Here is a 288,358-nt window from a genome sequence, read left to right on the forward strand (position 1 = left end):
GTCATCCTGGCTGCTGTGAGAATAGATTAGAACTCCAGTTAAGAGACTACTGGAGTGATCCAGGCAAAAGAAATAGTGGAGAAAGATATGTGACAGACAAACACCAGCCTGTCAACAGGAGCCTCCCCGCCCCTTTCCTCTGCTTCTTGGAGAGGGACCATCTAGTGAAAGGGAAAGGGAGGAGCCAAGCGGGGCTGCCTGGCTTGACTGAAATAAGACATTTTTCATAGCAGACATTTGCAAAAATACATTGCACTTTATATCCTTTATTTAAGAACTTGACGAATTTAAAGCCCTTAGAAAGCCTAAGTAAAAAATGCCTGCCTTCTGAACTTCCCCGGCACTGTTGTAGCTTCATTTAAGATCAAGGAAAAAAGCAGTTTTGGGCAAGCCCTGCCCAATGTATCCATTCAAGTGTCTAAAGTGCTTTTCACCTACTTTATTTCTCTTGGACAAAATGTGGGCATGCCCATGACACCTAAGTGAGCCACAGTTGTATGGAAACAGCTGGGGTGATGAGGACCCACCCTGAAGAAGCTCTTACCAATAACCACAGGCTGATGAGGAAATCAGTCCTCCGTAATCCGCTGAACTTTCTGTTGCGTGTTCTTAGAGTAACAAGGTCAATTACCAGAGACCTTTAACTAGCCCCTCCTCCGGATAATCACAGCTACCCCCGAGCATCCTAAATGTTTGCTGGAGAAAGACCATGACCTCTTCGTGTGGCGCCTCATGGTGTCTTCCCTGTCCGGCAGTCTCAAGGCCCCTCGTCGAGGCTCTGTCGCAGACCACTTGGCAATCTTGGAGGGGTCTTCATGGTAGAGCCCTGACTGGTGAGCTCTCTCATCCCTGCTCCCTCCCTGCCATCTCATTATTAGAAAGGGCAGTTTCTTGCTTTAAAACCATGTGGTTTCAAACACATGGCAAACCTGGCAGACTGTCCCAGATGAATGGCTGCCTAGTGACTCCCAGTGACAGACATAGCCCTAGAAATGGTCACAATGCTGAGGAGTTTACCTTTAGTCCATTCTCCCACCAGGACTGGGGCCCTGATCCTGATATTGATCTTTTCACTTTATCCTTTGGAGACTTTTTTCCTTTTCAAAACAATCCTTGGTGTTCTTTTTAACATAATTTTATCTGACTAAATTCAGGGAAGGGAGAGAGGTAAGTACAGATCACATGGAGTGACTTGCCTTAGGGAGGGCCAGATACATGACAATAGATTAACTAAAACAAATCAGCAACCAATCCAGCCCGCTTTCCTCAGACAGAGAAACACATTACAAAACTGTAAGGACCAGATATAGCCTTTAATTCCTAATGTTCAAAAACAATCCTGCCTTCTAAATCACAACTTTTAAAATTAATCATAAGGCTAAATAGTTCGAGTTGTAAGATCTGTCCACTTCAAATAAGGATACCTTTTATAAAGTACTTTATTGTGGTTTCACAGATTTCAAGGTGCTTCTACATGGCTTCAGGGACTCTCACAACAAACCCTCAGTGGGTCAGCGTCTTCTAAGATTAAAATATTAACACCAATGCATGCAAAGTAAAGTGAGGTACAGTGAGGTTAAGGCAAAGTGGCAATGTTAAAGAGGCCCACAACACACAAGGGATCAGAGCCCAGGCCAAATTCTTGCTCCCCACCTCCACCCCACCCCAAGAAGAAATTTATTTTTTATTTGTTTTTATTTTTAGAAAGAGTCTCACTCGGTCACCCAAGCTGGAGGCCATGTCATGATCACAGCTCCTGTAACCTCAAACTGCTAGACTCAAGCAATCTTCCTGCCTCAGCCTCCCAAGTAGCTAGGACTACAAGCATGTGCCACCACACTTGGCTCATTTAAAAATTTCTTTGTAGAGATGGGGGTCTCACTGTGTTGCCCAGGCTGCTCCCAAACTCCTGGCCTCAAGAAGGCACTAGATTGAATGACAACAGCTACAGCATTTCTTATTGAACTCAACCCTGTGTGACCCTTGAAATTATAAAACCCACTGATCAAAATAGATGCTATAATCTTTACCACAAGTGAATAATTAACCCTGTGCTCAAACTGCTGCAAAAATATGAGATTCAAATGTTGGAGCCAGTGAAGTTTGTATGAAGGAGAGTTTCTGCCGGTGGGATGTGGCAGTGCCACTCTCCTTACATCTTGGCTGTCAGCTTTTTGGCTTGGTCCTGCAGCTCCATTGTTGCAATTGCTGAAAGGTGAACTTCGTCAGGTCCATCTGCTAAACGCAAACTTCGGGTTACAGCATACCTGAAAAAGCAAAAGAACCAGGGATCACAGGGAGTTATGGAAGAGGAACATGATACTTTGACGTCAGTCACTCTGATTGTAAAACAAGACTATATTAGTTCTTAAATCCCACCAAGGTCACGGTAAGAAAAAGAGTACCAGGAAAATAAGCTAAAGGGCTTCTGCAATGCCATCTTAAAGTTCCCAACTTCGGAGAGTTAAATGGCAAAGTACAGTGGAGTTAATCTCATTCCTGGTTTCCTATAGTTTACTAGATGTTGCTAGAACTTAGAACAGGCAGTGAATGGTATGATACTATATATTTAGTTCTTTCTTAAGGGTAAAAATAGATGAAGGATGAGACTCTATGTCCAGTATGACAGAGAAGGAGACGCTGTAATTATGTGTGGAGATAGACAGATGGGGAATGGAGAATGCTCCTACCTCCCAGTAATCAGGATCTAGATATTAGATAGTCACTGACATGTACCACTATAAATTCAGCGAAACCCCATGCTGTGTCTATGGCCCAGGAATTCTCGGTGGGTCACCTCAGTGTAAAAATTAACATAATTGAATGAAACGATTATTGTAATAATAAGAGCAACTATTTCTTGGTGTTCAGCTCTATATTAAAGTATGTATATCACTTCATTTAGCCTTCAATTACACTGAAACTAAATGTAAGCAATTCTTGTCAAGGCATCTATAGATTTTTTACCTCCGTGCCCATCAAATGTAGATGATTCTTAAATGACATCTACTCACATGTTGGCCAGAGGGTAATCCTGGGAAACACCAGCACCTCCGCACACCTGGATGGCCCAGTCAACGATTTTGCAGACAGCCCGTGGGGCAGCCACTTTGATCATTGCAATCTACATAAGCAAGATATGAAAAGAATGCTTTTTTCTTAGACTATACACAATGTGGCAAAACTGGGAAATGAAACAAGGGAACTTTCCCACACCCAAGTCACCACTCAAACAGGATCTTTAACAAAAGCCAACAAAGAGATCCTGCTGCAATGCAGTTAATGGCCGTATTTCAGTCAATACAGACCCTCTGGAAAGAGACACCTCTTCCAAATCACATTTTATCCATTTATTTCTAACTTGCCTTGTTTCCAAAAGGATTTCAGGCAGCTGATAAATCACACTCATTACCTTAGGGATCATAAAAATAGTCCAAGGGCCTTTGTGCCTCTAATCAGTTTTCTTTTAGCAGTTTCATGGGCTTTTAGAATTAAATGATTATGTCTTTATTTCATATAAGCCAGAAATATAAGAAAGCAGAGGATGAGAAGTCTCTTCCATGAAACATTTACCATGTAGCAGTATCATGCTGTGCATTTTTTTGTTTTGTTATTTGAGACAGGCTCTCACTCTGTCACCCAGAATAGAGTGGAGTGGCTATTCACAGGCATGATCATAGCTCACTACTCATGCCTCAGAATCCTGGGCTCAAGCTATCCTCCTGCCTCAGCTTCCCTGGGACTACAGGCACAAGTTACCATGTCGGCTAATTTTTTATCTTTTTTTTTTAAGAGACAGGGTCTCACTATATTGCCCAGGCTGGTCTCAAATCCCTGGCCTCAAACAATTTTCCCACCTCCACCTCCCAAGTAGCTGGGATTACAGGCGAGAGCCACTGTGGGTGGCTGCTGCACATTCTATGTATATTATCTTGGTTACTCTTCACAAGAACCCTAGGCTTAGGCAGAAAGGTTAAGTACTTTGCCTGTGATCACAAGGCTAGCAGAAAGTGGCAGAGTGGGTGCAGTTCCAGGGCTGTGTAAAACTTATGATTTCCGCCACTCTTTGTTGCTGTATCTTAAGAATGCTGAAGATATTCTCCCTCCCAAACATCATTCCCTAAAGCACTTGCTAGGAGACTAGCAAGTGACAGGCATTTATAATTTATAACCCACAATCACATGGGGGCTTCCAATATTCTGAGTGCCATCGAGATGCCATGAAAACTGAAATGTCCAACAGGTGGAGAGAACTGGAGAAGGCTCAGCAGCTGGTGGTCCGAGGGGAGAAGGTAGCCTCACCTCCTTCTTAGCGCCAGCACTGCCCAGAGTGTCCATGCTGTGAGCGGCTTTCAGAGTCAACAAGCGGATCTTCTCAATGGCAATGCGGCTTTCAGCAATCCGGTGAGCCACAACCTCCTATAGGGGAACAAAAGGCAGCAAAATGAAGGAGGAGCTAAGCTGTAACAGTCTTATAGTTTGGCGAAAACACTCTCTAGGCCAGAGATTGTTCACAAGCTTTACTCTAAGTATTTTTAAATGGAAGAGTTAATTCATTTGATACACACCAGCCTAACCACATACTTGTGGAATGCTACAGTTAAAATTGAAATATTTCAGAAAGACATTTTATTTTCCCAGAAAAATCATTTATTTTGGATGTCTTAATGTCTAAGGTAAAGATGGCTGACCTAAACCACTGCCTTACTGCGAAACCACTCAAAGGCCCGCGAATTGCCTGCTGTCATGGAAACCTGGCTAAATGCATGGTAGTGAAGCTGCTTATAGGTAAACTAGAAAATTCTCAGGACAATTTCAGTGTGGGGACAGTTCAGCAGCAATCTGCTGTGCTGTTACTGTAATTTATTTATTTAAAATGACCTTTCATTTGGTGGACAGTTGAATGATAATACATGTATAGATTGGAATAACCACAGTCAAAAACACAGAATAATTCCATCTCCCACAGAACTCCCCGGTGCTGCCCCTTTTTAGTCACAGCCTCCTCCCACTCCTAACCTCTGGCAACCATGAATAGGTTCTCCATCACTATAGTTTTGCCTTTTCCAGAATGTCATGTAAATAGAATCAGGTAGCATGTGTTGTTTTGAGACTAACTTCTTTCATTCAGTTTAATGCCTTTGAGCTTCATCTAAATTGTTCTGTGTATTGACTGTTCATTCCTTTTTATCGCTGAGTAGTATCTGAGTAGTATTCCATTGTAAGTATGTACCAGTTTGTTTATCTATTTGCCTGTTGAAGGACATTTCAGTTGCTGCCAATTTTTAAATTTTATTTATTTATTCTTTGAGACAGACTCTGGCTCTGTCACCCAGGTTGGAGTGTAGTGGCGCGATCTCGGATCACTGCAATCTCTGCCTCCTGGGTTCAGGCGATTCTCCTGCCTCAGCCTCTGAGTAGCTGGGACTACAGGCACCCGTCACCATGCCTGGCTAATTTTTGTATTTGTAGTAGAGGCAGGGTTTCGCCATATTGGCCAGGCTGGTCTCGAACTCCTGACCTTGTGATCTGCCCGCCTCAACCTCCTCAAGTGCTGGGATCACAGGCGTGAGCCATTGCGAGATTATTCATAGAGCTTCTGTGCATTTGTATATGGGTTTTTGTGTGGACATGTTTTCATTTTTTTTTTTTTTTTTTTTTTTTTTTTTTTTTTTTTTTTTGAGACGGAGTCTCGCTCTGTCGCCCAGGCTGGAGTGCAGTGGCCGGATCTCAGCTCACTGCAAGCTCCGCCTCCCGGGTTCACGCCATTCTCCTGCCTCAGCCTCCCGAGTAGCTGGGACTACAGGTGCCCGCCACCTCGCCCGGCTAGTTTTTTTGTATTTTTAGTAGAGACGGGGTTTCACCATGTTAGCCAGGATGGTCTCGATCTCCTGACCTTGTGATCCACCCGTCTCGGCCTCCCAAAGTGCTGGGATTACAGGCTTGAGCCACCGCGCCCGGCTTTGTTTTCATTTTTTAAAGCAGATAGCAGGAGTAGAGTTGTTGGGTCAGTGGTAAATATTTATTAAGAAACTGACAATTTTCTAGAGTGGTTGTACATTTTGCATTCCTACTAGCAGTGTATGAGAGTTCCAGTTGCTCCGCAAACTATCAGCACTTAGTATCATATTTTATTTTAGTCATTTTAACAGTGTGCAGAGATATCGCGGTTTTAATTTGCATTTCTGTAATGGCTATTGCTGTTGATCCCCTTCAATGTACTGATTTGCCATCTCTATACCTCTTTGGTGACATGTCTGTTAAAGTCTTTTGTCCATTTTTTAATTGGGTTGTTTTCTTACTATTTGATTTAGAGAGTCCTTTATATATCCAGGACACTAGTCATTTGCCATATGAGCAATTTGACAATTCTTTTATGGGTCTTGCTTTTGGTGCATGTTTAGGAACATTTTACCTAATCCCAGAAAATGATTTTTCCACTATGTTTTCTTCTAAAAGTTTACAGTTTTACCTTTTACATTTGGATCTATGATCCATTTCGAGTTAAAACTTTGTGTGAGGTGTGTGGTTTAGATCAAGGGTCACTCTTTTACCTATGTATGTCCAATTGCTGCAACACTATTTACTGTAAAGATGTAACTTTCTCCATTGAACTGCCTTTACACCTATGTAAAAAATCAATTGGCCTGTATTTCTATGAATCTATTTCTGGACTCTCTCTTATGCTCCAAAGATCTACATGTCTTTTGCTTACTGATTACTGTAGCTTAGAGTAAGTCTTAAGATTGGGTAGTGTGATTCATCGAGCTTTCTTCTTTTTCAAATTCTTTTGGCTACTTTAGTTTTTTTTGTATTTCCATATAAATTTTGGGATCAGCCTGTCTTTATCTATAAAAACATCCTTTTGGGATTGTGATTGGAACTGCCTTAAGTCTGCAGATCAGTTTGAGGATGGTTAACATCTTTCATCTGTTAAGTCTTCTAATCTACATATTCACTTAGGTCTCCTTTGATTTATTTTATCGCTTTGAGTGCATGTGGATATTGTAGTGTTTTGATAGAGTAGTACTTAAAAAAAAAACTATTGTAAATGGTATTTTAAAACTTCCAGTTCCCCGTTGTTCATTGCTTGTATATAAAACTAAAATTGTTATGTATTGACCTTGTATCCTGTAACTTTGCTAAACTCACGTATTAGTTCTGGGAGGGCTGTTTCATTTTGTTTGATGTGTTCCTTAGGATTTTGCATACACTCACATTGTCGTCTACAAGCAGGCCCAGTTTTACTTCTTTTTCCCCCAACTACATGCTCTTTTTTTCTCTTGTTTTACTGCACTGGCTAGGAATTCTTCTACGATCATAAATTGGAATAGTGAGGGTGAACATTCTTGCCTCATTCCCAGTTTTGGGGGAAAAGCATTTAGTCTTTTATCATTAAGTATGATGTTAGATTTTTAAAAATACTCTCTATAAAGTTGAGTAAATTCCTTTGTATTCCCAGTTTGCTGGGAGTTCCTATCATAAACAGATGCTGAATTTTGTCAAATGCCGAAGCATCAATTGATATGATGATGTGATTTTTTAATGTTCATGCAGTTTTCATTGTTAGTTTGGGAGATTATAATAATTTATTTTAAATTATCAAGTTACAGATATGAATCAGGCTTGCATTTGTGGGATAAACCCTACTTGACTATGCTGTATGATTATTTTTACACACTGCTAGACTTTATTTGGTAATACTTTGCTGGTGGTTTTTGCATCTATATTGGTCTATGATTTGTTCTTGTCTGGTTTTGGATTAGGATAATTCTGGCCTCATAAAATGAGTTGACGAGGGTTTCCTCCTTCTCTATTTCTGGAAGAGATATGTAAAACTGGTGTTATTTCTTCTCTGTTTAGTAGAATTTACCAGTAATACCATCTGGGCCTGAAGATTTCTTTTTTTCAGGAGCTTTTTAACTTTGAATTCAACTTATAACAATAGTTGTAGAACTATTCAGGTTGTCTATTTCATCTTCAGTGAGTTTTGATAGTTTGTGGGGTTTGAGGAATTGTTCTACTTCATCTAAATTGTTAACTTTATGTGTTTTGTACACATACTAGAGCATGTGGGTCCCAAGTCCTAGATCTGGAATGGAGGAGACTCTGCTTCCGCCTTGGCTCCAGACCCCATTCTCCAATCCATGTTTTCCCAGAGAGCTCTGCATTGTGGCTTACACACAGCCTACACAGACTAAGAAAATCAGTATGTCTGATATCCTCTGCTTCTAACAAGGATGGAATTGATGTATTTTTCCCTATTTCTTCTGTTAAGTACAACTAATAACCCTGGGCATTATCTATAAAACAAACGTAAGAAGACTCTGAAAGGTAGAGAAAAAGTAGTCTTCAGGTCCAAAATAATAACCTAGTGGTGTGTTTCCTAGGTTTTCTTTTTGCCTCATCTATCTCAGCTGCTGAGATTCTTCCCAGCAGCTGAAGAATCTAGTAACCTGGAAATGTCAGCGAGCACAGACCGAAACAAAACAGAAACATAAAGCACCCCAACAAAAGCATCATCTCTCTAACCAAAGGATCAGCAAAGGGGCAGCCTAGCAAGCCAAAAATCTTTTAGAGAATAACCACTTTACTGCAGCCAGATACCACAGAAAAAACACTGGCCCCCACCCCTCCTCACACCAGCAAAGACAGGATGGGGAGCATAGGCTTCCTCCCTGGTAAGCACTGTAATGAGGTGCCCCAACACCCCTGCCAGGAAGGTATCAGACAGTGCCAAGTAAAAACCTGAGGCTTTCCTCCCCACTGGCCAGTAATAAGTCCCCCCGACCCATCTTATGAAGTGTTAGTGCAGTCCAAATGGGATGTCTGGACTTTCATCCCGCCTGGCAGTATGAGGGCATCATCCTCTTCAGGTACTGATGGAAGCTGGGAGGGGAACCTGGACTTCTCTCTCTGCCTAGCAGTAATGAGGTGATGCCACTCCTTTCTCTGACAGAACGGTGTCAAAGAAAGCCAATTAAAATAGAAGCTTTAAAAAGGTCCAGAGTCTCACAATATAAAACTGTTCAGGTTTCAATTTTAAAAATCATCCATAATACCAAAAACCTGGAACAATTCAAAATGAATTTTTAAAAAATCAAGAGACACAGTGATATAGTTTGGATGCTTGTCTCCTCCAAGTCGCATATTGAAACATGAAGGTGGAACTTAGTGGGAGGGTCATGGGGGGAATATCCCTCATAAATGGTTTGATGCCTTCTCTGCAGTAATGAGTTCACATAAGATCTGATTGTTTAAGAGAGTCTGGGATGTCCTCCCTTATCTCTCTTGTTCCCTCTCTTGTCACGTGATGTGCTGGCTCCCTCTTTACCTTCCACCATGATTGTAAGCTTCCTGAGGCCTGCCCAGAAATAGATATTGGCACTAGGCTTGCACAGCCTGCAGAACCATGGGCCAAACGAAGCTTTTCTTTATAAATCACCCAGTCTCAGGTATTCCTTTATAGCACTATAAAATGGACTAACACACCCAGATAACAGAGATGTTAGAATTTCTGACAAAATTTTAAAGCAGCCATGATAAAAATGCTTCAGTGAGCAGTTACAAACACAACTGAAGCAATTAAAAAAATTGAAAGCCTCAGCAAAGAAATAGAAGATGTAAAGAAGAACCAAATGGGTATTTTATAAGTAAAAAACATAACAGTTCAAATAAAAAGCTCGGTGGATGGGTTCCACAGCAGAATAGAGGGGACAGAGGAAAAAAATCAGTGAACTGGAAGATAGGACAACAGAAACAGCCCAATCTAAACCACAGAAAGAAAACAAACTGGAAAAGAAAAAAAAGAAGAAGAAGAACAGCATCATAGGAACATGTGGAATTATAACAAAAGATCTACCATTCACATCACCAGATTCCAGGAAGAGAAAGAGTAAGGCTGAAAAAGTACTTGAAGAAACAATGGCTGAAAACATCCCAAATTTGGCAAGAGACCTAAACCTGAAGATTCAAGAAACTGGGTGAATCCCAAGCAGCATAAATCCCAGAAATCCATACCAACACACATCATAATTAAATTTCTGGAAAAATAGAGATAAAAACATCTTGAAAGCACCAGAGAAAAATGACATCTTATCTATAGCAGGGAGGTATATATGTCAGAAGGAAGTAGCACAATATTTTTCTAGTGCTGAAAGAAAAGAAACTTATATCCAGTGGGGATATCTTTCAGGAAAAAAGAAGAAATAAGACATAGATGAAGCAAAACAGAAATTGTCACTTTTAGACTCTAAAAGAAAGGTTAAAGGAAGTTCTCTAAATGGAAAGGAAAAGATAAAAGAAGAAACCTTGGAAAATCGGGAAAGAAGAAAGAACACAATAAGCAAAAATATGGCTAATAAAATTCGTTTGCTTTCTTCTCTAAAATTTTCTAAAGTATATTTGATGGTGGAGGCAAAAATTATAACCCTGATGTTATTCTAAATGTATTTAGAGAAAATAATTAAGACAATTATATTGTTTATTTATTTAGAGACAGAGTCTCTATCTACCAGGCTGGAGTGCAGTGGGGTGATCTCAGCTCACTGCAACTTCTGCCTCCTGGGTTCAAGCAATTCTTGTGCTTCAGCCTCCTGAATAGCTGGGGTTACAGGCACACGCCACCACGCCCGGCTAAGTTTTGTTTTTAGTAGAGACAGGGTTTCGCCATGTTGGCCAGGCTGGTCTCAAACTCCTGACCTCATGTGATCCACCCGCCGTAGCCTTCCAAAGTGTGGGATTACAGGCGTGAACTACTGCGCCAGACCCAAGACAATTGTATTATAAATGAGAGAGTAAAAGGAACTTAAAGGAAGGTAAAATGTCTATACTTGACTCAAATTGGTAAAATGATGACACCAATAGACTTTAATAAGATCTAGAGAGAAAGGTAACTAGATAGATAAATAAACAAGTATATGTGATACCTAGAACAACCACCAAAAGAGTTATACAAAAAGATACACTCGAGAAATATTATAAATAAATCAAAATGAAGTTCTAAAAATGTTAAATTAACCCACAGGAATGCAGGAAAAGGAAAACAGAAAAGCAATAACCAGAGAGAACAAACAGAAAACAAAAATAAAATATCCGATTTAAGCCCTAACATATCAGTTATTATAAAGACAAAGATAAAGTGGATTAAAAATATGACCCAACTATATGTCATTTAGAAGAAATATACATCAAATATAATGATATAGGGCCAGGCGTGGTGGCATCCACAACAGGACATCTATAAAAATGCTATAGCTAACATTATACCTAATATTCCCCAAAGACAGAGAACAAGGTAAGAATGTCAGTTCTCACCTCTCTTATTCAACATAGTATTAGAAGTTCTAGCCAGTGCAGTAAGACAAAGGAAGGAGACAAAAAGCATGTATATCAGAAAAGAATAAAGAAAACTGTTCCTTATTTACAGACGACATGATTATCTATGTAAAATCCCAAGCAATCTACAAAAAACTCCTAGAACTAATAAGTGAGTTCAGCGAGGCCACAGGGTATGAGATAAACATACAACATGGTGAAACCCTGTCTCTACTAAAAATACAAAAAAATTAGCCAGGTGTGGTGGCAGGCACCTGAATCCTAGCTACTTGGGAGGCAGAGGCCAGAGAATCGCTTGAACCTGGGAGGCGGAGGCTGCAGTGAGCCGAGATCATCCCATTGCACTCCAGCCTGGGCAACAACAGTGAAACTTCAGCTCAAAAACAAAACAAAACAAAAAACTAAACTTCTATATACTAGTAATAGACCCTGAAGTTAAAAACACAATACTTATTATAATTGCTCAAAACTGAAATACGTATGTATAGGACTTGTAGGCTGAAAACTACACACAGATGAGACGATGTGTGTAGATGATGAAAGAAATCAAGGAAAAGCGAAATAAACGGAGAGATATACCAGGTTCACAGAATAGAAAACTCTACATAGTAAATATATCAATTTTTCTCAATGTTTGCAGATATGGACAAGATTATTTTTAAATTATATGCAAAGGCAAAGGAACCAGAAGAGCTGAAACATTTGGAAAGAGAAGTCTAACCTGAGAGGAATCAGTCTAGCTTATTTGAAGATTAATTATGTAACCACAGTAATCAAGACTGTGTGGTGCTGGCAGAGAGACTGACGCATAGCTAATTAGGACAGAAGAGACAACCCACATATAAACCCACACAAATAATGTCTGACTGATTTTTGAGAAAAGCACGAAAACAGTTCAATGGAGGAAAGATAGCCTTTAAAAAAAATGTTGCTGAAGCAATTAGACATTCACAGGCAAAAAAAAAAAAAAAAAAAAAAAAGAACCTTGACCTAAGTTTCATACAAAAATTAACTCAAAATGTAAGCAGACACAAATGTAAAATGTGAAACTCTCAGAGACACATTATGGGAGAAAATCTTCAGAATATAGGATTAGGCAGAGTTATTAGACTTGACACCAAAAGCATGACCCATAAAAGCAAACATTGACAAATTAGAGTTCATTAAAATTAAACACTTTTGTTCTGTGAACGACCTGGTTAAGAAGATGAAAAGACAAGATACAGAGTAGGAGAAAATATTTACAAACCACATATCTGACAGGATAGTATCTAGAATCTATAAAGAACTCTCAAAATTCAATAGTAAAAAAGGTGATCTAGGACATGGACACAGGACATGAACCAAAGAGGACATAAGATGGCAAATAAGTACATGAAAAGATGCTCAACATGATTCACCAACAGGGCAACTGAGATTAAAGCCACAATGGGTGGTTTTAAAACCACAAACCCATCAGAATGGCTAAAATTAAAAAGTAGTAACACCACCATATGCTGGAGGGGATGTGGAGAAACTGAATCACTCATACTCAGTTGGTGAGAACAAAAAATAGAAAGGTTTAGCAGTTTCCAAAAAAACTAAACATGCAACTACCACATGACACAGTAATTGCACTCGTGGGCATTTATCTCTGAGAAACGAAAACTTATATTTACACAAAAGCCTACACAAATGTTTACAGCAACTTTATTTGCAATAGCCCAGACCTGGAAACAACCCAGATGTCCCTCAACAGATAAACAGTTAAACAAACTGTAGTATATCCAGACTAAGGAATACTACTGAACAATAAAAATGAACCAACTACTGATAAACACAACGTAGATAAATCTCCGAGAAATTATGTTGAGTGAAAACAGCCAGTGTCAAATGTTTTCATACTGTATGATTCCATTCTTGGAATGACAAAATTGTAAAATGAAGAACAGATTAGTGGTTGCCAGGAGTTAATGAGAAGGCTGGGGTGGAAGCAAACTAAATGTGGCTATAAAAGGGCAACATGAAGGATCCTTGTAGTGAATGGAATGCTCTGTATTCTGACTATATTCATGACAACATCTTGGTCCTGATACTGTATTCTAGTTTTGCAAGATGTTACCATTGGGGAAACTGGGCAAAGGATTCAAGAGATCTGTATGTTCTTATACCTGTATGTGAAACTGTAATTATCTCAAAATGAAAAGTTGAATTTAAAAATGGTACTTGCTTCTTGTTTAGCTTAGAAAACATTCTCTGAGTTTTCCCAATTTGTCAGAACTTGTAAGAGAAGCAGGGAGGTAAGTGGAAAAACATTAAAATCAAGCCTCACCATAAGTCCCACAGGCAACCAAACATTCAGAATTCCTCAATGAAACCCAGGGAGCATACAAAATGCATCCAGCGAGCTCTAATGAGTTTTTTGGTTTCCAGTTCTAAACACAGAACTGAGTTGGTCTGAGTGTCGCGGGTTATTGTTAAGCTAAACACAGAATTGGTTTCCAAGTCTAAATATGGAATTGATGTTTACACTGAAGAAAAACGTTCATTAAGATGAGTTAAACCAGCAGACAATTACGGTGCTTTGATTCAAGCCATATTAACCTTCCATACCTGTGTTTTCCAGGTTATATTTACATTTTATTTTTTTTATGGTAATCATATATTTTTTATTTTTTATTTATTTCTAACTTTTCTTTTAAATTCAGGGATACACATGCAAGTTTGTTATATAGATAAACTCATGTCACGGGGGTTTATTGTACAGATTATTTCATCACTCAGGTATTAATCCTAGTACCCATTAGTTATTTTTCCCGACCCTTTCCCTCCTCCCACCTTCCACCCTCTGGTAGGCCACCATGTCTGTTATTTCCCTTTATGTGTCCATGTGTTCTCATCATTTAGCTCCCACTTATAAGTGACAAACGTGGTATTTAGTTTTCTGTTCCTGCGTTAGTTTGCTAAGGATAATGACCTCCAGCTCTATCCATGTTCCCACAAAAGAAATCAACTTATTCTTTTTATGGCTGCATAATGTTCCATGGTATTTATATACCACATTTTCTTTATCCAGTCTATCATTGATGGGTATTTAGATTTATTCCACATCTTCACTATTATGAATAATGCTGTACTAAACATATGCATGCATGTGTCTTTATAGTAGAACGCAGAACGACTTATATACCTTCATGTATATATCCAGTAATGTGATTGCTGGGTCAAATGGTATTTCTGTTTTAAGTTCTTTGAGGAATCCTCACACTGTTTTCCACATTGGTTGAACTCCTACCAAGAGTGTATAAGCCTTCCTTTTTCTCCACAACCTCACTAGCATCTGTTATTTTTTGACTTTTTAATAACAGCCATTCTGACTAGTGTTAGATAGTATCTCATTGTGGTTTTGATTTGCATTTCTCTAATGATCAGTGATTTTTAGCTTTTTATCATATGCTTGTTGGCCACATGTCTGTCTTCTTTTGAAAAGTGTCTGTTCATGTCTTTGGCCTACTTTTTAAAAAATTTGTTTAAGTTCCTTATACATGTTGGATGTTAGACTTTTGTCAGATGCAAATAGTTTGCTAAATTTTCTCCAATTCTGTAGGTTGTCTCTTTACTCTGTTGATAGTTTCTTTTGCTGTGCAAAAGCTCGTTAGTTTAATTAGACTGCATTTGTCAATTTTTGCTTTTTTTGTAATGGCTTTTGGCGTCTTCATTATGAAATCTTTGCCAATTCCTATGTCCAGAATGGCATTGCCTAGGTTGTCTTCCAAGGTTTTTATAGTTTTGGGTTTTACATTTAAGTCTTTGATCCTCAACAAAATACTGGAAAACAGAATCCAGCAACACATCAAAAGGCTTATCCACCATGAACAAGTAGGCTTTATCCTTGGGATGCAAGGTTGGTTCAACATATGCAAATCAATAAATCTGATTCATCACATAGAACTAAAGACAAAAACCACCTGATCATCTCAATAGATGCAGAAAAGACTTTCGATAAAATTCAACACCCCTGCTAAACTTTTCTATTAAAAACTCTCAATAAACTAGGTATTTGAGGAACATACCTCAAAATAATAAGAGTCATCTATGACAAAACCACAGCAAACATCATACTGAATGGGCAAACACTGGAAGTATTCCCCTTAAAAACTGGTACAAGACAAGGATGCCCTCCCTCACCACTCCTATTCAATACAGTATTGGAAGTCCTGGCCAGACCAATCAGGCAAGAGAAATAAATAAAGTGCATCAAAATAGGAAGACAGAAAGTCAAACTATCCCTGTTTGCAGAACACATGATTCTATATCTAGAAAACCCCACAGTCTCAGCCCAAAAGCTTCTTAAGCTGATAAACAACTTCAGCAAAGTCTCAGGATACAAAATCAACAAACAAAAATCACTAGCACTCCCCAAGAGCCAAATTGGGAATGCAATCCCACTCACAATTGCCACAAAAAGAATAAAATACCTAGGAATAGAACTAACCAGGGAGGTAAAAAATCTCTACAAGGAGAACTATGAAACAGTGCTCAAAGAAATCAGAGATGACATAAACAAATGGCAAAACATTCCATGCTCATAGATACGAAGAATCAATAGCATTAAAATGACCATACTGCCTGGGGCAATTTATAGATTCACTGCTATTCCTATCAAGTTACCAATGACATTCTTCACAGAAGCAGGAAAAACTATTTTAAAATTTATATGGAACCAAGAAAGAGCCCAAATAGCCAAGGCAATCCTAAACAAAAAGAACAAAGTGGGAGCCATCATGCTACTTGACTTCAAACTATACTACAAGGCTACAGTAACCAAAACAGCATGGTACTGTTATAAAAACAGGTACATAGACCAATGTAACAACAGAGAGCCCAGAAATGGGGCCCCATACCTACAACCATCTGATCATTGACAAAGGTGACAAGAACAAGCAACAGAGAAAGGACGCCCTTATTCAAAAAACGGTGCTAGGATAATTGGCTAGCCATATGCTGGAGATTGAAACTGCGCCCCTTCCTTACACCTTAGCCATTTTTTTCACATTTAATTATCCTTTTATTGTCATTTCTTTTCTTCTTTTTTATTCTTTTAAGTTCTGGGATACAAGTGCAAAACATGTAGGTTACATAGGTATGCAAGTGCCATGGTGGTTTGCTACATTTATCAACACGCCATCTAGGTTGTAAGCCCTGCATGCATTAGCTATTTGTCCTAATGCTCTCCCTCTCTTCGCCCCGACCCTCCAACTGGCCCCCGTGTGTGTTGTTCCCCTCCCCATGTCCATGTGTTCTTATTGTTCAACTCTCCACTGATGAGTGAGAACATGCATACCTTAGCCATTTTTATGCTGGTCATGTTTGCCCTTCAACAGGGGATATTTGATTAGAGTTTCCCTAAAGCAGTGATGTTCAACATAATAGCCACTACCCATATGTGGCTAATGAGCATTTGAAATATACCTAGTCTGAACTGAGATGTACTATAAGTATAAAATATGCACCCCATATGGAAGAACAAATGTTAAAATATAAAGTATCTCATTAATAATTTTTATATTGATTTCATGTTGAAATAGTATTTTTGACATTTTGGGTTAAATAAAATATATTACTAAAATTAATTCCATCTTTTTCTTTTTACTTTTTAAAAATGTTGCTATTAGAACATTTAAAATTACATTTAAGGTTCACAGTATATTTCTTTTGGATGGCACTACCCTAGAGGTTGAAACATGGCTCTGAATTAATTTCAAACAAGTTGCTGGTGGTGAATAAATATTTTTTGATGGCTGTAAAACAGGGTAGTTATAACTTTTATAACTTCATGAGCAGACTTAAAAGACAGACATTTACTTCTCAGCTTTAGAATAAAGGAGGTATTCTCAGCAGGGTTTCTATAGACCCTAGATTTGCTGAAAAGTATTAAATGGGTATAAACTAGGTGCTCCAGGGAAATGCCAATATATTTCCTGAGACAGAACTGGGATGGAGAATTTTTTGTTACAGCCTGGAGTAAATTAGAAGGCAGCTGGAAGGAGCCTTCAAATTCAAAGAAATGAAATGTTCCTTTCACAAATTAAAATAAAAAAGCTGGCCCAGATGTTTGCTTATGACATGCTCACACATCTTTTTGCTTCTGCCAGATCATGTTATTTGTGCCAGATGTGAGAAGTTTCCAGAGAAGACAGGCATATTTGTTAAAAAGCCAGGCTTGCTCTGTGTGAAGCATTAACTTTAAAAGGTGGAAGGGAAATTTTTTACTAGTGCAGTTTTAAAACACCACTCATGAAAGCAGCACTTGCGCAGAGTGCTTTTGTGCATTCGAGATGCTTGTCTGTCGACTTTACTGTGACCTCCCTTCACCCTGCTCCAGGGTTTGCACACAAGCTTGACAAAAGGGTAACAAGTAATGGTTGGTGCCCTGAGCACCTCTTCATCCTTTTTCAACAGCATAGGGGCTATATCCATGGCCCCAGAAGGTCACACTTTCTCACCTCCTCCCACAGTGCCCACCCAAAAGCTGAACCCTTGCCTTTGCTGTATATTAAAAGGGCTCCCAACAAATTATTCCCAGGTGTAGGGTCATAAAGCAGGCTGTAGTTTTTCAGTCAAAAACCTATACAAATAAATCATATACATGCTGAATAATACTTTACAAAAAGCAAACATAGATTATAAACATTTAAGGTAAAAAAATATACTGCAAATTTTATAGGATGGCCAAAAATGTACAAGGAGACCGACGTACTAAAATATACATGTGCAGCAAACACAAATACAATTCCATCACCACAGATTTGACCTAACACTAACATGTTAGCAAAAATAAAGAGTGAACATTTAATAATAGTTCTTCTTGCCTTCTTAAAACTTAGAAGGGAGATGATTTGGATATCCTACTTCTCTGTAAAAGACTTTTCAAGGAAGTCTGAAATAATACCTTCTAATTCCTCTCAATACATACTTCCTAATTTTTTTTTCTTTTTCTGGAGACAGAGTCTCACTGTGTCGCCAGGCTGCAGTGCAGTGGCATGATCTTGGCTCACTGCAACCTCCATCTCCCGGGTTCAAGCAATACTCTTGCCTCAGCCTCCCGAGTAGCTGGGACTACAGGCGCATGCCACCATGCCCGGGTAGTTTTTTTTTTTTTTTTTGTATTTTAGTAGAGACGGGGTTTCACCACGTTGCCCAGGCTGGTCTCAAACTCCTGAGCTCAGACAATCCACCCACCTTGGCCTCCCAAAGTGCTGGGATTACAGGTGTGAGCCACTGCACCTGGCCATATTTCCTAATTTTTATTATATGGCCCACATGTAACTATGTTTACAGTGATTTGTAACAACAGACTCAGTAGTATATAATTTATAGATGAAAATTCAAAAAATCATGAATATCTCACAAAATGTTGGTCCCATTTCTACTTGTGTTTCTCCAGTGGCAGAACTCAAGTCCTCCTGAAGAAGCTGATTCCACTTTTATGTTTGTTAGCATGTTTCTCCTTTCCCTGAGTTTTGGGCTGTTTTCCTATATCTTTACACTTACGTGTCCTAATTCCTTCTAGGAAACCAAAGGACAATGCAAATCCTTCTTCCTTATGACGGCTCCTTCATGTCCACAGGGAGCTCTAATGTTCAGGTTCTCTAGAGAACAAGAATCTGAGAAAGTTGAAGGAACTGTCTTCACTCTTGTGTGCAGAGGTGTTGAAGCATTTTAAGAACTACTTAATTTTTCACAAAGATAAATATCTCTCATCAGACTATATTTAAATACAGACATAAATACGCCTTATTGAAAAGGATCACGCGGTTCATGTAGAGAAAGTCTCTCCGTCACAAGTAATGTTTTTGTTCAATGTTAGTGTAGTGCACCAGGCTACAATAAATTCAAATAAGTAATCATCCTTACATGTGCATACAACTTCTTCTTGAAGGCTACCCTTTGTGTTGCTCGCTCACACATGATCTGCAAAGCACGTTCCGCCAAACCTACTGTTCTCATACAGTGGTGGATTCTGCCAGGTCCAAGGCGGCCTTGGGAAATTTCAAATCCCCTACCTTCACCTGGGAAGAAAGGGGAAATAAAGCGGGAATGTGAAAATGGCCCAGCCCATTCCTTTTGTTATTTATACAAATCCTGGGAAAGTGATGAGCTGCCCTTAATAAAAATGGCTTTCTGGTGAAAAAAAGTCAGTTCTATAATAAGGTTCACTATGAATTCATGGGAATTTTGATTTCTATGTTTTTGAAACCACCACCATTAAACATTTCAAATTTAAGAACTGTCTCTTAAGTATATACTATGCATAAGCTATTTTATTAGTGCTGCAATAGATACAAATTTGGAATAACACATAGTCCCTATACTAGGAGTTTAGAATCCAGAAGAGTGGGCAAGGGTAAGGGATATAGAGAGAAACAAAGAAAGGCAAAGGAGGAAGAGATTTTCTGTTCATCATTATAACCTTAGGGCCTGGCAGGTATCAGGGGCTTGGTGAATGGATGGGATGAACACAAAAACATTCCTGGAAGAGGTAGTATTCTAGATGTTCTTTGAAAGGGATATAGGATACTAATAAGCAAGAGGATGGCATATAGTGTTTGAAGTTATTTATGCTTCTAACTTATATCTAAGACTTGAATTCATAAAGTACTGAGCTTTCCTTAAAACAAATAGAGGCCTACAGATCATGTTCTAGGAGAAAGTGTGTTGCTCTGAATTGCATAATTTTCATACTAAGTTATCCTTTCAATTGACGTGATATACAAAACCACATCCAGCACTTAAATAAAACCTCACCATTCCATGTAAGAAAATCCACCAAATAGAAAACTTTCCCTTGACAAATGGAGTAAACAAGAAGGGAAAGTATTAGGTTGGTGCAAAAGTAATTGTGGCTTTTGCCAAAAACCGCAATTACCTTGGTGCAAAAGTTATTGTGGTTTTTGAACTGCAATTACTTTTGCACCAACCTAATATCTAAATCAAGGTAGACTCCAGGTCTAAATCTGGAAAGACTTATCTTTTCCAGATTTAGAGCTGAAAATATTAATATACAATACTGAAGAATCATTTCCAAATTCAACTCACCTAGTATTAGATTTGTGGCAGGAACTCGCACTTGATTAAAATGGATCTCAAAATGTCCTCCATGAAAATTATCTATAAAATAGAAAATAAAATTTTAAAGAGCAAAAGGAGTTACTAGAGAAGAGTCACATATACTTAATCTGCTGAAATATAATTACTTGAAGAAAATAGGATTTCAAAGATCCATATGGCATGAACATTCCAAAGTAAGCCTCAGCCCTGAACCCCCAGGACCCAGCAGCCCACAAAACTCATCAACTGTTCAAGAAGAGAAACTCTTTGATCCAAACGTTTTCTAATTCATTCTCTGAAGTACAATTTCAGAGAGCTAGGAAAAAGGAAGACTAGGCTCCATAGCTACAGCCAGAGTATTTTGTTTGTTTTATTATTGCTGCTTCTTTGAAATATTTTACATATGGGGTTCCAAAATATTTGCATGGAAAAAAGTTTCAATGTTTCAAAAATTAAAAATGAGCAACGTAATCCAAGTTTCTAATTTTATCATTGTGGAAACCAACGCCTAAAGATGAGAAGGATCTGCTTGAGGGGAAAGAGCAGGCTTGGCATTAGTGATGATACAGAAAATGGACAGGTTTACTCCCAGTCTACACTTGTTCCACTGTGTGTTCGTCTCTTGAAAACACTGGCATTTGAATCACTGAGGCCAGGAACACGTTCACATTTTATCTTTGCATTACCCCTTCTCCCCGCCAAGTTCTAGAGATAATCTCATGTTAACGCTACTCCCTTTTCCTGTCAGAAGAGACAATAATCAGCCTTCTCCTCACTGTTTCTTTTGGCCTTGGACACAGGGAGTTGGAGAGGTGCTAGTAAAATTTTCATACTGAATATTCAAATGTAGCCTCTGCAATGGAAACTATCTGCAGTTCAACGATATTATAAATGCATTTTTGGTATCTTTGAGGCTGTTTCTCTGCAACCCAATAATTTCCTACATGCAATTTTCTCCAGCAAGCTTGCTCATCCCATCTTGCCACCTATGCTTACCCTGTGGTACACCCTACAGCTGCATCTTACTGATAAGTGATTCTATAAAACTGCAAGTCTTATATCTGCTGCTTGAACATATTCATTAGTCATATTCAATGATAAAAAGAAAGCCAGGGGCCGGGCCCAGTGGCTCATGCCTATAATCCCAGCACTTTGGGAGGCTGAGGAGGGTGGATTACCTGAGGTCAGGAATTCGAGACCAGCCCGGCCAACATGGTGAAACCCCATCTCTACTAAAAATACAAAAATTAGCTGGACGTGGTGGCTAAGCAAATACTTGCTAAGAGAGTGATCTTAGCAAATATTTATTGGACACAATGAACACGTGCCACGGTAGATGGCAGGAAACAAATGGATCTTTGCTTCTTAGAAATCCCACCCAAGGGCAGAGGAAGGAAGAGTTTTGCACTCAAGTCAAAAACTAATTGCTTTTTAACAGTTCTTGTAAGTTGATTAAGAGGGCTAAAATTGGAGACAAAAACAATTTTATTGTGGATTATCTGTGCATTAATCCATTTTTATGAATGACAGAGAGAAGACTGGTAGAGTTGCTCTTCCTTAAATAGAATCTGCCCTTTCCCAAAAAGTAAACAAAATGAGGTAGAATGCTATACTATTTCTTTTTATTGGCTCTACTCTGAACTCCACCAGCAATTTTATTAAGACAGTTGTCAGAGACAAAGGAATATCTAAGAATCTATCTCATGCATTAAAATACTATTGCCTTCAATGTTACTGCATATTCTAGCTTTTCTGCTTGCTAATGCATGGTCATATTTATCGAATACCTACCTATGTAGCCAAAAACTGACAAAGGCCTTATTATTTCTACTCCAGGTGTGTTCATGGGAACAAGAATCATGCTGTGCTGTTTGTGTCTAGTCAAAAGAAAAATCATGTTAGAAAAAGTTTGCAAAGGAGAAAAACAAAACCGATAATAAGCAGAGTCACAACTGTCTTTTTGATGTTTTCATGTAATCATGCAAGCAGTGATGACTGGAATGGGAACTGTGTAAAAGACGTACACCAACATAGTCTGATGCAGGCTGTGATCTGGAACCAAAACAATGATTTGAAAATAAATGAGTTGTTTGATTGAGGCTTCTCACTGCTCAACAATGGTAACTGGAAACTTATATAATTAAACATTTCAAGACTATTGCCTTTGATCTAAACATTTAATCACTTCATTACACAGGTCTGAAAACATTTAGGTCTGATAATTTAATCCAAACAGCTTTGATAATTTAGCAACACTTTCTAATACTGAAAATTCCACAGTCAAGAATGTTCAGCAATACTCCCTAAAATGTTTTCCAAATACACCTGTTAGAAAATACTTGTGAAATACAAATATATGACATTTACTCTCATATTTTATATTATGATTTGTGAGTCCAAACAGTGAATTTTAAGTAAATTACATAGATAGGAGGAAATATTGACTCATTCCTACACAAGTTTCTCAATCAGAATTGTATAATTACCTGGAGACAGAAGTATTTTGAGTTCTTCCCAAAACAATTGCGATTTTGCACTTGGGATTCCCAGCTCCTAAAACCAAGGGGAACACAAGCAGATTATAAAAGGAAATTTCTAGTTTGACATTTCACCTTGAAGGTTCTAATCCTTCCCACTTTACCTATGGCAGAAAACAAATAGGGAGAACATTCTTGATTCATTAAGATAATAATTCTTTTGTAACGCTACATATCATCCAAGAAAAATGATTAGGCAAGGACAAGAATGGACTCCATCCATGAAAGCTGCTACACAAAAATAACCAGAAGTGAAAGCAGCATGAAAAAGTTGACACCTCTCCCATTGACACCATTTCAGACATCAGCATGCTAAAAAGGCTGAGAAATTTTGTATGTCTAATATAATATTTTATATGTCAACATATATGAGGCTGTGATCCTACTTCCAATAAGCCTGGTTCTCATTTATTAATTTCTTAAGGGTCAAATTTTAAAAATATTTTTTCATTTTAATGCAAAATTTTATTTTATCACAGTCCAGGGGTCTGTGGCAATTGCCTACAAGGGTCTTTTTGCAAAAAGTACTTTTCATGTTTACTAGTAAGTCTAAGCATCTAGTCCCTTGGGGAAACTACCAATTAACTAGATTTTCAGTTACAAGGCCACACAGAACTGGATCAGATTAAGTTAAACACATCTGTACAAAGTCTCAAACAAATGATCGGATTCTTTTTTCTCATTTATTATAAAAAGAGTTTTGAGGAGACTTGAAATCATATAAAGATTTAAGGAGAAATGTTAGGAATTACGTCAAATAGTTGAATATTATTATAAAATTCCAGGATTTAAAAGGATAAACTCCGTGGAACATATTAAAGGACACTGCAGGGATATAATCAGTGAAATTCAGACTGTGGGAAATTTATAAGACAACTAATCCAATTTCTTCAACAATTAAATTGCAATAAAAAGAAAAAAGAGAGAGCAGTAGCTTGTAAGAACAAAAGAGAGAGACTTAAAAGGCCTATCAACCAACAGCAATTTTTAGACCTTACTTAGATCCTAATTCAATCAAACAAAATAAAAAGTATTAATGGTAATTATTAAGCAATTAGAAATGTGAATAGTTATTGGATAGGTAATGATATTAAGTAATTTTAGGTGTGCTAATGGTATTGTGGTTATATTTTTTAAAAAGCCCTTACAGAGATATATACTAAAATATTTGTGAAGGAAATTATGTGATGTCTGAGATTTATTTCAAAATATTATGGGGAGAAGATGGGGAGAAGTTAATAAGAGATAAAACCTCACCAAGCTACCCTTTCTTTTCTCTTAAGTGTGAATAGAAAACAAAGAATCTGTAATATATAAAAAGAACCTGCAATATTAAAGAGAATGGCCAAAAATGTAAGAGACTCTTAAAGCCAAAACATGAAGTCTAACATCAGAGTAAAAGGAGTCAAATAAAGGGAAAACAGAGAAGAACAAAGGGAATAATTTATTGAAGAAATGTGTAGAAGAAAATTTTCTAGAAGGGAAGAAAAACATCTTCAGATTGAAAAAGCCATTGACTATCAAGAAGAATCTATTAAATGCTTGTAACATTTCAAAACGACGAAGGGGAAATCTTAAAAGGTTTCAGAGAGAATAAAACAAGCCAACTAAAAGGAATGAGGATTAGTCTGGCATCAGACTTCTCAACAAGGGATGCCAGATGAAAATGAATCGTTCAACTTAGAATTCTATACTTGTCCAAACTATCAATTTATGTAATAGCAGAACAAATATATATTCAGATATGTAAGGTCTCAGAGAATTTAACTATTTTTCTCAAAAAAATTAAGAATATACTCGAGCAAAATAAGGGAGTAAATCAAGAAAAAGGAAGTCCTAGAATCCAAAAGATACTGGATCCCAGGAAAGTATTATCTGAAAATCCTAGGATAATTGCATCAAAGTATGCCTAAAGGGTAATCAGTCCAGATTGGAAAATAAATACTGAAGTCTTTTAAGAGAGAGGTCTCCAGAAAAGAAAGTCAATAGAAGTAAAGGTGCAATCTAGAGATGTGTGTGTATGTAAGGGGAAGGAGATATTATAAAAGCAAATAATGCAAATAAAGAGACAAGGCAATTAGAAACTCCAGGAAAACAATGTTGAAATGCACAACTGTGGGTCCAAATATAAAATAATGTGACATCAATTTAATATATAGTATATAAGAAAAGGATTCTAATTGACCTTAATTCTAGAAACATTCCTTAGAATGGCCCAGGTGATTTTATATTGCATCAGTTACAGAAGGACACAAAATCTAACACACTACTTAGGCCAGTATCAAACAATATTTACATGGTCCTCTAAGCTAAGTGCTACATATTGGTTTTCAAAGTTTATAGTCATCCTGTAGTCAACTACAATTGTGGCTGCAAGACAGAACATAAATATTACTAATCCTGACAATGTGAAAGTATAAGCTATAGCTGATACAAGTTACAACAAGAAAGGGAGGGATAAACAGTGTAGAAAGGGTTAAGAGTATACATATTCTTATATTAAAGCAGAGTTTGAATAGAATCTGTGAAATGAGGATGCAGAGAACTTTAACAATTATTTGAGGTTTAAAAAATAATAAAAATGTAATAAGATAAATACATTTAGAAAGAGCAGAGAGAGTTATGAGACAAATGAGCGAAACTGTCATTATTCAAATTGGGGAGTCAATGGATACTGTCTAAAATGAATAAATTAAGAAAAAGAAAAAATATTTTATCCACAATTATAATGGACACCAGAGAACTAAAAACAGAAACTGTTAAAAAAAAAAAAAAAAGTTTTCTCTAGGGCATGATGTTGGGATGTGGAGACAGGAAACAATGCTCTTAGATATTTTTTCCTTTGTTACTACTTCTAACTGGATAATAATAATGACTTTAAAAACATTAAAGAAAAAATCCATCTTGTAAACAAATCTGGATCCCCAAGTAGGACACTGAGAGGCTTGCTGAGTGAACTACAATGTTTTATTTTTCTTTCCGAATTTCCTTTTAATCTGAATATCTAATCTGAGGGCTGTGAAGGAGTCATTTCCCCACTTTTGTGTAATACATAACTCCAGAAATCCTACATGCACACTCTGCCTGATAAAATGCTAAAACTGATTTTTTAAAAACCACCTAAAATAGATATTATCTGAGAAAGGGAGGGAAGGAGAGGAAGGCAGTGTGCCTAAAATGGGTGACTCTGTTCATCTCCAGGCTGGTGGCAGAATGAGGAGACACCTTAAACCGACTTAGAACTTGAATCATAAGCCTGCTTTCTCCACAGTCACAGTCTCAGAACTCTAAGAACATACAATCATATATACATATAAATGATTTTATCTATGACTAAAAAGGAAGAGAGAGGACTCTTAACTGGAACAGGAATTTTTTTAAAAACATGCATTAAATTGACCAAGAGATGTCCCACTGCAATCAGATAACAAATATGTTGGGCAAAATTATCTCTCCCATTTTTCCCCCAAATATATGACTTATTGTCTATATTACATCTGAGATAGAAAAATCATTTTCTCTACCCTTCTGGGCATTTGCTCCACAATCTTATTAAATAAAATAAGAAATTATTATACTGAAAATAAATTAATTTTTCACTAAAAGAAAAATACAAGCATTTTCATAAATACAAGTTAAACAATATAATGTTTTTCAAGTAGAACACTTTATCATGCATCAAAAAGTCTATAATAGGCTGGGCGCGGTGGATCACGCTTGTAATCCCAACGCTTTGGGAAGACGAGGTGGGAGGATCACCTGAGGCCAGGAGTTCGAGACCAGCCTGGCCAACATGGCAAAACCCCATCTTTACTAAAAATACAAAAAATTAGCCAGGCGTGGTGGCAGGCGCCTGTAATCCCAGCTACTTGGCAGGCTGAGGCAGGAGAATTGCCTGAACCTGGGAGGCAGAGGCTGCAGTGAGCTGAGATCGCGCCACTGTACTCCAGCCTGGGCAACAAGAGCGAAACTCCATCTCAAAAAAAAAAAAAAAAAAAAAAAAAATCTCTAGTATGTGCACTGACATTAGATGATAAAGACCCTTAATTCAGGTTAAACACATTTATTTTACACCAATCAAAAATAATTAGCAGTTTTAGAATTTTTAGAGTTTATTCTTCTTTCAAATGCAAATCTCTCCCTCTTGCCTCTTCTGGAACTCTACACATATTTTAGAACTAAATGGTCCCTAGGATTGTTCATTTCTTTATATCTTTTCTTCATATTGGATAATTTCTATTGTCTATCTTCAAGTTCATTAATTATTTCCTCTGTTATCTCCATTATGTTATTAAGCCCAGTCAGTGAATTTCTTTTCACATATTTTACCTTTAAGTTCTGATATTTCTACTTGGTTATTTTCTATGTTTTCTATTTCTCTTCTGATATTTCTTATCGTTTTATTTTTCTTGACCTCAATAAGCACATTTATAATAGCTGCCTTAAGTCCTTGTCTGATGATTCCAACATCTGAATCATCAGAATCATCAGAATCATCATCTGAATCATTTGGGTGTTGGCCTTTCCCCTTGAAAATGGGTCATGTTTTCATTATTCTTCATTGGTTGAGCAATTTTAGATTGTATTCTGGACATTGTGTTTTTTTTTTTTTGTTTTGAAACTCTGGATTCTGTCATATTCCTCCACAGAATGTTGATGGTTTTGTTTTGACAGGCAATTAACTCAGGTAGAGTAAAACTGCAGAGTGTATCACAATTCAGGTGGAAATCAAATTTCAGCGTAGTTCTTACTATTTAGCGCAAGGTGCTTTGAGGTTGCCCTGTGCATCACTTTCATTCAGGAGTTAGCCAGATACCCAAGCAAAGTTTCCACATGAAAGCTGGAGCTCCCCTTTTCTGGCGTTTTCCTTTCTAGGAATACCCACCTCATTTCCCAGCAGTGATGGCTGCCCTAGACACTCTCCTCTGGTTTCTCAGGACACAGAGATCTGAGTTTTCCAAAGAAGATTTAGCTTTCCTGTTCCACACTTTTTCCTCAGGCTAAAGTCTAAAAATGAAAAACTCACCCTATGCCCATCTCACTTTCCAAAATTTGACTCCCCTACAAAATTGGCTTTTGTTCACTCCCCTGAGAATTTCAGGCAGGCAGGTATGTATGTATGCATGCATGCATGCATGCATGCATGTATTTTGTAGCTTTTTAGTTGTTATCTGTGGGAAGGTTAATCTTAAGTACTTACTCCACCAGACTGGCAATAGAACTCCTCCAGAGTTCTTACCTTTAAACTTTGCCAAAAACCAGGTCTTCACTTACCCAGTGTTACAATTTCTTATACATTCATTAACATTTGAATACAAATCTACATTTTTATTCATGACAAATACATTAGTTTTATTTATCAGCTGAAATTTGAGAAATGCAATGCTCACTTCAAAATGATCACATAAGCAGAATTAGAAATCTTAGAAGCTCTAAAATTTCAAAACTAATAAAACCAAGAGCTTAAAATTCTAATCTCCTTCATTATTCCATACTATAACATATGTAAAGTATAGTTAAGACTGAAATGCAATGCCTTTAAAACTGTTGCTTATAATTTAGATTCCTTCAAATTTAATGGAACCTATGTTTTAATCAGTTCAGAAAGGACCATCCTCATTTGTACTAATGAGAAAAGATCCCCCATTCACATATTTCAAAGTTAAGTTTTAAAAATCTCAAATGTCATATTCTTCACAGTAACTCTATTTGGCTTTCCTAATTTATCCAAACATCTAAATTTTCAAATTGTTTACCATTGTTTATATTTACAAGAACATGTCCTTTTGATTTTTATAGATGTTAACAGGTAAAGAAACTGTTATGGTCTGAATGTATGTGTCCCTCCCTAGAAGTCATGTGTTGGAATTCTAACTCCCAAGCTGCCAGTGATGAGGTCCCAAAGGAGGTGATTAAGTGATTAAAATGGAATTAGTGTCTTTATCAAAGAGGCCTGAGTGAGCTTAGTCACCTTTTCCACTATATGAGGACAGAACAAGAAGGTGCCATCTATGAACCGGAATGCAGGCCCTCACCAGGCACCAACTCTACTGGTGCCTTGTTCTCGGACTTTTCAGCCTCTAGAACCATGAGAAATACATCTCTGTGGTTTAGAAGTTACCTAATTATTGGTGTTGTATAATAGTGGCCTGAATGGACTATGACAAAATTCCACTAATCTGAGGACCAACCCAAAGAATATTAACAAACCTTCTTTAATCATTAAAGATTTAATGATTTAATGGCAGATGATTTAATGGCAGATGACAATACTTACCTTCCATTGTGGATATTACCTGAATGACTTATCTGGAAATGCTCAGTTGGGGGAATCTTTTATCCCTGGCTATGCAATAATAAGGAATCATGCTTTGATTCTTAGTTAGAAATTAAAGAGGAAGAATCATTTACAGAGTGTTCGCTTCTAATTTTTCAACTGAATATTTTTCTACTTGGGGCTGTCTTTGAGGTTTTAGTTGTAGGAAGCCTTGGCCAGTGCCTCTCTAGACGCCTACAGGCTGAAGGATCAAAGCTACTTGCCTCACATAAGCATTGTGTGGGCATACTCCTTGGTAGACATACTTCTGAAAATCAGATTAGGACATAACATGATTTGAGGTTCATTTTCATTAGAAATATTTTCTTAAAAAAAAACCCAAACTTGTATTTTAGGTCCAGGGGTAAATGTGAAGGTTTGTTACATAGGTGAACTTGTGTCACTAGGGTTAGTTGCACGGATTATTTCACCACCCAGGTATTAAACCCAGTACTCAATAGTTATCTTTTCTGCTCCTTTCCCTCCTCCCACCCTCCATGCTCAAGTAGACCTCTGTGTCTGTTGTTTCCTTCTTTGTGTTCATAAGCTCTTGTCATTTAGCTCCCACTTATAAGTGAGAATATGTGGTAATTGGCTTTCTGTTCTTGTGTTAGTTTGCTAAGGATAATAGCCTCCAGCTCCATCCATGTTCCTGCAAAATACATGATCTCATTCTTTTTAATGACTGCATAGTATTCCATGGTGTATATGTACCACATTTTCTTTATCCAATCTGTCATTGATGGGCATTTAGGTTGATTCCATGTCTTTGCTATTGTGAATAGTGCTGCAATGAACATTCGCATGCATGTGTCTTTATGGTAGAATAATTTCTATTCCTTTGGGTATATACCCAGCAATGGGATTGCTGGGTTGAATGGTAGTTCTGGTTTTTTCTTTTTGTTTTCGGATTTTTTTGAGACAGTCTCACTGCGTTGCCAAAGCTGGAGTACAGTGGCGCGATCTCAGCTCACTGCAATCTCCCTGCTCCCAGGTTCAAGTGATTCTCGTGCCTTGGCCTCCTGAGTAGCTGGGATTACAGGCATGTGCCACCATGCTTGGCTAATTTTTGCATTTTGGGGTTTTGCCATGTTGGCCAGGCTGGTCTCGAACTCCTGGCCTCAACTGATTCTCCCACCTCAGCCTCCGAAAGTGTTGGGATTACAAGCAGGAGCCACCGTGCCCAGCCAGTAGTTCTATATTTAGCTCTCTGGGCAATCTCCATACTGCTTTCCACAATGGTTGAACTAATTTACACTCCCACCAACAGTGTATTAAGTGTTCCTTTTTTTCTACAATCTCATCAGCATCTGTTATTTTTTGACTTTTTATTAATAGCCATCCTGATTGGTGTGAGATGGTATCTCATTGTGATTTAGATTTGCATTTCTCGAATGATCAGTGATATTGAGCTTTCCTTCATATTTTGTTGGCTGCATACATATCTTCCTTTGAAAAATTTCTGTTCATGTCGTTTGCCCACTTTTTAATGGGATTGTTTTTCTCTTGTAAATTTGTTCAAGTTCCTTATAGATGCTGGATATTAGACCTTTGTCAGATACATAGTTTGTGTTTGGGTGAGGGAGAAAGGACAAGATGGAGGAAGGTGAACAAGAAGGCACAATCCATGTTGCTTCCGGGTTCTTCCTCACCAACTTTCCTGCGCGCAGGAAAATGCAGCCCACGCCCGGGAAGATGCAGATCAACCGAGCATGCGCCAGGTGACGTCAATCTGAAGAGATCGAAACTTTCCCGGCCATGCCTACGGAGATGCCCCTATCACGCCCTTATCCCGCCCACTGCCCTCCCCCTTCCAGTACCAATGCATAAAAGTCTGCCGCCAGCAGGAGCCGGTGTGACTTCTTCGGCCCCCGCATTTGTGGACCGGAGAACATCACCCGAGAGCGCCGGCGCGACTTCCCTGGCCCCCCACACCTGAGGACCAGAGAACTTCGCCCGAGAGTGTGTGCATATTTGCAATAAAAGACTGCCACTTTCTTATGTACTTTGGCCTCATGTTTAATTACTTAGCTCTCCTAAATTGTTACATTAAATTAAATTAAAACGGTGCCGAAACCCGACCCAGGAGGAGACCCTTCCTCAACATCCCCTAGGGGTCTAACGAACCTCCTCCACAGCGAACCGGCTCCCAACCCAACCAGCCACGAACACCGAACAAGTGTTCCAGCTTTCCACTGGTGCCGCTCTGAGAATTTCTTCTTCGGTGAGTACTCCCCTTTGTTAACCATCTCCGTCCGTTTCCATGTCCTTGGCCTAGAGTCGTACGTACGCCCAAGGATGTAGCCACCCTGTGGCGCAGTGAGGTCTTCAACTCGGAGACGTCCATCTTGAAGTTCCTCAATTCTCCATTAGTAGCTCCGGGAGCCCCCGGTCTCCAGCAGCGGCAAAGGACGCTTTGCCACTGCATGAGGTCGGTTTCCATTTCTGGTGGTTAAACAATGGGAACCTCACAATCGAAAATCCCTATGAACACCCCTTTAGGGTGTCTCCTCCAAAACTTGGAAGCCTTACATTTAGCTCAAGATTTAAAACGAAAGCGGCTAATTTTCCTCTCCACTGTGGCATGCCAAAAACCCGGGAGGAGACCCCTCCTCAGGGCCCCCTAAGGTCCGAGGAGCCTCCTCCTTCCACGCTGCGGACGGACCAGGACCTAGACATCGCTTTCCACACCTCCAAGTCTCCTAGGGGTGAGTATCTCTTGCCTCCCTCTCATACTCCTCGGCCAGAAGTCCTGCGCAGGCCCAAGGTTTTTTGGTCACCAGGTGACCCACAGGAGAGTTCCCAAAGGTAGAGACGTCTGCCCAAAGGAACTCCATTCCAGTCCATGTGAGACCCATCCAGGACGGAGACGTCCACCTGGAGGTAATCTCCATTCCGGCTCCAGGAGCCTCCCGGTCTCTAGTGGCTCCAAAGGACGCTTTGTAGCCAGGTAGAGTTCGGTTTCCGCCTATAGGTGAGAGAAAGGCAATGGGAAATCCCCAATCCAAAATACCTAGAGATACCCCTTTAGGGTGTCTTCTAACTAATCTCAAAACTTTACAATTAGAGCAAGATCTTAAACGAAAGCGACTGATTTTACTCTCCACTGTGGCGTGGCCACAATATAAATTAGACGACCAGTCTCAACGGCCGCCTGAAGGCACCTTAGACTGTAACATTTTAATTAGATCTCTCTAATTTCTGCCAGAGGCTCGGAAAGTGGTCAGAAATAATCTATGTTCAAGGCTTTTAGGACTTGCGCTCTCGCCCAGACCTGTGCGCCCAGTGTTAAATGGCCCAGGTCTTGTTAGCCTAAACCCCTAAACCCGGCCCTTGGCCCCCACCTCAGCAACTGAGGAGGACTCCACCTCCATTTCAGATGGGGCCGATGGCAACCTCCCTCCCGACTTTCCAACCGCCCTCCCTATGGACTTCCTACCGCCCCTCCCGACACTCCTCCCTCAGCCACTCCTCTTACCTCTCCCATTTCCGTCCACACTCGCTCCAAGACCGCAGTAGCGGCCCCCATTAGTCAGCCCTCTACCAGTCAGCCTGCCCCAACCCCCTCTACCAGTCAGCCTGTCTGGTCAGTCTGTTCCAACCTCCCCTGCTAGTTTGTTGGCCCCCCCACCAGAAGTTGCCGGAGCCGAAGGCGTGGTTGGAGTCCACGTCCCCTTTTCCCTGGCTGACCTTTCCAAAATTGAAGAACGACTTGGCGACTTCTCAGCCAACCCCACTTAATATTCCAAAGAGTTTCGAAACTTAGGCCAGAGCATATAACCTTACCTGGCATGACTTACATGTCATTCTTACTTCCACTCTTAACCCAGAGGAAAGAGAGTGCATTCTCACAGCCACCAGGCAACATGCAGATCAATGGCATTTATCCGACACCACCGTCCTGTTAGGAGAGATGGCTGTCCCGTCCATAGAACCAGATTGAGATTACCAACCACAGCAGCCTGGCCGCCGTAGGAAGGACATTATGATTCAATGTCTCTTAGCCGGTATGCAGGCAGCCTCTAACAAAGTGGTCAATTTTGGTACATTAAAGGAAATTATCCAACACCTAGATGAGAACCCGGCTTCCTTCCTAAATCGCCTTACAGAGGCACTGGCCCAATTTACCCAGCTAGCCCACTTCCCCAGCCGGGGCAGCTGTCCTAGCCTCCTATTTTATTTCCCAGTCAGCCTCAGATATTCGAAAAAAGCAAAAAAAGGTTGAAGATGGGCCTCAGACTCCCATACAGGAAAATTGGCCTTCAAAGTTTTTAACTCCAGAGAGGAAGCAGCTGAGGCCGCAGAGCTAGACAAGGAGAAAAGAAGGGCTGTGCTTCAGGCGCAAGCTCTAGTGGCTGCCCTCCAACCAGCGTTGCCCACTCTGCCAGCAGGGAAGACACAGGGCAAGTCTCCCAAGGGCTCCTGCTATAAATGCGGAGACCCAGGACACTAGGCAAACCAGTGTCCCCAGGCCAAGCCAGCCACTCCGTCTCGTCCATGCCTTAAGTGTGGCACAACTGGGCATTAGGCAAAACAGTGTCCAAATCCTCGCCTGCCTACCACGCCGTGCCCAACCTGCCAACAGGAAGGACACTGGAAGTCTGATTGCCCCACCAGCAGGGCAGGCATTGCGCCTCAACGTGGTGCCTCTCCTCAAGGGTCGGAAGGCTCCTTCCAGCTCCTACACCTGGACAACGACTGACGGTGCCCACACTTGGAGACCCCTGTCACCCTCGCCGAGCCTAGGGTAACTCTACAGGTAGCGGGTAAGCCAATTTCTTTTCTCGTCAATACGGAGGCTACCTATTCTGTTTTACAATTATATTCTGTTTTGTCAACCTATGGAGGTCCTAGCCAGCCATCCACTATCTCAGTAGTTAGGGTAGACGGTAAACCATCTAACCCTCACCAGACCCCAATGTTAAGTTACTGCCCAGACTATACATGCTTTGCCCACTCTTTCCTCATCATGCCCTCTTGTCCCACCCCCCTCTTGGGACGAGACATCTTAACCTAACTCAAAACATCTATTCCCCTTCCTTTTCTCCAGGTGACCAGGTTCTACTCAAGGATCAACAACCTCCTCAAATTTTCCCGCTTCCTCACCATTCTTCATCTTAACTGACTTTTCCCTCATAAACCCCATAGACACCCTCCTTCCCGACCCATCCCCCAACCAGTGGGTTTCCCAACTTTTTACTCTCATAGAAGACCTAGCTTGGCAGGGTGCCCTTTATGATTTCCTAATTCCCATACTAATCCTCTGCCTTGCCTTATATTTTGCTCCCATTTTAATAAAATTTCTCCGAGCCAGGGTCCAAGAGATCACCCCAGTCACCTTCAACCAAATGCTCCTGCATCCCTACACCCAACTGCCAACCTCAGACCCTAACTACGCCCCCTAACAGCAGGAAGCAGCCAGACAGACAACAGCACCCCAAATTCTTATAATCAATAAGAGGTTGGACTGTTTGGGTGAGGGAGAAAGGACAAGATGGAGGAAGGTGAACAAGAAGGCACAATCCATGTTGCTTCCGGGTTCTTCCTCACCAACTTTCCCACGCGCGGGAAAATGCAGCCCACGCCTGGGAAGATGCAGATCAACCGAGCATGCGCCAGGTGACGTCAATCTGAAGAGATTGAAACTTTCCCGGCCACGCCTACAGAGACGCCCCTATCACACCCTTATCCCGCCCACTGCCCTCCCCCTTCCAGTACCAATGCATAAAAGTCTGCCGCCAGCAGGAGCCGGTGTGACTTCTTCGGCCCCCACATTTGTGGACCGGAGAACATCACCTGAGAGCGCCAGCGTGACTTCCCTGGCCCCCCACACCTGAGGACCAGAGAACCTCGCCCGAGAGTGTGTGCATATTTGCAATAAAAGACTGCCACTTTCTTACGTACTTTGGCCTCATGTTTAATTACTTAGCTCTCCTAAATTAAGTTACATTAAATTAAATTAAAACAGTTTGCAAATATTTTCTTCCATTCTGTAGGTTGTCTGCTCACTCTGCTGATAGTTTCTTTTGCTGTGCAGAAGCTCTTAAATTTAATTAGATCTTACTTGTCAATTTTTGCTTTTGCTGTGATTGCCTTTGGTGTCTTTGTCATGAACTCTTTGCCCATCCCTATGTCTAGGACAGTATTGCCTAAGTCATCTTTGTAGAGGACTACGTGCTTGCAAATGAGATGTTCCAGATGAGTCCTGCTCTTGCAAATGAAGCAGGGTGTTCCCGATAAGTCCTGCTCTTGCAAATGAAGCAGGGTGTTCCTTCCCTGTAAACAGGGAGGACAAAGGAGCCAGCTGCAAACAGCAGACCCTGGGGGCTTGTTTATGTGTAAACATCTTGAAAATCCAGAAAGTCAGGGAAAGGTCAGAAAAACAACAATGTGTCTTGTGACTTGGCAACATTCCACAAACAACTGTATAAAATAAAGCAGAGCACGCCATTCGAGGCGGCTGCCATGTTTGTCTTGTCTTGTGTTGTCTTGTGTGTTCATTCCTTTGTTTAGGAAACACGCAGACCCCAACACATCTTCCAGGGTTTTTAATAGTTTTGGGTTTTACATTTAAGTCTCTAATTCATTTTGAATTAACTTTTGTCTATGTTGTAAGGTAGGAGTCCAGCTTCAATCTTCTGCATATGGGATAACTAACTGCTAGCTAGTTATCCCAGCACCATCTATAGAATAGGGAGTCTTTTCCCCATTGCTTGTTTTTGTCAGCCCTGTCGAAGATCAGATGGTCATAGGTGAGCAGCCTTACTTCTGGGCTCTCTGTTCTGTTCCATTGGTCTATGTGCCCATTCTCAGAGATATTTTTCTTTCTCTACTTTCCATTCTAGCAATCAAGAACACTTGGGTAAATCTTTCAAGGTTTCACTGATGCTAGATATCCAGCATCAGTGAGTTGAAGTAAAATCTTCTATTTCCTTTGAACCCTGGTCTAAAGCCCTCTTTTTCTAATATTCTGAATATGTAATTTTTTATCTAATACTTCCCAATATTACTTCTTACCTCATTCTTTCTATCATTTAAAAATGCTGGCCGGGCATGATGACTCATATCTGTAATCCCAAAAGGGAAGCTGAAGCAGGAGGATCCCTTGAGCCCAAGCGTTTGAAACCAGCCCAGGCAACCTAGCGAGACCTCGTCTATATAAAAAAATTTAAAAATTAGCCAAGCATGGTGCAGCATGCCTGTAGTCCCAGCTACTTGGGATGTTGAGGTGGGAGGATTGCTTGATCCCTGGGAAGTCAAGGTTGCAGTGAGCCGTGATCATGCCCCTGCATTCTAGCCTGGGCAACAGAGTGAGACCTTGTCTCAAAACAAAGCAAACAAACAAAAATGTTGCCACAGCCTTACATAAATGCCCAATAGATTTCAGATACCAGGTAAATATTGAAGAAACTCAAGAAGCAAGGCAAATAATTATTTGATTCTGTCTTCCTCAATCTTATATGGAGAACAATTAATATTCTTAAAAATACAATTTTTAAGTTGGATGTCTTTTGTGATCATTAAGTAGAGGAAGTAAGGGTGAATGCATAGTTTGTAGAATTTGAAATATTTGTATTTAACAATGATGTTTCAGAAAAAGGAGAAAAACCCTTCTCAAAGATATCATCTCCCCTTAGCTATAAGCAGAATTTGGCAAGTGCAGCAGTTGAAACAACCTTCTTTTATAGAGAGTTTTGCTTGTTTGTGTCATTTTAGTTAATGAACAGGATACCCAATGTCATAAATAAAATATATTAAAGGAAATCTGAATAGACTAGAGAACATTTAAACACATATGCTGTGTCACAGGCCTTCATGAATGAAAATGGATGGCCTAGATAAAGTAATTTTGTTTTTAATCCAGACACTATGGTATTTCAAGGCTCTTCAAGTGCCAGGATTAAGTCAGGCTGAAAATTACATCTCCCTGATGTTAGTTGGTGATTTTTAATTTCTTAGGCTTTTATCCACAAAATCATTTTCAAACAAAAGGAGATATGATAGGTGGATAAAAAAACATGACCTTTGAGTAAAGTGTGGTTTGTAACAATTAAGAAAGTGATGTAAACAATTACATACCATGAAGCACAGATAGCTATCCACAAATTCTCAAGGCTGTTTCTTCTACCAACATTGAATTTCTGAGGTGGAACAATTGAACTTCATTTGGTTTTAGCTTTAATACTGACAATTCAAATTGGAGTAAGTATTATTTTGCAATAAAATTTCCCTTATAAGAAAAAAGATGTTTATTGTACAATCCCACAGTTAAAGAAAAAAAATCCCATGTGTTCTCTTAGAGTGTGTATCTTTAACAGGGAAATCTTCAAAATTCACTGAATCTATCTCTAGGTTTACATCTAAATAATAAGAATTAAGTAATAATGTTACAGGCTGCTGCTATTATGTTGTTACTATAGAATATGGTTAGATCAAAATAAATCCCAAATAGATCAGAGTTTAAAATTTTAAAAAATCAAGACATAAAAAACTAGAAGAAAAATAATATAATATTTATCAAATCTCTGGGTGAGAAAGGATTTTAAAACTTAAAAATGATAAATGAATCAAAATCAAAAGATAAAGATCAACTGGTTTGTCCATATAAAACTGTTGTACATTAGAAAATAAAATTAAAAAGCAAAAAAATTGGGGGGAAAATATTTCAACATTTATGACAAAATGTATGCAATATTTAGCTCCCTAAATTATAAAGAAATCATATTGTATACTGAAAATCAGTATACAGATGGGCAAAGAACACAATTGCAAAAAGAGGAAATAAGAATAATAAAAGAGATTTTTAAAATTGCTTAACTTTACCACTAATCAAATAAATGTGGAGTAGAGCAATAATGAAACATTCAAAAGCAGTTTGTTATCCAGTATTCCACACATGCCTGGCAAGGGTAGGTAAGGGGTGCTGAAGTTGTTACAAGTCATTTAGAAAGCAGAGTGGTAGTGAAACAACACATTCTACTGGCAATATTTTAGAAAAACAGACACTTCTATACATTATTGGTAGAGAACAAAGTAATACCATCCCTGTGGAGTACAATTTGGCAATACTCATCAAAATTACAGATTCATCCCAGCACTTTTGGAGGCCAGGATGGGCGGATTGTTTGAGTCTAGGAGTTGGAGACCAGCCTGGGTAACATAGCAAAATGACAGTACAAGGAAAGGGATGAGAAATGAGTGGGGGGAGAGAGATTCTTCAAGAACAAGGGACACTGCTATGTTAGGGAGGTTAAGAATAGGAGCCAATTTATAGTAAGCAGCAAAATGGAATCATCATCAGTTCTTAGGAATACGAGAAGTAGAAGAGAGTTACACAAGCATCAAGTAAGTACTTTGAAAAGTTGCCTAAGGTGAGTGATGCTTCTGCCTACCCTCCAAGCTACATGATTTATTTTGCATATTTTGTCAACTCTCCCTATTACCACTGTCTCTCCTAGTTCTATCAGGAGAAAAGGGAAAATACAGGAAAAGGCCAGCCAGTCAGCTAGTTTCACCATGATTCATACACCATGATTTATACACAGCATTCATACACACGCTACCAGAAGAAGCTGGTCAATCCTGAGATTCCCCTATGCCTCAAGGGCTTTGTACGTGTCTCAGTTGGTAAAAACAATGTGTAAATTCAAAAGATGTAAAGATTATAGCATTACAACCGATTTGCAATAAAGGAATCCCATTTACAAGAAAGCTTATGATTGTTGGGGGTGGGGTAAATAAAGGAAAGGGATAGATACTTTTGAATCTATAAAAGAGTATCAAGATTCTATAATAGATGGCATCGTAAAATAACAAAGAGATATAAGAGATAAGATGATAAAATAGACTGAAGATCTGAATTCAGAATTCCAATTCCATTGCTAAACTTATATGGCTGTGGAGGATGAGTTACTTAAACATCAGTTGATTGATTCATGAATTTAATTATTATTCATTAAGCTGGTACCATGAGTAAGGTACCAAGCCAAATGTTGAGGATACAGCAGGGTATAAGACAGCTATGGAAGAAAATTTAAATAAGTACCAACAATACAGTGAAAAGACTATAGAAGAGTAGGTATATCTGATCTAATCTGAAAGAGTTATGGAAGGCTTCCTGGATTAATGTTAAGGTCAGAACTAAATCTGAATTGTAAATAGGAGTTAGGGATCTAAAATAGGGCGGGAAGAGTGTGCTAGGCAGGAGTAAGAGTACTTGCAAATGCCTACAAGTCAGTATTGTGTATTACATAGAAAGACCAAAGAGATTATCAACTGATAATTATGGAGGCTGCAGTTACAGACCAGTTGTTAGATAACAATCAAAGTGGACAGTAGAATTTTTTTATTAATTCAAAATATTTTTGAGTAGTCATTATGTGCCAGATACTATTCTTGGTACTTGGGATATATCAATGAACAAAGCAAACAAAAGTCTCTGTCCTGATGAAGCTTATATTCTAATACAGGGTGAAAGACAATTTACGGCAATCATAGTACAAATGATATGGTGCATTAGAACATGATAAGTGCTATGGGTCCGGTGGACTGGGAGTCCAGGTGGGTGAGGGGTATTTTAAGTAGAGTAGTCAAGAATTGCCTCAGTGAGTTGGTGGTGATTGGGAAAAGATTTGAAAGAGAAGAGGAAGTGAGCTTTGCAATTACTAAGACAGAGCACATTCCAGGCAGACGGAAGAGCCCTAATAGGACTGTGACTGGTATGCTCTCAAACAGCAAGAAGCTGGGCGTGGCAGAACAAGTAGGCAAAGGGGTGAGTAGTGTGAAATGAGGTCAGAGAGACAATGAGGGATGGAGGCAGACCCTGTAGGATCTTGTAGGCTACTATGAGAATTCATGACGAAGCAATTGCAGTAGAAGCAAAAATTGGCAAATGGAACCTAATTAAACTGAAGAGCTTCTGCACTGCAAAAGAAACTATCAACAGAGTAAACAGACAACCTACAGAATGGGAGAAAATCTTTGCAAACTATGCATCTGACAAAGGTCTAATATCCAGCATCTATAAGAAATTTAAATTTACATTTAAAAAACAACCCTATTAAAAAGTGGGCAAAGGATTGTGAACAGACACTTCTCAAAAGAAGACATACATACCACTAACAATCATATGAAAAAAAGCTAAACATCACTGATCATGAGAGAAATGCAAATCAAAATCACAATTAGATACCATCTCACACCAGTCAGAATGGCTATTACTAAAAACTCAAAAAATTACAGATGCTGGTGAGGTTGTGAAGAAAAAGGAGCACTTATAAACTGTTGGTGGGGGCGTAAATTAGTTCAATCATTGTAGAAAACAGTGTGGCAATTCCTCAAACAAAAGACAGAAATATCATTCGAGCCAATAATTCCATTACTGGGTATATACCCAAAGGAATGTAAATTATTCTCTTATAAAGACACATGCATGCCTATGTTCATTGCTGCACTATGCACAATAGCAAAGACATGGAATCAACCTAAATACCCATCAATGATAGACTGGACAAAGAAAACGTGGTACATATACAGCATGGAATACTATGCAGCCATAAAAAATGAGATTATGTTCTTTTTTTTTTTTTTTTTTTTTTTGAGACGGAGTCTCTGCAGCCCGGGCTGGAGTGCAGTGGCCGGATCTCAGCTCACTGCAAGCTCCGCCTCCCGGGTTCACGCCATTCTCCTGCCTCAGCCTCCCGAGTAGCTGGGACTACAGGCGCCCGCCACCTCGCCCGGCTAGTTTTTTGTATTTTTAGTAGAGACGGGGTTTCACCGTGTTAGCCAGAATGGTCTCGATCTCCTGACCTCGTGATCCGCCCGTCTCGGCCTCCCAAAGTGCTGGGATTACAGGCTTGAGCCACCGCGCCCGGCCTGAGATTATGTCCTTTGCAGGCACGTGGATGGAGCTGGAGGCCATTATCCTTAGCAAAATAACACAGGAACAGAAAGCCAAATACTGCATATTCTCACTTATAAGTGGGAGCTAAATGATGAGAACACATGGACACATGGAGAGGAACACACCGGGGCCTATCAAAGAGTAGAGGGTGGTAGGAGAAAGAGGATCAAGAAAAATAACTAAGGGGTACTAGCCTTAACACCTGGGTGATAAAATAATCTGCACAACAAACTCCCATGATACATGCTTACCTGTGTAACAAACCTGCATGTGTACCCCTGAACTTAAAAGTTTTTTTTTTTTTTTTTTTTAAAGAAAAGAAAAAATGGCATGGGTCTAAAATAATTTCTGCAGGTGGAGACTGAGCCTGGCCTTGCATGAAAAAATAGATAACTGCCATGCAAATTTGAGGACAGCCAAGCTCAAATAGACGATGAGGGCCAAATCGGCACAAATGTCTCTTCTTTCTCTAACTTATGTGTGTGGAAATGTGGAAAAAATAAACAGTCTCCCAGACTGAAGGATTTTGAAGGTTCGTATTCTAGCTTTGGGAAAAAAAGGTAACAAGAAAGCAAGAGAGTTTAAAGCCATGGGAAAATAGTCTGGGACAAGGATAGAGGAAGTACAGTGAAGCCAGGAGGAGTCTAATAGTTAAATATTAAATGAAGTGGCATAAAAATGTTAAATTCTATTGCAAATACCTAATGATTACTTATAATTTAATCTTTGATAGTTTAGTCTTCAAAAAGATATTTTCCTTGGTTAAAATCATATTTGCTTTCTTTCTTAGGCAAAATAACTTTAGAGAGTATTTCTCTAGATGCTACCTACAAGTGCTGCCTAGATGCCCTCAGGTGGATTCTCCCTCTGCTTCAGCAGTCAGTAGCTCAGCTGCAGGCACTTTCTTGTCCCCTTTAACTAAGTGGAAATTGGAAAGGTCTGTAGTTTTTGAAAAAAGATGGATGTTTTTCAAATTTGTAACCTAAACCACTTAAGAAGTTGAATGTAACTTCACAGATGGTTTTACAGGAAATAAAAGATCAAGTGCTCACAAGGTTAAATTTCAGGAAAGCCTTCTTGGATACGAGATAAAGGCGGGGTGTAAAGTGAAAACAAAAGTAGCTGGAGTTAGGTCATTTGATTTTACACTCTGTACTCAAGACTGCTCCTCTCTGTCGACTGCAACAGGTTGGTACTTTATTTCTTTTCTCATTCTGACTTGAATATGTTTTTTAAGCCCAAAGACCTTGTATATTTACTTATATAGAGGGCGTCTTGATGCATAAAAGTTTAAATGCTTACTTGTAAAACAAAAAAAAAGTTACTTGAAAACAGCTGTACACTTTAAACTTAAATGAAAATCTTAATATAGCAAGAAGAAAATATGATTTTAAATACCATTACTTGTTGGTAAAATTTTGTTAAGGAGAAAATAGGTTTTGTTATACCACTTTTTTCCACTTTCTTTTACAAGTACTGATTTTTTTTTGTTCTAATAGTAATTACAAAGACACTTAAAAGTGTGTCTATATATCTGCCAGAAGGATCACTTCTGCAAATAATTCCATTTCTACTCTTTTTTACTCACATTTTTAGTAAGATTAATTCTTACTTAAAAATTCCCTTCCTTAATATATTATAATACTTGGCCATATTATTCCTTATCATCAGGTTCAAGATTTTCTTATGAAAGAGAAAGGAAGAACAAGGTTCATATTGTGTTAATAATTAATGCATAAGAACATGAAGACCAGAGTAGTCTTCCAGATTGGAACTTTTTAACTAACCTTAATGATCAAAAGAGTCATTTAAAAAAGTGGGCACCTGGTTTTTACATAATGAAAGCAATTCTGCTATGTGGTATCTTTCTTCACAGCCTTCTTTTCTTTGCTATATTCATTCAAAAAAAAGTTAGCAAACGTAAGAATGTTCTTTTGAAAATGTACTATAAGTTGGCCCACTGTTTTAGAAATAATATTTTCATTATTGGTTCTATAAGAATATTTGAGATACTTAAAAGGACAAAAACAACCCAAGGAAGATAGAAAGTCTAAAGAAAAAGGAAAACAAAATTCAGCACTATAGTAAAAACACTGAAAGTCATTATTTTATACATTCCATACATTCCAAAACTTATGAATTCTGTGCAAGCTTATCTTAATACTACGGGGTGCTAGTAGCCAACACAGTGCAATAACAATGTTGACATAGAAGATTGCTGGCATACTATCTATCCATTCTAGAGTAACAGCTTTATATCTGTTGGCAAAACCTTTAATTTGACAAATATTTACTGAGAAGCTACTTTGTGCCAGGCACATTAACAAGATTCTATTTACAAACACAAATCAAACAGGTCATGCTTTGAGGAACTTAAAACCTAGAGGAACAAGGTAGTATGGGAAATGCATCCTTTCCATAGAATGGATCAGTTCTCTGAGAGGTATGTAGAGATTGCTAATACATCAGGAAAGTCTTCTGGGGAGGTGGCATCTGCGTTAATTGAGTAGGAATTGGCCCTTCCAGGGAAGGGCAGGAAATCGTATGGTAGATAAAGGAACAGAATGAGCAATGATGTAGACAGATGCTGCTGCATGGTGGGTGCCAGCCCACTGCTGCGTAGGACACAGAGTAGGGAGAGGTGGCAGGAGCCAGGGATGGCACTGCATTATGAAGGGAGCCTTGGGTGTTATGTTTAGGAGCTTGGATTGTGGCTTTCAGGTGAAGAGATGTGTCTTCCAGATGAGGAACAAAACAGAGGAGAGGCAGACTGGCAATTCAGAGATCAAATACTCCGGTGGAAACAGGAAAAACGTTTTTGACAAGGAGGTATTGAGGAGGAGTAACAACAGGGTATCAGTTAGAAAGATACTGCTTGGTCAGGTGCGGTGGCTCATGTCTGTTACCCCAACACTTTGCGAGACCAAGGCAGGTAGATTGCTGAGCCCAGGAGTTTGAGACCAGCCTTTGCAACCTGGTAAAACCCCGTCTCCATCAAAAATACAAAAGTTAAACAGTCTTATAACAATCAATCAATCAATCAATGGATTAAAATTTAAAAATAGGCCAGGCTCGGTGGCTCACACCTGTAATTCCAGCACTTTGGGAGGCCGAGGCAGGTGGATCACGAGGTCAGGAGTTCAAGACCAGTCTGGCCAACATAGTGAAACCCCATCTCTACTAAAAATAGAAAAAATTAGCCAGGCATGGTGGTGTGTGCCTATAATCCCAGCTACTCGAGAGCAGGAGAATCACATGAACCCGGGAGGCGGAGGTTGCAGTAGCTGAGACTGCGCCACTGCACTCTAGCCTGGGCAACAGAATGAGACTCCATCTCAAAAGGAAAAAAAAAAATTAAAACTTAAATATTAAAAAAGAAAGATATTGCAGTAGGCTAGGTGAGAAACATAATAGCTAAATTGTGCAAATGTGTGGAAGAATGCAGATTAAGAGAAGACAGATTCAAGACCTATTTGGAAGGCAGAATCAGAACTTAGGAACTGATAGGGAATCAGGGATGAAGGTAAGAGAGAAGACAAGAATGAAGCAGGCTCACAGTTTAGATGACTAGAGGATAGTGGTGCTACTTAAAAACAGTATAAAATAAGCAAGTAGTGACCAGTTTTGGAGGGAAGATGGCTAAAGGAGATCTTGTTTTATAAAAGGCAACTAGTACAAATGCTGAGAGAATTTATTTAACTTATTTTTTTTTTTTTTTTTTTTGAGACGGAGTCTCGCTCTGTCGCCCAGGCTGGAGTGCAGTGGCGCGATCTCGGCTCACTGCAAGCTCCGCCTCCCGGGTTCACGCCATTCTCCTGCCTCAGCCTCCCGAGTAGCTGGGACTACAGGCGCCCACAACCGCGCCCGGCTAATTTTTTGTATTTTTAGTAGAGACGGGGTTTCACCGTGGTCTCGATCTCCTGACCTTGTGATCCGCCCGCCTCGGCCTCCCAAAGTGCTGGGATTACAGGCGTGAGCCACCGCGCCCGGCTATTTAACTTATTTAAATTAAATTTATAAATAACATCAAAATCAAAAATTTAATTAAATAAACCAAGTAATTTACTATTTTCATTTTTATTCAATTTGTTGTAGATATACTTTTAAGATTCACAAAATTATGTATGTAAAGATTATAACACTATTTATTCTTTTTAGTTAAAATCTAATTAAATTTTCATATTTTAAAAATCATTTTTACATAAAAGTCTTCACTTTTATTTAGGATTTAATGATTAAGAAAATTCTCCAGGGCATTATGTTTATTGCCCTGTGCAAATCCCAGTTCTTTCACACAGAATTGTACAAGCAAAGTTTGAGTAACTAATCTTGGGGTCATATTCCAATGTGGCTCCCATTAAAGCATTTCAAAGAGTGCTAGATTCAGGCTCACATATGTTACAGCAACAGGCTATACTCTAGGGAAAGAACAAAACAGCTTGATAAAAAACTGTTTCCTTTTAAGCATATTTAGACAAATATCTATCCTGTATTCTGTTTGCCATCTAGATTGGAGCCATGGCTTTGGAACAGAACCAGTCAACAGATTATTATTATGAGGAAAATGAAACGAATGGCACTTATGACTACAGTCAATATGAATTGATCTGTATCAAAGAAGACGTCAGAGAATTTGCAAAAGTTTTCCTCCCTGTATTCCTCACAATAGCTTTTGTCATTGGACTTGCAGGCAATTCCACGGTAGTGGCAATTTATGCCTATTACAAGAAACAGAGAACCAAAACAGATGTGTACATCCTGAATTTGGCTGTGGCAGATTTACTCCTTCTATTCACTCTGCCTTTTTGGGCTGTTAATGCAGTTCATGGGTGGGTTTTAGGGAAAATAATGTGCAAAATAACTTCAGCCTTGTACACACTAAACTTTGTCTCTGGAATGCAGTTTCTGGCTTGTATCAGCATAGACAGATACGTGGCAGTAACTAAAGGCCCCAGCCAATCAGCAGTGGGAAAACCATGCTGGGTCATCTGTTTCTGTGTCTGGATGGCTGCCATCTTGCTGAGCATACCCCAGCTGGTTTTTTATACAGTAAATGACAATGCTAGGTGCATTCCCATTTTTCCCCACTACCTAGGAACATCAATGAAAGCATCGATTCAAATGCTAGAAATCTGCATTGGATTTGTAGTACCCTTTCTTATTATGGGGGTGTGCTACTTTATCACTGCAAGGACACTCATGAAGATGCCAAACATTAAAATATCTCGACCCCTAAAAGTTCTGCTCACAGTGGTTCTAGTTTTCATTGTCACTCAGCTGCCTTATAACATTGTCAAGTTCTGCCGAGCCATAGACATCATCTACTCCCTGATCACCAACTGCAACATGAGCAAACGCATGGACATTGCCATCCAAATCACAGAAAGCATCGCACTCTTTCACAGCTGCCTCAACCCAATCCTTTATGTTTTTATGGGAGCATCTTTCAAAAACTACATTATGAAAGTGGCCAAGAAATATGGGTCCTGGAGAAGACAGAGACAAAGTGTGGAGGAGTTTCGTTTTGATTCTGAGGGTCCTACAGAGCCAACCAGTACTTTTAGCATTTAAAGATAAAACTGCTCTGCCTTTTGCTTGGATACATATGAATGATGCTTCCCCCTCAAATAAAACATTTGCATTATTCTGAAACTTAAATCTCAAATGCTGTGGTCGCAACTTACAATAAAGAATGGGTTGGGAGAAGGGGGAGAAATAAAAGCCAAGAAGAGGAAACAAGATAATAAATGTACAAAACATGATAATTAAAATGAACAAAGGAAAATAATAGTAACAGGCATAAGTGAATAAGAACACTCTGCTATAAAGAAGAAGAGCTTTGAGGTGATAATTTTTTGTCTTGGTTGCAGTGGTGGTTATACAAATCTACACAAGTGATAAAATGACACAGAACTGTATATACACATTGTACCAATTTCAATTTCCTGGTTTTGACATTATAGTATAATTATGTAAGATGAAACCGTTGAGGGAAACTGGGTGAAGGGTACCCAGGGCCACTCTGTACCATCTTTGTAACTTCCTGTGAATTTATAATAATTTCAAAATAAAAGTTAAAAAAACAAACTTACTATGCTATAAGTTAGGCTATCTAAAACAGATTATTAAAGAGGGTCATGTTAAAAGGCATTCATAAATATTTTTAATTATCTGAGTTTTAATACAAGAACAATTTCCCTGCATAATTTTAGTACTTGAATAAGTATGCAGCAGAACTCGTATCTTTTTTCCTGGTTTTTTTTTTTAGTTTGTAAGTAATTTTATAAAACCCACCTCCTCCAAAAAAGAAATTAAAAAAAAAAAAACTATAATAAGCTTTTCTGATTCTTTTCAAAACATTTCTGGTAAGTTCCTAAAGACAATCTGACTCTATGATGTCAACTTTCTTAGTACTAACTGGTTATCATGACAAATGTTAGAGTTACCATGTATAGTCTAGGTGTAATCCTCAGATTATCATTTTCATCTGGGTTCCAATTTCTTAACCTCCTAAAGAACTCATCCATTTATATGAGTCTATCACTGCCGATTGACTAAAAAGTATATTATCCCATGCATAAAATGTCCTATTTCCATTTAAACACTTTATTTTTGAGTAATAAAAATATATACCACAATAAATTATATTAATAACATGCACAACTTATCTTTTAAAAAAATCTTTGCTGTAAATTATTATAATCCATGTGATATGCTCCTACTAAAATTAAATTTTGCTAGCAATTACATTGGTCAAAAATAGTAGGCACTAATGAATTTTATCTCTAAAACTACAAAAAATGCCGTTTTCTGCTCTTAAACATCACCTAACCAGCATATGTTACTTTAAAATTCCTTTGTCTCTCAACCACTATTTCTAAGTTTGAAAATGCTTTCACATGCAGAATTAATTAATTTTTCATTTTTTTGAGACAGTGTTTCGCTCTTGTTGCCCAGGGTGAAGTGCAGTGGTGCCATCTCAGCACACATCAACTTCCACCACCCAGGGTCAAGCGAGACTCCTGCCTCAGCCTCCCCTCCCGAGTAGCTGAGATTACAGATGCCTGCCACCACACCTGGCTAATTTTTGTATTTTTAGTGGAGACAGGGGTTCACCATGTTGGCCAGGTTGGTCTCGAACTCCTGACCTTAGGTGATCAACCCACCTCAGCCTCCCAAAGTGCTGGGATTACAGGTGTGACACAGCGTGCCTGGCCTACACATGAAGAATTTAAAGAATTATGATCATGAAACTGATCACTATGTATCATAGAATTATTCTAGCATAGCATCTGGCACAAAGGATCAGTCAGTTAGATGAAAAAATTAGGCTGAACACTCACCACTGCTCCACCATTTCTTGCCATTAATTACATAGCTATCTTCATCTCGTTGGATGCTGCATTCAATATTTGTGGCATCACTTGAAGCTACATCAGGTTCTATAAATAAACAAGAGCTGAATTTACAGATAGGCAGATATCATCAGTAGGCTTAGATAAGGATATGGAAACTTTAAAAACAAAGGCATCTTTATCTTTTTCAACGTCCTATCATTCCCCATGCCACCCAGCTTTTCCCATAACCTACACACAGTAGGTATTCAATAAATGTGCACTGGAAGAATGAGTGAATGAATGAAGTATATTGAACATTGGGGATCAGTAATTTGAATTGTATTTTTGGCTTCCTCATTGATATATGACTTGGGATACAACCCACTCCTTTCTCCAATCAGCAAATGTAGTAAACGTATTGTTTTCTACTTCTCACAATGGACATAATGTACTAAATATTGATGGGCAAGACAGATTCCTCCCATATAGTTTACCGTCTTAAGCAATTTCTAATGTGCCTTGCAAATTCCATCATGAATGCTTTTACTGATTTACATACTTTGCATTCTTTAAAGCCTGTTCAACACTTAAGGTCTTCAGAAAGTCCTCCATGGGACACCCTTAGACAACCGCTTTACTGCATGGCACTTCAGAACTGTCTAGCTCTCAATCATAGCAATCTGCACTTGTTAATACGACACCCCTTTAAATGAGTCCTTCAGATATTCCATGTGTTCTGTTTCTAAAACTTAAGACTCTTTTTTTTTTTCAGAAAGAGGGTTGTGTGGCCGGGCGCGGTGGCTCAAGCCTGTAATCCCAGCACTTTGGGAGGCCGAGACGGGCGGATCACGAGGTCAGGAGATCGAGACCATCCTGGCTAACACGGTGAAACCCCGTCTCTACTAATACAAAAAACTAGCTGGGCGAGGTGGCGGGCGCCTGTAGTCCCAGCTACTCGGGAGGCTGAGGCAGGAGAATGGCGTAAACCCGGGAGGTGGGGCTTGCGGTGAGCTGAGATCCGGCCACTGTACTCCAGCCTGGGCGACACAGCGAGACTCCGTCTCAAAAAAAAAAAAAAAAAAAAAAAAAAAGAAAGAGGGTTGTGTATTCTACTTATTTTGTAACCCCCACCTAGTGCTTTGTAGACAATACATCACACTGTTGGTATTCAATAAATGCCTATTACTGATTTAAATGGAGATCAGTTCTGCTATTATAGTAGTCCCCTGTTATCTGTAGCTTTGCTGAGGTTTCAGTTATGAGAGGCCAGTTGCATTCCAAAAATATTAAATGAAAAATTCCAGAAGTAAACAATTCATAATTTTTAAATAGTGTACCATTCTGAGTATTGTTATAATTGTTCTATTCTATTATTAGTTATTATTAATGTCTTACTATGCCTAATTTATAGATTAAACTGTATCATAGGTACATATGTATAAGAAAAAACATAGTCTAAATAAGGTTCAGGACTATCCCCAGTTTTCAGACACCCACTGGGGGTCATAGAATGTATCCCCTTCAGATAAAAGAGGAGTACTGTATAAATGTATACAATGTTATACAAAACAATAAAATCTGGCCATTATTGAAAGCACTTAAAAATCATGGCCAAGCAAAATTTGGTTTAATTCTAAACTAAATCACAAAACAATGATTTTTTTTTTCTACTGAAGCGTTCTTGATGCTTCCTATGTACAAATGATATTAAATCTGTTTTTATTAATATGTTCCTTTATTTTCCCACAGGATTATAATTTGAGCCATATGTCCAGTACTGGTGAAAGTTCTATTTTTCTGAGTTTATGGAAGAGTTTAATATTTTGTAAGTATCAATACAAAATTATCACAAAAATAGATATTTCATACATAACAGCAAAGAAGATCTTAAATACTCATAGACAGCAATTTTAGTAATGACATCAAAAGATTGTGAAACTAAGTTTACTCTGCTGCTAATGCTGTAGGAGGCTACTAGAGAACACCATCTGATATTCTAACAAAGGAGAGGATAATATTTTTCTGAACATTTGAAAATGCCAAAATTTAATAACAGGCTCAAAATAAACATACTCATATTTTTGGCCAACAGCAAATTTGACTGAAACACAGAACCACATCCTATATTTCTGCAGCTCATCCATAATAACTCCAGGATGACTGACTACAAAGGAGAGAATGGTGATTGGCATTTACCTGTCATACAGAAGCAAGAGGTAATGTTCCCTTGAAGAAGAGGCTCAAGCCACTGTTTCTTCTGTTCCTCACTTCCATACAGGTGCAGAACCTCCATGTTCCCTGTGTCTATACATAAGAAGGAGTATTTGTTTTGCATTTGAAAATTTATCAATATGAAATCCACAACTTTATATAGAGAGTAGAGAAATGCATCTTTTTAAAGCAAATGTTTGCAAACAAAAATGTTTTGAAACATATAGTAAGTATAATTTACACTGACAGCATGTCATAAATATTTACAAGTACATGGTATTTGGTACATATTTATGCAACTTTTTCTGAATCACAGACTCTTCATCAGTTCATCCCAATGAAGAATGGCACTAATGACGTCTAACTCAATTAGAACTGAAGGAAACAATTTACTGGCCTAAACCTTGCCTGCTGTATTGCAAATATGCCCTGCTAGAAGTGATTGCAATGCTCCCGGAGAACAATTAACATTGCATGTCCTACTGAGACTCCAGCCCTTAATTCTATCTGCTGTTCTTCAAACACACCCTATGCTTTCTAATTTCCACATATTTGCTTGGGTCAGGCTTTTTCTCTAGTGAAATTCTCCCTGTCCTTCACAAGTAAACTCCTGCTTATGAGCCACCTCCTCTGCAAAGAATCTCTGATTACCCAGTCAGTAACACCTCCTTCCTCTGAACTCACATAACAATTATTTCTATTTACCTCTAACATTGCTCTTACTTTTATGTACCCCATACTACCTAGAAAATACTTGATAATTCTCAAGGATGATAAAGAGAGAATCCCCGCCCTGGAAAGAAAATGGCAGTAGAGAACTTTAAAGACCCTCTCTGACCCTTGGAGGATTTATTGTTTATAGTACATGATGCACTGTAGTATCGCCCTTGGCTAACAAAGAATTCTTCATGTCTGCCATGGAGTAAAATTTTCTAGATGGCTTCCTCTGATTTTCCATTCCTGTCAAATTTCTTAAAATACTGTCTAAAATCTTTTCCTTGAGTGTTGATTATTCAGAAGATTTTGAGAAAACAATTTTCATATTAACATTTACAATGACTTTAAGGATAGTTACTGAAATGCTTATGAAAATTGAGTTGTGTAAGTTAAATCTCTCAAGATGTCTGCACTCTGTTCAGGGACTCCTAACAGAGCCAACATTATATCAACATTAACAAAATTCCTTCTAGATTAACACAGCTGAACATTCTTTTTGACTGAGGGAGAAAATAAGTCCTGAGTTATAATTCATGAAGCTCATTGTTTGTTTTCTTTGGCTGTTTTAAACTCACTGTTACGTATTATAGTACAAATAAGGTAAATATTGAATTCAGAATTTCCAAAAATTATCAGTTTCTTCCAAAAAGCTTACAAAGTTATCATTTATGGATTGGAAAAAAAAAAAAACACAAAAAACAAAAACAACAACAACAACAAAAAACGTGGATAAACTACACCAGAAAGAAAAATTATTCCCCATTAAAAGATATCAGACCAGCTCTCTAGATTCCTCCTTTACGGGCAGGCCATCTCTAAAAGAAAGGCAGTAGCCCCAGTCAGGGGCTTATATATGAAACTCCTATCTCCTGGGGACAGAGGACCTGGGGGGAAGAAGGGTGGCTGCGGGCACAGTTTCAGCAGACTTCAACATTCCTGCCTGCCGGCACTGAAGAGAGCAGCGGATCTCCCAGCACAGCGCTTTAGCTCTGCTAAGGGACAGACTGCCTCCTCAAGTGGGTCCCTGACCCCCGTGCCTCCTGATGGGGAGACACCTCCCAACAGGGGTCGACATACACTTCATACAGGAGAGCTCTGGCTGGTATGTGGTAGGTGCCCCTCAGGGACGAAGCTTCCAGAGGAAGGAACAGAAAGCAATCTTTGCTGTTCTGCAGCCTCCACTGGTGATATCCAGGCAAATGGGGTTGGGAGTGAACCTCCAGCAAACTCCAGCAGACCTGCAGCAGAGTGGCCTGACTCAGAAGGAAAACTAACAAACAGAAAGGAATAGCATGAACAACAAAAAGGATGCCTATACAAAAACTCCATCTGAAGGTCACCAACATCAAAGATCAAAGGTAGATAAATCCATGAAGATGAGGAAAAACCAGTGCAAAAAGGCTGAAAATTCCAAAAAACAGAAGGCCTCTTCTCCTCCAAAGGATCACAACCCCTCGCCAGCAAGGGAACAAAACTGGACGGAGAATGAGTTTGACGAATTGACAGAAGTAGGCTTCAGAAGGTGGGTAATAACAAACTCCTCTGAGCTAAAGGAGCATGTGCTAACCCAATGCAAGGAACCTAAGAACCTTGACAAAAGGTTACACGACTGGCTAACTAAAATAACCAGTTTAGAGAAGACCATAAATGACCTGATGGAGCTGAAAAACAGTGCGAGAACTTTGTGAAGTATACACAAGTATCAATAGCTGAATCAATCAAGCGAAAGAAAGGATATTAGAGACTGAAGATCAACTTAATGAAATAAAGCATGAAGACAAGATTAGAGAAAAAAGAATGAAAAGGAATGAACAAAGCCTCCAGGAAATATGGGATGATGTGAAAAGACCAAACCTAGGTTTGACTGGTGTACCTAAAAGTGATGGGGAGAATGGAACCAAGTTGGAAAACACTCTTCAGGATATTATCCAGGAGAACTTCCCCAACCTAGCAAGACAGGCCAACATTCAAATTCACGAAATACAGAGAACACCACAAAGATACTCCTCAAGAAGAGCAACCCCAAGACACCAAGGTCAGATTCACCAAAGTTGACATGAAAGAAAAAATGTGAGGGGCAGCCAGAGAGAAAGGTCAGGTTACCCACAAAAGGAAGCCCATCAGACTAACAGTAGATCTCTCTGCAGAAACCCTACAAGCCAGAAAAGAGTGGCGGCCAATATTCAACATTCTTAAAGGAAAGAAATTTTTAACTCAGAATTTCATATCCAGCCAAACTAAACTTCATAAGAGAAGGAAAAATAAAATCCTTTACAGACAAGCAAATGCTGGGAGAGATTTTGTCACCACCAGGCCTGTCTTACAACAGCTCCTGAAGGAAGCACTAAATATGCAAAGCAAAAATGGGTACTAGCCACTTCAAAAACATATCAAATTGTAAAGACCATCGACACTATAAAGAAACTGCATCAACTAACAAGCAAAATAACCAGCTAGCTTTATAATGACAGGATCAAATTCACATATAACAATATTAACCTTAAATGTAAATGGGTTAAATGCCCCAATTAAAAGACACAAACTGGCAAATTGGATAAACAGTCAAGACCCATTGGTGTGCTGTATTCAGGAGCCCCATCTCACATGCACAGACACACATAGGCTCAAAATAAAGGGATGGAGGAAGATTTACCAAGAAAATGGAAAGCAAAACAAAAAAAGCAGGGGTTGCAATCCTAGTTTCTAATAAAACAGACTTTAAACCAGTAAAGATTAAAAAAAAAAAAAAAGACAAAGAAGGGCATTACATAATGATAAAGGGATCAATGCAACAAGAAGAGCTAACTATCCTAAATATATATGAACCCAAAACAGGAGCACCCAGATTCATAAAGCAAGTTCTTAGAGACTACAGAGACTTAGACTGCCACACAATAATAGTGGGAGACTTTAACACTCCACTGTCAATATTAGACAGATCAACGAGACAGAAAATTAACAAGGATATTCAGGACTTGAACTCAGCTCTGGACCAAGCTAACCTAATAGTCATCTACAGAACTCACCACCCCAAATTAAGAGAATATACATCCTTCTCAGCACCACATTGCACTTATTCTAAAATTGACCACATAATTGGAAGTAAAACACTCCTCAGAAAATGCAAAAGAATTGAAATCATAAAAAAAGTCTCTCAGACCACAGTGCAATCAAACTAGAACTCAGGATTAAGAAACTCACTTAAAACCGCACATCTATATGGTAACTGAACAACCTGCTCCTGAATGACTACTGGGTAAATAATGAAATTAAGGCAGAAATAAATAAGTTATTTGAAACTGATAAGAACAAAGACACAATGTACCAGAATCTCTGGGACACAGCTAAAGCAGTATTTAGAAGGAAATTTTTAGCACTAAATGCCCACAGGAGAAAGCGGGAAAGATTTAAAATTGACATGCTAACATCACAATTAAAATAACTAGAGAAGCAAGTCACACAAATTCAAAAGCTAGCAGAAGACAAGAAATAACTAAGATCAGAGCAGAACTGAAGAAGATAGAGACAAGAAAAACCCTTCAAAAAACAAATGAATCCGGGAGCTGGTTTTTTGAAAAGATTAACTAAATAGACCACTAGCCAGACTAATAAAGAAGAGAAGAATCAAATAGACCCAATAAAAAATAATAAAGAGGATATCACCACTGATCCCACAGAAACACAAACTACCATCAGAGAACACTATAAATACCTCTATGCAAATAAACTAGAAAATCTAGAAGAAATAAACTCCTGGACACATATACTTTCCCAAGATTAAACCAAAAAGAAGTCAAATCCCTGAATAGACCAATAACAAGGTCTGAAATTGAGGCAGTAATTAATAGCCTACCAACCAAAAAAACCCCAGGGCGGCCAGGCGTGGTAGCTCAAGCCTGTAATCCCAGCACTTTGGGAGGCCTAGAAGGGCGGATCACGAGGTCAGGAGATCAAGACCATCCTGGCTAACGCGGTGAAACCCCGTCTCTACTAAAAAATACAAAAAACTAGCCGGGCTAGGTGGGGAGTGCCTATAGTCCCAGCTACTCGGGAGGCTGAGGCAAGAGAATGGTGTAAACCCGGGAGGCGGAGCTTGCAGTGAGCTGAGATCCGACCACTGTACTCCAGCCTGGGCGACACAGCGAGATTCCGTCTCCAAAAAAAAAAAAAAAAAAAAAAAAAGCCCAGGACCAGACGGATTCACAGTTGATTTCTACCAGAGGAACAAAGAAGAGCTGGTACCATTACTTCTGAAACTATTCCAAACAATACAAAAAGAAGGACTCCTCCTTAACTCATTTTATGAGGCCAGTATCATCCTGATACCAAAACCTGGCAGAGACACAACAAAAAAAGAAAATTTCAGGCCAATATCCCTGATGAACATCGATGTGAAAATCCTCGATAAAATACTGGCAAACCGAATCCAGCAGCACATCTAAAAGCTTATACACCACAATCAAGTTGGCTTCATCCCTGGGATCCAAGACTGGTTCAACATATGCAAATCAATCAATGTAATCCATCACATAAACAGAACCAATGACAAAAACCACATGATTGTCTCAACAGATGCAGAAAAGGCCTTTGATAAAATTCAACACCCCTTCATGCAAAAAACTCTCAATAAACTAGGTATTGATAGAACATATCTCAAAATAATAAGAGCTATTTATGACAAACCCACAGCCAATATCATATTGAATGGGCAAAAGCTGGAAGCATTCCCTTTGAAAACTGGCACAAGACAAGGGTGCCCTCTCTCACCATTCCTATTCAACATAGTATTGGAAGTTCTGGCCAGGGCAATCAGGCAAGAGAAAGAAATAAAGAGTATTTGAATAGGAAGAGAGGAAGTAAAATTGTCCCTGTTTGCAGATGACATGATTGTATATCTAGAAAACTCCATCATCGGCCAGGCGCAGTGGATCATACCTGTAATCCCAGCACTTTGGGAGGCCAAGGCGGATGGATCACCTGAGGTCTGGAGCTTGAGACCAGCCTGGTCAACATGGCAAAACCATGTCTCTACTAAAAGTACAAAAATTAGCTGGGCATGGTGGGAGGCGCCTGTGATCCCAGCTACTCAGGAGGCTGAGGCAGGAGAATTGCTTGAACCTGGGAGGTGGAGGTTGCAGTGAGCCAAGATTGCGCCACTACACTCCAGCTTGGGCGAGAAGAGTGAGACTCGTCTCAAAAAAAAAAAAAAAAAAAAAAAGGAAGAAAGAAAAAAGAAAACCCCATCGTCTCAGCCCCAAATCTCCTTAAGCTGATAAGCAACTTCATCGAAGTCTCAGGATAAAAAATCAATGTGCAAAAATCACAAGCATTCCTATATACCAATAATAGACAAACAGAGAGCCAAATCTTGAGTGAACTCCCATTCACAATTGTTAGAGAATAAAATACCTAAGAATCCAACTTATAAGGGATGTGAAGGACCTCTTCAAGGAGAACTGCAAACCACTGCTCAAGGAAATACGAGAGGACACAACCAAATGGAAAAACATTCCATGCTCATGGATAGGAAGAATCAATATCATGAAAATGGCCACACTGCCCAAAGTAATTTACAGATTGAATGCCATCCCCATCAAGCTACCATTGACTTTCTTCACAGAATTAGAAGAAAAACTACTTTAAATTTCATATGGAACCAAAAAAGAGCCCATATAGTCAAGACAATCCTAAGCAAAAAGAACAAAGCTGGAGGCATCATGTTACCTGACTTCAAACTATACTACAAGGCTACAGTAACAAAAACAGCATGGTCCTGGTACCAAAATAGATATATAGACCGATGGAACAGAACAGAGGCCTCAGAAATAACACCACATGTCTACAACCATCTGATCTTTGACAAACCTGACAAAAACAAGCAATGTGGGAAGGATTTCCTATTTAATAAATGGTGTTGGGAAAACTGGCTAGCCACATGCAGAAAGCAGAAACTGGATCCCTTCCTTGCACTTTATACAAAAAATAACTCAAGATGGATTAAAAACTTAAATGTAAGACCTAAAACGACAAAAACCCTAGAAGAAAACCTAGGCAATACCATTCAGTACATAGGCATGGGCAAAGACTTCATGACTAAAATACCAAAAGCAATGGTAACAAAAGCCAGAATAGACAAATGGGATCTAATTAAATGAAAGAGCTTCTGCACAGCAAAAGAAACTATCACCAGAGTGAAAAGGCCACCTGCAGAACGGGAGAAAATTTTTGCAATCCATCCATCTGACAAAGAGCTAATATCCAGAATCTACAAAGAACTTAGACAAATTTACAAGAAAAAAACAAAAAACCCCATCCATCAAAAAGTGGGCAAAGGATATGAACAGACACTTCTCCAAAGCAGACATTTATGTGGCCAACAAACATATGAAAAAAAGCTAATCATCACTGGTCATTAGAGAAATGCAAATCAAAACCACAATGAGATACCATCTCACACCAGTTAGAATGGTGATCATCAAAAAGTTAGGAAACAATAGATGCTGGAGAGGATGTGGAGAAATAGGAAAGCTTTTACACTGTTGGTGGGAGTGTAAATTAGTTCAACCATTACGGAAGACAGTGTGGCGATTCCTCAAAGATCTAGAACCATTTGACCCAGCGATCCCATTACTGGATATATACCCAAAGGATTATAAATCATTCTACCATAAACACACATGCACATGTATGTTTATTGCAGCACTATTTACAATAGCAAAGACTTGGAACCAACCCAAATCCCCATCAATGATAAACTGGATAAAGAAAATGTGGCACATACACACCATGGAATACTATGCAGCCATAAAAAACGGATGAGTTCCTGTCCTTTGCAGGGACATGGATGAAGCTGGAAACCATCATTTTCAGCAAACTAATACAGGAACAGAAAACCACAGACTGCATGTTCTCACTCATAAGTGGGAGTTGAACAATGAGAACACATGGACACAGGGAGGGGAACATCACATATCAGCGCCTGTCGCAAGGTAAGGGGCTAGGGGAGAGATAGCATTAAGAAAAACACCTAATGTAGATGACAGCAAACCCCCATGGCACATGTATACCTATGTAACAAACCTGCACGTTCTGTGCATGTATCCCAGAACTTAAAGTATATAAACAAATATCAGCCCAAAGGCCCCCAAATTTTCTAGTAATAGCTTTAGAATTAAAGTTGCTATTTTCAACATTCCAATACACAATATTGTATGACTTATTGAAGGGGGAAAAAAGGGCAAACTGGAAGACTATGTATGTTTCCCATATGTTTTATAACTATTTGGGAAATGATCTGGGTGACTTAAGTAGAAATTCATCTTTTATACTTAAGAAACCTCTTGAAGTATTTACTCAACATCAATTGTATTGCCTTCTTCATCTGCTTTGGAAATGACCCAAAACACAATGCTTAAGGCCTTCATGGTATCTCTACCACAAAGAGAAAATGCCTAGTTTTCTATTTATAGTTTTACACAACTTGCTTGCTTAGGAGACTTGCTCATCATTTCTTAGTCAAATCAAATCTCTGTCCAATTTTAAAATTTCAGCAATTTAGTTATCTCATAAAGGCAGTACAACTGATGGACTCATGAAATTTTAATGCTAGAGAAAAATCCATGACCATCTAGTGAAAAGTGAGTTAACAGGTCAAATAATAAAACAGTGGCAGAGCTCCATCTGCAAAAGAAGTCTTTGGTAGCATTATTTTTCATATTATGATCCATTAGTGCACTATGAAATCAACTTAATGGAATATAGCTAGCATTCTCTAAAAAACTTAATAGAACAAAATATAATGCATTAGATTAGACTCAGTGGAAAACATCCAAATGCACTTGCATGTAGTAAGAGAAACTCTTGTTTTGTGAAACTTCTGTTTCAATAATATACATCTATCCATTCATCCATCCATCCATCCATCCATTCTGAACATATACATATACCTATATATTCTACAAATTGGATCACAATATAAAATATAAAATATATTTCTTACTATGAGTAGCAATCAAAAATTAGCATTCAGTTCCCTTTCCACAAAATCATGCTACCTATGTAGAATGATGTAATAGCCTTACACAGTTGAGACGAAATCTTTAGAAGCTCTGTGAATAGATTTTACTTTTAGAGTAGCTTATTATCGGAATACAATGTAGTACAGCAGTAATTTGATAAATCAGTGTTTGGAAAAGAGAAAATCATTTCAGGGACAAGTTCAACCATTATCAGAACTCTACAAACTATTTTAACGATGCCAAAGAAATGAGACAAAGTCCAGTGTGGAAAATCCAGACTGCATTTTGTCTCAGAAGTCCAGTATTGCCTTATATACCTCTTTCTGGCAGCCTACATTAACTTGTTTTTGGTAGAGCTTTAGCACCAGGGCCATATATAAACACAAAAGGCAATACTGAGGTATATCTTGTACAGGGATGGGCCTGCCATTGGATATTGTACCATAATCATCCTACCACAAATCAAGTGCTAGTCCTTGATTGGTAGCATTAGGATAATCAGAGTAATTTGAAAAAAATATATATATTCCCAGGGTCTACCCTAGATATACTGAATCAGAATCTCTAGGGATGGACGCTGGGAATCTAGATTTTTCAAAAGTTCCTTAGGTGGTTCTTCTGCAAATCCAGGTTTTAAGATACCTCCTACAGACTACATTCCAGGTTTACTCCTTTCATTTTACTTTTTTAAAAATTGGCCTCCTTCCTTCATCTTTTCAATTTGATGTTCACCTCAAAATCCTTGGAGGCATCCTTGACTCTTCCATTAATACCCCATATCCAATCAGGATATCCTCATGGCTCTGCCTTTAAAATATATTTAGAATCCTGCTACTTATCACCCACTGCACTACTACCACCCCAGTCTAAACCACCATTATCTCTCACCGGAATTATTGCCACGGACTCTCTGCTTCCCTCTTACCCTCCTTTGGTCAATTCTCAACATAGCAGTCAAGGTGATCCTTTCAAAACTGAAGTTACAACTTATCACTAATCTGCTCAAAATTCCCATTGGCTCATCCTTTCAATGAAGGTATAAGCCCCTCTTATTTGCCCTATAAAGCTCAAAATATGACGCCCTTACCTCTCTGATCTCTTTGCCTATTATTTTCCTGGCCACACTGGCCTCTCTGGTTATTACTGGAATACATCAATTACACTCTTGCCTTTTCTGTTCCCTCTGCTATAAAAACTCTTTCCCCATATAACAGCATGGCTAACTCAAGCAATCACCTTATACAAGTTATTATCAAATGTCATTTTTCTCAATGAGGCCTATCCTGACCATTCTATTTAAAAATGTAACCCATATTCCCTGTACTTCCAATTTCAGAGCTCCCCTATTCTGCTGGTTTTTTCCCAAAGCACTTTTCATCTTCAAACTTATTACATAAGTTTGAAGTTTACTTATTATAATTATTATTTATTTTTGTCTCTTTGTATGTCAACTAGATCCTTGAAGGAAGGCATCTCTGTGTATTTTATTCACTGATATATCATTGCAAGAACACAGAACACTGCCTGGGACATAGTAGGTAATCAGTAAATAATTGGTAAACGAATGGTTTATTCATTTGGTGAATGAACAGTGAGGCTAACCAAAAGATCTGAAACTCTCTATCCATTCCAACTAGTAATAGAAATATCCAATTCCCAATCAGGAAACTGAGATCCTTACATGACCAATCCCTTTGGTGGCTAATGTTTTTCACCAATACTCTTAATTGTAATGATATTTAACAAAAGAATAGTCCAATGAAAATTTCAAATCCATTTCTTACATTTAAATCAAAGTAACTGAAAAATAAAATTATAGCCAAATTCGTAAGTCAATAACTTTGTATAAAAACACATTCTTAGATAGAAATTTTAAACACTGATCAAAATATTAGAAAAAAATCTGTTTTCAATTAATGTAGTAACCTGGTGCTTGGCAGTTAAAGACATCTGGAGCAAAAAAGCATTTTCCTGTTTCTTCAGCAATCAAGGCATAGTCCACGTTGCTGAGACCGCTGACAGCCGGCAAAAACAAGTTCCAGAGACCCTCGGCTTTAGCCATTTCCTGTCAAAGTGATGAACACGCTAGAGTGACCATAATTTACCAGGACTCACACTAGTTTATTTCTTTTTAAAATATTGGTATTTATGACCTTTGAAATTTAAAAACACTTATGGAGTTATTTATTTTACTGTATTCTCCAGTGAGCAAAACCAAGTTCTTACTAATTCATTATTAATCAACAGTTTAACCACTAATAAAATGTCTTTTCCTCCAAGCTTCCTTGGATTTGGCTGAAAAATTAAGTTGGCTACTTGAGAATTTCTTATTGAATCAGAACTATTACAATCTCCCACATTTGAGTATAATATGCTAAATACACTACTTTGTACATTTTAATTTCTTACATGAATTGATGTTAAGATTTGAAAAACATGAAATTTAGATTAATTCTATGTGGGACAAATGACCTGCCTTGACTTCAGTCTCAATTCAGTGATGGCTAATAATGAATAGTTTTAATCATATTTTTCCCTTTGAACAGCTGTAAGAGGTTGTCTTCATTACTACCATATATAGAACACTACCTAGCCTAATTTGTATGTTATGGACTCTATTAACTTGCTTTTTTAAAAGGTTATATTGATATAATTTTCCTCTACATATATAACAATAGCAACAACAAACTAAGGTCTAGGGTCTCAAGAAACACTTGCATATGAATTTTCCAGCGTTAAAGATTTTCTTACCTTGAGTTTATCAATCACTAAAGGTCTTCCCCACTTGTTCACTGAATTTTCATTTTGAACATAGAACTCAATTACCTCCTTAAAGTAATAAAAGAAAAAAATTTCATTAGCTAAAGTTAATACAAAGTAAACAACATCATAAACTGCTAATATCTAAAATAAACATTTTTAGGCGAAGATGCTTTTTCAGCTATTATTAAACCAGACGCAGAAGCATAAAACATTCTAAAGGTTTACTGATCACAAAATCATGCTGCCACAATATTAGATAGTAGGCTACTAAAATCTTATACCAAGATTTGAGTGTTTCATTTCTAGCAATATGGCAAACTAGACAGTCATAGAAACCCCTCAACTAAAAACATTGGGTGAAATATTAAAAATAGTTTTAAAATACATTTATTAATACATAGCCGTGCTGGAAGGAAAATAAGAAAATTCCTTGGAGGCCAGAAACAAAAAAGCCTGCTCTTCAAGTGTGAGCACACATTGCAGCCAAGTTTGCCCAGGGCATATAGGCTGATCTATGTTAGCCTAGGTAGGCCCTAGGTTTTAATGGGCCACATAGGCAGGAGTCAGACACAGTCAAATGCCTCAAACATGGCAAGAGGGAGGATCAAAGATCAGCTCTTCCCTCCACCAAAGCTAGGCTGCTTGATGGGTAAAACCTAAGTGGAAGAAAATTTAAAAAGCAAAAATAAACAGAAAACCCACCCCTCAGAAGTAGACCACGGAAATACAGGCCTTTATATAGGTCTTAGCTCTGGTTGGAATATACAAAATAAACACTTCTAACTGAAGCCTGTCTTCACCCAAGTTTGGGACTGAATTCATAGACTTATGGGGCTCTAAAACTGCAAGCCAACATTTAAGGTTGCAATGTTTCTGGTGACTGTGCCTGCTAACACATGGCAGATGCGAAAACAAATCCTATCTGTAGGAAAGACCTTCAAACAAAGCCTTAAATAACTTTCACAGATAAAATTCCAGAACATGAGTTCAAAATAAAAAAGGTACTTATCACTCAAGGAAACAAGCCACCATTAGTAAGAGTTAGCAAAAACAATCATTCACCCAGACAGAATTGCACTTCCCAAAGACTATAAATAGAGTAATGATCAGTCACAGGACATAAACTATTTGTGTTTAACATATTTCAAGAATAAAGGAAGAAATTAAAAGCATAACAAAGGGCTATCAAAAGTGACCAGGCACATTTGAAAAAGAATTGAATAAAACCTAAAGAAAGGAAAACCATAGAAATGAAACTTAAAAACTCTATGGCAGTGATTCCCAAATTTTGGTGGCTCTAAGAATCTCCTGGGGAACTTGGTAAAAATATGGGGGCCTAAGCTGTGTCCTACTTCAATGAACCTGCACTTCTGTGTCCTTTACTAGCTTAAGCAATTCTCACACACTCCAAAATCTGAAAACAGTTACTCTGTGGATGTTGAAAAGTAGATTAGATAACAGCTGAAAAAACAAGTCATAAATTGGAAGAAAGATCTGAAGAAATTTCTCAGAATGATGCACAGAAACTCAAAAGAAGGCAAATATGAGTGGTAAAGGAATATAACGAATTCAAAGAGAAGTTCTAACATAAGTCTAACTGGAGTCCCAGACACAAAGAATGAAGAGACGCTATATTTGGAAAAATTACTCTTAAAAGTTTTTGGAACTGATACGACAGCAATCCTCAAATTTGGAAAGCCAATGAGGCCAGAGCATAGTAAAATTACAGAACATTAAAGAGAAAGAAAAGTTCTTAAAAAGAGAAAGAGGAAGTTGCCTCCTTAGCACAGTAGGCAGTGTATCAGTCTCATAATCTGAAAAAGAGAAAGAAGAGGGGGAAAAAAGAAAGATTACTGATAATTAAACAACAGTTAAGATTGACAGCTGACTTCTCAAAGCAACAAATGAAGCCAGAAATCACTGGGATAATAGCTTCAATTGCTGAGAGAAAATAACTGTCACTGCAAAATTCTATATTCAGTAAAACTATCTCTATAGAACTAGGGCAAAATAAAGGTATTAACAATAAGTAAAGTCATTGACACCTCTCCCCAGCAAGGAAAAAGGAAAACAAAACAGAACAAAACAAAAAAAAAAAAAGAAAAGAAAAATAAATGAAAGGTTTACTAGCACATTCACACTAAAGGAACTTGACCTAGAAGAAACATCTGAGTTGCAAGAAGGAATAGTAAATAAAATGATAAATAGGTAGGTAAACTTAAAATTTTAAACTATAATCCCAGCATTTGGGGAGGCCAAGGTAGGCCACAAATTCAAGGCTGGCCAGAATCAGAATTCTGGCCAGAGGTCAGAAATTCAAGGCTGGCCAACATAATCAAACCCATCTCTACCAAAATATACAAAAATTAGTTGAGTGTGGTGGCACATGGCTATAGTCCCAGCTACTCAGGAGGCTGAGGCAGGAGAATCACTTGAACACTTGAACCTAGGAAGCAGAGGTTGCAGTGAGCTGAGATCGCCCCACCTCACTCCAGCCTGGGTGACAGAATGAGACTGTCTCAAAGAAAAAAGAAAAAGCCAGATAAAACAATAACAATCTCTAATTTATACAACTAAAATAATCAATATAGAACAAAAATATTGGAGTATAACCCCATTTTCCAATATTTTGCTATTATAGTATCTCTGTATGTTTCTACACTTAGGCTAGTGGTATTACTTATAAACATTGTCAAAACTCTTAATCCATATTATCCAATTATTTTCCAAATCATTCTTATCAATTTACACTCATATAACAATGTACTAAAATGTTGCTTTCATTGAAGCATGGCTAGTCTACAGTATTGCTGTATTTAGTGAAAACCTCAAGAAGGCAAAGGTCTGCTCTTTCAAAGGTACCAGGATGAATAGCCCTTGTCATTTCTGTCAGGAAGTCAGTTAAATTGGAAGATTTCCTGTTTGGGGTTGTTTATTATTTCCATCCCTTATACTGCCTTGGAAATATTCAGTGCTACTGTGTTTGAAAAGAAATATGTAATACATTTCTCATTTTCTAATCTCTGACCACCTTTTCTCATCTCTGATCACAGTCTGAAGAAATTAAATTATGCCAGTGTTTATATAATTATTTTAAAATTTGTATTATTTAATACTTTGAGTTCTAAATTTTATCCATTTAGATATTTGCAAAGTTTATTTGTGGCATGGTAGGATTCAAAATTAAATAAAATTCCTCACTACAAAGAACCCTTCTTTGGTTCTTAAAGTAAGAAAAGTAATTTATAGTTAATAGCCAAAAGCAGAAACTAGGCTTGGTGCCTGGTCAATCTTCCCAAAATATCACCTGTAGCATTCTGTGTCCTCATTCACTGACAGAGATACTAATTTTGAGTATGTTGGTTGGTTCAGCATCTTAAATCTGAGCCTACAAATAATTTTGCAAAATGTTTTTCATTTTAAACTTAAGTCTACTAGAAAGAAGCAACAGAGTTCATCCTTAGTACATTAGACTCAGTAGGGAAGTATGATTAATGTTACCATGAATGCTAAAAGTGTGTTCTCAGTGTGTTATGTTGCTAGTTCCTGTTTTACATGCTATTTTTAGGATGTCTTATCCACTTTAAATTGGCTTAAACTAGCTTTTAATATTTTCATAGATATGGGTTATGTTCTAACTTTACAATATTCAAGGGGTTTCAAAAGGTCATTAGAAAAGTTTAAATGAAGCTTATGTTTTCTCATTATAGAAAATTTGAAAGTACCTAAAAATATAAAGAAAAAGTCATCAAGAATCTCAGTAGTTAAAGACAAGTGCTGTTAAAGTATTGTATTATATGATACAACCTATTTTCTAGAAATGACTGTTTTGGTTTCCGTAAACTTAGTTATAATAATGTTGGATAGAATCTTATATAGATTTTTCCCTCTTTCATTTTGAAAAAGCTATTTACTTTTCTCCAAATATAATCTCCAAATAATATCCTCTAATATGCTACACAGAGATTTGTATTGTTCACAATCATTCTACAGAATAAAACATTTTTACAGATGTTGGTACAGTACGACTTTTTTAAAAGAAGAAAAAGCTCACATTATCAGATATGGATATGTCTCAGATTTAAAGGATCTTCAAAGATTGTGGCTTTTCTGGTCACACAAAACATTGGCAATCTTCCCTTTAAAGCCACAGGCTGCTTTTTTATTTATCTTAAAGCACTTCCTTTTATTGCAGATTTTTTGTACATATTTCAATAGCTGCATGATACAAAGTTCAGCAGAGTATCACAACCTAACTTGTGATACCTCTTCTGTGCTGCAGTTTCTCTTATATGCTTATTCACATTTACCAATGAAAGAACAAGCCTGCCTGGTTTCCTCTGCCAATTCTGGCCTCTCCTCTGAATGATGGGCTGGTTCCAAGTACTAGCATGCTATCAGATAGGCTTCATTTTAGAGAAAGTAGGTCGGAATCAGGCAGTAACCAGGGAGGATAGACAACCTGAGATTTCTGCCCAATCCCTACCACCCTCCCCCACCCCCCCAAAAAAGAAAAGTTGGCCAGGTGCGGTGGCTCACACCTGTAATCCCAGTGCTCTGGGAGGCTAAGGCGGGAGGACTGCTTGAAACCAGTAGTTCTGGGCAACAGAGTGAGACCTGGTCTCTACAAAAAAATGTAAAAATTAGCCCAGTATGGTGGCATATTCCTGTAATCCCAGCTACTCAGGAGGCTGAGTTGGGTGGTTCGCTTGAGCCCTGAAGTTTGAGGCTGCAGTGAGCTAGGATCACATCATACACTCCAGCTTGGAGACACAGCAAGACCCTGTCTCTTGAAAAATAAAAATTAAAATTAAAAAATTAAAAAAATAAATAAATAAATAAATAAAAGGCCGGGTGCAGTGGCTCGTGCCTGTAATCCCAGCACTTTGGGAGGCCGATGTGGGCAGATCACGAGGTCAGGAGTTCGAGACCAGCCTGGCCAATATGGTGAAACTCCATCCCTACTAAAAATACAAAAATTAGCCAGGCGGCCGGGCGCGGTGGCTCAAGCCTGTAATCCCAGCACTTTGGGAGGCCGAGACGGACGGATCACGAGGTCAGGAGATCAAGACCATCCTGGCTAACACGGTGAAACCCCGTCTCTACTAAAAATACAAAAAACTAGCCGGGCGAGGTGGCGGGCGCCTGTAGTCCCAGCTACTCGGGAGGCTGAGGCAGGAGAATGGCGGGAACCCGGGAGGCGGAGCTTGCAGTGAGCTGAGATCTGGCCACTGCACTCCAGCCTGGGCGACAGAGCGAGACTCCGCCTCAAAAAAATAAATAAATAAATAAAAAATTAGCCAGGCATGGTGGCAGGTGCCTGTAGTCCCAGTTACTTGGGAGGCTGAGGCAGAAGAATTGCTTGAACCCGGGAGGCGGAGGTTGCAGTGGGCTGAGATGGTGCCACTGTACTCCAGCCTGGGCAATAGAGACTACATTGAAAAAAAAAAAAAAAAAAAAAAAAGCCAAAGCATGGAAGACCCTCCTCTAGGGCACTAAATCTCATGTTGAAGCCCTGGCTTCTTTGAAACAGATCATTTGCTTTTTTGTTGCTGTTGAGACAGGGTCTCACTCTGTTGCCCAGGCTGTAGTGCAGTGGCACAATCTTGGCTCCCTGCAACCTCTGCCTCCCAGGTACAAGCGATCCACCCAAGTAGCTGGGACTAGAGGTGTGTACCACGTCGGGCTAATTTTTGTATTTTTAGTCGAGATTGGGTTTACACCATGTTGCCCAGGCTGGTCTCAAACTCCTGGGCTCAAGCCATCCACCAGCCTCGGCCTCCCACAGTGCTGTGATTACAGGCTTGAGCCAGCATACTGGCCCATTTGCATTTTTTTGGACGGCTGTTGCAGCCTTCTGTCTGGGGGCAAACACTACTGTTATAACAGGTTGTAAGAGATCAACCCAAGCAGTCATCCATGTGCAGGTAATTTTAAAATCAAACATCTTGATTTCTTTCCCTTTCTCATTTTTGCTGTCTATATAAGCCAATCACACGGGCTCCATTGCGGGAAAATGGTTGCCACTTGTGCTACAGCCTTCTTCCAAAATTCTTTTGAGATATGGCTTCCGTTGTTTCATTATTCTAGGGGTTAATCCATTCTGCTTTCCAAATCTAATTTCCATTCTCTTTTCAAAACCTTAATTCCTCTGATATGTCCCTCTTCTGTTTTCAAGCGTATACCAATTTATTCCATTTTATAAACAAACTTTATTATTTATTAAATTGGATTTTATTTGAGGGAGGGGAAGACAGTGTTGAATTCCCACTGCTATCTTAACCTAAAAGTGTTGCATTCCCTTTTTAATACTCAAAAGCTCACAGTTTTAAAAATCAGAATTGAACAAATACTAACTAGATCAGAAAATATTCAACATGATACTTTAGTCACTAAACACATGTGAGAGGTGACTATTTTAGAAAGAATTTCCTCACTTTAAGTAGTATTTTTAAAAGAAATTATACCCTATTCTGAGACAAAGTTAATCTCAAGCCAGATATTTACTAAAAATATAATATTTATATAATTCGAGCAATAGCACAAACTGTCCTACAAACACATATTAGCTCTGAACATTTCTGTTGAAAGGATTTTGGTCTCTAGTTCCCTATTTGATTTTGCCAGGCTAGTTGCAGATCTCTCAGAATCATAGATGATTAAAATGAGAATGTATTGTATATTTAGTCATACCTACTCACATTGTAGAGGAAAATACTGAGGCCACTAAAGACCACCTAACACAAGGCCACCTAACTTGTGACAGGAATAGACTAGAATAAAGCCATCTGCATTTCTACACCAGTGTTCTACCCACATACACACACCCTGCCCCACCTCCCTTACATATTTTTGTAAAAGTTTTTTGATCTTTTCTTCACAACATTTATCATCTCTTATTTAGCGTCTTCCTTTCCTGCTAAAGTCTAAGCTTCACATGAGCATAAGCCCTGTATGTCTTATTATTTATTTACATTCGGTAGCTCTCCAGGTGCCTAAGCCATCATCAAGTACCCAATAATTATTTGGTAACTGAATGAATGGATGTTCCATGTTGCCTCTCTACTCTCAGTGAACTTATTGAAACTTAATGCCTTAAAATAGTAGCTTATAGGGAAGAGGGGTGGTAGTATCTGTGAACAGCTTGAAATGATATGTAAAATTCTCTAAGTGTGTCTATCTTGTATAGTCAACACTTCTCATTAAATTGTCAAAGGGGTCCATATTTACAAAAAAAAAAAAAAAAAAAAAAGATAATGCCTTAGGACAAGGCCCCCAAAGTAGTGTTTTACTCTAATATATTTAGGCTCCCAATTTTAAAACTACTAATTCTCTTTGGCTTAATTATAAAGCCACAGACTTATCTGTGCATTCCCTGGGTGCTATCGTGGCTCAATGCTAACGTGAGAAGAAGAATCCAGGTAAGGACTGACTGAAGAAAATGACACCATGCTTCTCCTATAAGCAGAAATCACAGAAGTATTCATCAATGGTCCTTTAGCACAAATACATTCTGTTTATATAATACTCACCTTTTCAGCTGGAAGAATGTGTTGTTTCATGAAATGCTTCACCTTGGTAAGAACTTCCTGACCTTTCCGAGTCTGCACAAACAACTGTCCAGTACTATCAATCTGTGGTAGTACAGTACTGAAAGTCCTTTGCCAAAAGAAAAAAGGTTACAAAGATGTCCAAAGATCATCACCACATGTTTCTAATATAATGTGAAGTTTCCTCAGCTACCCAAAAAATATCCCCCAGAAGGAGGAGCTGTATTTTATATTTTTAAAAAGTCTTTCATATTGTGGACTGAATGTAGAATCTCTTATATTTTAAACATTTAACTTTAATGCTTAAAGCACTATCTGGGGAAAACATATAGGCCTGGCATCACCTCAAGCAATGTTAGTGATAGATGCAGGAGGCACAGGGTCTTGTCTGGACGTGCCCACAATGGACTGGGGGCACGCCTGCACACTGGGGGAATGGGGTGGAGCCACCGGGAATTTGAGCCTTATGTAGGGGGAGGAGGCTGGCCTCTTCAGCTAGCGTGTGGTAGCCTGGCATTCAATCTGTGAAGTGGGAGCCTGTTGGCAGGACCATCTCTTTCTTTGCCGAGAGCTTTCTTTCCGCTTAATAAATCGGGCCTCCTCACCCTTTAATGTGTCTGTGTGCCTATTTTTTCCTGTGAGACGAGAACCTGGATTTTAGCTGAACTAAGGAGCAAAAAATCCTGCTTCATTAGTTTTGAATCTTTATTGAAGTCACCTGTCAGACTCTCCAAAAGAAAAAGCAAAGAAGTTGAACACAAATAATCATTATTCTTAGTATTAATACATGCCTCACAAATACAGCTGCTGAATATTAGATCTGTAGAACAGAAAACCAAACACTGCATGCTCTCTCTCACTCATAAGTGGGAGTTGAACAAACCACCATGGCACATACATACCTATGTAACAAACCTGCAGGCTCTGCACATTTATCCCGGAACTTAAAAATAAATTAAAATAAAACAAAGAAGACCTGTAAAGGTCATTATGAAGCACAACAGAATCAACTGTAATGGTGTAGAGAGAACAAATACCCATCTATAAGATAAATTGGAAAAAGCAATTGCCCTAACATTATGCCATGGGTACTTGTGGCTTAAGCAGAATTTTTGGGACAGCATCACACATGCATTTGGTAAGCAATGGGAATGTAACTGGCAAAGTGTGTTCGATGCTTGAAAAAGTGCTCCCGCTGATGAAGACATGATGATGGGTTTCAAAGATGCTTATGAAATGTCTGAATAAAACTTAATGAAATATAACAGTGGAACGGAACAATATTTCTAAATTAATAAATCATCTTATACAATGCATTTTTAAAATTAGGTATATGTAAGTGACTTAAATATTAGAAAGAAACACTTGAGAGTTTTACCTATATCCTTAAAAGTTTACACATTCAAGTGGCACAAAAATACTTTTAAACTTAAATATGGAGATTTTCTTTATGTTTTAGGTCAATTTGTTTTTAGGCATAGAAGAGATTTACCAAAAAAAAACTATCGTGATTGGCAGCAGTATGCAATAAAAATAATCCCTACTCCCCTAAAGTTTATAACCTTCACATACCCAATAAAGGCTCTAATTTCAGTTAGCCAAGTAATCTGTTTTCCTTACCGTTTGGAGAGTTGTAGTCCAGTTTCTGCCAGAGGTTGCACAACATTGGCAAATAAAAAGCTATCCTCAGATGAATTATTTCCCAGAAGATATCTGCTATATATCCCCTACAAATAAACGTAGAACAATTAAAATTCATTGGAAACCGTCCTTCAACTATCCAATCAATCTTTCCAGTTTCTCAGTTATGTGGGACATTATACTCACATGGTATGAAGATGTAAAACAGACTATCAATGGTATCAATGTACATGCAGGAGTAATTATACCCTTCTAAAGAGTCATACTCATATCATCCAGTTAATGCACTCTCATCCTAACATAATTCTAATTTATAATCAAATCAAACTTGAAAATGATCTCAGCAGTTACCAAAGATACCAAGTCTGCAAGTTATTTCACCTCTAAAGATCACTACCCTCCTTCATAATGGGGGAAAATCTAAAGAAACAAAAAAAAGATTAAAAAAACTATAAAACCAAAGGGAAGACAATGAGATGATCTCTAAGAACATTTTATCTCATTTTTGGGCCCCTAATTTAGGTAAAACTGTCTCTTTTGAACAGTATTAGTTGAATGCTAATCAGTGTTTCTTTGATAATTCTCCATTTCTGTACTATCAACATAATAAATTCTTTCCTCTCCCCTAAAAACAAACATCACTGTGTCTTCTTTATGATTCCTTATACAATAAAACACTCTAATAGTTCTTCTATCATATTCAATTTTATATTTCCAATGAGATTGGAATGTTTATGATCATCTTGAAAGCTACTACATGTACAATATACATAGTTTATGTTGTACAATTTTTTTTGAGACGGAGTCTCACTCTGTCACCCAGGCTGGAGTGCAGTGGCGTGATCTCGGCTCACTGCAACCTCCACTTCCCAGGTTCAAGCGAATCCCCTGCCTCAGCCTCCTGAGTAGCTGGGACTACAGGCACATGCCACCACACCTGGCTAATTTTTTATTTTTAGTAGCTATGGAGTTTCACCACGTTGGCCAGGCTGGTCTAGAACTCCTGACCTCAGGTGATCCACCCGTCCCGGACTCCCAAAGTGATGGGATTACAGGCATAAGCCACTGCACCTGGCCTATGTTGTACATTTTAATGTCAATCATAATCCATGTCAAACTTTTATTTGAAATGAAAAGCCATTTCAAATTTAAAGCCTATTTGGTATCTTATTTGTGGAAACTGTCAAATACAGAGACATACCCATTTTGAGAAACCCATTCTTTCAACATGATTAACTCAGGGTACAAGATGAGATGTAACACAACTATTTCAATTGTTCATGGATAGTATGAACTCTGAGGACAGAAAGTCAATTATTATAATTTTCCTTAATCATTCTTTTCTCATTCTTTTTTGCTTTTGAACTTATTCACCTGTTTTTCTTCTAAACCCTAGCCCCTTGCTATTGATGAAGCATCTCAATTTCTTAAACCTCCAAGATTCAAAGTGCCTGAAAACTGGATTAGTACAAAGAAGGCATCTGTTTAGATCACAATATAATTAGAAAAAAAACTAAATTTATGCTCTATGATGTTTTAAAATTAATCACACAAATATGACTATGAAAATAAAAAAATCTTACTCATCTACTTACTCAAAAACATTTTAAGAGGCTACTACACACTAGATACTGTGATGGCCTCTGAGAAGTACAAAGATAATTCTTCCCTCATCATCAACCCTAACTAATAAATGGTTTCATAGTCTGAGGCAAAGATCATCAAAAGATCTTAGCTTTTTCTCACACTGGATATTCAGGAAATGACTAACCCTTACCTGCTTTTCTCTTTTTATCATTATATCAGTCTTTCTTCCTCCTTCCATCTTGTAAGTTTATTATACAAAAAACTGATAATACATTTTGCTACTCAAATTTTTTCCTTGCCAAATTCCTATTCTGTAAATTCTGGATTTATATTTTACCCACGTCTGATACCTGTCATTATGATAAGCAAAATGATCTAAGGATAAAGAATATAAAACCTGGAAGACTGGAAAACATTGTCAACAGTACATTGGTAAATAATGGCAAAACACATGTTTAAAACAATTAATTACCTGTGCTATTCCAGCCATCTTAAAAAATGAAAGGGCAAGAAAGAAATTCCAGTTAGGAAGAATAGAATTAATTCCCCTGCAGCGGCAATATATTGAAATCAGTTCTTCCATTGATGGTATCCCTATAAAATTGGCATGTAATATAAACTTTAATTAAAATGTCATGGTGACTATTTCACAATGTTATGAGACAGATATGTAAAATACAATGTAATAACCATTAGCCCATACAACAAAACATGTTCTAAACCTTGACTTCCAAAAGATTATCATATACAAAGGATTACATTTGGTCATAAATTACTAAAAGTGGCATGCTAAGTTCAGAAAATTTAACAAAGAAAATGAAATAGGCCAGTCACGATGGCTCATGCCTCTAATCTCAGCACTTTGCAGGGGCCAAGGTGGGAGGATCACTTGAGAGCAAGAGCTTAAAACTAGCCTGTGTAACACAGTGAGACACCGTCTCTACAAAAAATTAAAAAATTAGCTGGGCATGGTAGCATGTGCCTGTAGTCCTAGCTACTTAGAAGGCTGAAGTGGGAGAATCACTTGAGCCCAGGAGTTCAAGGTTTCAGTGAGCTATGATTGTGGCACTGTACTCCAGCCCGGGTGACAGAGCAAGACCTTGCATCTAAAAGTAATAATAATAATAATAATATAGAAACATGTTTATGAAACAAAAACTACTATCTAAAATTGCAGGATTTTATATTTTAATTATGAAAGTAATAAAGACAATTTTATATTAATAGCAATTTAGACAACATTATGTTCTCATACCTGAGTTTTCTTGAATACGAGAACCTTGATTTATCATTGGAACTGTTCTTGGCCAAAAGTAGAAGACGGAAAGATGAGCTAAGTCTGACAAAGGATGACCAATGGTTGAAAGCTCCCAATCCAGCACCGCTATAACTCGACACTGTAATTAAAAATACAGAGGTCTTTAACATATTGAAACTTAAAACAAGCATAATAAAGAAATAACATCGAATACATTCAAAATCATGTTTTCCATCAAAAGTCAATTTCAGGTATTTACCCACAGTGGCATATCTCATTTATAAAATAGCCAATTAGCCTTGGTTATATAGAGCTAAGTCCTCTGGTTCCATCGCTGGCCATCAATCCTTCTCATTTTACTTTACACAGCCTTAATATCTCTGCTAATGAGCAGATGAAAAAGCAGTTAAAACTTCTCAACTGAAAGTAACTGTGATAAAAAGGAATTATAGTGAATTACTTATATTTTATTAATCCATGTTATGCATGATTAAACATTTGCTTTAGTAATTTTTTTTTTTTTTTTTTTTAGACGGAGTCTCGCTCTGTCACCCAGGCTGGAGTGCAGTGGCTGGATCTCAGCTCACTGCAAGCTCTGCCTCCCGGGTTTACGCCATTCTCCTGCCTCAGCCTCCCGAGTAGCTGGGACTACAGGCGCCTGCCACCTCGCCCGGCTAATTTTTTGTATTTTTTAGTAGAGACGGGGTTTCACCGTGTTAGCCAGGATGGTCTCGATCTCCTGACCTCGTGATCCGCCCGTCTCGGCCTCCTGCTTTAGTAATTAATCTAACTACATAACAAATGTACTACTCCACCCATAGTACTTTTAAAAGTTATTTCACGTTGTAGATACAAAGCATAATTGTTATAAAAGATACTGTTAGTTTTATAAATATAAAATCCACCATTACACAGCAACATAAAACAATCATGTAACGTGGAACCAATAAAACAGAAAGTTTTCCTCATTCAACCTTGTAACAGTATGTATCAAGGGCATATTTATCTTCTTCTTTTTTTTTTTTGAGACGGAGTCTCGCTCTGTAGCCCAAGCTGGAGTGCAGTGGCACGATCTCCGCTCACTGCAAGCTCCACCTCCTGGGTTCACGCAATTCTCCTGCCTCAGCTTCCCGAGCAGCTGGGACTACAGGTGCTTGTCACCACGCCCGGCTAATTTTTTTTATATTTTTAGTAGAGACAGGGTTTCACCGTGTTAGCCAGGATGGTCTCGATTTCCTGACCTCATGATCCACCCGCCTTAGCCTCCCAAAGGGAATATACATCTTGATGTTAAGGATACAGGACATTCTATTGTTCATTCCTTATGTTCATTTGGCTGTACATATGGCCAAAAAAATCAATTTGCAGAATAGTACATAGCGTATGATCCGATTTTTGCTTAAAGAGAAAGATTATAAATGAATACTGAAAGTTGAAAGGATATTGCACCAAACTGAGAGCTATGGCTGTGGTTACTTTAAGGGATTAAGGCAGGAGGGATGAGGTCCAGAGAGGGGAACCTTCACTGCGGGGTTCTGTATACAGGAGTGATGTGACATGATCTGTATTTTAAGAGGGTCACTCTGGCTACTATGATTTCCATATACTATAGGGGGCCAGTGAGGCAGCTGCAGCAATACTCTAGGCAGGTTATCCAAGCTATATAAAACTGCAGACCCCATTTAGGTAATATGAGTTACTGGGTTTCATGCCTCCATATAACCGTGTGTGCTTGCATTCCGTTGCTCCGCTGGCAAACTTACACACATTACTGGAGCTTTGTGTGGAAATGTGGGCTTTGGAATCAGACAGGCCTGTATTCAAACTCTAGCTCTACCATTTGCTGGCTGTATAACTCTGGACAAGTTAGTTAACCTCTCTAATCCTCAATTTTCTCAGCCATAACATACACCTCTTACACAGGGTTAGTTTGAAGATTAAATGGGCAGGTAGCACGTATAGTTCATTTACCAGTTTCTAGCAAAGTACCTGGCACACAACAGATGGCCAATATGTATTTATTTGATGAATATGTACAGAGCCTCACATATATAGCCAGGCAATCAACACTTGGCCATTGTTACTGTGGAAAAAAATTGATCACTCCCTTCTCTATGACTTTATAAGAGCTTTTACTGTGGTTATATTATACTATAAATTTGTAATATTATAAGTATTATAAATTACTATACTAGTTAGGTTTGTGAAACTACTGAAGAGGATGGATGCATTTTTCTCTTACATCATTCTATTTGTTATCTATGCTTTTAACATCCAAAGAAAGGATGAGGCACTTATGCGATAAATGATTACTTTTCTTTTTTAATACAAACTGGGAAACTTCTCTGGAGTTATGTTTCAGAATATCTGAACCATTTTTGGGGTAAAAACACAAAGCCATAAAACAAAAGCCAGTGAGAAAAGCTGATGGCTCATCAAATTGCATAAATTAGTGCAAATTAATTAGCAATAACTTATAGAATTCTGTCGATGCCTGTTTGTGTTGAGAGTTATTAAAAGCTCAACATAACTTTTAGTGGTTGATCTGGACATTTACTAAATCATCTTACTGCTACTAAGGAACTTATTAGTAAAATGATTTTTGACAGTTTTTCTGAAACCTCAGCACAACAGAAAGCTTTTAGTTTTTTAAATTATCTTCTTTATAGAGAGATTCATTTTATGTATACTTTTTATGCCATTGAATTTTATTAATATGTATGTGTATTGGCATTCAAAACAAACAAACAAAAAATACATACAATCCAAACAGAAGAAACAGTAGATGAAGAAGGCAGGGAAGAAAATAACAGAATTTGTTATAAAAAGATGAAGCTAGGAGTAAGGTTATTACACATAATTGAATGTGATAGGACATGCAGAGTTGTTAGTGTGGGTAGTAAGATTTGCTTTGAATTTTTAGCGGGTAAAATAAAGTGTGAAGCATGGTCACTCACAATCTTTACAGCGTCAAAAACAAACCAGCTGCTCAAGAGGGACAACTTTTCTTGGCAATGAGGCTAAAGAAAAATATCACCCATCAATCTGCATACAGGTGATATTGTGTAGCGGACTAAAACGTCTTCAACAATATAAAGAGAACTTTTCAGGGGCATGATGTAATTCCTAGAAAGCAGGCTATGCTGGAAAATGACTGAAAGGACAAAGATGAGTCAAGTAGAAGACAAAACCACATGCTGGGAGTGGGAACCGAGATGGGACAAGAAATGTGAGAGTTTGAGAAGAAGAGAAAAGATTTAGAAAGGCCTTTTTTTAAATGTCACAGGTTTTACTAAGAGATGAAGTTACAGCCTAGATAAAATCATGTGGCATAAAAATGTCTCAGACCCAATTAACCTTATTTCACTTTATTCTACAGTAAAAATATGAGGATTCAAGTTTAGGGCTAGAAATTGGTTAAAGTCAAGGGGTGATGAACATCCCCTGTAGGATTATTAGAAAAAGTAAAATAATAATAATAATGATGATATGAAGTCAGGATGGGAAGATTCTAGAATAATAAGTAACCTAAGGTCAGGACACTTTATAATTCTTACATTACTTACATACATCTATAGTCAAAAAATTATTAATGAAATCGATACTAAAGAGGGTAGTTTTTGAGATGACTGATTATGATCATGTGGCTTATGTAGGATAAGAAGTCAAGTGAAGTCATGAAGGGCTTATAGATTCTAAATTAACAGCAATCAAATTTACAGTGTCTCAGGGAAGATACAGAGAAATAAACGAACAGAAGGTAAAGAGGGTGAGGTCAAAGATAACAGGTTTCAATTTCTAGATCACTGAAGTTGACAAGTTCCAATGGATGTTCCTAATTATATTTTTCAAGTTGAAATGACAATATGCAGATTTTACATTAAACTCCAAGATCCTAAACATTTCTCTACCAGTAAAATTTATATTTGGAAAATCAACATTTTCCAGGAAAACTGGATTTCTTTTCAACACTGCAGTGAGCATGTTGTGCTACTGAAACACTTGCTCAAACATGCTTTAAATACTTTATAAATAAGTAACGGAAAATAATTTCATTTTGCCATATCCTGTAGTTTCCTTTACTGGCTTACCCCACACATTCCTGGAAGGTTTGTCATTTAAAATTGCTTTTGTCTTCTTTCTTAATTGTTGTGTTTTCTGATGACAAAAACACAACATGCTGCTGTTTTAAAAATGAAAACCAAAAAACATCAAATCCTAAACATTACAGAAATGTACAATTATGTCTCCTCTAATTCCATCCCCTACAACCACTGTTTAGGTTTTAGTACATATTATGAAAGATTTACTTATACCCTAATATTTTTCTGAAGAAGCTTGACAAGTAGTCTTAGAAAAGTCAGAGAGAAAAATGAAGGGGAAAAAATGGAAAAGTGAGGGTACCTGAAATAAATTGAGCATCATTGATGTGCCAGGTACCAGCTAGTTGCTCATATTGACTGTTTCATTTTAGCTGCCCAGCAACTCAGAAATTTTTTTTTTTCAATTTTAAAAGGCACACAATGTCAATTTCCTGGGTTTGATAATGTACCATGGTTGTATAATATCCATTTTGCAGAATTTGGATGATGGATACACAGGACTTCTCTGTACTATAATACTTTTTTACAACTTTTTGTGGAACTCTAATTATTTCGAAACAAAAAGTTAAAAACAGAGATACAGAGAGAGATTAAATAACTTGCTTTAAGTTCACACTGCTAGGGAATGAAAGTTAAGCACAAATTTATGAGATGGAAATAGTTGCTTAGTGAATAATTAAAATTAATCCCTTCAACATAGATTCATTCAGAATCATATAAGCACCTGCAATATAAAGATGAATAAGACATAGTCATTGTTTTAAAAGAACTCCAAGTCTAGTGGGTTCCGTTATCTACTATAGAGACTCAATATTATATAGACTCAACTAAAATATTAAATGACACAGATCAAATACAGGCCAGATCTTGGTATGTTTTAAGGCATATGCTTTTATAATTTTCTAGATTATAAATTAGCATATTTAATTTTTCTAGTCTAAGGGTAGATGATTAACAAGGTTAGAATTCAGAATTCATCAGTGCCAGTAGCAACAGGTTGCACATGTATGCACAAACATACATAATTACATACTATAATTTTAATATCTAAATTGACTTTTCTTTTTTTTTTTTGAGACAAGAGTTTCACTCTTGTTGCCCAGGCTGGAGTGCAATGGTGTGATCCTGGCTCACCGCAACCTCCGACTCCCGGTTCAAGCAATTCTCCTGCCTCAGCCTCCCAAGTAGCTGGGATTACAGGCATGCGACACCACGCACAGCTAATTTTGTATTTTTAGTAGAGATGGGGTTTCTCCGTGTTGGTCAGGCTGGGACTTTCTATGAAAAATTTTTTCTCCTGTGGGTAAACATGCTCACATGTGTTTACATTATTTTTGGATTTTCAATTGATACACACTACTTTGAGTTATGACAACAATGCAATTTATAATGGTATTTTCCGCCATCCTTTTCCAATAGGAAAGGAACACAAAACCTGGAAGTTTAGCACACTAATTTAGAGCAGCTCTTCCTGCCCTAAAACATCTTAGCATTCTAAGAAAACTAATGAACCCAGAAAATCCTCCTCTCAGAAGCCGGATTCAGGGAACTGCAAATCTTTCTCATGCATGTAGGAATACTAAGTGCCAAATGGCATGCCCAAAGACATACAGTTAATCAGAGGAAAACTGAAGAGGTTTCCTCTTTCCCACTATACTGTAATCCTAGGCCTCATTGCAGGTGCTCAGTGGAGGAGTACAGCTTTCATTTGTTTATACTCTTTATAAAGAGTACAGTGTGCACATTTACACAGAGCAAGGTTATATTAATCTCATGGAATTCTTTTGAAGCCTCAAGAAGCTTTTGGAATTCTCTGTTCTCAGAGTTTATAATAAACAGATAATAAATTCTTCATGAGATAGGGCTAAAAACCCCAAAGAAGTATAAATGAACCAGAAAAAAAAGCAAGAACATGGATAAGCTAAATATTGTAACTAGTAGATGAAAAACTTCTTTGAAGAAAACAGCGTTATGCATGTAAAATTCCCAAATCCTTTTAAGCAGTAAACCAAATACCACTTGGGATTAGAACCAGTCTTAAAGGTAGGCAGCTAACTTACGCTGGAAAATCTGCAGGACTGCTTTCCAAAAATTTTGAGTGGTGATGACAGTCTTGAGCTGTAGGGGAACAGGGAGTCCGTTGGGCTTCTTCAGTGCTCTGGGGGAGCATTTACTTAGTATTGTGTCACAAAACAGACCTACTCAATTAATTGTAAACATAGTTAACTGTACCTCTTTAGGGTGGAAAACTATGTTGTCTAGTCTGAAATCTCCATGAATCAAATTCTTTTCATTGTCATTATCCGGCAAGTTCTTCATTAGCCAGTCCGATAACTGTTGCATGGCAGGGATGTCCTGATGAGCTGCAGCTTGATATTGCTTTGTCCAGGTTGATACCTAAAGACATATAAATAAGAAAAATAGTAAAGCTGAAAGTGGAATGTAGGATCTAGCAATTCTAAAATTAAAACAAAATTCAAATGCTGTTTTACTCCTAAATACTTAAGACCCATACTGGTGATACTCATGTCAGCCTAAAACACTCAAATCAGCCTAAACCTTAAACATTTAAGTCTCTTTTCCATATAGTTCCATTTTACTTACCTAGCTTTTTATCAGGAGAAAAATACTGGCCTAGGGATCAAGAGATATGGGTTCTAGTCTTTATTCAACAACTACTTTGTAGAAGAAAAAAGAAAGAATGCATACAAACACACACAAACACACGTGCACACATACCCACTCTCTCTCCCTCTCTCTCACACACACACACAAACACAAATATATAGATATAGATAATTTCTGGAAAGGGTCACAAGAAATAAGTAACCCCTAAAAAAGGGAATATGGGGACTAGAAGAAAAAAAGAAGACATTTACTTTTTTTTTTTGAGACAGAGTCTTACTCTGTTGCCTAGGCTGGAGTTCAGTGACTCACTGCAACCTCCACCTCCCAGGTTCAAGCAATTCTCCTGCCTCAGTCTCCTGAGTAGCTGGGATTACAGGTGCACGCCACCATGCCTGGCTAATTCTTGTATTTTTAGTAGAGAGAGAGTTTCTCCATGTTGGTCAGGCTGGTCTCGAACTCCCAACTTCGTGATCTGCCTGCCTTGGCCTCCCGAAGTCCTGGGATTACAAGTTTCAGCCACCGCACCCCGTCTACTTTTCATTTTAATACTCTTTCTTATTATCCATAGAATTTTCTAAATATATTACAGGTATGATTGGTGTAAAGATCTTCTATTGTTCTTAGAATTGAATACAAACAAATCAACTTACTCGTAAAGTCCTCCAACAAGTGGGACCATCTTGTTTATTTGTTTTTTTAATCTCCATTTCCCAAGGCATCTTTGCTCAATTTAGTGCAATAGAGCAAAGATCTTTACTTGGTCTTATCCAGTCATATTGACCTGGGTTTAAATTATATCTAAGCCACTTACTTGTATATTACTTGATTGATGCAAGCCTCCCTTTCTTCATCTGCAAAATGGGAGTAGTAATACCTATATCTTAGGGTTGTTGTAAAGATCAAAAAAGAGAGGTCGACAACTCACTCTGCCATGTAGGACCTAGCATATAGTAAGTATTCTCTAAACTTTAGTTTCCTTTTCTCTTTCCTTAACTCCCACAAAATGATATGCTTATAAAGGAAAGCTGCCCCATATATATCTAGTATTGCTTTTCTTTAATTTAAAATGATCCCCATCACTCTAAATTTTATCTTTCCTTAAATACTCATTATAAGATATCTCTCCCAGGAAGCTTTCTCCATATAAGCAAGGGCAACCCAGCTTCCACCCTTTGAATGGCTCTTATGATGAGTATCAATTTACTACTAGATTTTAAACTCTTTTACACCATTTTCAGGTTTCATGTATGACATGCATGTACAGGTCTCTCAAAAATGACCACAAGTTCCTATGGGGAAGAACCTATTGTATATTTTTCTTGATATTTAACACAATACTCAGCAGGTATTAAACACAGAGTCAAGCTTAGTAAATGTCTGCCAGTCCAACTTAGAAAGAAAAAACTGTAGGCCGGGCGCGGTGGTTCATGCCTGTAATCCCAGCTCTTTGGGAGGCTGAGGTGGGCGGATCACGAGGTCAGGAGATCGAGACCATCCTGGCTAACACGGTGAAACCCCATGTCTACTAAAAATACAAAAAGTTAGCCAGGCGTGGTGGCGGGCGCCTGTAGTCCCAGCTACTCGGGAGGCTGAGGCAGGAGAATGGCATGAACCTGGGAGATGGAGCTTGCAGTGAGCAGAGATTGTACCACTGCACTCCAACCTGGCCAACAGAGCAAGACTCCATCTCAAAAATAAATAAATAAATAAAATAATAAGAAGAAAAAATTGTATAGTTAAAAGTATTGGAAAATTAAGTGAAGAGTCTAACACAGAAGATTTTGTGGAACAAAACCTAATATAAAAACATAAGATAATTTTATACTAAAAACTAGTCATTCTGAAGGACAATGTTAAAAGTCATAGCCAAGCTTCAGAAAAGTATACAATAATAAGTTTTTTTGTTGACTAACAAGGTATATTATTTACAAGAACTTGAAAAAATAGCTATTAATGTGGATGCATTACCTGTCTTTTGCAGTACCCAGCACCTACACCATATCCTTCCAGCTGCAATGACTGTATATTCAAGGAATGTAACTGAGCCAATGTTTCTACCATGGCCACATATATGGCTGAACGTTCTGCTGGGCTAACTCCAGGAACTGTTAAATCACGAAAGATTCGACCCTATGGAAGTGATTACAACAGATTATTTAAATGTGTGCAATCAATACTTTGTAGAATATACTAGAAAAACATTCATTTGTGAAACATATTTAACATTAGAGTATACATGCCAAAGGGAAAATAAAAGGATATGCCAAGATAAATGTAAACATCAAAACTACTCTCAACTATTTTACAGAAAAACTTTAAAACACATTTTGAATTTATTGTTCTTAATGTCTTGACCTATGTGGAGTCTTGTTTTCCCTACTACCTTACGGACAATTTGGTTATTGCCATTACAGATAGCTCTTTACTGACACCTAGAGGAAAATTTAAGAATAAGTCAATACCCCTTAATTACTAAATTTGTTTTTTGTCTATACCATCCCTCCCTTTGTAAGTGCTCAAATTTGAACAAAATTGTAAGTCTTTGCAAAGCAATCTAATTACCTAAAATGTTAAATAACAAACTATATCATTTATTAAGTATCATAAAACATCTTAATTAACTTCATAATTAAAAGTAAAAGCAACAACAAAATAAGATTAAGTGTTAATTTACCTGCACATGTTCCATTATGTAAAATTCTGTTCCAATGACAGAAGTATCACTGCAGTACAGTATAGGCTTGGGAACAGGGAATCCAACTGAAAACAAGGCTTTCTGGACTTTAAATTCTCTATCAATCTAAATAGGATGATAAATCATTAAAAATCAGAGAAACTGATTTAATTATAAGTAAATGTAATAACTACTCATCAGCTAACCTTAAGGCTAGAAAACAACGTAAAACAGTATCAACAAATACTCCAGAGGATAATAGTAATAACTTCCCTAATAGTAGTCTTGGTGTAAGCATTATGATTATAAATTAGACCACTACTAAAAAATGTAATTTAATTAGAATAAGAAGATGAGCACCTGCACGAGACTTAACCCTGGCTCTGATGATGTGAAGGCAATAGTTACTGTTCACAATATTTCACATATTTTATCATAAAACATCCCTTTTTCCTCAGCAGTTCCCTGGCTGGCTGCTCACTCTTTCATGTCTTCCAAGGAAGCTCAAGTAAGTCTCTATTCTAGCATTCTGCCACAGTCAAATACAAAGAGCTGGGGGTGAGAGGTGAGTGGTGGTGGAAGGAAAAGTACCCGCCCTTTCTGGAGAGCAAGGGAGGCATGTGTTTCCAGGGCAGGGGCATGGGGATCTTTCCTGGCACTCATGACTGCTGTGGAGCTCAAGATAACTACCAGGAAAGTAGGCAGCTAGAAGCAAACTGGAGCCCAAATAAGATAGTGGGGAAAAAATGGCTTCCTTAATTAGGACAGATGCACAGACTATCACTCAGGACCCAAGGGCAGAGCTGTTGATGCAAGCCAAGTAACGATGGCTCATCTACATGTAGTCACCTGGCCCCAGACTCAGGCAACGGTGACTGACCATTCTAAGGAGGGGAAACTATGCAGCTGCGGCAATAACCGGAACAGAAAAGTAACGAAACCATGCCCAAGGTGAGAGCAGCCAGGGGTACCAAGGGCTGTGGAAAGAAGTGTTAACCACTCAGGTGTTGGGAAATGAGGGGGAGGAGGTAAAGGGGAAAGGGCAAAAGGGTTAGAGAAGCAAAAAGTGGATCACAGAGCAGGAGCATTGCTTTTTTCAATGCAGAGTTGAGAAAACTGAAGGGAGTTGAAACAGAGTACTCCAGATCCTTGGGAGCTATACTAGGGCTGAGAGCATTATGCCCTGTTCTGATGTGTTCAGGTGGGATGCCATGAAGAAAAGAGACAAATAAAGCTGTTTATTGGGGCATGCGTGGGGATTATCCTTCAGCCATACTAATTGATATTTAATAAAAGTTACCCAACTTTTTTTTATCTTAAGCATCCAACTTACTTCATGTTTCTGGGAATATGATATGGGACCAAGAAAGTCTCATAGAATCTACATTTTCTATTACTGTAGTATTAAGCCTACCCCACAATTGTCCTTCCCCAGTGAGCTGGGCCTAGGAAGCACCTGCTGTACATGATTACAGTCATACCCTAAATATGCACAGTGCTTTTAATGTTCTACAGTGCTTTGATTTCTGTCCCCTCTTGTTCTCTGAAAATCCACAGATAATACCTGTTTTCTGAAGACAGAAAAAGCTAGTTTTTAACAAAAATCTTCTATAATTCTTACTGTCTAATATTTAGAGAGTACTATAAAATACTTATTCAAATCTTTCTTTTTATCACCAAAAGATTAGAGGATTGTCATAGCAAATATATTAAAATAATTCTGAGTAGATACTATTACATATAATAAATATATAACAAAACAAAACATCTATAGATGAGTAGCACTGAAAATATTCATTGGTTGATTTTACTTCTAGCCAACAGTGTAGAGGAAAATCAAATACACAAAAGAACTGGGTGTTGTTCAAGATTAATAGCCTAAAGATAGACTTACATTTCAACTTCAAATCATTTTTTAAAACAAAAAAAGATATAATTCAAGGGAAATTTTCATTAGAAATAAAATACATTTTATGTTATTTGGCAATCATAAGATGCCTTTTAAAAGAAAATTGGCTTTGTGTATATTAAAAGCATTTATTTGTCACCAAAGAATTTATCATTACATTTGTATACTATACCTTATGTGCTTTAGGAAGAAGTGAACCTGGTGGTTTTTTCCTAAGCACATATGTTTGAAAGCCCTTCTGGAGATAAAAGGTTGGATTGGACTGTCCTGCTCTAGATAAAAGTAAAAAAAAAAAAAAAAAAAAAAAAGTCAATTACAAAGATATGTTTTCCTTCATCCCCAAATCCTACTGAAATGTCAGAAGAAACAAATGAAAATAAATTTGTCTCAATGCTAGAAAATCAAGAGGGGTGTTATCAGCAGCTCACAACATGAATTTCTAGATTAAAGCAGATGACAACATACTGGCAGCTGGAGAATCTGTGACTCACACAGGTAGAAGAGAGGATGACACTTCCTGACTGCAAATCCGAAGTTTTATCAGGAGTACCTGTAGAACAATCTAAGTAAACCTGTAGAACAATGACTGATCTAAGTAAATAAAGAATCTGAGGAGAGATTGTAAGTTATCAGTCAGAAAATGAATTAAAAGATGCAGGAGCAGTTGGCTTAATGCCCCCTCATCGGCCTTTAGAGAGATAACCCTCGTAAGTGTCAACAAAGTTAGTGTGTGAGTTCAGCTCTCTCCAATGGGAGTTCTGAGAAGTGAGGTCCCACAGTGAGCATCTGGCCCAGGGAAGTGCAATGCTGGCCCAAGTAACTCACAGACACCAGGGCATTGACTTTCCCTGCCAGATGAGCAGAAATTCTCACCTAGACTAAGGATAGACACTTCCACTACCAAAACTATTCAGTCTATTCCTTCACTTATAATACGGACATTTAAGAATCACCCAACTTTGGAAGAATCCAACTATATAAAGGAGAGATCCTAAATTAAATAAACAGAAGAACCAAACCTTAAAGTAACAGGTAATAGGAGAAAGTAGAAAAAATAATCTTTGAAGCTTCTTCACAGGACTCCAACCTCCATCAAGAAAAAACAAGCATGATCCTAGATTGAGTGTGGCAGCAGCCCCAGTGTCTATGTCTTCTGTAAATCAGACCCATCCTCCCTGGCAATCACATCAAGGAGCACTGGTTTTGGTACCATCTAATCCTGTGTGAGTGCCTTTTTACCATATGAAGGTGGAGATAATCACCAGTGGTCAGGAAATAGGACCACTACAGGCTAGCCTGTCTTTATTGATATAGAACAATTTATCTTTGATGCTGCAAACGATCAATTGCAACGAATTTTTTTTTTTTTTTTTTTTTTTAGACAAGTCTCGCTCTGTCGCCCAGTCTGAGGTGCAGTGGCACGATCTCGGCTCACTGCAAGCTCCGCCTCCCAGGTTCTCGCCATTCTCCTGCCTCAGCCTCCCGAGGAGCTGGGACTACAGGCGCCCGCCACCGCCCGGCTAATGTTTTGTATTTTTCAGTAGAGATGGGGTTTCACCGTGGTTTGGATCTCCTGACCTCGTGAACCGCCCCCCTCGGCCTCCCAAAGTGCTGGGATTACAGGCGTGAGCCACCGCGCCCGGCCACAGCGAATTTTACAAACACATTTTTTTTTAAATGCCAAACATCTGATTGGATGCATTTTTGATGAGGCAGTTCTCTAGTCTTATATAAAGCACTGGTCTTTCATGATAGTAAATGACCCAAATGAAATACAAAGAAAAAACTAAAAGCTTCTTGTTGAAGATAGAGTGACCCAGCAAGTCTGCTTCTACATATACATCCAAGAGAACTGAACACATAAAATTAACACAAAAACTTGTACATGAATGTTCACAGCAGTACAATTCATAACAGCCAAAAATTAGAAACAGCTCAAATGTCCATCTGCAGACAAAAGGATAAACAAAATGTGGTATATCTATACAATGGACTATTGTTTGGCAATACAAAGGAATAAAATGCTGATTCATTTTATTCCTTTGGAATAAATGTGGATGAATCTTGAAAATATTATGTTGAGTGAAAGAAGCTAGTCACAAAAGACTACATATTATGTGATTCCATGTCTATGAAATGTCCAGAATAGGCAAATCCATAGTGACAGAAAGTAGATTAGTAGCAGCAAGGGATAGGGGGTGGAAAAAATTGGGAAGTATGAGGTTTCTTTGGGGGTGATGGAAATGTTCTAGAACTAGATAGTGGTGATGATTGTACAACATTGTGAATATATGGAAAACAACTACTTATACACTTTAAAACGGTTAAATTTTTAAATGTTATGTTATATGAATTTCTCAAAAACAAACAAAAACAAAAGTTTCTCTTTTGAGGAAGTATCTAAAATGGTTATAACAAAGACAAAAAAAAATTGCAGAAGCCCATTTGCATCGGAGGATCATTGTCAACACTGTCAATACAGTACTCGCTAAATTTAACCACTCCAAGCATCAGGCCTCCAAAGAGCCTGGAATCACTGATGGTCTCAATGTAAGAATCATCATTGAGCCAATAGTCATAACTATTGATTAGTTCTTGGACCAGATATTTGGTGCTGAGAGAAATGTGTTGATCTATAACCTAAGAGATAGTACTTTTGATGTGTCCAACCTCCATTAACAAATAGAAAATCTTTGCATGTAAGTGTGCAGCCATGGACACTTACTTGGTTAGAGAAGACTTTAAACAGACAATCTCACGAGACCCTACTAAGCCATCCATAGCATTGGTTCCCTTAGGAGCATGAACAGACAGGAAAAACAGGATGTTGTCATGGCGGCATCAGATGAGTTTCTTCAGCAGACTCCTTGCAGCAGTCCAGGGTTTACTCCATGCCCCCATTTCCCCTCAGTGACAGCTCAGGTAAGAGGGAATGAGATCAGGAAATGGGTGAGTATGGGTACCACCTTGATTTAGAAGTCTTAGTCTATTTAGGCTGCTAGTCTATTCAGGCTGCTATTATGAAATGCCATAGACTGGGTAGCTTATAAACAACAGAAATTTATTTCTCACATTTTTGGAGCCTGGGGAAGTCAAAAATCAAGGCGCCAGCAGATTCAGTGTCTGGTGAGGACCTGCTTTCTTATAGATGGCATGTTCTTGCTCTTTCCTCACATGGTGGAAGGGGCAAGGCAGTTCTTTGGGGTCTCTTTTATAACACGAATCCCATTCTTGAGGCCACTGTACTCATGATCTAATCATCTCCCAAAGACCCCCACCTCTTAATATCATTACCTTGGGAGTAAAGATTTCAACATATGAATTTCTGAGGGACACAAACATTTAGATCATAGTAAAGCCTCATGCCCTACAGAAGCCATTATCTGTAGTAGCAGTCTTTTGGCACCAGCTTCCAGGGCCCTAGCAAAAGACATGACTAGTTGAAATAATCCTCTACACTTAGGAAAGCCCAAAGCTATGCCTTTCCACCAGATACTTAAACAGTTCATTTATAGACTTTCCAGTTCAGATGCAGTTTACTAATTAGATGTTATTTTTACCATAAGGAATGTTGCCTGGAAACACATCTGATATGCCACCTTTACCAAGTTTTCAGAATTATAGAGCTAGAAACTTAGATACATTTATCCACAGAGCAGGAGAAAGGTTTTTTAACCCTTTATTTATGTCACGGTTAACAAGTCTCAGACTCATGGCATCCTCCTAGAGGGTGCATCTACCTGCATCTCTAAGCTTTAGAAACTCAGAAATTCTTATAGGAATTTTTTTAACAGAAAGGAACGAAAAAAGAAAAGCACAGGCCCTGATAAGGGAATCCGTTATGTTTGTGGATATCTAAGAAGCCATCTAATCCCTTGTGCAGAGATTTGAAAATATTCAGGATTTGCTGCTTTTTAATTTTACTCCTTTTCCTTTGGTGGAAATCAAGACTGGTGGATTCATGACTATTCTGATCAAGTGTATTTAATAAAACCACTAAGCAGACTCAGACCTTCACCAACTATCTACTCTGACAACCAGTTTGGTTTGCTCATTAAGGTTTATGATATTGAGTGAGCAATGACGAAGGATAACAACCATCCTGGCAAATTTGAACTCACAAGCATTCCTCCTGAACCCTTTGGATTTCCACAAATTTAAAAAACTTTTTATATTGATGCCAACAGCATCTCAAATGTATTTGCTGTTGATAAGAGATCAGAAAAAAAGAAGATTAAAAGACAAATGACCCAGTGTTTGCCCATGGAAACACTGAGTATATGGTCCAAGAGGCATAAAAGTACAAAGCCGGAAAACAAGAAACAAACAGACAGAGTTTCTCTTAAGAAGTTGCTCAGGTCCTATGTATTCAATAGGCCACAGTGAAAAATGAGAGATGGCAAAGCAGAATCGAAGATACAGTCAAACGGAAGACTCCTGACAAGTGCAATGGAGTCATCAATGACGGGTCAAGAATCTCATTACTGAGAAGGAAGAATTTAACATCAGCCAAAAGAGCTGGAGAGTGTCCAAACACTTCCATTATCACAGTGTACCAGAGCTAGCACCATGCTAGGTGCTTTGCTAGGGACTTCCCTAGAAGTGGTTACCCATCCTCTAGAGGTGCGTCTTCTGGAACCATGACTACAGAAACAGACTAAGCCAACCAAAACTCAACATGAAGTTTGAACATGAACACACAGTCATGAAATCTGAAGGACTCTGATTTGTAGGAAGTCAGTTTAGTGACAGTTTTTTTTTTTTTTAAATCATACTTGAGCTGCTATTTCATATATTATTAGACATTGTTGAATACCTGAATATACACAGGGTAAGGACATACAGTTGCACTTTATCCACATGATAAATAGAATTCGTGACACAGGACAAAGGTTTTTAAAATTGGCATGATTAAAAAAAAAAAGAAGAAAGAAAAACAGTGAGTCCGGACTACTTAACTTAGTGTAAGACTGTCCCTCCCCAGCCCCAATACATACCTACCACTTCCCATTTCCTATCACTGACAGCACTGCTGCCTTGAGACCACCAGAACTGGTTTCACTGTGCTCTTTACCCCTCTTTATATCATCAATACCAGAAGTCCCAAATTCCCGTTTATACTTGTTTACTGAATTGTGATTCCCATAAGACTCTGCACATTCCCTATTTTCTCCCACATCTTCTCCACCCCCTCAACGCCTGATATCCTTCCACTGTGCCCCTGGAACTCACAGTCTTTCACAATTCCATACAGCTTCAATATCTTCTCTGAATAGACCCTTTACCTCCTTGCTCTAATTAAAACCTGAATATTCCATGAGAATCCTGTTTCCTTTGTAGGCTTCTTAAGTGGTAGATGTTTTTCCCACATCAGTCTTCTAGTAAGCCTGGATGGAGTTTATATCCTTCCTGAAACTCACTGCCACTTCCAGACTCCTTGCTCTCCCTCCTGTGTAAATTCTTCCCTCAGCTTTGAATCTCAGGCCATGAGACTCTGCCACCCTCTACCCCTTTTTCTTGCAGTCACCTACTAACTCTCAGATCATTTCCCCTCATTTCTTAAGGACTTTGGCATATTCACTACTACTCTAATACACACTACTCCTGTCTTCATTCCTGATTTCAAAATCTACACAGATGTCCCTTTTAACATTTAGGCCAATAAGCTCCTTAATTTTTCTCCACCAGTGATATTTTCCTTGACACTATCTCAGCCAGTAATTCTGAGTTACACCCTACATTTTAGCAATATCAACAGTAAAAGCACTGAATAATCCTAGTTTCTAAACATTTCTACCTCTGACCTCCTGCCTTTCCACTCACTCCTGCTAGTACCTCAATTCCAACAATCCTTCAATCCTAGACCTACCGTCCACTGATCATACTGCCATTCACCTCATATCCCCCGACCATGTCCTTTGCCCAAGACTGTGGGAGCCCACCTCTTGCATCACTGTGACCTGGATGTGAACATGGAGTCAAGAGATAGCATTTTGGAACTTTAAGACTGTCCCATTGGATTTTGGACTTGCATCAGGTCTGTAGTCCCTTTTGTTTCAGACAATTTCTCTGATTTGGAACAGGTGTATTTACCTAATGCCTGTACCCACATTGTATCTAGGAAGTAACTAACTTGCTTTTGATTTTACAGGCTCATAGGCGGAAGGGTCTTGCCTTGTCTCAGATGAGACTTTGGACTGTAGACTTTTGAGTTAATGCTGAAATAAGACTTTGGGGGACTGTCAGAAGGCGTGATTCATTTTAAAATACGAGGACATGAGGTTTGGGAGGGGTTGGGGTGGAATGATATGGTTTGGTTGTGTCCCCACCCAAATCTTATCTTGAATTGTAGCTCCCATAATTCCCAATTCCCACATGTCGTGGGAGAGACCTGGAAGGACGTAATTGAATAATGGGGGTGGGTCTTTCCTGTGCTGTTCTCATGATGGTGAATAAGTCTCATGAAATCTGATGGTTTTATAAAGGAGAGTTCCCCTGCACACACTCTCTCTTGCCTGACTCCATGTAAGACATCCGTTTGCTCTTCGTCTTCTGCCATGATTGCGAGGACTCCCCAGTCAGGTAAAACTGTGAGTCCATTAAACCTCTTTCCTTTATAAATTATCCAGGCTTGGGTATGTCTTTATTAGCAACATAAGAACAGACTAATACATTCTTTCTTAACTAGGTTAAATTTGATAGTAAATTATATAACCACTACCTTGAATACACCTTCAGTACACTTCACTTGCCCTTTCCTGGTGTTTGCTTGGCAAAACTTCCATCCATGTTAAATCCATTTTTTTTTTTTTTTTTTTTTGCTTACAGTGATATAACTGGCCATAGCTGAAGAAAGACACATACAGTCATAATTACTGTTTTAGGTTAGGTTCCCAATAAACAGATCATGAGAAAAAAAATTATATACAAGTGACTTATTAAGGAAATGTTTGGGGAACTAATAAGAAATTTGAGGAAGCAGGTCAAGAAAGGGGAGAAAGACAAGCGAGGGTGTGGTCTAAGACAAAGTCCCTTAGAGGGTAGCTTCAGCCTGATCTCACCAGTGTGTGGGTGGGGGTAAAGATAATGGGAGAACTCTGCCGTGTCGAAGTTCAAAACATGTCTCTGAAGCAAGGATAATGAAGATTTCATACTTCTGAATCACTAGTGGTTAAGGTCCATCTCAGGTACTACAACAGTAAGAGCAAAGTGTGCTCCAGCAGCCTGAGGGCAGTTTGCGAAAAAAAGAGCCATGTTCATTGGAAGCAAAAACCAACAAAGCCAAGACATGTACAGCAACACTAAGAAGGGATCCAAGAGGATCTGGACAAAGCATTAATAATATCTACTGAAATATCTATTCTTGCTTCAAATTCATGACCTCAACAAACCTCAAAATGAACCGCATCTGGCAATCATATTTCCTTAGCTCATTCATTCTCCCATTCTCTTGGATGGCTGTTTCATAATTCTCTCTCCTCAAACCTCAAACACTTTCTTCTCCATCTTCATTCTCAGCTACTTAATTACCTAGTTTCCTATTTCAACGAGCAAATAGGAGCAATCAGATGAGAACTTCCACAAGCTTACACTACTGTATCTACTGCATACAATAATCTGTACCCATATATTCTGTCTTCCCTCCAGAGTCTGCAGAAGGATGTGCACATTTCTAAGGGCAGCCCCTTCTCTTGCATATTAGATTCCTGCCTTCTGAAGGATTTCTTTCCAGGTCTCTCTCCTACACAAAATTTTCTCTTCTAGATTATTGTCATCAGCATACAAATATGATGTTATTTTTAAAAAAGCTTTGTCTTGACCTCACTTCCCCCTCTACTTAAAACATTTCTATTTCCTTTTGTAGAAAAACTCCTCAAGAGTTTACACATCCTTCTATCTTCTTAAACCCATTTCAATCAAGCTTTCATTCCCTTCTTTCCATTAATACTACTTTCTCAAGATCACTAATACAAACCATGGTTTTCCCCCACCTCTTTGGCCACTTCTTCTCAGATTCCTTTGTAGGTTTCTCTTAATCTGCCAACTTCTTAATATTGGGGTGCCTTGGACTCAGTCTCCAAACCTCCTCTCTATGTGAACTATTTTCTAAGATCTTCGATCTCATGTCTTTAAATATCTTCTTTTGGTCGATGACTCCCAAATTTATATGTTTAGTCCAGATCGCTGCCCCAACCTCAAGATATAACCAATTGCTTACTATACATATCTACTTGGATGTCCAAAAGGCACCTTGAAACTCAACACTCCAAAACTGAGTTCCTCAAATTCCCCCCAAATCTGCTTTCCTATAGTCATCTATATTTCAGTTCATAATAACCCTACACTTTAAGTTACCAAGGAAGAAATGAAATAATCTTCATCTCTTCCTTTCCTAGCCCACATCTAATCAGTTAGTAAATCCTTCACAATACAGTTATGCATTGCTTAATGACAGAGATATGTTCTAGAAAATATGTTAAGTGATTTTTGTCACATATAAACATCCTAGAGTGCACTTACACAAACCTAGATGGTATAGCCTACTATGCACTGATACATAATTATGTTTTGTGATCCTAAATGTCTCAAAATTGAGTCACTTATGACAGGTGACTCAGCTTACAGTGAAATCACTGACCCCTCAGAGTAGTAAGCATATGGACTGAGGTGATAAGATAGCATCTGCTGTGGCCAGGCACCCCAACACCTGACAAGAAAGTGAAACTAAAAGTTAGCTGAAGAAAATGGCCATGGACACTTCTGTGGGGAGCTGTAAAAGCCTCAGAGAAGCCAAAAACATGGCTGAGATGCCTGCAGAATCCCTGCCAATGAGAACTCTGAGGCCTCCTTTCCTCTGGCTGTGGTAAGCCCTCTGGGAAAAGAGCAGCTACCCACCACCCGGGTCAGTGGGCATTCTGAGGAAAACCAAACCTGGTTTTCTCAGTCAGTGTGCTGGTCTCCCAAGCTACTTGCTGTGTTTCCCCTCTCTATTACTGCCTATGTGTGTTGGATAGAGTTACATGATTGTTGTGTGGAAGCCACACAATAAACCGTGAATTCTTATGCCTTTAATTGGTACTGATTCACTGTGAAACTTCTCGGCTGGTTGGAGTTAGCATAAGTAGGCTGATTCGAACCCGACAGGACATACCTGAGCTCTATGGTACAGCCTGCTGCTCCTAGGTTATAACCTGTGCAGCATGTGACTGTACTGAATACTACAGGCAATTAGTTGTAACACAATGATAAGCATTTGTGTATCTAAACATATTTAAACATAGAAAAGGTTCAGTAAAAACACAGTATTATAATCTAATGGGACCACTGCCATACATGCAGTCTGTCATTGACCAAAACGTCATTATGCAGCATGTGACTGCATACTTACACTATGACCACTTCTCACCTATTCTACACTACCACTCTGATCCATGCCACTAATATCTCCCTGCTGGAACACTGTAATACATTGGTGTCCTTGCTTCTGCCCTTGGCCCCTTCAGTCAACTCTCTACACAAGAAGCAGAGATTCTGGGTTTTTTTTGTTTGTTTGTTTTTTTAAGACAGATTACTTCCCTCCTCTGCTCCAGCCTGTTTTAAGTCTCTCCCCACCTCAATTCAAAGTAAAAGCCGAAGTCTCTACATTGCCTGACAGGGTCCCTGTTGCCCTTGCTTACACTACTTCAGGCATTTGGGCTGTGTTTCCTCAACACACTAGGCACACACCCCTTTCAGGGCCTTTGCATTAGCAGTCCCCTCTGTCTGGAACCACTTTTCCTGGATATTTACATGGCTCACATTTTCATCCCTCTTCAAGTCTTTGCTGAATGCCATGTGCTCAAGGAAGCCTTCCTGCCCCACACCCAAATATTCCCTGTTCTTTTTTCCTCCATGTTACATATCAACTTCTACATTGTAAAGTTCAGAAGTAGATTTTCCTGTCTGTCTTCTACAAATAAAATGGAAGTTCCAGGGAGGCAAGATTATTGTTATATCCTCAGTGGTTGAGACAGTGCCAGATACATATTAGGCACTCAGCTGCAAATCACAAGTTTTGTTGTATCAAGCCATATAATGCTTTCATTATTGATTAGTTCTAAATATTTTATATTTCCAATAGGATTTAATTTTTGCAAATTTTAAAAGTAAATCTTGCAGATAAAAAGAGTATTTACAAAATTGGTAAGGCATGAGGAATAGTAATGCCACAAACACGACTTTCACTACCCAGAGAAAATTACTGTCTTTGAAACTCTGTATGTCCCTCCCCTTGAATAACTACTGTTTTGAATTTTATATTTATCATTCCCTTGAAGTTTATCTCTGTACACAATATACTGTTCATTTCTTCATGTTTTTTATTCTGTGTTATATATAGCTGCAGCTGAATCATTTTCACTATTGTATGGTACTCCATTATGTGAATACACTGCAATTTATTCATCCATTCTCTATAGACGTTGTGTTGTTTCCTGGATTTTTGCTATTACAAACAGTACAACGAACATCTTTGTAGATTGTCCCCTTATACTCTAGTATAGGAAAAGTCTCAGGAGTATACATCTATGAGTAGAACTGCTAGTTCATATGGCATGTGTATCTTCCCAACTTCATTTTTTACAAGATCATGTCAAGTTGTTTTTCAATAGTAGCTATACTAATTCACACCCCTATATGAGTCCCTGTTGCCCCATATTCTGACCAATGCTTGATATTGTTATTTTTTTTTTTTTTTCTTTGAGATGGAGTCTGCTTCTGTCTCACCCAGGCTGGAGGGTAGTGGCACAATCTCAGCTCACTAAAGCTTCTGCCTCCCGAGTTCAAGCAATTCTCCTCCCTCAGCCTCTCGAGTAGCTGGGATTACAGGTGCCCATCACCACATCCAGCTAATTTCATATTTTTAGTAGAGATGGGGTTTTACCATGTTGGCCAGGCTGATCTCGAAATCCTGACCTCAGATGATCCACCCGCCTCAGCCTTCCAAAGTGCTGGGATTATAGGCATGAGCCACTGTGCCCGGCCTATTGTCAAATTTTTTAAAAGAAGTCAATCTGGTGGTGTGAAATGGTTTCTCATTGTGTTGTTTTTTTCTTAATTTGCATTTCCCTTATTACTACAGTATAATGAAGTTGAGCACCTTCAAGTTTTCACCTATTTTTCTGGTGAGCTATTATAGTTATATTCTGAATATTTTAACCATTATGTGCACTGAAAATATTTTCTTTTGTCTTTTCACTTTAAGAAGTCTTTTAATGAACATTTATCATTTCCTTTGTGGTTTCTGCTTTTGTCTTTAAAAAATTTTCTTATCTAAGTCATAAAAATAACTTACACATCTTCTAAACATTTATAGTTTTGCCTTTAACATTCAATTCTTTTATCTACCTGGAACTGTGTGAGATAAAGAGTCTAATTTCTATTTCTTAATACAGATAACAATTATTCCAGTATAACTTCTTGAAAAGTTCTTCTTTCCCCCCCACTGACTCTCAGTGCCAACACCGTCACATATCGAACTTCTATAAATATGTGGGTCTTTCTGTCAACTCTCTATTCTATTTCATTGGTTTGTCTATCTCTGTGCTAATATCATATCATCTTAATTCAAATTTCCCAACTTGTGGTTCTTTAAAAATGTTTCTTCTATCCTTAGCCCTTCGCTCTTACATATAAAATTTAGGAGCACTTTTTCAAATTAGAGAAAAAAATTAGGATTTTGATTGTCATTGTTTTGAATCAATAGATCGATTGGAAGAAAAAAGTTTGCAATACTGTATATTCCTATTCAACAACATGACATCTCTCATTTTTTTAAATTCTTTTTAAGGTCCTAATAAAAGTTTTATCATTTCTCTACAAAGGTATTGCACATCTCTTATTTAGGTAATTTATATTTTTGATGCTCTTATAAGTTTTTGAAAATTACATTTTAACTGTTGCTAAAGTAGAGAAATGTAGTTGATTTCTGTACACTGAACTTTGACAGTTTTTTACTGTTTGTGTAGATTATTGGGTCTTTAATCCATGAATCAATTAATTTATAAACATGTATTTGTTAGCTGTCTTTTGTTAAACTTTTGGCATTTAAAAAAACACATTTTCTTTCTTTCTTTTTTTTTTTTTTTGAGTCTCACTGTGCCACCCAGGCTGGAGTGTGGTGGTGCAATCTCAGTTCACTGCAACCTCCCTCTCCTGGTTCAAGCGATTCTCCTCTCTCAGCCTCCCAAGTAGCTGGGACTACAGGCACATGCCACCACGCCTGGCTAATTTTTGTATCTTTAGTAGAGATGGGGGTTTCACCATGTTGGCCAGGCTGGTCTTGAACTCCTGACCGCAAGTGATTCACGTGCCTCCGCCTCCCAAAGTGCTAGGATTACAGGTGTGAGCCACTGCACCTGGCCAAAACACATATTTTCAAAATATAAAGATTGATTATTTTGAATTTTTGAGACTTCCTTCATGGCCTATGTGTTTTCAATTTTTATAAACTTTTTCACGTGTCCTAGAAATGAATGCGTGTTCTCTGTGGGATCCAGAGTTCTGTATATATTTGTCAAACCAAGCTTATACAACATTTCTGGAGGCAATTTTTATACCAAACTAATTTCATTTTTTAAACACGATTATGGTTTAACATTCAGCTTGGTTCAGAATTAAGTCTCTTTCAGTTATGTACCTCTTCAACACCCCTACAATATGGACGTTACTATTTCCTGTTTGCCAAAGCAGGACTAGATGCTCAAAGGTCAACTTGTCCAAACTCCACAGGAATTGAAATAGTTGAAATTTGAACTTTGATCTGTTTTAGTTTGTTACAACACGAGGCTTCTGGCCCAGAAATCTCAGCTATTCTTTATTCCACCTTTACCTTCATCCTCCAATATCTACTAGGACATGGGACCTTTTGATTCTACACCCTAAAATGTTCCCTGATCAATCTCATTTATTACTATTTTCATTTTCACCAAAATCAGTAGTCAAAGAATATAAATGCCAGTGATAAAATACCACTAGCATACTGTGTTGTTGCAATTTTTACGACCTTTCACCTATATTACGGTACTTCATTTCATTAATAAGACTAATTAAAATAGGTATTACAACTTAGGAAACCGGTTCTCAGGAGTGTTTATGTAACATATTTAAACTCCCAGACAGCAAGTGACAGATCCAGTTTTCTGAATGATAGGACTCTTTCTATAGCCCTGTATTAGTAACAATGTTATTTTTAGAATAAAGTTTTAAGAATGTATCATCTATTGTAAAACATCAGACTAAAGCCAGATTCCCGGTAGGGAACGGTATTCTCAGGATCCTCTCACCCAGTTGCATTACCTCACTTCAAAAAACCTGAGGCCCAAAGTGGTGCTGTGACCTCCTAAGTGGAAAAGCTAGTACTCGAATTCGGATCCTTCATCTGGTGTCATTAACTCAGCCTCCCGGAATACCGCGAGGATCAAACGGAATTACACCAGCTTCTCAGAAAAAGATCTAATGGTTGTATTACAAAAGAAGGCATCTATTTCTCAGAATTTCTAGCCTTAATTGCCTTGGTGAATCCTCGACGGACATAAATCCATCCTTTAACAACGATTCCTTTGGATAGTGGAATGGTGAACGTTATTGCGCTTCCATTACCGCCCTCCAATTGGGAAGACCCCAGCATCGAATTCGGGAGGCAGGCAATAGCAGCTCATGCCTGCAGGGTGCGTCCACCGACTGCAGGAAAAGCAGTCGGGGTGGGAGAAACTTCGGAAACCACCCAGGGCCAAAGGAAGGAAAAGGCAATGCACAAATTTGTTTCCGCTGGAGGCAAAGGCTGGCGTCGATACCTGTACTGGGCAATGGTCAGCGTAGCCTCACGTTCGGCCCCAAAGCCAGGCAAGTGCTGGTTTAGGTAAGCCTCCAGGGACTTGCTGTCGAACTTGTGCTGGGGCAGCATTTCGTCCACATTGGGCTCGCCTGTAGCACCTAGCTTCATGATCGCCCCCGCAGGCCACAGCAAAGCGTAATCCACAGGTCTGGAGCGCAGAAGTCCTTCAGGATTGGGCAACGCCCCCAGAGCACGGGGTCTGGTTCCAGCCAACCACATACACCCTACCCGCCGTTGCTGAGCAACGCTTGCCCGTTGTAGCTGGAGGTTTTAGCTCTAGCCAAGTGCCAGAAGAGCCCAATGTGTGTTCGGATTTCAGTTCTCCAGTCAGCGTCAGAGTTGGAGGCCTCAATGTTAAAGAAAGCAAAGCCACGGTCATCGTTGCGCGAAAGGAACAAGGCAGAAGCCTCTTCCATCCCCAAATTTAATGCATCAGCAGGCGGAAGACCTGCAGGGTCCGGTTCAGAAAAAAGCCCGTCAGGACCTCGAGCCCAAGAATAAAAAGACCCTATTTCTCCTAGACACCCGGTTAGAAAGGCAGCATCGCAGGCCTCCTGCCCTGGACACTTATCACCCCGGTCCTGCTGCGGCCGGGTTTAGCCTACCCAGAGAGGAAGGAAGCCGGAAGAGCCAGGTTTTTGCTAAGGGGGAGCGATGTCTGCGACGCACCGGAAGCGGCTCCGAGGAAGGAGTGAAGGAGACGTGTCTGTCTGTGAGGCGCTGGGTGCACTTCCCCAGGTCTCTGGGCTAGGAAGGCAGCGGCTAGGTGCCTCCCCAAGTACCCTTTGCGGGCCCAGCCGAGCAGCGTGGGGCGAAGGCGGCGGCGAAGGCCCGGGCTGGGAGCGTTGGCGGCCGGAGTCCCAGCCATGGCCGAGTCTGTGGAGCGGCTGCAGCAGCGGGTCCAGGAGCTGGAGCGGGAACTTGCCCAGGAGAGAAATCGGCGGGTCCCGGGGAGCGGCGAAGGAGGGGGCGGCCGGGTCCGCATCGATAAGATGAGCTCAGAGGTGGTGGATTCGAATCCCTACAGGTAACCTGCGTCGCCGGTCCGAGGCAGGCGCGGGAGACGAGGTCAAGCTCCGTGAGGTCAGAAGTGAGGAGCCTTCCACGTCCCGCTCATGCGGACTCCCTCCACCCTTTTCTTGGTCTGGGAATCCTGTTCCCAAATGGGCAAGGCCACATCTTAGTACTGATCGGAAGATATTATTTCTCTTTTTAATAAACATCCAGTGAGTCAGCCATATGGTGCTGCTCCTGTGCCTGCTGAGGACGTATGTCCAGTTTCCTATCGCCCTTGCCTCTTAATTAGTCCACCTCGCTGTGTATAAGACTGATAGTAAGAACTTTTAGAAGATGTAAAACCTGCCAAGGTAAACTTTGAGGTTCATAAAGGCTTATCAATGCATCTTAAATGGGGGCGGGGCGGGGGAGAGCGGGATTAGCTCTAATCTGAGATATTCGGGTGCTCCTTAACATCTCAAACCATTCGACATTACCAAGACTGCCCAGGCCTCTCTTTTCTTCTTTCCTAATAAAGCTTGTCAATTCAGCAGATGGAATGTAGTGCAATGGTTAAGGGTAAGGACTCTACCGCCAGACTGATTGCAATTCAAATCTAACTACTCTCTTAATAACTGCCTAACCTTAGGCAAGTTGTGAAACTCTCCGCTTCAGCTTCTCACCTATACAATGAAGATAACAGTAATATCTATCTCTGTCATAGTTGTGGGGATTGAAAAAATCAGTATGTATAAAGGTCTTAGAGTAGCGCTTGTACATGGTAAACCTTATGCAAGATTTTATTGCTAGGTGCATTTAGTAGCAAGCAGTTATTGAGCTTTCACTGTGCTGAGCACTTTACATGCATTGTCTCCTCTCACCAAAACCCAATGGGATTGCTACTATTTTACCCCCGTTATATAGGTGAGAAAATTGAGGCTTAAATAGCCACCTCAGGTTCATGCCTTGGTAGTAAATAATATGGCCTGTCTTGCATTCGATTTGTCTTAATGTAAAATTCTCATGAACCATCTCCCCAGTAAAAACAATTAAGTCGTGTAGCTAAAAATTGTATAGTGTTAAAGTAGATAAGGAAGATTTTATTGTTGCTTTTTTCCTTTAAAGAGCATAAGAGTTTTGATTTTTAAAACAGGTTTTAGTTTGTGATATATAAAGCCGCAGTAGAAGTCTTAAGGTGCACTGTTTTAACTGTGTTGCCAAATACGAAGGGTTAATGGTCCAAAACTTTTAGAGATTAAATAAGCATGAACTGACATCTCTAATCAGAATAAGTGGAAACTATTTGACATTTTTAAAACATTTTAAAATTTTACAAATGAAGACTTTGAAATTTTCCCTCCAGAATGAAAAGCAGAGGAATATGGGTCATGAACTTAAGTTGTCTTTCAGACATTATTTTAATATGAGATGGTCCCTTGACATTGTAATGATGACAAACAAGACTTTCAGAACTCAAGTCTAAATATTTAGTATTTCCTATCTGATTTGCGCCATTGACTTTATTAAAATTGCTATACAGGAGATGGCAGTTTGATACCCAAAGCTCTTCACTGGTATATGGAATTTTAATAAAAGTCAGCTTTAATTTTTTGAATTGTTCATACAGCAAATATTTACTGAGTACCTTTTCATCTCCAGTCCTCCTTGACAACATTATTTACTTTGTATTGAGTACTTATTATGCGCAGACACTGTGAATATAAAGTAGACATGGTCTTTTTCCTGTAGAGCTTACCAGATGAGTATGAGATAAATAGAAAAGTAAACATGCATTGCAGTACAGGTGGTAAGAATTATGATAAAGTACTGTGTTATTATTGATAAAGTACAGGTTATTGAATTATGATGAAGTACAGAAGGTTATAGGAAAGGGATATGTATGTGTTCAACACCATTTTAACTGCTTCAAGAGATACAAAAGAAATATAAAGCCCCTGACTTTTGCTTCAGTTTGAGAGACTACATGGATGTGGGATATTAAACAACATAAGTAACCGTAAAATTATGTGTTATGGAATATAGTTATAAGCTTGTGGAAAAACTGGAGAGGCTTTGAGATTAGAAAACCTGGTATCAAATCTTGACCCAGAAACCCAGCTCAGAATACTGTTTGCCAGTTAGCTAACCTTGGACAGTTGATTAACCCAAACTGTTTCCCTCATTTGTAAAATGGGGTTGCCATCCATGCTTTTCAGGTTATTTAAAGATTGAAGGGAGCATCAAGGTAAGGATAGCAAATTCCTGTGATGGATCTGCATCACTTTCTAACCAACTTCACTAAAATGACAGTAAAGGAATTTTTTAAAAGAAAACTCCCATTGAAAATATAAAGGGTTCATATTAATAACTTACGGGGAGGGGTGCGTCCCTGTACTTGATTATAGTAACAATTTGTAAACTAGAGAAGGGATGGGTGAAGGTAACTGATTTAATAGATTCATTAATCTTAAGCTTGCAACCCAGTTTATTGCAGGAATCCCCAAAGGCTCAGGAATAGACACAGGTACTTGGAGAACTTCAGGGAGGGCTAAAAAACCCCAAAACTTTCAGTTGAAAATCTGTTGAAGAAACAAAGCCCCAGATCCCCTACTCCACTGTGGGTAACTGGGCAAACATTCCTTCCCTACCAGAAGAGGAGAGTAGAGATTTCTTCATTAGAAAGACTAAAATAGAAGATTTCCAAGAATAATTGGGGCAGGTCTTTGTACCTGAAAGAAGGGGTAAACTGATTGTTTACATGCTGAATGTTGTGACTGAATGTAAACTAAATGCTTACATACTGAATGCTGAGACTCCCAGCCTTGCTTCTTCACTCCCAACAGCTGATCGCGGGGTTGGAACTCCAACTCAGGTTGGAGTTTGAAAGATTATTCTCTAGGGAATCTGATAGAGCCAAGAGGAAAGACTGAAAGACACTGACATTGTGGGTTTCTCAATAGGCCAGTGAAGTCAAACAGTATTGCCTATATTGTTACCTTTATTAGTGTCCCACTCTTAAATATGAACAGAACAAAGGATGAGAGAAACTTCTAACATGAAAGAAATAAAAATAGCAACTTGGATAGACTATGTAAGAGAAACACATCCCCCTAAATTATCATTAGTATCCTGAGATGAGAGAAGATATGGTACAAATGATACAGGAACAAGGTGCAAAGTAGTTAGATGATCAAGAATTCTTGCAAATGGAGATGGTAATAGAAATGAAAATCTTAATAGAAGTGTTGGAAAATAAAGTCAAAAGAAATCATCCAGAGAATAGAGCAGAAAACTAAAATGGTAGATAATTGGAGAAAGAAGATAAAGGACAAATCCAAATGGTCCAACTTCCAAATAATAGTTCCAGACAGTCCAGGAAACAAACCAAACAAGGAAGTAACCAAATTCTTCAAGGAAAATTCCCAGAACTGAAAATGTGAGTTTTCATTTTGAAAGGGTTCACTAAAAACTCAGCACAAGGGATGAGAACAGATTCACATTAAGGGACACTGTGAAATTTTACAAGCTAGGAGACACTGGAGCAATACCTTAAAATGTTGAAAGACAATTCTAACTTTAGACTTCTTTACCAAGTTAAACTATCGATTAAGAGTATACGTGTAGCTTCCCACAATTATATGCCCTTTGCTTTGTCATTTTTATAAAGAACATAATTTTGATAAGGAACATTTTCAGACATGAAAGTTCTCAAAATTTACCTCTGCTGTACCCTTTGCAAAACTACTGAAAGATGTTCTAACCACAGCAAGAGAGTAAGTTTAATAACTGATGACAGTCTTTTAAACTGTCATGTGCATCAGAATTACTGGAGGGCTTGTTAGAGCAAATTGTTAGACTCCACATTCAAGATTTCTGATTCAGTGGGTGATTATAGGGTAAGGCCTAAGAAATTTCATTTCTATTAAATTCTCAGGTGGTCCTGTTGCTGATCCATAGACACTTTAGAACTACTGAGCTATAGCATACAGGAAGCAGTGGATTAATACAGAATAAAGAAATTAAGAGACTTTGTAGTCTCTTAAAGAAATTAAGAGACTTAATGATGAAGGAAGAGCCTAGGAAGGGAGCTGTATGTGCAGTAAGTCTAGAGACATCATGTCAGATTCTAGGAGATACATCTTTAAGAAGATGAAATTGATAGAATACCTCATGAATATGAATGTATCTAGAGGAACTTTAGACAACTAGTGAAAAGTTGGAGTTGATTTTGTGAAAATACATAGGAAATTAAGCATCAGGAGAAGCACACTTATTAACTTCAGGGTTGGGGGTTAAAGGAAAGGGTAAGTTTTAATATACTGCATGACCCGGTTGTGAAGAGTTAACATCTAACCAAGATGACCATATAATAATATTGGGAGGTTGGTGGGATGGAAAATGTCTGTGTGCAGTAGGGATGAATGCTAAGAGCAAAATCTGATTCAGATAATTGACTATAACTGAAAAGAAATACAATGTTAGCATGTTGTTTAGGAATATGATTGTAACGGAGTTAAAAGTGAGGGAGTGGAAAATGGGGGTGGAGGCTGAATTTCCTGACAAGCCTGGTGGAACTATTTGACTCCTTAAAGTGAAGATGAATGGGAATTAATTATAGACTTAAACTGCAGATTACCAGTAACTAGTTAAAGCACCTCTTAGAGTCTTTGGCATACAGTAGGTGCTTACTAAAAGTAGACATCATCCATTGTGGGCAGAGGCAACGAGAATGGAATTCCAGCCATGAATTTACTCTGATGATGGAGATCTGAGTGTTAAAACATTAAATATTTACGTATTCTACCAAAGCATAGAAAAATGTTGAAATTTAACTTTGACCCTTAACATTTAAGTAGTAGTCACAATCTTGGTTGCAAATCAGAATACATAGCTTTTAAAAACCAATCTTGTTTCATGGACTACACTTGGGAGTTTTTAAGGTACCTGGGCAATTGAGTTTCATCTGGTAAAAACCAGCCTGTAAGCATCCTCCTCTTTGAAACGATTAGTAATGATTATATTTTGGTGTTTATTTTCTGTGGTGATGTATGTCTATTTTTATTACTATTACCTAAAAGACTGTAAGCTTTAAAACATATTTTTCTTTGTTTTAAGCCGCTTGATGGCATTGAAACGAATGGGAATTGTAAGCGACTATGAGGTATGATAAACCCTTTCCAAGTTTTTGTTAAGATGAATTCAGTGAATTAAAATAACTTCTGGTGATATATTTGATGAAGACCTATTAACCAACACATACTATTTTGTATTTCACAGAAAATCCGTACCTTTGCCGTAGCAATAGTAGGTGTTGGTGGAGTAGGTAGTGTGACTGCTGAAATGCTGACAAGATGTGGCATTGGTAAGGTAAAAACATTTCTCTTTGCCTCTTGTATAGGGAACTACTCACTCCTGGAGTAAATCAGGTACAAATTAGGATTTTTTTTTCTTTACTAATGGCTTATTGACTTGCAGTGTATTAATCTAGATTGTTCTATTTGGGTTGAGACATATCCCCACCCAAATAAAAGGTGATATTATTTCTAATTAGACAAAGATTGTCTAATTGTGTTTAGAAACGTTTTTGTTTGAAGTAATATGTAAACAATTTGGACTTAAGTGTTTTAGATATAGAAGCTTAGGAAGGAAGGCTGTTAATTTGATAGTGTGTGAAACACTGAAACATCTAACAATTATTTTATTAAACATACCAGACAGAATAGAAAACATGTACCTTTCCTACTCTTGATTTTGAACTAGAGAATGCTCTGGATGAATTTTTAAAAATTGGTACTTCTTTACTTTTTTCTAAAATTTATTTAGATTTTGGGTAGAAAGAAGTAACTTTCTTGTATCAGAATTCAGTCTACCAGTCTTAGATTTATAAAGCCAAAGTCTATGATGTTAGATACATAATGGTTGAATAAATAAACTTTCCACAATTATGTATCCTTTAATTTGTTGTTCTGGCAAAGGAAGCATTCTCCCAGTTTACCAATGCTTTCTAATATGTTGATCTACCCCAAATTCTTAAAAGAAAGTGATTTCAAAATTGGCACTCACTTATCAATATAGAAATAACACCAAAATACTAAAAATGTTCATTGAAATTTTAATATCTTTCAAAAGATTTACAAAATCTGGATAAAAATTGCTTATAGCTGACTTAATTACCCTGACCAGGGATATTAGAGATCACTGACCTCTATTGACCAGGGATAATAGAGATTATTGAGATTAGCGGCTCTCAAGTTTGAGTATGTTATCACAATTAGTTGGAAGCCTTATTAAAGCACAGATTAACAGATCCTACTCTGGTGGTGTTGATTTTTATAGGTATCAGGTGGACTTAATAATTGACTTGCTAACAAGCTCCCAGGTGATCCTGATGATGATGTTCCTAGGATTACACTAGTGAGAACCACTGGATCCTTGCTACTCTAAGTTTGGTCCCTGAAGTAGTAACATCAGTATCAGCTCTCAATACCTACCCCAGACATACTGAATCAGAATCTGTATTGTAACACGATCCCCAAATGATTCATTTGCATATTAAAGTTGGAGAAGTGCGCTTGCATCTCTAACAAGCTTCAGGTGATGCTAATGCTAGCTCCATTAGCTAGATGCTAGCTGCATTAGCTAGACCAGGCCACATTTTGAGTAGCAAAGAGGTAGAACAGTATTTATATATTGTTGTAGTTAGAATCACCTGGGAAGTTTTAAAAAATTCTGGTGTCCAGACTGCACCCCATATAAGAATCTCTGGGGATGAGGCACAAACATATGTATTTTTAAAAATTCTCTAAGTGATTCCAGTGTGCCCTCAAGTTTGTAAACAGAATCTACACAGGTAAGTTTCAGGAAGTCTTTCTTTAATTTGTAAAACAGATAAATATGAAGCGAATTAATGAGGTTAAACAGGAAAGTAGAAGATGTTAGGAAACCCAGAGTCCATTTCTTATCTCTGAAAGCCTCTGGGATCTCTTTAAAGTATCTGGGATGCCTTGGATCACCAGATCTATACTCGCTGCTTTATTTTTAGAGATGAAGATACAGGCCTAAAAAGTGAAAATTATTTACCCACAATCAGAACTAATTAGTGGCAGAGTTACACCTCAGACCTTCTGTTCCCAAGTTTAATGTTTCCCGCAACTTATGTATAAACAAGCTATGAGGCAGAAACTCATTTAATACTTAGCCTGACCTAATAAATACTTATTGATGAACTTAAATAAACTATGTTTTGGAGACTCTTAAGTAGGATTAGAAAATTTTGGAGAGTGAGATCTTTTCTAGCAAGGTATTAAGGGCTATCTAGGAGTTATGGGTTAGGTTAATTTTTTTTCTTTTTAGTTTTTTTTATTGAGAAGAAAATCCCATTTTTGTGTTTATTGTTTAGTATGCTGAGAATTGTATTACAGAGTCACAGAATTTCATATCAAGAAGGGACTTAGGAAGTCCTTGTCTCTAGCCTGTTCTTATCGATAAGAAATGTGATCTAATTGCCATTTGTGTGTGTGTGTGTGTGTGTGTGTGTGTGTGTGTGTGTGTGAAATGCTTTTTGAAACAGGCTTAAGTATATAGCAGGAAACAACAATTAACTGGTTTGTAATTCTATTTGGAATGATGTTTTAGCCATGTCACTGGTATATATTTTGTCATATACACAAAAGGAGTCATGTTATACTATATTTTAAGTTACAGCATTTGTTTTTATCTTATTTAAAGATTTCATTTATCCAATAGATTCCTGACTTTTAGCAAAAAAATGGAAATGAAGTAGGATTTTGCCACAGTTTTAAAAAATGGAATGAAAGGGAATTAATTTTTGAGTGAATTATTTAGAGAGGCAACAAAGCATTGTGGTTGCGGTGCAGATGCTGGATTGAGAATGCTTGAGTTTGAATGCCATTTTCACCCCATATTAGATGAGTGGCCTTTGGACAAGTGTTGTAGTTGCCTCATTTTTAAAATAAGGATAATAGTACCTACATGCCTCACATGAGCATTCAATGAATTAATATATGGCACCCAGTGTTGTAAAGTTAGCTAATATTATTATCAAACTGTTAAACTAATTAAATGTAAAGCTCTCTAATTTATTCTTTGATATTTTTAGTTTTTTGGTATGTTTTTCATCAGAATACCACTGTTTTCATTTTAGTTGCTACTCTTTGATTATGACAAGGTGGAACTCGCCAATATGAATAGACTTTTCTTCCAACCTCATCAAGCAGGATTAAGTAAAGTTCAAGCAGCAGAACATACTCTGAGGTAAATGGAATAGCAATCAAGAAACATATTCAGTGAAATCTTACTTTATGTATTTGATATGAGTTAATGTAAATGGATCTTAATTTTTCTCTATAAAATGCAGATTTCACTTGTACAAAGAATTCTCTTACCTGTTGGACATGGGGTTGGCAAACTTTTTATGTATAGGGTTATATAATAAATATTTTAGTCTTTGAGGGCCAGATGTTCTCTGTTGCAACTGTTAGTTGTAGTGTGATAGCAGCTGTAGGCAACATAAACATGAATAAGCATGTCTGTGCTCCAATAAAATTCTATTTTTGCACTCCAAAATTTGAATTTCATACAATTTTTAATTTTTTAAATTAAAAAACGAATTTTTTTTGAGACAGAGTCTCACTCTGTCACCCAGATTGGAGTGCAGCAACACAATCTCAGCTCACTGCACTTTCACCTCCCAGGCTCAAGCTATCTTCGCATCTCAGCCTCCTGAATAGCTAGGACTACAGGCACGTGTCACCATGCCTGGCTAATGTTTTGCAGTTTTAGCAGAGACGGGGTTTTGCCATATTGCCCAGGTTGGTCTCAAACTCTTGAGACTCAAGCCATCTGCCCACCTAGCCCTCCCAAAGTGCTAGGATTGCAGGCATGAGTCACCGTGCCTGGCTGATACAATTTTTATATGTCATAAAATGTTCTTTTGATTCTTTTCCCAACCACTTAAAAATGGAAAAAAATTCTTAGCCTGAAGGCTGCACAAAAACAGGTGGTGGGCCAGATGTGGCCCATGGGCCACAGTTCACCAATCCCTGCTTTAGGAACTTTCTTTGTGGCCCCAAATTTGTTCTTAACTGGAATAAGGAAGTGAGGCTGAGCTATAGGTAGTTACTGGACATGGTTAAGTCTTAATTCCCAACACTTAGATTAATTGGGGTGGGAACAGTTTTGTAATCTTTATGACAAAAATGAACCTAGTCCTTAAAGTGTGAGATAAAAGAGATAGAAAAGAACTTTGGGTTTTCTTTGAATAGCTTGAATTCGCTTCTTTAAGGTATGTCAAATGCCCTTTAGCTCTTTCAATTCTTTTCCTCACAGCTTTTTCTTAGTACAGCTACTAGTAGTAGTCTTTTTAAAAACTTTTTTTTTTTTTTTAGAGACAGGGTCTCACTGTGTCCCCCAGTTTGGGGTGGAGTGGGTGTGATGATAGCTCACTGTAGCCTTGAACTCCTGGACTCAAGTAATCCTCCCACCGCAGCCTCTTGAAATGCTAGGATTACAGGCTTATAATCATTCCCTTTTTCCTTCTTAGGAACATTAATCCTGATGTTCTTTTTGAAGTACACAACTATAATATAACCACAGTGGAAAACTTTCAACATTTCATGGATAGAATAAGGTAAAATTTTAATTTATGAATATTTTGTATAATGTCCAGCTCAAGTATTAGAAAATTATTAGAAAAATCTATGGATTAATCCAATGAATGGAAGATTGATATATATTTTTCCATTTTTTTAGAACAGTAATTTTTGTGTAATTTTTATGTATTAGAATATCATTTAAAGGTATATATTGTCCAAAAACAATTAAAAAGCAAACAAGCAAAAAACCCCTGTAAGTTACAATATAAGAAGAGAGTATCAGTTTTAAGTTCTGTGTTCTAGATTGTATTTCTGTCTGAAAATGGTTTTCTTCAGAGACTGTCAGACCACCACTGAAATAATGAATTGCATCCAATTAGCTTTTATTGCATTTATAATGAAGCATGAATAAAAATGTGAAAGCCGGTAGTGAAAAAGTAACTGTTGTGAACATACTTTATACTTCCTTCACCCTTGTAGTTCTTGTAAAATAAGTAATACTACAGTACCATTGATATTATATTTGTATGTTACTCAATACTTGATATATATATATCTTTAATATTACACAGTTATGTGATAATTATAGTCAAACATTTAATGAAAGTATAAATGTTGGACTGAACAAGTAAGTATAATGTATTAGAGTGTATTTTGTGTCCTGATGTTTTTCAAACTTATTTTCTTTGACTAGTAATGGTGGGTTAGAAGAAGGAAAACCTGTTGATCTAGTTCTTAGCTGTGTGGACAATTTTGAAGCTCGAATGACAATAAATACAGTGAGTATTCCTGCTGTGCAAGATATATTCATGGATTTAGCTGTTTTCCTGTATATAATTCCCATCCTAAAAACAGTTCTGAATGTAAACCCTTTTCTGTGTTTTATTTGTAATGTTCTCTTAGCCTACTCTTAAAATCTATTCTAATAGCTGTGATACCTGTCTAACCTTGCTGCTGTAACATGTGTTACAGTATCCTACTCTTTTTGCTGGTAAACTGTGAAACAGCAAATACCTCTGATGTATAATTCTTAAATTGGTATCTTATAATAATTATTGGTCAGCGTTAGTTTTAGCTTTTGTTACTTTATTTTATAAATGTATAAATATGTATAAATTGCCTAAAAACCTGGTTTCTCAAAAATAAAAATAATTATTTTCCTTTTGAATATTGTTTTTAACTTTTCAGATGATATTTTGCCTTTTTTTGTTCTTGAAATTATTTTAGAAAAGTGAAATTTCACATCAATTTGACAAGAAATCCAATAAACTTTGATTCAATTTAATAATATTTACTGATTGCATCTTGAATACTGTCACTTTAGTCTTTAAATAGAGTATGGTAATTACCAAGGAATTCCATTATCTTACAACTTACCTCATTTGTTTTGAAAATTAATTTTAAAAGACCTTGGTAATCAATTCAGTTCAAAGAATGTATTGTAAATTACTTCTTGCTCTTTTTTTTTTTTCCTTGTGTTTTCACCCATTTCTACTAAGGCTTGTAATGAACTTGGACAAACATGGATGGAATCTGGGGTCAGTGAAAATGCAGTTTCAGGGCATATACAGCTCATAATTCCTGGAGAATCTGCTTGTTTTGCGGTATGCATTACTCTTTTTGGATTATTCTTCACTGTTAGGTACTTGAGTTCTTAGGGGCATTGAAAATGTATTACAATTCAAAGAAAACACGAACTTGGATGGAATACTATTTGGAACATCTCATACTTTTCCTCTTTTTTTTTTGAAATGTGTTTTCTTTTATTCTTTTTCATGTAGTGTGCTCCACCACTTGTAGTTGCTGCAAATATTGATGAAAAGACTCTGAAACGAGAAGGTGTTTGTGCAGCCAGTCTTCCTACCACTATGGGTGTGGTTGCCGGGATCTTAGTACAAAACGTGTTAAAGTAAGTCAGGGCTAATTTTTCTGAATAGTCTTGTGTGCTTTCAATAAAAATAAATATATTTCACAAAGCATTTCAGAAATTAAAATTATAAGCTAAGTATATAGTTACTTTTAAATGTAGTTTTAAATGTTTTATATATGCATACGTGTACATTCTATTTTATATATGTATGTCTACTTTTCATATATATTGCTATATTAAATATTACGTATATTGATATTCATACATGAATATATAGAATGTCAGTTACTCCCTGCATTTGGAATAGCTTTTATGAAATGATACAATGGTAGTGACGTATTTATTTATGAAGCATTAACCAAATGATTTAAATCTTTCCAAGTCTGACCAGTGGATGGAGACTTAAACACACTTGTTTCTACTATCTTGATTTAAGTCTTACCAAAAATAACCCCAATGTGACTAAACAGTAATTATTAATGTTAATGTAATTAAACATTGTTACTGTAAATTTTACACTTACATATACATAAAATGTTAACATTTATATTAGTGTTAATATAAAACGCATTAAGAATACTTAAAAAAAAAAAACAGATTCTTAAAATCTGCTTTTGGATACCTCTGCTATCCAAAAACAAACATCCAGCAACTTTACTATCTAAACTATAGCTAAAAAGAAGGGAAAAGATTTCTTTGCTGCTAAAATTTATGTCAGAGTTTATGAATCAACTCATACTTCATTAAAAGCAGATCCCCTTTAGGTGTTCTCTAATTCAGGCCATTTATTTTCCCTCATTTCACAACTTTAATAAACTTAGTTGTATACCCTAAGCCTCCAATATAATAAGAACAAACTGCAACAAGATACATGGAGGCACCAATCAATAAGAAGTGTCAGTTGCTAGCAAAGAAATTGAAAAAAGCATACATATAAACTCTCAAAGTAATGGTCTAGGGCTATTTCATATGAGCAAATAGCCTGTTTAGACAGTATTAGGCCCTGTCTAAACAAAACATTTCATAGTAGGATACAAAAAAGAAGCAAAGAATCATGGCTAACCAAGTATTCTCTTAAGGATGTGTCCTATTTAGCTAGCCCCTCTGTTGATGGTCATTTAGGCTACTTAATTCTTTTTTTTTTTTTTTATTAACAATGCTACAGGCTACATCTTGTATATATCTCTGAATACTAGATTGATCTCTCTTCTTTTTCTTTTTTTGGAGACAAGGTCTCACTGTGTTGCCCAAGCTGGATGCAGTGGCACAATCATGGCTCACTGCAGCCTCAACCTCCCGAGCTCAAGTGATCCTTCCACCTCAGCCTTCCAAGTAGTTGGAAGTACAGGTGTATGCCACAATGCCTGGCTAATTTTTGTATTTTTTGTAGAGACAAGGTTTCATCACGTTGCTCAGGCTGGTCTTGAACTCCTGAGCTTAAGTGATCTGCCCACCTTAGCCTCCCAAAGTGTTGGGATTACAGGCCACCATGCCCAGCCTAGAGTTTTCTATAGTACATTTTTTTTTTTAAAAAAAACAGGGTTTTACTCTGTCACCCAGGCTGGAGCGCAGAGGCACAATCTCAGCTAATTGCAGTCTCCACCTTCCAGGTTCAAGTGATCCTCCTACCTCAGCCTCCCAGGTAGCTGTGACTACAAGCACCCATCACCACGCCCAGCTAATTTTTATGTATTTTTTGTAGAAACAGAGTCTCCTTATGTTCCCCAGGCTGGTCTTGAACTCTTGGGCTGAAGCAGTCTGCCCATATCGGCCTCCCAAAGTGTTAGGAATTATAGGCATGAGCCACTGCACCCGGCCTATAGTACACATTTTTAAAAGTAGAATTTCTGAATTTATGAAATATTTACTAAATTTCTCCTGCAAAAGGATTATACATTTGTATTATAGTTTAGATTATACATTTGTATCATAGTTTAGGAGTACCTGGTTGACTCATACCTTTGATAACTTTGGGTATCATCAAACTCTGTAACCTTTGTCATTCTGGTGGGTAAAAAATAGGCATTTAATTTTTATTTTTATTTGTGAAAAAAGTTGAACACTTCATCTGTGAATTGTCTGCTAATAGTTGTTGCTCTTTTTTGTCTTGTTGTATATTAAGAATGTGTATTTGCAAATATTTTTCTTTTGTCATTTATCTTTTTTATGTGATTTTTTCTGTATAAAAACTTTTATTAGGTTAGTGCAAAGGTAATTGCAGATTTTGTCATTACGTTTAACAAAAACTGCAATTACTTTTGCGCCAACCTAATAAAAGACATCAGATTGGCTGGGTGCAGTGGCTCACGCCTGTAATCCCAACAATTTGGGAGGCCAAGGCAGGCAGATCGCTTGAGCCCACGAATTCGAGACCAGCCTGGGGCAACATGGCAAAGCCCCATCTTTACCAAAAAAAAAATGCAAAAATTAGCCAAGCATGGTGGTGCTTGCCTGTAATCACAGCTACTTGGGAGACTGAGATGGGATTGCTTGAGCCTGGGAGGGTGAGGCTACAGTAAGCCATGATCACACCACTGTACTCCAGCATGGGCAACAGAGTAAAAAGTATCAGATTTGACTGGGAAGAGGACAGGAGGGAGCTGGAGGCACATGGGATGCTGAAAATGTTCTATATCTTGATCTGGTGACGGTTCCATGAAAGATTCATACAAAATTTTACTGAGCTATACATTTAAGATTGTGCATTTTATAGTAAATTACATACAAAATGTTAAAAAAAAATTAAGTAGCTTTAATACCATATATCAGGGATTTAAAAAATACACTTCTCGCACATTTTAGCTTCTCTGAAATCAGCATGCTTCTTGAAGTTATTGACATGTAATAGTTTAGCTGCCAGCATTTAATCTTTATTAGAGGTTCAAAAAAATAGTGTGTTCTACAGTTGATGAAATGGAGTAATCTTTTCTTTCCTTCATTCAATAAACACTGAAGCATCTACTATGAGCCAGGCACTGTAAATAAGAGAAAATTGCTGTTTTCTGGATGCAGATTTCTGTTTTCTGATTTAAAAAGTGTATCATTTACCTATTTCAAAGTTATTTTTTAAAAATTTAACTGTTCTAGTATTTTTCATGGTTTTAATTTATGTCTACTTTGATTTTTCTAGGTTTCTGTTAAATTTTGGTACTGTTAGTTTTTACCTTGGATACAATGCAATGCAGGATTTTTTTCCTACTATGTCCATGAAGCCAAATCCCCAGTGTGATGACAGAAATTGCAGGAAGCAGCAGGAAGAATATAAGGTATATGGCACTCTGTTAGAATGCATGAGGGATCATATTGCATAGGACAATAAATAAACAGATTTGGAATACAAGATAAATGGTTAATTTATTCACCATACTTCAAAAATGAATGTTCTTTCTTGCTTTTGGTAAGATAAAAAGCCTGTCTGAATTCTTGATTAAGGCTTGTAATGTCCTATATATTAGTCATAAAGGAAAATTCTTGATTAATGCTTTAGAGAACTGAGAATGAGTAAGAACACTTTGATGCTGTTTGATTTCTACAGAAAAAGGTAGCAGCACTGCCTAAACAAGAGGTTATGCAAGAAGAGGAAGAGATAATCCATGAAGATAATGAATGGGGTAGGTGTTCTTTTATAAATTGAAATGGCAGCATAAAACAAAACCATTTATGGTAGCCAATCTAATAAGATTATACCAATTGAATAATTATTGCTTATTAAATTCCTTAAAAACTGATACAGGATTAAATTTACAGGTATTGAGCTGGTATCTGAGGTTTCAGAAGAGGAATTGAAAAATTCTTCAGGTCCAGTTCCAGACTTACCTGAAGGAATTACAGTGGCATACACAATTCCAAAAAAGGTACTTCAAATATACGAGTTACCCATATGTAAATATCATATAAAATATTTTTCTTTATCTTCATTCTAATTTGTAATGCCAGTGAAGTATTTCCTGTTTTAAGATATTTTATGCTATAGGCATTAAGATGTGAGACAGAGGTATTCAGTGTTAATATGCAAATATTTATAGCTTATTTTAGACTTTTAAAACAGAATAAAATGATTTTGTTCACTCATTAATGAACCAAGTATAATAGATTTTGATTAAATGAAGATCTCATTTTTGTTTATTGGTAGTTTTAGCTACAATGTCATTTAAAAAAACTAGGGCTGTCAAGAATATTGAAATTACTGCCTTGTAAATCAAAAGACTGGTGGGGAATGTAAAAAACTTTGTCTGTCTTCTAAAAATTAGAAGACAGTTGTTAAAGAAAATTTACTTTATAACCCTGTTGAGCACGGTCAAAAATTACTGATTATATATTCCTAAGCATCAAGAATTCTATATGGTTCTCTTTTCACTGTATTTCCCTTATTTGTCAATAGCAAGAAGATTCTGTCACTGAGGTAACAGTGGAAGATTCTGGTGAAAGCTTGGAAGACCTCATGGCCAAGATGAAGAATATGTAGATAATGGACTGGGATATATTTTATTTCTCATGTTAAAGCCTCTTCCCTTGAAATTAAAAAAAAAAATTTTAACTGATAAAACTTAGGGCAACATTTATTAATGTATATTCTTACCTGAATTGTTATACTTTTTGAAGATCCTGTGACTTGCCTATTTCTCTCCGCTCCAGTGAAATCAGTAACTCTCCTAAAATGTATGTTTCATTCTAGTAAGAAAACCTCAAAGGATATTGTAGGATATAAATCTTACTTGAAAACACAGCTGTTGAAATGTTTTGGCCTTTTGAAGTGGGGAAAGGACAAATCTGATCCTGTAATCTTTTTCTTTCCAGTAATACCTTGTGTCTGTTGCATGAGGACATGGACAATAAAGCAGTACATGATTCTCAGATACAAGGAGAAGGCCAAGGCATACAGCTTATTGATTAGAGCTGGCAAGCATCTGCTCATTATGTTTGGAATTGCTTTCTATAAGAAAATTTCCCACTACTTCTAACTTGATCAACAATGAATTCAAAATAGTTAATCTATGAAATAACATCCTCTCAAATGTTTGCTGATGAAATACAAGTTGAAATGTAGTTATTGGAAAAGTCTGTAACCTGTGGATTATTTATATTCAAAGTGAGACAAAGGCAAATAAAAAGCAGCTATCTTCATGAATAGACAAAGTTGATTTCAGGAAGTATACATTATATTCTGCACCGACCCAGGAATAGAAATTATTGCATCTGTGGAGCATATATCTGGAGTTACTATACTTTACTGAAGAGCAAGGCATAAATTTAGACTAAAATCCACCCAGATTACACTCATTCTTTAGGCCACTCCTGGATACTTCATTTAAATTTGATTCTTGAGGTAATGAGATGTTGGCAAGGTTTGTCCTGTATATTAGGCATAAAGGAAAAGTTCTAAACTGCCTCTCCAATGACTTGTAGTCAGTGGTAGAGTATCACTTTCCCTGATCATGACCACTAAACTGTAAATTGATTGATATAAATTAGTTTTCTCTGGAGTTACATCCAAGTAATGAAGACTTAAGGTAACCTTGGTTGAAATAAATTTCCAATAATTTGGAGACTCATAAATACCATGCAGGTGTAACCATTGCCAGTAGGCTGTTTCTATGCTTATTTCCTATTTTGACTTTTACGTTGAAGATAGGAATATCTAAATTATATCTCTAGGGAGAAAATGTTTTAAAAAATTAAAGTGCATCCCTGATTTGTAAAATAAAGTTCAAAAAACTGATTTCAGAAAGTCTCAAATACCAAATGTGTTCAATACACTAGTTTTGAGATGCTAGGATTATACTGTGATTCTTATGTTTATAGTAAAGTCAGGAAAGCAGGAGGATAGGTTTTTTTAGCCTTGAGACTTATTTATGTTGCCTTGGTGAGTCTTTTATCATTTTTTAAAAATTTAGCTTATGCAACTGTAAAATAGCATTTCTAGTATGAGAGATGTTTTGAATTTAAAAAATGAAATGCAGTTTTTCAAAAGTAAATTTCCTGTGGAAATTCTTGCATATCAATTTAGTAAGGTTTTATAAAATTTTACAACTTGATAAAGTATCATATCTAGAACTCACTGTCTTCTTTTATCTGCTTTCAAGTTGGCATTGCATCACTGCCTGTGTCTTACACTGCACCAAATCTTACCTAATTGATCTAACTTTTTTTGTCTAATATCTTTCATTAAAAATGACTGGATTATTTTACCAGAAAAAAAATAATCTGGTAATAGATATGTTGCTATCCTAGAATACTCTTGACAGTCTGCAGGCCATGAAAACTTGCATAAGGCAGCAGATTACGAAAAATTAATTATCATTGCATTTAGTATTACTAAACTCATAGCATTTGTCCAGATTTGTAACACTACAAATCTGAGAATCAAATTTAAATTATTCTAATGTGAAAGATGGAAAAGCAGTCCCAAAATTTGCTTACCACAGAGACTCTAGATGATAGTAAAACAACATACTCAACTTTAATTCCTGTCTCATTGTTAATGGGAAGTTAGTTATGGTTCTACTTAAATGTTGTAAAAGAAAATAAGTATTACTAGTTTCTTCTCATAAAAATACTCCCTGGATACGTACACTGAACAACACAAAAAACCTAATAGCCAGTTAAGAATATTTATTTTGTTTTTTTTGAGACAGAGTCTCACTCTGTTGCCTAGGCTGGAGTGCAGTGGCGCAATCTTGGCTCACCACAACCTCCGCCTCCTGGGTTCAAGCGATTCTCCTGCCTCAGCCTCCCAAGTAGCTGGGATTACAGGTGCCCGCCACCATGCCCGGCTAATTTTTGTATTTTTAGTAGAGGCGAGGTTTCACCATGTTGGCCAGGCTAGTCTCGAACTCCTGACCTCAGGTGATCCACCCGTCTTGGCCTCCCAAAGTGCTGGGATTACAGGAGTGAGCCACCGTGCCCAGCCAAGAATATTTATTAAAGGAAGCTTTGACCCCTGCATCACATTTTTTTCTTATTTCTCTTTCTGTAATCTCAGCACTTCGGGAGGCTAAGGCAGGTAGATCAAGAGGTCAGGAGTTCGAGACCAGCCTGACCAACATGGCGAAATCCCGTCTCTACTAAAACTACAAAAATTAGCCGAGCGTGATGGTGCGTGACTGTAATCCCAGCTACTTAAGAGGCTGAGATGGGAGAATCGCTTGAACTCGGGAGGCAGACATTGCAGTGAGCCAAGAGAGCGTCACTGTACTCCAGTCTGGAAAACAGTGAGACTCTGTCTCCCAAAAAAAAAAAGTATTAATGAATGAAAATTGTAACTAGAATAAATAAGTACTCTACCAATTCAGATTTATAATTGATTTGTCTGAAAGCTACCATTTTCATTGTGAAGGTGCATATTGATGTGAATAAAATATTCCTATTTGAGAACTTCAAATATGCATACACAAAGATGTTCCAGCTATTTTTATCTTTTTAAGTATGCATTCTACATGAGAACGTTTGGGTTGGTAGTAAAATAAGTAGGAATATCAAAACATAGTTTATTATGTTTAGATTTCATTCTTTTAGAATACATAATTTTGAGTGATCATGTCCCCAACTATAGTTATTCAGGCACAACTTTTGGAGGTACAAAGAATAATATTCTTAAGGTAGTTTTTCCTTTTGTCAGGGTTCTTCTAGAGTACTAGTCTCAGATTATTTCCTAAAGCAGTTTTTCTAAGGTGATAAACTGAACACATTACTTGCTATGTATTAAATTATTTGTACCCCTAAATAATCAAATTCTAAGCTCTTAACAGCTTAATTCTAAAATCATTGTCTGGTATATTTGTGTTTTCAATTACTTTGTGTCTTTCACAGCTGCCAAACCCAGAAAGGTATGTTAATGGCTATAGTTTTATCTTATATTTTTCCCTCTTGGACTACTCCCAAAGGAGGAAGAAGGATGCTCATTATATACTGCCTCATTTCTTTTTAAATTACCACTATAGTGCTGTACAGTTATACCACTGCTTCTCACACTTATGTGCACATTAGTCACCTTGGGCTATAGCTAAAATACAGATTTATTCAATAGGTTTGGGGAGAGGCCTGAGAGTCTGAATTTTTAGTAAGCTGCCAGGTGGTGGTGATAATGATTTGTGGACCACCCTGTGAGTAATAACTCGGCCTTAAGAGAACATTAACCAAAACCTTAAGCTGAGCAAACTACTGAGCAGCAAGTATTGATAACATTTCAAGGTTTTTGTTTTGTTTTGTTTTGTTTTGAGACGGAGCCTCACTCTGTCGCTCAGGCTGAAGTGCAGTGGTGCAATCTCAGCTCACTGCAACCTCCACCTCCCGGGTTCAAGCGATTCTCCTGCCTCAGCCTCCCAAGTAGCTGGGACTACAGGCATGTGCCACCACACCCAGCTAGTCTTTTATATTTTCAGTAGAGACAGGGTTTCGCCGTGTTAGCCAGGATGGTCTCGATCTCCTGACCTTATGATCCGCCCATCTTGGCCTCTCAAAGTGCTAGGTGTACAGGCATGAGACACCACACCCGGTCCATTTCAAGTTCTAAAAAAACGTTCAACATATTTCTTTAAAAATTATGCAGAACAGCCCTCTTGTATAAACTAGAGTGGAGAAAAAAGAACTTAAAATTGCACTTTTATTTTAAAACAGTGAAGTGTGGCTATTACATATTTCACTTTTACAATTAATACATGTTAGGCTCTTACAAGTATTAAATTGATGATTTTATTATATATAAATACACAAATGGTCCAAAACAATATCTAAAATGTTGCAATATTTATAAAATTCATAAAAATAATTTTCAGTATAAAAATGGCATACTAATTTGAGTTTGAGGTAAATGAAGAGACAGATTTAGGCCATCTAAGGAGGAAGATAAAGGAGAATATCATATCTCTATTTTGGGAAAAGACAAAGAATGCTAAAGAGCTTGACCTGTTACTGCATTAATGACTTCAGACATTATGCAGATACATATACTATATAGTAATAAATAATACACAATGTAGACAGAGCAAAAAGCAGAGGGACTGGACCAGTCTGCTCAAGGAAAGGGTAAAGAATTTTTTAAAATGCAGCAATAGGGATTCTTGTGACTAATGTGTTTCACTGAAGACAATTTGAATCTTTCATAAACATTATCCTTTTAATCCTTGAAACTTTCCTTTGAGGTAGAGAATTGGGCCAGACTGCTGCTGAAAAGCAAGAGGAATGGTGAGGCTAAAGTAGCTCTTGAGAGCTGAAAAGAAACATGGAATTCTTATTTTATTTATTTATTTATTTATTTATTTATTTATTTATTGAGACAGTCTCACCCTGTTGGCCAGAATGGAATGTATTGGTGCAATCTCGGCTCATAGCAACCTCCACTTCCTGGGTTCAAGTGATTCTCATGCCTCAGCCTCCCGAGCAGCTAGGATTACAGGCATGCACCACCCTGTCTGGCTAAATTTTTTTGTATTTTTAGTGGAGACTGTTTTACCATGTTGGCCAGGCTGGTCTCGAACTCCTGGCCTCCAGTGCTGCTCCTGCCTCAGCCTCCGAAAGTGCTGGGATTACAGGCATGAGCCACCGTGCCTGGCCAAGATTCATGGAATTCTTGAACTCCTTAACTGCTGTGCCAGCTTTTGTTGAACAAAGACCAACCCACTTTTCATGATTTGCTCCTCATGTCATCTTACAATTCTAATGTGTCTACATCCTTGGATACCAGATAATAGGAAAATTCTTTTAAACAATTAAAACAGACACAATCACAATTCCAACTTAATGCAGTCCAATACAACTTCATACAAATAGCAGTTAAATCACACATAGTAAGAGTAAAATTTCTTAAAACATTTTTTTAAAGTTTCAAATTCAAATGTTCCAAATGTTTAATTATTTTGTCTTAAGGTACATTTGCAAAGAATTCTAACTGCTGCTATTACCTTTGTCCTTGCTGAAGGAAAACATTAGGAGAATGAGCTGTTTTTAAGCTAAACGTGTCTCCACTTGATGAATGGTGTGAAGGAGCTTTTCCACCCAAGAGTGATGTTTCTGCTTCTTTTATTTCCATTGCCCTTTTGTATAATTCAGCAGCTTTTTCAAAATCTCCTCCTTCATAGCTTTGAGAGAGAGAGAGAGAGAAAAAAAAAAAAAAACTCTTAAAATGAGAATATAACCTCTTACCAATTCAAAATGACCTTATGGGATACAGAAAAAGAAGCTATAAATATTTGCCCATTTCTCCCCTCTTCCCAATGTATTCACTCAAGCAGACCAGTAAAACAACACCCAAACTCTTCTCCTTTTTACCAATATCAGTATTTTTGTGTCTCATATGGATATCATTAAAACCATGTTGTAATAGAGGCAGTGAAATTGCTAAGGAAAGTTAGGTATTCTCTGCATCCTGAGAAAAATACAAATGAGCAAGCAAAAGTCAACATATACTTAATGGCAAATTCACTCTGAGGACAGCAAATTACCCATATTACTCCCAGAGCCAGTTGCAGTGTAAACCATCCTTCACTATTTGCCATGATGCATATATACACTCCTCTGCAAAATAGATCATGCAGCCTTCGTTTCATTTCTGGATACTACTTTAGTACCTCTTGAAGTCGATCAGCAAAAAACAACCCCTCCCTACTCTAAGAAAACATTCAGTAATACATATTTTGTGCTCTTCTTAGACAAATATAAAAGAGGCTTTATAAAGAAAGTGAAAAAAATTCTTACCTAAGCACAGCTAAATTTTTCAATGTTTCTCCAACTCGAGGATGCATCCGACCCAGGCTATCTTCGTAAATCTTTAATGCTCTTTCATATAATGGCAAAGCTTCAACATGTTTTTTCTTATTAAAAAAATAATAATGCTCACTTAAACACACTGGGTTTCTGAAATTAATGTATTCTAGACTAAGCTAACCGACTTTGATTAGTACTTTAAAATGTTAATATCCTTCTAAAAGATGGGAATAAACAGATTAATTTATGAATAATCATAGAAGAAGCAGTATAACAGAAAGTCAGATACTTAAGATTTAGACCTAGCTCAGTAACCATCTGACCATAATCCAATACTGTAAGCAAAAACCTGTTCCTTTATTGCCCAATGGGTCCCCCACCTGATTCCTGCCCATCATAATCAAATGCCACAGGCTTAAGTACAATATTATATGGAGGGGTGTAGGGTATCTCCACAACTTTAGAAACTAAGCCTATGCTCTGAACTAAACAGCGTTTTACACTAAGAGGAAGGGACTTCATATAAGTCTAACTTCAATAGTTTCTCAAGTACTAAAGGAAGTATTAGAAATATCTTTAAATTGTCTTTCATTGTATTTACTGTTCCCTATCTAATTCATGTTTCTCTATATTTTATACCATAAAATCATTCACTGATAAAACGTTAAAATATGGGAACTTACCATTTGGCTATAAAGAACAGCTAAGTTCACCAAAGCAGTAGCTACACTAGGGTGCTTTGGGCCAAAAGATTTCTGTCGAATTTCAACAGCCAATTCATACAAAGGTACAGCTTTGTCAAGTTTCCCCTAAAAAACAAAAGTTAAATCTAACAAAAATATAAGGCAATAAATACTATCTTATCAGAGCTTTCTTCATATGTAAAATTTCATATTAAAGGATAATTTTGAGGGAAAAAAATCTCAGAAGCATTTCCTCTCAGCGGAATGATTAAATTTATAGATAACTGAAAATGTAAAGCTACACTGTATACAAAAGCATTTCCTTTGATAATTCAGAACACCCTTTAGGATCATCCACTATTACTGTTTCTAGTGTAGTAAAAACATATCAGCTAAAGTAGATTTACCATATTGCACATAATTTGGAGATTGCATCAAAATAAAAAGCTCATTTCTTGCGTGAACCCGGGAGGCGGAGCTTGCAGTGAGCTGAGATCCGGCCGCTGCACTCCAGCCTGGGCGGCAGAGCGAGACTCCGTCTCAAAAAATAAAAAAATAATAAAAAAATAAAAAAATAAAAAGCTCATTTCTTGCCAAATCCTTTCCAGATTTTTCTAACTACTTCATTTCATCTGAAAGTTGGGCAGAAAGAGCAGCAATGTACCCTTCTTACTAAAACAACTTCAGTGTCAGGATGACCAGTAATGGTTCCACAAAGTCTAAAGATAGTCTACAAAGCTCTGTAACTATGCTAAATGAAAGCAGACATCCCTGGATTTTTTCTTTTTTTTTTTTGGAGAACAGCTATAAAAATTCCAAATATCACTCAGTATAGAACCTTATGGCAAACAATGGTTACATTTAATTACAGGCAAAGCCAAGAAAGAATGAAATAAAAATGTTCATTTAATCAACTACAAAGATGTCTCCTGATTTCTTATGTTTACATTGCTTTACACAGCAAACTTAATATTGGTGGAATTTTAGAACTTCTGAAATGTAAAATAAGTTTGATTTAGAATGCTAATAAATGCATTTGTACTTGGAATGTATTTAACAAAACAAAACCAGCATATTAATTTACTAGTATATTATTTCAGAATCAATAATCAATGTAACCAGTTCAGTATGAAATAATTATTTTTAAATGTTCTGCTCAGTTACTTGTTAAAAGTTAAATCATGATCTTTAAAGCTCATGTAAACTAACCTATCCATGATAAAGATAAATTATTTTGCTGATAGCAGTTATGGCTTAACTGATGTGTTGTAAAACATGTAAGAATGCCAAGGATTACTTACCATTTTCTTATACAAGATGGCAAGATGCTTCACTGTATATGCCAAAGAGGGGTGATCAGGAGCTAACGCACGTCTCCGAATATCTAAAGCTCTTTCATAAAGTTCTTCTGCTTTATCATACTGTTTCTTTTCATTGCATAGAGCTGCCAGATTATTCAAAGACTGAGCACAGTCAGGGTGATCTGGTCCTAGAACTCGCTCCCTCATTTCTAAGGAACGCTTCAGAAACTGGTCAGCTGTTCTGTGAACACAATCCCAAAATGGCTTAAACTATCTATTCTCTAGAGTTTGGAATCCTGACCCCTAAATTGAGTGGAGAACTGAATCATCTTTATTCTTAGATTCAAGTTAAAATAAGAGATTCAGCTCAAAATCTTACTTTCCCCCTCTTCCCCACCCCTATCTCTTTGTGCCCTTTTCCTGACAGTTTGAGGGCCTAAAATGTGTGGATGATTGCCTCAATTCTGCACTTCTGAAAGAAAAACTGGTATTTTCCAAAACAAACTTTTTATACTTTAAAAATTATTAGACCTAGGTCAAACAAAAGATTTTGGTATTCACTCTTCCTCCCTTTGGAGTTAGTACTAAATAATTTTTATTTTATTGTGTGTGTGTGTGTGTGTGTGTGTGTGTGTGTGTGTGTGTAACCTTGAACTCCTAGGCTCAAGTGATCCTCCCACCATAGCCTCTCAAGTAGCTGGGTCTACAGGTGTGTACCACCATGTCTGGCTAATTTATTAATTTTATTTTAGAGACAGGGTCTCACTATGTTGCCCAGGCTGGTCTCGAATTCCTGGCCTCAAGTGATCCTAATGCCTCAGCCTCCTAAGCTCTGGGATTACAGGCATGAGCTATCATGCCCAGCCAGTACTAAATAATTTTTAACAAAAGAATAAATCATTATTTTTTACATAAGGTTCTGTAAGTGGGCTAAAGATTTATTATACTTCTCTGACATCCAAAGTTTCAAATTTGTTATATTTTTCTCATATCTGAAGTCCAAAAATATTTATTTTTATAACATATAAATGTCACTTTGAATCCTTTTGCCCAAATAAACTGACAAATAAAACTAGAAACTGTCTGCATGATTTACTATTAGTCCCAAGCTGCTGCTTCTGTGAGGTCTCATGCACAATATCTACACAAACTCACTTTTCATAAATATACAAAATACACCAGGGAAGCTACAGAATAACTTTTCAGTTAAGAAACAATGTGGGCCAGGTGTGGTGGCTCACAACTGTAATCCTAGCACTTTGGGAGGCCAAGGCGGGCAAGATCACAAGGTCAGGAGATCAAGACCATCCTGGCTAATACAGTGAAACCCTGTCTCTACTAAAAATGCAAAAAATTAGCCGGGGTGGTGGCAGGCGCCTGTAGTCCCAGCTACTCGGGAGGCTGAGGCAGGAGAATAGCTTGAATGGGAGGTGGAGGTTGCAGTGAGCCGAGATTGCGCCACTGCACTCCAGCCTGGGCAACAGAGCGAGACTCCATCTCAAAATTAAGAAAAAAAAAAAAAAAGAAACAATGTAAAAAGAAACACAGTAGAGAAAATACCATGGTCTTCAAGTATGTGTATGCTCATTATATGACATCCTACATGAAATTTGGCATTATCAATTTTTTTCTAGCTTTAGACTTGATAAAAATGTAAAACAACATTGTATCAAAGAGAAAATGGTTATTTTCATTATTAACCCCATGGTACTCACTCCAGGTTATTTTGAAGATAGTAGAGAACACCCAGTTCATTGAGGGTCCGAGCATTATCAGGTGTGTCCTTACCTAATGTAAGCTCTTCTAACTGCAGAGCCCGTCTACGTAAAAGGGCAAATCCATACTGCAGCGAACATGAAAAATGAAAAGCAATCACTAAGTAGGTGCAATCCTTGATTCTGAAACAATATATGAGGGTCCTAAAACATCTTCCTTTTTTCCCATTTAATCTAGATAACTTATTTTAAGTATCACAGTAAATTAACTTGATGATTTACAAACACAAATATTTCCACGTAGCAACACATTCTAAAATTCATTAAAAACTATTTCATGAAAATGATTGTATTTTAGAAAGTAAACTATATCTCAAAGTGCTTCAAGAAACAACAGAATATAATTAATTTGCAGATATTTATCAACCCCATAGGTAAACACATAAATATCAGGTCCATAAAAATGCACACAGCATTTTAAATTAAAGAAATATGCTACATTTAGACTTTATCAGCAACTTAAAAAAATAAAAATAACTTTTATTGTGTATTTGAGGGAAAGGCTTTCTTCACATTGAACATAACACAAAATGTTAACTACATTTATTTTATTCCTTTTTCCAACCCTTTAAACTGGTAGCTTTAAATTCCGTCTTTCAAAGCCTAACCTTCAAATGAATTTCGAGTTCCACTTTTTAAAGTCTAAATTGTACTTCTCAGTAATATGATATTTTAACACATAAATAAGAAAATGTTAGGTAGTTCTTTTCTTAAAAACTAGAAGATTTTAAAATCTAAAGCTCTTAAACATGTGGGGTGTATGCGTTTATGATGCTCTTTTCCTCTTACACTCAAAACACAACACAAAAGAAATCTCTCCTTACCAAGTTGCCTTTTTTCTTTACAGCTTTCTGACGAATCTTAAAGGATTTTTTCCTAAAATGTTCAGCTTGTTCATATCTTAAAAAAAATTACAGTAAGTCAAACAAAAGAAACATTCAAAGTATACTTCAGTGAAATGAAAGCACTCTTTTCATAGTGTAAAGTCTTTTTGGGCTATTAAATACATCATTTTTCTAGAAATGATAGTCATATGACATTACAAATCTCTAAAAACCCTTCATAAAACAAAATATGGCAAAACACTAAGATATCTTAGTCTATCATGGATGTTTTTCTAATAAAAAGTTCTGTTCAATTAAAAAAATTTTGACAAAATAAATTAAGTCTAGTCCTCTAAGTAGCTGACATTTAATAATCTTTAACTAGGCCGGGCGCGGTGGCTCAAGCCTGTAATCCCAGCACTTTGGGAGGCCGAGACGGGCGGATCACGAGGTCAGGAGATCGAGACCATCCTGGCTAACACGGTGAAACCCCGTCTCTACTAAAAATACAAAAAACTAGCCGGGCGCGGTGGCGGGGGCCTGTAGTCCCAGCTACTCGGGAGGCTGAGGAGGCAGAGAATGGCGTAAACCCGGGAGGCGGAGCTTGCAGTGAGCTGAGATCCGGCCACTGCACTCCAGCCTGGGTGACAGAGCAAGACTCCGTCTCAAAAAAAAAAAAAAAAAAAAAAAAAAAAAAAAATAATCTTTAACTAACTCATCCTAAGTCTCTGAAGGGCAACCTAACTAAATGAAAATCCAAAATTTTAGTTTTCTATAGCGCACTATTAATTTTTAACAACTTTTTCTGCATAGACTAATTTCTGGTCAAGTTTAAATGTGAAATTCACACAAAATTTATATGAAACAATACTTCTAGAAGTTACAAAATTAAAACTAGTACATAAAATTACTTTCAGGCTATGTGTATAAGTTGTATATGAAACATAAATAAATTTCATGTTTAGAGTTGGGGGATGTCCCATCCCCATGATAATCTCATTATATATATGCAAATATTCTGAAATCTGAACAAATCCGAAATCCTGAACACTTCTCATTCCACATTTGGATAAAGGATACTAAACTTATATTAGTAAAGCACTCAATGTTAGTCAGTGAATGAGCCAGGATTCCAGGATTCAAACCCAAGACTATATGACTCAAAAGTCCATGTTCTATCCTTCATACATCTTCAAACAGAGATGAATCTTACAGTTCTAATTTTCTCTGTTTACCACATGAAGATTAGGCACAGGGTACGGAAAAGTACACAGTGATAAAATAAAGCCTACCCCATAAGTACATTAAAACTATAATTCCCCTTCATAAAATCAGGTATTACTGATCTAAAAAATCTTACTTATTTTGTTTCTGGTACAAAGTTGCAAGTGCCTCCAGTTCACGAGCAGTATATGGATGGTCCGCACCATAAGCGTTTTCTGAGATTTCCAATGCCTGTTTATACAGTTGTTCTGCATTGCCAAACTTCTTCCACTGCACATATACACTTGCTAGTTGGTGGAGGGACTGGGCTACTCTTGGGTGATCGGGATCTAAAGCTGTTTCTCGAATCTCTAGAGACCTCTGCAAAGGTACTACAGCCTGGGGGGAAAAAGGGTGAAAGGCCAATTAAAGTGAGTGAAATGCTGCAAGATCTGTCATCTGATTAAATATTAAAGATTATAGCACAACAAATGAAAACTACATTAACATCTTAGAAAAACAGAAGAGTGAACACAAAAATCCCACCTGTCTCTGGCTTGCCATTGATGTGCTGAGCTTACCTGACTGAGAAGGCCTAGATCCTTGAGAAATCGCCCCAAGGTTTCATAAAGATCAGCTAAACAACTCATGTTCTCCTCGCCTTCGCAGTTTTTCTCATACTGCTTCAATGAATCGAAGTATTCTGTTGCCATTGCACTTTTGTCTTTGCCAACAAACTGCCAATAACTCAGCAACTCAGCAAAGTGTCCCCTGTTTCAACAAATAACAGTACTTTAATGAAAACCACACTTTAAAATCCACTACAGAATGGAAATTCCAGAATTAATATCAAGTTATTGACAATTTATTAGTAGGCGAGTATTGTGTAGTGAGGTGAGACTCAGACCACTCACTATCTGAGTTCCACCACTATCTTAGCTATGTGATCTTGAGCAGGTTGTCTGACCTCTTAGACCTCATCACCTTCACCTGCAGAAATGGAGACACTAGCTGCCTCGGCTGGTACTGTAGGGGGATTATGGCACACAGTAAGTAATCCACAGTGTTGGCTGTTATCCTTAATACCATCATGGCTACTTACCAATGGGAATCTATTTGAATCCTTTTTACACATTTCACAATACGGAGCCAACTGCTGAGTTCACTCCCAAAATTATTTTAAGTATGGAAATTCAAAGAGAAGAAACTAATGAAAAATCAACTGTCACAGAGTATCTACTTTGCATTTTCATCAAGAAACTGAATGACAAAAGTAAGCTTATTCATTTGTAGGTGACTTTAAGTAGCATGGGAGAGCTGGTAAACTAAAATAACCTGATGTCAAAGGAATCATGAAAAATTGGAATGGAGATCAGAAATAATTTAAGACATGCAACAAATCTGAAAGAGTTTATATAGGAGCCAAATAAATTACATACGTATCGTATAAGAAATGTCTAAATTTCTAAGTAAGGCAGAAAAAAAAACCCTCATGAAGTTTAGCAGGTTAGACAGTTGGCTCATAAAAAGGCAGTTCTGCCACTGACAAACCAGAACACAACAAGAGAGACAAACAGAATACATTTTGAATTAGGGTAATTATTTCTTTAAATTCAACACCAGACATAGAAAATAAACAAACAAACAAAAACAAATAAATTCAACACCAGACAGATTCTATTGCAGCCCAGAGTCTACTTTGAAGCCAATGCTTTCAGATATCTGAAGGCCCGAAGAAGCAGACATCATGAACCACCTCTCTGGGTGGTTTAGATTTAGACCTGCTTAAATGTAAGCATAAGATAAAAAGTTGAACAGAAATCATTCCAGCTCTGATTTCATAAAGCAGCAGTACTCTATGTTTTCCTCCTGGGAAAAGTAGATCTAATAGAGATTTGTAAATTGTCTCAAGATTTCTCCTACACTGTTTGTATTTCAGATACCTGGACTAATTTTTAAATTAAAAATACCATTTTTCTTTGTTAAACTGAACATCTTTAAATCTCTCTTTCTGGGGAAGGATGTTCTATAATGTTTCTTACCTTTTATAAAGGTTTTGAGACACAAAGAGATTCAGAAGGCAATCATGCAGCTTCTGTTTACTTCCCTGCTGCTGAAAAAGCCACGGGAGTTCATCTGCACTTCTCCAAGTCACTCTGTCCTGACTATCGTAAGAGAGGAGACAATATTCAATATCTTCCTACAATGAGACTGCCTCAAAAAGGCTTCAAACAAATGTTGAAGGAAGAAAAATATATTTAACATATCTCTCTGATTCTTTAAGTATAATTTAATACTAAAAAAGTTAGATCAAAATCAGAGACTTTACCAATCTAAGAAAATAAATTCAGTGACATGCAGAACCATCCACCAAACTCTAAAAGTATTTTCCTAAAATTGAACTATTTTAAAAAACCCTCAATGGACCCATATACACACATACAGATACATGGACACAAACTACTGGAATAAAATAAAAATAATAAAATGATCCTACACTGATTTTCCTTGTTTAAACTTTTAGCATAATATTAAAAGACAAAATCATCTTTTGCTCTTTTGACATTAACAGAATAGGGAGAGGATTTAATCTTTTTTGTAATAATTAAATTTTTATACTTTAAGTTGTAAGCTAAGAAACAGAAATAAGGACACAAAGGTAGAGGGTGTTGCAGAAGTCACAGAAGAACAATAGGAACATTTACAATACCTTAGCTGCAAGGTGAAATAGTTGATTAGCTTTTGCCTGTATGAAGAATTAACGGTGGGGTCTTCCAGGTACTCCAGTCTCACTGTTTCCCAAGCCTAGGGAGAAAAAGAAGAAATACTCAGTTCTATTTTATGTAAGTCACTGTACATCTAACAATAGACTTGCAAAAAAGAATTTATAATTATTCCTATTTTATAGCTGTATAATAGAAATGTCACTTAAATGTTTTTAAATTTAGGACATATTTATTTGATAAACTGTTACTAGAATAAAAATTCCTGTACTAATATTTATAAGCTCAAAACACAATTTAATTCAAACTTGAGTTAATACATTAAAAATCTCAGAAGTGTGGAATGAAAAGTTACTAAAAAAAAATTATATTCAAACAATACACAATAAAGGAAAAAGTCTGTGAAATTGCAAACATTTCACATCTACAAATACGATACAGCATACTCAAATTAAGACTTAATTTGTAATTGCGTATATATATAAATCAACCATGGCATTGCAGATGATAGGAATCATTTTATCCAAAACATCCTAAACATTTACTTCCATGTGCTAAATATCTTTGTAGTTCCTCACAAGGACCAAGAACCACCTCAATTAATTTGCTTCACAACCCCTTTTGTAAACTGCTAAAGTCTGCCCAGGGCTTAGAACTTGCCCAAGTTTAGATAGGTATTAATCCAGGAAAAGGAGGCTGACTGGCTTACAGAGTCCAAACTCTTAATACATATACAGTCATGTGCACATAACAATGTTTTGGTCAACAACAAACTGCATATATGATGATGATCCTATAAAATTATAATCAAGCTGTCCTATACAGGCATACCGTTTTAAAACTTTTATACCACATTTTTACTGTAACTTTTCTGTATTTAGATACACAAACACTTACAGTTACACAGAGTATTCAGTACAGTAATATGCTGTGCAGGTTTATAGCCTGGGAGCAATAGGCCATACCATATCACCTCCAAGTGTGGTAGGCTGTACCATCTAGATTTGTGTAAGTACGCTCTATGATGTTCACACAATGATAAAATCACCTAATGATGTGTTTCTCAGAACATATCCCCATTGTTAAGCAATGCATAGCTATATAACAATACCAGCAATTCAATGAAACATAATTGAAATAAACTTCCTTCTCTTCAAAAAATAAACTACCTTTAAGAAACTATTTTTGATCTTTTGTATCTGACTTGTTTTTTAATTTTAAAAATTGTCTCACTTAACATGAGACCTACCCTCTTAATAAATTTTTAAGTGTACTACAGTATTGTTAACTTCAGGGACAATGTTGTATAGCAGATCTTTAGAATTTATTCCTTTGGAAGAAACAATCTTGCCACTGCACTCCAGCCTGGGTGACAGAGGAGACCCTGTTTCTTAAATAAATAAATAAATGAAAAGATGCCTAAAATAACATTACCTGCAGATGTTGAAACCTGAGCAAGCCACAACCGTAAGTCAACAAACACATTTTGTATAAACTGTGAATAAGGGAGGTCAAGAAAGTCCAGGACATCTCAGGATAGAGTTCCATCAGTTCTGATTCACTCACACCATTGTGACTAACATTGACAAGGCAGAGAATCTAGGTAGCAAAACAAATTAACAGTAATCATAAAGCACCTCCATAAGTAACTAACAGCCATTAAAATTTCCATAATTCTTTTAAGGCTATTTTTTTTTTTTTACCAAAACTTATAATCCAAATGATTTAATAAATCAAAAAATAGATTTCTTAAAGCACACTGTCCAAAAGACATTAATCAAGATTAAGATAGTGTATCTATAAAATCTAGCACACCAAAGATAATACTCATATAGAAAAAAGTATAGTGAAAATTAAAACTGCATAAATGTATTATTATAATTAATGGCAGAATTCCAATTCCAGGAAGACAGTGGAAGAAAATAGCCCTCCTATTATAAACATGTATGGATATCAGACACATTTCTAGAAGCACAGTTGATCCTGGAAAAAAGATAGGGAAATCCTCCAACTGTCAAAAATGAATAGGAAATTGAAATCAGAGTTTTGACAGCTGAAACTGCTGGCTATGGGGGCAGTGGAGCTAGAGGACAGGCAGCAGCCCCCAGGAACTTAAGGGTTTAGGTTTCTCATACCCACAGTGGGATGGAAGGTGAGCCCTTAAGCTGTGTGAGGCAAGGAGGTGGAACTAGATTTCTTGTCAACACCAGGACCATTGAAGGGCTTTGAAGGACCTTCACGCTCAGTGAAGGGGTGCATGAGAAAAACATTAGCCCACAGACGTGGAGAGAATACAAGGAAGCTTGCAGGGTTGGAGTAGGCTGAGAAGTCCAAACCCCGGGAACCACCAAGCTGAAAAGTTAACAAAAATAGATCCAGGTTCAAACGATGAGGTTGCTAGATATACATTTTCAAAAACCAAAATTGAATACATCAACAAAAACTAAAATGTTAACTACATAGCACTTAATTCTAAAAATATATATGGAAAATTAGACAAAGCACTTGTGAAGAATAATAATAATAAAAGGAGATTTACCCAAGTAACTATGAAAGCTTACTTTAAAGTTCTAATAACTAAGCAGTGTGGCACTGGCAAAGAATAGGCAAAATCAGAACAGAAGAGCCTAGAAACAGACCCACATTTATTTGTGAGCTTGATATTTGTCAGTTGGCATTGCAAATGAGCAGAAGACATGTATTATTTAGTAAAAAGAACAATTAATTATCCACATGACAGAGGATTAAAAAGTAGATCCCTTCCTCACACAATAAACAAAAAGATACCAACAAGAGTTAAGGACTTCACACATGAAGAACAAAACTGTAAAGCTTTTTGAAGGAAATTATTGTTTGTGTGTGTGTGTGTGTGTGTATAAACACATGCATATATATATGAAAGAAAGCTTTGTATAATGGATGAAACCATAATGAATGATACTATACAGTTAAAAGACAAGAAACAAACAGGAAAAAGACATTTATTTGTGAATTTTCTAATAAAGGATTTGTTTTCAGTATGCAGAACACTTAAGACACCTACAGATCAATAAGGAAAAGACAAACAACCCAATTAAAAAATGGGTAAAGACTTGAACCAGCAATTCAGAAAAAAAGGAAACAAGGATAGCCAGTAACATGAAAAGATGATAAATCTCAATGATAATCAGGAAAACACAAATTTCCACAAGCACACTCCGGCTATCAGCATTCCTGCAGACGCCTGAAACATATTTAAGCACAAATTTTAAAAGAATTGTTATTTACTTCCATTCACACACACACAAAGCAAACTAACATTCCTTTTTATAAGTTTTACCTGCTTCATTTTACATTTTACCTGCTTCATTAGCTCTTTATCCACATCATTTGCCATGGACTCCTGGATAGAGTGCAGAACGAGTCTATATAATGAAACAGTATCTTGACACTGGAAACACTGATGAAGGATTTTATCTAAATTGCCTGCTCTCCCAGCACTGTTGGAATTGAGAAGAGGTTTAATTTCTTACAGATTGCCAACATCTGTGAAAATTTTGAGATCGATTAAAAACAATGTGAACTCTTATTTTTTGTACTGCAACCAATAACAAATTCAATAAAACATGATACAGGAAAGTGGTAGTTTTATGCGGCTGCTAGAGTCATTGGGTTTATTTTACTATATATAATTTAATTCAGTGCAATAAACATGCTGAAATCTATTATTTGTCAAGCAATTACTAGGCATTAGGGAATATAAAAATGAGTCAGTTATGGTTCTTATTATCCAGAAGCATGCCACCTACATACAGGAAGCAGGGAAACGATGATAAGTATTGTTAGTTAGCCATGCAAATTAAATTTGTGTGGAGCCAGAATTTTGAAAACACAAGGCTAAAGAAAATCATTAAATAGGGGAGTTTGTTTTAAAAGATTACACAATATTTACCAGTTTTTTATTATTATTATTTTTATTTTTTATTTATTTATTTTTTTTGAGACGGAGTCTCGCTCTGTCGCCCAGGCTGGAGTGCAGTGGCCGGATCTCAGCTCACTGCAAGCTCTGCCTCCCGGGTTTACGCCATTCTCCTGCCTCAGCCTCCCGAGTAGCTGGGACTACGGGCGCCCGACACCTCGCCCGGCTAGTTTTTTTTTGTATTTTTTTTAGTAGAGACGGGGTTTCACCGTGTTAGCCAGGATGGTCTCGATCTACTGACCTCGTGATCCACCCGTCTCGGCTTCCCAAAGTGCTGGGATTACAGGCTTGAGCCACCGCGCCCGGCCATATTTACCAGTTTTTAAAAATAATATAAAGATGTACAAAGAGAAAAAACAAAGGATCGATAGTGTCTTTAAAATAGGTACTTTCAAAAATAAAAACAATAAGATACTTTCAATGAACATTATTAAATGTATGACAAATGACTCACACTCCTGAATCATACTCATTGTATCACTTATGTTCACAGAGGCCAGATGCGTTGCCACAACTAACAGTGGAAAAGGACGGTGGAAATATCACAGGCAGGCTGGGCACAGTGGCTCACAGGCTGTAATCCCAGCACTTTGGGAGGCTAAGCAGGTGGACTGCTTGAGCCCAGGAGTTCAAGACCAGCCTGGCAATCATGGCAAAACCCCACCTCTATAAAAAAATACAAAAATTAGCCAGGCATGGTGGTATGCTCCTGTAGTCCCAGATATTCAAGAGGCTGAGGTGGGAGGATCGCTCGAGTCTGGGAGGCAGAAGTTGCAGTGAGCCGAGATCGAGCCTCTGCTCTCCAGCCTGGGCAACAGAGAGTGAGACACTGTCTCAAAAACAAAAACGAAGATGAAATATCATGGGCAATGTAAAGTTTCAGAAGATTTTTTAAATTTCAAATTTGGTGCTCAAGATGAGAACATGGAATAAACAGACAAGAAGTACTAGATTCGATGTCTGGAAATATGTGTGCTAGAATTGCCATCTATTGCAATGAATAACAAAAAATGTATTAATCTTTTTTTTTTTTTTTTTTACCTCAGATTGAGAAAAGACAAAGTAGAGTGATGCTATACTGAGGAAGAAATAAAAGTAGTAAAACATTCTAATGGTTGAGAATAGATAGAATAGGGTAAAGCTATATTGAGGAAATAAAAGTAGTGACACCCTAATGCTTATCTAAAGGCAGATTACTAATGGATATCTAAAATAGAACTATTTTATAATAAAAGTTTATCAGGACTTGAGAACAGAGACAATTAAAAATTCGTATCCATATATCTACCTCCTGATATTCAAAGACACCTGAAATAATATTCTAACCCTCAGTTGTTTCCTTCACTTTCCCAAAGCTAGGGGCCACAAATGAGGGTGAGGATGGCTTTCTTTTGCAACCTCCAATAGGGAACAGATTAGTGTGAAGAAAATGAGACAAATGTATTAAGTTCTGACAATCATGGGCAGTAGGTACTCAATCTTCACCTGTAAGCCATGTTCTCACAAACGTTAGTATCACTATTCAAATAAAATCTGAGTGGCTCAAGAGACCGGTGTAGTGATTGGTTCTCAGTTTTGCAGGGTGAGAAAGGGTCTGCAGCAATCACAAAACATGCAGAAGATCATGTAAAATAACCAACACTTACCGCGCGATCATTTTGCCGAAAAGGGTGACATAAAGGGCATTGCAGGTTGTAGCAGAACGACAGTGTCGTTCCAGCTTCTTCTCCTGCACCAGTTTACCAAGAAAAACAAAACAGAAATACAAAAACCACCCTGGAATTAAGCGGTCTTTACTATCCAGCCATCAACAAATACCCCAACAGAAGTAACACCACTGCTGCCATCAGTGACATCACGCCTTGCGTGGTGGATCCTCGGCTGTGGTCAGCCTTCCAACTGCAGACCACAGATGTGGCCAGTAGGAAAATGCTTTTTTGCTTTTAAAATACTTGCTTAATACTATATAGTAAAGTAAACCTTAAGACCAATATCTTTTTATTGCTTCTTTTCTACCTGTCATTAGTTTAAGAGGCAGTACATTTACCAAAGTAATTACTAAACTCTAGTTTTCCTTATAACAGATCCCCTACATTGAATTTCAAGTCTCATATAAGATGTTTCATATGAAAGATAAGAAAGAGTAAAAGATTGCATCAAAATTAAAAATACACACCTGCTCTTTACTCAATTTAATGTCTACAGAGTGGCATTCTGCAATTATAACAGATTTTGCATCTTTTGGACTTAAGGGATCAAGATGAAGTGTAGGCCACAACCTTTTATTTAAAGAAAAGAAAAATGAAATTTTAATAATACAAGAACTGTAATTACCCACAACACAATTTAAAATCCACCACAGGAATTAACTTTTTATAATGCTTTTGTAAAATAAGCAAAACTAATGTCCATTAATCATATTAAGTAATTATCTCACTCATTCTAACATGTGTATCATTACTTTCAGCAATGAATCACAACAAAGTTATAAAATAAACAGTATATACATTAGATAGTTATATAGTAAACATTTCTAGTTCTATATGCCATACTATCAGTAAAACTAAGCATAGGTATGAGTATCTATGAGGAGTGGCACCAGACACAATTATTGTCCACAAGCACTTGTAATGCAACTGAAATTTAACTATTACAACATACATTCTCGATGTAGTGAAAATTGGAGTTGTGGGGGAGTTAAACTAAACTTACTCTTTTTATGTATATGTACACATAGACACATATATCTATTTATATATACAAGCTGACATACAATATGTGTGTGGTATTAAAATTTCTTGGGGGAGGCAATTTACAAATATGTCTAAAAAGGTTCCTTATAGGAGCAAAAACAGGTTGAGAAACACTGTTCCATGTGATCCAATTGCTCTACTATTTTTTTTTTTTTTTTTTTTTTGAGGTGGAGTCTCGTACTATTGCCCGGGCTGGTGTGCAGTAGTGCGATCTCGGCTGACTGCAACCTCCACTTCCCAGGTTCCAGTGATTCTCCTGCCTCAGTCTCCCAAATAGCTAGGATTTCAGGCGCCCACCACCATGCCCGGCTAATTTTTTGTATTTTTAGTAGCGATGGGGTTTCACTGTTGGCCAGGTTGGTCTTGAACTCCTGACCTTGTGATCCACCTGCCTCGGCCTCCCAAAGTGTTGTGATTACAGGCATGAGCCACTGCACCCAGCCATTTGTTTGTTTTTTGAGACAGAGTTTCACTCTTGTTGCCCAGGCTGGAGGGCAGTGGTGCGATCTCAGCTCACTGCAACCTCCGCCTCCTGGGTTTAAGTGATTCTTCTGCCTTAGCCTCCCAAGTAGATGGGATTACGAGTGCCCACCACCACGCCTGGCTAATTTTTGTATTTTTAGTAGAGACAGGTTTCACCATGTTGGCCAGGCTGGTCTCAAACTCCTGACCTCAGGTGATCCACTCGCCCCGACCTCCCAAAGTGCTGGGATTACAGTTGTGAGCCACTGTGCCCAGCCACTCTACTTTTTTTTTTTTTTTTTTGAGACGGAGTCTCGCTCTGCTGCCCAGGCTGGAGTGCAGTGGCTGGATCTCAGCTCACTGCAAGCTCTGCCTCCTGGGTTTACGCCATTCTCCTGCCTCAGCCTCCCGAGTAGCTGGGACTACAGGCGCCCGCCAGGTCGCCCGGCTAGTTTTTTGTATTCTTTAGTAGAGACGGGGTTTCACCGTGTTAGCCAGGATGGTCTTGATCTCCTGACCTCGTGATCCGCCCGTCTCGGCCTCCCAAAGTGCTGGGATTACAGGCTTGAGCCACCGCGCCCGGCCTACACTCTACTACTTTTTAAAGGACCATTAAAGTGAGCTTGCATTTCAAAACAACAGGTGTCTATTATTCCCAGCCCGGCCCTTTCTCTATTTTCCTCATCTATAAATTTAACTGGCTACTAGACATTGTTATGTGGAGCTACTCAAACTAACCATGATTAAAAACTAAACTCATCACCTTTTCCCCACAACCTGCCTGTCCTCCATGTTTCCTATTTCAGTTCATGAAGCTACATTAATTAATTTCTCAAGTCAGAAACTCCAGAATCATCATCCTGGCTCTTTCTTTTTCCCTTGCATCCCAGATCTATCTAACCTCCCACCAAATCCTTTTTTTTTTTTGGAGACAGGGTCTCCCTCTGTCACCCAGGCTGAAGTGCAGTGGCACGATCTCTGCTTTACTGCAACTTCTGCCTCCTAGGTTCGAGTAATTCTCCTTTCTCAGCCTCCCAAGTAGCTGGGATTACAGGCATGCACCACCATGCCCAGCTCATTTTTGTATTTTTTGTAGAGACAGGGTTTCACCATGTTGGCCAGGCTGTTTTCAAACTGCTTGCTCCAAGTTATCTGCCTGCCTTGGCCTCCCAAAGTGCTAGGATTATAGGCTCACACCATTGCACCTGGCCCCAAAACCTATAGATTTTTTTTTCATAAATTCACCCACTTCTCCCCATCCTCACTGCAAGTTACATAAAAAACATGAAAACCATAAATGCATATTTAAGACCTTTCCTTGTTTGTACTTAAAACATTTCATGTACTCTGAAAGAACTAAAGTTGGCATCGTACCTCCATGCTGGAGGGCATGTTTCTACATTCACAGAAACAATTACTCTTACATTCACTGGCAGTGGATCTATCAGCCATTTCATGTGTTTTTCAACTTGCTTAAAAATATAAAAACAAAATTCAATCTATTAATCAAAATATTGCAAAACAATCCAATAATAGCTCCCCAAATAAAATGAAATTCTCATTAAGTTTATCTTATTAAGGACAAAAATCTTATTTTGGGGTGATTTATTTTAAATTTTAAAAGAACAAGTAGCAAAACATTATCATCACCAATTTGAACTCTGGACACGTCAGGAAATGTCAAGGCCCTAAAAATATGTCAAAACTAATAGTCTTTGCTAATTGTGTAAATTCAGTTGGTCTTTCTCAATAAAATATTAGTGTCTGTGGACATACAATATATTTTTTAAATCCATGTTTCCTCCCTAGAAATAAAGAAGAAATATAAAAAATAACATCGTATTTTCTTCTCACAAACATATAATTTAAGTGCCTGATCCAGCTATTACTGAATTTGTATCTCTTTCTGAGTGTATCAATAGGTAACAAATAGAAAACGGTACCTGAACTTGATCTATAGAATCAATAACAATGATGATGCTGCCTTGATGACGAGCAGACAGTTTTTCCAGCCAACGTGGAAATTCTTCCAGAAGCTTAGCAGGATCCAGTGTCAGAGCAGAGACTGACCAAGAGTGCTGCATCAACTACAAGATAAGAACATACACAAACTGAAGTAGTTACACATAGTTACTGAAGTAGTTACAGAGCTGGGGGAAATATTTCCATTCTCACTTTTTTATAAACCAAAATCAAGTCACCAAGAGGACCTGATTGTATCGAATATTATTTTTAACCTAATACAAAACCAAAACAGGTGGCTAATATTTTAAATTAGTTTACCAGTAGGTACTTATTAGTCCCAACAATTTCTGAATCTAAATAAAATTCTGTAATTCCAAAAGATGGAATACTATACCTTTAGAGTTAGTCGTTTAATAATCAAGGAGGACTCTGAGCTGGTTGACATGGGCCTTCCCACAAAATGGGAAAGAATCAGTGTGTTGGGGGAATTCTTCTGTTGTAATTGAATCCTGAAAGAAAAAGGCAGCACTTTTATAAAACTGATGAAGTTCCTTGACTGTCAATAAAAAAAGAATTCACAATGCAGTAAACATCAAATATTGCCTAATTGAAGAATCAGATGGTCAGTTACTTTTAAATAAATATGGAAATTTCTGTTTTTACTCCACTTTTAGATCCTTCTAAATAATCTTTTAAAAAATTGTAGATTCATTTTAATTACAAATAGATGTTAATTAACATAAACAAAAGTACTTTACATATGAGGGTAAGGTATTAGTAAAATAAGCATTAACTTTTAATCAAAAATTCCAACTAGAGGAAAATTTGTTAGGTACAAAAATATTATTTTCCAAACATAACTTTAAAAGGGTAATAAAAAGGAAACAACTACATATGCTAACCCTTCAATGTAAATAATTATGAATGAAAGAAAGTATTTTTACTGCTTGTTTTTAAGCAACATAATGAAAAAATAAAGTTTATTAGCTTATATGAACCTTAGTCCATAATTTGCAGAACTAGATTGCATTCATAGTAAAGGTTATCTTTAATTTTGATGTTCTGTAAAATGTATTTCACTCTAGTCTGCTTTTGTCGTTTCCAATATTTAAAATCCCAATGAAACTTTTAAATAAAGGCACATTACTCTACAATCCACTTAACATGTCATATGTGTTATATGACATGTTATGTCACATATCACTTCCTTACATAGCACTCCCATAGCTGTTACCTATGTGATTTATGTACATAATCATGAATGTTCATGCTTCCTATTGCTTTCTCATTCTGTGTCTTCTCTCTGACATCCAAATTCAATGCATTTCAGGGCATGAAACTATTATTTTATTCATTTGTTAATGTTTAGTGTAGGCCACGCAGGAAGGCAGGCATGCAATACATTTTGTTGAATAGATTCAGTAATTCAAACAATGACAACAATAATTTAACTGCACTGCGTCATACCACTTGGATAAAAGAAGAGACTTTCCAGAACCTGGTCCTCCAGACACCAGAAGAGGTGGGATCGGGGCTGGTGCTGCCACTAGATCATTAAGGCGCTGGTAATACTAGAAAAAAAAATGAATTTACATTGTAAGGAAGCACATGCCTCTGAGACTACTGAAGAGTCAACTTCTGATTATTCTCTGAAAATACTGGAGAAAAGCTCCGTGAGAAAATGAAATCTACTTTTAGTTGACAGCACCCTCATAACCGGCTATTTTTATGGCTGGCAAAAACATGACTGAACTAGTCAACTAAGAATGGGCCTCAATCGGCCGGGCGCGGTGGCTCACGCCTGTAATCCCAGCACTTAGGGAGGCCAAGGTGGGCGGATCACGAGGTCTGGAAATCGAGACCATCCTGGCTAACACGGTGAAACTCCGTTTCTACTAAAAATACAAAAAAAATTAGCCGGGTGTGGTGGCGGGTGCCTGTAGTCCCAGCTACTCGGGAGGCTGAGGCAGGAGAATGGCGTGAACCCGGGAGGCGGAGCTTGCAGTGAGCCGAGATCGCGCCACTGCACTCCAGCCTGGGCCACAGAGCAAGACTCCGTCTCAAAATAAATAAATAAAAAGAATGGGCCACGATTTCTTCTACACATAGTATTGCTGCAAATTAATGGGTAAAGGACAACATTTCAGGTCCCTGTGGGGTTTTGCAACACTCAAATGTTTGCAGAATGTTTCAGGGAGCTCAATGTAGCCCCCAAACCACAGAAAATATTGCAGAACACCTTGAAGGTACTGGCAGGCGACCTAGATCTCCTGGTCAGAGGAATAAACACCTGTTCTGGGAATCACCTTAGTTTCTGGGGGTTGCTGAGAAAAGGTCCAAATAAGAGGTTTTGTCTGGGGACTTGGAGTCTCCCAACCTGCCCAAGAATCAGGTTAGCCTAGGCTGCCTGAGATCTTTCTGAAACTAAGTGAGTTCGGTGTAAAGTCCAAGAATTCCTATTTCCCAAGCTTTCCCCAGAAACTCAAAACTGGTTCAAAGCTAAAAAGGACACACACAAAAACCAAAATATCTTAGTACTTATTAAGGAGTTTCAAAAGTTATCTTGAGACTCGAGTTTTTCTTCAGTGTACCAGTGAAGTGATAGCTGATGAGGAATTTAAAAAAGTGTATAGCAAGTAGTTTGCAGCCAGCTTTAGGCTAGCTTTGGATTAGCACAATTCTCCAGCAACTACAATGAATTACTTGGTATAGGTTTTCAATCAATTTTTCTACTTGTTATATTTAATTAACAAGCAGAAAAACTATATCTCTAAAGAATATATTCCCCAGGAACTCAAATAATTTGAATAGAAATGATTCTTCTGAAGGAGCAAAGAAAGTCTTGATTTACTACCTCTAAGTCCTAACGACTTAGTTCGTGGTCCCACAGAAAGTCCATTTATAGGATCCATTCTTCCCAAGTTCAGACCCCTGGCTATAAAAGGAAAACCATGGATCTGAAGCCAGAAAAGAACTATGTTCAACTCCCAGATCTGCAATCTACTCACTGTGTACTCTTAGGCAAACCATAATCTGAACCGCAGTTTCTTAATTTATAAAATAACAATAGCAATACTTCTCATAAAACAACGACTAACATTTATCATGTATCAGGTACTGTGCTAAGCACTTTATGTGCATTATCTGGTTTAATCCTTGCAACAAGTACCTATGAGGTAGTTACTATTAGTTATTCTCATTTTACAGCCAAGGAAGTCAAAGTTTAGAGTGGCCAAGTAACTTGAAAAAAATCTAGTTAATAAATGATGGAATCAGGACATTGACAGTCTAAATTTAAAAAGTTCTGTAAAAACACAACTGTTAGTATTAGCTACTATAATATTCTTTAAAATATTAGTTCTTACATTAATTTTTAACTATTAAGTATTACATTTTTTTGAACTTGCACATAGATTTCATTGTATACCTCAAGTTCCAATTTGTTTAGATATTTAAGGATGTTGATAAGACTGATAAAGAAGGACTTATCTGCCTATTTCATGAACTACTATGGTTTGTTTTCTGAATGTAGTATTTTGATTCAAGAATTGGAAGAACAGATACTCTTACTATTCATTTTTCTTTTCTTTTTTTTTTTTTTTAAAGACAGGGTCTTGCTCTGTTGCCCAGGCTAAGGTGCAGGGGTATGGTCATAGCTCACTGCAGCCTTAACCTCCTGTGCTCAATTGATCCTCCCACCTCAGCTTCCCTAGTAGCTGGGATTACAGGTGCATACCACAATGCCTGGTTAATTTTTCTATTTTTTGTAGAAACAAGTTTTTGCCATGTTGCTCAGGTTAATTTCAAACTCCTGGGCTTAAAGCAATCTGCCTGTCTCAGCCTCCCGAAGGGTTGGGATTCCAGGCGTGAGCCACTGCACCTGGCCTCAGCCATACTATCCTTATCAAGTTTCCTAGCTATCCTAATTCTAGTCTGAGTGAGTTGCAGATGGTGGCATAATAAACACGTGGTTGATAAATTCCAGTCTGTAACTAAAAATGTTTGGTCTATAAGCATATTTGAATCTCACGTATCTTTCTTATGACACAAACCTAAGCATGTCTCAACATGGATAATCAAGCCATGAGATTAGACAACCAGAATAATCATAAACCTGAACTATATTGAGATGAAAATACAATCACAATACAGCCTGTAAGTGATGACAGATCTTTGTTGGAATAATACTCCAAGCACTTACTTTCTCAAATCCCAACTCATGGGCTGAACTAGAAGCCTGCTGAAAAGTTTCCATTTGCTCTTGTTCATCATGTATGTCCCACAGAACGTCACCAAAATCATCTTCTTCTGGAATGGAATCCTCACTGCCCAAATCCTTAGTCTCCAGGTCTGTGTTCTCAAAACCCAGTATATCCTGAACACAAAGAACAACCACACAAAAATGAATGAAGAAAATAAGATCTTACAGTGAGGGCACCCAGGCCCAGAGTGGGCTTCACCTACTTTCGGGAGGGCAAGTTCAAACATATGGCCCTTGTATAACACCTACAGTTGTAAGAATAAACTTACAACTATAAAAAATCACTAATTTAAAACAAAAGAAATAAAAATATTAAAGTAATAGAAATGAATACCTCTTTTTATAAAAATAAAATTAAAGGAATATTTTGAATCCCATGGAATTTGTTTCTTGAAAAATGTTACTCAACATCTTTGGTTGAATCTGGCTGGTGAATAGTTATAAAGTACTAACGACTAGGAAATACATTATAAGAATTGAATTACTAAGATGTGATTTCTTGATCTCAAGTATCTCTGCTGTCATATTTAGTCTTTATATTAAGTTACTGAAAATATGTTCTCCTTCAAGCACTAATGATGTTAAGTATATTTACTTTCACTTGCTGCCATTCCTTCTGCTCAATGAATTTTATTTATCTTGGTCCTAAAATTTGCAAGATTGTGAAGATCGAATTTGATAAAGACAACCGTCATACTAGAGAGTACCATATAAAATGTGTTGCCATAGGTCATATCATTTTGGGGCTCACTCTTTTTCTCTAATAATAAATCTTCATACTTCCTACTTCTCAAATAGGGTCCCTGGATGCCTGGGAGAGGTGTCAGAAGGTGTGGGGAACCACAGGCTAAACATGGTACATCTTCCCACTGTGCCCATTCTGTTTGAGGAAGAGGGGAGTAATAAATAATCATTATTACTGTTTTTTCTAATACATAATTTTAAATTAATTTTTATATTGAACACAAACATAGACATAATATCAGGCAGAATATATGACTCACATAAATTTTCAAGACAGCACATGAAACTTCATAAAGACTTCCAGCTCAAGGCCCCTCCCTGGGCCATGTTCTCATCCCCCCTGGAGGCATGCTTTCATCCCCCTCTTCTGTTAGGAATAACATCGTGGGAAAACCTGAAAGGGACTTTCCTAATATATAAAAATTCAAAGGGTACACAGAGGAGCCTCCCTATTGAATAAAATGAACACTTTCTCTCAGTTTTTAGCTAGCGCTTCTGTAATATGTTTTACACTTAGGTATTGAAGCATCAAATAGTCCTGTGAAATAGATCAGAGGCAAAGATATTAATACACGATCCAGGTAATGCTAAGAACATACCACAGGATGGACTCCCAACAGAAACAACAGCGCCTTCCTCAGGTACTATGTTCAAAAAGACAAGCAAGTGGTTTTCTCTGGAAAATTCAATTTTATAGAAAGTGATCTTAAAATATTTTAGATGAAATCTTACAGAGAATGCATATTTACCTGTTTAATAATCTTTTCTACACAAAGATAAGTTTTATATACTCCTTCTGCAGGATCTCCTGAGTGATCAATGATCTGGATAAAAATCATTTAAGAACAATGAGAAAAACCATAATATCAGAAAGAAATGGTGGTAAACACTTTCATAGTGCTTATGTGACAGGAACTATTCTAAATATTTAACACATATTAGCTAATTTATCTTCACAACAATCTTAGGAGGGAGATACTATTATTATCCCCATTTTATAGAAGAGTAAACTGAGGCACAGTAAGTAACTTGTCCAAGGTCACACAAGGGATTTAGTGTGAAAAATGGAGCAATAAAACAAGAAGTAGGCCAGGTGCGGTGGCTCATGCCTGTAATCCCAGCACTTTAGTAGGCGGCGAGGTGGGCGGATCACGAGGTCAGGAGATCGAGACCATCCTGGCTAACATGGTGAAACCACATCTCTACTAAAAATACAAAAAATTAGCCAGGTTTGGGGGCGGATGCCTGTAGTCCCAGTTACTTGGGAGGTTGAGGCAGGAGAATGGCGTGAACCCAGGAGGCGGAGCTTGCAGTGAGCGGACAGCCCGCCACTGAACTCCAGCCTGGGTGACAGAGTGAGACTCCGTCTCAAAAAAATAAATAAATAAATAAATAAATAAGTAAAAAGAAGTATACATTTTTTTGCCCTGTCTCCAAATTTTCTCTTATGTATTTCCATACCACTCAATATATTTACCCTTCAAAATGCATCAAAATCCAATTTTATATCAATAAAACTATAATTCTACAAAAGACAAAAGCAAAATAGTATTTTACTATGTAGTCTTACTGAGTTTGCTGAAAGAACAACACCCAATCTGTAAGAACATGTGTACTGCTACTAATAATATTTGATAAAATGAGAATAAGGCAATGATTTTACAATAAATACCAAGCGAACAAGCATGGAGATTCACCCTCCATTTACATTTATAATCATGGTAGGGAGACCTTATTTCACTCCTATTTTATAAAATAAACTCATCCTTCTAGCATACTAATTTTTTAAAAGTAAAGGTTATAGAATACATAGAATAAAAAAGATCAATTAATATCTTTTTTTGTGGGACCTAGTGGACTAGGCTGATACTACAATAATTAAAGAATGAAATGGCTCTGGAAATGATAATAAAAATGCACTTCCTTTTTGTCTTAGCTTTATATGGCATGCTGGTCTCAAGCTATCTTTTCAATACTAAATGATGGAAAGAAAAATGCTTGTATTCATATGTGATTTTATTTCCTGGCTGGGCACAGGGAAGTGAAAACTGTAAAAATCCTAGAGTTGTTCTCAATTGTATTATTCACATTAACTACAGACATTTACCAAGTTGCCTCCACGTACAGTAATAAAAAGCCTATAATATCTATTCTGAAAATTATCCCAACAGGCATCTAGGAATGATCAAATTTCTCTCATCCCATCATCAGCTTTTTGTTTTTCCCAATGCTCTTAGGAAAACTATAAAAAGTCTCCTCCTGCAGCATGGACAACATGAGACCCCATCTCTATAAAAATGTTAACAAAGTAGCCAGGCATGGTGGCCCGTGCCTGTACTCCCAGCTACTCAAGAGGCTGAGGTGGGAGGATTGCTTGATCTCTGAGTCCAGGAATCTGAGGCTTCAATGAGCTGTGAACATGCCACCACACTCCAGCCTGGGTGACAGAGTGAGACTCTGTCTCTTAAAAAAAAAAAAAAAGGCTCCTCCTGACACTAATCCTTGGTCAGTAGACAGAAGAACTCTACGCTTGGGAGAAAAGCACAAAATACCATCTGATCATACAGATCATACTTGTGCTAGCCACACTTGGCGATTCCTTTTTCCTTTTTTTTCTCACAACCCACAACCAATCTGTTAAGAAATGATATTGGCTCTACTGTCAAAATGTATTCAGAATCCTACCACTTCTCATCATTTCCTCTACCACCACCCTGCTTGGAGCCACCAGCATCTCTCACCTGGATAACGGCAATGGCTCTGAGTCTGCACACTAACCCCTGAATGACCACCTATTCTCAACGTGGCAGCCAAAAAGATGACTGTCAGATGATCACTCTGGCCTTCATTCTATTGCTTACAGTCCTGCAATGGCTCCCAATCTCACTCCAAGTGAAAAGCCAATATCCTCAAAATGACCTCTGAGGTTCTTCACAATCAATGAGGTCCCCTCTCCTTCTACTCCCGTCACTTATCTGCTCCAGCCACATGGGTTTCTCTCCCCTGCCCAGACATGCCAGGCTCATGTCCACCTCATGGCCTTTGCTCCAGTTTTTCCCTTGGCTGAGTGTTCTTCAAAAACGCCTATGAATTTTACCTTGGCTTTGTTGGTCTTGTTTAGACTAGAAACTTGATCAATCAATTGCTGGACAGAGTCAGAACTGACTTTTCCATCTTCCAAACGATGAAAGATTAATCGAGGTTTTCCTTCAGGGTTTTTCAGAAACGCTTCTTCACAGTCTTCCAATAAAAGGCTAGATTGGAAATCAGCATTTTGTGTGCTATACTGCATGTGGCAGCAAGCAGTTAGTTAATCAACCTATACCAATAACGGAGTTTTACTACAGTGACAAGTGGCCAGAAAAGGTCCAACTGCAGAACAAGTGAAGTTTTCCAAAAATGGATGTGTTATGGCTCTCTTCTAGCTTGGTCTTAAAATATAATATATTCATTAACCCACAGTGAGCATAAATATAATAAATTATGCATTAAATTGTAAAGCCTATATAACTTTATTTTTTAAAACTAAAAAAGATCTCAAAAACACTCTTAAACTTGGCTCAAAATAATGGACCAGACTCATGAGACTTTGAAAATAGATGGCAAACAAAATTCCATCTAAAAATGTATAATTTCTATGTTAACATAAGGAGGCAGGAGGTCATGCGTGGGGAGGTACACAGGCACCATCCAGGGCAACAGCCAGGTTCCTGCACTGCTTTTCCAGGGGTTCTTTTTAATGCCTTTAATTTGACCCACCTCACTTCATGGCAGAATCACAGGAGAAATCTCTTACAATGGAAGATAGGAACTGAAATATGGCAAGTCCAGGAGAGGCGTTTTTTCCAGATAAAGGTTTCAAAATGAGGAATTCTTTGCTCTTGATTGGCCCTCCTTCATTACATCAGCACCCTTGTTGGGCAGACCAGGCTCACCAAGAATTCTTGAACCTACATAGAAGGAGAGGAGCTTCTCTGTTTGGATGGCAGCCCCAAAGTTTTGACAGTTTTCTCTTTCCCAGTTCTTTTAGTCTTTTCTCATCTAATAAATGACCCTAATCCTTATACCCAATATATACTACAAAAAAGATCTGGAGACAGATTGGAAGAGGTTAGATGACTGGAAAAAAACCTTGACTGAGGTGAAGGTAAAAAAATTCCAAAAAACAACTTTGTTACAGGGAACCAAAATTATATTTTTAATGAAAATTCTAGAAAAAAAAAATCCTACAACTAATAATCTGCTGAGGTCTTTCTCTCTCTCTCCCTCCCGTCTTTCTTTCTCTCCCTCTTGTTTTTTCTTTTTTTCTTTTTTTTTTTTTTTTGACAGAGTCTTACTCTGTCACCCAGCCTGGTATGCAGTGGTACAATCACAGCTCACTGCAGCTTCAACCTCCTGGGCTCAAGTGATCCTCCCACCTCAGCCTCCAGAGTAGCTAGGCCCACAGGCACATGCCACCACACCCAGCAAATTTTTGTATTTTTTGTAGAGATGGGGTTTCACCATGTTGCCCAGGCAAGTCTTGAATTCCTGGCCTCAAGGGATCCTCTCACCTTGGCCTCCCAAAATGCTGGGATTACAGGCATGAGCCAAGGCGCGCAGCCCACATCTACTGGGGTTTTCTACACAACAGAGGACACTGCAACCAATTCCCCTTTCTAGAAAGCATTAAATGAAAGTTGTCTAGAGAAACAAATTTTGTGTGTGGGGTGTGTGTGTGTATGTGTAGAAGGGTGATACTATATGATTCAGAATTTGCAAATTAGACTACTAGACCAAATTATTAAAAATTAAGAAACATTCTATTGTATATTTCTGTGCCAATCCATTCTACCCAAACCACAGAAGTTTTCTATGTTAAAATCACTCTGACCACGTTCTCTAGAATTTTGGAATTTCAATGATTCATCTGTCAGTGCTTTGGGGGAAAAGTCTGTGGCCCATTAGAAGACCAAAGAGTGGGTGTGCTGTTCAGGCACATGTCCATATTTCAAAACATTCCCTACAAAACTGACCCATGGGGCTCAGATAAAATGATATGATCTCTGGGATTTTAATCAAATAATTTGGTGGAACGGAAGCAGATGCTACAGATGAAACAACTGGTCATGAGTTGATAACTGTTGAAGTTAGACAGTATGACAGGCCAGCTAATATGTGGATAAACTGCACTTTAGGATCCCTTCAGAAAGTAGCCTCAGTAGACAAAAATGTACGGGAGGAGCTGCTAGAGAAGATGGAGCTTTGTGGGGCTGGAGGAGTTAAAACAGTGAGGCTGAGGCATAATGAGGAAAGTTCAATTATAGAACAAACAAGAGCTTCCACTCGCCTAAATTCTGTAAGGAAACTCTATAGGCGATCTGGTAAACAAACAAACAAACAAACAAACAAAAACGAACGAAACCAATAATAGGGCCTAAGAAGTCCTGAAAGGTGACTGAACTACCCTTTTTTTTTTTTTTTTTTTTTTTTTTTGAGACAGAGTCTTGCTCTGTAGCCCGGGCTGGAGTGCAGTGGCCGGATCTCAGCTCACTGCAAGCTCCGCCTCCCGGGTTCACGCCATTCTCCTGCCTCAGCCTCCCCAGTAGCTGGGACTACAGGCGCCCGCCACCTCGCCCGGCTAGTTTTTTGTTTTAGTAGAGACGGGGTTTCACCGTGTTAGCCAGGATGGTCTCGATCTCCTGACCTCGTGATCCGCCCGTCTCGGCCTCCCAAAGTGCTGGGATTACAGGCTTGAGCCACCGCGCCCGGCCGACTGAACTACCCTTTAGGCGCGGAAGCCTCCCCATCCCTTGAGAAAGACTGATGATGCCCTGAGGAAAACCAGTCACAGTCGCCCCTGTGTGCTGCCGTGCTGCTGTGCGAAGGGGGAGGCACCTCTCCTTCTACTCCTTCTACGTAGGTTCAAGCATTCTTAGTGAGTCTGGTCTGCCCAGCAAGGGTGCTGATGTAATGAAGGAGGGCCAATCATGGGCAAATAATTCCTCATTTTAAAACCTTTATCTGGAATATTCCTACTCAGCCAGCCTCTCCTGGACTCGCCATATTTCAGTTCCCATCCTTCACTGTAGATTTCTCCCAGGATTTTTCTCCTTCCATGAAGGGAGGCGGGTCAAATCAAAGGCATTAAACAAGAACCCCTGGAAAAGCAGTGCAGGAGCCTGGCCATTTCCCTCTAATGCACCTTCTCCGGTGACACTGAGAGGCACCGTGCCTGTGCACCTCACTAAGCGTGACCTCCTGCCTACCTTCCCCGCCTACAACTAAGCATGTTGGTAGCATAGCTGCTCCAAATCCAATCATTTCATACCCTAAAACCATACATTTTGAGCTTCATAATTTCTTGTAAGAGACCTGAATAGTGTGAGAAGCCAGTGAACACTATCTTCAAATAACTCTGTGGATACCATCTGCACACAGGGAATAGTTATTGACCAGGAAAGTGTTTCCCCATGGAGCTTCCAAGCTGCTCAGGAGAAGCTTTTCTAGATTCATCTTTTGGGAAGGATGGGGCAGTCACTGGGGTAGGTGAAGGCGCAATTTGAGAGAAACAAAGGCTCCAACAGCCCGTTTGTGGTGTAGAGCCAGCCCATCCCCACTGCCGTACCTCTTGACAGGCATGAAAGAAACAAATAATAAAATAATAAGCAGCTGGAATAAGAAAAGTTTAAGTAAAATAAAGCCAAAGTAGAGACTAAAATTATTAAATTTAAGAAATTAAAATCCTTATTTAACAAGAATAAAATTTTTTAAAATGTACAATATAAAATTTTACTAAAAGGAGATAAACTGAAAACTACTAAGCAAAAGTAATAAAATATGAAATAAATGGAGAGGAAAACATTAAGAAGAGTTTAAAATTGGAAAAGAAAAATAAATGTTAAAAGTGTAAAAATAATGTATACAATGTTTTATTTAAAAAGTAAGGGTTTTTTGGGTTTGTTTCTGAAACAGGGTTATGCTCTGTCACCCAGAAAGTTTCTTTAATGTAAAGAAAAACAAAATGGTTGTATGGATTAAAGATAAGAATTAGAAAAAATAAGGTAACAACAAATAACATATTACCAAGTAAGATAAAAAAAAACTACTCAATCATTAAGTAATAAGACAAGATATATCCTTAATAAATATAAAAACCGGGAAAGAAAAAGGAAGGGGTGGATAGCAATGAAACCCAACTGAAGGCAATCAAGTTGAAGAACTCCTTAAACATATTCTGGATGAAGGCTTATTGACCAGGTAGTTGCCTGTTCACCTGGCCACTAGGCAAAGTCTTAAGGGTCACAAATGCGTTATACTGTAGGGAAACTGGTGAAACTTAAGGCCCTACATATATCTATACACAGTTAAAGTCAGAGTTCGTCCACAATTAAAAATAAAAAAGCAAAATGCTTTGGAAAGGTTAAATTTAGACAGTAAATCTAGAAAGAAAAATTAGCCTCTTATTAAACTTATTTTGTCCTTTATATCTAACTGGTGAAAAAAAAATCTTTACCTGCAGACAAGATTCATTAGCATGATTATATTCACATTATAAGGACATTGTTCACTTTACTGGGTCTATTTAAACAGTAAGCTCCTCACAGCATGTAAATTATGATTCAACACCTATATAAGTGATCAAGTACATGAACTTCATATGTAACATATATAGTTCAAATACCTCTCAGTTTGTATCCAAAGAAAAAAAACAATGAAGGTTAATGTTGCTTATTGAAATTAGGAGTTATTAACTTTTTCTGTAAAAGGTCAGATAGTAAACAGTTCAGGTTTTGTAGGACATATGGTTTCTGTTGTAAGGCTTCAACTTTGCTATTATAGTATGAAAGCAGCTGTAGAAAATACATGAATGGGCCAGGTGTGGTGGCTCATGCCTGTAATCCCAGCACTTTGGGAGGCCAAGGTGGGCAGATCACAAGGTCAGGAGATCGAGACCACCCTGACTAGCACGGTGAAACCCCATCTCTACTAAAAATACAAAAAATTAGCTGGGCATGGTGGCAGGCGCTTGTAGTCCCAGCTACTCGGGAGGCTGAGGCAGAAGAATGGCGTGAACCCGGGAAGCACAGCTTGCAGTGAGCCGAGGTCGCATCACTGCACTCCAGCCTGGGCGACAGAACAAGACTCTGTCTCAAAAAAAAAAAAAAAAAAAAAAAAAAAGAAAAAAGAAAATATATGAATGAATGAATGAATGTGGCTGTGTTCCAATAAAACTTTATTTACAAAAGCAGACTCCTGGCTAGATTTGGCCCTTGGGCTATATTTGCCAAACTCTGATTAAAATAAGTTATAAATTAATGATGTTGATCATATGACCTATGAAAAAAGTCTAACAGCATAAAACTTTTCATTCTTGATTTTATTTAAGTACAAAACAGTTGTAGAATTAATTGAATTTCATGGATTTTTTTTATTATAAGGATGCAATTAAAATTTATCTTTGAAGCTTATTTGGCAACCTCAATTCTATTTACAGTTTACTGCTTATAATAAATTACATTTTTTTCATCTTACCTTGGTAATGTTAAGTGAATAAATAAAATAACTAAAGAACTTTTCTCAATTTCCCATTTTCTTACAGTGAGGTATTGATTTTCAACATCTATTGGAAAATAAACAGCATGGAAAAAATATCCCATTGTCTCGCACATTCTCTTAAGTTTAGGTGAATAGTCCTAAAAACAAATGAAAACATATAAAAGCTTAATGCATTTAACTAAAGATCAAGTGAGATTCATACTACTCAAAATAAAAAGTATGCTTTAAAACAGGTTATACTGGATATCTTTTAATATAAACTTTTAAAAATAATCACATTTTAAAGAAAATTTTAAAGAGAAAAGGCATGTTTCTCTCAAATACAAATAATAATAGCTTAGCAACCTGGCCTTTTTCTAGCTCAGAAGATGACTTATTTCATAATAAACCTAGAACAACAGGAGACAGTATTAGGCTATTTTGCTTTGGTATTTGTTTCTTTTTGGTATTATTACCATGAACAATCTGTTTTATTGTCATAAAGAGTGCAAAATATAGATCCATAGATCTGTATAGTAAAAAACATCCACTATGATACATCAGAACGCTAAAGCAGAGAGATGTAAGTTAAAAACACATAAATCTACAATTAACATAGTAAGTAACGATGACTATTATGATGAAAGAAATTAGTAATACCCTCAAAATGTCCTTGGGAATAACATATTCAATTACTGGATGGAAGCTTTGGGCTTTAAAATATTTTATCTTTTTACTAAAATTGAATAATATCACAAAGGAAAGCTAGATGAGTTTGGTAATCAACAACAAGGAAGATGTTAATATAGCAGGTATAGCATGTGACACACATTCTATAAAATTCCCTTGGAACACTGGTAGGCAAGCTTTTTATATAAAGGGTTAGATAGCAAATATTTCTGCAACAATAATAATCGCTTAACAACTTGGCTGTTTTAGCAGGGATCTTTGTGGTTTATTTGGCTTCCATCACAATTACTCTGCCATTGAATTGGTGGTGTAGTGCCGCCATGGATGATATGTAAACAAATGAGTGCGGCAATGTTCCAATAAACTTGATAGACACTAAAATTTGTATTTCATATAATTTTCACGTCATAAAGCATTAATCTCCTTTTGATTTTTTCTACCACTTAAAATGTGAAAACCAATCTTATTTCTGGGCCATTTAAAACAGGCAGCAGGCCAGATTTCACCAACAGGCTATAGTGATCCCTGCCTTAGAATAACTCCAACGGCTGCCTTGGAAAATTTAAACCATGGTAGGGAGAAAATTTTATTACCTGAGACAGACTCAAGGATAGAGCTGGCAGAGAGAGTAACTAAAGCAGACACAATCAACAAGAGTCTTATTGTGGAGAATATGCAATGAAAATTTCACAAAAAAGCCTAGGCAACACAATGAGACCCTTTCTCTACAAAAAAAAAAAAAAAAAAAAATTAAATTAGCCATATTTGGTGGTGTGTGCCTGTAGTAGTCCTAGCTGTTATGGAGGACTGGGTGGGAGGACTGCTTGAGCTCATGAGTTTGAGGCTACAGTGAGCTATGACTGTGCCACTGCCCTCCAGCCCAGGCAACAGAGCAAGACACTGTCTCAAAACAACCAAACACACACACACACAAAAACTCCAGAAAGTTCCAACACCTTAGTCTGACATTTGAAACTCACTAAAACAAGTTAAAACCTTCTTTTTCTGTCCTAGCTCCCATCCTAGGAAAGTTAATTCCAGAAAGTAAACATAAATAAATAAACCCTCAATTCACTACCTTTCTTTGCATATAATACTGAAAAATATTTTCTCTTAAGAAAAGCCCAAGACGCTGCCTATTCTTTAAGACATAAAATCTAGTAGGAAACTATTTGGTTTAGATACAGTAGTATCAGAAACAGAATATAATATTAACTTATATTTTAAATTGGTGGATACAGAATTTATAAATATCCTCACCTTAAGGAAAAGATCCATCTCAGGCTGGGTTTCATCTGTATAAATGAGGTAACATCTGACAGTGTTACTCCACAGAGAATGTGAAAACAGAGGAGTAACTTGTAATAAACTAGCTACAGCAATATCCCAATCATCTGAAAATAAAATTGCTCAAGTTCATGAAAAAATTACCAGAACACATTTGATCATTCTAAAAAAGTTTAAAAATCATAACAGGTATCATAGAATGGAATCTCATCTTACATGTTAATACTGCCATAGCTTCTAGAGTAATATATTCAAAGGCAATTAGTTTTCTAAACACAAATTCTATCCTAGGACTTGAAGCAATGAATGTCACCAGTGGTCTTCCCTGAGGCACCAGTGGTTCCAGTCAAGTGTCATGAAAAAATTTTACATGAGTTATTTGATTAGTTTGTTACTTGAAGTTAGCCTACATTACCAAGAGGATCTGTAGCTTTACTTTCTTATTATTCTTGAAATATATTGAGTTAAAAGAAAGCTCAAGAATGGCATAAAATGAAAAGTAGCCTTATGCTAACTATATTTAGTGAGAATAAAAATTTAACATATATTTGGCTAGTTCAAGAAGCACAATTTTAAAAACGATTTTCATTTTGCTGATAGAGAAATAATTGTATGGTTTTAAGGAAAAAGAGTAGACCTACTTATAACTTCTTAGGTCTGCACTGATATTGAAATTCTAAACAGATCTTAGAGCTATTCTGGACACTGTGTTATGTAAAAATAATGAAAATATACTTTTGGGTATGAATACAGTTGTCCCTTGGTATCAGTGGAGGACTGGTACCAGCACTTCCCCTCACATACCAAATCCACAGATGCTCAGGTCCCTTATATAAAATCATGTGGTATTTGCACATAAACTACGCACATCCTCCCATATACTTTAAATCAAGTTTGTCCAATCCGCGGCCCGTGGGCCTCATGTGGCCCAGGATGGCTTTGCAGCCCAGCACAACATTATAAGACTTTTTTGCAATTTTTTTTTTTTAGTTCATCAGCTATCATTAGTATTAGTGTATTTTACTTGTGGTCAAGACAATTCTTCTTCTTTCACTGTGGACCAGGGAAGCTAAAAGAAGCTAAAAGATTGGATACCCCTGCTTTAAATAATCTCTAGTTATTTACAATGCCTAATGTAATGTAAATGCTATGTAAATAGTTGTTATACTGTAATGTTTCTTATTTCTATTTTTATTGTTATACTGTTATTTTCTTTGTTATTTTTCCAAATGTTTTTGATCAGTGGTTGAGTGGATCTATATGGAGGGAAAACTGTACTATATTACCTAATAGAGCTTTTTGGTATTTTGCTCCATAACCTGCACTAATCTTCAGCACTATCAAAGAAGCAGAGGGAAAGATTAAAACTTACTATTTTTCAGTTAATCTACATTAGATTTGCTGCTCAACTAAAACACCGGACAATTCAGACCAGAACACAGTTACCAGAACCTGGCAGGCCAGGCTGGCAGGAGTACCATCTGATCCCCATCTAAATTATGTAACCTCGTCCTTCCTTGTTAGTTACAGCCCCACTGTATGATGGTTTGTCAATGGAAAGCACTAGGAACACAAATTTCATGCTTTGCTAATGGTATTAATAGTTCTAGCACAAGATTATAAAACATGAACAATCACTACCACTAGGCAAATAATTGACAAAGAGCATGTATTACCTCTGTTAACATTTGCAAAGGGTCCTTCCACATCTATAGAACTATGGGCAAACTCAGGGCCTCTGAAGGACTGCTGAAGCTGGATCATGCTTCCTATGGAAGGTTCACTTCCCAAGGCTCCGCCAGTCCAATATTCACACTGGGTTCCAGCAGCTGTTCAGCAAGAGATTTTTATCTTGTGAAAGCCAACTTACTGAATGTTCAAAACCTCATCACATGTACTGAACAGGATTTCTAATTTTAAAAAATACTAAAATATTATAAATATTCAAACGATTTTGAAAATACTTTGCCATTGACTTTTGGCAAAGTTCAAAGATACTGATTAACATAATTCTGGTTATCATCTCAAATTCAAAGAGCGGATTAAAAAGAGAAAGATGAAAAGAAACAAGAAACAATAAAAAAGAAATAATAAGAGGGAAGTTAAAAACATTTTACAAAAAAAATTCTAAAAACCATTTCTAACTGTACAGCTTAGGCATCAATTAAAATCTGAAGGAAAAAAGCCTCAAAGGTAGACTGTTACTAACACACATGAATATAAAAATATTCATAATTTATTAGGACATAAACTCTTTACAGCAGGGAGTACATCCTTCTCAACCTCCTAGAGCAACAAAATTAATGTCTGAATCATTAAGAACTTATGAACTTGATGATTTTCTAATAAATTATATTTGCCAGAATGTCTACATCTCTGGCAAAACTGAGCTTACTATTTGTAGCTCTTTGAGTCTCAAATGGGTGACATACCCCCTCAAGTGTTCCTTCTTCCTATTTAACACAATATACGAAGAAAAAAGACCTAGAAAGGAATTTGTTTCTAATTTGCCGAGACAATTACAATAGTTTTGAAACACTGTACATTTGAATATGTCAATACTGAAATAATCACTAAGACTGTGTTGTGGAAATGCTATAAAAAAGCATTTTCTCAGCTACTCTTGGCTGTTAACAATCACTTTTTTGTTTGAGATGGAGTCTTGTTCTGTCGCCACGCTGGAGTGCAGTGGCGCGATCTTGGCTCACTGCAACCTCCATCTCCTGGGTTCAAGCGATTCTCCTGACTCAGCCTCCCGAGTAGATGGGACTACAGGCACACGCCACCACGCCCAGCTAATTTTTGTATTCAATAAAGACAGGGTTTCACCATGTTGGCCAGGATGGTCTTGATCTCTTGACCTCGTGATCTGCCCGCCTCGGCCTCCTCAAGTACTGGGATTACAGGCATGAGCCACCGCACCCAGCCTTCATTTTTTTCCTTAAAAGTTAGCAATAAAGGCCGGGCACGGTGGCTCACGCTACTTGGGAGGCTGAGGCAGGAAAATGGCATCTCAAAAAAAAAAAAAAAAAAAAAAAGTTAGCAATAAAAATTCCAGGATGTTGGTCAGATTCCAATGATACTAAAATGAAAATTAAGAAGGAACTGTCAGTTACTATATTTTACTCCAAAATGCATCCATTTGTGAGAATATACTTACAGTTCATTATAAATGGGAGGGTGATTACATTTTTCCACTGCATTTTAAAATAGAATCTTTTTCATTTTTCAGTATCAATCACACTTTATTAACATTTTCTTAGAATACGTAAATCCTTTCACTCTGTGATCTCAAGCTTTTCTTTATTTCCAGAAAAACATATTTTATGTAATTATAAAACAAATACTTTTTGAATAGTTCACAAAGCTATACTGGAAACCACTCAGTGAACTATAATGCAAGTATTCTAAATGATAGTTGCAAAGAATACATCATTATGTAAAGAAATAACACTGCAGAGACTACGAACTCCAATACCCATTCTCCTCTTCTTTCTTCAGTAACAGAACCCTACATTTGAGTTGGACTCTTGTCTGCCTGGCTGCTGATTACACTACCCAGTCTTCCCAGGTATAGTTCTGACTAATGGGATTTGAGAAGTCATCTTAGGTTGTGCTTTCTGGGAAAGGAATGTGTTCTCCCCTTCCTTCTTTCCCCTGGCTAAAATGCAGATGTGCTGGTGGGAGCTGGGATAGCTATCTTAGACCAGAGAATAAAAGTTATGGGTTAGGGTTGGCAGAGTGACAAAGTAGAAGGAACTTTAGTCCCCAAATTCATACACTTCGTGGAGAAGAGGTGTCTTAGCAGCTGACAGAAAGAACGCATGACTCTATTTGCCACAATAGTTAAAGTGATAACCTAATATAGATAAGTAAAAGAAATCTAGCAGAATCCAAAGTTGGCTCTACATGTCATTAAAGCTATGTTGAAAGCTCAAAATATAAATAGGATATACACTTACCAGTGACATCTGTACAGTTGTCATCTGAATCAGACTCCCCAGGATCAAATACTTGGATGCCCTGAGCCTGTAGCCTCTGAAGTTTGCTCTCCAACTCCCTCTTGGCCCTCAGTAAGTCCTGAATTTCATTTTCTTTGGTCTCTCTAAAAATCTTTAAAAAGAATAATTTTAATTTCGAAAGTTTTTTTATAATCAAAAAGTTGTGTCATCAACTTTAAGGGAAAAATATTTCATTCATAAAACCAATATTCATTTGGTCCTCGATGTCCCCTTTCGTAGGGTGAATGTCCCAGTACCTTTACCTTACTGTTTTGCAACTGGAAGCCACTGGAATTCCAGCAGGATGCATGTCCGTGGTGTGGGTCTGTCATGTGCACTGCATGACGTTTAGGAAATCTGTTTCTCTTTCCCACTAAATACCAATAATACAACATCCCTAAACATTTCCACATGCTTTTCCCCATACAGAAACGCTTCCCTTCTTTTCGAAATTGTTATTAAAATGTTCACTTCCATACATTTTTCTTTGAAATGATTTCAAGTTTACCACATCTAACTCAAAAATGTGAAAGTGCCCTACGCTAATTCTTACAATTTTCATGAATCCTACATAACTTACTTCTATTTATTCACCACATTATATATTATATACACTTTTAGAATATACTGTTTTATTCCATGTTGCTTTGGGGGTAAAAATGTAAGGAATTTACCTTGAATTGCCTTTTAACTTTATCTCTGTCATGTTCAAATGTTGCTGCTCTCTCCATTGCTTGGTATTTTGCTTCTAAAGCACTTTCTTTTTCTCGAAGTATCTTCTGGTATGTTTTTTGAAGTGCCTACAATAATTTACCTCGTTATTTCCTAACAAAAATAGTCTTGCTCCCCAATTTTACATTCTTATATATATATATATGTTACGTATCTTAGAATTTTAAGTCTACTTATTATTTTACCAATTATCAGGAACTTCATGTTGCCATTTTATTCAAAACATAATGGAAAAAAACCGCAAGCATGCTGGAACTACAACAAATAAAGACTTCAACATTAAGCTTTCAATGGACATTAACTTTTTTTGAAACACTGCATCAGTTCTTAAACTTCTTTATGCCTTTTCCATCTTTGTGATAGTAAACATTACATTTTATAAGGCTTAACTTGAAGGATACTTAGTTCTAGGAGACTGTGTGCCCCTTGGCACTATGTCTTATTCATCTCACCATCCCTTGAGCACTTCACAGTGCCTGGTACGCTGCAGGTCTCCAGTAAATGTCTGACTCAATGAATGAAATATAGAAGAGTTTTTTCATGCCTCGATATGTGAGAAAGGAACCAGTATGTTTCACAGGAAATCAGGACTTGTGACAGGAGTGACTGTGACACTTGCCAACCCTTATTGCACCCCGCCCTGTTTGGTCTGGCCTTTTCTACCCCCACCGTGCAGTTGTTTCCAACGTACAATGTCTGTTGGGCAGTGGCTTGGACACATTAAATCAGATACTTGAAATGCGCAAGTCCATTTTATACATGCAAGTGCATTAAGGCTGCCCAGTAGGAAAACTGATAAGACAACAGATAAACTGCTATACGGACTTCTTCCCAGACAACCACATTAATTACACAACCGCTAATGAGGGAGTTTAAAAATAAAAACAACAACAACGAAACCTGACTAGAAGAACGTCTAGTCTTGAAGACAGGAGGCTTTTTCTCTTTTAGAAAAATCAGTCTGAGGTATTTATTTCACCCCTACTGTAACGACTCCAGGAACTCTTAGGCTGCCTAGAAGTCTCTCCCACAGTGAAGAATAAACAAACGACACAACAACGATCAGAGGGGCCCCAAACTGATGGCAAAAAGTCTTAGAGATTTGCTCACAGAAAAGCAACCTCTTGCTTTATATGCTTTTTTTTTTTTTTTTTTTTTTTTTTTTTGAGACGGAGTCTCGCTCTGTTGCCCAGGTTGGAATGCAATGGTGCAATCTCGGCTCGGTGCAATCTCGGCTCACTGCAACCTCCGCCTCCTGAGTTCACGCCATTCTCCTGCCTCAGCCTCCCGAGTAGCTGGGATTACAGGCGCCTGCCACCATGCGCAGCTAATTTTTGTATTTTTATTAGAGACGGAGTTTCACCATGTTGGCCAGGCTGATCTCGAACTCCTGACCTCAGGTCATCCGCCCGCCTAGGCCTCGCAAACTGTTGGGATTACAGGCGTGGGCCACCACGCCCGGCTGCTTTATATACTATTTTAGTGAATTATAATGGACCTGCTACATGGAGGGCATGCAATAATTAATTTTAGAGTAAATTAATCAAATGGATTAAGGAAATTTGACTACATCTAGAAAAGGTTTTCAATCATAGCAGTTAAGATGGTGAGAATCAGGAGGCTGCCAGAAAATTTCATGTCAAGACCATTACAATGCAAGAGCCATGAAACTTCACAAAGAAACCGACACATGAGCCCCACTTTGGAGCCCCAGGCAAAATTTTTATAGGGAGGGGGAGGATAAAACTCCTAGGAAGAGTTTGTTGAGTTGCTTCAACAGATGTCACCAGCCTTCTGAGGGGGTGGGCGCGGGGGCCGGAGTGGAGCTGGAGATTGGCATTTGCCTCCTCAGGACACTTTAAGGCTAATTTCTTCTAGGTGTCTGAATAAATAAACCAGAAATAGAAAAGCGGGGGCCAGGCGCGGTGGCTCACTCCTGTGATCCCAGAACTTTAGGAGGCCAAGGCGTGAGGATCGTTGAGCCAGGAGTTCCAGGCTGCAGTGAGCCGCGACCGTGCCACCGCAGCGAGACCCTGTCTCCAAAAAAAGAGACAGATAAAGGGGAGGGAATTAAGGAATCATTTCAGACTCGAAGAGAATATGGCCTCTCAAATTAAAATACGCAGTTTCCGCCGAACTTTCAAAGCCGCTTGGTTTGGAGAAGGAGGAGGACGGTCGTGCTTCCCAGGGGTCTCCCGGCGTCGCGGCGCGGCGCGGCCCGGCCCGGCGTTACCTGCAGTTCCGCCCGCAGCCGCTTGTTCTCTGTGTCCAGCTTGGCCTCGCGGCGGCCCATGGACAACAACTCCTGGTTCTTGCTGACGCGGAAGATCTCGTACTCCTTCTTGAGCCGCTCGTACTCGGCCGCCGCGTACTCCAGCTCGGGCACCGACGAGCCGGTGGACTTGAAGCTGGCTCCCAGCAGCCCGCCCGCGCCTGCCCCGCGGGGAAGCGACCCCGGTCCGGACCCCGCCGCCGCCCCCGCGCCTCGGCGGAACGAGTTGCGTAGCAGGCGGGCCTTGGGCTTCACCTCCACCGGGATCTCGCAAGCCTCGCCGCCGCCCGCCCCGTACGTGTCCTCGATCACCTCCCCGCCCGCGGGGCTCACGAGCGACGAGGCGGTCCCCATGGTGTCCGCGGCGGCCACTAGCTAGTGGGTACCGGCGGGGCTGAGCAGCTGAACGGAGCGGGACGGGGCGGGGCGGCGGGATGGAGCGAGGCTGGAGAGCAGGACGGGGCTGGAGAGCAGGACGGGGCTGGGCAGAGGAACGGGGCGGGGCCCGAGAGCAGGACTGGGCGAGGCAGCGGAACGGGGCTAGGCGGGAGAACAGGATGGGGCGGGGCAACTAGAGGGGCGGGGCAGCAGGACGCGGCGGGGCAGCAGAACGGGACGGGGCGGGGGAGCAGGACGGGGCGGGGCAGAGGAACGGGGCGGTGTGGGAGTGCTGGATGGGGCGGGGCAACCGGAGGGGCGGGGCAGCGGGACGGGGCGGGGCAGCGGGACGGGGCGGGGCAACAGAACGGGGCGGGGCGGCAGGACGGGGCGGGACAACAAGAGGGGCCGGGCAAGTGGGGCGGGGTATATGGGCGGGGCAGGGCAAACGGGGTGGGTCAAGAAAGCAAAAAGGGCGAGGCGGGCTAGCAAGAAGGGCGGGGCTCGCAGGAAGGACGGGGCGAGTGGCGACTGTGCAGGACCAGCAGCGGACTGGATGTTGTTGGAGTGGTGCTCCGACGCGGGGCTTCTCTCCGTTGTCTCCGCCCCGCTCGAGGCTCCCTGGCGGGCGTGCCTTACAGGGAGCACAGGCCTGGGTCCCAGCTGCTCCACCAATGCTGCAGCTATTTCTTTCGCTGCCGCCGTGCCTTACCGGAAACTCCTTTCTGGAAGCAGTTGGGAAATCTGAAAAATTTATGGAGTGCCTGCTATGTGCTTCCCGCGATGTCTCTCTCTTAGTTTGCATGTAGATAGAATGACCAGCAAGGAATAATGCCAGCCAAGAAAGAGCTTTTAGATTTTACGGTCTGAAACCACCAGGGACAATCCTTAGACAAGGTAAGTTTTTTAACTCATTGCAACATGAGACATTGGAGACCGCCCACCAATCTCTTCTTCATTCCCTCCATCAAAGTGGCTAGTCATCTTTTCTCTTACCCTTTAGATTTTCTTTAGGAAGAAGTCATACGCCAGACCTTTGCATTCTTCAAAATCCAGAGTATACATACTAATTTCTTCAGGTGGTCTCCTGAGATAAAGGGAAACATTTCCACCATCACAGTACCTTAAGAACTTTCTACCTTTTCACATCCGTTATGATCTCTAACTCCTAATTTTTGAATTCTCCTTGTGGATCAGGGGTTTAAGGATCATCCACTAGGTTTCTGACTAAACACTTTGAACATTTTTGCATCTTAGTACCTCCTTTGGAATGGGCCTCCGCTGAACACTTCTGTAACTATGCTTGAGTAATAAGATAAAATAGCCAGCTATCACCCATTCTCTCCAACAAATAACCAAACGCACTATGCGAACTTCCTACAGCTTGGAGAGTACATTCAGATTCTAGTCTGGAACTGAGTGCTCTGAAACAATGCATCTCTCCTTTCCCCCACGTCATTTCTGTCCACTGACATGCCTCTAATCCACATTTCTCCACCCTACTTCCGTACTGATCTTGGATTACTATTGGTCAATGCCAAAGTGACCAAATTTCTTATTCCTCAAAAAATGACATTATTTCTTCCTGGCTAACACGGTGAAATCCGTCTCTACTAAAAATACAAAAAATTAGCCAGGCGTGGTGGCAGGCGCCTGTAGTCCCAGCTACTCGGGAGGCTGAGGCAGCAGAATGGCGTGAGCCTGAAAGGCGGAGCTTGCAGTGAGCGGAGATTGCGCCACTGCACTCCAGCCTGGGCGACAGAGCGAGACTCCGTCTTAAAAAAAAAAAAAAAAAAAAAAGACATTATTTCTAACCTCATAATCTGTTTTTCTTCTTCATGCTGAATTTAACCCACATACTTCAGTCTGCATTTTGGAAGAATAACTTTTAATACAGAAATATAGTGAGAATAAAATATTTGGCAGGTGGCTTATAACTTACTAAAGACGGCCACATTTTTTTTAATAGTCCTCTCATAGAAAAGACAGCTAAGACAGCTACATAATTTGTGGGACCCAGTGCAAAATGAATGTGTAATGCCCCTCATTCAAAAATTATAAATATTTTCAAGATGGCAACAGCAGAGCATTAAGCCAAGTATGGGGCGCTTTGAGTTTTGGGCCCTGCAGCACTGCACATGAGGTTGCATGGCCATGAAGCAAGCCTGTATATGACTCCTCACTTTGAAACTGAGTGAACTCTGACCACTTGGACCAGAGGAATGTGGCAGAAATGACACTGTGCCAGTTTCCAAGGCCAGGTCTTGAGAGAATGGCAACTTCCACTTCTTGTGTCTTGGAACACTCGGGAGTGTTGAGCCACCATGTAGAGACTTACTAACCTGAGACTGCCTAACTTAAGAGGTCATACGTAGGCATTCCAGGTGACAGCCTCAGCTGGGCCCACCTTTCCAGCCAGAGTACCAAGGCATGTAAAATGAAGCCATCTTGGACTCTTCAGACCAGTGCATTCACTATTTAGAAATTAAGTGACTTCAGTATACACTACAGGGAGAAAAATCACCCAACCAACCTCTGCCCACATTTCTGGCCCACAAAATCATGAGATATAATAAAATTACTCTTGGTTTGAGCCATTACAACTTGGTAATTCGTCTTTTCACCTGGAATAAGAAAAATTTCTCTGTATTTGATCAGGCAGCCAATAAACTGATAAAAAATGCTACTGCCTTTTTTTTTTTTTTTTTTTTGAGACAGAGTCTCACTCTGTCGCCCCGGATGGAGTGCAGTGGCACGATCTCAGCTCACTGCAACCTCTGCCTCCCAGGTTCAACCGATTCTTCTGCCTCAGCCTCCAGAGTAGCTGAGATTACAGGCATGCAGCACCACACCTGGCTAATTTTTTTTTGTAGTTTTAGTAGAGATGGGGTTTCACCATCTTGGCCAGGCTGGTCTTGAACTCCTCACCTCGTGATCCACCAGCCTCGGCCTCCCAAAGTGCTGGGATTACAGGCCTGAGCCACCGTGCCCGGCCTGCCATTTAAAAAAAAAAAATGGGATTTGTAGAATAAATATCATTTGGGTAGGGTAGTGTGTATTTGGTCCTCAGACTACGAATCTCGCAATCACTTGGGACATTTGGTAAAAATTTGGGGAGCTTGATAATTTTGCATGTTTAGTTCATTCCCGGGTGATGCTTATGTACTTCAAGATCTCAGAACACTGAGACTGCATAAAAATTGTGGCTAGGGATGATTTAATTCCTCGCTACTCCAAGCATGGTCCTCAGGCAGTAGCATCAACATCACCCTGAAGCTTGTTAATCAGATTCTCACATGCTATCACTGACCTCCTGAATCACAATTTGCAGATTGAAAATATCTCCCAGGTGATCTGAATATAGATGAAAATTTGAGAAGCACTACTATAGAAAAATGGTTCTTAACCTTGGTTGCCATTACCATCACCTGCAGGACTTAAAAAAAAAAAAAAGACTGCTGCCTGGGCCTCACCCTAGACCAATTAGATCAGAATTTCCAGGAGTTGAGGTCTGAACAGCATCAATTTTTAAAAGCTCCCCAGGTGATTTTAATCAGTAGTCAAGGTTAAAAACCAATGGTTTCACCTCTGCCATCTCATTATTGCCAACACGTGTGAGATCCTCTTTGTTAACCTTCTCAGTATCTGTTTACATGTATCCAGATTACTCTGTGAGCTTTCTTCACAGTTCATCATAGTGAAGGCACAGGTAATTTTGACCACATTGGTATTATTGTGCTTCAACTTTAGAGATAGACATGGCATTACAAATGGTCATAATGTCCTGATAAAATTTATCCCTTTGGAATAAATGACCTGTATAATTGGAAATGCTGCATTGAGTAACAGTCTTTGAAGAAAAAGGAACTCTGCAAAAGGAAGGGATTCTAGCTCTCACTAAAATTGCCAACCTTCTCCCAGGCTGTTTGGTCCTGCTCAGTTCTACGAAGTGAACTCTGACTTCTAAAGTCTCCTACTACAAAGTCTGTAAGTATGACCCTAATTTTAGGAACTAATTAACAATAGGGGAAAACTGTGATTGAGCAGCTGTAATTTAACATTTCTACCATTAGGGGTCAGTGTAACTCAGGAAAAAAATAATTTGGCTGTATATTAAAAAGGATCATCTTGTGAAGATGACAATCTGGGTGCTGTCTTCATTAGCCATCATTTACACTGCCTTACTTGGTTCCCATCACAAGTAATAACATGACTCTGAAAATTATTATGAAACAGACAAGAGCAGGATCAGCAAGGCTTTTCTATAAAGGACCAAATAATAGATATGTCTTTAGTCTCTGTCACATTACTCAATTCTGCCATTATAGCACAAAAGCAGCCCCACACCATACACAAACAAATGGTGTGTGTGCATTCCAGTAAAACTTTATTTGCAAAAACTGGTGACTGGTTGAATGTAGCTCACAGGCTTGCTGACCCCTGAACTGGAGGAGTGGTTCTCAAACCTGGGTAATTACCTAGAAAGTTTGTTAAAAATCAAGGATCTAGAACTAGAAATACCATTTGACCCAGCCATCCCATTACTGGGTATATACCCAAAGGATTCTAAATCATGCTGCTATAAAGACACCTGCACACATATGTTTATTGAGGCACTATTCACAATAGCAAAGACTTGCAACCAAACCAAATGTCCATCAATGATAGACTGGATTAAGAAAATGTGGCACATATATACCATGGAATACTATGCAGCCATTAAAAAGGATGAGTTCATGTCCTTCATAGGGACATGGATGAAGCTAGAAACCATCATTCTCAGCAAACTATCGCAAGGACAAAAAACCAAACACCTCATGTTCTCACTTATAGGTGGAAATTGAACAATGAGAACACTTGGACACAGGAAGGGGAACATCACACACCGGGGCCTGTCGTGGGGTGGGTGGAGGGGGGAGGGATAGCATTAGGAGATATACTTAATTTTGTAAATGACGAGTTAATGGGTGCAGCACACCAGCATGGCACATATATACATATGTAACAAACCTGCATGTTATGCACATGTACTCTAGAACTTAAAGTTAAAAAAAAAAAAAGTCTTTAAAAAAAATTTAGAGTCAGGGACCCCACATCAAGTCCACTGAATCAAAATGTTTTTAAGTAGAGCTCACATATCTGAAGTTTTAAAAGTTATCTTTTGATTTAGAAGCAAATACTAATTTAGGAACCATTAGGATAAAATAAAGTTAACTTTACCTTTTAGGAAACCATACAGTCCACCTTGTTACAATGTTTTTAGTATCCAAATAACTATCCATGGTACAAAAGATATAACTGTGAAGTTTAGGCTTAGATAATCTCTATAACTACTCTGAAAGTACATCAATGAAAGGCTCATTCTTCTGTAAATGTTTGTATTAAGGCCCTAGTCTTCAGATTATTTTGGCCACAGAACAACAACCCAGCCTGTCTTAACAGACAGAGGGGCATACTGAATTAACCTGAACAGGGAAGGAGAAGAGATTGACGAAAACAGTAAAGGAGAAGGAAAAGAGATAAGAGAAATGGTGGAGTGCTGTGTAGTATCTCCTTAAAAATGTCCCAAATGTTCCATAAGTTTACAAATTCTGAAAAAATTGGTGAAGAAGAGGAGTTTAGTGCCAAGGTGGGTGCAAGGGTGAAACAAAGACAGCACATCCACATGGACTGTACCGGGAAATGGGGTAAGAATATTTTAAATATGGGGTATCCATTCTTTTATGAAGTATGTGTTCTAACGATAGGGTTTCCCTGGGCTATTTCCCCTTGGGCTAATCAAATGTATGGATATTTAGAAGGCCATGCTTTAAGAAGCGCTGCAATGGGTTTTGTTAAGAATACCATAGCCAATATGTTCACCTGTGGTCCTGTATAAAGCATACTGCACATTTGGGATATTTGTTTAACAAATAAAGGGGTTCTGTTTCTCCATAGCAGCCTCTAGAATGAAAGAAGCCATTTATTTCTTACTTGCTGAGAAATGTCCTTTTGTTTCTCAAATTCAAGGCTATTCTCCCACCTCTCTCTGCCTCTGCCTCATGTTCATCTGTGAAGTTGAATATAACCTTAAATTCATCTATGGAGCCATCCATCCCAAACCTAGTAACCAGTGCCCACTTCAGGTTGTCATTAGTGACTATCATTTTTTTCTTACATTCAATGCCCACATGCCAGGAGGAAGATGAGGCGCCATATTCAATTAGTTCCTATGAAGGAGAGGTGAAGGCTTCACTACTGTATACATTTGAGATGTGCCTTTTCTGACATAAGTCAGCTACGGAGAAGACAGTCAGCTGACATTTGTGGTTGCAAGGGGAAAAAAATCTCTTCATAAGTAATGTATGAATAAAAATGACTGATTTTAACTTTAAAAGCTTAAAACAGCCTGGTGTGCTGGCTCATGACTGTAATCCCAGGATTTTGGCAGGCCAAGGCAGGTGGATCGCTTGAGTCCAGGAGTTTGAGACCAGCCTGGGGAACATGGTGAAACCCACTGTGTACAAAAATAAAAAAAATCAGCCAGGCATGGTGATGCACACCTGTATGTAGTCCCAGCTACTCGGGAGGCTGAGGTGGGAGGATCGCTTAAGCCTGGGAGGTGGAGGCTGCAGTGAGCCAGGATCGTGCCACTGTACTCCAGCCTGGGAGTGAGACCCTGTCTAAAAAAAAAAAAAAAAATAAAAAAAATAAAAAAAGCTTAAAACATAGGAGATATTATCTTTTAGATAAAATTTACTTATGGTTACAAAATTTTATTAATTCTCATCATAATTAAGGGGAGTTTACATATGAGTTATAACCCCAATTTAGAAAGGAGTTGTGTTCCAGCGATTAATTTAAAAATCTGATATTTAGTATTTGAAGCATATTTCCTCAAGAAACAGCATTAGACAAGGTGGCTATTGGTTCAGCTCAGCACACAGCTGAATGCTGTTTATGCTAAGTGCAGAGTAAACAACTCAAACGCCACTGTAATATGTAGTCTTTGGAAATATGCTTTCAGCATATTAACTCAGATTATCCAGGAACACATCTATCCTTGGGCACCATGAAGAAGACACCTAAGGCCACAGGCCGAAGTGTACACATTTGATTGGTCTGAGACAGTTGTTCCAGTAGGGAGGAGACCTGGAAAAGGGAATAGGGAACAAGTTGTTATATGGTTGCCATAGCTTAGATTCTGGCAAAATCTTGTGCAAGTTATTTGGCTTCTTGCACTTTAGTCTCCTCATCTGAAAATGGAGATAATAGTAGTTCACTTTATAGCAGTTGTAGACGTCCAAATAAATAAACTAGATTTGATTCTGTTTTGTTTCCCAGGGATCCAGAAAATGCACTATTTCATTTAAACTCTCTTCTCTAAGTAACTTAGTAGGAAGACCCTAAACATTTTTTTGACAAGACTGACGGATATATTTCATTCTTTGAAGGCTGTTTTGATTGATATCCAACAAAACTCAGCCTCTCTGTGACAGAAATCACTGGCATATCTGCATCCTTAAATCCACATCACTACCATTGTCCTAAAAAATAGTGTTTCTTCACTGTTTTCTGGCTATTCCATTTTGAACCAGAGTCAAATCAGTCCATGGAGATGGGTGATGATCTCTTATATTCTGAGGCCAAAAGGTAAAAGGTGCCAGACTTCCTTTTAAAAAATTATTTTATTTCTTAAGTTGATAAATAGAAATTGTATATATTTTTGGTATACAGCAAGATGTTTTGATACATGTATATTTTGTGGAATGGCTAAATCAAGCTATTTAACATATGTATTACTTCACATACTTTCTATGGTGAGAATGCTTAAAATTTCTCTTAGTAATTTTCAAGTACACAATATATTGTTATTAACTGTAGTCACCATGTTGTATGACAGATCTCTTGAGCTCACTCCTCCTGTTTAACTGAGACTTTGTATTCTTTAACAGACATCCTCCAGCCCCCGTCACCACCAGCCTCTGGTAACCACCACCATTCTACTGTCTGCTTCTGTGAGTCCTCTTTTAAATTCCACATATAAGTGAGATCATATGGCATTTGTCTTTCGTGTCTGGCTTATTTCACTTAGTGTAATGCCGTCCAGTTTCATTTATGTTGTTGCAAATGGCAGGATTTTCTTCTTTAAAGGCTGAATACTGTCCCATTGGATACACATAATAAATTTTCTGTATCCATTCATTTGTTAGTGGACACTTAAGTTGATTCTGTATCTTGGCCATTGTGAATAATTTTGCAATGAACATGGAAGTGCAGATATCTCTTCAACATACTGATTTCATTTCTTTTAGGTATATACCCCTTGGTGGGACTGCTGGATCATATGGTAGTTATGTTTTTAGTTTTTTGAGGAACCTCCATATTGTTTCCATAGTGGTTGTACTAATTCCTACCAACAGTGTGCAAAGATTTCCTTTTCTCCACATCCTTGCCAACACTTATCTTTCATCTTTTTCATAATAACCAGTCTAACAGGTGTGAGGTGTGATAAGCTACAGGTAACATTTGACAGTTTACTTTAAAAGTAAACAGGCTTCCAAATTAACCCACCGTGAGAAGGTCTTATGATTCATGATGACATCCTGTCCCTCAGTGATGAACCTTATGAGTTCCTCAGATTGTTAGTGTACTAAGAAAGACATACCCTACTGACACTGAAAAGGATGCTGATTTATTTTCAAGTTACAAAGTTTTACTGGTTGTCTTGTATATAGACATTTTAGCCTATATGTTGCAATCTGTATCCACTGATTGTAACTTTTATATTGTACTCGCCAATGAAAAAGGACAACTCCTATGAGGAGTCCCCCTCCCTTCCCCTAAATTTTCCGACAAAAGCCTTCCAACTTGTAAGGGACTCTGGAACCCTCCCAATTTTGTTGGTGTGTCTTCCTGGGTTGATCCTCACATTTGGCTTCCAAAGTACATTTATAAAATTATTTCTGCCTTAAAAGACTTAATTTCAGTCAACATTCTGGCATAATCAGCAGGATTCCAGAGCAACTTCCATGGACCATCCAATGTGGCTTTTACCATTGTGCACGTACCAGTAATGAACCTATTGTGTTCCCAAATTTAAATGCTTCTGCCGGGTGCTACAGATGGGTTCCTCCTGGAACCCTCATATCTTGGCTGAAGTTCTGGTTTGTTAAAGCCAGTTTCCTCCCTGGCCAGGAGGTACAATGACTCTTTCAGAAGAAGAGTTACTGCTACCAATTCAAGGGAAGGGTTTTATTGGGAATTTTAGGGCAGAATAAAATAGGAGCTCAGTGAATTGTTTCCCTGGAGGCTTGGGGTGAGACAACGTTTCCTTAGTTTTCTCCTTCTCAATCACATGAGGGCACTCTTGCTCCAAAGATAAGAGACATTCACTCCCTCTGGCCAAACTGAACTTTTTGCTCAGCCTGCAGGCTTTAGAAAGACTGATCATCTCTTACCCCTGAGCATCCTGACCCTTCTTTGGAGGTGACTTGGTAGTCCAAGACACATAAGAGCTCTTTTCAGCCCATTGAATGAAATCTCCAGAAGAAAGATTCATAGTCAGCACACCTGACCCCCTACAGAGCTTGTTTTGCTCAAAGCAGCCAAGATGGAAAATGCATCCAGACTGAAGGTACACCACCTCTGTTGACACCAGCTGGTTTCATGTTCTTTTACTTGCAAGTACTTAGATAAGTGGACCCAGCTAACTCAGGTGGTCATCACAGCAGTGGCCAAAATGGAGATCTTTTGAAAATGCCTAAAATAATTTATTTGTGCACACAAATGGAAAAAGTTGGTTTTAGAACCAGATTTAATGGGAGACTTACTTCCAACAGCACCTAGAAGCTTCTAAAAGAAATTCTTTGAAAAAAAAAAAGTCTCCATTCGAGAGGTAAACAAAAGGATATTTGAAACCATTCAAACTATTGTACATTAGTTGAAAAATACTTAGAAGTCTCTTTCCCTTTCTTCCCCATGGCTCCTCCTTGTCTACCCCTGTTCTTTCATCTTCGCTCTTATATGAATTCATTCCTTTCTGCTTGTTCCTTGGGCTCCCATATGTCTCTTAGGCAGAGATTTTTGGAATTTCACAATGCACTCATTTACTTCTTTCAAGGTGGTTAAAATGTATTTAAATTTAAAACAGAAGGAGCAAATAAAACAACTACAGAATGAGAATGAAACTACTGAGATTCTAAAAATACAGACCCAACAAATTTTTTCTAAACTGGGACTAATGATCGACACATTTGATGATTTACTGCTAGCTTTGCCAGGCCATTTATGGTCCCAATCTTCCATATACGTTAGTAAAATACATACAGCCACCTCCATTAAAGTGGAAGTAAACCTGATTAAAACTTTTACCCAATATCAGACAATACTCTTTAAATGTGTTGCTAGACCTCATAGTCCCTTGCAGATATAAAACTTCACTGGCCTTTTAGAAAACTTAAATTATGTCTCTGTGCTTTGAGATGTCAGTTTGCTATACTCAGTAAGATCTTTGGCCATGGAAGACAGATTAACTTGTTCTATTTACAGAGGCAAAATTTAATTCAACTGTCCTTCTAAGCTGGTGAATTTTACCTGACTCATGAATAAAATTTTAAAGGCAAAACTATAAAATCTTTATTTGCATCCATTTGTATTTTTATGTGTACATGTCTATATTTGTATATTGTTTACATGATACCAAATTGGTTTATAAATAAATGAGCATTCATCAATTAGTACGCCAAAATACTTTGTAAATTCATATCACCTGAAGAGATCTTTTAGCAAATAAGACTAATTTAATAAAAACCACCATCTTCTGAGTTTTTGGCAAAATATCCATACATTTAACTTTAAGTTTCTTTCTTAAGTGAACATCTGATATTCACAGGCTATAAAAGTGGTTAGCAGGAAAATAGCTTGAAATGATGACTAGCTTTTTCTAATATTTCAGTTTTCATACATATTCTAGGTAAGCTGTTAAAAATAAATAAATTAGATAACTGTCAATGAGATACACCTGTAAAGGAACTTTACATGTAATTTGAAATCTTAAAGCTATGTTAAATTAAATAATAGATACTCATTAAATGTCTGGGTCATTTCCAACTAAGGTAAACATGTTATAACAAAACATGTTTCTAAAGATTATAAAATGGTTTTCATTTATAAGATACTCATATGTGACAAACAAAGATTCTTGTTGCCGAGGTTGTCATTAAAATGTAAGGTCACTAAGAGTTAAAAGTTCTAATTAACATTTATCTATAATTTTATACATAGAATGTGCCAAAAGTAAGATGTGTTTTTGATGAGAAAAAAATTATAAGAAGCATTCTTTATTATAATAATTATTATAAAAATGTGTTCTTTATTGAGAAAGAAAAAATAATTTTGTCTAATTTGTAGGTTACTTAAAGTGTGTTTCAAAATATGGACTTAGGAAGGAAAGAGAAACAAGATTGGGAGAGAAAAATATGAAGAAGGTTATGGATATGAAGAGGCATTTTTAGTAAGGAAGGTTAAAAAGAAAAGAGAATAGTTTTGTATGAGAAAGGATCTCATATGATAAAGTTTTGTCCTAAAGTAGAATGACTGGTTATTTTTTTTAATGATTGGTTATTTAAGAAAGAGGAAATATAGGATAAGGCAGAAAGTCCAAGCATGTTTTCAATGGTCTGTGTATGTCATGATAAGGTTTGTGAAAAGATAATTTATGAAAAAAAATTTGTGTATGATTAAGTTGGCTATAATTCTAAAGGAATTATTTCTAAGTCTTTCTAAGATTAAGCTTTGACATTGAAAATATGCTGGAACAAAACTAAAACATTGTAGTCCCCTGTATTATAACAACAAGGTGTTTGTAAAGTATTTTCTTATAATAAAATTGCAAACGATTTTTATTTTAAAATTTTAAAATCTATTTCTTTTTGGAACTTCCTTTTATCAAGATAATTTCTGTGTTGTCCTTACTTGGTTTTGGTTGCTTTAAAAGGGTTAAGGTTTTTGTATCCATGTAACTTTCTTTATTGCTTTTGAAGTCTTTTGATTACCACTCTGGTTAAATGAATAAGTATTAATTAACAGTGACCAGTGATTCTGTTTTGATCAAATGCTTGGAACTTTTGACATCTTTGACAAACTTCCCCCAAATCAACTCCTAAAATATGCTGTTTCCCCTAAAATTAACTTTAGGGTTTTCTAGTTAGACCTCTGGAGAACTTCAAAGAATATGTCTTGTAGAGATATTAAATTATTAGATTTATTTGGTAAATTGTATGAGAAACATTGTCAAATGATAAATGATACTAGATCTTCTTTCGGTTATATTTATGGTCATGTTATTGATATAAATATCCCCAGAATTATATAAATTTATAAAAATCTAATGTTATGAGTCATAATTTTGACTATGTTAAATCTTTCCTAAAGTTATATTTGTATGGATATGTTATTAACAGGAATATTGTAAAGATTACATGAAATGTATAAAAGTTTGTAAGTCACGATGTGATGCTGTCAGTCATTATTCTTGTTTGTTGTTTTAAAATGCCACATATAATAGAAATAACTAAATTTCTTTGTCAATTGGAAACTTCTACTAGATTTTAACCATGACTATTTTAAGTTTTTGTTATCCACAGTTATTATTTTGAATTTTTTACTAAAAGCATTGACAATGAGCTGTAGTCCAAAATTGCTTCTCATGGAAAAGACTCTGACAAGTACTGTTGAACACAGATTTCTGATAACGTTAAGATCAATGTATTAGGTAAAAACTTCCATAACTCTAATAATAAACTGATGGATTCATGAAGACAGCAAACCCAACACAAAGCAAAGCAAGAATACCATGAAACTAAACTGATAGAGGACTAAAATGATTTTTATGACTGTTTGAAACATTGCTGATTCTTTTCATATTTATTTTCCAGTCAAGAATTTTGTTTCATCTGAGCTATTTATATCTTATAGCAATTGGATAAAGTATAGTTTTGTGAGCAAAATTGAAAGATTTACCTTTTTCTCTCTACCTAAATTCTCCAGAGAGTTTGGAAACTGTTCATAAGTGTTCTTATTTTATGGTAATATATTTATTTGCATAAATTCGATTCAATTCTGTTTTCTTTTGTATTAAGACACATTGGAAACCCTGGTTATTTTACCAAGGCTTTGACTATAATGTCATACCTTCAAATATGACAAGACTGCTTTGAGGGATTGAAACTGACTTTGTAAAGCCAATAGACTTGGAAAAGACTGGCCTGGTACCTTGTCTACGTAGTTCCTTTATAGAGTTCCTGACCTAGCAGTAATTAAAGAATGTCACTTTCTGACAGGCCTAGGATCCTCCAGATATTTTGGGTACCTCAAAAAGACAGAAATTCACCCATTTCATACAGGTATTATAGGCACAGTCTGATGGTGAATCCTTGGCTTGGCTCCCTAGCCTGAAGGGGTTTTTAAAAGTCTAATCTAAAACCCCTTATGAAAAAGTTCCAGTAGGCCGGGCGCGGTGGCTCAAGCCTGTAATCCCAGCACTTTGGGAGGCCGAGACGGGCGGATCACGAGTTCAGGAGATCGAGACCATCCTGGCTAACACGGTGAAACCCCGTCTCTACTAAAATACAAAAAAAAAAAAAAATTAGCCAGGTGAGGTGGCGGGCGCCTGTACTCCCAGCTACTCGGGAGGCTGAGGCAGGAGAATGGCGTGAACCCGGGAGGTGGGGCTTGCAGTGAGCTGAGATCCGGCCACTGCACTCCAGCCTGGGCAACAGAGCTAGACTCCGTCTCAAAAAAAAAAAAAAAAAGAAAGAAAAAGAAAAAGTTCCAGCAAAGTCAACCTAAAAGAACCTATATGGCCAATCACTATTTTTGTTGTACTTTATGCAAATAATTAGGTCAACTGTGATAAGACAAAAACTTATATTGTGAATAGAATTGGTCTCATTATTTGTCTTTGGTAAAACAGGAAGACTGGAGAGAGAATAATTATGTTTCAGAAGAAAACTATAGTATACTTGCTTTTTGATTCTAGACCTGCCCATTGTTTTTGATATTTATTATTATTATTATTTGCCTACAATTCGGACTGAATATTAGATTCCTTGAGATCAATGGCTAATGTCTCCCAGTGACTGGAGATGATTCCTTATTTAGGAAACTAACATGTAGCCTGTCTCATGACCTGCCCCATGTTGCTAGTAATCTTGCCTGCCTGTGATAACAAAGTTATTTCCCCTTGCTGAGGGACATGACTTCCTAGGCATGGGCCTTCCCGGTGCTGAGAAATAAAGAATGTCTGTCACTCTAACTTAAGCAGAGATTGAGTATCAATGTTTCCATGGGAAGATTTTTGATCAAAAGGGGGAAATAACCTACAGGTCACATTTGATAGTTCACTTTAAAAGTAAACAGGCTTCCAAATTAACCCACCTTGGGAAGGTCTTGTGATTCATGCTGACATCCTGTCCTTTAGTGATGAATCTTATCATGAGTTCCTCAAATTGTTAATGTATTGATTAAGGCATAACTTACTGACTCTGAAAAGGACACTGATTTTATTTCTAAATCATAAAGTATTACTAATTATTTTGCATATAGACATTTTAGCCTGTACTTTGCAATCTGTATCTAGATTGCAACCTCTCTCTTATAATCTCCAATTAAAAATGACTATTCCACTACGGGGAGTTCCCCTCCGTTCTCCTCAATTTTCCTATAAAGGCCTTCCAACTTGTAATAGACTCTAGAACCCTCCCCAATTTTTTGGTATGTCTTCCTAGTCCAGTCCTCACATCTGGCTTCCAATGCAATACTTGGAATGCAGAAATAATTTGTTAAATTATTTTTGCCTCAACAGCCTCAGTTTTAGTTGACATGTGATATCTCACTATGGTTTTATTATTATGCAAATTATATAATTTGCATTTCCCTGATGATTAGTGATGTTGAGCATTTTAAAAATATATTGTTGGCTATTTGTATGTCTTTCTGAGATATGTCTATTCAGTGTGACTTTTGGTAAGTTCTTTTACCCCTTTGAGCCTTGCTTTTGTTAGTTTTTTTTCCCCCCCTTGCTCATTTTAAAATCAGATTATTTGTTTTCTTGCTATTGAGTTGTTTGAATTCCTTATATGTTGGATATTAAGCCCTTATCAGATGTACAGTTTGCAAATGTTTTCTCCCATTTCATCGGTTGTCTCTTCACTCTGTTGATTGTTTGGTTTTGTTTTCGTTTTTGTTGTTTTGTCATGCAGATTTTTAATTTGATATAATTCCGTCTGTTTTGCATTTGTTGCCTGTGCTTTTGGGTTCATATCCAAAAACTGTTGCCCAAACCAATGTCATAGCATTTTCCCCCTGTGCTTTCTTCTAGCAGTTTTATAGTTTTAGGTCTTATGTTTAAGTCTTTAATTCACTTTGAGTTGTTTTTTTAATATGGGGTAAGATAACTTCCTATTCATTCTTTCTGCATGTCGGTATCCAGTTTTCCCAAAACTATCAACTAGACTGTCCTTTCCCTATTGTGTGCTCTTGGCACTTTTGTCAAAAATTAATTTATCATAAATGTATGAATTTATTTCTGGGCTCTCAATTATGTTCTATTGGTTTATATGTCTGTTTTTATGCTACTACTATGCTGTTTCGACTACTATAGCTTTGTAGTAGATTTTGAAATCAGGGTCATGTCTTTAGCTTTGTTTGTTTTACTCAAGATTGTTTTAGCTATTTGGGTTATTTTGTGGTTCCATATACATTTTAGAGTATTTTTTCTGTTTCTGTGAGAGGTATCATTACCATTTTGATAGGGATTACATTGTATCTGTAGATTACTTTGGGTAATATGGACATTTTATCAATATTATTCTTTTAATCCATAAACATGAAATATCATTTCATTTATTTACATATTCTTCAACTGATTTTTAGCAGCATCTGAGTTGCCTCCCACACATCAGTTTATTAGACGACAACAGACTCACAAACTAAATTGAACCAAAACAAAAGAAGACCTACAGAAAGATATGCTACTCTGAAAACAGAAGGAAGGGTTGTTATTCATGGTGGAGAAAACATAACCAGCATATATGATTTAAGTTTTAACAAAGCATTAACTGTTAGCACAAAATGATAGGATATAGCACATAGGAAATAGTTTGCTTAATCACTTTTCATTATCTGTAACTAATGTTTTCTCCACTGCTGCTGGACTCAGGGAGTGTATTAGTCTGCTCTAGCACTGCTATAAGTAAATATCTGAGACTTATAAAGAAAAGAGGTTTAATTGGCTCACAGTTTCGCAGGCTGTGCAGGAAGCATGGCTAGGGAGGCCTCAGGAAACTTATAATCATGGCAGAAGGGGAAGGAGAAGCAGGCACATCTTACATGGCCAGAGCAGAAGGAAGAGAGAGAGCAGGGAGGTGCTACACACTTTTAAACAACCAGACAGCTAGATCTTGTGAAAACTCTATCATGAGAAGAGCTCTAGGGGGATGGTGCTAAACCATTAGAAACCGCCCTGATGATCCAATCACCTCTCCCCCAGGCCTCACCTCCACTGGGGATTATATTTCAACATGAGATTTGGGCAGGGACACAAATCCAAACCATATCAGGAATCTCCTCATAACGATGTCCTGTTTTTCTTCCAGTGTATTTGGGTTTTGAGTGGCTGTAGTCTCAGGTGTGAGCTCAGCTCCTGTCTACACAAGTGATATTTGAATTCATCTTTTCACCTTTGAACTTATCACCTCTGTCCATTTTTTACATTGCCCTTTTTCAAATGCATTTCTTTCACTGGACATTCATTTACAACTCAAATTATACCCAGTGAAAGCCCATCTTCTACTCTTTCCCAGGGAAGGGTTGCCACAGCCTTTTCCCTTACACCATTTAGTCTCCAAATCAGGCAATTTATAAGTCCCATTTGTAACTTATCAATAGTGTCTTACCAACTACACCAAGCCAGTTAATGCAAATTTACATGATTCCCTGAGTCACTAGAAGGAGTTCCTAGAGATTCAAGTTCACTGCCCTTGCCTTACTTATACTTTATGCAAGTTAATTTTGATCCCTGGTGGTTACCCACAATTTCTCTTTAGGGATGTTTAAAAATACCACCAAAAAGAAACTTCAGATTCATTTAAAATCTATTCTTGCCTTTTTCCCTGTATGTACCCTTTATTACTTAAAATTGTTCAATTTTCTTCTAGAAGATTTTAGATTATTATGTCTTCTTTTCCCTCTGTGCAGTTTTAGAATCACAGTAATATTGCCCAGAATGTTGGAGCTATGTCTTCACGATAGTACATTCCCTAGCATTGGTCTTTTCTAGTTAATCCCTGAGACTTTCCAAAGCTTTTACATAGTGGAAGGGAATAAAGGAGGCAGTGAGACAAAGCAAGGTTTGAATCCCAGTTCTGCTATTTTCTAGCAGGGTGACTTTTGATAAATTCCTTTACTCCTCTGAGCCTTGCTTTTGTCTGTTAGTTTCTTTCCCTCTTAACTATAAAATGAAGTTGGTAATGTGTGCCTCATAGACTGGCTTTAAGAATTAAATGAGGTAACACAGTGGTGGTTCTACCTAGCAGGATCCCTAACAGTGGCTCAGTGAGTGCTAGCTCCTTTCTCCCTCACTTCTCATCCCATTCCACCCCCTTTCACCCAGAAGCTAAGTAGAACCAATTTCCTGAGAGTTAATGGGTTGAAGTTCAGATGGAAGTAGATTCTGACATTATATGCATTATTAATACAAATCAACAAACATGTGTTTTTCACTTCCATGTAGTTATCTTATAGGAAAACCTCAGCTGTGTAAAATACCACCCCAAACCCATAAGCGGAAAAAGAGAAAAGTAATTTTGGTAAAAGTCTATGCACTTTCCATGACCAGCATTCATTTAACTCACAGGAGAGGATGCATGAAGGTCCTATGCTCTATTGTGTTGGACCTTGGCTTTCAAATTTATAATATATTAGAAAAGACTGGACGAAGCAGGAACATTGGCAGTACTGAAAACTACAGCTGTGGCCTGGAGTCAAGAAAGGAAGCAGGAAAACCACAAAAATTAGATAGGATAATTTTCCTTTAAAAAAGAAGTAGTTTAGCACCTTGAGCAGTTCTGCAGTCCCTGAGAACATTGTAGGCTAGTATAACGATCAGTGTTCATAATAATGGTCCTTAATTGTCAGTAAAAGTATGTATTATGTGATTTGTAGTTGATGTAAGTATATTGGGAAGTGTATAATAATTTACAAAAACTTCTCCGCTAAGTAGCTAATATCTTTTCTTAAAAAAGATGTTGGTGGCCCTTCATCAGAGAAACTTCTATTATCTTGAAACTTCAGTATTTGTAACATCTGTGATAAGTCAGTTACTTTCACTAACGCCAATGTGTATGTGGTGAGGGGGTGGGTGTGGGTGGGGTATGTACATACAAATAAATAAAAATATTTGTTATGATATATTCAAGTAAAAACATCCCCTTTCAACTCCACATTGGGAGAGTTAGTTACCAAAGGTATAAAAATTCTTAATTCTAGTATGGTTTCACAGAACATTGCTACAGTGAAGCCTCAGAAGATAAAACCACATCTATCAAATACTATTTTCCTGAATTAGGAATAAACATCCTTTGAGTAAATAAGAGCCTTCTTCACCTGAAGCAATAAAACTTCACACTTCCCATCATCACCTGAAAAAAGTGATTTTTGTCATTCTCCCTCTGCATTAAATTATCCTGAATGTTTCAGCTTCTTAAAGTAAATTGGCTTCCCCAGAACTAGCTATGTTTTTGAAATTACGTTTCTTTCCTTAGAAATAATTTCCATATGTTATTGAACTCTACCACAAAGTTTCTATCCTGGGTAACTTTTCTTCTGCAACTTGGTGGATTTAAATATAATAGTTACATAGGCCACATATATATTGACAATATTTATTATCAATATTTGTGACTTACAAGTTTTAATTTTTTCCTCATTTTTTCCAAAACAAACCAAAGGCCTATATCCAACAGATGCTGAAGTTTTACTTCCATTTAAAAGGAATATATATAGCATATAAATATATATTTTATATTAAAAGAAATATATATATTGCATATAATATATATTTTGTGTATAAATATGATATAGATAACAAATACATATGTATGTGTAAATATGTATGTTTATTACGTATATTACATTTACATAATAGTATACATATGTATATCTTGCCTTTATTTGGATTAATCAAGTATTTTTAAATGTTATTTCATTTGTCCGTGTTAGCTTGTTATATATTTATGTATTAGTCTTCTAGTAGTTATTCTAAACATTTCAACATGTATGCTTGGCTTATTCAGTTTATCATTATTTAGAACTTTTAGTATTTCATGGATAATGCAAGAATTTAAAAACTTAAACTTCATTTACTCCATTTTCGATTTTTATGCTTTTGTTGTCAAGTATCTTAATTCTTTCTCTATTTTAAGTTTTATCAAACATAACTGTTTTTATACAGTGAGCATTTGTTCATATTGATGTCCTTTCACCCTTTCTGCTGCTCTTCATTCCCTGCTGCATTCCTCTGCTTCCATTTGGGGAGATTTTCTTTTCTTTTTCTTTTTTTTTAAATTATACTTTAAGTTCTAGGGTACATGTGCACAACATGCAGGTTTGTTACATAGGTGTACATGTGCCATGTTGGTTTGCTGCACCCATCAACTCATCATTTACATTAGATAATTCTCCTAATGCTATTCCTTCCCCAGCCCCCAACCCACTGACAGGCCTCGGTGTGTGATGTTCCCCACCCTGTGTCCAAGTGTTCTCATTGTTCAATTCCCACCTAAGAGTGAGAACATGCAATGTTTGGTTTTCCGTCCTTGTCACAGTTTACTGAGAATGATGGTTTCCAGCTTCATGCACATCCCTGCAAAGGACTTGAACTCATCCTTTTTTATGGCTGCATAGTATCCCATGGTGTGTATGTGCCACATTTTCTTAATCCAGTCTATCATTGATGGACATTTGAGTTGGTTCCAAGTCTTTGCTGTTGTGAATAGTGCCGCAATAAACATATGTGTGCATGTGTCTTTATAGTAGTATGATTTATAATCCTTTGGATATATACCCAGTAATGGGATGGCTGGGTCAAATGGTATTTCTAGTTCTGGAACCTTGAGGAATGGCCACACTGTCTTCCGCAATGGTTGAACTAGTTTACACTCCTACTGACAGTGTAAAAGCGTTCCTATTTCTCCACATCCTCTCCAGCGTCTCTTGTTTCCTGAGTTTTTAATGATTGCCGTTCTAACTAGTGTGAGATGGTATCTCATTGTGGTTTTGATTTGCATTTCTCTGATGACCAGTGATGGTGACCATTTTTCATGTGTCTGTTGGCTGCATTAATGTCTTCTTTTGAGAAGTGTCCATTCATATCCTTTGCCGACTTTTTGATGGGGGTTGTTTGTTTTTTTCTTGTAAATTTGTTTGAGTTCTTTGTAGATTCTGGATATTAGCCCTTTGCCAGATGGATAGATTGCAAAAATTTTCTCCCATTCTGTAGGTTGCCTGTTCACTCTGATGGCAGTTTCTTTTGCCATGCAGACGCTCTTTAGTTTAATTAGATCCCATTTGTCAATGTTGTCTTTTGTTGCCATTGCTTTTGGTGTTTTAGTCATGAAGTCTTTGCCCATGCCTATATCCTGAATAGTATTGCCTAGGTTTTCTTCTAGGGTTTTTATGGTTTTAGGTCTAATATTTAAGTCTTTAATCCATCTTCAATTAATTTTTGTGTAAGGTGTAAGGAAGGGATCCAGTTTCAGCTTTCTACTTATGGCTAGCCAGTTTTCGCAGCACCATTTATTAAATAGGGAATCCTTTCCCCATTTCTTGTTTTTGTCAGGTTTGTCAAAGATCAGATGGTTGTAGTGTGTGGTGTTATTTCTGAGGACTCTGTTCTGTTCCATTGGTCCATGTATCTGTTTTGGTACAAGTACCATGCTGTTTTGGTTACTGTAGCCTTGTAGTATAGGTTGAAGTCAGATAGCGTGATGCCTCCAGCTTTGTTCTTTTTGCTTAGGATGGTGTTGGCAATGTAGGCTCTTTTTTGGTTCCATATGAACTTTGAAGTAGTTTTTTCCAATTCTGTGAAGAAAGTCATTGGTAGCTTGATGGGGATGGCATTGAATCTGTAAATTACCTTGGGCAGTATGGCCATTTCACAATATTGATTCTTCCTATCCATGAGCATGGAATGTTCTTCCATTTGTTTGTGTCCTCTTTTATTTTGTTGAGCAGTGGTTTGTAGTTCTCCTTGCAGAGGTCCTTCACATCGCTTGTAAATTGTATTCCTAGGTATTTTATTCTCTTTGAAGCAATTGTGAATGGGAGTTCACTCATGATTTGGCTCTCTGTTTGTTCGTTATTGGTGTATAGGAATGCTTGTGATTTTTGCACATTCATTTTGTATCCTGAGACTTTGCTGAAGTTGCTTATCAGCTTAAGGACATTTGGGGCTGAGATGATGGGGTTTTCTAAATATACAATCATGTCATCTGCAAACAGGGACAGTTTGACTTCCTCTTTTCCTGATTGAATGTCCTTTATTTCTTTCTCTTGCCTGACTGCCCTGGCCAGAACTTCCAACACTTTATTGAATAGGAGTGGTGAGAGAGGGCATCCTTGTCTTGTGCCGGTTTTCAAAGGGAATGCTTCCAGCTTTTGCCCATTCTGTATGATATTGGCTGTGGGTTTGTCATAAATAGCTCTTATTATTTTGAGATACGTTCCATCAATACCTAGTTTATTGAGAGTTTTTAGCATGAAGGGCTGTTGAATTTTGTCGAAGGCGTTTTCTGCATCTATTGAGATAATCATGTGGTTTTTGTCGTTGGTTCTGTTTATGTGATGGATTACATTGGTTGATTTGCATTTGTTGAACCAGCCTTGCATCCCAGGGAGGAAGCCCACTTGATCATGGTGGATAAGCTTTTAGATGTGCTGCTGGATTCAGTTTGCCAGTATTTTATTGAGGATTTTCACATCTATGTTCATTAGGGATATTGGTCTAAATTTCTCTTTTTTTTTGTGCGTCTCTACCAGGCTTTGGTATGATGCTGGCCTCATAAAGTATGTTAGGGAGGATTCCCTCTTTTTCTTGATTGGAATAGTTTCAGAAGGAATGGTACCAGCTCCTCTTTGTACCTCTGGTAGAATTTGGCTAGGTATCCGTCTGGTCCTGAACTTTTTTTGGTTGGTAGGCTATTAATTATTGCCTCAATTTCAGAGCCTGTTATTGGTTTATTCAGAGATTCAACTTCTTCCTGGTTTAGTCTTGGGAGAGTGTATTTGTGCAGGAATTTATCTATTTCTTCTAGATTCTCTAGCTTACTTGCATAGAGGTGTTTATAGTATTCTCTAATGGTAATTTGTATTTCTGTGGGATCAGTGGTGATATCCCCTTTATCATTTTTTATTGCATCTATTTGAGTCTTCTCTCTTTTCTTCTTTATTAGTCTTGCTAGTGGTCTATCAGTTTTGTTAATCTTTTCAAAAAACCAGTTCCTGGATTTATTGGGTTTTTTTGAAGGATTTTTTGTGTGTCTATCTTCTTCAGTTCTGTTCTGATCTTAGTTATTTCTTGTCTTCTGCTAGTTTTTGAATTTTTTTGCTCTGCCTTCTCTAGTTCTTTTAATTGTAATGTTAGGGTGTCAATTTTAGATCTTTCCTACTTTCTCTTGTGGGCATTTAGTGCTATAAATTTCCCTCTACACACTGCTTTAAATGTGTCCCAGAGATTCTGGTACATTGTGTCTTTGTTCTCCTTGGTTTCAAAGAACATCTTTATTTCTGCCTTCATTTCATTATTTACCCAGTAGTCATTCAGGAGCAGGTTGTTCTGTTTCCATGTAGTTGTGTGGTTTTGTGTGAGTTTCTTAATCCTGAATTCTAATTTGATTGCACTGTGGTCTGAGAAACAGTTTGTTGTGATTTCTATTCTTTCACATTTGCTGAGGAGTGCTTTCCTTCCAATTATGTAGTCAGTTTTAGAATAAGTGTGATGTGGTGCTGAGAAGAATGTATATTCTGTTGATTTGAGGTGGAGAGTTCTGTAGATATCTATTAGGTTCGCTTGGTGCAGAGCTGAGTTCAAACCCTGGATATCCTTGTTAACCTTCTATCTCATTGATCTCTCTAATATTGACAGTGGGGTGTTAAAGTCTCCCATTATTATTGTGTGGTAGTCTAAGTCTCTTTGTAGGTCTCTAAGGACTTGCTTTATGAATCTGAGTGCTACTGTATTGGGTGCATATATATTTAGGAGAGTTAGCTCTTCTTGTTGAATTGATCCCTTTACCATTATGTAATGGCCTTCTTTGTCTCTTTTGATCTTTGTTGGTTGAAAGTCTCTTTTATCAGAGACTAGGATTGCAACCCCTGCCTTTTTTTGCTTTCCATTTGCTTGGTAGATCTTCCTCCATCCCTTTATTTCGAGCCTATGTGTGTCTCTGCATGTGAGATGGGTCTCCTGCATACAGCACACTGATGGGTCTTGACTCTTTATCCAATTTGCTAGTCTGTGTCTTTTAGTTGGGGCATTTAGCCCATTTACATTTACGGTTAATATTGTCATGTGTGAATTTAATCCTGTCATTTTGATGTTAGCTGGTTATTTTGCCCATTAATTGATGCAGTTTCTTCACAGCATTAATGGTCTTTACAATTTGGCATGTTTTTGCAGTGGCTGCTACCAGTTGTTTCTTTCCATGTTTAGTGCTTCCTTCAGGAGCTCTTGTAAGGCAGGCCTGGTGGTGACAAAATCTCTTGGCATTTGCTTGTCTGTAAAGGATTTTATTTCTTCTTCACTTATGAAGCTTTGTTTAGCTGGATATGAGATTCTGGGTTGAAAATTCTTTTCTTTAAGAATGTTGAATATTGACCCCTACTCTCTTCTGGCTTATAGGGTTTCTGCAGACAGATCCACTGTTAGTCTGATGGACTTCCCTTTGTGGGTAACCCAACCTTTCTCTCTGGCTACCCTTAGCATTTTTTCCTTCATTTCAACCTTGGTGAATCTGACAATTATGTGTATTGGGGTTGCTTTTCTTGAGTAGTATCTTTGTGGTGCTTTCTGTATTTCCTGAATTTCAATGTTGGTCTGCCTTGCTAGATTGGGGAAGCTATTCTGGATAATATCCTGAAGAGTGTTTTCCAACTTGTATGCATTATCCTCATCACTTTCAGGTACACCAATCAAATGTAGATTTGGTCTTTTCACATAGTTCCATATTTCTTGGAGGCTTTGTTCATTTCTTTTTACTCTTTTTTCTTTAAACTTGTCTTCTCACTTTATTTCATTAATTTGATCTTCAGTCACTGATATCCTTTCTTCTACTTGATCTAATTGGCTAATTAAGCTTGTGCATGCATCACAAAGTTCTTGTGCCATGGTTTTCAGCTCCATCAGGTCATTTAAGGTCTTCTCTACACTGTTTATTCTAGTTAGCCATTCGTCTAACCTTTCTTCAAGGTTTTTACCTTCCTTGTGATGGGTTAGAACATGCTTCTTTAGCTCGGAGAAGTTTGTAATTAATGACCTTCTGAAGCCTACTTCTGTCAACTTGTCAAAGTCATTCTCCATCCAGTTTTGTTCCATTGCTGGTGAGGAGCTGTGATCCTTTGGAGGAGAAGAGGTGCTCTGGTTTTTAGAATTTTCATCTTTTCTGCTCTGGTTTCTCCTCATCTTTGTGGTTTTATCTACCTTTGGTCTTTGATGTTGGTGACCTACAGATGGTGTTTTGGTGTAGATAACCTTTTTGTTGATGTTGATGCTATTCCTTTCTGTTTGTTAGTTTTCCTTCTAACAGTCAGGTCCCTCAGCTGCAGGTCTGTTGGAGTTTGCTCGAGGTCCACTCCAGACTCTGTTTGTCTGGGTATCACCAGTGGAGGCTGCAGAACAGCAAATATTGCTGCCTGTATGAAGTGTCTGTCAGCTCCTACTGGGAGGTGTCTCCCAGTTAGGCTACATGGGAGACAGGGACCCACTTGAGGAGGCAGTCTGTCCATTCTCAGAGCTGAAACGCTGTGCTGGGAGAATGACTGATCTCTTCAGAGCTGTCAGGCAGGGATGTTTAAGTCTGCAGAAGTTTCTGCTACCTTTTGTTCAGGTATGCCCTGCCCACAGAGGTGGGGTCTACAGAGGCAGTAGGCCTTGCTGAGCTGAGGTGGGCTCTGCCCAGTTTGAGCTTCCTGACCGCTTTGTTTACCTACTCAAGCCTCAGCAATGGCAGTCGCCCCTCCCCTGCCAGGCTGCTGCCTCACAGGTTGATCTCAGACTGCTGCATTAGCAGTAAGCAAGGCTCCATAGGCGTGGGACCCCCTAAGTCAGGCACGGGAGAGAATTTCCTGGTCTGCCAGTTGCTAAGACCGTGGAAGAAGTGCAGTATTTGGGCAGGAGTGTCCCGTTTTTCCAGGTACAACCTGTCACTGCTTCCCTTGGCTAGGAAAGGGAAATCCCCCAACCCCTTGTACTTCCTAGGTGAGGCGATGCCCTGCCCTGCTTCAGCTCACCCGCCATGGGCTGCACCCACTGTCCAACCAGTCCCAATGAGATGAACCAGGTATCTCAGCTGGAAATGCAAAAATCACCCATCTTCCTTGTCAATCATGCTGGGAGCTGCAGACTGGAGTTGTTCCTATTCGGCCATCTTGGAACAGAATTTTCAGGTCATTTTTTATTTACCCAAAACTCTTTGTATTTTATTTTAGCCAAAGTCTGCTAGGAACAAATTCTCTCCATTTTTGTTTGTCTTTAAACATTTTTATTTCACCTTTTGAAGGTTATTTTTGCTGAATATCAAATTCTAACCTGTTAGTTTTATCTTTCAGCATTTTTTTTTTTTTTTTTTTTTTTTGGCAAGAGTCTCACTCTGTCACCCAGGGTGGAGTGCAATGGCTTGGTCTCGGCTCACTGCAACCTCCACCTCCTGGGTTCAAGCAATTCTCCTTCCTCAGCTTCCCAAGTAGCTGGAATTACAGGCGCCTATCCCCATGCCTGGGTAATTTTTGTATTTTTAATAGAGGTGAGGTTTCACCATGTTGGCCAGGCTGGTCTCAAACTCCTGACCTCAGGTGATCCACCCCTCTTGGCCTCCCAAAGTGCTGGGATTACAGGCGTGAGCCACTGTGCCTAGCCTCTTTCAGCATTTTAAACATGTCATTCCATTGATTCCATAGCTTTCATTGCTTATATTTAATAGTTAACTATAAGTCTCATTGTAGTGTCCTTGAAGATAATGTTCCCCTTTTGTTTCTGTTTCTTTTTAAAATTTTTTCTTTATCTTTCATTTTCAGCAAATTGACTATAATTTTTTGCATCCTGTTTGAGATTTTAGAGTTTTTTTTTTTTAGCCTAAAGCTCAGTGTTTTAGGTTGATCATTTTTGCATATTCTCAGCCAATTGCTCTTTAAATATTGTTTTTGCCAAATTTTCTCTCTCTTTCTATTCTGATTCTTTGTTTAAATATATGTTTGACCTTTTCACTCTGTTGTATATGTCTCTTATCTTCAGAAAACAGATAAGAGAATGGAAAATAATTTTCCATTCTTTTATTCTCACTGTATTTCAGTCTGGATGTTTTATACCGAACTATTCAGTTTCATTAATAGTCATTTGAGTTTGATTTGTCTTTAGAATTATCTATTGAATTGTTATATATATTTATTTATTTAGCTATGTTTGCTGATTTATACTTAATTTAATTCCTTGAAATAGAGTTGTGTTTTTCCATAAAATTCTTCATATAGTCATCTATTTTCTCGACCCTATGACTATTCTAGAAATTTCACTAGACCAAAAGACTTCAGTAGAAAACAAATCTGCTGAAAGATGACTGCTGTCCTGGCCTACTGAATCCTATCTCTACAAGTAGTAACAATCAACCCAAGATATAAAGGCAAAACATCTTGAGAATTACATGCAGCAAAAGAGAGGGTGACCTGCATACATGATATAAAAATGGTTATATAATTTAAATGCTGAATAATATTTTGGTGATTGTGTGAGCTAAACTCACCATAGTGCTTAGTATCTTGCACCTAATGAATACTCAATAAATCTAAATAATGAATTTATTCTCTAGATGAATGAATTAAGCCCAGTAGGTGACCTGCCCAAGACGTATAATGTGACCCGAGCTAAGACGGAGCTCAATGTAGAAGAATGTCACACAGAATTTTCATCTCTACAAAGTATCTTTGACATTGACACATTCATTTTTCTTTGCTTATTTGCTTATTTTCTTTGCTTATTTGACTTTGCTTTCTTTGTTTATTTGACACTTTATTTTTAAAAATTTTAAATATATAAATTAAATAGAATCATTACAAATATAAAGTAGATAGAATAATGAATCTCCATGTACATATCACCCAAGTTTAAAATTGTTCAACATTCGAATGGTTATTTCAACCAGTTATTTTTTTCATCTATTCTAATACCCATTCTCCAACCCTCCATTTATTATTCTTTAACAAAATTTTCAAGGTAGAATTTATAATCATGAAAAATACAAATCTTAACCGTACAATATTGGCAAATGGATCTACTTATATAACTGTACTGTTATGGGCTAAATGGTGTCCCTCCATAATTCATATGCTGAATTATTAACTCCCAATGTGACTATATTTGGAGACAGGGCCTATAAGGAGGTAATAATGGTTAAGTGAGGTCATAGTATGGGGCCTTAATCTGATAGGGCTCGTGTTCTTATCAGGAGAGAAAGAGATGCCAGAGATCTCTCTTTCTCTCTTTCTGTGCATGCACAAAGAAGACATCATGTCAGCATACGGTGTGATGGTAAGAGGCCTCAGATTGATACCTGCCATGGCTGCACCTTGATCTTGGACTTTCCAACCTCCAAAACTGTGAGAAATAATCCACCCAGTATTTTGCTATTTTGTAAAGCAGCCTGAGCTGACTAACATATGCACAATAGCATGATAGGAAGCTTAGCAATCTACCCAGGAAATTCTCTCATGTCTCTTTCCAGGCAATTTCTAAGCTCTTCTTCCCACCCTTGAGGCAGCCACTGTTCTTTTTTCCCCCCTTATATTAGTGTTGCCTATTTTAGAAATTCACATAAATGAAATAATTCAGTATGTTGTCTTTTTTCTTTCTTTCATTCAATATTCTGTCTGTAAGACTTACCTGTGCTATGATTCCTTTTTATTGTTCCATAGTGTTCCATTGTGTGACTGTAATTGATCTGTTCTCATGTTGTAGACATCTGAGTTGATTCCAGCTTTTGTGACTATAACTGCTATGAACATTCTTGTACAAGCCTTTTTGTGGACATGAGTTATGACTTCTCTTGGATAAATGCCTAGAAGTGAAATTGCTGGGTCAAAGACTACCTATATGTTTCACCCATTCTAGTGAATGTGTAGTGGTATTTCATTGGAATTATAGCTTAAATTTCCCTGATGACTAATAATGTGGAACACTTTGTTAATGTGCTTATTGGTCATTTGTATATTTTTTTTCTGTGAAGTATCTGCTGTGCCTTTACTTATTTGGAATTGCTTATTAAGTTGTAATTCATTATATGTTCTGCATGCAGATATACAATTTGTGATATTTTCTATGTGTCTGTGGCTTGCCTATTCTTTTTTTTTTTTTTTTTTTGAGACGGAGTCTCGCTCTGTCGCCCAGGCTGGAGTGCAGTGGCCGGATCTCAGCTCACTGCAAGCTCCGCCTCCCGGGTTCGGGCCATTCTCCTGTCTCAGCCTCCTGAGTAGCTGGGACTACAGGCGCCCGCCACCTCGCCCGGCTAGTTTTTTGTATTTTTTAGTAGAGACGGGGTTTCACCGTGTTAGCCAGGATGGTCTCGATCTCCTGACCTAGTGATCCGCCCGTCTCGGCCTCCCAAAGTGCTGGGATTACAGGCTTGAGCCACCGCGCCCGGCCGGCTTGCCTATTCTTAAGAAGAGGAAGATATTAGAAGAGAAGATAGCATTTAGAAGAATACACAAGCCACAGACATGCAGAAAAATACATGCTATCTTTTGATGAGCACAAATTTTAAATTTTAATGAAGTCTAATTTATCAAATGTTTTTTTTTTTCTACGGTTATCACTTACTGCATTGCATTCTACCTAAGAAATCTTTGCCTACCTCATGTTATGAAAACATTCTTCTTGATTTCTTTGAAAGGCTTTAAGGTTTTAGTTTTTAAGTTTAGGCCTATGATCTATGTTAATATTAACACATTTGAAATCACATTGTGTATATAGCTTTGTAATATTCTCCCACCTCCAACACTATTTCAATCTTTTCACATGTCATTGAAGATACTTCATAAATAATATTAGGAGCTGTGTGACTTTCTATGCTATAGATATGCTGTAATTTATTTAATGATTCCTTTATTTTTGGACATCAGATTATTCTCTCTCTGCTGTTATACTTGTAATAAAAATCTGTTTTTGCATATGTATGTGCATTTTGGATTATTTCTTTTGGCTGCATTCCTAGAAGGGGAATTACTGGGCCAAACAGTATGGAACATCTTTAGGTCTCTTAATAAATATTATTTCCCTAAATGCTTTCCAGAAGAGAATATGATCATTTAAATTCCCACCAGCAGCATATGAAAATGGCTATCTCATCATATTCTTTCATTGAGTACTATCCCTCTTTCAAATCTTTTCTCCTTTGACATGCTAAAGAAGGTATTTCTTGCAGTGTCAATTTGTATTTCTTTTATCATTAATGAGTTTAGACTTTTAAAATAGATTCATTAAATTTGTTTTCCTAATTTTTGAATACCCAGTTCATATACTATATTCACTTATCTATTACGTTTTCAATAGGGGTCCTATCTTTATTTCCATGAGTTCCAGAAATTTATATATTAAGTATATTAGCCACCTGTCTTATTTTATACTCATATTATTCTTAGTTTTTGCTTATGATTTTTGGTTATGATTTTTGATGATGTTAGTGGTCCCACTCAAAATTTTTGTCAGTACTATAAAGACATTTGGAAATATATCAGGAGTAAAATTTCAGAGACAGGAAAAGCTAGCAATAGTGAGCTAAGCCTAAAGCCTTTTACCAGGATGGTAGAGTCAGAATTTTCATCTTTGGCCTGCTCAGCAATTACTATGTGTTCAAGAACGGGTCCCATGTTTATCTTCTGCCTGTTTCCCCATGTATCAAATACAGATACATATTAAAATTTTATGAGACTCCTAGATGACATCAGTATAATTAAATGCAAAGTATGCCTATAAGCTATTTTAGTATACATATTATGTGGAAAGTACAGAACCATTTTCTTTCTTTTTATATATTTGTAGGAGATAAAAATGTAATAAAAATGCATACATTATTATACTTTTATGGTAAAACTAAACTTATTATATTAAAAAAAATTCCCTAAAAGAAAAGATGTTATTATTGAAAACAGATGTAATTGTATTGGATGTAATGCCCTGGGAAAATTAAAGAAGAAAGATGCCTTAATTAATGAAAAGGATTCATTCTAAATATACCCTTTCTTTATCAGACACAGCTATGCTTTCTGAAACCTCACCCCTCTTGTTAGTTAATAGCAGAATTCACAAATGTTCTTTATGAATTTAAAGTGTTTTACTTATATCATGTTGCTTTCTTTGGATTATGAAATCATAGACTCCTTATAGACCTGGAAGATTTGAAGACCCTCTTGTCTAGTTTTATAGTTCTGAGAACTGAGGCCCAAGGAATTTCAATATTTTCTCAAAAACTAGTTATTTCCGGCGGGGTGCGGTGGCTCACACCTGTAATCCCAGCACTTCGGGTGGCTGAGGTGGGCGGATCACGAGGTCAAGCGATTGAGACCATCCTGGCCAACATGGTGAAACTCCGTCTCTACTAAAAATATAAAAATCAGCTGGGCATGGTGGTGCGTGCCTGTAGTCCCAGCTACTCCAGAGGCTGAGGCAGGAGAATTGCTTGAACTTGGGAGGTGGAGGTTGCAGTGAGCTGAGATCGCGCCACTGCACTTCAGTCTGGCGACAGAGCGAGACTCCATCTCAAGATCAATCAATCAATCTAACTAACTAACTAACTAACTAACTAGTTATTTCCGAAAAACGAATGCTAGGGCCCAAACCAGAACCTGAAATCTCTTGCTTTCTACTCTGGAGTTCTTCCATAGCTCCCACACTGAGTAAACGAAGTTAGTAAGTAAATTCAAAGCACAGCTACCTCAAAAATGAAAAACAGAACACTTCAAAATGTGTACTTTTTAGCATAAGGTCCATTATCCAAGAGCCTAATGCCTTCTTGTTCTACCAATGATTTGCTTGTGTTTCTAATATATAGGTAACAGGAGAGTAGTATCCAAACTCTAGCATGTGGAAAATTGTGTGTTCAAAAAGAGGTGTAAATTATGGCTTTTAGAGAGTATATTTGTCATTTACCTATAGAGTGGCTTCTGCTTTGCAAGACTTTCTATCAGATGTCACAAGGAAAAACTTTTGGAGGTATTTTCTATTTGCTACTTAAGAAGAAATACATGTATACATCTGAAACCCTCTTTTAAATTTACTTCAAAGGAAAAAATATCTGCTGCAAAGACTCTTCAGATTATTTATGAAAAATGAATTGTCATTTCATTTTAGAACAAGCTAAACAAAGCCATAAAAAGCATTGCTCAGAACTGTCAGAGATGCATACAGCTTTTAAATCAGAAAGGCTGCTGTATTTTAAGCCAGTGCTTTATTATTCCACACTATGTAAGTAATTGAAATGATGAATGAAAAACACAACATTCTAGCATATATAGTGATAAACATGCTATCAACACTCTTGTTAACTACTGCAGAGCATGATGAATGAAACTGATCCACTGACCTTTGTGAAATAAACTACTATCTGTAGGCTGTGTGGAAAGCTTGTTATTATCTAAATTTATTTTCAGTTAGAGGGACTGTTGTTTGGACAATGTATAGTTTCAGTAGCTATCAATAAAAAAGGACTCAATTAAATGCTATTAATTTAGTGACTTCCCCTGAAAACATGTTTCATCCATGCAAAAATATCTCTATAGACATATTGGAAGATAGAGAGTCTAAAGCTTTTTGAGAATCTTTCTGAAAATTTATCAGAAAATGAGATATTGAGTGCAGAATTGTTGAAGAACAGTCACTATATTTAACTCTATTTGACTCAGTGAGCCCAGCTTAGCAAAGCTGCTTGCTTTTGTTTTTTGTTTTTTTGTTTTTGTTTTTGGTCACACACTTTTATGGAACATTAAAGTGTTCTAATCAAATTATCATAAACTACAGTACCAGTACTAGCAGTCATCTTTTCCATTTTCTTAAATTAAGTGTTTATTGTTTGTTCTTTGAAAACTTAGGCCAATAAATAGTTGCATAGATGACATAATGAATTGTGTAGGCTTTCCACTCTATGCCCATTTCGAAGGTGAATAAGCTCAGCTGTAGAGGGAGAGTATATTCAAGTTCCTTAGCAGGTTGAAAGGGTAAATGGCAGAAGGCACAACATCTAGAATTCATTTGCTGGCACCAAGTCCAGAGTTCTCTCTAGAACCCAATGCTAAGAATGAGTTTCATCTATAGAAGCACTGGACAAAAGTAAAACTTGGTGTTTTCATTTTGCCACATTTTTCTTAATGAAAATAGAAACAGATATGTTAAATAACTAAATTTACCAAACAGTTCTTTTTTGGGAGTTAATTCAGCAGGAAACCTATTATAGTTTCCCCTTTCTAGGTCAAGAAAAAAACATTCTAACAGCACTAGGGGATTTTGAAATACATATAATATCTCTCAAAAGAGAATTACACAATCAGAAAAATGATTGCTTAACCTGTGATTAAAGAAATGCAGACTGCATTATGACAGCCTAGTGCGTTGCCAGTCTAGCTTTGACGTTAACTTGACGTGTCTCAGTCCAGGGAGTTGATCCCACCAAATTATTTTTTTGCCCTATGTTTTATGATGCTTACAGAAAAGAATGATGTTGGCTGCACCAAGAGCAGCATGAAGGGTCTTCATGGTGCAGAGCAGTAGAATGGAGTGGGGACACATACCTTCTACAGGGACAAAGATAGTTCCTGACGAATATCAAAATAAGGTGACCACTCTATGGTAATCACCTGGCAAATTCTGCCCCCAAATGGAACATTTTGTTAAATTAGAGAAGGCAACATTTCCTAACATGAGACTGTTTAAGAATTTAACTACAGGTCGAATGGGAAATAGAAACACAAACAGAATGACAGTGATCACCTAGGGTGGCAACTATCACCCAGTGTTCTGAAGATTATGTCTATTCAGATTGAACTTTAAATTTGTACTTGTAAACATTCAGCAACCAGGAAAGGCTGTTCCATTGGAACCAACTCTAACCATTCCCAGAACATTAATCAAAGACCGCCAAGTCAACATTCCTTCATAGCTAACTATTAACTGATATTTTCTACAGGATTATGTTTTGAGCTTTCAAATTATAATTATATAAGTGAGATAGACGGAAATCTTTATTGGGGATGGAAAAGATAATGTGTAAATCAGCAAGCTGCTTGTTCTGTAGTTATTTCCTTCTTTCAGTTCTTGGTATTTTAGGTTACCATGCATATGTGTGAATGGTAAAGCTGAACCCTCAACAACTCTGCTAAAATCATTTAGCTTGTTTACATATTAATTGTTCCATTTCAGACTAATGTTTTATTTAACCCAGGTTATTATCCTTAATGAACATAATTTTAACCCTTTTAAGCCTTAATATTTTATCAGAATTATAAAAAGGGTGATAAAATGGGAACAAAAATAGAATCTGATTCACAAAGTAGTAGTGGGTGGTAGGAGATAACATGCATGAAGCAAGTGTTCAGCACAGAGGTTGACATGCACTAAGCACTCAATAGTTCTATTAGTATTATTAATGATGTGTTAAGGCTATGAGGATGAGTGTGTGTGCGTATGCATGTGTGTATGTGTTTTGCCTATATGAGCTTGTCTGTTTAGTTTTCAATAATTTAGGTGCTTTAAAACAAAACCTTTTGAAGTTTCTAAAAACACCTAACGAGCAGATTTCACTATAACAAACAAACAAATAAGCAAACATTGCCTTTAGAACTGATGTAGTATGGATGTATATTATAAATATTTATTGTAGATTGTTTGGAAATTGTATATTAAATCTGAGAACTTTGATAGAAGAGGGTTTTGGTCTGAAACATATAAATTAGAGGTGAATTAAAGCAAACAGAACCTATGATCCTTCACTTGTACTATTGTTTATTAGTGGTTATTGTGGAAACTTTTAAATTAAGTTTTTCTCTGGCAGAAAATACATATAGATATTACATTTCATTAAAAAATGTTTTCTAACAATGATTCTTCTCTATTATCACACTAACAAGGTCTTTAAAGTATCTTTTCTCTTTCATTTCTAACCTATAAAGATAAAAACTACCATGAGAAATTTTTCGTATTGTCCTAGGTTTCAAAAAATTATACTCTACATATCTCAAAAATTTCCTGTCATTAAAATTGCACTTGTATTACAGGGGGAAAATTCTCATTTCATCAATGAGCCCTAAAAATGCTGGTTGGACAGTGCCCAAAGCCTTATGTCCTGATTGAATTATAACCAGGCACCTCACTCTGCTGCAGTCAATTCTTAGGGTGTTCACCAAACAATTTCTGGGCAAAGGAGCAATTCAGGACAAAATAAGCCATGTTTTAAATTTATTCCTAGTCATGTGTAAGAGGGACCAGAAGCAGGAAGGTGGAGTTCCCTGGCTGTCTTTCGGGCTTCTTTCTGTGCCATTCATTCATTTAATTTTCAACAATGCTTGGCCTGTTTGCTCTCTCCTGAGAGCTAGGGGTCCAGTGGTGAGCAAAATCAGATGCTAACCTTATACTCATGGAATTTAGAGAGTTTAGGAGGAATGTGAATAGTAATAAAAACAAATTATGAGTATCAGTGTAAAATTGCAACTGTGAGAAGAGCTGCACAGGAGAGATTACCGGTACCTGGCCAGAGACATCAGGAAAGGCTCTCCGGGGGAGATACTGTTTGACCTAAAGTCTAAAAGGATGAGATGGAATTCCTTAACAGAAAGACCTTTTAGCAGGATGGGATGTAGTGACAGCAAAGAACCAAAAGAAGGATGCAATGGCCAGAACAGATTGTTGAGGGGCAATGTGGTATGGGAAGAAGCTGGAGATGTAAGCAGTAGCCAGAGAATTCTGGCCTTCATACACCATGGTAAGGAGTTCCCTCTTTATCCCCAAAGCCATGAGAGACCTTTAAAGGGCTTCGAGTAGTGGTATGACATGGTCAGATTTGCATTTTGGAAAGATGCCCACTCTGGCTGCAAGGTTGAAACAGATTGTAGGGAGCAATGATGGTCGGGGAGAGATTAGTTAGGGAGTTACTTCTGAATCCACATGAACCGGGAGAGTGGCCTAAAGTAGCATTGTGGTGGAGGTGGAGAGGAATGGTTATATTGAAGAAGTTCCATTTGGAGAGTAGGGGAGAGGGGGCCAGGAGTGAGGCCTAGTTTTCTGGATATGAGGCTGGAGAAATGGGGATACCATTTGTTGAGTTAGGAAGCAATCGAGGTGGAAGACTTGGTTTTCAGTAAATGATCATGAATTTTTGTTTCTAATACATTGAGTTTGTAGTTTCTTTGAGGCCCCTGAGAGGAGCTGTCAAGGAAGATTTCAGGTATTGGGGGTCTATTTAGGGATCCCCTGCACTCTGGGCCACCGCCATGCCTGGCCTTTTGGGGGACATTTTAATTTCCCTTACAAACTTTGGAATCTATGTTGGGTTTAGATTTTGGAGGTGAATCCTTTGGCACCAGCCTGTGCTAAATTTCCTCTTAGAAGTTCCACCAGCCCCTAAGGGTCCTGTTAGAACAGGACTCCTCACTCCTCTCCACACATAGCTGCTTTGAACTTTTACCCCATGTCTAGTATCTCCTTAAGTCTTCTTTGAGCAACAGGGTGTGATGTGTCCTGTATATTCTATTCTCAACGCTGGTCAATTTCTTTCCATCTTATCTAGTCTCTCTGTACCATATTCACTAGCTGGCTGTTAGGTCTGGTTCTGTTTATCGATTTGCCTGTGGATCTGTGCTTTGTTGTTTGATGAGGGGCCTTTAATGGTAACCTCTTCTTCCAAGGGCATTATCAGTTTCCTGTTGCTTCTCAGCTGCCTCCAGCCTAGACTTCTCATTTCATTTTATTTCAGCTGGAGCTACTTATTAAATGTCATGATAATGTCCTGCTTATCAGTAGGCATTTCTGCAGTTGTCAGCTATGGGTAGACCGAGAATATTGACAAGTGTTGAGCTTAGTCATATCACTAGGTTCTGTCGGATAGTTTGTCTCTTAGGTAACTACATCAAAGCAAATTTCTAGAATCCTGTACTTTCAATTTTATGACAACAAAAAATACTCAGCAAATACAGTAATAATGACAAATCATTTCCTCTCAAAAGAGCAAGATCATTTTCAGTATATAGATGTCTATTTTTTACCATTGACTGACTCTTTCATATACTTTTTAATTTATTTGACAAATATTTCTTAGGCCCATCTCATGGGTTGAATTAGAAGGAAGAATTCCTTCTATTTCCTTCTATGTCTTTCACTTAGAAATTGACCAAGGATATTCCTGCTGTCCAATTAATGCAGGGAAAAATTAATGGTTCAAATGCTGCTGGCAGCAATAAAGTTAACTAATTTTTACCCAATTTTTCAAAAACTTAATCCTCAAAGAAAAAAGAAGAAAAGAAAGCCCTTATTCACTTGTTAGAAACACTTTGTTGATTTATTTCTCAACATCCCACTTCTGGTATATTAAAAATGCTGACTGGAATGTTTATAAACCTGTAAGTTTCATTCACAATTCTGTGTGAATCTACCTTGTCATAAGATTTTTATTTTTGTCTACCTTAAGTTTAGGCTGCACAGATAACTTGGCTCACTGAGTCATCTTTTAATTATCATAGATATGTCTATGATAGATAATTGAATTAAAACACCTTGAAGATAGTTGCAAAAATAAAATGAGATATTTCTCGATGTTTTCCAATTATCACCCTGTGAATTTTACAAGAAAGAAGGAGTGTTATATTCAAAGTGGCTCATACCTGTAATCCTAGCAATTTGGGAGGCTGAGGTGGGTGGATTGCTTGAGCCCAGGAGTTTGAGACCAGCCTAGGCAACATAGTGAAACCTTGTCTCTACAAAAAATGCAAAAATTAACCGAGTATGGTGGCATACGCCCTTAATCCCAGCTACTCAGGAGGCTGAGGTAGGAGGATCACGTGGGCCAGGGAGGTGGAGGTGGCAGTAACCAGAGATTGTGCCACCGCACTCCAGCCTGGGCAACAGAACAAGACCCTGTCTCAAAAATCAAACAAAGCAAAGAAACAAAAAATAAACAACAACTCAACAGCTCAAACTCAACAAATGGATATACGAAGAAACTGAGTCATAGAGCAGTGAAATTTCTATCAAAGATTATTCAATGGTTTGGCTACAGAAACGGATAAAACCTTTAGGAGGGAAATGAAACAGTGCAAATGGATGCGGCTACTTACAGTCAACCTCCATGATCACCTCCCTGATGATTCTATAATTATTTTTCCTCATTTTGAGTTTTTATCACACACTAAATCACAGTCATTCTTCTATTGTTTATTTTTGTTTAAATATTGTTTATAATTGTTTAAAGTTATTTTTCGTCTATCCGTGGTTTTGGACATAGATTTTGGCTGCTAGGGAGCAAGGACTACAACTTTTGTTTATTTTTTCTCTCAGTGTATGGGGTACAGAGATAAGCGTGTGCTTAGGGGGCAGTGGATGTTTAGTTGGTTTATACGTCTGTGTTTTGTATTTTGTATTGTCTGGAGTGATAAGCTTCTGACATAACTGTTGATTTGATGGTCAGTAAAGAAACCCAAGACCAGAGAAGTCTCTTGTCTGAGGCTCTCATCCTGCCGTATCTGCAGGCAGGTACTATAGTAGGAAGAGAAGAAAAAGCGTGTTTTAGGATACGCTTTTGAAAAACTTAGGTGTCAGAACTTAACACTGGTCTTCCAACTTCAAATTCCATATGTTGTCTACCTGTTCCTTCAAAAACACAGGCTGGGCATTTGGGATATAGAGTCAAATTCCCAAATATCCTGGGAGTTTATATTATGTATAGAAATATTTTCTAACACTAAAATCAAGAAATGGGAAAACAACTAAAATGTTTTTACAGTGGTTTACAAATTTAAAAAGATAATTGAATATTGTAATATTTCAGTAGTGAAAGTGACCAAAAAAAAAAAAACAGTTCAAAATCCTGATTTAAAAAAAAATCCTTGCCATTGTGGAAATACTCAATTTTTATTTCTTCACTAAAGTACTTCAGTTTATGTTCCAGTTTACAAGCAGCCAGTTGTTGAAATATTAGTGCCTAGTCAAGGTCAAACACCTCACAGAAGGAACATTATTCTAAAATGCAACACTTCTGTGCAACTGGAATGTGTATTTCATGAGCAGAATCCATTTGATCGGATTCTCTCCTATTCACAAAACCCAGACTCATCTTGAAGTGATAGTAACAGTGCTCTCCAACAAGTATGGAATCATCTATGGTCCACTTCTTTAGATATTATCTCATTTGGCCCTTAGTTGGGTAGAAGAGTCATTATTCTTCTGCCCTTGTTTGGGTAGAAAAGTCATTATTACTAACATGCACATTTGAAACTGAGGATCCCAAAGCCATTGTCAAACTAGTTATTGTTCAAGGCACAGGTTGATAAGAGTATTGGGGTTCATTTAATCAAATGCTTATCATGTGTCAGAATGATCAACTAGCATTAGGTTTTTTATACATTAGATAATATATAAAAAGTTATATTTTATATATAAGATAAAGTATATGCGTTAAGAACATGGGTTCTGGTTTCAAATCCCCATGTAATCTCTACTAATTCTATGACTTTGGGCAAGTATAAAAACTTTTAAACATGAAGAAAATAATATCACTTACTTCCTAGAAAATTTAATAAGTTAAGGGATATAAGGCTCTTAGCACATATTCAGCACTCAATAAATAAAACTCTCAGTAGTTTAACCTAAACCACCCACACACACACACCTCATCACAAACAACAACCCTTTGAGTAGAGCTATATTTTAATCTTCTTTCTTTTTTTTTCTAAGCACTTCACATTTATTTATTATTATTATTATTATTATTATTATTATACTTTAAGTTCTAGGGTACATGTGCATAACGTGCAGGTTTGTTACATATGTATACTTGTGCCATGTTGGTGTGCTGCACCCATCAACTCGTCAGCACCCATCAACTCGTCATTTACATCAGGTATAACTCCCAATGCAATCCCTCCCCCCTCCCCCCTCCCCACAACAGGCCCCGGTGTGTGATGTTCCTCTTCCCGAGTCCAAGTGATCTCATTGTTCAGTTCCCACCTATGAGTGAGAACATGCGGTGTTTGGTTTTCTGTTCTTGCCATAGTTTGCTGAGAATGATGGTTTCCAGCTTCATCCATGTTCCTACAAAGGGCACAAACTCATCCTTTTTTATGGCTGCATAGTATTCCATGGTGTATATGTGCCACATTTTCTTAATCCATTCTGTCACTGATGGACATTTGGGTTGATTCCAAGTCTTTGCTATTGTGAATAGTGCCTCAATAAACACACGTGTGCATGTGTCTTTATAGCAGCATGATTTATAATCCTTTGGGTATATACCCAGTAATGGGATGGCTGGGTCATATGGTACTTCTAGTTCTAGATCCTTGAGGAATCGCCATACTGTTTTCCATAATGGTTGAACTAGTTTACAATCCCACCAACAGTGTAAAAGTGTTCCTATTTCTCCACATCCTCTCCAGCACCTGTTGTTTCCTGACTTTTTAATGATTGCCATTCTAACTGGTGTGAGATGGTATCTCATTGTGGTTTTGATTTGCATTTCTCTGATGACCAGTGATGATGAGCATTTTTTCATGTGTCTGTTGGCTGTATGAATGTCTTCTTTTGAGAAATGTCTGTTCATATCCTTTGCCCACTTTTTGATGGGGTTGTTTTGTTTTTTTCTTGTAAATTTGTTTGAGTTCTTTGTAGGTTCTGAATATTAGCCCTTTGTCAGATCCTTGGCTAAGCTCATCCAGTCTTATGGGTCTGAATACTGTTTATTCATTGATGATTTCCAAATGTATATCTCCAATCTGGACCTCTTCCCTGAACTTGTATATCTAACTGCCTACTTGACACCTTCTTCTGTATGACTTATAGGCATCTAAAATGCAACATATCCAGAAATGAGTTCCTGATGTTCTCCCTCATCCAGCGGCTCCTGCAACCTTCCTGCTCCTAGGTCACGGCAATGCCACACTTTCAGTCACTCACGCCAGAAACATTGGTGTTCTTGACATCTCTTTACACTGCCTACTTCTCTCTTACATTCAACATTGGGTCTAGAGGTAAAATCTGTTGATTCTACTTGCAAAATATGTATCACTGTGTAACATACTATACATCATACTGTTTTGTCTTATTTATTGTCTGCTCCCCATTAGAAGGTAAGTTTCAGGAGAGGAAATATTTCTTTCTTTTTTTTTAAACTTTTATTTTGAGTTCAGGGGTATATATGCAGGTTGGTTACATAGGTAAACTTGTGTCATGGGGATTTTTTGTACAGATTATTTCATCACCCAAGTATTAAGCTTGGTACCTATGAGTTATTTTGCCTGATCTTCTTCCTCCTCCCAACCTCCTCCTCTGATAGGCCCCAGTGTATATTGTTCTGCTCTATATGTCCATGTGTTCTCATCATTTAGTTCCCATTTATAAGTGAGAACATGTGGCATTTGGTTTTCTGTTCCTGCCTTAGTTTGCTAAAGATAATAGCCTCTAGCTCCACCCATGTCCCTGCAAAGGACAGGATCTTGTTCTTTTTATGGCTGCATAGTATTCCATGGTGTATATGCACCACATTTTCTTTATCCAGTCTGTCATTGATGGGCATTTAGGTTGATTCAATGTCTTTTCTGTTGGGAATAGTGCTGCAATGGACGTATGGGTGTATGTGTCTTTATAATTGAATGATTTATATTCCTTTGGGTATATACCCAGTAATGGGATTGCTGGGTCAAATGGTATTTCTGTTTTTAGATCTTTGAGAAATCACCACACTGTCTTCCACAGGGGTTAAACTAATTTACACTCCCACCAACAGTGTACAAGCATTCCTTTTTCTCCACAACCTCATCAGAACGTTGATTTTTGGCTTTTTATTAATAGCCATTCTGATGGGTGTGAGATGGTATCTCATTGTGTTTTGCTTTTTTTTTTTTTTTTTTTTTTTTCTGAGATGGAGTCTCACTCCGTTGCCCAGGCTGTGCAGCGGCACTCTCATGGCTCACTGCAACCTTCACCTCCCAGGTTCAAGTGATTCTCCTGCCTTAGCCTCCAGAGTAGCTGGGACTACAGAGAGTAGTCCAATTTTTGTATATTTAGTAGAGATGGGGTTTTGCCATGTTGGTCAGGCTGGTCTTGAACTCCTGACTTCAGGTGATCTGCCCACCTTGGCCTCCCAAAGTGCTGGGATTCCAGGCATGAGCCGCTGTGCCTGGCCTCATTGTGGTTTTGATTTGCATTTCTCTAATGATCAGTGATACTGAGGTTTTTTTCATATGATTATTGGCCACATGTATGTCTTCTTTCGAAAAGTGTCTGTTTATGTCCTTTCTCCACTTTTTAATGGGGTTGTTTGTGGTTTTTTTTCCTGTAAATTTGTTTAAGCTCCTTATAGATCCTGGATATTAGACCCTTGTCAAATCTATGGCTTGCAAAAATTTTCTTCCATTCTGTAGGTTGTCTGTTCACTTTGTTGTAGTTTCTTTTGCTGTGCAGAAACTCTTTAGCTTAATTATATCCCATTGTCAATTTTTGCTCTCCTTGCAATTGCTTTTGGTGTTTTCGTCATTAAATCTTTGTCTATGCCTATGTCTTGAATAGTACTGCCTAAGTTGTCTTCCAGGGTTTTTGTAGTTTTGCATTTTATGTTTAAGTCTTTAATGTATCTTGAGTTAAGTTTTGTATATGGTGTAAGGAGGGGGTCTGGTTTCAATCTTCTGCATATGGCTAGCCAGTTATCCCAGCACTATTTATTGAATAGGGAGTCCTTTCCCCATTGCTTGTTTTTGTCAGGTTTGTCGAAGATTCAGATCATTGTAGGTGTGCAGTCTTATTTCTGGGTTCTGTATTCTATTCCATTGGTCTATGTGTCTATTTCTGTACCAATACCATGCTACTTCGGTTACTGTAATCTTGTAGTATAGTTTGAAGTCCAGTAGCATGATGCCTTCAGCTTTATTCTATTTGCGCAGGATTGCCTTGGCTATTTGGGCTTTTTGGTTTCCTATGCATTTTAAAATAGTTTTTTTTTCTAGTTCTGTGAAGAATATCAATGGTAGTTTAACAGGAATAGCATTGAATCTATAAATTGTTTGGGGCAGTATGACCATTTTCACAATATTGATTCTTTTTACCCATGAGCATGGAATGTTTTTCCATTTGTTTGTATCATCTCTCATTTCTTTCATCAGTGTTTTATAGTTCTCCTTTAAAAGATCTTTCACCTCTGTAGTTAGCTGTGTTCCTAGCTATTTTATTCTTTTTGTGACAATTTTGAATGGGAGTTCATTCCTGATTTGGTTCTCAGCCTGAGTGTTGTTGGTATATTAGGAATGCTAGTGAGTTTTGCACATTGATTTTGTATCTTGAGACTGCCGATGTTGCTTATCAGCTTAAGAAATTTCTGGGCTGCAGCTATGGGGTTTTCTAGAGGTAGGACCATGTCTTCTGCAAACAAGGATACTTTGACATCCTCTCTTCCTATGTGTGTGGCCTTTGAGAGGAAATAATTTTTCTAGGCTTTATATACTAATTCATAGTGCTTAAAACAGTCCCTCATACATAACAAGTGCTCAATAAATATATGTTGAATGAATGAATAAAAAATAACGTTATTTAATAGATGAAGAAGCATAGACTCAGAGAGACTGAGTAACTTGCCCAAGTACAGGAGCAGGTAAGCAATGGCATCTATGTTTATGTGACTCCAAAGCCCACATTTATCAATACTATACATTTTGTCCAGGTTAATTTCTGGATGTTGACCATAGCTTAGATGTGTCATCAAGTACACATTAATATAATGAGGTCTTAGAACATCCTCAAGAAATAAAGATTTCTTATAACAAAATCAGTCAATGTTCTAAAAATATGTTTTTCCACAGCAGGTGCTCACTGATCAGAGTGCAGAGAGGAATGGGAAGGTTGAGAGGGCTGGGAAACAGACTTCTGCTCTTGCCAGAGTTCCCAGATTCCTGAGAAGGAGGCATGCCTTACTCAGGCTGGGAAGGCACCCCTTCTCTTCTTCATGCTCTTCCTATTTTCCTTTTTGCTTGTGTCCATCTTGTCTTTCCATTTTCTCCCACCTCCCTTCTTATCCTTTCCTTCTCTCTTGAGCTTTGTCTCTATCCTCTTGCCCCAAGCTGCTCTCTTTTCTATTTATTTTGTGAGAAACTCCCTCCCCCAACATATGAACATCAGGGCTGCCCAGTGTGGCTCATATAATATGTGAACCTTGGCCCTTGAATCCCTGAAATTTCACATGAGAAAATAATCTTAAATGAATGGTAAGTGACCTTAGGATAGGCAAAGATTTTATAAAGAAGTCGTAAAAGCAAAGCTTGATAAGTTAGACTTCATTAAAATAAGAAATTCTGATCACCAAAAAACACTAATGAAATTGAAAATGCATGCCACAGACTAGGAAAATATATTTGCCATACATACATGTAACAAAGGGTTTATGTCCAGAATATGTAAAGTACCCTACAAATCAATAACAAAGAAAACAACTCAATTAAAAATGAACAAATCTTGAACAGACATTTCACAAAAGAATATACGCAAAAGGCCAATAAGTACATGAAAATATTCTCAACATATTTTTTTGTCAGGGAAATGTAATGAGATCCCACTACACATCCAGTAGAATGACTAAAATTAAAAAGACCTTCAGTACGAAGTATTGGCAAAGACACGGAGTAACTGAAACTGTCTTACATTGGTGGTAGGTGTATAAATTGATACAACCACTTGGGAAAGCTAAACATAAGTCTATCCTATGGCCTAACAATCCCATCCCTAGGTTGAAAAAAATGAGAACATACGTTCACTAAAGACATGTACAAGAATGTCCATAGTAGCTATATTTATAAGAGAAAAAATTGGAAATAATCCTTATATCTATCAACAGAATGGATAAATAAATGTGGTATATCCACACAATATAACACCACACTGCAATAAGAATGAGCTATACCTATGTAAAACAACATGAATGAATCTCATAGACAATATTGATCAAGAGAAACCCAACACAACAGTGTACACACATACTCTATAATCTATTATATGATGTCTGAAAAAGGCAAAAGCAATCAATGCAGACAGATGTCAGAATAGTGGTGACCTCTGCTGTCTGGAATGGGGCACAGAGGGACCTTCCTTGATATTGAAAATGTTTTAAGTCTTAATCTGGGTGGTGTTACACCGGGGCATATGAGTATGTGAGAAATTGTCAATCTACATACTTTTTTAAAACATAATTTACTGTATATATGTTACACCTAAATTTAAAAATAACATATCTTTGGACGGTATTTACTATCCAAAGATTTATACATAGGTATTCAGGCTCTAGTCATAATAACCCCAAATTAGAAATTACCCAAATGTGAGTCAGCAAGTGAATGGATAAGCAAACTATTGTACATCTGTACAATGAACTATTACTTAGCAAGAAAAAGGACTAAACTGTTGAAAATGTGGCAGCATACATGAATCACAAAATCATTATGCTAAGTGAAAAAAGCCAGACACAAAAGATGACACACTATATGATTCCATTTACTTGAAGTTAAGAAAATGTCAACTAATTGATAGTGACAGGAAGCAGACCAGTGACTGGTTGCCTGGGGTCCAAGGAGGAGGGAGGGGGGAACTGAAAAAACGCTTGAGAGCATTGTGTGTCGGGGGGTGGTATAAATGCTCTGTATTTTGATTGCCTTAGTGGTTTCCTGGGTGTATACATGTTAAAATGCATTAAACTGTACCTTTTGAAGAGATGCAGTTTGTTTTCCATGAATTGTATCTCAATAAAGCTGATGAAAATACATATCAAACTAAGAATACTCAAAGTCTTGGGCTTGACCAAAGAGGCCCAGAGAGCACTAGCTCAATAAACTTCATTTTACTTCCTAAGACTCCATGCCCCAAATAAAATTCAAGTTTCCCTGAGAAGGATGTGTGTAAGGGAGAGGAATGGTCCCACCTGCTTTGTTTTGAAGAATGTGGGTTGGGAGTAGAGAGCAAAAATGGATGGTAGAGGAAGACATGTATCAGTCAGGGTCAGAAGACGGACACCACACCAGTCACTTCAACTACTGTGAACTGTGTAATTGAAAAAACACAAAAGAGAACACGGAGGAGTCAGGGATGTAGCTACTGCAGAATGCAGCTACCTTCATGAAAGTTAGGGGAACAGAGGGGAAAGATTAGAATAATTAAATCTTAGAAACTCGGAGTCTGGTCTTGGGGCCTGAGACCCATGCCCCTGATGAGGAGGCCCAGGCTGGCTGGTGGTGGTGTCTCTGAAGGGGCAATGAGGCTAGTTTCTCAAGTGTCAGAGAGATTGCAAACTGGATTCTGCTGCTGCTATAGAAAGAAGCTGCTAATGCTGGGGTGAAGAGGCATTGCTGGGTGACACTAACAGGAAGAGGAGGCAAACAGGCAAAAGCACATCCTTTCTCCTTCCACCAGCCTTGCTGTATTCCTCCAGTGTTCCCGCTGGTAGAGTCCAACAGCTGGGAAACCAAAATGCAGCTTGCAGCATTCCAGGTCCAACATCATAAAGCATAGTATAAAAAGGGGCAAGGGGCAGTTTGGAGTTGAGATTGAGCCTTAGACTATTTTGGGTTTAACTCTTGGCTTTGCCTCTTACTCACTGTGGGACCTTGAACAAGTTACTCAACCTCCCTGGGCCTCAGATCTACAAGAGTAAAACGAAGGTAACATTCCCTTATAAGTTTATGTTAGTGAGCCTTCAATAAATGGACTCTACTATTTCATTTCTTTGTTTATGTAGCACCAGCTCCCCTTCTCCCCCAACAATGTTCTTTCCTAAATCCTTCCCAGCGATGTGGCCCAAATTACCTCAACCTTGGGATGGCTCTTCTCTGAGGGGCTTGCCAGTTCCCTCATAAGGAGCCACCAATGGTTTGAGATTCTGAGAACTAGCATGTGGTGGAGTTAGATTGTGGTCTGTGGTGTATCACTTGGATTTCAATCCTGGGGAAGCAGTGAATTAAGCAGCTGGCCTGTGATCCTTTTCTCTCCTTGTACCAGGAGGACAGTCCTGGGAGCAAAGAAAGCAAATGGTTGAATGTAATCTTCTTATAAACATGCTCATAATTGACCTTCTGGAAAATAAACTAATGAGATTTGCTAGGAGGAGAGTCCATTTTAGCAGGAATGACCCTGGATTAGAATTGCTTATGGAAAACTAAAGTAGAATCTATGGATTTATAAGGCCTGGCTTCCTGGACAATTTTGTTTAAATCTTATAATGATCCCGGCATAAAATGGAGATGATTTATAACACCAAATCTCCCTACTGTATCAAGCAATCTACCAATCTCTTTAGAGACCCCGTCATTGCTTTGGGCCAGAGAATGCATGTCTGTCCCAGGGAGGATGACCTGGGAACCATACTCCATGTGCTGGGTCTCTCCCTGCTTCACCAGGGACTCTTGATTAGTCAATGTTCTCCAGGGAAACAGAACCAATGAGGAGACTTACATACAGATTTATTTTAAGAATTGGCTCATGCCATAATGGAGGCGGGCAATGACAAGTCCCAAGATCTTCAGTCAACAAGCTAGAAATGCAGGAGGGCCAATGGGGTAGTTCCAGTCGAAATGCTAGCAGGCTTGAGACCCAGAAAGAGGCAATGTTTCAGAGTTTGAAGACAAGAAAGATCTGATGTCCCAGTTCAAGGCAGTCAGGCCAGAAGAATTCCTTCTTATTCAGAGAAGGGTCGGCTTATGTTCTATTCAGGCTTTCCACTGACTGGAGGAGGCCCAGTCACATTAGGGAGAGCAATCTGCTTTATTTAGTCTCCTGATTCAAATGTTAACCTCATCCAGAAACACCCTCACATACACCTCTAGAATAATGGTTGACCAAATGTCTGGGCACCCTGTGGCTCAGTCAAGTTGACTCATAAAATTAACCTTCACAGCCTCTTAATTACTGTGTACTTAAAATTATTAGTAAATCTTGATACTGAGTGACAGAGAAATCCAAACTAACTCTGAGTTTTTAACATGGCCAGCCATGCTTTTTCAGTGAACAAGGTATTCTTGAGCCCAAATTAAAAGGGGCTCTAGAGGCGCTTTACAGTGTGTATCAGACACATTGGAGGTTTTTTTTTTTTTTTGAGATGGAGTCTCGCTGTGTTGCCCAGGCTAGAGTGCAGTGGCGTGATCTCGGCTCACTGCAAGCTCCGCCTCCTGGGTTCACACCATTTTCCTGCCTCAGCTTCCCGAGTAGCTGGGACTACAGGCGCCTGCCACCACGCCCAGCTAATTTTTTGTATTTTTAGTAAAGACAGGGTTTCACCGTGTTAGCCAGGATGGTCTCGATCTTCTGACCTTGTGATCTGCCCGCCTCAGCCTCCCAAAGTGGAGTTTTAATTCACTAAATAATATCTATATTTCTGGAGTCTAAATCATATGTTTCTCTGGCTATTGTAAGTTTTGCTTCTCTAAAAGAATAGGAGTAAAGTGAGCACTTAACTTTCTTTTGAAAATAAGGGTTCTGGTCCCAGCTTTGCCACAAACGGACTGTGTGACCTTGAGTACAACCTTCAACCTCTCTGAACCTTAATATCTTCATCTGCACAATGGCAGCAGTGGGGTGGCAGGTGTGATTATAATGCCTGAGTTGCCGTGAAAATCAAATGAGAGATGTAGGAAAATGCCGAATAAATTGTACAAAAGTACAAATTATATTTCTGTCAGAGGTGTCATCCTTTCTGTCTACAGCTATACATTCAAATAGAATGTCCCCATGATTTAAAAAACAACTTTCCATATTGTCCAGTGCTTTTACTAACAATGCCTAAACATGTAGTAAAAGTATGAATTCTCTCACACTGATACTTACAGATCTCCAATTCATGTTTTCTAAAGCATATTTTTATTGAGGTTTGTTCCTCATAAAGTGAAATGTACAAGTCTTAAGTAAACAGTTCAATCACTTTTGATAAATGCATATACCTGTGCAACCCATACCTCTATCTAGATATTGAAGATCTCTGTCACCCGAGAAACTTCCATGTGCCTTCTAGACCATCACTCCTTTCAGAAATAACCATTGATCTGGTCACTTTTGCTTTGTATTAGTTTGGTCTGTTCTAGAACTTTGTATTCTCTTGTGTTTGGCTTCTTTCATTCAGCATGTTTTGGAAATTTAATCATATTGTTGTGGATATAAGTAACATTAGAATTTTTTAAAAAAGATTCCATTGTATGAATATGCCATAATTTCTTTATGCATACTACTGTTCATGGCCATTTGTATTATTTCTAGTTTTTGACTATCAAGAAAAAAACTTAAGAACAGTCTTATACAAGTCATTGTAAAAGCTTCTGTTTTCCTTTCTTCTGGAAGAATACATAGGACTGGAATTGCAGGGTCATAGTGTAGATGACATACATTTAACTTTTACAGAAACTGCCAGTTTCCCAAAGTGTATAAGGGATTCCATATCCTTGCCAACACTTGGTGTTGTCAGATAGTTTTCAATGTAGCCACGAGTGTGTTCATGGTATCACTGATTTTTTTTTTTTTAACATTTTCATGGATTCTTAATCTGGTATCTATAGAACACTCTTGGGGTATGTTTGTGAAATTATACGCAAAACTTTACAGTTGCTTACATTTTGTGTGCGTGTGGACAGAGTCTATAATTTTCAGCTTCTTAATGCAGTCCTTCATCTCTTCAAGTATTTACATTTATACAAAGGGCAGTCTCTAAATGTATGATTTCTGGTCAGTCCGATAGCATAGGCCATAATAAAATATCAGGAATCAACTATTTATGCTCTCACTTCTTATAGATTTTATTTTACTGTAAAATGCAGTTAAGTAACACAAATTCTCACTAACTCTTAATGTCTAAAAATACTATTTGGCCCAGATTTCTAGAATGTCCTCATGCATCCACAGCCCTTTCTATAATGAAAATCATCTCCTCTGGCCCTGTGTTATTAGAAAAGGAAATTTACATTTCTGATTTGATTAACGAAAAATCAGTCATGCTAACTTTCACAGTGAATGTCTTTTGGCCTACCTGAAGCTCGGGCAAATAAAACAGGTAGGTGTAATTGCTGCAGACATTTGGCATGCCCTATAAGGCCCAATTTATGATTGTGATTAGCCTCATCATTGTAGGCTTTGAGAAATTTGCTTCCTAGATTGTTGTTTATTTTCATGTGCATAATTTAGCAAAGGTTTTCAGAGCATCATTTTTATGTGTGTGAACTTAAAAACTAGTGAGCTTCAGAAAGGATAAGGTTTCCTTTTGCAAACCCTCACATTCACTGATAAAATTCACAATGAATGAATCAAGGATTAAAGAAAGAATTGAAAAATGTTTGCTCATTCTGTGGATGTCCTGTTTATGCCCAATTCATCATGTGCCATTAACTGACAATGGTCATTTCCCATATAATAATTTTAAAAAGAGCTAGCTTCTAGCATTCATCTTGGTAAATGTCTTTTTAAAATATATATTTTTAACTGGTGTGAGATGGTATCTCACTGTGGTTTTGATTTGCATTTCTCTGATGGCCAGTGATGATGAGCATTTTTTCATGTGCCCTGTTGGCTGTATGAATGTCTTCTTTTGAGAAATGTCTGTTCATATCCTTTGCCCACTTTTTGATGGGGTATATATTTTCAACTTATGATATTTTCAACTTATGAAGGGTTTATCGGGCTGTAACCCCATCATAAGCTGAGGAAAATTTGCATGTGAAGACAGTTGACGAGGATATTTGGCTTCACTTGTTACGTAGAATGATTGCTTTAAAACAAGGCAGGAAGAAGATGCCGTTATGGTGCAGCTGGAAAGCAGACCAAATTTCTTGGAAGAGTGAAGTCACGGGTAGGATGCTTAGAGTGCTAAACACTGATCCTTGCACACCATAGGTCCTCTGTTACATGTTTGTTGAATGGATGAATGCTTTATCTGCTGTGGGTTTTACATTGGCTCAATCACGACAACGTTCAAGTTGAAGAACATGGCTGATAGATTTTAGCTACACTTTTCAGATTTCTATATCAGGATGAGGAGCACATGCATTTCACTAAGGCTCTCTGAGTTCCTGTGCATTTTTTTCTCCTGGGAGTTCTAAACCAATATCTGTCCTTAGCTATCAGGCCTTAGGTGAATCAAAAATATTTAAAAATGAATGCCACACATCTGGCACAAGTTATGCTATTAAATTATTCCTGATTTCTAAGATGCAACGTTTGGAAGTTATATAATGAATCAGCTTAAATTGAGTATGTTTTAAGTCTTCAGCGTAGTTATTGTTTTAGTTGAACCTAGTTTAAGAAGTAAGGACATTTTTGTGAATAATTTTATAAAAGGTGTTTATCATAAAAGAGAATAATAGATCCAAGGTTGAATTATCTATATAAAATTTGGAGAATTTTCAGGATGTCAAGACACCAAGACCATATTTCCAAAACCAGGATACAAATTATTATTATTATTAATTATTTGCCCTTTTCTAAAATGGTAAAATGTATGGGTACTCAACTGGCTGATTGCCTAGTGAGTCAAGTGAGTGGAAAAGTGCATGAGCTTTGATGCCAAAGCTGTATTCATATGCTAGCTTTGTTACTTCCGGGCTGGTTGACTATAGCAGACTCTGTGATATGTTGCTCCGATCTCTATTCAGGACTAAGGAACTTGCTTCCCCCCAGCTGCTACAATTGCTTCAGACTTCATCCAACTGACTGACATGACAGTGTAAAGTTCCAGTCCCCTCATCCCAACTCAGAACCTCTCTTAAAGGTCATGACAACTCTAGGGCTCTCTGTCAGATAAGCTGAGGCCTTATTGGAACCACACTGAAGCCCAGCTCTCCCTCTGCCTGTCTCCTGCCTCTTGTGCTTCCCCTCCAGATGCTGATCCTGAGAATATTCCTTAACACATTTTCTGAACACAAATCTCCATTTCAAAGTCTGCTTCTGAGAAACCCAATGTGCAACAGTGATCTTGCATGTCATTTAACTTCTTTGATCCTAAAAAATTTCCTGTAACGATGTTTGTCTCATTTAATCAAGGTTTATATCAGAATTAAATTAAATAACGTGCTTGAATGTCCCCCCAGCACAATGTTGGACACAGAATAGATGCCCAATGATGGAAAATTCCTTTCCAGTCCCCAGCTAGGTTTCCTTCCTGTTTCCAATTAAGTCAAATTTTCCCAGACTGCACACCTCGTGCAACCACAAATTAACATATACTATCTGGGATTTGAGAGAATTTGAATCCTTTCAGTTGGTTTGCCCAATCTCAGGCAAAACAGGTCTATTCTGGGACAAGTTATAAAGAAACATAGCTTACAAAATATTACTACATAGCTGCATAGGCCAGGCAATGGTTCCCAGTGGCTGCTTCTGCAGTCGGTTTTCTCTGACTGCCAAGAAAATGGATGAAAAACATTTTCAAAAATTAATGACTTCATGTGTGATTTAAATCTTCAGCTTGAGCATATATAACCCCGCTTTTAGAGTCCATTTTGAAAAATATATTACCATTTCCTCCTCAAAAATACCGCATAACAACCAAACACCACATGTCCTTACTCATAAGTGGGAATTGAACAATGAGAACACATGGACACAGGGAGGGGAACAGCACATACTGGGCCAGTCGGGGGGTGAGGGGCGAGGGGGGAGAGAGCATTAGGACAAATAGCTAATGCATGTGGGGCTTAAAACCTAGATGATGTGTTGATAGATGCAGCAAACCACTCTGGCACATGTATACCTATGTAACAAACCTGCATGTTCTGCACTTGTATTCTGGAACTCAAAGTAAAAAAAAAAAAACATATAGCAAGAACATACTAAAGAGCTTCACTGTGCAACCTGTTGGATTATATGGTAGGCATGGCCAGTGGTGCCATTTACATGGTATAGTGCAGTTCCTCAAAATTTGGAAAGTCTATAATCCACATGTCACTAAAGGGGTTTAACCCAGTTAAGGGCTCTAGGATTGACTGTAATTGTTCACTTTGACAAATATTTTTTTAAGAATGATTCTATGTTAGTTTCTGGAGATGTTCAGATGAATAAGACATGGTCTTCTGTCTTCGGAAACTCATCTTCTGCTTCTTGAAGGTGCTGGCTATATGGACTTTTTTGTCTATAAGAAGGGGATCAGAAATAAAATGTCAAATTTTTTTAAACCTGTAATAGAAATGTATGTAATGGTGAGAAAGTAGCTGACATAAATTGCTCATGACCCCCCAATGTGCATTCTGTCCTTCTTCCTTTTAGTAATAGACCACATCTCCCATAATTTTAAATGAGCATATGGCCATCCAGATAAAGACTAAATTTCTCTTGTTGCTAGATATGGCCACATGACCACATTGTGGCCAATGGTTCATAAGCAGCAGGATGTCTGTGGTTTCTGGGTTATGTCTTTAAAAGGAAGCTCTTTACCACCACTGTCTCTTTCCTCTAGGCTGCTGGTTGGAAGGCAACCTATCCACAAATGAAAGCTACAGATTGAGAATGAAGACGAAGCTGTAAGTCCTGAATTGTCCATTATCTCTGGAATATTACATAAGAAATATATTTCTATCTTATTTAAACCCCTATATTTTAGGTATTCTTTGTTATAGCAGCTTAATCTGTGCCCCGACTAATATATGTATTATCTTATTTCATCTTCATAATTGTCAAGTGAAGTACTTGTTGGTATTGCCACTTATAGATGAAGATACTGATTCAGAGATTAATTTCCTCAAATTCATTTAGCTAGTAAGTGAGAAGGCTGAAATTCAAGTCCAGGTAATCAGGATTCAAGTCTAATCTTTTCTTCAAATGAATTCTTTTTTTCTTTTGAGACAAAGTCTCGCTTTGTCACCCAGGCTAGAGTGCAGTAGCACAGTCTCAGCTCACGTTAACCTCCGCCTCCCAGGTTGAAGCAGTTCTCATGTCTCAGCCTCTGAGTAGCTGGGATTATAGGCATGCGCCACCACACCCAGTTAATTTTTGTATTTTTGTATTTTTAATAGAGATGGGGTTTCACCATGTTGGTCAGGCTGGTCTCAATCTCCTGGCCTCAAGTGATCTGTCTTGGCCTCCCAAAGTGCTGGGATTACAGGCATGAGCCACCAAGCCCAGCCAGAGCCACCACACCTGGCCTAAATGGATTCTTTTCAGGAGAAAACTAAAACATTTTCTAGTCTATAAAGTGAAAGGCCATGGAGACATGACCAAAATTTATAAAAGCAAGTAAGGATAGTTAGAACAGGTCTTGTTTATCAAATCTTTTTTTTTTTTTTTTAATTATTATACTTTAAGTTCTAGGGTACATGTGCATAACGTGCAGGTTTGTTACATATGTATACTTGTGCCATGTTGGTGTGCTGCACCCATCAACTCGTCATTTACATCAGGTATAACTCCCAATGCAATCCCTCCCCCGCCCCATAATAGGCCCCGGTGTGTGATGTTCCCCTTCCGAGTCCAAGTGATCTCATTGTTTAGTTCCCACCTATGAGTGAGAACACGTGGCGTTTGGTTTTCTGTTCTTGTGATAGTTTGCTGAGAATGATAGTTTCCAGCTGCATCCATGTGTTTATCAAATCTTGTGTATTAGAACTGGGACCCTTCTTTGAAGGTCAAAACCAAAATAATTGAAGTTAATAGGAAGAGAAATTGTCCTATTTTGCGTAGAAAGTCAACCAAGAGAAATCGCTACCTTACGAAGAAGTAAAGACAAAGTATAAATTGGCTGAAGATTTAGGCCATTTATTCACAATAGACTCAGATTAGGGAGGTTTTGGGGGTGTTTGAGTACATCACTAACTTACAATTTTAAGTTTTAAAGAAGAATTCTGCCTTCTTCACAAAGTTTCCCTTGGGGGTCTATCTTAGCCAGGAATCTCAGATGGACTAGCTGGCACAGAATGGCATTCCTTAAATTCTCTTGCTAGTGCTAACACAGCATACCAAGCTGTGGGCAGCTATGTTGCCAGCAACTTACAATGAGGAAGAGGCAGACCATATGCTTGGATGTGTCCTCTGTAAATGTCCTTAAATTCACAGTGATGAACAAACAGGTGCATAATAACCATATTTTTCAATTATGTCACAGTTTGAGTTTTGGAAGAGCATCAAGTCATCCTATATCCAAAACAGAAGACTACAGATTGTCTTTGAGTTGGTTGCTTTTGGAAGTTGCCATTGTACCTTCAGAATGAAAGAGTGACACAAGTTAGTTCTTTGCCTTTGAGTAGGATCATCCTCCCTTATGTATGGTCTAAAGTGAGCTGCTTTCTTTCCTTTTCTTCCAACCAGTGTGTTCTAGTGCAACTTACACCACTCCCTCCTGACTCCAGACACCTGTCCCTCCTTTCCCTCTTACCCTGCTTCTCTCTACGTATGCTAAAGGAAGAAGTGTTTTGATAAATCGATAGTTTCCAAACATTAACGTGCACCAGAATCACCTGGAGGGTTAGTGCTGGGCTCCACTCTCAGAGTTTCTGATTTAGTAGGTGTGGGGTAGGGACTGAGAATTTGCATTTCTAACAAGTTCCCAGCTGATGCTGAGGCTGTTAGTCTGGGGACAACATTGAGAATTAATATTTTATATATATATATGTGTGTGTGTGTGTGTATGTATATATATAAAATACACACACACACTCATCTCTTTTAAAAATTTTTATTTTAAAAATTTTCACTTTTTTTTTTTGAGTTGGAGTCTCACTCTATTGCTAAGGCTAGAGTGCAGTGGCACCCTGTCGGCTCACTGCAACCTCCATCTCCTGGGTTCAAGCAATTCGCCTGCCTCAGCCTCCTGAGTAGCTGGGATTACAGGCACCCACCACCACGCCTGGCTAGTTTTTATGTTTTTAGTAGAGATGTGGTTTCACCATGTCATATACATGCAGGTTTGTTACAAAGGTATGTTGTGTAGTGCCGAGGTTTGTCCTTCTGTAGTGAACATATATCAGAAGGTGAATATATACTCACCAGGAAGCTTTTTAGCCCTTGTTACCCTCCCTCCCGTCTTTTGGAGTTCCCAGTGTCTATTGTTCCTGTCTTTATGTCCCTGTGAACCCAATATTTAGCATCCACTTATAAGTGAGAACATGCGATATTTGGTTTTCTGTTTCTGCATCAGTTCTCTTAGCATAATGGCTGCCAGCTGCATCCATGTTGCTGCAAAGGACATGAATGTATTCTTTTTTTAAGGCTGCATAGTATCCCATGGTGTACATGTACTACATTTTCTTTATCTAATCCACTCTTGATGGGCACCTAGGTTGATTCCATGTGTTTGCTATTATAAACAGTGCTGTGATTAACATACAAGTGCATGCATCTTTTTGGTGGAACACTTTATTTTCCTTGGGGTATATATCTAGTAACAGCATTGTTGAGTCAACTGGTAGTTCTATTTTTAGTTCTTTGAGAAATCTCCAAACTGCTTTCTGTAGAGGCTAAACTAATTTGCATTCCCACCAAGAGTGTATAAACATTCCCTTTTCTCGATAACTTCACCAGCACCTGTTATTACTATTATTTTTTTTAAGACAGGTCATATTTATTCTGCTTTTACAGGGCAAGGAATATTTATTTAATAAATGAATAAATGATCTTACATGCAATCATTTGAGATTACTCAAAAGAGGTACATATCAACAATAAAGAATAATGATAATGAACCTTCCCTAATTTTTATAAATATTTTAGTTATGGCAATAAGAATAGCTTCAGGTTCCAGGGCAATCTCTGCCCACACTTTTTAAGAAATAATGTTTATTTTAAGTTCAAAGGTACATGTACAAGTTTGTTATATAGGTAAACTTGTGTCACGGGGGTTTGTCGTACAGATTATTTCATCACCCAGGTGTTAAGCCTAGTACCCACTAGTTATTTTCCCTCCTACCACCCTCTACCCTCTGAAAAGCCTCATTGTGTGTTGTTCCCCTCTGTATGTCCATGTGTTCTCATCATTTAGCTCCCAATTATTGGTTTTCTGTTCCTGTGTTAGTTGGCTAAGGATAATGGCCTCTGGCTTCATGCATGTTCTTGCAAAGGAGATGATCTCATTCTTTTTTATGACCAGCACGTGTTATTTTTTGACTTTTTAATAATAGTCATGCTGACTGGTGTGAGATAATATCTCATTGTGGTTTTGATTTGCATGTCTGATGATTAGTGATGTTGAGCAGGTTTTCATATGCTTGTTGGCTGCTTATAGGTCTTTTTTTGAGAACTGTCTGTTCACGTCCTTTGCTCACTTTTTAATAGAGTTGTTTGGTTTTTTTGTTGTTGTTGTTGATTCCATGAAGTACGTTATAGATTCTGGATATTGGTTCTTTGTTGGATGTCTAGTTTACAAAAAAATTTTCCTATTCTGAAGGTTTTCTGTTTGCTCTGTTGAGAGTTTCTTTTGCTGTGCAGAAGTGCTTTAGTTTAATTAAGTCCTATTTATCTATTTTTGATTTTGTTGCACTTGCTTTTGGGGTCTTCATCATAAATTATTTGCCTAGACCAATGTCTGAAAGAGCATTTCCTAGGTTTTCTTCTAGAATTTTTATTTTTATAGTTTGGGGTTTTAGGAACTTAGAATTTTTATAGTTCGAGGTTTTAAATTTAATCTGTAGTCCAGCTTGAGTCAATTTTTGTATATGGTGAGAAGTAGGGGTCCAGTTTCATTCTTCTGCATATATAGTTAGTCAGTTTTTCCAGCACCATTCATTGAATAAGATGTTCTTTCCCTATTGTTTATTTTTGTGAACTTTTTTGAAGGTGAGTTGGTTGTAGGCCTGTGGCTTTATTTCAGGGGCCTCTGTTCTGTTCCATTTGTTTATGTGTCTATTTTTGTAGCAGTATCAGGCTGTTTTGGTAACTGTAACCGTGTAGTATAGTTTGAAGTCAGGTAATATGATGCCTCCAGCTTTGTTCTTTTGCTTAGGATTGATTTGGCTGTTCAGGCTCTTTTTTGGTTCCATATGGATTTTAGCATAGTTTTTTCTAGTTCTGTAAATAATGACGTTGGAAGTGTAACAGAAATAGCATTGAATCTGTAGATAGCTTTCAACATTATGGACATTTTAACAATGTTTGTTCTTCCAACCCATGAACATGGAATGCTTTTCCATTTGCTTGTGTCATCTATGATTTCTTTCAGCAGTTAGGTATATTCCCAGGTATATTCTTGGTTAGGTATATTCCCAGGTATTTCTTTTTTTTGGGCTATTGTAAATGGGATTGCATTCCTGATTTGGTTCTCAGATTGTATAGGTGTATAGAATTGGTAGTCCTAGCTCTTCAGGAAGCTGAGGTTGGAAGATCACTTGAGCCCAGGAGATGGCTGCAGTGAGCTAGGATCGTGCCTGTGCACTCCAGCCTGAGCTACAGAGTGAGATCTTGTCAGAAAGAAAGAAAGAAGGAAAGAAAGGAAGGAAGGAAGGAAGGAAGGAAGGAAGGAAGGAAGGAAGGAAGGAAGGAGGGAGGAAGGAAGGAAGGAAGGAAGGAAGGAAGGAAGGAAGGAAGGAAGGAAGAGAAGGAAGGAAGGAGGAGGAAGGAAGGAAGGAAGGAAGGAAGGAAGGAAGGAAGAGAGAGAAAGAAAGAAAGAAAAAGAAAGAAAGAAAGAAAGAAAGAAAGAAAGAAAGAAAGAAAGAAAGAAAGAAATGCCACTGTTTTCTTGTATGTTGATTTTGTATCCTGAGACTTTGCTGAAGTTGTTTATCTGGTCTAGGAGTCTTTTAGCAGAATCTTTAGGGTTTTCTAGGTATAGAATGTTATCAGCAAAGAGATAATTTGACTTCCTCTTGTTCTATTTGAATGCCGTTTATGTATATGTCTCCTGAGTGCTCTGGCTAGGACTTTCAGTACTGTGTTGAATAAGAGTGGTGAAAGCGAACATTGTCTCTCTCTCTCTCTCTCTTTTTTTTTTGAGATGGAACCTCACTCTGTTGCCCAGGCTGGAGTACAGTGGTGCCATCTTGGCTCACTGCAACCTCTGCCTCCTGGGCTCAAGCAATTCTCGTGCCTCAGCCTCCCAAGTAGTTGGGACCACAGGTACGCACCACCACGCCCTGCTAATTTTTGGTTTCAGTAGAGATGAGGTCTCACCATGTTGGCCAGGATGGTATTGAACTCCTGACCCCAAGTGATCTGCCTGCCTCAGCCTCCCAAAGTGACATTCTTGTCTTGTTCCAACTTTTGAACATTCAGTATGGGATGTTGGCTATGGGTTTGTCATAGATGGCTGTTATTATTTTGAGGTGTATTCCTTTGATGCCCAGTTCATTGAGGGTTTTTATCATGAAGGGATTTTGGATTTTATTGAATGCTTTTTCTGTGTCTATTGAGATGATCCTATGGGTTTTGTTTTTAAACTAATCTCTTTTTGCTCACTGCAAGAGTTGCTATGCAAAATCCGCTCTCCTCTGTTTGTGAGACTGTTAATTTCCTTAGGTCTCACCCTTCTTTATATTCTCAGAGTTTGGCAATGTGCCTGACCAAGTGGACATCTCACAAATGTTTGTTGATTCTCTGTTGTTATGGACTGAATGTTTGTTTCTCCCCCAAGTTCCTATGTTGAAATCTAATCCTCAGTGTGACAGTATTTGCAGGTGGGGCCTTTGAGATCTAATTAGATCATGAGGGTGGAACCCTGATGAATGGAATTAGTTCCCTTATAAGAAAGCTAGCTCACCCTCTTTTCTCCACATGATTTTACAAGGAGAAGCAACCTTGGAAGAGGGCCCTCACTAGCCACCAAATCAGGTGGCACCCTGATCTCAGACTTCCAGTCCCCAAACTCCGAGAAATAAAAAGTTGTTGTTCAAGCCACCCAGTCCATCATATTTTGTTATAGCACTCCAAGCTGACAAAGACACCTGTGTAATCCTTCTCTACTTCTATCCTCTTATAAATAAGGGCTTATCTCCTTTCAGCAAAAAATTCTATTGCACAAAGCATTCTTTAAGATGCAGAATTGTTCATAACCCCAGTGAATTTCATTGAAATATGAGGAGTTGGACACTATTTCCAATGAATTGTGCATAGTCCACTTTGGTTTTTTATATGCTTGGAAGACTTAAGTTAATTATCTTTTGGTTGCTGGCAACTTCTCAATAAGATATCTGTCAAGTGTAATACTGTCAGAAGGCATTTGGCAACATAAAGAAGAGCAAATTATGTAAGAAGGATAAACATTTTCCCTCCCTGGGATAAGGAAAGAGTGTGAGGAGAAGAAAATCACATTAGTAGTTTAAAATGCTCTTTTCTCATGAGAACATTTAAGAACAATAATGTTGGTTTATACCAGTTAACACTGAGTTCCCAGAGATGATACAATTCTGTTTCAATGTAGCCTTTCCTCTGATAGCTTAAAGCTTGGCTTAGTCCCAGAACCATTTTCTAGCCTGATGTGACTCCTCAGTTCATCTCTGAAGAGAAGTGGCTTTCAAAGAAGGTTTTTAATCTTGCATTACGTTTTTGGAATTTTTGTGTCAAGATGTCCAGAGGGCATGATATAACAGACTCTTTAAATAATATTCTTTTGAGGTAATTGCCTTGGAAAATACAGCCAGCCATTAGAATAGGAATATGATACCTTAGTCTGTTTCGGTTTCCATAACAAATACACCCAATAAATATATACACCTACTGTGTACCCACAAAAAATTTTAAAACGATTAAAAAATTTAAAAACCCAAATAAAGCATGTACAAGATTTTTTAAGTTAACACACACACACACACACACACACACACACACACACACACCCACACACAGTACCATAGACTGGGTGGCTAATGAACAACAGAAATTTATTTCTCACAGTTCTGAAATTAGATGCCTGAGACCAGGGTGCCAGCATGGTGGAACTCTGGTGAGCTCCTTCTTCAGGGCTGCAGACTGCTGATCCTTGCTGTATCCTTTTATGGTGGAGAACAGAGAGCAGTAAGCAGCAAGCTCTCTCATGACTCCTATAAGGGCACTAGTCCCATAGACCGTCTTTTTGTTTTTGTTTGTTTGTTTGTTTGTTTGTTTTTTAAGATGGAGTCTGTCGCCCAGACTGGAGTGCAGTGGCACGAATCTCAGCTCATTGCAAGCTCCGCCTCCCGGGTTCACGCCATTCTCCTGCCTCAGCCTCCCTAGTAGTTGGGGCTACAGGGGCCCACCACCACGACCGGCTAATTTTTTGTATTTTTTGTAGAGACGGGGTTTCCCAATGTTAGCCAGGATGGTCTCGATCTCCTGACCTCGTGATCCACTGGTCTCGGCCTCCCAAAGTGCTGGCATTACAGGCGTGAGCCTCAGTGCCTGGCTCCCATAGACCTCTTCTAATTTAAATTACCTCCCAAAGGCCCTACCTCCTAATACTATAACATTGTAGATAGGGTTTCAACATATGACTTTTGGGGGGGACACAACATTCAGTCCATAATAATGTCACATAAAAATTATAATGTACTGTTACAAATTTCTTTTCTTATTTGAAGCTGCATGCAATCCATAGTGATTTATCTTTTAGAATAAGGCAGCAATGGTTAAAGGCACTCACTTTACAGTAAGAAAGCCAGCTGAAAGAGGAATAATCTTAGCATCTACTATTATTTAGATAGACTCATCTATCTATCTATCTATCTATCTATCTATCTATCTATCTATCTATCTTTTTTCTTGAAACAGGGTCTCACTCTGTCACCCATGCTGGAGTGCAGTGGCATAATCACGGCTCACTGCAGCCTCGAGCTCCCAGGGCTCAAGCGATCCTCCCATCTCAGACTCCTGAGTAGCTGAGAGTACAGGCGCATGCCACCATGCCTGGCTAGAGTCTGTATACTTTAGAAGCTTTTAGTTCTGGTACAGAGGTGACAAATAAATGACTTGTCAGACTGTACCCATTTGACGTTGCCCTGCTGAGCCCCAAAGCATCTTTGGAGTCCTCCATGCAGCACTAGACTACATTGGTAGGAACCTTGACTCTGGAGTCAGGACAGAGCTGGGTTTGAGTAACTACTGTAGTTACGAGAGATATGCTCTTGGACAGGGCGCTAATCTCTAAGCCTTGGTGTTAGTAAACAAGAGCAGTCGTTGTACCCATCTCACAGGGCTCTCATAAGCTTAAATGAGAGAATACATACACATTCCTTAGCACAGGACTCCGGCACAGGGAGCTCCATAATATTAGCTCTTCTTCCTCTTGATATTATTATTAATAACTAATAAGATTTGGCAAAAGTAAAATTATTTGAGGACCACTTCCTCCCCCATAGTGCTTAGATCATGTCTGGGGAAAGTCCTAATTTATTAGATTTCAACGTTGCTAACTAATCAGCCTCTATCCTTCCTGGTACAACACATTTAAGTGAGTACACAGTCACTCACCCAATTGGGCTACAGCTTTCTGACTTCAAGCCCAGCTTTCCCTGTAATCTCTATCTCCTCCAGACTTTTCTGCTCAAATAGTGCTGATTCTGACACAGGGGAAGGTACCATTGCCTCTCCCCGTCTCTCCAGTCCCACCACATACACCTCTCTTCCCTTCTCTATGTGTCATAGCTCTTGCTGGCATCTTTCAGATCTTCAAATGAGCCTACCTCCTTCCTTTCTCAGGGACTTCGCACATGCTGCTCCCTTTTCCTAGAATGTCCTTGCCCCAACTCTTGACCTGCTTGAGTCTGATTGCGTTTTTAGGTTTCAATTCAACTGTTGCTTCCTCAGAAAACTCTTCACTCACCAACCCAAATACAAATTATATCCCAACTGTTATTCTCTTTGTGCCATTTGTAGTTTTGCTCCATAGAGGTTAGCATGATTTGTAATTCTATATGAACTCTACATTTACTTGTTTACCGTTTCTCTCTCCTTCTATATTGTATAACGCTTGTGCGTGTAATCACTCTTTCAGGGTAAAAATCTTAACCAGATTCTGTTTAGCCTCACAAGCAGAACCTTTCCTTTCCTTGTCATCACAATGCCAGGGTAGATTGTGAGAGTCCCATCCTCCTTTTGTGGTGTGGGTATGTACTGTGTCCTGGTATTTTACAAATGGGGTACCTGTCCTCATGAGATAAGTTGGATGAGGTATGAACTAAGTCTAGAGACAGGAAAGTGTTACTTGAGCTAGGTGGTTTCTGGGAATATTTGTTAGCATAGGCTAACATTTCTGTAACACACTACAACATTTTAGTGGCTTAACACCATAAAAGTTCACTTTTGCTCAAGTAAGAGTCCATTGCAGGTATGTGTGATCAGGGTGGCTACCTTGTGTCATTTTCTTCCAAGCAGGGACTCAGGGATATAAGCTGTCCCCTAGGGATTTAGAGCCTGTCATCTCTACCCAGCAGAACAAGAAAGAGGGAGCATGGAAGGAGCATAGACAAAACAGGAAGAAGTGTATGTCACTTCTACCCACGTTCCATTGGCCAGAACCCACTGGTTCACAATAGGATTTCATCTAATAGCAAGGAAGGCTGGGAAATATAGTCTAACTCTATGCCCAGGAAGAAGAGGCAGGCATGGATTTTGGATGCCCAGGGAAAGAACGATTGGTATAGGCCCAGGTGTGGGTGATAGGTGGTGATCCCTAAGTTTTGGCGAGTCCACCCTTTGCTACCATGAGATTCCTGGTTCCACAGCTCTCTTCACTGTGGTTCTTGACAGAGACACATCTTGTGCTTATCCATTGTCCCTTTCGGATCTGGATTGCTCCCTCCTCTCTTCCCTGGTATCTCTAGGGTAATTCCCCATCTCTTCCTTTCAACACACACTAATTTTGTTTTTTTGTTTTTGTTTTTTCAGTTTAGAGGGGTATTTGTGTGAGGTGAAGCCCTGCTCCTGATAGCATTTTTGTCTAGCCTAATATCACTTCTATTCCCCTAACACAGAAGAAGTCTTCTCTTTTTTCTCTGCTTTCTGCTTATTACATCTCTCCCTTGAGGCAATGAGCACAGCCTAGCTAGTGGAAGCAGGGGAAGAAAAAGGTGAACTCTTGGGAGAAAATAACGTTGGTTGATATTTTAAAAACATTGCCCGGCAGCAAATATAAACTCAATGAGGATAGAGACCATATCTGTGTGTTCACCACAATGTCCCCAACGTCTAGCAAATGGGCTCAAATATTTTATGAATAAATAAATGCATAAATAAGTACATGAACGTTGTAAGAAGTGGCACTACTGACAGATACCACTTGGGTCCTGATTATTCGTACCTTCTCAGACCTTCCTTCTCAAAGGGTTGTGATCTGTGCTCTTCATGGCCCTGGAAGGAGACTGGAGGGAGCTGCAGTTTTGGGGCCCTGACTCTGCAGGCTTGACTTTTTTTCGTGTAACTTTACACACACACATATTCCATATACACTTGGAAAGAAAAATAATCCAAGAAAATAGGATAAGGAGCAATAACAAAGGAAAAAAGAATAAAACCCCTTAGCGCCTGGCACATAGGAGTCCTGTAAATGTTTACTGAATGAGAGAAAAGAAGAAATACCTAGTTTCTTCTATACAGGGACTGAAATGGGCAATTCATGGACATGAATTGAATTCTAACAGTCTTTCCTTGAAAATTTATTAAAGAGAGCTAGACTGTATCCTGATCATAATGTCACTCTTGTTCTTTAGCAATAGACTAGATTTATTTTTCTAGCTGGTCTCTCTGACTCTCACAGACTGCGTATGTGCTGCAGAATGCTGGGGGAAAATTAACTCTCATGGCTGGGAGAGGCAGAGTCAGGAGGCACTGAGATGGTTCCCATCCAACGTGGAGAAGGAAAGCAGTGTGGCTTAAGATGGATTCATTACCACTGGTAGAAGAAAGCGGTTTTTTTTAGGATGGAGGAAGAATTTAATGAAAAGCTTCTTTGGGGGGATAACTTCTCATCAATTTTTGTGGCAGATGCTGCACGTTGGCACTCTCACCTCTCATATCAAACCCTTTTCTTTCTAACCTCTGTCTACTTTGTAGGCTGAAAAACAAAAGTACTCACTTTCCTAGCCTCTCCTGTAGCCAAAGGAGGTCATCTGACACAATTGGGGACAAGGAGACATAAGTTACCCCTCTCCGATTTTTCCTTTTTTTCTACCTTAAATTGATAAGATAGCAGCAGCTGTAGCTGCCTGTATTCATCCATTTGCATTGCTATAGAGGAATACCCGAGACTGGGTACTTTATGGAGAAAAAAGTTTTATTTTGGCTCATGGTTTTGCAGGATGTGCAAGAAGTGTGGTGCCAGCATCAGCACCTGCTCTGGGTCAAGGCTTCAGGAAGTTTGCAATCATGGTGGAAGGTGAAGGAAGAGCAGGCAGTGTTACCTGGCAAGAGAGGGAATAAGGGGTGGGTGAAGGCACCACACTCTTTTAAACAACCAGATCTCGTGTGAATTCAGAGTGAGAACTCACTCATTACCATAAGGAGGGCACCAAGCCATTCATGAGGAATCTGCCCCCATGACCAAAACACCGCCCACCATGTCCCAACTCCAACATTGAAGGTCATATTTCAACAGGAGACTTGAAGGGAACAAATTTCCAATCCACATCACTGTCATTTTGTGACCATGAGAGAGAGGCCACAAGACTCACAGAGAAGTGGGCCCTGACATGACTGAAGCACTGAACCAATGCTAGCAGACACCTGACTTCAGATTTCTCTTATGCGAGGAAACACAAAGTCCTCTTTGTTTAAGGCATTGAAATGAAGGATTCTGTTACTTGCAGCCCAAGTGTTTCTTACTAACAGCACTTCTTTTAAAAATTTTCTATTTTTCACTCAAAAATAAATTTACCAACTATATGTAGTAAATATGAAAACATTCTCACAAAGATTAAAATAAGATTTTAAAAGACAGAATTGCAGAGTAGGGAGCATAATTTTGAAAAAGAAGAACGGTGGAGGACTCGCACTGCCTGATTTTAAGACTTATTCTAAAGCTAAGCATGTATAAAGTCTTTACAAATCAAAACATTGTTATTGGTCAAAGGACAGATACACAGATGAATGGAACACAGTACAAAGCCCCAACAATATGGAATTGCAAAGCAGTTATCACTCTGGAGCATTTTTGCAGAGGAAATATCCAACCACTCAAATTACCTCTTCTACTTACAGTGTCAAGTCAGCTCAATTCCCAGAGAGCTTTTCTTAGCCTGAGATAAATTCTAATCCTAATGAATATGTTTAAAAGTAAATTCTACGTTAGCCTTTCCTTGAATAGGCTACATTTCTCCACTTTCAGGTCTTCTTTCTATTCACCCCTATCTCCCTTTGGCTTTAGGAAAATTCCTCTGCCTCCATGTGAGCCAGTCCTGGTGCTGTCAATTCTCAGTATACCTGTAGTCTGGAGCAGGTACAAGGATAGTTCTTTCCTGTGTGCCCAATGCCCTTCTCCTGCCTTTACTAATTTTGTTTTCTTCTAGACACATCGCCCAACGCCTCCCTCAGTTGTCTTTGGCTTCATAGTCTCCTTCTTTCTGATTCCTTTCCCTAAACTATGAATCAAATCACACCATCCCCTTGCTTAAAAATGCCAGTGGATGCTCCTTTCCATGGGTTTGTCCCTTCAACCCAGCAAGGGCCTCATGGGCTTCACCTTATGAGTCTCCTGTCAGGACCACTCTGCCCCCACATCTTGGCATGTCCAGCCCTGTCTGGACATTAAGATCTCCACCAGGCACGGTGGCTCATGCCTGTAATCCTAGCACTTTGGGAGGCTGAGGCAGGCGGATCGCCTGAGGTCAGGGGTTTGAGACCAGCCTGGCCAACATGGCGAAACCCTGTCTCTACTAAAAATATAAAAATTAGCCAGGTATGGTGGCACATGCCTGTAATCCCAGCTACTCGGGAGGCTGAGGCACGAGAATTGCTTGAACCCAAGAGGCAGAGTTTGCGGTGAGCCAAGATTGCACCACTGTACTCTAGCCTGGGCAACAGAGTGAGACTCCGTCTCAAAAAAAAAAAAAAAGAATCTCCAGTCAGAGGACATCTCCTCAGGCGGGCCTTCCTGACCGCTCTTCCCCTACACTCTGCCTTACTTCACCCAGCTTTTTTAGGTTTTCTTCAGAACTTTATTCATTTTTAATGATCTTGTTCATTAACTTCTTTGCTCTCTTATTTCTTATCTCTATTTGCCTAAAGTTCCGTGGGAACAAAATTCTTATCTGTTAAAAGTGGACATGTGTCTTTGGGCCATGAGAAAATGAGTTTACCTGAGGGGAAAGATCCAGAGGTAGGGTGTCCCTGTTTTCCCAGAACAGTCTAGGTTATTTCCATGTAATTATTAACAGCATTCCTTTTCATCATCAAACGAGCACCAGCTGAATAATGCATTACATGGTCACCCTGCCTATGTGGTAGAGGAACTCATGCATGAGTAAAGACCTGGCCATGTGATTGACTGGTACCATTCAAAGCATGGTGAGGGGTTCATCGTGGTGGGGCAGTGGGGGCACTGGTGGTGGAGGCGTAGGGCAGGTGGCACAGTTAGAGAGACTGGATTGGGCTAAATGAAGAGTCTGTATGCCCTGCCAAGCAGAATTATGACTACGCTTTTTTAAGTGCTCCCCTTGCGTGCTTATGAAAGGGCTGTTCATTATGCTTTGCTTTAGAGAGATTTTGGAACTGGGTTTTCCCAGCTGAAATATTTGTGTTTTATATGTTAAAACAGTAAGAGCCTCTATTTAACTTAAATTTACATTAATTAAAATGAATTACAATTTAAACATGCAGTTTCTTTGTTGCACTAGCCACATGTATGGCCAGTAGCTACTGTATCGAACAGTGCGATTATAAAATTTTTCCATCATCACAGAAAGTTCAATGGGACAGCACTGCTCTCGGCTGTTGCAAATTGATGAGGCTAAGGAGGCATGACAACTAAAGGCAATGTGTCATCCTGGATTGAGCCCTGGACCACAAAAAAAGGACATCAGTAGGACATTTGGTGAAATTTAAATAAGGTCTGTAATAATACTGTTGAATCAGTTCTTGTTTAATAATTGTACCATGGTATGGAAGATGTACATATTTGGGGCCAAACTTGTTATTATCTTGCAACTTTTTCATAAGTCTGGAGTTATTTAAAAACAAAAAGTTAAAAAATGTATACACACACATTTATTTCTCTAAAAGCATGTCTACCACCTGTTAGGTAGGACAGTGAGAATAGTTAGACCAGTGCTTCTCAAATTTGAACAGGCATACAAATCATCTGAAAATCTTTTTAAAATGCAGATTCTAGTTTAGTAGTTCTGGGGTGGCTCTTGAGAGTCTACTTTTTTTTTTCTTTCTTTTTTTCTTTTTAAAGACAGAGTCTTGCTCTGTCATTCAGGCTGGAGTGCATTGGCACAGTCATAACTCACTGCAGCCTTGAAATTCTGGGCTCAAGCAATCGTCCTGCTTCATCCTTTCATGCAGCTGGGATTACAGGCGTGTGCCGCTGCATCTGACTAATTTTTTAAATTTTTTTTTGCAGAGTCAGGGTCTTGCTATGTTGCTCAGGCTGGTCTCAAACTCCTGGCCTCAAGTGCTGCTCTCCTACCTTAACCTCCCAAGTTGCTGCTCAGATTTTACATTTGTAACAAATGATTGGGTGATGCCTGTTTTGCTATCCAAGGAACATAGCTTGAACAGCAAGATTTTAAAGAACTGTGAAAATTGTGATTCTTATATACATAAACCCAACGGTAAGGCTGCTAACATAGGAATGTTAGTCATAAAGGCAGTAGTTGACCTTACTATTTGGATTGGTCATGTTCCATGAATAGAGTGGAAATGTGATTGCTGATGTTCTGAAACAGTATCTTCTTGTTAACTATCAGATCCTGGTGGTTATGTTTTGCTGTTTAGTTTTGGTTTTGTGCACTCACAAGGGAAAGAAAAAGTCAAGAAATCTCATGGTGCAATTTCAGCATATATCAACTGATTTTCATATTTATGGAAGACTAACTGTAACATAAAACATTCCAATGTACAGGTGTTGACGTTTTTGAATAGCTTCCATTTATAGCTTGGGTCTAACTCTTTTCGCCTAAGGGGAGGCGAGTTGGAGGACTGGTAGATAAATATATATTACATAAATCTTTGTGCACTCCCCACACAAGATCATTACTTTTGGGTTTTCCAAATTATTCAAGTGTTTTATCTTTCCCCTTTGGGGTTTATACCACAGGTGAGAACAGGGTAATTGGCCCTTCTCAGAGACTTATACCAGTATCAAGCCTACTTTTTCTCTCCTCATATTTTCAAGCCTTTCTTTTGTTCTTGAAATATAAAACTTACATAATGACTCTAATATTGGAAGTTTTACATGGATTTCATTTTGCTGCTGGTTTTATTTCTGGTCCTCTCTCCTGGTGCTTTGTTTCCTTGTGTGTTTTATGGTTTTTAACATTTATTGATTTATGCTGTTTATTTTTCTTGACCTGTGAAACATTTTTTGAGGCCTAGGATGAAGATGAGTTCCTCCCAGAAGAAAGTTTATCTGCCTTTATTAGATTCCTTGGTGATACTACTGCTCTGGAACTACTGTGAATTATCAGCTTGCAAGTTTTGGAATTTTATTGTAAATTCCTGTAAGGGATGGTTCATGATTATGAATGCTCATGTGGGACATTTTTCTCCTTCCTCCCACCATCAAGTTTTGATACTGGGCAATTTTCTTTAAAGCCTCCTCTAAAAGAAAGAGGGGTCAGGTTTATTTCTAGTTTACCCTTATATTGAAAATGCAGCCCTTTGAAGACTTGCTCATTGGAGGTGGGGGTTGGGAGTCATGTTAGACTTTCAAGACCTAGACTTTGTTGTCTGTTCTCAGAGGCCTGAGAGTCTAGGAACACTGATGTTCGAGTTCACCCAGTGTAGCAGATGACATCAGAGTGAACCCCCTTCCACTGCTCTTATTACTCTCTCAGCTCCTTATTCATTTAGGGATTTTTTTTTTCCCAAGTAAGTTTATGAACTAACCAAATATAATGGCTTTACCTTCAACATGCAGGCTTTCAAAAATCTATTGCTTTGCGCCCAAACTTTGGCTTTGGACATTCAAAGCTAGACTTTCAAGATGAGGAATGCCTTTCTCTTGGCCTCTTGTCCTTGGTGCAAAGCAGTTGCAATTATCCTTCTGTAATCAGTGCTCTTCACAACCATACCTCCCTGAAACTACGAAGGATTTAGCCTCAATATCTATTTGCTTTAAAGCTCGAAGCAGATGTAGGGTAAACAAACAAACTGTAAATGATAGAAACATTAGTTAATATAAAATTATTTATTTGCTACAAAGATATATTTGACTATTTCTGGTATTTCAGCATAGGGATTACTGATTATTTAACTAGTCTCTTATTAATGAGCATTTTAATTCTTCCCATTTTTTTCCCGCTATCCATGTTGCAACAGTGAGCATTCTTGTACATTTATTTTTGTATACATGTGCAACATTTCAGCAGGATAAATGTCTACAAGTAAAATTGCTGGATCAGATAGTATGTCCATTTACAATGCTGATATTTATTGGTTAGGGCAGCATTAAACAATAAATTGATGTAGTGATCATCTTTCACTAAAGCAAGCATGTGTTTCAGTTTCAATTTCAGGGTAACACACTTGTATTTCACACACACATTTCTGCCCTCTATCAGAAAGACGCTTAGATATCTAACTGTGTAATTATCTTTTGTATTCCCAGCTTTCCCTTTAACAATTTTTTTTTTTTTTTTTTTGTCGCCCAGTGGCACGATCTGGGCTCACTGCAAGCTCCGCCTCCCGGGTTCACGCCATTCTCCTGCCTCAGCCTCCTGAGTAGCTGGGACTACAGGCGCCTGCCACCACACCCGGCTAATTTTTTTGTATTTTTAGTAGAGACGGGGTTTCACCGTCTCGATCGTCTCGATCTCCTGACCTCGTGATCTGCCCGCCTCTGCCTCCCAAAGTGCTGGGATTACAGGCGTGAGCCACCGTGCCTGGCCTTTAACAATCTTTAATGAGTGTACTTAGAGGAATTCATGGATTGTTAGCAGTGATACAACTTCTGTGTAAATTTTAAGCTATTTAATAATCCCAGATGGATCCTTAGTTTGCACTTCTTCTTTTTTTAGACAGGAGTACCACTGACTACAAACTTATGGATAGAGCTATGTGTTAACTCTGAATTAAAGTCAGTCTTTAAGTGCTGTTTTGAATCATACACTGAACTCACAACATATTAGAGGTCTAAGGGATCTTAAAGGTCTGTAACCAGAGTGCCCCAGTTTATAGTTTGGAATGCAAATAAGGGACTGCTCAGGAGAGGTCCCAAAGTGCAATACGTGAGCGTCACATGCCCAAGGAACAGGAAACAGTGCTTTTGTTTGGGAGCCCCCTCCCTTGATATTCCTAGGGTCAGTTCTGGCCACTTCCATTTCAACTCCTGATGTCTCAACTCAGACACCAGGAGTGTCTGTCTCTGATGCCCCACAAGAAGCTGGTGGCTCCAGAGGAAGCTGCTGGTGTAGACCCTGCCTTGGATGACTGTTCTTTTCTTTTTTTTTTTTTAATTTATTATTATTATTATACTTTAAGTTCTAGGGTACATGTGCATAACGTGCAGGTTTGTTACATATGTATACTTGTGCCATGTTGGTGTGCTGCACCCATCAACTCGTCAGCACCCATCAACTCATCATTTACATCAGGTTTAACTCCCAGTGCAATCCCTCCCTCCTCCCCTCTCCCGATGATAGGCCCCGGTGTGTGATGTTCCCCTTCCCGAGTCCAAGTGATCTCATTGTTCAGTTCCCACCTATGAGTGAGAACATGCGGTGTTTAGTTTTCTGTTCTTGTGATATTTTGCTAAGAATGATGGTTTCCAGCTTCATCCATGTCCCTACAAAGGACACAAACTCATCCTTTTTTATGGCTGCATAGTATTCCATGGTGTATATGTGCCACATTTTCTTAATCCAGTCTGTCACTGATGGACATTTGGGTTGATTCCAAGTCTTTGCTATTGTGAATAGTGCCGCAATAAACATACGTGTGCATGTGTCTTTATAGCAGCATGATTTATAATCCTTTGGGTATATACCCAGTAATGGGATGGCTGGGTCATATGGTACTTCTAGTTCTAGATCCTTGAGGAATCGCCATACTGTTTTCCATAATGGTTGAACTAGTTTACAATCCCACCAACAGTGTAAAAGTGTTCCTATTTCTCCACATCCTCTCCAGCACTTGTTGTTTCCTGATTTTTTAATGATTTCCATTCTAACTGGTGTGAGATGGTATCTCATTGTGGTTTTGATTTGCATTTCTCTGATGGCCAGTGATGATGAGCATTTTTTCATGTGTTTGTTGGCTGTATGAATGTCTTCTTTTGAGAAATGTCTGTTCATATCCTTTTCCCACTTTTTGATGGGGTTGTTTGTTTTTTTCTTGTAAATTTGTTTGAGTTCTTTGTAGGTTCTGGATATTAGCCCTTTGTCAGATGAGTAGATTGCAAAAATTTTCTCCCATTCTGTAGGTTGCCTGTTCACTCTGATGGTAGTTTCTTTTGCTGTGCAGAAGCTCTTTAGTTTAATGAGATCCCATTTGTCAATTTTGGCTTTTGCTGCCATTGCTTTTGGTGTTTTAGACACGAAGTCTTTGCCCATGCCTGTGTCCTGAATGGTACTACCTAGGTTTTCTTCTAGGGTTTTTATGGTATTAGGTCTAACATTTAAGTCTCTAATCCATCTTGAATTAATTTTCATATAAGGAGTAAGGAAAGGATCCAGTTTCAGCTTTCTACTTATGGCTAGCCAATTTTCCCAGCACCATTTATTAAATAGGGAATCCTTTCCCCATTTCTTGTTTCTCTCAGGTTTGTCAAAGATCAGATGGCTGTAGATGTGTGGTATTGTTTCTGAGGACTCTGTTCTGTTCCACTGGTCTATATCTCTGTTTTGGTACCAGTACCATGCTGTTTTGGTTACTGTAGCCTTGTAGTATAGTTTGAAGTCAGGTAGCGTGATGCCTCCAGCTTTGTTCTTTTGACTTAGGATTGTCTTGGCAATGCGGGTTCTTTTTTGGTTCCATATGAACTTTAAAGCAGTGGATGACTGTTCTTTTCTAGGGAGCCAGAGAGAAGATCCCCAGCCTTTGGATAAGTTCAGCCAGGAGAGGGCTCCTGTGAGACCTGGCCTGGCCTCCCATCACTAGAATCCCTTCAATTCACTCACATAGCCACTTCTCTAGGACTCCAATCTGCCATCTGATTCTTGGGTTGGGTCTAGACCCAGTGTGCACTGTCTTATAGCTCCAAAAGCACCTTCCTTTTCAAATGCCTAAGTCTGCAGAGGCTGGTCTGGTGATCCTATGTTTTCTCTTTGGTAAGGGCTTATCTGAGGGTCTCATGGCCCTTTCCTGACTCCAGGCCTTGCTCAGGGCCACCCCTAGTCCACTCTGACTAGTTTTAATTTTAGAGACAAAGTGCAGGGGTCTTGATCCCTTCCTCTAGGAGAGTCTTGGGCTCCAAATGCAAATTTGGCTACTCCCCTTTTCACCCCAGCAATCTTCAGGCTCTACATATCAGCGTTTTCTTTCTTTCTCACACAAAGATATGAAATTCCATTTTACCCAGCCATCCTACTGGAGAGCATTTAAGTCCAGTGCTCTCATTTTAAAAATGAGGAAACCCCAGCACAGAAAAGTTACTTACCTAGGATGACACACTTGGTCACGATAGACCAGAGGCAAGAATTCTTGTTGTCTAAATCATAATATAGGACTCTGTTATTTCCACTGAAATGTTTCTGTTTTGTGAGTTTTTTTCCAGTGAATTTTGAAATCCTAAGCCACATTCTCTTTCACGTTCCTGGCCACATTCCACAGTGCCCAGCTGAAATATGCTCAGTCTTGCTGGGTGCTTTTATGATTTGCCTAGTGGTGATTTCCAGAGTCAAAGCCAAACCACTCATTAAAAGCAGCCACTATTTTGGAAAGCCCACATCATTGTTCCCCTTCATTAGAATGAATAATCAAGAGCTAGCACTGAGCATATTTGCTGCCCTAGAATGTGCTTTGCTGCCTCTCCGTGACCCAGTGAATCTAGAAAATACTTATGCGACAGCCCAGCATTTGAGGTATGTTTCCCTTCCCACAGTTCCCATGGACTCTCCATTGGGTCAAACCTTTTGGAGATGTTTTTGATTCCATTTCATCTTGAACATTTGCCACTTGATGAACAGCTTAGGGAAGCAACTAGAAAACAGAGTAAAGAAATCCATCTGTAATCCCAGCACTTTGGAAGGCCGAGGCGGGCGGATCACAAGGTCAGGAGATCGAGACCATGGTGAAACCCCGTCTCTACTAAAAATAGAAAAAAATTAGCCGGGCGCAGTGGCGGGCGCCTGTAGTCCCAGCTACTTGGGAGGCTGAGGCCGGAGAATGGGTGAACCCGGGAGGCGGAGCTTGCAGTGAGCCAAGATTGCGCCACTGCACTCCAGCCTGGGCGACAGAGCGAGACTCCGTCTCAAAAAAAAAATAAAATAAATAAAAAAAATAAAAAAAAGAAATCCATCTGGGCCGGGCGTGGTGGCTCAAGCCTGTAATCCCAGCACTTTGGGAGGCCGAGACGGGCAGATCACAAGGTCAGGAGATCGAGACCATCCTGGCTAACACAGTGAAACCCCGTCTCTACTAAAAAAATACACACACAAAAAACTAGCCGGGCGAGGTGGCGGGCGCCTGTAGTCCCAGCTACTCAGGAGGCTGAGGCAGGAGAATGGCACAAACCTGGGAGGCGGAGCTTGTAGTGAGCTGAGATCCGGCCACTGCACTCCAGCCTGGGCGACAGCACGAGACTCTGTCTCAAAAAAAAAATCCATCTGAAAAGTGGTCTCAATACCCTGGGTCTTGGTTCTTGACCCCTGGGGCTGGTGTTCTTACTTGTGGCATGGAGTTCTCAGCATGTGCCTATTCCTCAGGCTGATAGCTAGTTTTGGGTGGGGAATGCAGTTTGAGAAGGTACTAGTCAGGAGGGAGGGGGTGTAGGAGGAGAGTTCATATTTAAAATTCCTTCTCTTGAGGAATTCGATTTCAAAAAGCCCAGAGTTCTGCTATATATTGGCAGAATACAATTAGTCAGCTGGTCTAATGTTGGGTCAGGATTGCCATTTTAACAGAACACCGTTCTCCAAAGACAGCCTTTAGCATTCTTTGACAAATATGTTTAAAGAAATCATTTTCATCTTGATTTTTTTTGGTTAGTTAACATGCAGTGAAAACTTAACTCTTGATTTACATCTGTAGATTCTACTAAAAATTCAATCTGTTACCCACATCAGATCACATCTCTCTAAGAGGTTCTTTGTCCTGGTTGCACATTGAATCACCTGGGGAATTTAAAAAATTTCCAATGTCCTGGCCACACCTCAGAGCAATTAAATCAGACCCTCTGGGAATGGGACCCAAGCATCAGTACTTTTTCTTTATTTATTGTTAATTTTTGTAGAGATGGGCTCTTGCTACGTTGCCCAGGCTGATCTCAAACTCCTGACCTCAAGTGATCCTCCTGCCTCAGCCTCCCAAAGTGCTGGGATTACAAGCTTGAGCCACCAAACCCAGCTGGCATCAGTACTTTTTAAAACTCTCTGATGATTTGGTTCTGGAGTCCGAGTTGAGAACCACTGCCTAAAAGTTGCTACCTGAAGGCAATAATTTGCCTGAATGCTACACTCTAAGCTTTGTGAGGGCAGAAACTGGTTTGGTTTACTCTCACTCATCCTCAATGCCTGCAATACGCCCTGACCCATAATTGGAGTTTAATGAATATTTATTCATGAAATGAATTAATGCTTATTCAGAATTTCATTAAGATGTAGAAAAAAAAATGCTCTGCCTTTTGCCTGGGAGTGATGTTGGAAATCCTTAATCACTGATATGGCCATGACACTTGATCAGAGTGTTAGAGGCCTCTATGTGCCCTGAATCCTTAAATTATAGGATCATGGGAGGTTTAGTGTCCTGGTGGAGGGGCCTCATTGGCCAGGACTGTAGGGACACTTTGGGGAGATCAGCACAATAGCTATTTACCAACTGGAATGAAAGCATTTTAATATTTTAACAATAGGTCCAGCTGTACACAGCGGTGGGAGAGCAGGCCACCATGGTTTACGTTTTGATCCTTCTGCTGTTAACAGGGGATTTCCTAGTCTGAAGGCTATATGCGTTATAGCTATATGTGTTCTGTTGCTGTCTTACCTCTCAGACTTCACCTTATATCACTCCCCAGACCCTCTTCTCAGCAACACTGGCCTTCTCTGTGTTTCTTCAACACGGCCAATCTCCTTGCCTTAGGGCCTTTCCTCTTGCTATTCAGTCTGCTGGATTATTTGCCCAATGGGAGGAGCTGCAAAGTCATGTTACAAAGGGCATAGATTCAGAGAAGGGATGGCAGTCGCCATTTCTGTACTCTACCACGTGGCCCCTTCATGTAAATGCTCAGCATCTCAGATTGCTTCTTCATACCTCTTTTCTTCTCCAAAATGCTACCTGGGTATAATAAAGAAAAAATGTCACTTGTGTGGCATTATAGTCTGAGAGAGAAAAAGGTGTCCCTTCAGTTGTTGCAGTTTCTCTTGGATCTTCTTTGGTCTTAGCTAGAGAGTGCTTGGTCCCAGCTGCCACTTGCAGTTGAGCTTCAGGCTCCATCCCTGGATGTTCTGCTCATGTTTGGTGCTGATAGTTATGACAGTTGAAACTTGGAATAGTTATTTTTGTCTTGACTGGGTCTAGATAACTGGGACTCATATCCTTCTCCTTGGCATTGCAGACTCTAGAGGCTTTTGCATTTAGGTTTATAATTCAGCTAATATTAATACTTTTCCAACTACTTATTCAGAGGTACCAGCATTGAATTACCTTAACTTCCTCATTCAAAATCAATTGAATATAATAAATGTGTGGTCTATTTCTGGACTCTTTAATCTGTTCCATTAATCTATTTCTCTATCTACCAATACCACACTGTCTTGATTACTGTACCTTTATAATAAGTTTTGAAATCAGGAAGGATGAGGTTCTAACATTATTCTTTTTACTGCTTTTACTTAGGTCTTCTTTAATTTCTGTCAGCAATGTTTTATAGCTTTTGGTATATATGTCTTTGCTGAATTTATTCCATACATATATATTTAATTATATATAGATGCACATATCACATTTTAGTGCTACTACAAGTGCCAGATTTTGTGGCTAAATATATGTAACACAAGATTTATCATTTTCACCATTTTAAATGTACAGTTCAGAGGAATTAAGTGCATTTACATTTTTGTGCAACCCTCACCCACAGCCCATCTCCAGAACGTTTTTCTCCTAAGCTGAAACTGTACCACGAAACACAAACTTCCCAATTCTTCAACCCGGGCAACTACCATTTTACTTTCTTTCTCTATGATTTTGACTATTATAAGACCTCATATAAGAGGAATCATACAGCATTTGTTCTTTTGTGGATGGCATATTCTACTTAGCATGGTGTCTTTAAGGTTCATCCATGTTATAGAATGTGTCTGAATTTCTTTTTTTTTTCTTTTTTTCTTTTTTTGTTTTTGAGACAGAGTCTCGCTCTGTTGCCCAGGCTGGAGTGCAGTGACACGATCTCGGCTCACTGCAAACTCTGTCTCCTGGGTTCAGGCAATTATCCTACCTCAGCCTCCTGAGTAGCTGGGATCACAGGCACCCGCCACCACCCCTAGCTAATTTTTGCATTTTTAGTAGAGACGGGGTTTCACCATGTTGGCCAGGCTAGTCTTGAACTCCTGACCTCAGATATCTGCCTGCCTTGGCCTCCCAAAGTGTTGGGATTATGGGCATGAGCCACTGCGCCCAGCCAGGATTTCTTCTTTTTTAAGGCTGAATAATATTCCATTGTATGTATATACCCTATTTTGTTTATCCTTTCATCTATTGATGGATGCAACAATATTGAATTACCATCTATTGATGGAAGCAACAAGGGTTGCTTCTGCCTTTTGGCTATTGTGAATAATGCTTCTATGAACACAAATGTACAAATATATGCTCGAGTCCTTGCTTTCGATTCTTTCAGATATATACTTTAAATGTGTGTGTGTGTGTGTGTGTGTGTGTGTGTGTCTGTGGTGGGGGAAGGACTGTTATAATCCAGTTGGCTGGGGTCCTGGATAGAACAAAAACAGAGAAAAGACAAATTGGTCTTTGTCCTCCTGGAGCTAGGATATACTCTTCTCTTGCATTTGGACATCAGAGCTCCAGGCTATCCAGCTTTTGGATTGCAGTATTTACACCAGTGACGCCCCAGGTTCTCAGACTTTTAGGCCTGGACTGAGCCATACTAATGGCATCCCCTTGTGGATAGCCTGTTATGGGACTTCCCAGTCTTCAAAATTGTGTGTGCCAATTCTCCTAATAACCCCCTATCTATCTATCTATCTATCTATCTATCTATCTATCTATCTATCTATCTTTCTATCTATCTATCTATCTATCTATCTATCTATCTATCTATCTATCTATCTATCTATCTATCTATCTATCTATCTATCTATCTTCTATCTGTCTATCTATCTATCCATCTACCTATTTATCTATCCATTCTATTGGTTGTGTCTCTCTGGAGAACCTTGACTAATTCAAACTTCAGTTTGCATCCCTGTAGCAGCTACTCTCTATTAGATATCATTGGGTCTTTCCCCAAACGTGTGCAGCCTAGCCTTCAACCAATAACCCAAGGAAGATCCACACGGACTTTCCCCCACCTACTTCACAACCAGGCAACTTTTTATTCTCTCTGATGCCCTTTGTTCTCTCTGATGCTCTCAGCTCACATTTCATCTCCTTGCATTGTGGTCACAAAAATGCTGCCAAGCCAAGAGCCAGGGTAAGTATGGGTCAAAGCTTACAAACTTTAGGTGTTTCCTTTTGCCAAGGAATATATACATATATATATAATATTATAATATTATAATATATATAACATAAATATATATATGTGTCAAGGACCCATATTTTTGTTATCTTTTCCTTCTGCCATTTTCCTATGTGTTATGTTTTCAACCTTAGTTTGTTGTCTCGTGGTTGCAAGATGGCTGCCACTGCTCCAGACGTCACATCCTCACATAGGTGTTTTCTAGGTAGTAAGAAGGAATAGGTCTGTTTTCCATTTATGATTTTATCAGGGGGAAAAACCATGTTCAAAATCCTTCCAGAAAACTTCACTTAATGTTTCTTTAGCCAGAAATGAGACTCTCCCAAATCAATCACTAGTAAAGGGCAATGGAGTCTTCCTTCCTTCCTTCCTTCCTTCCTTCCTTCCTTCCTTCCTTCCTTCCTTCCTTCCTTCCTTCCTTCCTTCCTTCCTTCCTTCCTTCCTTCCTTTCTTTCTTTCCTTCTTTCTTGCCTGCCTGCCATGGTGTCACCCTGTCCCTAGGCAGAAGGGCAGTGGTGTGATCATAGCTCACTGCAACCTCAAACTCCTAGAGTCAAGCGATCCTCCCACCTCAGCTTCCCTAGTAGCTAAGACTACAGGTATACACCACCACACCTAACTAATATTTTTTGAATTCTTTGTAGAGACAGAGTCTCACTGTGCTGCCCAGGCTGATCTTGAACTTCTGGCCTCAAGCAATCCTCCTGCCTCAGCCTTCCAAATAGCTGGCATTACAGGCATAAACCACTGTGCCTGCCCTGGCTGGGCAATGGATTTTGTAGGCCAATAATGATTCAACTTTTGAGGTAAGGTGAAAGGCCCTTATCTTTCTGAGGTAAGATGCCTTTAAAGTAAGGTGAATTTTGTTGTTCATTTTGCTATCTGAACAAGATTAAGATTTTATAAGCTAATAAAGAAGAAAAAATGGTTGTCGAAATAGCAACCAACAGTGGTTGAATAGTAAGGCTTCTCAACCCAGATTTGGAAATTTCTGAAGCTCATATTACAAATAAATTAATAGAATAGCATGTTACCTTTGACATGTTATTTCACCTATCCATCCTGCTCATGGCAGCCAAACTTATCTTCCTGACATACAGATTTGATCATGCTAGAACTTTGCTCAAAAACTTTGCTGGCTGCCTATTGCTACAAAACAATCTCCAAAGCATGGCATGCAGTACCTTTGGGATCTGACTCCATGTTAACTTTTTAGTATTATTTTTTAGTGTAATCCCTCTCTGTCCTTGTCATGCAACATTTGCCCTTCCTCTGACATGCTGTGCATTCCTGTGTCTGTTATTGCTGGCAGTGCCTTTGCTCTCCTTATTTATTCCTCAATCCACCATTCTTTGGAGACCCAGCTGAAATGCCACCTCTTCCATGATGCCATTCACAATATTTCCAATTGCAACTGATCTCTATTATCTCTGTGCTCCTTTTGTACCTACCATGCTCCATTGTAGGATATGTAGTGGCAAATGTGTTTAGATTCTGTTTTACTCAATTGTGTATCCTTACATTGCCTTCTAGAGGGATGGCAGATACATAGCACAGAAGCTACAAATCCCCATTTGTGAGCCCATGGAAGATATTACTATATGATTACAATATGATTTTCCACTAAGCCTAAATGTACGTCAAGGCATCTCAGGACATTATTAATTTATTAACAACTGCTTCTGGTAGTTATTACTAGTGGATTACATGAAATCCACATTCTATCTCTAGCTACATTTATGGCCTTGTTCATAATCAAAGCTTAATGCTTTGGTTAGTTGAAGTGAATTTCACTACATAGATTCCACGATTGGTTCCCACCAATGACTACATTTATTTGGGAGATGGTAGAAACCTAGAGGATTATAATGCTATAGCATTACAGCATGTGGCAGAGCAAACCACATGGAAGAAATGTGCTAGTAAGAGAAATAAGTTCTTGCCAAAGGGAAGCCAGACTGTCAGACCTTTTTATTTTTTTTTCTTAAGAAACCCACCAGGAAACCTTGTTATTTTCTTGGTTTAAAATCCAAGAATTAGATAAAACTATACATCAACTTTGTAGGCTATGTTCTGGGAATCTCATGGGTCAAGGGAAGGAGTGAGGGTGTTTCTGAATATCACAATCCATTTTGTTATTATGGGCAAACTTTTATCAGACATGGCTGCAAGATCCCCCCTCGGGAACAGCAGGTATCTACAACAAAGAAGATTTTTTAAACCATACAGTCATGTCTAATGTTCAGAAGTCAGTTTGGGAAACGGCAGAATAAGCAGGGTTTCTTTTTTTTTTTAAAGATTAGGTCAGTTTTGAATGTTTATCTATTTTTTTGAAACTATTGTAAGGCTGCACTGTCCAATATAGTAGCTGTTAGTCACATGCAGGTAAATTTAAATGAATTAAAATTAAATCAAATTTAAAATTTAGTTCCTCAGTCACAGGAGGCACATTTCAAGTGCTCAACTCCACATGTGGTTAGCAGCTACTGTATTGGACAGAGCAGATACTGAACATTTCCATGATCACAGAAAGGTCTACTGGGCAGCGCTGTTCTAATGTCTCCCATAAAAGTATTGAACTCCTGTCAAATGTAGGTTAGGGTTTTTGCAGAAGTTTTAGCTTCTATGCACCAATTAAGTTCTTCAGTATTACCATTAATTATATTATGTAACTTTAAATAAAAGTTATACCCAAATCAATGCTTTTCTCTTTAGAGGTCTTTCTGTTTATTGTCTCATTCGAGACAAATATCAAGAAAGTATTTACAGTTAGAAGCCTGTGTGGTAAGCAAGATTCTGTTATTTATTTTCTGTTGTTTCTTTATGGTGGTTAATGTCTTCCCTGATCCATAGAGTTGCTTTTTGCAACCCTCTGCATTCTAAGTTGGCTATGTACTGTTTGGTTGTGTGAATGTAAATTGCCTAGCATTTTGCCTTACTAAGGAAGATATAGAGAATTCAATCATTAAAGAAAAGGACTATTGGGAAATAATGTGCCATAAGGCTCCTAACTATTCTGGAATACTTTTATTCTTACTTCTGTCTCTTAAATAAAAACTACTGTCTATAGAGAGATGCATTAAAAATAGGCCACATACAATATGGTTAACACTTCCACATTAGTTTTAAAAGGAGTTCATTTGAAATGAGTTAATCTAGGTTATGGTGGTTATTCAAAATAGAGTTCATTCTTTGTTACAATTCAAAGCCATATGTTTACTTCATTTATTCCTGTAAAGATAAGACAATTTTTTTACTTATGTAAGGTCAAATATGAATATAAAGAAATAAATGTGTTGGGGCTTAGGAGTCAAAATCTCGTCTTTCTTTCTACCCCTATGGTTCTACAGATTATTAGCTTTCCTTGTAATTTCCTATTAAGGTACCTCTTTGAATAAAGTCTAGATGGGCTACTTAGTATTCATATATTCTCTTTATCCACATGACACTGAGTCTCAAAACTTGGTATATATTTGTAACAAATGAACCAAAATCTTCCCTTTTCAGCTTTATCATTGTCATGGCAAGTCCTTTTCAGAGACAGCTGCATTGAGGTGGTAAATCCCATGGCTGAGTTTGAATCCAAGTTCCATCACTCCCGGTTGTATGGAACATAAAAGTTACTTGATGTTGTGTACTTCACTTCATCTCAAAGACGAGCTTGATTTCCAAACCTCCATCATAATAATAAACAGTGATATTATTTTTCAGTTGGGTTCCAAGTCTAAAATTCATTTTTCTTTCTGACTTAAACTTGTAAAATTTAAATGCAGTTTATATACAGTGAAAGAGATCTTAAGTATACAGTCTGATGAATTTTGACACATACATACATTGTGTAACCCACTATCAAGATATAGGAGATTTCTATTGCACCAGTAAGTTCCTTTCACCCTTTCCCAACCAGTTCCCAAAACATCCACATGAGGCAATCACTATTTTGATTTTATGACTATAGCTTACTTTTATCTGTTGTGGGATTTCATGTAAATGGAATCATACAGCATGTATTCTTTTGTATAAGACTTTTCCCATTTTCTACTAATTTTTTTTTTGTTTTACTTTCTACTAGAATGTTCCTTCCATTTACATTTTATGTAGAATACCTGTCTTTAACACATTGAAAAATCATGGGTAGAAAGGGTAATTTTAAAAGTCTAAAAGAATGGCTTGGTGTTTAGGAAATGGCTTTATAATTCCTAGCTACATGACCATGTGAATTTCGGCAAGTTACTTAAACTCTCAGAACCACACATCACTTTAAAGTGATTGTCATATTTACCTCACAAGTATTTTTTATTAGGATGAAATAAAATCATGTATGTGAAGTAACCCCACTTGTAGGCACTAAAACATTGTCAATTCCCTCCTCTTTTAGGCCAATAAATACTATAGTAGTAACCAACCTGTCGTTTGTCCATTTGTGACTGAGCACGTATCCTTCAATTACAAAGAACATATTACTGTTGGTGCTTAGCAGGCTCAAGTCAAGGTTTTTCTCTTATACAATTAGAGTTTATATTTATTGACCCTTTATTTCTGTATAGCTCACTTAATCTTCATTGCATCTCCTATGAAAAATAGCTGGCATTATCTTTATTTTACAGATAAGGAAACCAAAACTCAATGTGGCTAGCTTGTCCAGAATCTCCCAAAGAGTTGGTAAATGATGAAGCCAGACTCTGGCACCAAAGCTTGCACTTTTAATGAGGCAATGATGAATCAATCCCCTGAGGTAGAGACAAGGGTGACCAAAGACCCTCAAGTTTGCTGCCACTGCTCTGCACCCAGGAGAATTTCCAGTACAACTTGGGCAACCAGGAACAGGCTGGACAGATGTATGCATTCTCCAAAGCTCTCTGTATGTTTTCTGTTGCCTGCTCAGGTAGTGCTTGGCTGTGAATTGACTATGGTCCAATGGCTCCTTTGTTGTTCACTTACTCATGAGAAGGTGTGTGCTGTTTTGGCCATTTATATATGCCAGAGACTATTCTGAGCACTGGAAGTATAGCAATATGCAAAATAGACCAAAAAATTCTGGCTCAAATGGAAGTTACATCCTAGATGGGGAAGATGGACAATAAGTGAATGAACAAACAGGTCTGTTTACTTATTTAATGTTGGGGACAATAAGTACTTTGGAGAAAAATAATATAGGGAAGAGGAACCTGCAGTGACAGAACATGGTCTTTATTCTTCTAAATTGGGTGGTAAGGGAAGGCCTTAATTAATTTGGGGAATTGATAAGGTAAAGGAGGTGAGGAATGAGCCACACAGATGTGGAGCAGATTGGGAGAGGGTGTGTTCCTGGCGGAGAGAAGAGCAAGTCCAAAAGCACTACATCAGGAGGCATCTTATAGGAATAGTCAGGAAGCCAGCGACCCTAGTGCACAGTGAGCCGGGGGAGAAGAGTAAGTGGGGTGTGATAGGGGCCAATCATGGAGGGCCTTATTTGACATTTAAAACAATTTGGCTTTTATTATAAGTGTGATGCAAAGCCATTAAAGAATTCTGAGCAGAGAAAGCACATAATTTGGCTCAAATTTTTAAAGGATCATTCTGGCTTTGGGGTTGAGAGCGGACCATAGGAAGGCAAGGCTGGAAGCAAGGAGAACAGGTAGGAGGCTGGTGCAGTAACATAGGCAAAAGATCGTGTTGGCTTAGACCAGATTAGTAGTAGAAGAGGTCATGGGAGGTGGTTGGATTCTAGATATGACTTGAGGCTCGAGCCAATAGGATTTGTTGACAGACGGGTTGTGGTTTGTGAAAGAGTGACCAAGATGTCGGGGCTTTTGTCCTGAGTCAGTGAAAGGATGGAATCACTATCAACTAAGATGGGGAAGGCAGGGAGAGGAACAGGTCTGGGGAGGAACAACAGGATCCATTTTTGGACAAGTTGATATGAGATGCCTGTTAGACATTAAGTGGAGATGTTGGGTAGGTGGATGAATATATGAGTCTAGTGTTTGGGACAAAGTCTGGGCTGAAGATGCAAATTTGGGGAATTGTTGGAAAAGAGAGATTCAAAGCTAGGCTAGATAAGCATACCTAGAGTGGGGGTGTGTCGACAGAAAAGGGAAGTCCAGTTAGAGTCTCTTTGGAACTGATAAAATGTAAGTTAAAATAAAAACCATCACTCAGGTTTTCACAAAAGTTATTGGAGAGCTTTTATTCTTACTACCATTTAGTATTTTCATTATATTTCTAGCTTATTACTCACTCACTCTTTTCCTTACTAAACAGGTTCTTATTATTTTGTCTTTAGGATGAAAACCAGTCCTGCAGGCCACTTGTTCCAGATCTCTCACAGATTAATGGGCACTGAAGTTATAGTTGATCTCTTTTTGAAAGTACTCTCCACTCTTCAACTCTTTGTAAGTTAAGAGGAAGTCAGGGAGGCCCAAAAACAAATATTTTCTTTGGACTCTAGGGCTTTATCAATGTGAGGAACAGAGTTTTAGTTCAAAAAACGTCTGCTCTCTTGTGAAAAGTAAAGAGAAGAAATATTTTGACTGTTTTGTTTTAATCTGTGACCTTGAGAACTGCCTTCATTTTATAACTGGAGAAGCAAAATCCTATTTTGTTGAAAAGGACAGAAATTATCCTCCTACTATCCTAGATGCAATCACATAATTTTCAGGTTGTTTCAAAAAGTCAGCTTAAGAGTCATATAAAGATGAAATGAGAGATAAAATACCCGGAAATGTTTTGTTCCAGTTAGTGTGGCTGCATAACAAATCACCGTAAAATTTAGAGGAATAAAACATTTATTATACTCTGTAATTCTGTGGGTAATGAATTTGGAATGGGCACAGCATGAATGGCTTGTCCTGCTCCACAATGCCTGGTCATCAGGTGGAAGACAGGAAGGCTATGCACTAGAATCATCTGAAGGTTCACTCACTCACTCGATCAGCAGCTGCTTCTAGGTGCCAAATGGAGTCATAGTTCCTTTCCACATGGGCTTCTCATGTGGTCTCTCTGCATGGACTAGTTTGGACTAGTTTGCCACCATGCTGCCAGTTAGTCCAGCGGTAAGTGTGCCCTAAAGGGTTAGTTCCAAGGGTGAGTGCCCTAAAGGGGAGCCAGTGGGGCACTGTGTGCTTTGCATGGCCTAACTTCAGAAGCCACACAGCATCACTTCTGCTGTCCTCGAAAATTGGTAGGGGTAGTCTCAAACTCACCCAGGTTCAGTGGAAGTAATAAAGGTTCCACATTTCAGTGGCACGAGCGTCAACCACATTGGAAGGGGAGCATGTAGATGGGATATACAGATTGGAGCAGCCATCTTTGCAAAAATACAATCTGCCAAAGATTTAGTGACTATCAGGAGCATAAACTATTAGATTTTCAGTCTTTTGCCTGAGAAGTAGAGAGGAGATAAACACCTCTGACAGACTTGGTGAGGCAAGAACTTTTACATTGATTTTAGAAATATCCTTTTTAAAAATTTGTTTTAATTTTTGTATCCCTATTCTGCAGACCATGAAAATGCTGCTTTGGAAAGGGTCTGTCTGTATCTCAGGTTCACTGTTTCATTAGGACAGCATTTGTACAGAGTGTTGCTGTGTGACAAGCTTCTCACAAGGGCACAAGGAAGTGACATATTGTGGAGATGCAAACAATTACTGAAAGCCCTCGAGAGTGTGCAGTTATCACCCACAGGAGAGCAGAGAGAAGCTCTCCTATAGAGCCGACCCCGTCCCTGATCAAATACTAGTGAATTCCCCTACCATATCCTTTGCTTAACATCTACCAATTTCCCTCAAGGCATGTGAAGAGAGAATTAGACTAAATCATACCCTTTATCCCTGTAGATTGAGATCTAGGGAAACAAGCTTGTCTTTCCCCACATACAAAGTCATTGCCCTGGACCCATTTTTAGAAGCGATGGGTGGTTTGGTCTCTGTTAGATGACAAATTGAGAAGATTCGGAATTTCTAGATAAAGACTGAGAGAAAAATGATTGACATTATTGGTGTTATAAAGGTTCAGAACAAAGTGAACACAAATATGTGAATAAAATTTGGGGAGTTATTAATATTTGACATGATTTCCAATTCCCAAGCAGTGAATATGCTATGAATGGAAGCATCAGGATGCTGTTTCTGGCTTTGCCCATAACAGTCCCATCAGAGGAAATTCTAGGCTCCCTACCAACCCTCTTGAACAAGATGACACTAAGCAGGAAGAAAGCTTTTTAAAAATAAAAAGTGCCTAGATCATAAAATATTAATGTTGATCTCAATGCTTAATGCAGTTTGAATAAACCAGAGTTTTGCAGTTTTCAAAGTATCATACAGCTAAGGCAGAGCTTTATTGATTGATTTTTATCAGCCTCTGAATATTGGAACCTTAGAATGTGGGACTATCAAGTTTCTACAAGTGTTGGGATTTGGCTGTTTGAGTGGCTGCAGGGGCAGAGGCATCCAAGGTCAAGATGGGTGTTATGAGAGCATTGTAGGGTCCAGGCTGACGTGATAAAGGCTGGGAAGTATTTGGGGGTCAGGGGAAAGTGAGAGAACCAAGGATGGAGAAGTTAGTTTTCCTAGGAATGGGTCACCTCATGGAGGCACTGTTGAAAAGATCTGGAAGGAAAGTAGCAGTGGGAGGTTGGGTTAGGGATGAAGAAGTCCAGACCAGTTACAGGATAAGTTTAGGAAAAAAAAAAAAAAAAAAAAGAAAGAAAGAAAAGAAAAAGAAAAAAGAAAAAGATAACGTGGGTCAAAGGTGGAGAACTTACATTTTGGTTGCTGGGAGATAATGTGAATTTTGTGTAACTCAAACTCTCAAACAGAACAATAATTTATGTAGTAAGGTAAGTCTCTGGCTTAAGTGGTAGAGGCTTTTAGTGCTTACTCTATCCTGTTCACTTCTCATCTCAGCTTAGTGGAGGTTACTCTTGCCCTTCCATCTTTTGTTTGGATGGAGTCATGTAACTAGTCTGGCCCCTGGGTTGTGGGCAAAACTGATGTGTGAACCAAAGTATGTAATTATTGGTGTTATGACCCACCACTCCTTTTCCTCTGCTATCAGAAGCTGAGATATTCTAGATGACAGAGACTCCAATATTCTGGGTGCTAGAGTGAGGACAACGTGGAGTAGAGAGTCCCCACCCATAGACCCGCTGATGTGAGATACACATCAGCAAGAAATAACATATTGTGTTGAGCTCCTGAGATTTTGACATAGTTTATGATCTCAGCATAACTTATTCTGAAAGACACAATTCAGATGTGCATGTATTATCTATTATTTTCTATAATTTATTTCACTTGACCAACAAGTCTGCATCTCATTAGAGGCTGGCCAGGGAACTTAAAATGTGCCAATTAATGGTAACAGTCTCATTTTATATGCATATTCAAGCTCTTAGAGCTTCTTCCCTGGATAATACAGTATCTCGGCATAGAGGGCAGCTCATTTATCCTTGTGACAGAGGGGAGAAGAGGGCTTTATGCTCTTGCTGTTCCCTGGATACCCTACTGGCTTCAACTGCAGAAGCTGATGGCTAGGACTGCTGCTGATTCAGTTCTATTTAGGTTCTCCTTGGCCTTGCTAGGAGAACAGGCCCTCTCCTAGGTCCTCAGCTCTCAAGTCTCAGCTAAGCCTTATCCAGTATCTTTGCCCAGGATGTCCACTCCATGGCCCATGTCCATCCAATGGAGTTACTTTTCCATGGCCTGGTAATCTTTACTCTCAGCTACAATTTTTGTGCCCCTCATTGGCCTGTGGGCTTGTCTGAATCCTGTTTTTGTTACCTTCTCTCTATCTTGTATTTCTATCCTTTCATCATCCACTCCTAGTACCTGAGCTAAGGAGCAGAGGGATGGGAGCACTGGCCCCTTATGAGATTAAGCAAACCCTTCCTCCTGCAATCTTTTCTTCTCAATCTTTTTTCCCCTCCAGATGGGGTATGACCTGCCCTGTCTGTTGGGGATGCCCCCTAAGGCATTCCCTTCTTCCTGTTCATCTGCAGACATCTTTGTTCTAGTTGGCTCTGCCTCCTTTCCCAAGGCATTAAGCCTCATGGCTTAGTCTTAATAGTGAATATGATTAATGAGGACAATTTTTTTGAAACTTTGGGTTAACTTTTAAAGATAATTACATTCGCATTTATAAAGTACTTTCTCCATGGAAATTCTGCCTACTAGCCTGACATTATTGGCATTTGCTGCTCACTTGGCAGTGAATCTCGTGGCCTCCAGTGTGTGGTCAGCCTGTTGAGGAGTGTGGACTCACCTGGGGTAGATGCTCATGGTTCAAGTTGGTGAGTCAACTAGGAGAGCTTTTGGATCATTATATATGAAATATTTGTCTAGTGAAATAAGTCAAGAGTTTAGCCTCAAATTCCCATGGGAATCCTATGGGAAATACAATCCTTTCTCTTAGGTCTGCCTTGTTTTCCTGAACACCGTAGCCCAGTTTCCTCTAGGGGCTCATTCACAGAAAGTCATGGCTGATGCCAAGACTAGCAAGGATCAAATGAATAAATACAAAGACATACAATTTTTTGAACTTTCTTTTGGTCACAGCTTTGTTCTGTACATTGAGGCTTTGAGTGGATTTTGTCTTAAGACAAATTCTCCTTTTTGTATAGGGCACATTGTCTAATTCTGTCCCTCTCTAATGGGGTATGTACATAAATATGAGGTCCATGGATCATTTTAAGTCAAACCCCTGGGAGTCTTCCCGTTTTAAAGCCTTGAGGATGGTTTGACCTGGAGACCGTTAGTTGCTTTTCATGGAAAATAATAATTACTCAAGAGCTTTTAAATTCTGTTTTTAGTTTGCTGCTGAATTTTTTTAGCCATGTATGATCTTGTATTTGTTGAACCCAAGATACTCTTTCAAGTCCCCACCAAACAATCAAATTATATTTCAGAAATATGCCATCTGTCTTTGTCACTCTCAGATGCTAAAAGCTTGTGTTAGATGAGAGCTGCTACATTTTTCTCTGGTGGCAGGGACGGTACAGAGAAAACTATTCTTCCCTCTTTAGTTAACACAGTGATGGTGGGTGCATGTTTGCGAGAAGAGGCATGGCATTTTTAACATAAGGTAAATTCCTAACAGCTGTCTTGAAATGAATCTCTTGATTTATTTATTTATATTGAACAACTTTGTCTATTTCTCGGGTTTACTTCTTACCCAAGCTACTTTTATGACTACTAGTTCCTGCAGAACTAAATCTGCTTCATGCAGGTGCAGTTAGACTGAGACTTGCAATGCACTCATGCCATGGCCATGTACCTCTAGTTTCATGCCTTATGGCTTGCTGGTGCCACAGACATGGAATTCTGCTCCATACTTACAGATATTCAAATTTCTAAAACTTCAGAGGAGTAAACCCTGGAGTGGGAGAAAGGAGGAGACAGATAAATGCTTCCCTCTTTTGTCCCCAGGATGGACACTTCTGAGATGGAGGTCATAAGACTCTGGCACATCCTGGTAGACCAAGCACTGGCTGCTCACAGTGGTGGCCAACTCAGTAACACATCATAACACAGGGATGTGTTATTCCAAATAACTTGTATATTCCAAAACACTTGTATATTCCAAAATAAACTATCTGCAAGGAAGTTTTTGCTTCAGGCTCTGCTTTGGGGGAATCCAGGCTGAGACAGAATTCTTCCTCATAAAATAGGAGCTAGCATTTTCTCTTGTTTCATATTATTTCTTACTAAAGTGTACCAATAGAGAGTCAAACATAAAGAGAAGCCTTTCTCTGTTTGGTGAAGATGTGCATGTCTATGTATGTGTCTGACTATATAACTGCATTACAAAGCTAGGTCTAGTAATGATTTAGTTATCCACATAAAAAGACAGATGAATTACCTAAAAATTATGTATATTTGATATTGAGATACACCCACTCCCATATTTACTGACAGTCAAAACTCTTCTATTCCTAGCTCCAAGTTTCTTCCAACTTGATACTTCTTTTATAACCTAGAATCCTGTGGTATGATGGTGGGGAAGAGATCTTGGGAAATCCACAAAGCAAATAAACTAGTTTAACTCTAAGAATTAAATTGTTATTATCTGCTGCTTGACATAATTCACATTTTATTCCCAACAAATAATTAAGGATTGGTTGAATTGATAATGATGATACAGTATGATTTCCTTTTACTTTAAAAACCTGTTCAGTTTGAAACATTGTCAAAATTGCCATCAGGAGAATTTAGGGGGTTGAAAGAGAAGGGAGTTAGAAGAACACCTTCTTAAGTGAAGTTGACCCCCCTCCAAATTCTAGTGTCTCATGATCATGCAGAGGAATTCTGATGACCATTTCCATAATCAATGTCTTGAGGAGGAATTTATTTTCTAGCCCAGGAAAATAGGATCCTATCAGAATCTCAAAGGTATGAGAATGTTACAAGAGAGCTTTGGAAAAGGGGTGTCCCTGAAATTTGGCCATCCATCAGGGATGCAGAAATTGGGTTTCTACTAATTTGATAGCATGCTTCAAATTATTTTTTATCCTATTACTGCTCCTTTGTTTGTAACCAGTAGATACCATGTGGATTCTGGCTTCTTTATGCTTTTGCCAGCACAGGCAAAAATTAGAGAAAACTTGGAATTACCCTTTTTCTTGTGGTTGCATTATGTGAGTAATTATCCATCATGGAATCCCTTCAACCTTCTGTTCAGTTTTGATCACTTTATATCCTTTGGTGAATTATAAGAACCATGATTGCACATATGTTCTTTTTATAAATCTTTAATAAAACTCCAGTTGGATAAAGAATTTGAGAAATTGATTACATTAATTAGAACTATTTTGGTTGCAAATGATAGAAAGCCAAGTAACAGTGGTTGAAGCAGAGATGCTGTGGTGTCTCAAAGATCTCAAGAGCAGAAGTGGGACTGGGCTGCCAATGTCCAGTGGGCCTCTGACTTCACCTTTTGCCTTTCTGTGTCTTTGTCTTTACTTCTCACTTAATTTCCTTCTTTCTCACTCTCTCAACTGGTGTACTCTGCTCACATGGGAAGGAAACATGGCTGTTAACAGAACCTATCTGAGTTTTTCATTTATAGTTGCAGTCAGCTGGGAAGAAATTGACCTTCCTTGTTTTCATCTGCCAAATCCCTGTTGAAGGACCCTAAGTGGTCAGCTTGGATCCTATGCTTACCCTAGAACCAATCTGCTAGCCAGGACAGGTCATGGGAGGTGAGCGGCCTACACATCTTCTCCTGGACCAATTAACTGAAGTCAGGGGACACTTTGTGCAAGATCATTGGTCTAGAGTTTACCATCTTGATAGAGTAGGGCAGAGGATGGGAAGGTGTGATTTCCAGAAGAAAGTAGTGGAGGAGTACAGGTGGCTGTATGTAGTTTAGCAAAAATAGTTCATTACATTGATCTGAAGGAATTAGACTCTTATAGTCAATAAGGTAAATTTTACATAAAATATCAAATGCCTCTGGTGCTGTGAGTTCCTTTAGAAAAAGTGTTTTGTTTTTTCTTTCAATTTACTTATTTATCTTTTATTTCCATATGTTTTTTGGGAACAGGTAGTGTTTGGTTACATGAATAAGTTCTTCAGTGGTGATTTCTGAGATTTTGGTGCACCCATCACCCAGGTAATTGTCTGCTGCTTGAGATACACTATACTCAGTCTGTAGTCTTTTATCCCTCACCCCCCTCTTACCCTTTTCCCCAAGCCTCCAAAGTTCATTATATCATTCTTATGCCTTTGCATCCTCATAGCTTAGCTCCCACTTATAAGTGGGAAGATACGATGTTTGGTTTTCCATTCCTGAGTTACTTCACTTAGAATAATGGTCTCAAACTCCATCCAGGTTGCTGTGAATGCCATTATTTCATTCCTTTTTATAGCTGAATAGTATTCCATGGTATATGTGTGTTTGTATGTGTGTGTGTATATATATGTGTGTGTGTGTGTGCGTGTGTGTGTATCTCACAATTCCTTTATCCACTCATTGATTGATGGGCATTTGGGCTGGTTCCATATTTTTGCAGTTGCGAATTGTGTTGCTATAAACGTGTGTGTGCAAGTATCTTTTTCATATAATGACTTTTTTCCTTTGAGTAGATACCTAGCAGTGGGATTGCTGCATCAAATGTTAGTTCTACTTTTAGTTCATTAAGGAATCTGCACACTGTTTTCCACAGCAGTTGTACCAGTTTACATTCCCAGCAGTGTTACATTCCCAAAGTGTTCCCTTTTCACTGCATCCCTGCCAACATCTATTTTTTTTTTAACTTTTTGATTATGGCCATTCTTAAAGGAGTGAGGTGGTATTGCATTGTGGTTTTGATTCGTATTTCCCTGATCATTAGTGATATTGAGCATTTTTCCATATGCTTGTTGGCCATTTGTGTATCTTCTTTTGAGAATTGTCTATTCATGTCCTTTGCCCGTTTTTTGAGGGGACTTTTTTCCTGCTAATTTGTTTGAGTTCCCTGTAGAGTCTAGATATTAGTCCTTTGTTGGATATATAGATTGTGAGGATTTTCTCCCACTCTGTGGGTTGTCTGTTTACTCTGCTGATTGTTTCTTTTTCTGTGCAGAAACATTTTAGTTTAAGTCCCATCTATTTATCTTTGTTTTTGTTGCATTTACTTTGGGGTTCTTGGTCATGAAGTCTTTGCCTAAGCCTATGTCTAGAAGGGTTTTTTCAATGCTCCAGAATTTTTATGGTTTCAAGTCATTCTTCACAGAACTAGAAAAGACAATCCCAAAATTCATATGGAACCAAAAAAGAGCCCACATAGCCAAAGCAAAAAGAACAAATCTGGAGGCATCATATTAACCAACTTCAAACTATACTATAAGGCCATAGTCACCGAAACAGCATGGTGACTGTAGTATAAAAATAGGCGCATAGACCAATGGAACAGAATAGAGAACCCAGAAATGAAACCAAATACTTACAGCTAACTGATCTTTAACAAAGCAAACAAGACCATAAAGTGAGGAAAGGACATTCTATTCAACAAATGGTGCTGGGATAATTGACAAGCCACATGTAGAAGAATGAAACTGGATTGTCTTCTCTCACCTTATACAAAAATAAACTCAAGATGGTTTAAGGACTTAAATCTAAGAATAGTGGTGTTTTAAAATATTAATATCTAGTTCCTTATTATGTCATGGATAAAGGTGATATAACAAATAAGTAAAAACATCCAGTGGTATTAAAAGTATGTGAATGTTGCAATGTTGATAGCAATGAAAATGAAATATCAAATCATTATAATTGGGTTTCATTTGCCCAGTTACTAAAATGCCCTTTCAATTAAATGTGTATTTATTTTTATTTGCTATTAATTATGCAAATAATAAGTGATTAAGCAGCCATACTCTGGGAATATTTTGCTTGGTTTGATATTTTTAACTTTGCCATGTACTGGCTGTATGGCCTTGGAAAAATTATGTATGTCCCAGATTACTTATCTGTAATTGGGATAATGCTTGTGTCTTTTCAATAAGGTTATTGTGAGATAAAATTAGGTAATACAAGTAAATTGCTTAGAATAGCGCCCAAAATGTAGTCAGTATTCAATAAATGTTAGCTATTGTTATTATTAGTATACTTTTGGGCATTATGACGTTCAAGATTATAAATGAATGGTAAAAAATGAACTTTCTTATATAGCTTTTAACCTTTCATTGAAATGTTCACTTAAAATAAGCTCCTCGCGAAAAGTTTGTAAGTACCGTCACATAAAGATACAAAGTCAAGGTTACTGGCCATGCTTTGAAGATGTGAGCCACAGTCTGCTCTAGGTATTCATTAAAACTTTTCCCAAATGTTCTGTTTCACAGATGTTCCAGCACTCTTTCCTTCAGAGCACATAGTAGGATTTTATTTTCTACACTTTCTATGGTAAGTGTGGCCGTGTGACTTGCTTTGGCCTGTGATTCATAACATATCTGGATAGAAACTTTAAGAGTCAAAGTATGTTTTGCCACATTCTCTTTTCCTCTACTATGACAACTGACCACCTCTAAGATAAGGCTTCTGCAGTAGCCTGACTCTCTCATTGAGATTGACAACTCACAATGGCTACGAGGCATGATCAACAAAGAAATTTTTGATATTTTAAACCACGGAGATTTTGCTGTCTTCAATTCCAGTGAATCTAAGGCCCTTCAAATAAAGCCTCTAAAAAGGAGGGTATCTTCAGGCATTCAGTGTGGCTAGGCTGGTTCTTTATTGACTACATACAAGAATGAACATCTGCATAATTAGGTTATCAGTTTCAAAGAACATCATATTACTAAGAGCAAACATTCGAATGCAGGATAAAACACCCACATTTTGTGCAACAATGCTGTTATTATTTAAAACTCTGGCATCAATTTAAAATTTATATTAAAGTAATAAATTTTGAACCCATCCTCATAGAAGCAGATCTCATTTTTAAGGCTGCCACCTCCTTTTGCCTTGTAAGGCCCATATACACATCATTCCAACACTTCCTAGTGCTAGTATTGATAAACTATCTTTCATTGCCCTGTCTAGTTTTAATTATCCATTAAAACCATCTTTCTTTTCTCTAATTTATGACACCTAATATTCTCTATCCAGAAATTCCTTCAGGTTAAGTCATTTTTTATTTTTTTAACCCATCTTAAAACTTAAGCACAGTTTATTTGTTCCTTGGAAAGAATGTTTTCTGTAATTTCTGGGCAAGGAATGAGTATCCAGTTGGGTTAAGGACAAGTTTTAAACTTGTGGAAATTTGATTTTATTGCAGATAGAGTTTTGCTGTACCATTTCCTCCACTTTCAGTTGGCCAACAAAATCTTTTTAGTTTTTTTCCTCTGAAGTGCCTCTCAAGTCCACTCACACTTTTGCATTCCATGGACAGCACTATAGATCAGGTTCTCCTTATCACTTGCTCATAAATTTCAGGCTACCCTCTTGGTTTCCCTGGGACTATTCTTGCATCTACCATCAGAATTACCATTCTGGAAATCAGATTCTAGAAGCCCACTATCTGCCCAGGGACTTAAATGAATGCTTCAGCATTTACAGTCCCTCTTTCATCTTATATTTCCTCCACCACCTCCCAGGCTGCCATACCCACAATTCTCTAATGACACTCTCTTGCTATTTGCTGCAAATGTTATAGCTCTTCTAGTCCCTGATGCTCTCACCATGATCTAAAGTATCTTTCTCTTCTAGCTTGTAATACTTTGCTGGGGCTGCAATAATAAATACCACAGATGGGAGGCTTAAACAACAGAAATTTATTTTCCCACAGTCCTGGAAGCTGGAAGTCTAAGATGCAGGTGCCAGCAGAGTTGGCTTCCTCTGCAGCCCCTTTCCTTGGGTCACAAATGATGGCCCTCTCACTGCCTCTTCCCATGGTCGTCACTCTGTGCATATGCACCCTGGCATGTCCTTCAGTGTCCTAACCCTCTCTTCTTATAAAGACACAAGTTTGATTGGATTAGGGCCCACCCTATGGGCCTTGTTTTAACTTAATCACCTCTTTATTGGCCCTATCTTCAAATACATTCATATGTTGAGGCACTGGGGGTTAGGGCTTCATGGGACTTTGGTGGAAGAACACAATTCAGCCTATAACATACCCCATTTGCCAACTATTTATCCTTCAATATCTACTTTCCTGGGAAGCTGTCCTTGACTCCTCTAATTACTAGCTCCTTTGTGCTCCCATAGCCCTTGGTACTTACCTCTGTTGTCACACTAACTGTACAATATTGTAATAATTGATGTCACAGATTGGTAAATTCTTTCACATCTAAGACTATCCTGCACATTGCAGGAAATTTTAAGTCTCTAGCTTCTGACCAGTAGCACCTCCTGGCCTTTATGGTGACCCAAAATATCCCCAAATATTTCCAAACAATCTGAGTTTTGAACACCTTGGATACTCTCAAAATCTCTTCAAATTCTGGGATTCTATGAGATCATACATATTTTTTGACAGTTAAATATATGGCAAATGCCTCTTTATCTGAAATCTATGCTAATTAGAAAGCTCAGATAACCAGTCTGTTTTGTATGTGTTGTGGGAGTAGATATTGTATATTCTGACTCTATCTTTGTATTTTGAGAAAGTAAGTCAGTCAATAATTTGTGTTAATTCTGAAATGTTGCATATAAGGCACATCATTGGGATTTAACCCAATCTTTAATCCTTTTGCAGCTTACAAAATGGTAGCCATTGGCCACATATGACTATTTAAATTTAAATTCAGATGACCTAAAATTAAGTAAAATTAAGAATTCGGTATCCCAGTCATACTTGTCACATTTTATTACACATGCGCCTAGTTGCTGTCATATTGAAGAGTGTAGATACAGGGGACTTCTCTCCACACAGAAAGCTCTAATGATGTGGTTTCTACTGTCCTAGTTTAACCAGTTATGACTGACTCAAGCTATGTCATGCAATATTTTATTTTACTCAGTTCATTTTTAATACAGAAAATCTCATTATATTCTAATTATCTGCAATCCAGACATTAAAACTTTGCGAGAAGGCTGAACATTTACTATAATTCATAAAATATACATTTGGCAATTAAGATGTTTTAAATTTTTATAGGATGATGAGAATCTAGAAGAACTGACAGCCCAGATTTTTATACATGGAGGCCTAATAAGACATGTTTATCTGTTTTGAAGAGCCTTGCAACCACAGGCATTTCCACAGTCAGCCCTTCTCATACAAGTTTGGAGCCATTAGAGACAGGAAAAGTCACCCTGATTTGACACAAGTCTTTTGATTGTGTGAGCTCACCTGCTGAAGGAGGCCTGCTTGCTGCCTAATGTTAGGATTAAAGAGTTTGTCTGGAGGGGGCCCGTTTCACTGTTTTGCCTCGCTGGAACCTCACATGTCTCCATCCTGTCCCAGAAGGCAGGAATAGAGCTTGAAGTCTCAGAATGAATGAGGCAAGTGTAAGATCACAGGTAGGTGGATGAGTCCCTCATGAGCACACGTGCTATGTTTTAATTAGTGGAGCTTTTCTTATCTCCATGGCTGTATTTTAATTGCCTGTGAGGCAGCCTGGCTTCCTAGATGAAGGCTCACACAGTCCCTTGGAGACCCAACAATGATTTATTGCTGCTTATCCAAAAGTTCCAGATGGCTTCCTGTTACGGCAGCTTTAACTCAACTCACAGTTACAGGTAAGAGACCTATAGGTGAGAGCCAAGCTGATTGTCAGATCCTCTTACCAATCTCTAACTGTGAGAATCCATTCCTCTTTGGAGAACCCTTTAAATGGGTAAATAACTTCTTGTATTGTGCAGTCCTAATAGCTAGCACTGATGACATATTTACCTGGCACTAGGCACTGGGCTAAGATTTTTACATATATATTTCCCTTATTCCCCCCAACTAGATAAGGAGTGTTTTATTACTAGCTTTGATCTCAGAGACATTATGTAACCTATTGAAAGCCATACAGCAAGGAAGATATAGGGCTGAGATTTGAACCCAGGCAATCTCACTCCACTCTGTGTGTGTGTGTGTGCACGTGTGTCACATATGACTCTATTAAATGTTTGACATACTTTTCTATTTCAACTTTACAGTCCTATGCAGTAGAAAAGGGCCCAACATAAAGTCAAAGAAAGAGTCAAGGACCCCAACATAGACAAGTTAAATTTCAAAACCCCTCAACAAACTGACCTTCTTGTCCTCAGACAAAATCATGCCTACAACGTGACGTGACAAATATGAGAGGAGAGGACAGACCTGGAGAGGAAGAGACTACCTGCCTATGTGACAGACCCCTTCCAATTAGACTATACTTTCCATCAAGAGTTACTCTGGTAACCTCAGAAAAGGGGCAGTTACTCTTTTTCTTTTTCTTTCCAAGACGTAGTCTTGCTGTGTCACTCAGGCTGGAGTACAGTGTCATGCTCTTGGCTCATTGCAACCTCTGCCTCCTGGGTTCAAGCAATTCTCCTGCCTCAGCCTCCTGAGTAGCTGGGATTACAGGTGCATGCCACCACACTCAGCTACTTTTCTTTGTTTTTAGCAGAGACAGGGTTTCACCATGTTGGCCAGGCTATTCTTGAACTCCTGACCTCAAGTGATCCTCCCACTTTGGCCTCCCAAAGTGCTAGGATTACAGGCATGAGTCACCATGCCTGGCCCAAGTGGCAGTTATTCTAAAGCTATATCTGGAAAATGAAGGATCTCAAAGAAATCTACCCAGTAGGTAGAGTGGACCCAGGAGGTGGAGTGGGGTTTGGGATCTGAGAAAGTTCAAGGTGTTTCAGGAATCTACTCTTTGGGTTCCTCCATTATCAGGATCAGCTTCTTGGTACATCTGGTTCTCTCTGAGATGCCCACATCTGCCTCATGCCACCATCTGCCTTATTCCCTTATTTCCAATGCCACTGATGAAAGAAAAGATTGGATTGCCTCTGCAATATCCATCATCTCCATTTGGGCAGAACCCCTCCTGCCCAAACCAAAGGCAGATGATTGGCTGCCTTTGTGTCAGGTGCCCACCCAAGGCTCAATCACCTGTAGCTCATGGGGGCAGGGCAGGATAAGGATGGGTAGTTATTTTTTTTTGCCTGTGAGGCAGCCTGGCTTCCTAGATGAAGGCTCACACAGTCCCTTGGAGACCCAACAATGATTTATTGCTGCTTATCCAAAAGTTCCAGATGGCTTCCTGTTACGGAAATGTAAAATTTGAGTGGGACATAAGAAATTGAAAATCGTTGCCCCCTAGATTAAACCTCCTGCAGAGCTGTTTCCCACAGAATGGGCTGGGGATTTATGGGCATTGAAATTCATGTATCATTTACAGAGAAAAAGTACTGCAATTTTACATAAACAAGATTAAAATTCACTCCTGTCTAGTGGCTGTTTACATTTTGGGAGGTGATTTCTCAATTTTCTCCTGGTTACATAGCTCTTTCCATAATAAGTCAACCCAAAGTACTCCCCATCTCCTTGCAAATCACATTTAGATACAATTCCTATGCGTTCTATATGTTAAAAATGTTTTCACTAGAAAATTTCTCTGACTCAAAGTCACCCTAAAACAGGATGCCCAGCTTCTGAAGGTCTCATCTGGGATTTTGGTTGAAGGTTTCAGGCCTTAAATTCTAATTTTTTAGTATTTTATTTGACATATAACCATTCTCACAAAAATTCTGAGAGGTAGTGTTTTCTGCTGGCATATACCCTACCTAGTGGTTCTCAGCTCTAGCTGCACAGCAGAATCACCCAGGGAACTTTTAAAAAATACTTCTGCCAGCAACGTACCCGAAAATTCTGACTTAATTGTTCTGGGAAGGCCTGAGCACATTTAAAAAGCTCCCCGGGTGATATTAATGCAAAGCCAGCATTCATAACCACAGTTCTCAAAGTGTGGTCCCCAACCAGCGGCGTCAGGATCATCTGGAAACTTGTTAGAAATGTAAATTTTGGAGCTGCATCCGAGACCTCCTGATTTAAAAACTTTGGTGTTGGGCCCAGCTATTTGTGCTTTAACAAGCCCATGGGGAGATTCTGATGCAGGCTGAAGTTGCAGAACCACTGGTCTACAAGGAGCTGTTTAATTTATTGTAACTCTTCCTAAAACCAAATCTCAAACTTTTGAACTAAGCCTCTTGGAGGTGGCCTCCTGAGTCACATTTGTCACGCAGCTTAACTGACTTCCTTAGAGCTGCACTGGGCTGTCTTATTGCTTAGCAGAAGGTTAATTGTTTTGATAATTTTGGCAATCTTCAGCTCGTTTATTTATGATTATTAATTACCAAAATAAAACAGCTAGTTATTCCCCCTCAGTGGGCTCCCTTTATTATTTCTTTTTTAACATGATTGTTTTACTAATTGTTTCAGACAATCGTTTTCTCCCTGCACCTGTTCCATGACATGATAAATTCGCCAGGTGTTAAGTGGCCGCTGGTTCTATTTTCAGCTGCCATGATAAAATTTTAACATTTTGGGGGAGTAAAGACTCAACTATTCACCAATATTTTTGAAGCTAAATATTTTTACAAATACGTGAAGTATAATGTGTTTGCCATAAAAGCAAAAAAATCTATCTCAATAGAAACCTAGTACAGGGTATCATAGAGGATCTAAAATCCAGGATGCAATGCAGTCATTGTCACTGTATTGTAATTGTCTGTTTATGAGTCTGTCCCCTGCTAAAAGGGGGGTTCTGGACTGGTGGTGCATATCTTATTCTTTTCTGACTGTTAGAGTGGCCGGTGTACAGTAAACACTGAATGCATGTATGGGGGAATTAATAAACCAAAAAAGGAATGATGACATCATGCAACACCAGCTGGTCAGATCTAGGGTATCACGTTTATTTTTTTCTGGGGGCCATTCTATAAAACACTCAATGGTGACACAGTTCAGAGGTAAAAATCAGGCTGGGGCATTAGAATTCTCTGGGCTAGGTAAGAGAATCTGGGGGAGGAAAGGGGACTGCTGCATAAGTTTGGAGCTGCTCCTGTGTTGGAATGCAGTGGATTCTCCCTCTCCGCTGTGGAAGAGTGGGAAGGCTCGATGCTCTCCTGTCAGTGAGTGGGGTAAGAGAATGGCTTGGAGTGTCAGAGTGCATGCACAGTTATTATAGTGATTGAGAAGGCATTAACATGCTTTGGTGGGAAGGCAAAGTTCTTCTATCCCTGGGGTCTGAGATATCTATGGTGGGCGGTGTGGGGGAGAGCTGGGGAAATGGTAGCCCATTTGAGCATATTTCCCCAAAGAGGCAAATGGACAACAGGTTATTTAAAGTTGTACGTTTAACACTATAATGAGAAAGCCCTGCAGCAAGTAAATTATAAAGTTATGAAAGGTGGCATCCTGCATTGCCAGCCCCACCAAGTCAACCTCTGGCTTCACTGTGACTGGGGTGGGGTGTGGAAAGAGAAGCGGTTGTGGAGCTAGGCAGAGGCTTAGAGTGGAAGCTGTCTGAAAACAGCAGGTCACCTCTGGAGGCAGCCTTATGCTGGGGACCTTATACCGGGGAAGGGGGATTGGAGCATCTGATTGTGGGATGGATAAGATGGCCCTTCTGGTAGTTCTCAAACCTCACAGGACATAGGAGAGTCTATGAGGGAGTGTAAATTAATAAGGAACATTAAGCTTGTGAAGGTCTCAGAACAAAACTTTCTTCCTCTGTGACCCAGGCATGGGCACCATTTGGCATGATGGTATGTGAAAGGCAAAGGACTTTGAGATGAGGGAAGCACAAAAAGAACCATTTCTGCCCATTTTTAGCCCAGGAAAACAACCTGTTTCTTTGATGAATGATTTGGATTTGGTGGTTTCCAGATTAGTCAATTTTTTCATGTCTTGCTCTTCCTTTGTACCTCCTCTGCCTCTACCAGCCCTTAGACCATACACTTCTATTCCATTTCCCCTCACCATTCAAGTTGTCTCCAGTCCACTGCACCAGATTAGCTATCAATAATCTATTAATATATGAAAATATAGCTGTATTTTGCATCCACACTAGGGCTGTTAGCACACACATGCATTTTCTTAACAGCCAAAACATGAAGAGTTTCCGGTTATTACAAACATTCACAGAACAACTGGCCATTAGAAGCCTCCTTCCAGTTCTTCCTGTGAACCTTGCTATTCCTCAGGACCTTTGCTATTCCCCTATCTGGAATATTCTTCCCCTCCCTTTTCACTGAGCTAAAACCAACTCATTCTTCAGTTTTGTGAAAGGAAAATAAATCTGGGGATCCCAAAATCACTAAACTAAAGGGAAAAGTCAAGCTGGGAACTGAGTCACTCAAACCTCCCTCCCCTTTTAGTTCCTAAATAAGATGGCTACAAGATGAACAGCTACACCCTTCCCCCATATTCTGCAAAAGGAAATTCCTAATGAGCTCCAAAGATCTTTACCCTAAGGTTTTTCTGTTTAAATTTCACCATGGTAATGTAAATCGATAGCTTATCTTTACAGGTGCAGTCATCCCCTGCCCACCACACGTAAAAGCATATCTGATTGTTCCCTTGTCCCATTTTGTCTATGTTATCTTACATAAAAATGCAGATTCCCTGCATTTTTCCTCTGTCCCATTTGTCTATGTCATCTTATTGTAAAATAATGCAGATTCACTGAGCCAGACAAAGGCATGAATAACTATTTTTCCTAACGCCCCTCTTACATGAAAATTGTGTACTTCTTAATATTCCGCCCTTTCCCCTTTAAATGTGGAGCCCTCAAAATATCTTTGGAGTAAGGCATAGGTGCACATCCTTAACTTTGGCAGATAAACCTCCTCAAATGATTGAGACTTGTCTCATCATTTTCTTGATTGATAGTTTTAAGTTCAAATGTAGTAATTACAATACTAGAGCAAAATGGCAATGCTAGTATTTCAGTATTTGTTTCAAGTTTTAACACCACTATTTTATTTTTCAAAAAGTACTAGCACCACATAATGGTTAAGAGCATGAGCTCTGGAACCAGACTGTCTCACTTTGATTCTCAGCTCTATCATTTACTACTATGTGACCTTGGGCAAGTTGTTTAACCTCTCTGAGCTTCAGCCTCCCCATCTGCAAGTGGAGATAATACTGATACCCACCTCATAGGGGTGCTGTGAGCATCAAACAAGTAATATGTGTTTTAACAACTCGATTAAAAATAGAAACTTAATATTTAATACATTTTCAAATGCAAACATATTTAAACCTATTACTAAATGAAATGAAAATATTAATTTATAAAAAGTCATTAAACATACATTGTTCTGCTATGAATTATTTGAAGAGACAATTAATAGAAATAAAATATTATTAAAAATTGATGCTGAATAAAAATGACTAAAACTTGATTAATAATAAAAAATTGAATGTGTAATAATTTTTTATCTTTTGAAAAAGCTGTGGTATTAACAAACCAAAAATGACAATGGTCATTATCAAAGCTCCAGAGTACTCTCTGCAAAAATATCCAGCTTTTAGAAGCTCTGGTTTGTGAATGGCAAGAAGACATTTAAAACTAATACCATATCCTTCTTTCTGACTCTTCTATCTTCAAATAATTCCATCTCTTCATTAATAACTTTGAGAAGATATTTTGAACATTCCCAATGAAGGAACAACAGAATTTCTATCCCCAGCAGAATTTTAAAAAATTATACTGAGCTAGAGTTTTGTTCAGAGAAAGCATTTCTGGTTTGTTTTGTGATCCTTACTTTTCTCATGTATAGGTGAAGATTCTAACGCAGAGTTATCTGTAAATGTGGAATCTGCTACCTTTTCATTCCAATTTTTCAGAATGTGTTTGTCCCCTGTCATTTCCTCTTTTTCTTGAGCAGACTGTGGCCCTTGGGTCAAATCCAGCCTGCTGCCTGTTTCTTTAAATAAAATTTTATCAAAACATTCACACTCACTCATTTATGTATTGTCTGTGGCTGCTTTTGCATTGTGATGGCAGAGCTGAGTAGTTGCAACAAAGATTGGCCCACAAGCCTGAAATATTTACTCTTTAATCCTCTACAGAAAAAATTTGCTAATTATTAGCTCTCTATACCTTTCCTTCAGAATCCTAATACAATTTGTAATGATGTATCATGTAATTATTTTATTAATGTTAATCTCTCGCACTATTCTTTTTTTTTTTCTTTTTTTTTTTTTTTTTTTTTTTTTGAGACAGAGTCTCGCTCTGTCGCCCAGGCCGGAGTGCAGTGGCCAGATCTCAGCTCACTGCAAGCTCCGCCTCCCGGGTTCAAGCGATTCTCCTGCCTCAGCCTCCCGAGTAGCCGGGACTACAGGCGCCCGCCACCGCGCCCGGCTAGTTTTTTGTATTTTTTAGTAGAGACGGGGTTTCACCATGTTAGCCAGGGTGGTATTGATCTCCTGACCTCGTGATCCGCCCGTCTCGGCCTCCCAATCTCGCACTATTCTTTAAGCTCCATGAGGGCAACACCATGTCTATTTTTTCACTATTAAATTCCCAGAACCTAAAATAATGTTGGCATATAGGTACTCAATATATGTTTGTTAATTAAATAATTAGATTATCTAAAATGATAATTTTTGAGGAAAAAGTACCTCTGGGGTAAATCTGCATTTCAGTTTAAGCTTGTGAGATATAATGGTAAAGTCCAGGTGGCGTAATACACAAAGTGCTCAGCATAATGTTTACAACCTGGAATGGGCTGAATAAATGACACCTTTCATTAATTGAGATCCTCCAAATCTCCTGTTTAAACCATTATGGTGGTTTAGGCACCAGGGAACAGCCTTATAAATGCATGAAAATATTAGGAAGAGCATTCACTCTAGAGAATACATTTAGTAAGCACCTACTTTGTGCCCAGTGAATCCACTTTTCTTATTTCATGACTTCTGAGTCTTACCAGTCTGCCTAATGTCTATAAGACCTTGCTAATCATGTATCTTCCAGAAAAGAAGACCAATGGAGAAGTCAGCAGTCTTGCCAAGGCACGTGCCAGTTCTTCATGTGTTTGCTTGTTAACCAGGACCGTGCATTGGAATTGCCTGGAGAACTATTACAAACACTGAGGTCTGGACTCCATCCTCAGAGATTCTGGTCTAATTGGTCTAGGGTAGTCTTTTTAAGCTTCCCAAGTTATTCTAACATGCAGCCAGGTGTGAGATTGTCAGTTTTATCAGTTAGGAGGTACGTGGCAGGGCCCAGCAGCTCACATCTGTAATCCCATCACTTTGGGAGGCCAAGACAGGGCACGGTGGTTTGCATCTGTAATATCAGCACTTTGGAAGACTGACACAGGGGGTCACTAGAGATCAGGAGTTCAAGACCAGCCTGACCAACAGAGCAAGACCCCCGTCTCTACCAAAATAATAATAATAATAACAACAATAATAATAATTTATCCAGGCATGGTGGCACACTCCTGTAGTCTCACGACTTGGGAGGCTGAGGCAGGAAGATCATTTGAGCCCAGGAGTTAAATACCACAGTGAGCTATGATTGTACCACTGCACTCCAGCCTGGGCAACAGAGTGAGATTCTGTCTTTAAAAAAACAAAAACAAAGAAACAAAAAAAAGGCACTCAATGAATATGTGATCCGAGAGACTGAAGATACAGACAATGGCTAGACCACACAGATATGACAATACAACTTTGACCCACAACCTCTGTAGCAACTGGCCTAGAAGGAAACCTTCCTATTTTTGTCCCCACTTTTCCAACTTAGGACCACCAGAGGAAGTCAAGTATGTTCCCCAAGCAAATCACAGAAGATGTCCCACTTCTAGTTGGCCCACCTCTAGTATCTCCATGCTAACAACCTCCAATCAGGATGCACCTGAAGCCTTCTATTCTTTTCACAATAAAGCCTTTCTATTCCCCTGCCTGCCTTTGAAACTCTGCCAAAAACAAGTGACAGTGGCTGACTCCCTCGTTATACCAAACTCTGAATAAATAGCCTCTTTCTTTTCATTTGGGTGGTTTTAGTTTATTTTCACAGTGCCACTGTTCTTGTTACTGTAACTAGTACTGTAACAATTGCACATATACATAACATACTTCTTCAGCATCTCTTAAAACAAGCAGAATCAAATAACAGACCTACTGGGATTAGCCTAGGTAAAAGCCCAATCAAATATAAGGATTCGAGGGTGTCTCAAGAGCAGGGTACAGTTGGGTCTCAGGAACCCAGGAAAGGAAGGTTGTATGGAACCAAAACATTTTCTCTCTTTGTCTCATGTCTCCATTTTTCTCCATGCATCTGCTCCATTTTTTCCTGGTTGAGACCACCTGTCTCTATTTTTCAGCCTATATGACACAATAGTCACAGCCAGCAGCTCCCAGGTTTGCACACATTTCCTCAATTAAAGACAGGAGAGCTAGAACAACTGGAATCTCCTACTTGCAATTCCAAATCCCTAAGGAAGGATCTGCCTGGCCCATGATGGAGGGGTTCCTTTTCCTGATACCCCTTTACTATGTGGATTGCTGGGAGGAGGTCAGTTCTCACAGGAAACAGGAAGGGTGGCGGAGGAGCACACAGTAGTAAAAAAAACTTTAATAATAAAAAAGCCATGTGATTTAAATTCTTTTTTCTTCTTTTTTCCCTTTTTTTTTTTTAAAAAAATTATACTTTAAGTTCTAGGGTACATGTGCACAACGTGCAGGTTTGTTACATATGTATACTTGTGCCATGTTGGTGTGCTGCACCCAAACTCGTCAGCACCCATCAACTCGTTATTTACATCAGGTATGACTCCCAATGCTAACTTGTACCAAACCTAGTGATTTTTGTCTCTTCTGGTGAAGCTTACCTTGTATAACTTGTAGCTGCATCTCCACTTTCAGGTATCTTGGGATCATTTAAACATTTTTAGGAAAAATTGTCCTTGAGACCATGATGCCTCAATGGGGCCCTTCAGTGTACCTCTCTATAAGCTTAGCCCATAGCCATGAGACAGCTGTGTCCATGCCCCCACCATCTCCCGGTGTCCTGTAGAAGTACACTTCACCTATTACCGATGAGGGGCACCCATGCCCAAACAACTGCTATAGTCCTTGCTATCCTTTTTGGCGGGGACCTTGGATCTTCTTGCCCAGATGACCTAGAGTTAGGGCAGCTATTTGGAGCACCCCAACTTCCTATTGTATTTACCTCCACTCATCCAAAGTGATGCTGTTGTCCCTCACTTGCCCCTCACTCCACCAATCCACAGGAACAGAGATAGCAAGGAGGTACTAGGGATAGAGGAAGAGAGAATTTCTTGAAGTGGAATTAGCTCAGAGCCGTCCACTTCTAATCAACTCAGACACTAAATTCTGGGCAACACAAGGAGGCAATTAAGCATAAGTGTATGCCATTTGCTTTGTAGGTGAATATAAACTGCAGAGGCCAGAGGTCTGAGACATTGTGCTCAAGCCAAAACCAGGGCATACTGTGCTGCTCCCAACAAATCACACACCATAAGTACAGACGAGCCACAGGATTAAGTCTGGAATTCATATTTTCAAAGGAAGCTTGGAGAAAAACACTGCTTCAAACATTCCAGCCACTATCACCATGGAACTCTGCACTGAGTCTCGATATCAAAGATTTACTGAAGACCTGACACATACGCCATTATGCAAATAACACATTCTTACTTTTCTCAACTGTGAAGTTCAATTAACTTTTTATTATGTGAAGTCAAACAGGCGCCTACTCTTAAACTTCTAGCTTTAAACAAGTAGCAATATTGTCAGTCTGTTTTGATGTCTGCTTATCTCTAAGCAGAGAGAACAGGAACAAAGATAACTGGGAGTTTTGTGTTATGTAACTGCAGAGTTCACTGTCTCTTTGCCCTTTTCAAGGTCTTGGGTACTATCTGATCTGACATTTCTGAAGCTAGGTATTTGAGAATAGCTTCTGAAAGATCATCTCTCTCTTTCATTGTTCCCCCTCCTGGAATATTTTACATGAGTTTGCAATGCACCTGACCCTTCAATGGAAGGGATTCATGAGGCCCTTAGCGCCAAAGGACATTGTGACCTAGCTAGGAGGGATTGTGTTTCCACTCCCCTGCTTACTAATGATACAGGCTGTAGCAAGACACAGATATCTCTGTGTGTGTGTGTGTGTGTGTGTGTGTGTGTGTGTGTGTATGTAATACTTTAAGTTCTAGGGTACATGTGCACAATGTGCAGGTTTGTTACATAGGCATACATGTGCCATGTTGATTTGCTGCACCCATGAACTCGTCATTTACATTAGATATTTCTCCTAATGCCCTCCCTCTGCCCCCCACCCCATGACAGGCCCCTAGGTATGATGCTCTCCTCCCTGAAGACATAGATGTTTTTGAACCCTGATTTCATCATCAGTCAAATGGGAATAATAATAATAAAAAAGTATGTTCTGGCCACCTCATAGGGAATCAAATGATAATCAAAAGAGATGCCAACATGGACATTCTAATTTACTGGGCACCTACTGTATGCCATGTATTCTGAAAGGTTCTTAGTGTGAAATTATAGAGCAAAGATAGACATGGTCTATTTCCATATGGGCTTACTTGAGTCTACTGGGAAAATTAGATTTCAAGTTTTAAAATCCACACAACAAATGTAAACTTTAACTGTGACAAATGCTCCAAGGCAGAGGTCCATGATGCTATGAGAGACTGTATTAGGGAGATCTGATTTAGGTCTGAGGTCAGAGAAGGCTTCCCCTATGGTAGTGATGATTAAGCTATAACCTGAAGGGAAAAATAGAAGTTGGCTAGGGGAAGAGAGAGGGGAGAGCCTTCCAGGCAGTGGGAGTAAGATGTACAAAAGCCTCGTAAAGAAGAGACCCAGAATAAATACAAAGAATTGAGAGACATGCAAAAGGAACATTGGCATCTTGCCCTGCCACCATTATAATTAAGTGTACACATTGCATACACAGAGGGGAAAATAAAAGCAACTTTGCATCTGAGTGACCATGAAAATCAGAAATAACTGTCTAATCCTCGTTCCTCAAATGAATAACATCTTGAGCCCCTTCTTGAAAATTAAAAACAACTTTATCCCTCATTTTATCTTTGATATCTTCAGATATATAATGATCCTTGTAGATATGATAATCAAGTGAGAAATTTCTAGGTTTTGAGCAATGGAAATAATTGTCAGACTGATTATAACTCTAAACACCTGCTTTTCAGCATGTTCAATTCTTCTGGAGGTTGAACTGTCTTGCAAGCATTGCAAGGAACATTTCTTACTACTTAAACCTCCCTCTGAGTGCTAGTGTGGCGGGAACTGTCCAAGTAAGGTTAGAGGGATTTAGTTTGGGCCAGCTCAGAGTCCTGTGAGCCACTTTCAGGAATCTTATCTTTATGTTAAGAGCAAGGGGAAAGCCACTGGGGGTGGTGGGAACATAATCTTTTGTATTTTGAGACCACCACTCTGCTATGGCATGAAAATGAATTAGAGAGGAACAGAGTAAGTGCAGGTCAGCCACTTAGGAGGTCACTGCAATAACCAAGTTGAAAGAAGATGGAAGCTTATTTTAGGGTGGTGATGGTGGTGGTAAAACAGAGAGAAGAAAATGGAACCGAAAGGCATTTGGTAATAAAATGAACAGGACTTCATTCTGGCCTGAAAGCTAATTGGATGGTGAAGCTATGCCCTAAGCTGGGAAGCACTGGAAGAGGAGCAGTCTTGGGGCTTTGTAAAGTCCTAGATGCATGTAAAGTGTGATTCTCATTATCCAAGGATTGGGGAATTCCTAGGGATGGAGTGCTGTCACACTCCGTTCCAAACCACATGGTGCAGCCCTAGCATTCCCAAATTTCACTGTGTAACCCATTAAACCCCTGGTAAAGTGTAAGGAATTCATTCCTTTGTCAAAGCCACTATTGTGTCTCCTTGGAAAACTAATTTAAATATATTTATAGGGAGAGACAAGACATTAAGAATCTGTTAATCACTCTTTATGTTTACACGACACCTTAAAATTCACAAGATGCTTTACCACAACAATACTCAAAGTGTAGCCCCTAGCAGCAGCCTCAGCATCACCCGGGAGCTAGTTAGAAATGCAGATGCTCAGAATATCCAAGACCGAATGAGTCAAAAACTAGGTGTGTGTGATGTGGGGGGTTGGGAGGTGTATCTGAAACCCGTATTTTGACAAATTCTCCAGGTGATACTGATACACACTCAAGTTTGAGAAGCATTGCTTACATGTAGTATCTCTTCAATGCTTAACAATTGTGGTAGGTAGAAATTATTATCATCCCTATTTTACTAAGAAAGAACCGAGCCTCTGAGAAGTTAAGTGATTTGCTTAAGCACCCAGTTGGTGTTAGCAGAAGTGTAAATCTAGTCCAAGAATCCAGGATCTCCTGGATCTACATTTAGTTCCCATCCAGCCTTCTCAGTTAAAATGAATGCAGGGATCTGAGGAGACAGGTTTGTATTTTTGATGGGGACTGAGGGTGCAAAGGTGAATTTGGAAGAGATGAAAGGATTTCCTTTCATCCTAATTTGTACCAAGTAGTAAGCTGCCAGATTATATTATTCTGCCTGGGGTGGGCCTCAGGAGGGAGCAGTTGTGCACTAGTCCTGGCTGGTAACAGTTCAGAAAGAGCCAATAATGCACGTCTCTTCCAAACTCTGTGTTTAGTGATGTCATGCTGGTAGGTTAAAGTGGACCAGGGTGAGTATTTACATCACAGAAATGGCAAATGCTACAAATTAGGGCTTACCAACCCTCCTCCCTAGAGATGGTTATTAAATATTTGCCACCACCCCACTGGGTGGAAACCAGAGGATCTCAGAGACAATATCATAAAATAGGAAAGGTGGGGATACTAGGTAGGACAGGTTCACTGTGATCAAGGTAAAGTGTTGCCAGTTATAATTATGGACTAGATGTTTCTCTTGTGGATTAAGATAACTGGCAACAAATAAACCAATCTTAAGGGGTTTCTAGTCTCCACTAAGTATAAAAAAAAGTGAGCAGGCTCTTCATAATAAAGAGCATGTCTTCAGCCGTTTTTCCTAGCATCGCTTGAAATGGCTCTTAAGAACTCTCGAACAAAATGATAACAGATGTCATCAGCAAGACCTACAGATTCTGGAAAGAAAGGAAGTTTTACCAAGATCAAGTGCATGTTATATTTTAGTAAATGTTGAATAAAATTCTATGAATTTTTCTATACACCCAAGATTGAGAAAGTATAATTATATGAAACATGGATTCATGCTGGGGAGGCTTGTTTAAAATAGAATCTATCTTAGCTGAAATTTGAATACATTTTGGTTTAGAAACTAAGGAGGAAGACTTTTGACTTTGGGGGCATTTAACTCCTAATATTATAGAGCTTAGCTACTAAAACCAATCATAGAATCACCTAGAATGTCTCTGGCCCAGTGATTCTCAACTGTGGATACACACTAGAACCACTTGGGGAACTTTTAAAAATCCTGATTTCCAGGTGGCCCCCCCCACCCCTGCCCCCAAGCAGTTAAATCAGAGTCTCTGGGAGTGGGACACAGGCAGCAGTGTTTGTTAAAGCATTCCAGGTGATCCCAAGTGCAAGATTCCAATTGCAGCTAAGGTCAAGAACCCCAGTCCTGGAACAAATGGAGAATCCCTACCCTTATTTTACAGAAAAAAGGCCTAAAGTCCAAAGAACTTTAATGACTGGCCCAGAGCCAGTCAGCTAGTTGCTAGCTAGTTTATCATTGTGAACATTGTCAGAATCAAAATGGAGTCACTAATATTAAGAAAATCCTGACAGGCCAGGCATGGTGGCTCACACCTGTGGTCCCAGCACTTTGGGAGGCCAAGATGGGAGGATCACTTGAGGCCAGGAGTTCAAGACCAGCCTGGTCAATATAGCAAGACCATATATATATGAATTTATTAAGTATTAAATTACACGATCACAAGGTCCCATTATACACAATAGGCTGTCTGCAGGCTGAAGAGCAAGGAGAACCAGTCTGAGTTCCAAAGCTGCAGAACTTGGAGTCTGATGTTCGAGGGCAGGAAGCATCCAGCACGGGAGAAAGATGTAGGCTGGGAGGCTAGGCCAGTCTCTCTTTTCACATTTTTCTGCCTGCTTATATTCTAGCTACACTGGCAGCTGATTAGATGGTGCCCACCCAAATTAAGAGTGGGTCTACCTTTCCCAGTTCACTGATTCAAATGTTAATCTCCTTTGGCAACAACCTCACAGACACACCCAGGATCAATACTTTGTATCCTTTAATCCAATCAAGTTGACAGTCAGTATTAGCCATCACACCTCTACTAGGACATCTGCCCAGCAACTGCTTGTCTAACCTTGGACTGGAATCACCATTATTATTGAACTTTGTAGTCAAGGATAATTATTTCAAAACAATGATGTAAACTTCCTCAGTTTTTCCTTTAAAAACCTTTGTTTTACCTCCCCGAGTATTCACTTAGTTTGATATGACATGCATATTCCCATTGCAATGCTTTATTCCCAAATAGTTACCTTTTCTTTTAGAGAGCCCCTCTCTGTTATTTAGGTTAACGTCATCAATCAGATAGCAATTATCCTTTGCTCAGTATTGTGGTAGGTGCCATTGAATTTAAAGGGAAGACCAGTGGAGTGGACTGTGGAGCTCTGTTCTCATCATTCCCACAAACACTTTTGTCCTGGTGAAATCATTTTAAATCAGTGGTGACTTCAGATTCCCACTTCACCACGCAACCTCTTACCCCCAGGTTTTTCCAATTACTCTAGTAGCACTCTGCAATTTGTTTTCATTAGCACTTGTCACAGTCCGTAATTGTATATTTATGTATAACATTACTATATTAATTAATCCCACTAGTCTATAAACTCCACGAGGACATGGATTGTGTCTGGATTTTACCCACAATTCATTCCTTTATTCAACAAATATTGACTCTGAGTGCCCACCCTGGGTCAGGCTCTGTTCTAAGAACTAGTATAGTGCCTGGCACAGAGTAGTCACTCAATAAATGTTTCTGTCAGTCACGAAAAGGCAGGAAGAGAAGGGGTATGTGGAAACATGAAGAGGCACCCGTTTACGTTAGAACTGTGGTTTCCAGAGTGGTCTGCAGACAAGCGACATCAGCATCACTTGGGAATGTGTTAGTAATGCAAATTCTCAGGCTCCACTCCAGACTGACTTAATCACGCCCCTGGTGATTCTGATGAATGCTAAGGTTTGAGAACCACTGCAGTAAAGTTGGCAGAATTGGGAACTGATTATAGGCTTCTGATCTGATTTTGGCATCAGTTAACAAATGCCACCTTTGATCTTCCCACCAGCTGCCTCTTTGCCTGTCCTTCTTCCAAGGCCTCCCACCTGTCCTCAGGAAATCAAAGAGCTTGAAGGAACCACTCAGATTTTGACCCATAGGATAGCTCTTTCATCAAGTTGTGGTCTATGTCTTCAAAAAAGATGGAAATGTAAAGTAGACTGGATGTAAGGCTGAAACAGAAGGTTTCACTTGGCACTATTTAACGAAACTCTTGAGAATATCCTTTTTAAATGAGTTGGCTGTGTTAGGAACCAGACATTCACAACCTCATAAATCAGAAATGGGAGTGTTGGCTGCATATAAAGTTTGGTACCACCTTGTCCTGCTGTACATGGCTTGCCAACTCCAGCCCTCAGCAATTTCCATTTGCTTCAGTTTCTTCCTCATTACAACTGCCAAGATTTCTGAAGAAAGTGTCAAAGCCTTGCTAGTTTGATCCACTCCCAAATCACTCCATCCAGCTTTGACGAGGTTCTCCCGGTGCTGCTGCTCATCAATCACCCTTTTCCTTCTCTCTTCTTCACTCTCGACCAGCCACTTTCCACTCTTTTCACCAGAAACCCCTCTCTGACTTCTCACTCTCAGTAGTGACCTTACCACTCTTCTTAGAATGTCAAGGAGTCCAACACGCTCTCTCAGCTGTCTTCTCTCCACCTCATTTTTTTGCATCTTAATTTTTTCCTTTTTTCCTCATTTTTCATCTCATTTACAAGTAATTTACTAAGAACTCTTTATTTGCCAAGCACTGTCCATAATCCTGCCTTCAGGGTGCATTCAAGGAAGGTTAATAATAAACATACAAATATTTAATAAGACAGGATAATTATAAATTGTGACAAGAGCCACAAAGGAAAGCCAGGTCTGGGCCAGGGATGGGGGATAGGAGAGAGAGAGAGACAGAGAGAGAGAGAGAGAAACTTCCTAGGGCTTTCCTCCTCCCTGTGCACATTCTGATTCCAGCCTGGTTTTCTTCCACTGATTTAATTACCATCACATCTCTCTCTCTTACTCCAAATCTTTTCCTGCTACCTACAAATAGAATTGGCTCTGCCCCATTGTAAAACATGTCTTCATGATTCCAGGATAGGTTGCTTTTTGTTTCCACCACTTTCTTGAAACTCTACCTTCCATTAGACTGGTTGCTAAAGTCTAAATCCAGTGGCCTAGTACTCTTTATTCTTGTCCTGCGTATAGGGATATCCATGTTCCTTCTGATTTAAACCGATTCCTTCTCTGACTTCTGTGAGGTGGAGCCAATCTTGTTCTTGAACCTACCCAAATGTGCTTCTCTCTTTGTTTTGCTCTCTTCTACATTTATACATCCACCTCCTTCAGGAAATCATTTTTAATTTTTTCAGCCGGAAGTGACCAGGCCCTCCTCTGATACCTTACAGCTCTCCTCTTTAACAGGTGACAGCACTTACTGGTCCTTTTGTGGCTCTCTCATTCTCCTTCCTGGGGTTGCAAAATGCCTAAGAGCAAGAACTGTGAATGAAGAATTTTAAAAATTCTACCACCAAGGGTTTTTTTAAAAAGTTATTATTTTTTTAAAACTTTTTGTATTTCAATAGGTTTTTGGGGAACAAGTAGTGTTTGGTTACCTGAATAAGTTCTTTGGTGGTGATTTCTGAGCTTTTGGTGCACCCATCACCCAAGCAGTGTACACTGTACCCAGTGTATAGTCTTTTATCCCTTGCCACCCCTACTCTTTCCACCAAGTCCCCAAAACCCAGTGTATCATTCTTATTCCCTTGCATCCTTATAGCTTATCTCCCACATAAGAGTGGGAATATATGATGTTTGGTTTTCCATTCCTGAGTTTCTTAACTTAGATTAAAAGTCTCCAATTCCATCCAGGTTGCTGTGAATGCCACTATTTCATTCCTTTTTATGGCCGAGTAGTATTTCATGATATATTAATATCACATTTTCTTTATCCACTCATAAATTGATGGGCATTTGGCCTGATTCCATATTTTTGAAATTGTAAATTGTGCTGCTATAAACATGTGTGTGCAAGTATATTTTTCATATAAAGATTTCTTTTCCTCTGGGTAGATACCTAGTAGTGGGATTGCTGGATCAAATGGTAGATCTACTTTTAGTTTTTAAAGGAATCTCCACACAGTTTTCCATAGTAGTTGTATTAGTTTACATTCCCACGAACAGTGTAAGTGTTCCCAATTCACTGCATCCCCACCAACATCTATTATTGTTTGATTTTTTTTGACTTACGGCCATTCTTGCCGGAGTAAAGTGGTATCACATTGTGGTTGTTATCTGCATTTCTCTAATCTTTAGTGATGTTGAGCATTTTTCCATATGCTTGTTGGCCATTTGTCTATTTTCTTTTGAGAATTTTCTATTCTTGTCCTTTGTTCACTTTTTGATGGAATTTTTTGTTTGTTTGTTTGTTTGTTTCTTGCTGATTTATTTGAGTTCTTTGTAGATTCCGGATATTAGTACTTTGTTACATGTATAGTTTGCCAAGATTTTCTCACACTCTGTGAGCTGTCTGTTAACTCTGCTGATTATTTATTTTGTTGTGCAGAAGCTTTTTAGTTTAATCAAGTCCCATCTATTGTTTTTGTTGCATTTGCTTTTGGGTTCTTGGTCATAAAGCCTTTGTCTAAGCCAATGTCTAGAAGGGTTTTTCCAATGTTATCTTCTAGAATCTTTATGGTTTTGGGACTTAGATTTAAGTCTCTGATCCATCTTGAGTTGATTTTTATATAAGGTGAGAGATGAGGATCCAGTTTCATTCTTCTACATGTGCCTTACCAATTACCCCAGCCTCATTTGTTGAATAAGTTGTCCTTTCCCTGCTTTATGTTTTGTTTGCTTTGTCGAAGATCAGTTGGCTCTAAGTATTTGGCTTTATTTCTGTGTTCCCTATTTTGTTCCATTGGTCTATGTGCCTATTTTTTACACCAGTACCATGCTGTTTTGATGACTATGACCTTATAGTATAGTTTGAAGTCAAATAATGTGATGCCTCCAAATTTGTTCTTTTTGCTTAGTCTTGCCTTGGCTATGTGGGCACTTTTTTGGCTTCAGATGTATTTTAGGATTGTGTTTTCTAGTTTTGTGAAGAATGATGGTGGTATTTTGATGGGAACTGCATTGAATTTGTAGATTACATTTGGCATTATGGTTATTTTCACAATATTGATTCTACCCATCCATGAGCATGGGATGTGTTTCTCTTTGTTTGTGTTATCTATGATTTCTTTCAGCAATGTTTTGTAGTTTTCCTTGCAGAGGTCTTTAACGTCCTTGGTTAGGTATATTCCAATCTATTCTTTTTTTTTTTTTGGAGCTATTATGAAAAGGGTTGAGTTTTTGATTGGATTCTCAGCTTGGTCGCTGTTGGTATATAGCAGAGCTACTGATTTATGTACATGAATTTTGTATCCTGAAACTTTACTGGGTTCATTTACCAGTTCTAGAAGCTTTTTGGATGAGTCTTCAGGGTTTTCTAGATATACAATCATATCATCAGCAAACAGTGACAGTTTGACTTCCTCTTTACGGACTTGGATGCCCTTTGTTTCTTTCTTTTGTCTGATTGTTCTGGCTAGGACTTCCAGTACTATGTTGAATAGAAGTGGTCAAAGTGGGCATCCTTGTCTTGTTCCAGTTCTTAGGGTGAATGTTTTCAACTTTTTCCTGTTAAGCATAATGCTGGCTGTGGGTTTTTTGTGGATGGCTTTTATTACTTTAAGATATGCCCCTTCTGTGCTGATTTTGCTGAGGGTTTTAATCATAAAGGGATGCTGGATTTTGTCAAATGCTTTTCTGTGTCTATTGAGATGATGTTTTTTGTTTTTAATTCTGTTTACATAGTGTGTCACATTTATTGACTTATACATATTAAACCATCCCTGCATCCCTGGTATGAAACCCATTTAATCATGGTGGGTTATCTTTTTGATATGCTGTTGGATTCGGTTTGCTAGTATTTTGTTGAGGAATTTTGCATGTATGTTCATCAGGGATATTTGGCTGTAGTTTTCTTTTTTTTTGTTATGTTCTTTCCTGATTTTGGAATTAGGGTGGTACTGGCTTCATAGAATGATTTAGAGAGGATTCCCTCTTTATCTTTCAGAATAGTGTCAATAGAATTAGTACCAATTCTTCTTTAAATGTCTGATAGAACTCAGCTGTGAATCTGTCTGGTTCTGGACATTTTTTTGTTGTCAATTTTTAAAATTACCATTTCAATCTTGTTGCTTGTTATTTATCTGCTCATAGATTTTATATCTTCCTGGTTTAATGTAGGAGAATTGTATATTTCCAGGTTTATCCATCTCCTCTACGTTTTCTAGTTTATATGTGTAATGGTGTTCATAGTCGCCTTGAATAATCTTTTGCATTTCTGTGGTATCAGTTGTAATATCTCCCGTTTCATTTCTAATTGAGCTTATTTGAATATTCTCTTTTCTTTTCTCGGTTAATCTTGCTAATGGTCTATCAATTTTATTTATCTTTTCAAAGAACCAACTTTTTGTTTTCATTTAAATCTTTTCTATTTTTTTGTTTCAATTTCATTTAGTTCTGCTGTGATCTTCATTACTTCTTTTTTTCTGCTGGGTTTGGATTTGGTTTGTTCTTGTTTCTCCAGTTCTGTGAAGTGTGACCTTAGATTGTCTATTTGTGCTGTTTCAGACTTTTTGATATGGGCATTTAATGCTATGAACTTTCCTCTTAGCACAACTTTTGCCGTATCCCAGAGGTTTTGATAGGTTGTGTCACCATTATTGTTCAGTTCAAAGAATTTTTTAATTTTCATCTTGATTTCATTGTTGACCCAATGATTCAGGAAGAAGTTATTTAATTTTCATGTATTTGCATGGTTTTGAGGGTTCCTTTTGGAGTTGATTTCCAATTTTATTACACTGTAGTCTGAAAGAGTACTTGATATGGTTTCAATTTTCTTAAATTTACTGAGTCTTGTTTTGTGGCCTATCATATGGACTATCTTGGAGAATGTTCCATGTGCTGATGAATAGCATGTGTATTCTGCAGTTGTTGGGTAGAATGCTCTGAAAATATCTGTTAAGTCTATTTATTGTAGGGTATAGTTTAAGTCCATCGTTTCTTTGTTGACTTTCTATCTTGATGACTTGTCTAGAGCTGTCAGTGGAGTACTGAAACCTCCCACTATTATTGTGGTGTTGTCTGTCTTCTTTCTTAGGTCTATTAATAATTGTTTTATAAATTTGGGAGCTCCAGTGCTAGTTGCATATACAGGTAGAATTGTGATGCTTTCCTGTTGGACTAGTCCTTTTATCATTATATAATGTCCCTCTTTGTCTTTTTTATGTGCTGTTGTTTAAAGTGTGTTTTGTCTGATATAAGAATAGTTACTCCTGCTAATTTTTGGTGTTCATTTGCGTGGAATATCTTTTTCCACCCCTTTACCTTAAGTTTATGTGAGTCCTTCTGTGTTAAGTGAGTCTCCTAAAGACAGCAGAAACTTGGTTGGTGAATTCTTATGCATTCTGCCATTCTGTATCTTTTAAATGGAGCAGTTAGCTCATTATGTTAGTATTGAGATGTGAGGTACAATTCTATTCATCATGCTATTTGTTGCCTGAATACCTTGGGTTTGTTTTCATTGCGTTATTGTTATATAGGTCCTGTGAGGTTTATGCTTTAAGAAGGCTCTATTTTGGTATATTTTGAGGATTTGTTTCAAGATTTAGAGATCCTTTTAGCAGTTCTTGTAGTGCTGGCTTGGCAGTGGCAAATTCTCTGTGTTTGTCTGGAAAAGATTGCATCTTTCCTTCATTTATTAAGCTTAGTTTCACTGAATACAAATTCTTGGCTGATAATTGTTTAAGGAGGCTAAAAATAGGACCCCCAATCCTTTCTAGCTTGTCGGGTTTCTGCTGAGAAATCTTCTATAAATCTGATAGGCTTTCCTTTATAGGTAACCTGATGCTTTTGCCTCACAGCTCTTAAGATTCTTTCCTTCGTCTTGACTTTAGGTAACCTGATGACTACGTGCTTATGTGATTATCTTTTTGCAATGAATTTCCCAGGTGTTCTTTGAGCTTCTTGTATTTGGATGTGTAGATCTCTAGCAAGGCCAAGGAAGGTTTCCTCAATTATTCTCTCAACTACGTTTTCCAAACTTTTAGATTTCTCTTCTTCCTTGGGAACACTAATTATTCTTAGGTTTGGACATTTAACATAGTCCCTAACTTCTTGGAGGCTTTGTTCATTTTTTAAAATTCTTATTTCTTTGTCTTTGATGGATTGGGTTAATTTGAAAGTCTTGTATTCTGTCTCTGAAGTTCTTTCTTCTGCTTGTTTGATTCTGTTGCTGAGACTTTTCAGTGTATTTTGCATTTCTCTAAGTGTGTCCTTGATTTCCAGAAGTTGTGATTGTTTTTTATTTATGCTATCTATTTCACTGGAGAATTTTTATTTCATATCCTGTTTCATGTTTTTGATTTCTTTAAGTTGGACTTCACCTTTCTCTGGTGCCTCCTTGATTAGCTTAACAATTGATCTTCTGAGTTATTTTTGTGGCAATTCGAGATTTTGTCTTGGTTTGGATCCATTGCTGGTGAGCTGGTATGATCTTTTGGGGGTGTTGAAGAACCTTGTTTTCTCATATTAACAAAATTGTTTTTCTGGCTCCTTCTCATTTGGGTAGTCTATGTCAGAGGGAAGATCTGGGATTCAAGGGCTGCTGTTCAGATTCTTTTGTCTCATGGCTGCTCCCTTGATATGGTGTTCTCCCCCTTCCTCTAGGAATGGAGCTTCCTGAGAGCTGAACTGTAGTAATTGTTTTTGTTCTTTTGGGTCTAGCCACCCAGTGGAACTATGAGGGTCCAGATTAGTACTGGGAAGTGTCTGCGAAGAGTCCTGTGATGTAATCTTTCTTCAGGTCTTGCAGCCGTGGGTACCAGGACCTGCTCTGGTGGAGGTAGCAGGGGAGGGAAGTGGACTCTGTGAGTCCTTGGTTACGTTTTTGTTTAGTGCACTGGTTTTGTGTTGGTTGTCCTCCAGCTAGGAGGTGGCGCTTTCAAGAGCACGTCAGTTGCCATGCTATAGGGAGGATTCAAACTTGCCTTACGGACACCTGATCAAGTGATCAGGTTTCTCAGGCAGTGGGCAGGCCCATAGAGCTCCCAAGAGATTATGACCTTTGTCTTTGGCTATCAGGGAAGGTAGAGAAAGACCTCCAGGTAGGGGCAGGGATAGATGTGTCTGAGCTCAACCTCTCCTTGGGTAGGTCTTGCTGCAGCTGCTGTGGGCAATGGGGGTGTGGTTCCCAGTCCAATGGAGTTATATTCCCAGGGAGATTATGGCTGCCTCTGCTGAGTCATACAGGTTGCCAGGGAAGTGGAGGAAAGCCAGCAGTCACAGGCCTCACCCTGCTCCCACATAGCCTACAGTCCTAAAGTCTGGTCTCATTCTCACTGAGCCCCCACAACAGCACCAAGTCTATTTCCAGGCAGCCAGTGACCAGGGCCGAGAACTTGCCCCAGACCGTGAGCCTCTCCATTGAGAAAGCAAGCCGACTAAGAGGTTTTCAGTATCTCAGGGAACCCACAGAAGTGATCCAGTTCCTTTAAAGGGTCTGTGGATTCTCTCGGCTTTCTGGTATGTTCCTGTGGTAGTTCTTGGGACAAAATTCACAATGTGAGTCCCCACATGCTGCTCTGTCCATCTAAGTGGGAACTGCAAGCTAGTCTTGCCTCTCATCTGCCACCTGAATCCTCTGTCTACCACAATAGCTGTTTGAAATGGATTACTGTTAGCTTAGCAGTGGTAATTAGTAGATATTCTTAAGTAATATCTTAAAATATTTCTTAATTAATTTGATGCATTTGTGCATTTCATAGATTTCAAGGCCTAGATATTGGGAATTAGATGTCTCAGCTGAGGATGAAATTGATTCTTATTCCAGAAATAAAAGTGAGGTCCTGGTGCCCATGAGCAGAATCTGTGTGCTACCATAGCAACACACAGCATTGCTTTGTCTTAGTCAATATAAATTAACCTTTTAAAAAATGTGACTGTAAAAGGTTATATATGTTAAGTATATAATTAAATTTTTGCTCTGAAATATCCCTCATTCCCACCATTGTGACTTTCTAGAATACATCCCCATTCCTTCTCTGTTACTTATTCCTCCCTTGTGCCTTGTTGGACCACATCTGACACGTTAATAGATGTATCTTTGCACAGTTAAATCCTAAATAATGTGCTTGGATGTGTGTGTGTTGTCAGAGTCTGCAGGAGGAATTTGAGAACTTGCTCAGAAACTTTTTGTGGCAGAAAGTTGGATTCAGCTGGACTGAGAGTGAGATAAGAGGCTCACCAGGAGGCACAAGGGGGATGGACCAGGGCAGTTGGCAGGATGAGCATTGTGTAAGGTGAACCAAAATGCTGGCACCAGGTTTGTTTATAATCTCTGAACCCTACTGGGTTTTACTTCAATATATGAAGGCCCAACCCGCAAATCATTGAGAACTGAACAGAAAAAAACTGATTTTTTAAAAGGTAACAAGTTTCAAAACGTTGGTAGTTTTCCAAGTTCCATCCCACAAAATCCAATTCTCAGGGCTGGCAGGCTGGTGGTAAGACTGTGGCTGTGCCAGGGGAGTCAGTTGAATGGTGGAGATCCTTAGTCTGATCCACTCCAAGAGAGATCTCAGCTGAGTCTCTTCTGTTGCCTTTTGGAATATTAAATAGTTTGCCAAGGATAGAAACTAAATCTGTGCAAGAATGTATACAGAGTCAGAATGGCCTATGCTTCTACACCTCCCTCCTTCCCACTCAGTTCTTCTCCAAGTCATTCTTTAATTCCAAGGCCAAGGATGATAACCACAAAAGAGAGGACATGAAAATAAATACAATGGTGGGAAAAGAAAACAGACAGCAGCAGCAGAGAATGAAGACGAGGAGAGAAAAAACGAGAAGTAGGAAGAGGATGAGTTTGTTGTGCTGATCTGGCAAATATGTAATCTGATTTTAACTTCTAGCCATGGTGAACGATCCCAGGGGAGCACAGACTGGACCCAGCTGGGATCTCTCTTGGAGTAGATCGGACTGATAATCTCCACAACCAACTAATTTCTGGATAAGGAAGAAGAGAATGTCACCTACTTCAATGTGATTTCAACCCCACTTCTACATCTTAAAGACATTGTATTATTTCAGCAGTAATGCCCCTGTTCATTAGTCCCACTGATGTTTTCATTCCTCATTTCATCTTTTTCTTAGCAGCATTCAATTAATCCTTCCTTCTAGAAACACTATGTTCCTTTGGCTGGACTGAAAAAAACATTTCTACTGATTTTTTAAAAGATAACAAGTTTCAAAATGTTGGTAGCTTTCCAAGTTCCATCCCACAAAACCCAGTTCTTGGGGCTGGCGGGCTGGTGGTGAGACTGTGGCTGTGCCAGGGGAGTCAGTTGAATCATGGAGATCCTTAGTCTGATCCACTCCAAGAGAGATCTCATCTGGGTCTCTGCCCATGAGCAGAATCTGTGTTCTTCGTACACAGAGTTCCCAAGAGACCATTATTTCATGAGACTTTCATGAGACCACTCTCGGATTAGCATCCGAGATGAAGTGGCATTATCCTGCATAGTGTCCAACATTGTACATTTGATTAGGAGGGAGTAAATGAGATTGAGCCCTGGGAGCAATAGTAGAAGGACACCCAATAGCCCAAAGTTGGAAGGAGCACAAGTGTTCATTGATGGAATAATGGATAAACAGAATGTGGTCTAAACATACCATGAAATATTATCCAGCCTTAAAAGGGGAGGAAATTCTGACACATGCTACAACATGGATGAACCTTGAGGACATCATACAAGTGAAGTAAGCCAGGCAGAGAAGGATAAATGCTGTATGATTCCACTCATATGAGGTACCTAGAGTAGTCAAACTGATAGAGAAAGTAGAATGGTAGTTGCTAGAAGTTGTGGCGATGGGAAGATGGGAAGTTCATGAGACCATTCTCACCTTGTTTTGTCCTACTACTCTTTAGAAAGAAACCGTTTTTTGTTTGTTTGTTTGTTTGTTTGTTTGTTTTCCTGTTAAATTCTGGTAAAATACACAAATAAAAATTTGCTATCTTAAGCATGTTTAAATGTGCAGTTAGTAGTGTAAAATACATTCGCATTTTTGTGCAAACCATCACCACCATCTATCACTAGAACTCTTTCATCTTGCAGATCTGAAACTCTGTACCCATTAAACAACTTCCCATCTTCCCAACCCCACAGCTCCTGGCAGCCACCATTCTACTTTCTCTATCAGTTTGACTACTCTAGGTACCTCATATGAGTGGAATCATACAGCATTTATCCTTCTCTGCCTGGCTTACTTCACTTGTATGATGTCTTCAAGATTCATCCATGTTGTAGCATGTGTCAGAACTTCCTCCCCTTTTAAGTTTGGAGAATATTTCATGGTATGTTTAGACCACATTCTGTTTATCCATTCTTCCATCAATGAACACTTGTGCTTCTTCCATCTTTGGGCTATTGGGTGTCCTTCTACTATTGCTCCCAGGGCTCAATCTCATTTACTCCCTCCTAATCAAATGTACAGCACTGGACATTACACAGGATAATGCCACTTCATGTTGGATGCTAATCTGCCATGTTGACTTCTGACTAACCCCAGGCCCAGGAATGCCTCTAAGATTTTGACTTTATTTACTGTTGCTTGTGTAAGCCAAGACAACCTTGATGTTATCATAAACATGTACTTACCTAAGTCCTGTATTTTGGCAAATTATGGGCTATGAGGCACATAGCATTCTTGCCTTTCCCTGAGGAGTCAATTTCAGTGATCCTACACATTCCTTCTGAAGCACATATGCTCTTTCTGTATGGTATGTAAGCGCTGAGTCTGGGGGGTAACAGTGCAGAGATCTATCTGTCTTGCTGCTACATGCTTCTAAATTTGCCAATAAATCACCTTCTACTGACCAAAAAAAAAAAAAAAAAACTTTCTCTCTCTAATCAGTATGATAACGATGGTGAGTAAAAGACATAGGGCAAAAAAAGGATAACAGCTTATGAGTAAAAAATCACTGTCAAATGTAATCCAAGGAAATCTTGTAAAAAGTGTTCTTTTTCTAACTGTAAATTCATAAATTCTTGCATGTGTTTATGGGGCACAAAGTGAAGTTTTGACTTATGAATACAATGTGGAATAATTACATCGAGCTAATTAACGTACATCACTTCAAATATGATTAGATAGGATACATACACTTGTTTTCTTTGAGATATATTGTGCACTATGCAACATATAGTGAATAATAATGCAATATAGTAAATAATAGTGTATTATATATTCTAAGGAGGTCTTTATTTCATCGTTTAGTATTTCAAAATAGGCCGAGATCAGATCTCAGAAATCCCTGATTCAACATTTTAGATGCCAGGTAGAGAAAAACAGTTATTCTTCACTTTTTCCATGATTACTCATATTTATAAAGGTCTGCTGTTTGAAGGCCAATTTAAGAGAGTCATCTAATCTCAGTAAGCTGGGAAAGACAGGGTTACAGAAAGACTTTCAAATATATGCCTCATTATGCATGATCATTGTCACTGGGAGCAAATAGGCAAAGTGTGGCAGATTTGAAATTTTCTGAAGTCATTTCTAATTCTATGCTAATATTAGACCTCAGTGTGATTAATAACATAACTCATCAGTTGTAGCCACTTGATAATTATTTTCATTAGGCTTATATATAACACTGTTTTTTTTTCTCCATGAGAAACCCAAGTCCTTTTACAAATTTTCATTTGCCAAGTAGACAACAGTCCTCACACTCTGTGAGCAAGACAAGTGCAAACTGCATTGAGTCTAGAAGGAAAGATGCTCATTTTTATTTAATATTTTTAGTTCCCACCTGTTCTCAGATGTATTTTTATTTCACTCTTTGGTAGTCTCCCTTGTTGGATGCTGTTTCCCACTCAATTCTTTTGGATTTCTGGTTGGAGTAGCTTTCTGTAGCTCTCAAAGTTTAAACTGAAAACTCATCTATTTTAACATCTAAAGTGATAGACTCTACCACCTCCTGCCTCCACCACCAATCTCATGTCTTGC

At 38.4% G+C, this 288,358-nt stretch overlaps 4 protein-coding genes and 1 long non-coding RNA gene across 11 annotated transcripts in view; 3 read left to right on the forward strand and 2 right to left on the reverse strand.

Annotated features, from left to right (window-relative positions):
* Positions 1–1,691: 1,691 nt before the first annotated feature.
* ACAD11 (acyl-CoA dehydrogenase family member 11) lies at positions 1,692–99,670 on the reverse strand. The gene is made up of 20 exons (XM_050779595.1): positions 99,411–99,670; positions 85,751–85,850; positions 83,670–83,795; positions 82,964–83,125; positions 80,600–80,764; positions 74,262–74,403; positions 73,479–73,600; positions 71,399–71,505; positions 69,761–69,887; positions 62,217–62,294; positions 61,392–61,530; positions 50,716–50,823; positions 48,526–48,624; positions 22,914–22,980; positions 22,219–22,304; positions 20,416–20,487; positions 19,234–19,388; positions 4,303–4,419; positions 3,015–3,124; positions 1,692–2,267 (listed from the first exon to the last, which is right to left on the reverse strand). Exons 1-20 carry the CDS (start codon positions 99,668–99,670, stop codon positions 2,153–2,155), a joined length of 2,457 nt encoding a protein of 818 aa, XP_050635552.1. The 3' UTR covers positions 1,692–2,152.
* On the forward strand, positions 41,651–47,942 carry ACKR4 (atypical chemokine receptor 4). 2 transcript variants are annotated; one of them, XM_050779651.1, is made up of 2 exons: positions 41,651–42,370; positions 45,692–47,942. In XM_050779651.1, the coding sequence occupies exon 2, from the start codon at positions 45,701–45,703 to the stop codon at positions 46,751–46,753; it is 1,053 nt and encodes a 350-aa protein (XP_050635608.1). In that variant the 5' UTR covers positions 41,651–42,370; positions 45,692–45,700; the 3' UTR covers positions 46,754–47,942. The 2 variants fall into 2 exon arrangements, with proteins under 2 accessions (XP_050635608.1, XP_050635609.1); XM_050779652.1 differs by having other exon boundaries at positions 41,651–41,714; positions 45,692–46,834.
* A 647-nt stretch (positions 99,671–100,317) lies between the features above and the next one.
* Positions 100,318–117,655, forward strand: UBA5 (ubiquitin like modifier activating enzyme 5). 3 transcript variants are annotated; one of them, XM_050779640.1, is made up of 12 exons: positions 100,318–100,478; positions 105,563–105,608; positions 105,725–105,814; positions 108,612–108,721; positions 110,010–110,096; positions 110,756–110,840; positions 111,561–111,665; positions 111,843–111,970; positions 115,062–115,197; positions 115,467–115,542; positions 115,679–115,785; positions 116,313–117,655. In XM_050779640.1, exons 1-12 carry the CDS (start codon positions 100,318–100,320, stop codon positions 116,394–116,396), a joined length of 1,215 nt encoding a protein of 404 aa, XP_050635597.1. In that variant the 3' UTR covers positions 116,397–117,655. The 3 variants fall into 3 exon arrangements, with proteins under 3 accessions (XP_050635597.1, XP_050635598.1, XP_050635599.1); XM_050779641.1 differs by lacking the exons at positions 105,563–105,608; positions 105,725–105,814 and adding an exon at positions 105,846–105,873; XM_050779642.1 differs by lacking the exons at positions 100,318–100,478; positions 105,563–105,608 and having other exon boundaries at positions 105,731–105,809.
* Positions 117,656–120,515: 2,860 nt separating this feature from the next.
* On the reverse strand, positions 120,516–163,285 carry NPHP3 (nephrocystin 3). 4 transcript variants are annotated; one of them, XM_050779581.1, is made up of 28 exons: positions 162,745–163,285; positions 160,454–160,579; positions 159,741–159,891; positions 157,455–157,607; positions 155,752–155,885; positions 153,799–153,959; positions 148,382–148,538; positions 146,034–146,108; positions 144,481–144,654; positions 141,747–141,850; positions 140,674–140,788; positions 140,258–140,401; positions 139,689–139,786; positions 137,276–137,378; positions 136,746–136,828; positions 134,482–134,620; positions 132,576–132,740; positions 131,129–131,223; positions 130,461–130,583; positions 129,000–129,189; positions 128,576–128,817; positions 127,216–127,291; positions 126,332–126,459; positions 124,617–124,857; positions 123,316–123,441; positions 122,624–122,739; positions 121,831–122,007; positions 120,516–121,092 (listed from the first exon to the last, which is right to left on the reverse strand). In XM_050779581.1, exons 1-28 carry the CDS (start codon positions 163,135–163,137, stop codon positions 121,047–121,049), a joined length of 4,035 nt encoding a protein of 1,344 aa, XP_050635538.1. In that variant the 5' UTR covers positions 163,138–163,285; the 3' UTR covers positions 120,516–121,046. The 4 variants fall into 4 exon arrangements, with proteins under 4 accessions (XP_050635538.1, XP_050635537.1, XP_050635539.1 ...); XM_050779580.1 differs by having other exon boundaries at positions 120,516–121,095; XM_050779582.1 differs by having other exon boundaries at positions 120,516–122,007; positions 162,745–163,284.
* Positions 163,286–284,665: 121,380 nt separating this feature from the next.
* Positions 284,666–288,358, forward strand: part of LOC126948916 (uncharacterized) — a 5,749-nt gene continuing 2,056 nt past the window's right edge. The window contains exons 1-3 of the long non-coding RNA XR_007723569.1: positions 284,666–284,678; positions 285,284–285,430; positions 286,839–288,358. The exon at positions 286,839–288,358 is cut by the window's right edge and continues 2,056 nt beyond it. This is a non-coding gene — a long non-coding RNA (uncharacterized LOC126948916). The remainder of the gene's footprint in view (positions 284,679–285,283; positions 285,431–286,838) is intronic.

The sequence above is a fragment of the Macaca thibetana genome, chromosome 2, assembly GCF_024542745.1.
Source record: "Macaca thibetana thibetana isolate TM-01 chromosome 2, ASM2454274v1, whole genome shotgun sequence".
Lineage (NCBI taxonomy): Eukaryota > Metazoa > Chordata > Mammalia > Primates > Cercopithecidae > Macaca > Macaca thibetana.

What these genes read in the sequence shown, in the direction of transcription:
- UBA5 (XM_050779640.1), top strand. Translation starts at nt 100,318, where the DNA reads ATGGCCGAGTCTGTGGAGCGGCTGCAGCAGCGGGTCCAGGAGCTGGAG. An exon ending in CAAGATGTGGCATTGGTAAG is followed by an intron (nt 105,815 to 108,611) that starts GTAAAAACATTT and finishes TTTTCATTTTAG; the next exon opens with TTGCTACTCTTTGATTATGA. An exon ending in AGCAGCAGGAAGAATATAAG is followed by an intron (nt 115,198 to 115,466) that starts GTATATGGCACT and finishes TGATTTCTACAG; the next exon opens with AAAAAGGTAGCAGCACTGCC.
- ACKR4 (XM_050779651.1), top strand. Translation starts at nt 45,701, where the DNA reads ATGGCTTTGGAACAGAACCAGTCAACAGATTATTATTATGAGGAAAAT.
- NPHP3 (XM_050779580.1), bottom strand. Translation starts at nt 163,137, where the DNA reads ATGGGGACCGCCTCGTCGCTCGTGAGCCCCGCGGGCGGGGAGGTGATC. An exon ending in GGCTGCGGGCGGAACTGCAG is followed by an intron (nt 160,580 to 162,744) that starts GTAACGCCGGGC and finishes AAATTATTGTAG; the next exon opens with GCACTTCAAAAAACATACCA. An exon ending in ATTCTATAGATCAAGTTCAG is followed by an intron (nt 139,787 to 140,257) that starts GTACCGTTTTCT and finishes TATATTTTTAAG; the next exon opens with CAAGTTGAAAAACACATGAA.
- ACAD11 (XM_050779595.1), bottom strand. Translation starts at nt 99,670, where the DNA reads ATGTGGTTGGCTGGAACCAGACCCCGTGCTCTGGGGGCGTTGCCCAAT. An exon ending in ACATAATGGAACATGTGCAG is followed by an intron (nt 83,126 to 83,669) that starts GTAAATTAACAC and finishes TCACTTCCATAG; the next exon opens with GGTCGAATCTTTCGTGATTT. An exon ending in CTGGGTACTGCAAAAGACAG is followed by an intron (nt 80,765 to 82,963) that starts GTAATGCATCCA and finishes ATATGTCTTTAG; the next exon opens with GTATCAACCTGGACAAAGCA.